Genomic DNA, 213,290 nt, shown 5'->3' with positions numbered 1-213,290 from the left:
TTCAGGTCATCTTCCCAAATCTATCATAGTTAATTTTACTTAAAAATTCTTCCAGTTCTAATAGTCGGTTATAATATTTAATTGGCGCTTTAACTTTGTGTGATTTTCTGAACTTTTTAATGCGTTAGGGATTTGTATTGTTGGAGGGTTTTGGTCGTAATCTTCCACGGTGACCAGGCGGGTTGGAAAATCTTAGCTTAAATAAAAATGTAAAATACAAAAACATTCAGAAACTATAAATATACTCATGTGTTATTCATCTGGTGGACTGCGAATTGTGTATTTTAATTTAAATAATTTTATATTTGCCAGAATCTCTATAGTAACGTAGTGTATGTATTAGCTGCATTAGATAAATGCGAGAGGGTGAAAACTAAGAAGCTGACAACCCTACGGATCCCTAAGTCGTACAGATCTATGGTACATCTGCGTATAAATAGTGAATATAAAAATAAGTACGGGATGTCTGCACCAAGAGACCTAACGTAACAGACGGAGCCCTACGGGTAGGATCAAAGGTTTGAGGTGGTGGGATTATCTCAAAGCTATCGGGCAGGCTCGACACGATAATTAAGGGCTTGAAGTAGTCTTCGCCACTTTGAGAGGAAGCGAGAAATGAATACGACAGTGCAATATTCAAATCTGAATTATTGTTACTTAACTAACTTTATTCATATTGGTAACTAAGTACACTTATGAACGTCAAAAACAAGTTAAATAATTGTTAATTTACATTTACTACCAGTTCGCAAGTCAAGGGCGTAGAGCGGCCAAGAGGAACTGGCAAGGAACTCTCTGCCACACTTGTTAATCGCCAAGTTTTGAGTCATACAAATTATTTGAATTGGAGTAAATCAATCCCAAGGATAAGGATCATTAAAATATTAGTAAAATTTATAAAAGGCTTTATTGATTAATTTATGTTTAACGTGAGTTTTGAATTTGTGCAGTCATAATTCTCTAATTTCGCTGAGGAGTTTGATGTAAAAATGAATACAATTTTCATATAAGGAGTGGTTTATCTTCTGGTTGGTCGTACGCTTAGATTAGTTCTGTTTCGAGTATTATATTAGGGGTGGTGGTTATAAAACAATATCTTAAATACTTCTCACGCCTATACGCACATACATAATATGATTCTTGTGAGATGTTGTATCGTCCATGCGTTGGGTTGACTCTCTCCCTAAAATATGGCGAGGGGGCCGATTGCTGGCCATGCGTCATACTCGTGAACGGGTGCTACTTGTGTTGACTGATCGTACTTGAATTTGTGTATGCGGTGATGTTAGTTATTTCGACTACGTATTAATAATCTTTTGTAGAAATGTAAGTGCTCCTATTTCACCTTGCCTCTTGCTGAGAGAAGACAAATCTTTGTTTTTAATTTATTTTATTATTATTAAAATCTTAAGATGTCATGTGGAGTATAGTGTAATAGTTGCAGCACCTTACAATCTTTGTGTAAAAACTTGGCGATTAAAAAGAGTGGCGGAGAGTTTATTGCCAGTTCTTCTCTTCCGTTCTACGCCCTTGATTTGAGAACTGGCAGTGAATGTAAAATTAAAAGCATTTCAGATACATTTCTTTTTTTGACGTTCATAAGTGTATACCTATATGAATTTAAATTTTGATTATTTAATTTTGAATCGCACGCAGCAGTGAATGATCGTAGAATCAATTACTCTTCAGACTTGCCAAATATGTATTTCAATAATAGTTCAGCATCCTTCTAGAGTTATTGGTATCCGAGCTCTTAAAGTGTACTCTTACAAAATATATTTAGTTTTTCTATAATGTGTCATAAAATTTAGCTCTCAGAGGTATGTTAGTATTTAACCGTACAATTCTTAAACCTGAGTTACCGTTTGGTAGAAAGTACTTTCTATGTATTGTATTTAGTAAAAATATCAATGGAACAGACGTAGAAATCTAAGTGGAAGGTGCTTATTATAAAAAAAAAAACGAAAATTTTGATATTCTCATTTAATTCCTAGAACTCATGAGGTAAACAACTCTAAACTAACCAATCGATTTAATCTCAAACTCATAAAAATATCCATAAATTTTGTACGTTTACAAATTCAATCTCATTTAATTATAATTAAATTAAGCTAAATATGATATTAAATAAATGAGTATACACTTATATAAAGAGCGAAAGACGTGAAAAACGTAAAATAAAACAACATAACAATAACAACCAATAAAATTGCAGGAATCTGAGAAAATTATATATTAAATATATTTCGACCAGAATACGTGGTTTAATTGAACTAAAACTCTTATAAATGGGCAAATCCGTTGACATCGTTACTTAATTCATGAGTTTCAATTAAATTAAAACATTAAAAGTGATAGTCTATATCGGCATATAAATTAGGTACATATATAAATACACATTACAAACAAATTTTCATTGCCTATCGTGGCGGGTTGTATATAAATTGAGTACGCCCAAAATTAAATTATTAGTAACTCGGAAGTGACTAAAGATATGGCACGGCCTTAGTGTAATTTAAGTAAAAAGTGAAAAGTGAATGTATAGGAACAGAGACGGACTTACGCTAAAAGAATACTGCTCTAATCTAGGTTAAGTCTAGGAAACGTTTGGTCGGAGTCGGTTCAAACCAGATGCTAAAACTAAGGAATGGCCAGGATTCAGGAATGCAGGTGAGAATTGTCACTAATACTGTTTCATTATTGTTTTATTACACTAAATGAATATGGCATTACATGGCTACCTCATGGATCACAAATTAGCACTCTACATCCAATTTTATTCCAATAATGATAACAATTACTAACATATTTTTTGTTATATATAATCTATTCTTATGTACAAAGTTTATAAAATTGTCATTTTTTCTCTTCTAAATATGATTTTTTATATAAATTTTTGACTCGTATAACGAATGATAGTTTCTTGTATTATGTTAAAGATTCGAAAGTGTTTTATTAGTTTAAAGTCTAGTTTGCTTCATTCGTATAAAAACCTCTCTTTTGTCTCCCGAATTGAATTCTAAACGTAATTCATGAAACTATCATAACCAGATCATCGTATTGTCAAGATTTCACTCGAGGCACAAAACGGCGTTTCTAACCCAATTTATTGCCATCAAATTTTTACGAGACCTAAATTAATAATACTATTCGTAAAAATGTCTTTTCGGGATAATAAATATATATATTCTATAACTATCAACTACAATTGGTCGGGTTTTAGGAAATTCACACGCATACTCTGTTCACGTATAAAATGCTAAGAGTCGACTTCTCACTGTATCGTTCGAGTCTTTTAGTTCATTTTGGCACAGTTTCAGCCATTACAAAAAGTTCAGAAACTAATTTGCGACTAAGGCACGGTAGAGGGACTACGCGGTTGACATTTTTGATAAATATTGACAATCTACATATATATGCTACGTTCAAAACTTTTAAATACAATCATACAAATGAGTGATCACACTGAGTCCACACTTCTCGCGGGAATCCCACTAAAGTGACGTCACACTTAGAGTGAGATGTAACTTAAAGTCAGGTCAGTTGAGAGCACTGGTCGAGGGACCGAGGTTCGCCTCCTGGTGCTTGTACTTGTGTGACGTCATCTGGGACAGACCGAGGACAGCAAATCCACACTGAAGACAATGGTAATGGGTCTGCTTCTTGCTGTGAATGCATTGGGGTTCGTAGCCACAACCTGAAAATAACAAAGGCTATTTAAGATTTTCCTAGAAACACTTTTTCCCCAACCAACTTGGCTAATATCAAAAACCTCGGTTCGCTCACTAAATAAAACCGTTACTTACTTTTGCTAGGCGGGAACTTCTCGAAGCCGGCGGCCTGAATGGAGTCCAGCTTCTGGTGCTGTCTCCGGTGTGCGACCACCTTGTTGGTGTCGGTACACGTGAAGTCACATTTGAGGCAATGGAAGTGCGATGCCTTGTTTTGACCTGTCGTTGAAAAGGGTAAGTGATTAGAATGGTTTCTTAGGCTACTTATTCGACAATAATTCATCAGATATTTCGCATAAGTTAATGAAATCTATCATCTGAAATGTGAAGAGTAATGTTGAAATCTAATCTACGAAAAAACCATCCGTTTGTTTTACTAATTACTACCAATTCTTAATAATAATAATAATCAATTTGCAAGAACGTGGTACAAAAATGTTATGGTGGTACAATCTAAAATTCGCATATTCTGACACACATAATGGCGTGACACTATAGTCAATTCTTTATCACTAGTAAGTCATCAAATTAATATTAATTATAATGTATCACGCAAATAATAATATTCTCCTATTAGCCTGATGTGGAATTGGTAACTACAGGAACATATTATACTGGATTAATTTACAAATTATATATTAATATATCTATGTAGTAAAATGATAAATTACCAAAAGTCGACGCGTGAGGGCACTCCGCTCTTTGACAGTAAACATTAGCTCGATACTGCTGGAAGTCTCCACCCATCAGAGTGTCCAATCTGTAAGAAATAAATAAATAATTTCAATTACCAATTTATTTACTCATCCGCACAGAAACTTTTATGGGTTTCCACTTCCGTTTCCTTGCTCGTTCATAGATGAGTATCAGACCTTTTTGACTTAACCATAACCAGATAGAAATAGAGTAATGCCTACCTCTCGTGTCTAGCCGTGTGTTGAACGAATCTAGTTTTATCGCAGAACGAATACCCGCAGTCTTTTCTTGTGCAGTGGAAGTGGGTTTGATGCTCCCTGAAAATATTCATTAATTAATACTTTGATATAGATTCTGTGAATAATTTTGTCATATGTCCTGTATGTGTATACATTTCTGTATGCCATTCACTGATATTTTTAAGCTCAATAGATTGCCCAACAATCGAATATAATGTCACACTCGAGAACCAATGTTAGAAATTTACACTATGTTAGCAACGTCTTTATAAAAGATAACTTTTGTTTTTTTCTTTCCTCTCACGAAACCTCTTTCGTGACGATGACGATGACGATAAATTGTTCCCAAGGCATGACAAATTTGATTGAAATCTGTCGAGTGTGTTGTTGAGCTGTTCTGAATGAAGGCAAATAATAAAGTAATGTTTGTACCTGTAACCGCACTGCTGATAAGCACAGTCCTCGTTAAATCTGAATCTCAAGTAGCCCTCGGGAATGGGCTCGTCTTTGAGCACGCGCATGTGAGGACCGCGTGTGCCCGTGCTGCGTCTCCTATTGATCACAATGTCAATTTAATTCATAAGACAGACAACTTTGACAAATTTGATTTTGAATTGGAAAAATATGGTTAAGGGATAAAAAAGCAGTAAGTCTCAAATATGTAAACAAAAATTACTCACGATTTAGCAATGAGCTCCGCTTCTTTGTCCATGCCTGGTGGTAGACCGTGGGATTGAAGCAGACTTTGCTCCAGCAGCAGTTCCGGGGGATACATCATCGTGGGGTAGAGAGGGAATGGAGAACCTCTGAAAATTTTTAATTTTCTTTTAGCAGAATAAAAGAACTATTTAAAAAGTAAATACTTATAGGGCTTTTATTTGTAATCATCCAAATTTGTAACTTTATTTTTGCTAGATAAGCGTTTAAAAAAAATTATCATCTTGAGTTTAGATGATAAATGTAAGAGGAAGAAACGGGTCTATATTACAAGCTGTGTGTAGACCACAATCTTTAGTTCAGTAATTTTACGACAGATACGCTTTTTTCAAAGACGCGTTTTATCAAACAAATTTCTAATTTAAAGAGAATAAAACTTACCCCTGAGAAAACAAGGCGAGTCCTGGAAGGCCCAACGAGGCAGTATACTGCTGCTGCATTTTAAGCTGTTCTTGAAGACTTCCTTTACGACCCCCCGAAAGGTATTGCTGGAGAAGAAGGCTTTGCACTGCTTGAACCTAAAGAGAAATAGCTTTTATATATCAAAAACTGTATTTATAATGTTAATATTTTTAAATTCAAACCAAACCATTCTTTACAAAACTACTTCCTACCTGTTCAGCTGGGTTTGGTGGTCTCTGGCTCGGAGATGGTGCTTGAGGGGCAGAGGACGAAGTCGCCGTTGAAGGTAAAATTGATATTTCTGGATACTCTCGCTCAAGTGTCTCCTGAAAATAGAAAATCACCACTATTTTTAAAATGTCTCAATTTTTTTGTTAAATTATTTAATTTGATTGTATTTAAAACAATAAATTTCGCTTCCGAAGTATAACACAAAGAAAATCAAAAGAAAAATCTCTCACCTTAGTAGCAGCCAATCCGATCGGTCCCCCTTCAATGACATTGCTGTGCTTTTTCACCATGTGGCTGAACAAAAGCTTCAAATCGACGTATGCCTGCCCACAGTGGGGACAATGGTAGTGAAGGTTCATCCCTCCCGATTTATTCAACGGACAGGTCTGGTCGTGGCAGGACGGCGGAATCGTCGGAACTGGCTTATCCGGCTTCCTTTCCTTCGATGGGGAAGCGTCATAGATACTGCGAGGAGAAGACGTGTTGCTTCGGAGGTGGGACGACGGATAGAAGGTTCCTGTCGCTTTTACTACTGGAAACAAATGGAATAAAGAATTACTCTAATGCCAAATGGTAAACGTAGGTTTATATCAAAATTTAAACGTATAAAACAGATTGAACGGTAAATCACAACATTGTATCGCAATATGAAAGATGGATCTCAGAATAACACGTACCAGAAACGTTATCTTGGTTATCGAACTCGTTCTTGATGACGAAATTTGGCAGGAACTCCTCCTTAACAGAACCCACACTATCGGCTGACGCTCGCTCCTTAATCGAGTAGTCTTTGGCCTCTTCAAACTGCTTGTCATCTTCACACTTGATCGGCGTCCCTCTTCCGTGCTTATGAGTGGCCAAGGCCGAGTATTGGGTCAAAATTGCTGGACAACCGTTTCCTTGGGCGCAGTGGAAGTGAGATCGCAACTGGTTTTTGAAGCAACTCTTCCCACCGCATTGTTCGAAAGAGGAGAAGTAGTCGAAACCCTCTAGAAGTGGGGATACGGAGTGAGACTCCCGCATATGCGTTTCCATGGTAACGTGGGCTTCGGCCGTGTAGCTGCAGTTGATGCAGTGCATGTGCAGTCTAGTGTGACGTAAGGGGCAGCTGGCGTAGTACTGGGCACAGATATCTGGGCCGGTGAACACTTCGATGTGCTGGAAGCGAATACGCTGAAAAAAGTTATATTTATTGTTAAGTTGAATATAAAAAATGTTCAATGCAATTCATTAAATATTTATTACATATATCTAACTGCATAGTGATTATACAAAGACAATTAACTTACTGGGAACTCTTCAACGGTAGTGATGACTGGAGATTGAATCGCTGGTGGCATTTGGTTGCTTTTGGGGAGCTTGAAAGATGTAAATATGGCTTGGGGTGTCACCTGAAAATATAAATCAGAACTTATAACTTTTAATACAATTTGACATATTATTTGTTTGCAATTTTTGTTTTTAAAATTAAGACTTGACGAATAATTTAAATTATTACATTTATATTGTCGGTCCAAACTTCCACAACTCGATTCTTAGGAGGTCTTCCTCTTTTCCTGCTGAACATCTCATCCAAAGAACTCGAAGGGTTAACGTGGTGTTGAACCGGCCCGGCTCCGAGGTTCAGCTGTGCTTGCAAATTTGGCAGCTGAGGCCCGAGATTCGGTGCCATTTGGGCCAACTGTGCCAAATTTGGTGGAAGATTTGGAAGACTTGGCACTTGCAGTTGAGCTGCAACATTCGGGTGTAGCTGGGCAGACAATTGCGGAGTGAAGTTCGGTGCGAATCTCGCCGCTAAGTTGGGAGACATTGGGCTTAGAATGGCGTGTTGTCTGTGATGTTCCAAGCGCCTGAACGGCTGGTCCTCAGATGATAAGATAACAGCTCCACAATTTTCCTGAAAACATAACAAAACATATCAATAAAAACTTTCTGCAAGCTGGAGTAATAGATAATCAGTTTAATCAACATTTTAAAGCTATATCATATTTTGATACGTACCCAGGTACAATGGTAATGTGTAATGTCCCGAATGTGTTGACATGCCGAATTGGAGCAGGGGTTATTCCGTGTGTAAGTCACGAAATATGCTTCTGTCACCTGGTTCTGCTGTTCATGCTCGAGCATATGCTTAACCATGGTATTGTGGCAGCTGAAACATATACAGCAGATATTAAATAAAACTCAAAGGATATTCACTACTTAAATTATGTAAGAGTTTCTTGATTATTATCACCTGTGAGCCATCTTGCAACCTTCAGCCATGCAGTGATAATGCTTGTTGAGGGCGCTACATTTGCTGCACTTATCTTCTGCCTCTTTCCCACCGTTAAACGTGTCAATATACTTTCGGGATAGCTCTTCTATTACTGCTGGATTCTGAAACGAAACCTTCAGTGTTATCTTACTCTACTTATATGCTTTCGTAAATTACTTGTTAATCCAAACGTGTTTCAACAAGTTTCAAAAAATTTCAAAACTTTTCGTAGGCGAGTTTGCGTTTAGGAACGTTTTCTTATGTTATATATTGTGTATGTGCAATAATTGAGGATCTCTGGGGATAGCTAAACATCGTTCGCCATACTTACATAGCTATGAGGAAATTCATCCATTCCAGACATGTCATCGTCAATCTGTAAATTGGTTGTTGACGAATACATGCTCAAATCAGCTCCTTGCTGCATAAGCGCGCTTTGAATTACCGATGTAGGAAGTCTGTGGATAAGATTTTTCAAATTTTTCAAATTTGTATTGTTAATCCAAATAATGGCAGATCCATTGACGATCTGAAAGATTGTTCTTTGGCTGACACATTAAAAGTTATTTGTATTCAAATGTTATAAATTTAACTGTATTATTTATATAATTAATGGAGTACCGAAATATCTTGATACAGCATTTTTATTATTTGAAAATTTGTAAATAACATACGATCTTGACTGCTAAATAAATAGAAAATATGTATGAAGAAGAAGATAAGGGTAGAACTAAACAATTACCCAAAATTCATCTCTTGTTCTTTCCTCTCATGCTTTCGCTTGTGCGTGAATATCTGGCTGCTAGAATGAAGAACGTAGTTGCAGTGAGGTCGAATGCAGTGGATATGATTGCAAGTACGGCTGAAGCGGCACTCGCGGAATGGGCACGCCTCATTCTTCATATATTTCTTGAAGCCATCTTTTGATAGAGCCTCGTCTTTTATGTGATACGTTTTATGTTTTTCTGAAAGGAAATTCGATAACGCTTATTAATTGTTGTTTTATGTTGATTAAACCGGAGATCAAAGAATGCTTTACGCCGTCGATCGATCTCGTAGTGTACGGCTGATGGGATGAACATGGGTTTTATTATGCTGAGTTATTCGCAATGTGTTCGGAGGAGGTGAAAGGGTGTGTGATAATTTTAAGCCCCATATTATGTTATCGTGTTGTAGCTCAAAATAATTTAATAGTTTCAAAATAAGCAAAATAATTAGACTTGATACTTATTATTCTCTATCATACGGAAGTACGTCGAATTACCAATAACCCTATATATGTAATCAACCATTATGTGTCACTTAAGACAAAGTTTATGTAGGACGTACCAATTAAATTAATAAAAAAATATTCATTGTATGTAAATATACTCTATTGTAACAAATCTAACTTTACTATTATTATTGTCAAAAAAATGTCACATTTTTGGGTTACGCGTCACATTCCGTTACGTGCCATCTTTTTCTTGTCCCTACCACGGTTGATTCGAAGAGATTAATAACAAAAATATATAATAACGATAACAATGATGGTAATAATTCTATTACAATTAATGAAATTCTGTAATGATTTTAGTAGTAATAAGGTAAAATAATTGTATTATTTGTATTCACGTCTATAACAATAAAAGCTTTTTGTTAAACTTTATCTAATTTTACTTTCCTTAACCATTAAAGTTGTATATGTCACTTTTTTAAAAATAAGGTCATAAAGAAGTTTCACTTCTGTGTACAGAACAGTTTTTATACAGAACAGGGACAAACAGGCAGAAGGCTCATCTGATGTTAAGTGATACTGCCAACCATGGACACTCTCAATGCCAGAGGGCTCGCGAGGGCACTGCCGACCTTTTAAGAATTGTGTATTTATTTGTTTCGCTGGGATTTTATCGAAAGTACCCAGAATGAATACTACATAACTCATCCCATGGGTGGACATTTAGAACTGACACAAAATTGTACGTGTTTATAGCACTTACCCATATCAGCCTTATTCTTGAACGTATATGTGCAACCAGGCCTTCGGCAATGGAAGTGAGTCGTCCGCTGACCAGCGAAAATGCAATGTGGTGCTGCGCAGCTTTCCGTGGCTCGGAATCGCTGGAAACCCTCTTGGAGGATAGCTGAATCCTTGCGATGGTAATTGGCGTGCATCTGGACATCAGATGTCGAAATATATACCTGGAACAGAGATAACTCTGCTTTAGACAATGCTTTGTGATGAGTTTTGACTAAAGTTGGTTAGGAAAAAACGTATATTTTGTGTATTTCAGACACTACTGACCGAATAACTGCTCTAATAATGTAAGACTGTATGTACCTTATCACAGCCATCTTGTATGCAATGGTAGTGGGTTTGGCTCCGATTGTGGGGACAGTCTGAGAAGCGCTCTGAGCAGTCATCCAAAGGAGAATACCGCATGAAACCATGCGCAAGAGATTCGTCACGTTTCTTGTGCCACTGTAAAATAAGATTATTATAATATTATGTGTTCACCCAGCCTTGTACGTGAAACTTAAGGAACTAAAACTAAGAAGTGAATTTAGTTAGAGCAGTGTTGGCCTAGTGGCTTCAGTGTGCGATTCTCATCACTGAGTTCGTATGAACTTTCTTTCTATGAACACTTAATATTTGCTCGAAATTGGAAAACATCTTGCGTAAGTCTTGGTTTACACTCAAAAAGTCAAGCGTGTGTCAGGTACAGAGATCATGAAACAGATACAGAAATCTGAGGCTCAGACCTAAAAGGATGTAGTGCTACCGATTTATTTTATTGTAACTTTAGTAGTTCTGGGTGGAAAATCTTATTACCTTAAAATGCCGGATCATCTCTTCCTTCTTGCAGAAGACTCTGGCTGTGCAATCCATGCAATGGAAGTGCTCCCGGTAGCCCAGGTCCTTGCAGTATGATGAGCCGCATTCTAGAGTTGAGCTATACCTATAAAAAATAAGTTTTATATGATCACGAGAAGAAAAACTAATTTTAATTTTCTTCTTCTTCTTCAGAAAAGTTCTTTCAATCTACATATACTTAAGCTCTGCAATGCGTTCTTTTTTTTAAGCTTTTTCAAATACTATAATTTTTTATACAATCAATACGTTTATGTACGGTGTCAAATTTAGTGAAGAGAAACACTGATACAGTATACAGTAGTTATGAAATTACCTTTTTACGTATCTAGAATAGTCGACGTTGGTTTGTAAAGAGCTTTTGCGCGCCTGATCCAAATGATTTAACGCTGACAGCAAACCTGAAACAAAAATGGCGTCAAAATAGCGTCAAAATGGCGTAATAAGGATCTAATATCTGATATTGAACAGCTACATCAATAACACTTATAGGTGAGAATGTTAAACAATCAAGAAACACTTGAAAGAACAATTCTTTAAAAATCATTCCCAGTAATTAAAGCAATCGGGTCAAAATAATTTGTAACAAAACTCCGACATCTCTCAAACGATTCTTCCAAAACTCATTCCTTTGTTTGAAACAGCCAAATCACGTTCATGCATCATATTCAAACGAACAATGTACTGTTTTCGTCGTATACGAAATATTTAATAACTCGAGTATCAACTTTTGTCTATTTAAGACTGTTATACCCGAGCGGATTATACGTAATTATACATCGTTGCAGCCGCTCTATTATTTGGTTAATTTGGGAGTTAAATGTTAAACAATCTAGGAACACTTGTAAACACAATTCATTAAAATTCTACAATACATAAACAACTAAATAATGAAAGGTACTGACGCAACAGCACAGTATATATATATAAGTTTCAGTGTTATAATTAAAACAATTGCATTTTTATCTTTTATCATTTACCACATATAGTGTATGTCTTTTATAAAAAGTAAGCTTATTTTATTTTAATCATTGACCTATCAAACATAATTTGACAGATATAATAACTGTAGTTAAAAACAAAACAGTAGATTGATTACCGGTACCGGAATTTTTATAAGTGCGTATTATTGCGTAATTAAGTTTAAATTTTGCTTATGCTTAGCTCGAGAGTTTTTTACGCCGGCTTTTTCTCTCGGCCTACATCGTCTGTCTTCTTTGCCGATGAGTAGGGATGTCTACCTATTAAAATTTAATGACGTGGAGTAAGTGATACTTGTATCTTAGGCTCATATTTTTTTATTTATTTTTAGCGATAGAGTATGCACGTACAGCTTCTCGGTTCCTCTTCGTGTATAGAAAGCCTATATCGGCGTGTTCTAGTTCAAAAGAGCAACTCGTTCGTAACCGGCCCCTCCCCGTATCAAGTTTTTGAGTATCAAATAAATTATTATGGTAATTAATCAATGTTTTCTCCTAGTCACTCCGTAGAGTGATCGTACATTACATAACAAAAGTGTTTTTGTTGGAAAACTTTTTGTTACGATTGTACATTTTGATAAATACGCTCAAATTGCTTTTGTACAATTCTTTCCTGGATAATTATTCTTCTACGTTATTGATGTTGTTTTAATCTTTTTATGTTCTGATTTTAGTAAATTGACGAATGAAGGAAATTCTATTCCCAACATTTTTCTATTTGTAATGTTAAAAACATATTTTTAATTCTAAAAAATCAGTTGATTAATTGAGGAACATTGCACGTAAAGAGTTTTCTTAACGATTTTCGCACAATCACTTATAAAATCGTGAGCCATTAAAAGAAGAACAAGTTCTCTCAAGAACAATCTCTACTTCATTAATAATAAGCTCTCTAAATTCTCGCCTATTATTACTTGAACCAGGGCCGGCTTTATGTGTTTGAGGCCCGAATTGGCAATTATTTAACAATATTTTATTAATTCATAGCAACACTGATTCTAGTACAAATTCGGCCAAAAGCATTGTTTTTTATAGGATTGGGCCAAACGAGCCTACGGAACCAACCAAAAGGACAGTCATCGCAGCCCATGAACATGTATTTCAGTTCATTGCCGGTCTTTGAGTGAGGTACTGTATCTTATTTATCTGTGTAGCAAGTGCGTCTATTTGTGTCTTAAGTATATATAGTTTAGCCGCATTATTTAGATTCTTCAATAACAAGTTTCAGTTCTCAATGAAAGCTTTATAGTAATTTTCATTGTCCCAAATAAACGAGTTAAATAGTGTAGCTACAAGCTTGTGACTCATGTTCAAAAACACTGATATACTATGTACCTAATCATAGTATTTAAGGCCATTTATGGTAAAGTTACACATAGTTTTTATAAAAAGAATATTTTTTTGTGGCGGTTGTTTAAGCACGCTCAAACGCTCAAGTATTTTATACCCAACTAAATCAATCCGACCCTGTAGCCTTATGTAACGTAAAATTATCTGTCTGTATGTTAACATCTATTGTGTTATCCATAAGTATAGGTATTAATCCGCCTTAGAAAAGCCTTCTTTAAAAATTCGTGTTTCACAATACCAGTTCCTAACTTGTTATATGGAATACAATGAAATGGAATATTGTGACGCGAGTCTAATTGTTTAGCCGAATGTGATGAGTGTATTGTATTTGTGATTGTTGCTTTCGTTACTTATCCTCGGTTCGCTTTCCGTCGAAACAATTTTTTTATTTATGAATGTTAGCTTACCACAATCCCGCCTGATGTTAAGTGAGATGTGGCCTAATGGATAGCACGACTGTCCCGATGCCTGTTCAACGCTGCTTGAACAAACCCATATCATATTGCATATGGGATGAATTGGGGCAATAAGTTCCACTCCTAACAAAGTGGATATATATCAGTAGGTACTAGGCACCGACACGACTTTCAGTAATGAGAAGTGAGAGTGATTAGACATATGAATTCCTTTATATGACTTAGAATATATGGATATAAAAAGGTTTTATCAAGAAATAAAAGCATTAATAAACCTCAAGGAGGTGGTTAGACATATTTGCTCCGCCTATAGCTAAACGAAATTTACTATTACCTTAACCAGTTAAGGTGGACCCCTGCCTTCAATAAGCGGTCTTAATAAACCAATCAATATCATGTATCAACTTAATATAGCTATTTTAAGATGAGCTTTATCGTGAAAGTAATAAGGGCGGTATTTATAAACGTTGAGGTGTATTTTTGTTCGTGGTTTGGTGTGTGTAAGTGCATTTACATTTTAGTATGGGGTGCGCGTGCGTTTGGATGATTTGGGATGTATTTATATTTGTATTTGTATCTTCACTTTACTGGGTCTGTTACTCGAGAGATTTATTATATATGTGTTACTATTGTAATGTAGCGCACCAATACAATATACCTGACCTAACTCCGCATATGGACTCGCCCGTCGACCACGAACCTGCCTACAGAGAATCCTATTATATTTCAGCCATAAAATCCGCAGAGGTGATGAGAACTTGGAGAAACTTATCTTGGTTAGCAACACAGAAGTCAAAAAATTACGTGGCCAACCAGATTTGATCTATCTGTTTGGTGAAATTGTAATACTCCTTAAAAACCATACACTGTCATGCACCTGCACCACAGGGGTTACTGGTAATTGTTACCAGTTGACAACTTAAATCTTAAATTAGCGCCTGTGCTGGCCTCACGGGCAAAGATATCTTTTTCTCTTTTTGAGATATTTTAAAAATATATATAATATTTACACAGAGCTTTTTTTTATATTCACAAAGTCAACAATATATTCTCAAAACATGATGCAATTTGCAAGAGCGAAAAACAAAAACCTGGTCACCCCAAACCAGAGATACTTGCAAGGAATAAATGTCAATTGAGATGGAAGATGTCGAGGCACGGATGCGAAGATTTGATGATGCAGTTATTGAACTCGGCAATAATCAGATTCTAGATGTTCCGATAAATATCTTTTGCATTTTGTGAACTGACAAAGGAGTTTTGAGTCGAGTTTTTTTAGAAAAATATTAATTAAAAATACTACATTATGTTCGGTATTTACCAGGTATCATAATATGACAGCGTATAAAGAAGCGATACCAACAGGATGTGACTTCGAACCCCGGCTAAGTCAGTTATGAAAGTACTGTTTTTAATTTTTCATTCTTTAGTAACTCGATAAGTTAATATGTACAACTAACCTAATGGTAAAGTATTGAGTAAAAGTCTCAACCAAAAGGTCCCGTGTTTGAACTCAAAATCGAAAAATTGTGACGTGTAAGTTGCTGAATGTGAAAAATTATCACTAAAACTTCTTAGACTCCTTAAACTACAATCCTTTTTAGTAAATTAGGTTAGACTTAAATTGCTTATTAGTCTTAAGTTAGGCTAGATCGTAATGTTCCATGATGTTGTATTAAAGACACATGTATATAAAAAAAAACTAAAACTTCTTATTATTTTTAACAAAATTACCTTTTAAGTGAAAAAAGCCAAAATTGTATTACGAAGATTGTAAAAACCACAAGAAAACGCCTTCACAAAAACAACAATGATCTAATCTTGAGACGGAAAAAACTAAATTACCTCAAAGTCTAATTTATAAAAGAATGGATAACTATAATAAAATTGTAGTATTGATGTCTGTACATCTACACGGGTTAGGAAGGTACTACGTAGCCATTTTGATGAATTTTTAAATGAAATCCATGTACTGGTGGTTGCTTATTGTACTCTTATCTTTGATTAAAACTCCGATCGGAATATTTGTTTTATAAAAAAATCTCTTTCATCTTCTTACCCGTAGAATCAATAGTATGCTTTAAGATTACAGTTATAAAGGCGTTAATTATAGTTTGTTTAATGTTTTTGAAAATGAATACATATAATCCCCGCGATTTTATTCGCAATGCCATGAAATTATATCGAACTTAAATTCATAATTAGCACGCTTATCCAAATAAAACATTCAACATTATTAGTATCAATATGAAATCGTATTACAATGGAACAGAGCAAGGGTGACCGCTAGTTTTATAGAACAAAACAATGGCCCCACCATCAGATATAAATATAAGGTTTTCGGAAATGTGTTGCGGCTCATTCAAGCAAGACAATGGGAATATAATTTCGTAATTCATTGAACGGAAAGTGAAGAATTGAGGTGTGTTGCATCCTTTTTAACTAATTTGGGTATCAATAGGTGATTTCGTTTGATACGCTTCAAAGAAAATCCATATTATCCAGAAATAATATATAATTCATGTGATTAAAATGTATTTTAATCTTGTTATTAATATAAATATTAATTAGCAAACGTGAAGTCAATTTAAAATTGCATTAAAGGCATAAGAATGAGCTTGTAACACAAAAATTTGGACGGCTAATTAATATATGATTTTGTAATGTGAAAAAAATCTTTATTCGTTATATTTAATTATTAATAGAATCTGGAACATTGAGGCTTATATTCATTTCAATAAGGACCTAAAAAAGGTCTCCTTGGGAGTATATTAAGAGGAAAATCAAGCAGAAGTTCTTGGAATATTTTAATAACAAGTTAAAATATTAACACACAAATTGAAGATAACAAAAAACATATAACAGTACAATGACAATGTTTAATATTTAGCAAATACTTTGTTAATAATGTAACGATTTCCTGTGTCGATAAGACTTATTGTTTGTATCGTGGGATTTTGTGAATGGAATTTTACAATTTAATATTAACTGGTCGATTAGTTCTTATTTTTCGTTATTTTATGTTCCGATGAGGCATGGGGCTGACTTTTTTCTACTTCAATTGTCTTTTAACTATACGATGTGAAAACAAAAGGCAAAATGTATTTTTACAAATTAAACAACAACAATTATGAACGAATTATATACATAATTCGCCAACTCGTTTCGTTTCAGTTCGTTTTAGGTACCAACAACACAAATTATGAAGATGTAGACATTTTCCAGCTTACCAAAAGGTTGAGGGTATATTTTAGGAAGCTGGAAAACTTTGACATTATTAAGCAGTAGTAACTATTATTTTGTTTAATGTGTAATAAATTTTACTAATCTATATTTGTTTGTTTTCTTTTGTTAATGTATTTATTAATGTAATCTGTTTCGGCTTTGTACGGCTTTGTACCTGTACGATTACTTATAAATAAATAAAATAGTTATTATAGCCAATCTGAAATAATTGTTTCGTTAATTAAGTACGTTTACCACTGGGATACAGCGTTAAACACAATCAACTGTATTCAAAGTAAAAAAGCTAGCATTAGTCATACTCCTTTGTTTATTAAGTTCATTAATTACAAGACGACGTTTACATACCGGCGGCAGATGAAAGGGGTAATTATGCGCGTAGATCAAATCAGGATCGATCGAGGATCTACAGCGCGGTTACGTAGATCTATAGCGATAGACACAGTGCCTGAGTTGATATATTAGTTCGAATTAAAAGATTGTATTGCTTTGGCTACGTTCGATCTCCGGCTGTGCACCAATGGATTTTCTTTCTATGTGCGCCTTTAACATTGGTTCGTACGTTGGAATACATCATGAAGAAACCGGCTTGTCTTAGACCCAAAAAGTCACAGGAGGCTAATCACTTACTTGCCTATTACATTGATACGTCATGAAATCGATACATAAATCTGAGGCATAAAAAGGTTGTAGCGCCATTTGTTTTTGTTGTTGTGTGTTTGTTTGTTTTTGTTGTTGTATGTTTTTTGGACAAAGTGAATGATACTTGATACTTGGTCACTATAATCTATAATTATAGTGACCAAGGGAAATTTAGAAGGTCGGCACTTGGGAGCCTTCAGGCAATGTATCTCCATGGGCTCACTTAACATCAGGTGAGCCGTGCACGTTTGACCACAGTTATTAAAAAAAAACAGCACTTCTTAAGTCCCAAATTATCGGTAAGTTGCTACGCCATTTTGTATTAAAATCACTGTTCTGATTGACATAAAAATAGAAGCTATTTATTTTTGCAATTTCGTAATAAAAACATATAAAGATTGTATGTAAACTAGTACTTTAGTTGTCTTTGGGTTTTACATTCTAAAAACATATAGCCACCAGTGGATATCGATGTCGATATGAAATAGCACCGTGTCTGCTCTGTATAACTTCGTTTCTCCCCACTTGCGACTTGTAAACGATTCCGCATGCGTTTGTTTAGCTTTTATTTCCTTTACAACATTTTTACTCTTGTACTTGACAGATTTAAGGTTTCGATAATTTACATTCTAAAACTTAAATTTGGAACACAATTCATTGTGAAATTTGAATTGTTCTTAAACTACTGTGCTGTAATCATCGGATGATGAAATTTTGTCTAAAGCCTATTTAAATCCACTATTTTGTTTCCCTAGGATTGACTTAATCAGATTTAAGGTTTTGATAATTTTCATTCCAATTTGAATTTGGAATGCAATTGTGAAATTTGAATTGTTCTTTGAGTAGTTTAATAGAACAATTCAAATTGTTGAATATGTTAGTACTGTTTAATCATCGGACTAACGTGCGTTCTTTGTCTAAAGCCTATTTTAATCCACTGTTTTCTGCCCGTAAGATTTTCGTAACCGTATTTAAGGTTTCGATAATTTTCATTGTAAAATTTGAATTTCGAACACAATTGTGTAATTTGAATTGTTATTTTAGTAGTTTAATAGAACAATTCAAATTGTTGAATATGTTAGTACTGTTTAATCATCGGACTAACGTGCGTTCTTTGTCTAAAGCCTATTTTAATCCACTGTTTTCTGCCCGTAAGATTTTCGTAACCGTATATAAGGTTTCGATAATTTTCATTGTAAAATTTGAATTTCGAACACAATTGTGTAATTTGAATTGTTCTTTGAGTAGTTTAATAGAACAATTCAAATTGTTGAATATGTTAGTATTGTTTAATCATTGGAAAACGTGCGTTCTTTGTCTAAAGCCTATTTTAATCCACTGTTTTCTGCCCGTAAGATTTTCGTAACCGTATTTAAGGTTTCGATAATTTCCACTGTAAAATTTGAATTTCGAACACAATTGTGAAATTTGAATTGTTCTTTTAACTACTGTACCAACTGTAATCATCAGACTGATGAGCCTTCTTTCCTACTTTAACTTTTCTTGATTGTCTTATCGTCAAAAGGCTAATAATACTAAAATAGTATTAGGAAATAATGAATGTGTTTAATTGTTGGTTATACAAAGCAAAGGCGGCTAAAGCAAGAAGATACATACAATTATCCTAATCACAAACATAGTTGGCATCGTAACTCACTTCTACAAAGACCAATTACAAAGAAGCTTCTGAATGCTAAATAAATTCAACCAATTAAATACTAAGGTCTAAGGACGGACGATTGTATCGAGTTATCGATTCTGATAATCGATTAATCGTAAATTGTGTTTCAAACGATTTTGTTGATGTTCGCGTTTCGCGGATTAATCTTCCTAATAAGCTGCTATTTGAAGTGACACTTTTATATTAACTATTTGTTACATTACAATGAAAAATAATGACTTTTTCTATGTATTTCTGAATTTTATGTGAAAATTTCCTCACGATTTCCTCTACGAACACATGTGTAAATTTTTCCTTTGCATAAAATTGCGAGACGCCAGTCCATACAAATGTGCTATTTGTATCGTAGAAATTCCTTTTAAATCCTAATTCAATTTAAATATCAATATCCATATCTGGAATTAAGACTAAGATGTTTACTATTCCAAACATCGCTAGGTAAAGGCATGAGAATTATTTATAGCATCAAAGTAATTGAAAACAATATCCAGGAAGTATTCTGATTTGTATAATATAATTCATAAATGTTCGTTTGTAATCGAAGACATTATCAAATTGTTTTGTGCTCTGCCAAAAACGTTACAGGGAAATATCTTCACGTATCTTGAGACGACTTGAGCTTAGATCTTAGAAGTAAGTTTGTTGGCAATTATTAATTTGAAGATAAAAACATTATGATTAAGAATGTCTCGTGTGTTTTATTAACAAAATAGTATCTTATTATTAATTATAAATAAAGCTTTGTTTAAAATAAAACCGTCATCTCTTAAGAATTAACCTGTGTTAAGAATAAACAATTTAGGTACTTGAAAAAACTTTACACAATCATAAGCCTTATTACAAAAGTGTAAAGGTAATATTCGTGTGTACAAGTTTAAAGTAGTTCTTGGAATAGTGATGATATCAAATAAAAATGTAAACATAACCTATGTTTAATCATTTTCGTTCGATGAATGAATATAGTTATTGTTCAGAAATTAATTTTCAAGTGTTCTATTTAAATCCATCTAAAAAAGCTTTTGAAGCTTTTAGCTTTAAATCAATTTAGCTAAAATTTATTTAAACCCACACTTGACTACACATCTGCGTCAGATATCTTTATAAACCAAAAATGTGGCCTACTAGAACCTAACTTACACTTTATACATATGAGGTATATAAATACAATTATAATTTAATCTAATTTGAATGATTCTCAGCATATATAGCTAAAATAGTCGTGTCCTATACCCCATTCCATATCATAAGAGCGTGTTGTAATGCATTATAATTTATACAAAGATATGAACTCAATGAATATGCAAAATGCGCATGTTTGCGATTGAGTTATTGTGTTGTGTATGTCTGTGTGCTTTTGTTCGGGACGGGCCGGTTCACATATGAGGGACTTAGAATGCTTTTGAATGTAATAATTTTATATAAATGATGTGTACAACTCAAAACGTAGAATTGAAAGCTTTTCTTAGCTTTTTACTATCTCCAACAATTGCAAATTCTTTACATTATTGAGATGATATTTATATCACAATTGCGACCTTAATAGCTATAGGTATCACAGGCCCAGGTGAAGCCGGTCAGTGTGTACACACCGCACACACACGCACAGAAAGAAATGCATATTTTATGATGTCTGCTCATTCTGCGGTGCCGCAAAGAAATTATACGCGCATTAAATCCGTAGGTGTTGCTTTTTTACTCCATGCTGATAACTGGCATTATTTTTAAAAGGGAATTGTAGACTTAAAAGCTATTGATAAAACTAAGTATATTTTTTATAACGTAAAATATGAACACGACATGTGATTTTATTTAATTTTCTTGAAAATATATGAAGTATAGTGGCGGTGGTTTTTTAGTTACGATTAAGGTATTTAGAATTTGTATGTTATTAAATAAAAATAAATAAACCGTATATAATCTTTGAAATTCCCATATTCGCAAGGTTTCATGTCATTGGATTTTTTGGAATCCCATGTTGATGAATATGGAAATAATTGTTTAATGCGAGAGCAGGCTTTACAAAGGTTATATTAAATTATTTTATGTCGTAGTTTAGTATATACATATATTAAAACGAAATATAATTGCCAGGATTACTTGCAAAGTGAAATACAGAACAGATAGTTCCGAAGAATTTAGCGATAAGCTGTTAAACGCGTAAGTTAAGAGTTATTAAGTTTTCCAATTTCCCTCACAGCATAATTTTTCATTAATTAAGAAGTTAAGCACAATGTAATTGAAACCTTGATTTTTGCTAACATATTTTACACAAGAATGACGTCGACAGGTATGATAAAAGAATGTGAAAATGGTAGAATTTTATACAAAATGCTTTTTATTGATGATGTACAATCACACGAACCCAAAAGTAGAATTGAAATAATAAAAATGTGTTTATTCGTTATAAAAAATGCGTGTGTAAGTTTTGGGAACCCTTTAAAGCAATTCAAAAGGAATAACTATCCAACCGATGTAATGCAAAAACGTAAATAATTAAAATAACATTCTTTACAGTCGTATGGAAACACAAATCTAAAATATTTGAATCCAAATAAAGAATCGAATGACGCATCGATTGTTCACGATTCTCGATTACGATCTTTTCGAACTTCCCACTTATTAATATTCCGTTTTTTTTGTCCTTCTTACTCGTTTGTTATTAACATTTTGTGTCCCTTTCTAATGTCTTAAGGCTATGGAGTTATTTAGATGTTAATTATGAGTATTTGAGGCGTTACTATAATTCTGTTAATTGCATTATGAGAAAATATCCGATTTATCACCAATTTATAGAACAAAAATTTATTAAGGTAATTTATATTTCATTTAAATTCAAAATAATTTACACGTACTACTTATTTGTAAAGAGCGTGCTGTCAGCCTTTGTTCTTAATATATTAGACACAACTACATCACAATTATTTCTTTTCTGTTTGAATCTAATTAGTAGTTAATGTCCTAGGTTGAGGCGTATTGAACATATGCATTGTTTGTCTTCGTTACATATCCGCCGGAAACGTCAAAGCGAGCTTTAATTTAATAAGCTTTTTACAAAGCGTTGAACCACATTTTTAGTAACACTAAAGTGTAGAGTTAGGCAGTGCTACACTCACTTTAAAATATGTAAAAATAATGCATCCTAAATACAATCAAACTTCTTTCACACAATACCTCACAGAATACACAATGTAATGTAAACGAATTGATAAAAATTGATTAATTAGTCGATAAGTTTATAGTCTAATTTTGCAAAAAATATCTTGTTATTATAAACGCTATGAAGTTGAAGATTAATAAATCCGGGAAATTTTGCAAAGTGTAAGTTTTACTAAGCAGTAGCGCTTCCCGTGTTTTCCCACCTATTGGACTATGTATATCAAAATAAAAACGTGACTAACATAATCCAAGTAAAACAAAGCAGAAAGTCAATCAAAAATTGTAACAATTGGCCGAGTTAAGATATATTAGATCACCTTCATCAAAATGTTTGAAACTAAAATAATGTATTTCGAACAAATGGTAACTGTGACTGTATATTTAAAATGTAATGTCTAAATTCATTTTCTATCAGTTCCCAAGTAATGGTCGTATAGTGGGCGAAAAGAACTCTCCGTTACCCTTTTTAATCGCTATTTTCCCCCTACTATACAAATAGATATATAATATATGAGAGAGCAGTGTTAGCCTAGTGGCTTCGGCGTACGACTGAGGTCGTTGGTTCGATCCCTGGCTGAGCACCAATGGACTTTCTATATAATTTAACACCAGAACGGTGAAGGAAAACATCGAGAGGCAAACGGCTTGCCTTAAACCCAAAACGTCGTCGTTTGTCAAGTACAGGAGGTTGATCACTTACTTGTCTATTAGATTGACTAATGATCATGAAACAGATATATAAATCTGACTCAGATCTAATAAAAGGATGTACTGCCTCTGATTTATTTATGTATATCTTAATATATATAAATCTCCTGTCACGATGTTTGTCCGCGATGGACTCCTAAACTACTTAACCGATTTTAGATTCAAATTAGCACACCGTGAGCAGTCTGGTCCAACTTAAGAGATAGGATAGCTTAGATCTTTAATTATAGTCGCAAAGATCTTTAATTATAGTCGCAATTTTACTTTGTTGCAAATTATTTGTCTATAATTAATTGACAGTCACAATTATCTGTTAACTCCCAAAAGATTCTAACAGATGTCGATACTTTTCGACTGAATTGAGGAAGTAATCAATAGATGGCACTGCTATGGTAAACCGACAAACGTGTCATATAAGCTACAATTCAATATCATGATTACCATGTGTTATTGTGGCTAAAGTATACATTACATTTATTTTGTAGTAAACGAAATACCGTGAAATACTTTTTTAATTTTTGGTGTTAGCATAGCCAACCACGTGTTACTTAGACCGAAGTGTAAATCAAATTCAAATTATAGTGACGATAATACAGTGAAATTATTCTTTCGTGTCACGGTATTAAGGCTAACTAACACCACATTAAGGAGAAACGACGTTCGCGGGGGCAGCTAGTATAAATATATAACTTTAGAGTTATCAATAAAAGTAATTTGCCTATTTGATGGTAGCATCAAGTTACATAAATACCAAAGACTTTTCTAGCAAAATCACTGAAACGATACCCACCGTTTTCGTTATTCATCTTCTTAGTATTAAACCTAAATACTAAGAAGAATCCTATTTGCTATCACCATTCACAGTATCGCAGACATAACAGAGCAATTAATAAGTTCTTAGTGTTCTAAGAACTAATGGTACGACTAGCTACACTGAACTTGCAACTGAAATTAATTACGAATAATTCTGTATAAGACATAAGAGGCCTAAGCTAAAAACAAAATAATATCATGGCAAATGTAACCATGTAATGATGCATATTATTATAGAATGTCATATATATATAAGGAAATTTCTTAATATATACATACAATTTATGTGTATAAAATAAGGTCTCACAAAAGAGATATTGTGAAATTTATATATAAATGGTTTTCATGGCAACATACTCCGTTGCATAATTATATTTGGAGCCTGTCCCGAATTATAAAATCAAGATTTCGCGCTATGGCAAAGTCGTGGGCTTTTTTACCGTTCGAGCGAATGTTAAATGGGCACATATACTAATAGTCCATTGGTGCACAGTCGGGGATGGAACCTACGACCTCAGTGATGAGAGTCGCACGCTGATTCCACTAGGCAAACACTGCTGTAATGTAATACGAATTATGTGCTCGATCAAGATGCAAAACCAACTTGCCTTCAATAACTAGACAGAGTAATGGAAAATGAATATAATTAGTTTCATCATCGTCGTCTGTCATTCCAGAAACGAACGTTTTTAAGACAGTTCCAGCCACGTAATGTGGGCCACAGCTGCCTACTGAAGTATTTCCGAACCAATTCCACTTAGGTCCTTCATTAAAGGTGCGTACCAATTCTTAAAAGGCCTACAACGCACTCGCCAGCCCTCAGGCATCCACACTGTCCACCCCTTAACATCAGGTGAGCCTCCTGCCCGTGTTCCCTCTGTTCTATATAAAAACCTATCAATAACAGACGGCCTATAAATTTATTAAAAATTAAAGCTATGTTATGACGTTCTAAAAACGTTTCCCGCGATAAAAGAGGAAAACCAGTGCACTCAAGTCATTAAGTGTATCAACGAGGACAGTGGGGCACAAATAGGCAAATGGTTTCCCATTTATCGTGTAATAGTCTGGTCTCATAGTCCGTCCGGTCGGGGGTTTATTACCGTGCGAACGAATATTTTTATTACCTTTTCCATTTGACTATACTTATAACTTTTATTTACGTGATTTAACAATTAAGATTTATTTAGTTAGTTTAATTATTAGATTTAGTTAATTAGTATGAGTGCTCGTTTTTATTTAGTTCTAAACTGGGGTAAGCGATAAAAGTGTACAAAAGAACAGAGTGTCTTAATAGAGACTGTAAGTGTTGGACGCTTTCATGTTACTTAGCTTTTTAGTCAATTAGATTTAGTTTTAAATTACTTATTAGTCTAAGCTAGGTCGTCAAGTTAAATGATGCTTTCTGCAGAGACAATCAAAAATACTTTTAAAAAAACTTGACAGATTTATAGTTGCTGTGATGATATATTTGTGTTTAGTTATGAAGTGCATATTCAGCATTATCTTATTTTTACTATACAACATAGAAACATAAAATTAATGACATATAAATCCGCAAAATATATACATATTAAATATATTTTTGACTGACCCGTAATGGACGCCTTACATATTAAAGTTGAGACAAATAATTTTTATTCTTTTAAATACAACACAAACAAAATAATAACCCAAAATAAACGGACACATTAATATAGATTGATGAGCTGAAGTTATGAAATCTTCGCTCCCAGCAATTGAATGAATTTGCTCTATTGAAAAGATTAGGGCGACCGAGGTTTTCACAATTACCATTTACTGTAGGGGCCGGCTAGGATACTACGTCCCAATGACACACTAATATCAAATACTTACAATTTAACTACTAGACTAGACGATTTAAAATCGAATTTACATTTTAATGAATCTTTTACGTTGGGTGTAATCTTAGTTTACAAACAAAATATATAAAATACTTATAGACAGAAGCAGTCAATGTAGTAATTCTTTTAAAGAACATTTTAAAAGAAATGTTTGAAAGGCTCCAAAAGTAGGTTCTATTAAGAAAAGCCTGTACTCGGTAGCCTTCTATATTGATACTCGCGACGTGGGCGTAATAAGGATTGCGCCTTCTAGAACTGTTCCCAGAAATTATAAACATTTCAAAGTTCAATGCCCAAGACAAACATTTGCACAATCGATAACTAAAACTATGAAAACCGATCACAGAATAAATTAGTGAGCTGTCACATTTCGCGGGGACGTGTAAAGAATCCACTGTTTTGTGGAGAAATAATTTAGTCTGTGTCTCCCATTATCTTATTTGTATTGCATCTCATTATTGGGACAGTTAGGTTTTTTGTTTGCTCGAATGGTACGAAGCTGTGTTTTTACGTTCAAAGAGCAACACGACAAATTGTTAGCCTGGTGGAGCTTTCAATATTGAGGACGCCGGCATATCTTAAATCCAGAATACGTGTGAGATTTATATAGATAAATGATCTATAAAACAAAATCTAAAATATATCTCATAATTATTGGCATACGGGAAGTAGATTATATAAATTAAATCATATGTTAAATTGTTATTTTATAAGTAGACGTGTGATGTCCGTCGGATTAATTTGTTTGAAAGCCCTCGCGCATAAGCTTTATTGTGTTACCTATTTTCGTAAAAAAACCTCGTCGCGTTTGACAGGATTTGCGAAAATTGTAAACGTATGGAGTATTATTTCGATTATGTCAGGAAAAGTTACTTTATTTATAGCAATATAAGTATGGTATAGTTATTACATTTTCCATTCACGAACCTCGGTATTTTCATTTTCCTTGTTTAATTTGAAACAATTATATTGGGATGAAATATTAGTTTTTGAAGTATCTTTTTACGTAACAAAGTAGGTAAATGAGTGAGTGTTGCCTATGTATGTACGAAAGCGAAGCAATTGACGTATAAATTTTCATAATAATAATATAATCTTAAAAGGTTTTAAACTCAGATTCTATTTTTAAAACACTTGACTTCAAACACTTGTGAGAAATTCATATTCCGTCGTAAAATTACTGTCCGTTGAGTTACAAACATAGTAGTAAGTGAGAAGTGATTAGCAACATCTTGCAAATACTGACAATTAGTAGAGAAACCGTGTCACCGTTAAACGGATTTACAGGGACATTTAAAATCTTCCTAATTATTCTCGAATGTATTGTGTCGTTTTCATTGATCTAGTGCAATCGTAATTACATGTTTAAGGAATATAAGTGTACACAGGGTTGTCTAAAAGTTTTATTGGCCTAAATATGGCTTTTAACAATTAATAAGGTTATATGTTATAACGACTTACCGCTCGCTTGCAATTTTCTTTCTTGCGAATCATCACCGTCCATCATTGATTGTTTTTGGAAGAAACCCTGAAATTGAATTTAAATTATTTTCTGTTATACGACGGTATTTAATATCTAATTGTAGATATTTGAAATTACCTGCATCTGTAAATTGGCTAAGTCCTCTAGGTTTTTTCTCATCAACATATTTTGTTGTTCAAACTCTGAGATACTGTTCCCAGTGCTGGAAGTTGTTGATTGTTCCTGAAATAAAAAATACAGGTAGAAACTCATCGTAGTTAATGCCCGCTATATACAACACTGGTATCTCATCCACGCCCTACTAAGTGCCTTCTTTATATATATATAAAGAGTCTATATAGACTAGATAACAAACAGCAACTAATTACTTATTAACTGTCTCTTACCTGACCATCAGTATCTCTTGATACACTCAAGTCTAGTGTCTGGTCTCCGTCATCAGAGCCGCTGCCATCTTCCTCTTGGTTTTGACTTTTGTATAATCTCATCGATTGTTGGTTTATTATTTGTAGTGCTCTTTGCCTAAATAAATAATACGAGATTAACAATTTATTCAATATCAATTTACAGATATAATTAGTTCATTTTACAATAATATAAGTTGACACATTCATACCGTTAATTAATTAAAAGTTCTACAGAATTATGATTAATATTGATCAAGGTCTTTTCTTTTTATTAAAACCGGATCAGCAGTTCAACTACTTCTAATAACTTAATAAACACATGAATACTTACGCATAGGATACTAATCCCAAGCAATATTACAAAAAACAATCAAAAATTATTATTTTATTTGTTTCTATATAGTAATGAGTACATTGAGATGTTTCTACTAAAAGAAGTTACCTTTGAGCTTCAATATCGTTATCAGGTGTCTTCGGTGGTGTTATATTGGTTGAGCTCTCATCCTCTGTTGCTGAAGAAGACCTTCTGGTACTCCTCTCTGTGCCATCACCAGAATCATGTCTCCGCTTCAGACTTAGCGGTAGCTGGGTGAATGGTTTACCTAATACATTATAATTTATTAGATTTAATAGCGACTGTCTTTTCTAAGATTTCAAAGTAATATTTTGGAAGAAATACTCACCTTGTAGTGCTTCCAAAGCACGTATTTGTCCACTTATAGCGTCCGCTACTTCATCAGAGGACAAACCATAAATCCCCAAAAACTCCTTCATCGTATTCATTGCATAATCCCTCAGAATTCTACTAGCTGTGTCACCATTTTGCTGACCTTCACCTTCCTCAACATTCTCTCTTTCATTGCTATTAATATCCTTTCCCTCATCTTCTGAATCCCTTCGCCGCGTCGGCGAATTGGTTTTAATTAATTGTGAAATCGCAAATGGATTTTTGGCACAAAACGTTTTATTTTGTAAATTGCTAAAGTTCAAAACTGTCCGATCTCTGTCTGTATCATTGATTTGCAAGCTATGTATATATGATCTTTGAAATGTATCAACTTTCTTATCATCTAATCTATTTTCATAATTAGCATCTATATTCTCATTTGAGTCTGTGCTAAGCCGTCTGCTCAAATCAACAGCACCAGATTTAAGTAGGCTAAAGTTTTTGACGGTAATTTTAGAGTCTTCGTGGTTATCTGTTCTGTCACCGTTTATGGGTGTCTCGATATCACAGTTTTCTGATTCATCAGAGTAAGTTGTCGCATTGGGCGCGCATCGTGGCTTGAAGTTCTTTCTTTTATTCCTTTTTGGCATGTTGTAGTAAGGCGACATGTCCGTGCTATGCTCTTCCTGGTTATCGTTAGTCTCTGTCCAAGAGGCTCCATGGAGGTAGATGGGTTCTTCCGGTCCGGGTTGAAGTCGCTCATGTATCGGCTCTTGATGCGCTGCCATCGCAGTAGTCATTGCTCTAACTCAATCGACCTGAGAGCGACCTGAAACAATGCACGAAGATTACAAACAATAAAATTTGAATTCAACACATTTTAGTGTGTACAATAATATGATTCATTTTGTTTCGATATAAATGGAGACAATGTTGAATTAACAATAGTCTTTGTTGGCTGAGATTAGCTGAATACTGTACAATGTTTTGAGTTCACCTTTAATGTTGTTTGTTAAATATAATATTAATTTTGGTTAGGTTATAAAAAATCAGCTATTGTTTTACTAACATTTTGGATTAGCAGACCAAATTCAACGCCTTTATGCTATGAATTGAATTATGACAAAGCTTCTGATATCGTTACGACTGTGTGGTGTACCACAGTATGTTTCAGGAAACAAAGACGACACTTGTTGATCTATACAATCAACTCGTATCAGTCAGATGTTTTAACTGATTTATATTGAAAACGGTTAGGAATTTTAATGATATGTCGATAAAACGTCACTTACCAAACAAAACTGTTCATGTATACCATTTGCATTCTATTTCACCAAATAAATATATTTTTCAGTCTTCATACACACCCTTGACGAGCAGGGATGTAGCATCTGAAAGAGAAAAAATATCAAATTAATTAATGTATAACTAACACTGCGTTACATTATATATAGTGTACTTATATATTAAAGTACATCATATATAATCTATTTATCCTAAAATAACCGACAATTGATCGACGACGACGGTGATCATAAATTTTACAATTTTTGTTTAGTATAAGTTAAATTAGGTACCCAATAAGAGGCTTTTTGAAATTGATATTTTTTAAGTTTAAGAAAAAGCTTCTTACGTTACACTTATATACTTAAGATTCATACTTTAAGCATTTATTAAACACTCGGTAAACATACAAATTATGGTTAAATTTATAAATAATTACGAAAACACAAAAAACCTATTGAAATGACGTAATGCTGTTTGAAGCTACAAAAAATACATCGATCATGTTTGTAATTAATTATAAGGTCTATATTTGAGGAAACCAGATCGTGTAGCAACTATACACTAGCAATACCTGCGGCTATGCTTATTTAGAATCATAAATAAGTCAGTGGTGCTACAACCTTTTTAGGTCTAGGCCTCAGATTTATGTATCTATTTCATGATCAATTCTCAAACTAGGTGATCAGCCACCTGCGTTTGACACAATCCGTGTTTCCCTTCCCAGTTCCAGCCAATGCGCACATAGAAATAAAATCCATTGGAGCATACCCGAAGATTGAACCTAGGACCGCACATTAAAACCATTATATTCTCTATTCAAGATCAACTGTAGTTTATTTTATGCGTTCAATTAACTCATTCACTCAGTTTTGTTTCCCTTAATTTTTAGTAAATATAACTGTTCAGCTCGTAAATGATTTTATATTAAGAAAAACACTTAATAAATCGCAAACAGTCGAATAGTTTTTTGTTCGAATCGAGTTTCTCGGAAAGATTTGGAAAAAAATACGAATTGTGTATGTTTTGTTTGGTTTGTTACATGTTATTAGACTGTGTGTGTAAGGTTTGAACACCTGTGAAATAAAAAAACGTGTTCACTTATTAACATATATGATAATTAATTAAAGTACGGAAACGAATCGATTTTTTTATGTGTTTTATAGTATTAAGTAGAAATCTAAATGATTTGATGCTCGAGTAGGTTAAAATGTACGTTCATTTACTGTATAGAAGCGAGGTATTTATTTAAATAATAAACAACCCATTGTTTCTGAGAAAAAATATCGACATCTAGTTACGTGACACGTTGACATTTATATATCGACAGTTAGTGATGTTTTATCGATATATGAACCGGTTGGTGATGAAATCATTAATGTAAAAGCTTGTAAGTTCTTCTGAATATAAGGCTAAGTTGTAATTATAATTTTAGTTGGTCACATCAGCGTTTAAACGTTCAATTATAGAGGATTAACGCATTGAAATACTTTTCACACTTATATGAAGACGTTTTCCTGCCTTGTTATTAATCACAGCCATTATCCATGTAAATCTACAGCCATGATAATAATGTTGCCTTTTTCGCGGTAACCTTGCGCATACAATATTCAATAATAACAATAAAACACAATTACATACGCGTATGTTTTATTAAGTTTTTCAATATGGCGGTTGAAGGTTAACGGAAGTGTTGTTTTTTTTCATAATTTTAAAATTCGAATTTTAAACTTTTTGAAAAACTTTTGTGCTAGTAGATGATTTTAAAACCATTGTAACGTTCTTAAAAAGCGTAATTCGAATATTAAATTTTGAAAAACGAACATATTGTTGCTGTTTAACTTCGTGATAGTATTTGTTTTGAGAATCAATGTAATTTACCCTCTATAAGTGTATATACAAATTTAATTTTTTTAAAAAACGATCCTATTGATACTTGTTAACTTTCTGCTAGTTATTTTAAAAACATTTTAATTCTTAAAAGTATATTTTCAATTTTTTAATTTCGTACTTAGTTTTTATTTTGAAAAACGAGCACATATGAAACAACAATCTTTTTAAGATCATTACACGTGCGATAAATTTCGTAAACTAAATTTTAAAATACAGTTAGTAACCCTTTAGTATCAAGCAAGTATTCTGTTTACATTATCACTTACATTCCGAGAAGGCTAATTTAGAGTTTTGTTACCTTATCACTTCGTGGATGTGCGTAGGTTTTAATTTTAACTGATACGCAGAAACTGATGAATTGAAAAAAATCTTTGATAAGGTTTTATTTTAATATACTTGTAAGTTAAACAAATACTAACGATTTTGTTTTTGTCTTCATTGTATACATTGTTGACCTTCTGGCAGAACACTCTACATTATTTTGCAAAACCGTGTATATATAATATATACTTGCTGTCGTATTCATTTCAAAGTCCTTCTGAGCCGGACCATTATAGTCAAAAGGAAACAATGACTTTTTAAATTTTGAAATAACAACGATTTGAAAATCTGACTCGTAAAAACTTAGGGTTTAACTTTGAGGTTTTAAAAGCCCACCCAGTTGAACTAAAAAATAATAAATGATTAGTCAACCGCTGAATACACAAATTTCAATATAAAATTACAATAACAAACTCGACAATTTCGATGAGAATTCCGTTCAAATATTCTAGATCGGATTTCATAAACATACCTCTTATGCGTCACTTAAATACCTGAGTGATACAAGAGAATAATAATAATTATTTGAGATAAGCTCTATTCAGAACTTTCCAATAAAAAAAGCTGCCTTTAGACAATTGTTTCATCATAGGACGTCGAGGCAGGACATGAAATTCTACATCAACTCGAGTCCGTCGTTCCCAACTTAGTGTTTTTAAGCACTATGTGGAAGCAGCTCCCCACTGAAGTATTTGAACCAATTCGACGTAAAGAAAAGAGCATAATAATTTTTAAAAGGACGCCAACGCACTGGCAATATGTTATCCATATCACATGTTCTATTTAAAAAAAGGCTTTCTTTACAGAAATCGTGTATTCTAGTTAAAGCTCACTGTTTCTACAAAGACACTATTTATATTCATTTATTTATGGTTTAGAATAATGACCACCTCCCCCTTAATCTTCAGGCATAGACAAACCAAAGACAAGGATCTAGTTGCATAGTTTTTTACTAACCTATAATTTGAATATCTATAGAACCAGTCAACAAGATTTCTATGGAAATACAATACCTATAGCGTCAAAAAACAACAGTAGTCTAAAAAACGAATTAAAATTCAAATAAAGAACAGATTCCATAATAATGCTTATTCATTCCATATTTAAAATCAAATTTTCAAATAAAGGTGAGGTTGATCGAGCGTGTTAGAGGAGTACGGATATATTTATTTTGTATAAGTTAAAGAGAGATAAATGGCTTATTATGATTGACAGCTGAGAACGGTTAGCCTTGAAATATTTGAAACATTATATTATAAAGTACACTATCTTCTTCGGACACACAGACGCTGCGGTCTGCATGATATTTTAACTTATGAATTCCAGTTTATGTAAATGTTCAATTGAAAAAACATTTATAGTCCGTGTTATAACTTGAATTTAACGCTCGTTCTATAACAATTATATGTTTTGGAATTAAACATTTTCACTTTATAATTTAACAAAACGAGTACATTGACGCATTAATGGTACTCATTGTATTAATCACTTTACAAATTTATTTTTATAGTCATGAAATAGTGTAAATAATTTAAAAAAATATACTTTCTAATATTATAAATAATAGAATAAATATCCGCTCGGCCCGTATGTCCACCCTCATTACCCGTATGTATAATGGCGGTCGCTAGTTCGTTTTTAGAAACGTCAAGTTTCTCCGGAACACGTTTTAAATCATATTTCGAACGTTTTTGATTTAGATCGTTGACTTTTTAATTCTAAGTTTGACGTAACATGTTTTGTGCCAGTTTTTTTTCACATTCTCGAGGCGGTAATTAAAGAGGTTGTATGTGTAATGACTTTTAAGTATTACGAGTACTATAGTTGCCATAGACACAGTTAGCGTTCAATGTACTTTTGTTATAAAAGTTGGGTTAAATTAACTGCTCAAGTAAAGAAACTCGACAAATTCCATGTACAGCAAAAAAGTATCCTATCACTCCATTCGAATTCGTTAAAATTGGTGTTTAGATTAACGATAACAATAATAACCATAAATAATTTTTATTGCATCAACTGTAACATTAGTTAAAAATTTAAAAAAAAACAGTTTTAGGAATCACACGTAGACCTAACTTTCGTAGCAATTCGTAGCTAACGTAGCACTTTGCAAAGCTTGCGAATATTATGAAATCGATTTCAACTGAATTTTTGTATAATGTGTTTCGTTCAAACTTAAATGAGACAAAGTTACGTGATAACGTATATTATAAATATTTGAGAAGATGCCATAGAAAAACCACGATTTCGTTTATAAAAAATCGATTCGAATCAATTACTTTGGACTGATCACGTACGCCACGGTCAATTTTGTTGGGATTTTATTTCTTTTTGGGACTTCAATCACCATAATATGTAGATGCTCTGTGGTAGAACCATGGTGGATGGCTTTGTATCCGATGTAATGATAGAAAAATATAGATACTACCATCGACCCCAGAGCTAGTGGTTTACTCAAGGAATGCATCGCAATACAGCGAGGAAATGCCAGCCTTAAAGGTCTACAACAGGGATTTTTAAAGTTCTTTTGGGGTCATCGATGATATCTACCAGGTGCACAATTAATTAGCGCACTTCAACCCCACGGCATGAGAGTTTCTACTCCAAAAGGAACAAAATCAAAATTGGAGTAAAGACTTGAGTAGTTTTATTTTCCGCCTGCTCTGCGGCCGCACCAGATCTTTGAGTTTATGTTTGAGTCAAGAATATTGTAAATACTGTATATTTTAGGTGATGTATTATGAATGGTAATGCGAATTCCTTTGAATAATTGTGATAATTTAACATCAACTTGCTCAGTACATTAATTATAATTGTAAGTTGCTTAAAATATAAAAAACTATTTTAATGAATTATGTTATAAATTGAGAGATCTACGTTTTTATATGAATGGTATTGTAATAAATGTACTAAAACAAAGTTACAAAACGAAGTTAAAATTACTATTTTAATATGTAGATTATATGTGAAGCTAGTTATAGTACCAGTGATGATTATAGGCCGCAAACTCGATGAAGTACTCCTAGTATGGGTTGATATCGCATTAACGTTATTCACAAGTTAAGTAAAAAAGCACTTGGTTTTTCAGGTTGAAAGGACCTGGAATGGAGCTGCCCACGACATAGAGGATCCTAATATGGGTTAGTACACTTTCTTTTTAACTAGACACAAAAAAATACCTTTGTTCCAGTACTACATTAGATAACATTACGTCTATGTCATTATTTAACTACTAAGTACTCGATCTCCGACGGAGTGAAGGCTTCCAATTCGTTCAGTCGTCTCTTATCTTCACCACAATTTTCTTTTATTCCAACTTTGGGCATCATGGGCATCCTCTCTTTTTCCTAATGTTTTATTATGTATAATAAAGTTTTTTCTTTCTATCATATAGCAATAGAAGATATTCATGGTTATCTTTGCTTGACTATGTACGGTCAAAAGAGGTCTCAATTAAAATACTTCACCATATAAAAATCGTTATTTTATAAACACTCTCTGTAATACCGTCGTATAAGTTAACACACGAAGAGATTATTAGCCATAATGTCGTCAATAAAAAAGATTAGACATATTCAAATCAAGATATTGAACGATGTGATGATTTAGTGTTCTCCACTGTAATATTGATTCCAAGTGTATATTAATAAAGTTTTTATTCAAACTTGTATCAACTCGCTGGTGGCTTTCAAAGATAATAAATAATAAAATGATAGAAATAGGTTGTGACAAAATCGCCAGTTCCCACACTAGGGGCTCCTGTTGTGGGTAACTAGATAACAATTATACCGTGGTACATGATTAAAATAGTTTTAGTGTTACAACTAATCAAACACAAGTCGTATAAGACATTAAGTATGGTGAATGTATGAGTATGTGAATGGGTGTGTGTGCGCGTATGTATTTGAGAACGTAGCCTGCGCTGTGTCTGTGTAAGTTTTTGGAACCTAAGGCCTGATCTGTGGATTTGAAGTCCAATTCTGCTAGCATATTTTTCTGTGATTTGTTTTTGTATCTGGATAGTTTGACTATCTCAGAATCCATAGATTGGAATATGTTATTAAAAAGGAACTGTTAAAAGTTTTGGGCGCTTCTTTTAAGTAGGTAGTCGATATAACATTTCGATATCCTAACGATACCATGACGATAAATCTCACGCTTGCGTTGATAGATTATGAATCGGGTTTAATAGATACATAATTAAATAGAGCTCGCGTGGGCAGTTTTATCTATTTTCCACACGAATTAATTTGAAAACAACAAATTTTATAATAAATTATATAGCTTCAGGCGTTGTGTAGGCGACGGAATGTTAAAGTTTAATTTATTGCGACATATATTTACGTTTTTGTTTAATTAATTAATTTAATGAAAACATTTTAAATTTATACATGTATACTGACAATTGTTATAAACCAAAATCTATTTCGAATTATGTTAAAAGACCTCCGGAGGGCCCTAATTCGACAGTTTGGGACAAATATCAATCGATTGCTAACCACCCCGGCGTGAAATGTCAAAAATCTGTTTAAGAGATATTATTACTAAAGCGTTTTTACAACAAGTGTGTTGTAAAAACAGATCGACGCAGGAGTGCCTGCGACGATCCCACAGGCTGAGGAGCAGTTGGGACAATAAATTTCTGTCACTAATAATAATAATAAGCTTATAACATAAAATACGCTTATTTCAAAAGTAGGTTTAATAAGCACTTACAAACTAGACAATGAATGGGACGTGAAAATTATAATAAGCAGTGACACAATTATACATAACCCCATATTGCAATTAATAAAATATTCTACGTACGTACGTGTACGTCGGTCCGTCACTTACGATGCTAGTTTAAACTATTCAAAAATAATGTATTTCTTATTTCTATACAAGACAAACAAGACTACCATAACACTTTAAATTTTATGTAATAATTTAAAAAATCTAAATCTAAGTCAATGTACAGTAGAAGAATCTATTCTTCATTTTCCGATTTAATATTTAGGCTTCCGCGACCTGGTGAGTAAAGATATATGCACTGTTGCATAATAGCATAGTACGGTTGGTGACCAGTTACCTCAGGACTCCAATAGTCGGAATGTAGACGGAAATATAGGCACCAGACTCCAACAGAGCTGGTCAATACTTGTAGTGTGAACGAACTTTTATATCCGAGGTGGTAAGTTGCAGGAGTATGTGGGAATCGACCCACATTAAAATCTCTGATATTAAGAAACTGGTTGAGCAATATAGGCTAAAACCACCTCGAGTAGTTCCTACATAGCTTCGCGACGCTTTCGCGTTCTACCTGTACCTCAACAGCATAACTGTCAGTCCCAAAACCTCCGGTGCAGTATAGACAGGAGGTAAGAGATGGTCATTTATTTTCATTACTGCGCGTCTTCTAACCCTAGGGTTCGTCTAAGACTCCCTCTCTCATAGTATCTAAAAGAGGAGAAATAGAACTAAATGGAAATTGTCTCTATAATAAAATTCAAATTATGCCGATAGCTATATCTACAAAAACTCACAATGAAATCAACTTGACAATTGACCAAGGATGTGTTGACATATAAAATAGTTTGTCTATGCGCGGACCATAAACAATGCTACTCAATATTTATACACACACCAGGAAGGGCGGTTTACTTCGAACTGTCATTAAATTCCTCACACTTTTCTCATTATAATTCATAAATTTCCGGCGTAGTCAATTGTCAAGCGGATCACGTCCGCGGTTACTTGGCCATTTCTGATAAATATAACTGCTTTTACCTATACATATATGAGTTTCTAAACGTGAAATCGAAGAATAGGGTCATAATATATAATATTCGATATAAAGTTTATCTGTAAAACATAATTTTTTGGTAATAGTTTTGATTTAGGTTATTTATTTTGTACAGCAAACTTTAACTATAAAAAAAACAACCTATACTGAAGATAAAGATATTTATTAAGGGGTAGACAGAGGCCAGCGATCTCCACTTGCTACGGCTCTGTCATACTCTCTCGCTTCCACTTTCATGACATTCACCATGCTCTTCGGTCATCACTACTTTTAACTTGTACCTTCTCTGGTACTCTGGATTTGGTCTATGTGTACGACAAGACCCAATCCGATCTCACTACCTACTGTTACGTTGTAAAACCATTTATTCTTCTTAATCATCCGTTTTACATGACTAAACCACCTAATAATTCCCTTCCGTATCCATGTTCTTTCTTCCTTAAGCCACACTGCCATAGCTAAAGATACGTTATACAGGTATACAAAAAAGCATAAACATAAAAAAATGAATAAAATTTAATAATACCTAATTTGGCTGTACGTGAGTGTGTATGTGTGTGGTCATGATGCAGGTGATTTAGCACTATGTATATTCATAATACATCTTTTCAGGATATTCTGCTATAGTTTAAAAATCGATAATATTGCAAGACTATGCCACCGATGTATTGCGTATAAAATATTTATAAAGGCTTGCAAATTGCTTATTAAGTAACGCAAAAACTTATTTCCAATATCATTTACCTTTAAATTGGCAATTTTGCAAAATTTCTAATGTATCTAATTTAAAGAACAAGAATTTTACGCAACTTTAAATTACTTTTAAAACCTGATTGCTTGTGACCTACAACGATCAAAGCAAGTACGTAATAACCGAATTCTAACAATTTATAACTTGTACGCATAGAACATGTTCTAGCTATTGTATATATTTATAAAAATTAAACATGTATGCCTATAATATACAAGAAAATAAGACTTCATAATTCACATACATAAAGTTTTTACTAGAGTTTTGTAACCTAACATTAGTTAAGTTATATATATCTATTAAGAAAAAAACACTTTTGGAACGGATTAAAGCTATTTATTATTATTAAAAACTTATAATTATTTACATAATTCTAAATTTTAATTTTTTTCCGACGTTTCGCGTGCTTTTCAGCGTGCGTGGTGACATTATATTATAAGTTATAGATTTTAATAATAAAACATAGCTTTAATCCGTTCAAAAAGTGTTTTTCGTAATGTGTAAAAGCTATTTTAACAAAAGACAATGATATATATATCTATTTTACTAATAATTATCGCAGACTAGAAGCCAAAAAGAACCCTATAGGTTTTCTCATAAATTGTAATATAACATTCTCGTTTTCGATAACGTCCAGTGGGTCGACTACACTTTTATTATAGGTATCATAAGTTTCACTTAAACAAGCCGAGTTAAGTTTTTTTTAGCGTCGCAACCCCACTACCCCTCATTTTATGTTAGTTATAAGCTCAAAACGATTTAAACGATAACAGCTGGTTGACCCCCAGCTTCACAATATAAGCTTAGAATTTTTGTGCTTATATAGAAACTTAAACATCATTAAGAACATGATAAACGGTAAGAAGGAAGATCATTGTAAAATATATCAATATTTTCATTAAAGTAACTTGTAAGAGCCTTCACTGGAGCATTAAAAGTGAGCCTTATGGACGTACAGAAGACTTTTGATGTATTTCTTTTCGGGAGATTTCCATGGAGCGAAGAACAAAGTACTCCTCGCGTTCGAAAAACGAAATCCTACTTAACCAAACACTTTGTAATCGTAAACGTCTTTATAAAAACCTTGATCCAAACGATGAAGAAATTCCAAGTAGGTTCTAAGATTACAATTTCAAGACTAGATAATTTTCTATTTGCATACAAAGGAGAATTACCGTCTGTGCGTCCGTGTGTCACTGTGTATATAGAGGCCACGCCTTGTAGCTGTCATATGCAGCCTAATTAGGTATTCTGTTGTAAATATATATATAGGAAAATGAGCAGTGAACGTACCTAAGGTTAGATCTTGCCTCCATGGCTCAAATTTAATGCGATTAACAGATGTGTTTGATTCCCGAAGCCCTGGCTGCGTACTTATTTATGTTTATTTTCTTTACTGGTACAATGCTACCAAGCCTTTTAACATTTCCACCACTTATTACTTCATTAAACAGTAGTCATAGACATTTCTATCTAACTCTATGGCTATGTCAAACATATCCAAAACATTCAAACAATAAAATATCGCTATTGGGTACTTCATATAACGTAAATAAAATTCTCTAAGTGGTGCTTGTGTAAGAAAAACACTTCATAACCATTACTTATACAATAATAGTTATTTTAATTTTAAGCTATGTGGCGTTGTTGATACAATGCGTTTTATAATGCTATTGAAATTCGATATTATAGAGGATTGAAAGACAAACAAGCGTACGTAGTTAAATCACTAATAAATAATTTTTTATTGTTTTTTTTAATGTCTATCTTATACCTAACTCGTTGTTGTGCTGGTGAATTTAGAAAAGTTAACTTGTAATACTGTAGATATAGCATTATATAGAATGTGGTGTAATTCAAATAATTAACTTTGACTCTAAAAACACTCATAGACGAATCATTTCTGATGTTAGCGGTTTCGTCATAATACTTGGCAACATGTCATTGTCTTTAGATGTCAATATAAGTAGGTCTCAATCAAAATTCTATAATAGTATCTTTTACTGGTAATCATAAAATATAGCATAAAAATAATTGCTTATTGTTTAGTCTGTGGAAACAACACGCGCGCAACAGGAAAGACAACTCGTTCCACATTCAAATTGGTAAGGAATTTGAATACCCGATTGTCATTGGTTGACAATCAATCATTATAGTTTTTGAAATTCGAATTCCATGACATACGTGATCTATGATATCTATGATTTGGATCGAATATTGTTGATACTGTGGCATTTCGTAATTTTTATACTGCGCGTGAAGTCAATACACAATGAAAGCATATTATATATAGTAAATTTCAACGAAGAGCGATTCGTATCGTCGACGACCAGTCACAGCCCGAGCAGCTTGATCCCTGGGCGTTGTGTAGAGATTTACATTTTTTTTTTGGTTATGTAAGAGGTTGCAAACGGGCAGGAGGCTCTCCCGATTTTAAGTGATACCGCCTCCCACTAACATTGCCAGAAGGCACGCAAGTGCGTTGCCGGCATGGCATCTTCTACCGCATTTACAGTGTTAAGAAGAGTTGTTCGGACTTATACCTACAGCTAAGTTTCATCATCGTATATCTAGGTAGAATACAAAATACTATCCACGTCACCTCGATATCCGTCGTACCACAAGTGAGCGTTTTTAAAGCAGTTTTTGTCGCGCACCACTATGGGGAACCAGCTGTACCTTGAAGTATTTCCGAACCAATTCCACTTGGACTTCGAATCAGATAATCAATGTGAGCTTACGACCCACGCTTACTAGGAATTCCTCGTTTATGGGGGATAATTGGTGAGCCTGTCCGTTTTTCTTCTGTTACATAAAAAACGGATTTATCAAAGGCACAGACTACAACTTTTATTCCATAGAGTAAACAAATAAGTGGTTTGTCATCATCAATTGTTATTTTAGAGGCCGTATCTTCGAGAAACACTTCAGTATACATCTTTTCCTCCAATATTGACTCAAACGATTTGAGAGATTTTAAGATTGTTAGTTTTAAAAAATGTACATATTTGAAAAAAATTGTTTACAGTCCCAGTTCCAAAGTAGGATAGAAATTTTATTCTTGTATTCGACAAATTCAATTATGTTTTAATTGTGTAAATCAAATTCGATCAAGTATCAAAATAACTGAATTACACTACAATTAATAAAAAATTGCCGATTATATTATCTATAAATATTAGGCAAATTATACACTTGAGTACACGTAATCACAGCTTCGTTTCACACGAAACACGTCTTATCTCCATCTACTAACGGTAAATTAATACTAGAATACTTTGGTCTCTTTCCGTCAAATCGTATTTTTAGTAATATGAAAAGGTATATATTGTTATAGCTAAATTGGATTAAATATTCTTTAAATAGTTTAAAATAATGATTCGATGTTACTTTTTAAACTGTGTTAGTAATTAGGACGATATTTTTATTATTCATACTAAGCCAATACGGAAAAATAAAAAGAGAAGAGAAAAAATGGTGGATTTAGTATGAATATATATTATACTCTGTAAATCTTTGATTCATTAGTTAATTTATTTTTACTAAAGTGTTTTTTTGATTTTTTTTAACATGATTTTTGATTCACCGTAACATTTTTGTACCTTTTTTTATTACACAATTAGTTTAATATATAACCAGCGAGAGTTTTGTAAAAGTTGAAATATGTAGACCGAATCCGCCTCAGGCAAAACTGCTTCATTTTTTGTTTAGCCATTCTGTTTTCTATAAAACATACAAATTGGTTTCGAATAAAGATATATTAAAATATCTATCTACTATTGAAGCGCAAGAGCATCCAGCTTTGAAATATTTGAGGTCTGTATACGTCTGGAAGAACTCTACAGCTGGCGCTTAAACAGTGTTATTAAGAGCACCCATAATGGCCGTACTAATGACCAGGTCAAGTCGTTTCTTTCCTCAGCTCTCAGACTCTCAGGGGATTGATGTGAAGAGCAGAACTAATTTATTTTAAATATGTCGATATTATATATATCTATATAGTCGGTTGGGATGCAAGATAGGTATTTTTTACTTTGCAAACAACGATGACAAAACACTCATTGATAAAAAATTTAAACGCATATACGACAACAGAATGATGTGGCATCTTCTTTTCTCCAGTGGCTATCGAAAGACTGGTCATTGAAGTGTCGTAGAAGAATTTATATAATGGTCGTGTTTAAGGTATAAATCAGGTTGATTGTCCCATCCATGTCCCATTTTAACTATCAAACTCCGTGTGACCTAGACACCTCATTTGTCCTCAGGTGTGTCTTGGCAAAAACTCACTGGATTGAGCATTCGGGTGAAATAGCTAAGACAAGCTAGCATCCATAGTTGCTATCAGTTTTAAATTAACTTTCCTGTAGTTTTTTATAATTGTTTTTATCTATTTGTTTGTTTTGTTTACCTATAATTGCTTGTCACATTAAATATTGTTTATTATTTTTCTTATACCAATGTATCAGAGTGTCGAGCGTTGGCAAGCTTTTGTAAATAAATCATAGTGTAATAGACAATTGTGTAAGTTTTTATCTATATACATTTTATCTGTGGTTATTAAATACATAAATTTATGTAAATCTATATTTTACACATCGACCTTATCGCGGTGACAAAAATCTAAATTCGCCACCGCCGCCGGCGCAGTCGTGTTTCAAACACGTGCTGTGTACGGTCAGCTAAAAAAAAATGTTTTTTTTGGGGACGTTACACGAATTTGATTGACACACACGTGGAAATCGTGGAGTTTGTTAACCTATTTTTTATTTGTTATCGTCATTTGTGTCACCATATTTTTTTTAATAAAAATAATATTAAACAACTGGTAGAAGGAAAATGTTGTGGTTGCGGAACGTACGGGAGTAGACCAGCATCACATCCGCATAGGAACTTGTTAGTCTAGCGCTAAGATACCCGACAATTGAAGTTGTAAACAGCCAACCTTTAGCAATAAAGTTGCACCAAAGAAGGAGATATAAAAAAAGTATAAAACACATATAATATCTTTATATATGAATGCATACCAATTGATTGTGCGATAATAGTTATCATAAATAATTGTAAAGTGACAGCTCCAAAAACTTTCGTCACGCGACCACAGATAACTTTCGAAATGGACCATAGATATATCAAAACAGTAATACGTCACATGTCACGTCAACACAGATCTTAAACCTTGATCGATCCACAGACTAGAATTAATTGGTTGCGCAAGCGACTTAAATTTTTGACGTTTATCCGATTTGCTATTGTTTGTGGTATTAATTTTTTAATAGTTGGGTAATAACGGGATGTAGTTTTTAAGCTCGCGGCGCAATGTAGGACGATCCGAAGCTTATCTGTTGATGCTTTTAAGATAATTAGATCGGACTTGTACATTCGTGTATATAATTCTATATATAAATAATGTATTTGTTGATTTTATATAGCTATAACTCAAAAACTATACATTTGGATTGTTCCAGAGTATAGGCGATACTTTCTTGTTTCATTCAGCAAACAATTATTTTATCGCGAATCGAATGGCTATCTTATTATTTCCTATTTCCGTTTAGAATCGTGAGATTTTCTTTTTTCATATTAGTCATTTGTATATAGTACCTTATATGACAGTGGGCTTTTGCCGGATTTTGTGGCGCGTTGTTATATGTTTTGGATTGTTTTGTAGATCTTTTATACCTGGTCCATTGTCAACACGCTTATATTGGTACATTTTCCACTTCTCTTAAATTACACGTCATGAATTTTGAACCCAATACAAACGAACAAAATCTTTATAATGTAATACTTTCTCCCAAGTTTTGTCATCCATATTGAATTGATCACGCATTGTCAGTAGACCGGATTTCTTTACATTAACGAAGTAGCTGACCGTACACTATCAGGATCGTGGATCAGACTTAGCATTATTTTGAGAAGTAATTATTAATGTTAACCGCTTACCGAATTTCGCTGCGTCTACGCAATAGTGAAGTAGCTGATTTCGTATCGATAAATGTTAATTATCGATAAACTGGTCGATAGACTTCTGATTTTGAATTCGTTGAAGCTTCATATTTGAGCTTAAACCTGGCCCAAGAAGATTTAATTTATGAATGAAGTTTATAGCTAATCACAATTAGATAACTAAGTGGAAGTGAGAGAGTGCCCCAAAAATAAGATAAATAGAAGATGTAGCAGGAAGCGAATGGAGAGAGAAAGTCATGGACAGAGATTTTTGGAATAAAATGGAGGGGGCCCGTGGCAGGGCTCCGATCAATGGTACTGAAGGAAGTGAGGATAATAAGAAAAAAATGTATATTACTAATCTAAGTATATTCTACATTTGTAAAGATTGGACATTTTGATTGTCTTTGCTCTCAACACTCCATTGATACCCATAGTTGCCATTCCACTTGGAATTTTCCTGTATTTTTTTCCGCGATGCTTATGTTTGCCTATAAGTGTCACATAAAATATTGTATTCAATTTTTAACGACCAGAGTGCCGAGCTTTAGCGAGCTTTCATAAATAAATAGATATGATCTGTCGGTTAAATTTCAAATGGAATAAATCGAATTCACAGCTACAACTCGGTTTGACCCTAAATCTAGAGAATGCCACATTGCAAATTGTACGAACATACATTCAACATAATAACTGTCAGAAAAACGAAGATGATTTCAGTAAAGAATTCACCGATCGTCCACTTTATTCGGAACTCCGACGTAAATTTGACAAAAGCATTTTATGAACGTATAAATTCGAAAAGTCTGTACTTCAACTTCGGCGACTTTCGCAGAAGCGGAGACTTTTTGCGATCGCTCGTTCAATTACAGACAAAATTAATGATTGAAACGCACACACGCAGACGCACACATACAATTAAAGCCTGGATCACACAATAGGATTACATCGCCATAAATGGCTCTGTATAACCAGTTATGAACGCTTATGATCCTATAGTTGCCGTATTTTTGCCCCTTTTGTTTCGAATAGAAATATGTTCTTGCATTTTAATTCAAGCTTACTGTCTTGCCCATATGCATCCCTTTATTGCCTATTCAATATGTTTTCCGGTACGGATTTTTAACTATATATATGCAAAACATTCGACGGAATATGTTTAATCAAGAAATAAAACCCCATTCAACATTTATTGCCTCCGATTAAAGCTCATCAAACAGAAGCACAGAATTTAATAAAGCATATTGATAAGCGTAACGAAAAAAATTAACAAAATCTTTGAATTCTCGTTAGAGTAGGTTAATGACCTCAAACGATTCCATCTCACTCATTCTCTATATTAATCTATCGTTATCTCATTCTATGTCGATCTTGATACGTCACATTTTTAATAAACGAACTCCCATATGACAAGGAAATTCGGATGATTAATATGACCGCCGTGTACGAAACTAATACTTTGTTTTTAAAATTAGAAATATTGATAGTTTCGTGTTCGTGTTGCGATCGTCCGATAAACAATGATAGAAAGTCCGCTTGAATACATTTAACATATCTGTAATCTTGAGTAAAAAATGTTATTGTTACGAGTTTTTGTGCGTACCAATACTCTTTAATTAGGACGTCTCTTGATCGAGACTTTAATAACGTAATAACCCTGTCGCCCGTGGCATTTGGAGCTATTCGGATATTTAATTTTGACATTAATAGCGAACGCAATAAACGTACGTCCTCTTAAGCGTGCGCTAGGCAACTGCGGCGATTCATTACAACGTATAAAATCAAATTTGACGTTTAACAAATCGTTCCTTTTTCAAATCTACCAATGAGGCATTGTTCGTAAAGCGCGTTCCATTTTTAAATTCTCTTTTCAAACATCGTTTCATTCAAATTTGGAATGTAACGTTTTCCCACATTGCGAATGGGTTGATTAATACGTTGTTGAGTTGAGAGACAATTGCACGTTTTTATTAATGTCGTATCTGTCAGCTCATTCAGAGGCTAAATTAAGGCAGTTAACACCGCCATTACATTAACATTCGTCGAGATTAACGATCCAAATGTAACAGATTTCATACTTAGTTAAGAGTTGGCGGCTTAATCTTGCCTAAGAAAATTTATAGGAAAGAAAAACCTGTTTCATGATATGACAATTTGACTCTTTGGTTTGCTCTCGATGTTTTCCATCACCGTTCGAACGAATGTTGAAGCACACATAGAAAGTCTGGTGCACAGCCTGAATCTGTCAAGGATGTACGTCTTACAAATAGAGGCACTCTTTACAGACTAAAATCTCTTATTAAATTAAAATCTTATTTATCGGCCATTTTTAAAGACCATTAATATAATTTACAACATAGTATCAGTATCGTAACATTGTTATAATAATTTATAATAGTTAATATTTAATTACATTAGATCGAATCGCCATAATAGTGATGTTGATTAACGATGTATTGTAAATATCGATATTGCGTGGGCAGCACTAGTGTTAGATTTTTTAATCTCAAATATGCAATCATACAGATGTCTGGTAGAGCGAGAGATATTGTAAATGTACATCAAAGGATTTTTTTATAAAGAGATTTAAGGGTGATCGTGTTGGGCCATTAGATGATACGTGCGATTTTAAAGCGACTAAATAGCCGCGGAAGATTAAAAATCGTAACTACCAAAAACCTATTTAAGTGTAACTAAACATTAAAATTATGACAGTTTTGGCAGTTATTCTTATAAGGATCCGATTGGTTTTAATTCTAATATATTTTTCAATTCTTATAGTATATAAAATTTATTCTATATTGGTTTACAATTGCGACTCTCATCCCTGACGTCAGGGTTTCTATTTCTGTGCACCACTGGATATTGTGTCTATCGAAACTCACTCGCATGGTGACGGAAAACATGACAAGGAAACCGGCTTGAGACCCAAAAAGTCGACGGCGTGTGTCAGACACAAGCTGAAAATGATACCGATACAGAATCGTGAGACCTAAACCTAAAAGGTTGTAGAGACACTACTTTTTTTTTACTTCCAAGCGTTAAATTTACTGCCTAGAGCAATAAACTACGGATATCTGCGACAAGCGATAATTGCGACAGAAAATAGACGCACGTTTAGGTGCCGCACACTGTCACCCTTTAGAACTGAAGGGCGCGGCCCCAATGTAGTGGGCAACATGGCGTCCAAGATTATAATAACGATTTTAAAATCCCCTCGAGATTTTTTATTTTTAAACTTTTTCGGAAGGGTTGCTGAGTGGACGGGGGTCCATAATACTGTCAAAATGGGGCGATTCATGTGTATGGCGACATTTTTACAATGTTTAAAATATTTAATTATCTACATATAACTGTGATGTATGTGTATATGTTAAATAAATTTAACTCGACTTGTACATGTTTCAGTTATAATATTTAACGGAAACTAATACTAATAAACTAATTACTAATTAAATTATTAGATAGTAGGAATAATGAGCTGTATTGGCCTAGTGGCTTCATCATGACAGGTACGGAGTTTCTCTGTCCGCTTCAACATTCGCTCTAACGGTGAAGGAAATCTTGCCTAAGACCAGAAAGACGACATGAGTCAGGCACACGAGACTGATCACCTCCTTGTCTATTAGATTGACAAATGATACAGAAATTTGAGGGCCAGACCCAAAAAGGTTGTAGCGCCACTGCTTGATATTTTATTTAATACTTATTATTAATATTAAAATCAGGTTTGAATTAAATATACAATTATATAAAATAACGCGAAGATTGTTATTAATTGAAAGCTCTACAGCTTTTATGACGTCACGGCTAAAACATTCCTAATACCATAGTAAAACCAACAATAGCGTCCATTTCAACCAATTCATGAACAAATCCGTACCAATTGTGTCCGCGAGACGTTTTATCAATAAAAATAAAATTCCACCAGGAAGACACCAATTTGTGACCATGTTTCATTATTTAGTAGAGTCGAGCTATTGTAGACTGTATTTTATACGCGCTTAGGGCAATTTTTAAATGATAAACTGTGATTTAAACAATTAGATTTATTCTATTAAGGTACAATTGAATTTGTTTATCGCTTTTTTTAGGATCAAAAAATTAGTTTTTTTTATAGTGTATATACTTAAAACCAAATATATAAAACATATACATATGGAGACAGGAAGGGAAGGAAACCTGGCAGGAGGCAGGCAGGAACCTTGCCCAGATAATAAACGGATATAACGCGTTCCAATTTCGAATTTCGAAAAAAGAACAATCGTAGAACGCCAACACGTTCGTATCAACGATAAAGCAACGGATTCGAAATTTTAAATAGTTCCATATTCAAACAGCGATTTCAAATATGGAAGGGCAATTGTTTCCCGTTTTCGCTCCGAGTTATGGATGGTACATACCTAATGCGAACGTGTACAGTACTACTGTACTCTGTATACGTAAATTTAGAAATATTGACAATGCAATGTTAAATGTAATAAAACTACTAGTAATAATCATTTCTAATTACAACTTCTTATAAATTAAAAATATTTATCGAAAAAAAAAACATTAAATATTAATCTCAATGTAAAATATATACTTCTCTCATCTAAAATATATAAATATCAACACTGAATTACTTGACAAATTCGTTCGGATTAAGTCCTAAGTGTGTACCTAGGTGCTCGTTAATATGCAGGCGACGCATGTGAGTTTCACAAAAGCAATATGGCTGCTAGTGTTACTCGCCTTATAATTGCGGACTCTTCATAGAAATAATGAATATTATAAAGGATACTCTAACCCAGTTATGTTAAGAATGAGTTACCAGAGCACGAGGTCTGCAAGGTAGTTTTTAGGCAATCTGGGATGTTATTGCTTGGCTCCAGAAACGAGATATATGTAATATTATGTATAAGGTGTTTGTTGTTATTCATTTATGAATAAAAACTAAATTAGCTACGACCTTTTTAGGTCTGGGTTCATAATATGTCAATGTAATACGCAAATAGGTGAGTTTCCTGTGCCTCACACGCCGTCGACTTTTGGGTCTAAGGCAAGCTTTCCTTACGATGTCTTCACCGTTCGAGCGTATGATGAAGCATAGACACAAAGTCAATTGGAGCACCACCGGGGATGGAACCTACGACCTCAGGGATGAGAGTCGCACGCTGAAGCTACTGCCAAGGCTATACACATAAGGAATTTGATTTTTTTGTTTATTATTTATGATATATTAAGCAATAATAATAAAAAATGATGCGTTTCGCTTTCTCGGGATTGATCAGAAACTATTCTAGTACTTTATTGCCACATTGAAAAAGGTTATCTCTTGCTTTTTATAAAAAAAAATTTTTTATTGATGTATCAATACTGTATTTATGTTTACCATAATTGTCACATATTTTAGACAACATATCGTGTAATATATAACAGATATATGTGGTGAACATTAATAAATAAATAAATAATTAAGTTTAGTTGAAGTTTAGATGAATTTATTTAATTTCAAGTTATACTAAAGCAGTCTCAACGATATTTTGTTGCCAAAAGTCTGGTAAGTCAACGCCCCCCACTAACTGAAACTTAAATATAACAGTTAAATCTGAAATGATTAATTATCAATTTAGAATTCCTAAACAGTTCTATAACGGACAATTTAAAATGATCGTTACACCAAAACGGGTGTAGAAAGTCTTATGAATTGGTACAATTTCATACGCGGTCAATCGGACTAGGGACCTGAATACTCAATAGACTTATTTCCGTTTCCATAAGGCTTTTAGGGGTTATTTAAACGAATATTAAAAGACAAATGCACGTTCACAATAAACTATTTTAAAGTACCTAGCAATGAATAGTTTTTATTAACTATGTAAATATTAATAAAATTAAATTGGCGCCTGACAGAACCGCTGACCCCAGAGCTGATGGTGGCCATGATTGACTATCGTAATACAGTGACGAAACTCCATTAAAGGTATACTGCTACAGACAAAACTTTTTAGATTTGTTTTAATTTTCTATGTATTAATATTTAATTACTATACTAACTGTGGGTTAAGAATATTGTTAATACAGTAATCCCGGTAACACGGTAGAATTTTTCCGCGTTATGTAGGAATGATTCTCATTTAACTTTTCTCGTTAAAGGGGTTTTAAGTCGAATATTTAGAAAAAAACTATGTAAGTGCGTTATAACTATACTTTATATTTGTGTGTTGGAAATAAATACTTAATCAGATATACGTGTATTTATTTAAATTACGTAAAAATTTACATGTAATATTGACATACAATAACATACGTTTCATCCGAAAATGGCTGAAACATGCCAAAATGGTAGTTTTATATGGTATTATAAGTATCGGCGGAGCGGCCAAAAATGGCAATGATAAAATTCTTAACTTTTTCGCAGAAATGTTAAGCGATTTACAATACATTTGAAATGCAATAAACTTAAAGAGTTATCAGAATTATGGCTATACTATTCATAATGGTATAGCTGGTAATGGCATCTTCACACTGATTTAAATCGCGGCGTTTATTTATTTATAAATATTATATAGGTATATTTTGACTGTCGTCTGCAATAAAAATAAATCAGTGGCGCTACAACCTTTTTAGGTCAGATTTCTGTGAAACATATATGAGAGCAGGGAGGCAAAGTCGAGATCGATCGCCTACCCGTTGTTCTGACTAATACACTGAGAAAAGCTGAAGATAGAGTGCTGTCAAGGCAGCAAGTCGAATCAGTTGGGATTTTCAAGACAGCCACGACCATTAGTAATGAGGACTACGAAGTGTTATAGGGGATTCAAAGCCTAAGAGTTTATATTAACCTTGTGATATAAATATATTAACAACGTTGTTATTAATATATTTGTGTGAAATAAAAATATAGCACTATTGTTAAATAGTATTGTATTGTTTCATTTAGGTATTTTTGTACGGTAATTTTTTTTCACTATCAGTGTTTAAAAAACTCACAGATCTATCTTCCTTTAAAAAAAATCGTCTAATTAATTAAGTACATAGATCTATTTAACTTAAATCCAAAGGCGTTTACATACGCAACTCGTCTGACACGCTCTTAAATTTTTTGCTCTCAACGCCATTGTCGTGCAAGTTTAAAGGAATATCGAATAAATAATGTTAAATTATAAAAGGCGTTTTTCGATGAATTTATTGCTAAAAACGTCTGATTTCGTTGGCAGTAAGTAAGTTGTATATTATTATGAATTGCTGCACAAAATACTTGACTAAAGTAACGGAAGTATATTGTTGTAAACTGGATAATCTTTATTATCCAGTTTGACATCTTTATGTCAAGAGTACAGGACCAATACAGCAGCCCATGGACACCCATGCAGTCAGCATTGCCGGCTTTTGAGGGAGGACCACGCTGTTTTTTTTTTAATTCCTGATCCATCCATGAGTAGACCACCACTGGACGCCGATTCCGATTAAGTTAGAGAAAATTGCTACGGGAAAATTAAAAAAAAATATTGTAAATATTGTTTTCTAACTGATTTTCAGTTGTCTAATAAGAAAATTTATCAAATTAACTCAGTCCCTCAGAAGATATGAGAGGATAACATTGAAGCTTATAGAACAACTGTAGCCTATGATATAATTTAAGAAAGGCATAGACAACGAAAATTATAAACCAACTAGACTCTATACAAAACGCTAATGACAATTATCTGTTGAAATTTAATCCTATTCGAACAAAGAAATCTATAAATGCAAGTCATTTCATACGAATTATATCTCATTGTTTCAACTAACAAATAAAAAGATTTCTAAGTTAATAACCCGCCATTTTGGATCTTATGTCAACGTCATTGATACGATAATGGCGCGGATTTGTCTACAATGTTGCTAGCTGTGAAAATTCGATTGCGATGTGGAGCGCGTAGATGTTCGCCTAATTAAGGTGTTAATAGCATACGTATCGGTTTAAAATTACTGTTTTAAACGCGTCGAGAATTATAAATAAAGGTCTAAGGACGGAATCGTGTCACGTTAATACTTAATATTTAGAAAGTCTGGAGTTTAATCATATTTCTATTTATTTAACAATTATACTAACAAAAGGAGCAATTAACAAGAAACACAAGTCCGCAAATTCATAAGTGTAGACCTCTTCCAGGTTTTTTCTCGGAGCTTTGATAATGTTTATAGAAAAATTTATTAGTAATGTATCAAAACTTAAAGCTTTTTCTAAAGACTTTACTAGAAATAAAACATATTTTTGAAATTTAGATGGGTGTGATTATATTAAAGGGTGAGTCCAGTTTCATCAATTTATTTGTAAGCGCGCTCAGCTTTCCATTTTTTAAATAAACTAAAGGGTAGGGGACATAATAACATTACGTGGGGACGGTAAAAATAGAAAATAGTACATAATATTTGTACGACAAAACAGTGTTGCTCTAAATTGGAAGTTCTCTTAAATCTGTATTCAAGAGCTGTCAAATTTGAACTTTGTCATATTTGACAGTGCTCAAGGCCACTGTAATGCTGTCAACTGAGAATTATATCTAAATACCATTTCTATATACTATGTTTGAGATTCAAAAATAAAATACTAAAGATTTAAGTTGGTTGGTAGATAGTATCGGTGACCCCAGAGCTGGTGCTTCAACGACTAAGTATCGCAATTCAGCGAGAAAATGCTGACAGCGATAAACTTTTTTTCTATTTATCAATTATTATTATTATTATAGGTTAAGAGATCTTGTAAAAAAATTACTAACATATTTAATTGTAGACTTTTCTTCGTGGCAACACCGTACCTGAAAACAAAAGAAAAAAACATTAATATACGATTAACCGGTTTTCCGATTCTAATCGATTCTAAATTTAAAATCGTTCGCGATACAAAGGAATAGAGCATGACGTTTCAAATATTTTCGAAAATGGAATATTAAAAGCCATTATACGATCGAATGATTGGTAACGTATTATTAAAACCGATGTACACATTAAGACATTCGTGTGTTATAGTTTTTACACGCGACTTCATCCATATTACAATTACCGTCATCAGAAAGCCTGTAAATAAAAACTGAACTATAAATTAATATGCGGAAATAAATCTTCAACTCAAGAAAGTATTCCTTACTTAGCTAAGACTCTCGTACTTAGTGTCGTACAAGAAACGAGCATAACATTGAGTGTGTCTAACGGCGGTATCAGTTAACATCAGAGCTTCCCTGAGTTATATAAGATTTTTAAAAAAAGTTTCAGATTTGACTTGCGTGTCTCTGAGGGTAAGATTCAAAGACGAAACCTTGCACAAAGTCCGGTATGTCAAAATCGAAGTTTTGAGGACGATGAGTCTTTCACATGACCAGTCCATCTGGTTGGTGAACGGCCACGTGATCTTTTGCCTTCTGTGTTAGCATTTTCTACAACGGTCTTGATGGAGTTGCTGAAAATGCCACCATTTTCCATCGCAATTTTATTGTAAATTCGAATAGATAAATAGAACTTTAAATGTAAATTCGGTTAGATTGTAGTGTCTGTTATAAACAGCTCTTAACTGTAAATAAAAATTGTTGCTTAAATTAATATTTATCAATTGTCTGATGAAATGTCGATCATAACTCATAACTCGCCATTTGCGTAAGGAGGTCAACGACTTGTGTATGCTGACTGCGTTTGATGCGTCCCTTCGCGACAATATGCCACAGATCATAACACTGAATGATACTTAATAGACTATATTAATGTTAATATATAAGAGATGTGATTCCTTCTTTTAGTTTATTTTATTTATTTGCATTACTGCACAGATTATGAATGAAATGCCTGACAGGACATTTACTTCAACAAACGCGTTTTACCCTGGCCCAAGGCTGACAATTGACGTTGTTTCTCATTGTACATTTAGGAAAAACATACTGTCGTGGTGCAGAAAACGTCAATATTTTAAAAAGCACTCCATATCTCGGCCATTAATCACCACAACTACCGACCTTCAAGAAGAACATCGGAATAAAATCGCCAATCCGAATAAAGCACTTAAAGCGAAACGTCATTATCGCACAACATAAATAAAAAACGCGGGAATCGAACGCAAAAATTGAATATCGAACTCAATTTAAAACGAATTTTAAAAATACGGGCTCAGCCGAGCGGCATTAATTAAAAATTCTCGGTAGAATATTCAAAAATAGAATTCGCATTCGCTCCTTGTACGGTTGAAGTTTGAATTTGGAACAACAAAAGAAGAGCGGGAGCAACCCTTTTAGCGCTGATAATCTGTTCCACGGCCGTGTTGTTGTTTTTTATCTGTTGTCACTTTTTTGTCCGAACCCGAGATTGTACACAACATTCTTTACTTCGAAACGAAGCTTTTTAAACTCGCTTCGAGATTTATTCCTTTTTTATCCCCTTTAATAACGAGTCGTCCATTTTAATTGATGAATGGTCACGAGGAATATGTTTAAATTGCGGAGGTCAAACTTTTTTATCGCGAGGCACCGTTTTTATGGGCTAATCAGGTTTTGTTTAAGGCTTAGGTTTTTGTATTTTTACCTGTACTACACAACATAGCATTTTAATTTATAATTGTTACTTTGTAACATAACTTAAAAAAAAATATTATGGGTATATGAATTTACTTTTTTTTACCAATAATTAAACATTTATAGATGATACTTTAAAACCCATAGACAAAACATAAAAACTTTTTCAATGGCTAAAAAGTACTGCCACAAAGAGTCTGGTAGAAATATAAAATTTTAAAAATAGAACTCAATCCTTCCGCCCTCGGTCGGTTAGAGCTTTACATGAAATATTATTTTATGGAATCAACATCTGCGCGCTAGGGTTGCCACACGTCAGAACTTGTTTCGACACTTGGGCAACTGTCAGAAAACTTTTAATATTTTTCAGTTTGGTATTAAGTCTACATTGTACTGCGGAAAGATAACTGGCGTAGCAGTTATGCAACCAACAAAAATTATATGTTTTGTTCTATGATATTAAACATCTACATAGATGATTACTGTCGAATTATTATCACGTAACAGTGTTGCCAACATAACAAAAGAGGTAATCTAGTACCGCAGTCTATTTCCGCACACTGTTAAAATCGTTTTCTCAAATATAAAATTTGTGTTACTCACATGAGTTGTAGTATTTTTTTTAAATTACCAAACTTCCTCTATTATTTATGCCTTTACCAAAACCGACGTGAAATATACATCATCACACCTACACAAAACATTGTGTCAATATTATTTGCACAAATTGAATAATTGATAACAACTTGAAATTTGATGACAGGAGTAGGAACAGGAAATTTAATTTAATATTTTTAATGGAGCCCCTCAAACACCGGCTCATTTAACGTTGATTTTTATATTACATCTGGCAACCCTATCGTGCATGTGTGAGGGGTTCACGTACAAGTGAAATTACTTAAAAGTAATACACTTTCAAGTGGATGGGAACATTTCATTTCTGTTTTTACTCATGTTAAATATAGTTTGAGTGTACCTCATTCGTAAAAAATGTCGATAACTTTTGATGCTCTCATATCGTAATGGAATTATTTCAAAGTTCTCGAAATAAATCTGTAATTAAGCACTCAAACGCATAAGGCCAGCGCACGAACATTTAAATACATTTAAAACTTTTATTTAATTTATAAATTTGACAAGTAAATGACAAAAAATGACGTATTACCGATTCACTTTTATCAAAAGCAAAACCCTACCATTTAAATTGCGTTCGTCATGCCGCTCCCTCATATCCTCTTTTCAATAACAAAAAGTTACTGGTTGTAAAGAAATTTGAATTTAGAATTTTTTATTCTAAATTCAAATCTCGCGCCTTTGTTAGTCTTTGTTCGTTTTGTATGATCAATTATTTATTTTTAGCTTCATATAAAATTACGTGAAAAAATAGCGACTTAATAACACCATCTTAATAAATGAATATTGTGTCTTAATAGTAATGAATGCAATATCACAAATTTGCTTGTAATTTGTCTCGGTTTATTACAAGATAAACTATAGGCACATGCTTCATCCGCCTCTTTATCTGTTCATTAAATTTCGGAAATCGTTCCTATTATATTTAGGTCAAGAAAATCAAAGTATTTTTTGTAATATTTATGTTGTTTTAGAAAGGATAACCTGCGACATATACTGCATATATAGGATTATACTTTATTTATTGTGATAAACTAAAACCGAGATAGGAAGCTGGACGAAAAATATTTTCGTTTTAAACTCAGCTGTGTTTGTTGAAGGATTATTATTCCCCTCAATTTTAACTCTTTTGACTATTTTAATATAATTTTAGAAGGGTGTGGGCGAATGGGGTTTTATGCGGGAACATAGAAATGATTGAATAGTGAGGGTGATGTTACAAAAAAGTTTTTGTCGTTATATTTTTTTTTGGACTTACAAAAAGCCTCCGTACGAGGCATATTTTTTAGAAATTTTTGTAATGTACAAGCTTAGTCTTGGGTAAAAAATATTTTTTTATTAAAGTTCACCACGTCATACTATATTTACAGTATTATAAGTTATCTTGTCTGAAATATATGAGAATTATGGTAAACATAAATGTATATGTAATATTTCTAATTAGAATTTGGCCATGTATGGGCTGTTAAGAAATAAATTACATATGACTGTTTTTATTCGAATAAGTCATATTATATATTATATATTATATGTAATATAAGTCTAACCTTACGCCCTGCTCCTTTATTTTACTTTTAGATAGTAACTGTACTGTACTACAGTGATCGAACCGTTCTTTGTGATATCCACTTAGCTATGGAGTTGGTCTAAAATCGCTAACTCGAAAAGTATAATACTGTACAGTATCCGGTTGATCAAGACCTCATTATTGGGAATCGCGTTGCAGCAGTATTCTCGTAAAACCGTTTTTTTTAGAATTCAAAACCTAGGACACGAGTTTAATAAAGTTTTTAAGTTTAAATTTTAAACACAATTGAAACAGCAAAACGCAAAACTTATTATGATTATGATGACTTGACAAATAGGCAGAAGTTTCATACAGAAATATGAATTGAGAAATCGCCGCGTTTCGCCATGCAGGATTACTATATAAAGCAAGCAATAGGCTATGTTGTATGGAAATATATATTTCCCTCTTCGACCATATATTATTGAATAAATATGTTATAGTTTTAAAATGATTTCAGGTCGGAAGATTGCTTGGTTAAGTCGTAATGAAAATAATGTTTTTAACACACTTCTGGTTAAGACATCGTGTATAATTTGTATAAACAATTTAGTTACTATTATATACACAAATTATAACAGTTTAATATATGCGAGTGAATTTTGATAGATTTAAGAAATGTTATTAAATGAAAGCAATTAATAAAAATGACTGGTCCCTTTAAAATTGAGGTCAAATGAGAAGTATAGTGTAAAAAACCAAAAGGATCAAGGTCGTTGAACTTCACGGGATATGGGCCCTTGGTTCTGTTTAACATACATTGCGTACTTGCGTTGAGATTTATTTTCTGACAGTTCGATAGTTAAACGTCACCTTTGACAATTTAAATATATACAAATATAACTATTTGGTATATAAACGTTTGTTTATCATAAATAAAAATTAATTGCAAAATATCGCAAGCGCAAAATTCGAAGGACCAATTCGAGTTTTTTTTTATTTATTTGTAACTGTTTTATGGAATTAAAAAAAAACTTTAAAATTGATAGGTTTATATGCGGAAAAAGCGAAGTCTCAATTGGGTAGCATAGCAAAAGGTTCAATTTCTTGGTATGTACTAAAAGGTAGGCTAAAAAATCATATTAAGTTAAAAAGAAAGATTTATTATTTAAAATATGTATTCGTGAAATACATATATATATATATATATATAATATAGTATACATTATATCGGCAACCAAGTAGTAGTAATGTCTTATTACTTACTGAGAAAATAGTATATTAGGTAAACTGTGTTTGAAGACGAGACTGACAATAAGAGGCTTTACTTTTTTTAAAGTAACAGGGGCAAACGGGAAATACTCACCTGTTGTTAAGTGATACCGCCACGTTGCCAGAATGATACTTTATATACCATACATACATATAAACAATTTCGTGTGATGTGTTAATAAGTAATATATAGTTTTAACAAAAATTGTTATGATATGCATCTTTTTTTCTATAATATCAAAACGCAATGTACATGGTGCATCATGTTTACCGCTGAGTGTAAAGTTACAGGATGTTACAATACAATATCGTTGTAAAAACGATCAATGAATGCATGTGTGTTTCACAGATGCTGTAATTCCTTTTTCTCATCAGCTCTCGTTTAAAAGGGGTAACTTATTAACTTAATATATAATATAAATGTCGAAATATTGCGTTTAATCTGGGTATAATAAGAACAATAAATAATCACTCATTTCAACTGTACAAAGTACAATTAATTTTAGGCCAGCATCGAGCCCTCTGGCAATGTGAGTGTCTATGCGTATCCCTTAACATGAGATAGTACTGCCCGTTTGCTTCCTGTTAATAAAAAAAAATTGGATTGCATTCCATTTGATGCATCTCCTCCTCTCAGAAGAACGTTTTGGCCAAAGCTCACCGATTGCATTAAGCATTCTGATAAACGAGTTAGGTTCTGGACATCGATTTTCCTGTATTGTGTTGTTATGTTTGCCTACAAGTGTCACATTTAATGTTGAACAATTATTAACAATATTTTTCTTGCACCGATGTGCCGAGCGTTGGAAATCTTTTTAAAAATAAATCAGTGGCGTTGACTTTTTAGGTGCGAGCCTCAGATTTATGTATTTGTGTAATGGTATGTCAATCTAATAGGCAAGTAGGCGATCAGCCTCCTGTGCCTGACTCATGTCGACTTTTGGGTCTAAGGCAAAAATTCTTCACGATGTATTTCTTCACCGTTCGACAAAGTCGCACGCTGAAGCCTCTAAGCCAAAACTGCTCAATAAATAAATATACACAGACGTAAAATACGCAACAAAATTTGACGTAATCTATATTTAAATGTCATGTAAGACAAATAGCCGCTAAGTGATGTTATTTATCAATTTATGACGTTTCGGGGTAGCCGCTAGCGGACAACGAGACGTCTGGGCTATTTGCGGAGTGCGTTTTGTTTGGTACAGTATTACACTCTGGTTATGTCATGCGTCATTAATTCCGCTTGTCAATTGTCATTATGCGTTTTATTGCTACTGGTTTTGACAAAAATTTCAGTGTGGAATATATAATTGTTTTTAGAGATATTGTCTCGTATGTAAAGACTGGTTGAATTTTTTTGTAAAAGCTGTTTTATAATAAAACCTTTATTTACAGCAGTGTTGGCCTTGAGGCTTCAGCATGCGGCTCCCTGAGGACGTAATTCGATCCCCAGTTGTGCACCAATGGAGTTTCTAAGTTCGCATTTAACTATCGAACGGTAAAGGATAACATCGTGAGGAAACCCTGCCTTAGACCCAAAAGTCGACATGAGTCTGGCACAGGACCCTAGTCACCTATTTGTCTATTGCATTGATGGACATTTCATTAAGCAGATACAGAAATCTGAGGCTCGGACCTGTTGTCTGACTTATAAATAATTAAACTAATTCTGTTAAGTTCCTGGATAAGTGCGATGCTTGTCGCCTAAATAATGGGCAGACGCATAAATAACAACAATATTTCTCAGTGAGAATAGTGTATAATATTAATTAACCTGCGCGCGCGCATCTCATATTAATCGCGTTTTGCGGGGAATGTGCACCTGCTAACGTTACGTTTCTTTGTCGTTTCAGTTAAAATTAACAGACATTGTGTATTTGTAATCGCAGTTTTTGTTAATATTTAACTGAAAATAGTTTAATCAAATTAAGTTTATCTTTTGATACGTTTAGTTTGATTAAATTCTTTAGATTTTTATATGATATTAATGGACATTAGGCGTTACCAAGGATGTTTTATATTATAATTACAATTTCATACTACGTATAAAAATAATAATTAAGGGCTCAAATATAAGTGTCTTTCCTTTAACTTTGATTTTGTTCCCTTTTAGTAGAGACTCTGGGATTCAAGGACCTTGGGGTTCAAGTGCACAACTAATGAAAGATTAAGACTAGTACACAGTACCGGAGGTGGGGCTTTCCTCAACGAATAAGAATTGCAATGTGGGAAAATGCCAGCATTAAAGGTACATTATGTAAGTACACTGTCATAGGGTCCAAACTTTTTAAATTATTATTATTATTACTATGTAGGTTGAGAATATTGTAAATATATTATGTTATTAGATATCTATAAGAACATATATATGAATAAATAATATATATATTTTATAATCGGTTTAAATTTATTTTATTAATTCCAGAGAGACAAGATCTAGAAAAAGGCAATAACCAATTGAAATCGAATTTCCAGGAAATATTTATTGATATAAAAAATAACAAGTCACGATATTTTTACACAAATAAAAGGTGTAAACTGGTTAAAAGGGATCAATAAATAATCGTCCATGTAAGAAAATCGACGCACACAGCTCCGCGCGTGCGCACATAATAGACTACGCGGAAAGCGATCTATAGCATTTTTAGCAAACGCTTATGATAACGCACTATTGCAATGTAGTACCCCCTCTCACTTCCGCCCAATAGGTCTGTCTCATTTATGCGCACGCGCCGATATCGCACTTCGATAAAAACGATACAATAACGATCCACTAATCCCCGATTTTATATTCTATTCGGTTACTTCACAGTTCATTTTCACGTAACTTTTACAACAAAAATGCGTCCTTTGTATAATCAGCTATGCGATCGCGTGCGGAGCTAACACACTAGATGCTATCTCGCTCCCCCGTGATAACTCCGTTCCGCTCTTACGCGACTCAATGCAGTTTATTATAGACATTAATGTCTTTGATTACAAATGTAAATTTTCATCTCGCGACGGCGTTGGTCGGCCTTTTTTCACCGCAATTCTCTATAAGGTATTTAATTGTAGCGATGGGCGATCTTTACAAAGATGTCGGCTGATTCCGCAATACTTGTCAGAGGGTTTTGGCTCGCTGAATGATATAGCATGTGGTTAATTCTCAATTGATTTATAGTTAACTAATCCGCTTTGATGACAAAAGTCGATCCTATTATTCGTATAATACTGTAATTTATTTATAAAATTATCCAGCCCGTCTTGACATATCCGTGTCGTGAATCCCCAATGTATTGTATGGCAGTCGTGGCTCTTTCAACACTGGTCGAGACCACAACGGTTTCTCAACCGAATGCCGTTCGCAAAAGATCTCACACGCCTGCCAATTTTCAGAAAGACAGAACTAAAATAATTGCAGCAAACGCGCCCTATTTTGAGCCGCACAACAATTTAGATAGATTTAATTCTAGTACAGTATTCGAGTCTTCATTGACACACGATAAATCTCTCCGCTTCGAGAGAATCGCGCATGCTTATTTCCGCAATATTCTGTTCCCGCGCTTGACGATTCTTTTCTTTTCGTATACTCAGTTCACATAAGTAAGACTCTCAAACTTAGAGACATAAGATCAGTCCTTACTAACTTATACAGCAGGTAAAGTAGTATATAGTTATCAACTAATTTCTAATTTGTTTTCCTTCAAAGTATCTCAGTCAACAAGTGGTTTCATTCGCGAAAGTTTGAATTTTTTTAAATATCGAACAATGTATTCCATATTTAAACAGTAGACTTATACTTTTTAAATGTATTATATTAAGACATTTGATCCGGATACAGTCAAATTTCCATAAAGTCGTTTCATTCGCAAAACTTTAAAAATTTGAAATATCGAACAAAATGTTCCATATTTTAACAATGCTCTTATAGTTTTTGTACCATAGACAATATTTTATTTGGATACAGGCGAATTCACGCAAAGTTTTAAATTTTTAAATATCGAACAGAACTTTCCATATTTAAAATTGCATTATAGACTTTTATACATGTTATTTTGTTTTATCCGAATACAGGCGAAGGCTTACCCGATATTCGAATAGAATCTTTATCTAAAACAATGCAATTTCTTGCGAGTAAACAAAATCCATCTTTCGCGTGCCAAGTGGAACTGCCAAATTGTGCTGTGAGTCTAACCTGATATATGGAGACATTTTGAGAACTAGATTAAGATTGTATAAACTAGTCATAGACAACTCCTGCAACATACAGATACGCGAATGAGATTTATTTAAGAAGTACCTATTCAAATATTTATTAGAATAATTGCTATGAACTGCTGAAATGAAAAAAAATCAGTGGCGCTACAACTTGTTTAGGTCTGGGCCTCAGATTTCTGTATCTGTATCATTTGTCAATCCAATAGGCAACTGACTTTTTGGGTATAAGGCAAGGTTGACTCCCGATGTTTTAGCGAATGTTAAATACGCACATAGAAAGTCCATTTGTGCACAGCCAGTTATCGAGCCTACGACCTCAGGGATGATACCACTAGGCCAACGCTACTCAAAACAAATTCTTATAATCAATAAGATAAATCAAAGCACAGTAAAAATAAAGGAATCGAAACAAGATGAACATACATACTTAAAATACAATTAAAAAAATTTATGATTACGAGTATCTAGTAACTGAGAATTATGGTACATAATGTTCAGTTTGGTGAAGAACGATGAACGAAGGAACTGTTATTTGAGTTTTTAAATGTTACACGCAAACCTCAATAAATTAAAGAAATAAAACAAACGGTGAGGTCAATACATCGAGAGCGTCGTCGAATACGTTTGCAATATAGGCTAAGAACTGACTTTTGTATTTATTATATATATATATATAAAATACACGATAAATGAAATTGATAGAGAAAATGGTAATAGTAGAAAACTTTATTTGACAATTCGTTTGAAAACACATTTGTTACGTAATTAGATTAATTAAAATTATACGTAGTTCAAATCCGGGAAATTGGACTAAGGGTACGCAGGACACAATTAACACATTCTCTACCATCACCTATCTGGTCGTCAGATTTGAAAATAGCAGTTCAGTAATCTGCCACAAAGAAGTCGGGAGTTTCACGACGCTGAGCAGAAGGAGGATAATTTAGTCAAAAATAGTTGACAAGTAATGCTTATTAAAATTTAATCGACGGACATCGAGGCAGAATACGCAATTCCACCCCTAACGTCCGTCGTTCCACACCTCTATGAACCAGCTGCCGTGACGTTTTTCCGAAATAATTTGACTTAGCGCCCGCACTTGCCAGCCTTTTGGCCGTGTGAGTCTCTATGCTATGGGCGGTATCACTTAATTTCAGATGAACCTTTGTTTTGTATATATATATATAACCCCTTTTGTAAAGTATCAACTTAATGACTATATCAATAATACATTTTATCATTATCTTTTTCATATATATAAACAATATATATTATATAAATAGTTAACTCTTGGACTAATTTACTTGCAATTCGAACAATTCATAATTCCATGATATTTATGGTGGTTTTACATTATTCCAGTGAGCACTCGAGATGAAACATGTTATTTATTATCAATCCAGATTCCTGATATTTCTAATTGTGCTGGAACTCGTTTAAGCGAGGTTTTATATAGCATTATGATAGAAAATGTTTTTATTCGTGGAAATATATGTATTTGGAATCGTTAATTGCAGGAAAATAGTTGCAGACGTGTATAAGAACATAACAGTTTGCTGACATATTATTTTAATAAAACTAAAAAAGCTTAGCGCTTGTAGTAAGTGCTCCATAGCTTTTTGTGTTAAAAAGTTTTGTCCACTAGGGCAAAATAAATACATACTAACTTCGGTTCAGAGACTTTATTTCTTAATTAAGAATTTTGAGTTACATAACCTAAGAAATGACTTTGTTGATCGTGTATATTTGTGGAGAATAGTTCTAGCTAAATGTCCCTTTCTTTGTAATCCTAATATATTAATAATTACTAGAACTAAAAGTCTTCTATACTTACCTACGGCTTATCTGCTACTTGTAACGGTCCAGTGTCTCGATCTTAGAACTAAATTACTAATATTGATGAAAATATTGAAATATTTTACAACAATCTTACAACTTACCGTAATTTTATCACGATCTTAATGAGCTTTCTATATATTCTGTTCGAATATAATTAATGTGTATTTGTGTAAAATATGTGAAGTCATATTTTCTATATTTTAAGCATACTTTTAAATGAATAAAAGCGTTATATTATCGAAAATAATAAACAAGTTAATTCTAATTTTAATCTATATTTTGGATTTGTAGACAACATACCGATTGTCTGTGGCATTTTGGCATACGCTCTAGTGCATTTGCTTGTTTTCGTGTTTTCATCTCTTTGTATACCAATTTAGAAGAGCTATTTTGTACGAATCAGAAATCGTCGCCCGCTACTCTATCCGCAACTTTAAACAAATTTTCAATTATACATTGTAAGGCGTATTTTCAAAAAATTTGACATAGTTTTTGGCGCCAAATCTCGTTTCTACGTCCCACCTTTAAATTAAATAAATCAAAAATGTTTAATTTGTTAATGTAATATCCAAGTACTTACTGTGCCTAACTCATGGCGACTTTTTAGGTCTAAGGCGAGATTCCTTCACCGTTTGAGCGAATGTTAAATGCGCGTAGAAAGTCCATTGGTGCACAGTCGGGGATCGAAAGTACGACCTCAGGGACGAGAGTCGCACGCTGAAGCTACTAGGAACAGTTCTCTGGTACTATTATTACCATTAGCTACTGAAATACGCTTCTAAATCCACAAATAAACTGAATCGAACCTCCCAGCATTAATTAAAACTCCCGCTATAACATTGCATTAAACTTAGCATGGCGTAAATGTCAAAGGAACAATGAATCTATTTGAGATTGATGAGTAACGAACGAAATGGAAAGTCACTCACTCACACATGAGCGAACGGTGTTATTTTCTGTAAACGATACTTATCTAAGATTTGATGTGCCGTAAAATGTGAAATTAAAAAACTTACTAATCCTGACAGCCGAAGCGAATAGCTGTTTTTCTGTTCTATTAATGTATGCTTATGTCTTGACAGTTTAAAATTGTTTGAATTTATCTTAAATTGTTTTTCAATGAGAATATTTGTCATTTAATCAATGTAAAAGTTTTGTTTAAATATGCATTAACATTTTAGTTTAAACGTTGCCATTTCATTGATTTATGAGAGACAAATATCAATAAACTTTCAAAATGTTTGATTTAACCAATTCAACTTTGGGTCCTTCAAGGAGCGTACAAATTCTTAAGACGCCAACAAACTCACTTGCGAGCCTTATGTAAGCGTCTATGAGCGGTACCACTATCTTGTTTTTTCATATATATATACATAAATGCTTCAATTTTGTTATTAAATATGACCTTAACCATATAATATAATAAGCGTTGTAAACTATTTGTTGTTAAGGCATATATATATATAACAAATTGTTTGTTTTTATTTCTACTATAAGGTTTTATAGCACGATAATCTATTTTACCCAGTAATTAATTTGAAAGGAATAAAAGTCAAATTTTAATCACCATCAAAGGAGCTCGGCGTATACATAAATAAGAAAATAATTAATACACGTTTCGGAACGCGAAACGGAGCGTTTAGGACCGGCACAGAACAATAAAACAATACGAACGCAACTCGAAACAAAACACAGAAAAATATGAATTCCAATCGAACGGCCGCGGGGTAACAAAAGATGGCGGATTTTAAATGAAATAAAATATAAATACCTTTCGCGAGCTGGGATTCTTACATTTTTAATTCGGAATTGGAATGGCGCTAAAAACGATTCCGATTTTCGAAGACCGAATCGCAGTTCGTTATTTGTAAATTGTAATTGTTGACATTGTAGTCATGTTTTATTATTCGGAAATTCCATTTGCAATTTCATTAAACTGTTATTAACGAATTATTTTTGAGCATTGTTGGCCTTCGGCATCTGACTCTCGAACCTTAGGTCGTAGATTCGAGCCCCCGCTGTGCACCAATCTACTATCTATGTGCATTTAAAATACGATCGAACGGTGAAGGAAAATATTGTAAACCTTGCCGTAGACCCAAAAAGTCGTCATGAATCAAGAACAGGAGGCTAATCACCTTGCCTATTGGACTGACATATCATGAAACATACAGAAATCAGAGGCCCAGGTCTAGGTTGCGGCGCCACTATTACTGGCAGGGACTGATTAGCCAAATGCCATTTTGAAAATTTTCTGGAAAGCAACACTGTTATATTAAAACATCGTAGTTGATACTCGACCATCAATAGTATTGTCTTCGTTTAAACCTTTTGTATGTTTGTATGTAACTGTCTGAAATGGTTTTTTGACTGTAATCTAAGGTAAGAAAGTTTTAATCAGTAAAAAAACATGAATCTAAAAACTATATGTTTTTTTTATACATTTAATTGCATAGTATGGATAGCTATCACATAAGTCATAACATATATATTTAAAATGTAAACATACAAGATCATTATGTTTATATCTCTATCGACTCATAAAGATTGAAAAAATAAATAAAAAATATATTGGTCGGTCGATGCGCCTGCTTCCTATCAAAACACATCTGGATCTTATCAACAAACATACACTCATACTGTGGCTTTGTTAGGAATTAACGATTTAGTATTGTCAATATATTAATGTAATATAAGTAATCAGTCTTTATTTTAGTAGTAGAATATTATTTTATGACCCCCAAAAAGGGAGGTTTTCTGCATCCCATGAACGCCTATATTAGTGGGTACGTTGTTGGCTTTTGAGGGAGAAGAATACTCTTTCTTTAATTGGAGGTGGTTTCTCACTGATAAGATCCCCACTGGGAGTCGATCCACACTGCCATTTATTGGTCCTTAGAGTTTATTTATTTATATCAATAAAAATATTAAATTTTTAAGCAACGTGGAAAAAGCCGAAAGCAAAATGGAAATATCCCAATGATATTTCTGGCAATAACAATATTTCCCGAAACTCAAGATGGCAACACAAAAAACGATTTCAAAACATCGAAGCTGGCTATAAAATCAATCATATCGTCCATAACGGCCAATATGAAATTTTTACATTAACCCGGCAAGCACTTTTCGTAAAAATAGAATTTAGTGGGCAACATATTTGTGTCATTCATTTCAGATGTAAAAACTCTTTTGTGTTCTTATTATATTAAAAGAATAAAGTAGTCTGTGGACAGCCGATTTAAAGGATTAATAGCTATCTCAACTCTCCACGGAACGAGCAAGAAAATTTTCAATGACATTATAACATAATTCACAGAATCATCAAATCAAATCAGTAATCATCTCAAATCACTCGTTCATTTCGTTCACCACACCTATATTATAATCTGTGCAAAGAATTCGAAACGTCAACCTAAAATATTCCCATTTCACTATAAATGCCACATCGAACGCACAATTTGTTACAATGGCGGGCGTGGTTGTCGGTCTAGCGGGGAATAATTATTTCCCCTCCCCTCGCCCCGCAAGTTAAGCCTTCATTGAGCATTGTCTTGAGATGTGACCTCTGTCGTGAAGTGTGGAGTGCGATACACGAAGAGCGATTAACTGCTAATCACGTAAAATGGAACGTTTCAAAGAAAGCGTCTTGATAAGTTTGCTCTATCGTCTGATTTAATGATTAAACGTAAGGCCCTAGAAATCTAACTTACAATATTGTTTCTAAGCCAATCAGAGTTTTAACCCACTCAGAATATTTAATATAAAATGACAATATTACGGAATCCATTTGAAAGGTCACAAATAAAAAAAGAAGAATTTTAAGCTTGCTGCAATCAATCTTTTGAAATAAAACGCTACGTTTGTGAAGTTTCCTTTACAATGCGTGTAAATTATCACACATTAAGTTCTGTTAGCGCGTACTAGTGAAGCTCTAGTTCTCGTTTACTTTCAAGTTTTGCAACACGACTCCTTTTGAATGAATGATTGATGAGTTAATCGTTTTTAGTGTTTCATTGTGGACGACGAAAAATAACATTCATATGTAAAAGGCCCGCGATATTTGGGTATAAATACGGTTCCAGAATAATAATTTAACCTCAAGACATATAATTTAATAAATTGTCTAGACAATTTTTACTATCCATAAATTTTGGCCCATTGTAATGTCAGTAAAAGGTGATAGAGAAATCGGCTATCTGTGAATTCTAAGCGCGTAGTTTGTTACGTAACACGGTGTATTGTGTATGCTCGGTCCGGCACGCGCCAGGACACGTACCCACTATAACTCGGGGTGGCCCTCGCTGACATTCTTTTACGAACCATAGACACATTGCTATAACAATCCATGAATGGTTAACGAAAGTTTTAATTGCAATCATTCGTTCTTTTTTAAATTAGGAACACGCAAAGAACAAAGCACTTATCTCGTTCTAAATTCAAAATGTGAAGCAATTGACAAACGAAAGTTCATTTTAGCGCGCCTCAAAAAGTATACGTTCGAGACAGATCATGTGCTGGCGGCTGGAAAATATCATTCGTAAAAAGTAAATAGTATTTAAATTGCAAATGCTTTTAATCTATAACATAACTCAATAGGATATTTATTATTTCACGTGGAGATCATAAAAGCTTAACTAAAACATTCAATCAAGCGAAGATTTGAATAAAATATTACTCAAAAATCATAATGTTGGCCGGAGCTAGTTTCGTTTCGGCGGAGATATGATCCTATTGATTGATGGGTGACCACGCTGCGTGTGAACACGACCAATTTTTTAACGTCCACCTACGGTAGTGTTCGAAAGTCATTCGGGGCTCATGATTGAATGGTTTTCGTTTGATCTAAGAATATTGACCCCGGGTGTGTGGTACGGGCTACGTGTTTTGGACTTAATTAAAAATGTATAAAGAATGTATTGCATGTCACGGCCGTGTGTCTAACTTTTGAATTTAACTCAAACAATACAGATAAATATCTAAAAGCAATTACAAGACCATTTTTAAAAACGGAACGAGCAGATTGTCAATTTAAAATGACAACTAAAACATTTGTCGCACAAATCAAAAAGCCAAATTAAATCATTTATCTAATATCCGTCTGTCATATTTAAAACACGATTCCAATTTCAAATCTATTTCCAAATTTGAAATCGGAGTAAACACTCGTTCTTTTATGAATGTAAGGATGCGCATTCGTCTGACGGTTTAACTGATGCATTAATGCCTCGAATGATCGTTAGTTTTTTTTGTATGTTCGTCCGGAGATTGGTCATTACATCTGAATATGTTCTTAACATTGAATCACGATCGTGATGTAAGTAGCAACGTGCTCTTTATGTTGAGTTTCTTGTTTCCGGATCTATTTGAAAGTGGCGTGATTAAATATCGAAGTAAGTAATTGGTTTTGTATCTGAAATGTATGCAATACGTGTTAGAATAATTTTTATAATAACAGTAATAATACTTACCTAACTGGGACACAATCTGGTTGAGTAAATTAGGAACCGTTCAAATTATCAATTAATAGTCAGCAGTCAATATCTTGTCAAAATTAAACTCGTTTACATATTCGTTCGTTTTTTTTTTTTTGGTTCATTCACTTTTTATCTGTATTTAATCTACAAATAAAAAAACACGTTTCATGAATAAGTATTCTTGTAAGAAAAAAATCCATTTGAGAAAAAGTTTGAGATTGAATTTAAAGTTAATTTCTTTTAGCTAGAAATTCTACCATATTCTACGAAACACAAGTAATAATTAACGACTCCCATATTCCTTAAATACGGGAATTAACCCCAATTGAGGGATCGCTCTATTTAAATGACCAACTATTCAACTTTGTGGAAGTCTTGACACGTCATTATATGTCCCACGGTGTATGATATTGAACGATGTTAATTGGTGATCTAAAACTTTGAATGTTCAATGAATAATGAATGAATTAATGAATATTCTGAATCATTTAACAAAGACTTCGTTGTTAAAATTTCGATAGTACAACGAGAAATTATTAGTTTTCTACAATATCGTCTTAAGTAAGCTATAATACATATATTTATAATAAATTGAACCATTGGTCCTTATAAGGGCTATTGTGTCTCACATTAAGAATAATTTTCAAATAAATAAATTGTAATTGATGTTGTAACTTATTCCGTTTTAATAAGGTTTACTTTGTAAAAGCAGTCTCACAACCAAAGGATAAAATGTGAAATGGATTATTTTTTCAAAAATGGAATTAAGCACAGACAATAACGCTCATTGTCTTAAAAGATGGCGGAGCAGACGGTTTAATATGAGATGTAGGCCTTATTATAATTTTATTATCCTTTCAGAGTTCATTCGTAAGTCGCAACCTTTAACAAACCTTAAGAATTCATGTTTTTAAAAGAGCTTTATTGTAATTCAAGTTCTGGAATGTGTTGAATGAGTGAATGATTGAACGATTGTTTTTACCGATTAATAGCAATTTTAGATGCGGCTAAATATTTTTGAAAATGCCATTGAATAAAAAGGACTTACGTAGAATTTAGATTGGTATTGAGCCAATATAAACAATAAAAGGGTTTAGAGTCATGTAACAGGAAATAAACAACCATTAAAATGTTATATGTTAATTAAATTTTTTTTTACCAATTTCCTGATTCGGCATTATAAAGCGAGTAATTTTAGATAAATTTGATTACATCTTATGGCCTTAAAGTATTATTATTTATTAGGTACAATTACAACTTTTTAATTATACAGCAAGGCCGTTGTGTTTACAAGTAAAAGCGCAAAAGTTATTTTTTCAATAAGTTCAAATGTGGAACAAGTTTGACAGTTTTATTTTTCGACCTCGATCTTAAACATTAGGCAATAGACAATCGTTTTTTAAAACTGGAACTGAGCTAATGAACTGTGAACGTTAAGACAAGGGACATTCTTATGGTAAATGTCAAAATGAATTTCTACAAATCCAAAGTCTCCATCAAAAATAATTAAACGTATGAAGACATAAGCGGAATAAGTAGCAGGTCTGCAATTGTAAATGACAATTAATAGATCTGAAGAAATACATCTGCCTATTATGGCTACCTGTTTGACGACTACAAGATAGATTTAGATGGTAAATTACTCTATTTGTTTTTGTTAGACTGTTCATATATAAAGCTTATACATTTTACGCTCTAAAACCTAATTAAATTTAGAAAAATAAAGCCTTATTTGACATCATGGTATTTTATAGTGAAGAAGCCTAAATTTTTGGTAAAATTTAGGCATACATAACCTGTAAGAAAATAATATTTTACATCTGGATTTAAATGTTTCATAAAAATTGTGTGTCTTTTAACTTTTACTTTGACATTATTTAACATTACGATCTAGCCTAACTTATGTCTATTAACTAATCCTAATTTACCATAAAGGATATATAACATAAATTGTCCAATTAGACTACTCAAAGTTTCCTTTGAACTACTTTCTCCTCCTTCTTTTGACACTCTGTTCTTGTACTTTTTTTTCAATAATTCACTAATTCGAATGGTTTTGTCCTTTTCGATCTTTCAAACATTATAATGAAAATACTATATAAGGAATATTTCTTGATATAATTTACGTATAACGTTTTGGATTTTTGGACTCTAAACTCTGGATACTTACTTTGAAAATTATAACAAAATTTTCTTATTATTAAAATTTTGATTTTGAAAATTTATCGACGCAAACTGTAATTTTCATACAAATTATGTTTTCAACTTTCAACATGGAGGTATGTTGACTAAACCCCCAAGTCGTAACGTATAAATATGCGTTACATATAACTGTTGCAATTCACTGGAATTTGATATTTTAATATTTGGAAAGGGCATTGCTTATATCAATGAATCACGTCAAACCATTGTTAAGTGCCGCGTCTCTGAGTAAATTAGGAAATGTGTTTTTTTATTGGAAACCTGTGAGGAATCACAATTGGTATAAAATATTACACGTACAATTCCAGTTAGCAGCGTGACACTATTTCAATATCATGGCTCGTTTAGTCCATGGATGACAATAACGGAATTTTTATAATGATAATAAATCAGTTTATGCAAAGAAATTACATTTAAATCGATTAATTATAGAAATTCGCACAATCAGCCATTAAAAATAGGCATGCAAATGTCATATTAATATCAATAATTGTTAACAATACCTATAGTCTAAATAATCTCCCTTTGCAGCGTTACACGGCAGAGACTATAACTTCTAGTAAGGAAATTAAATAGGTATTCATGGCGTAACTTTTTGAATACACGGTTGATACAGGCGAATCTTTGAATGTTTTGAACAATTTTGGATGCTGCTCTACAGTCATAACTTCTTCAAGGTTTATATATAAACTTCATAATGATTTATTAACTTCGATATTACTGTTATAAGGTTTATCTAACTATGTATTATAAAATAACTGTGTTTAATCCGCGTTAATTCCTCCTCAATAGATTAACAATTAAGCACAAAGTATTTTTACAAGTAATCAACCAACAGTGACGAAAGTTAAATCTTTTAAACTTTAAAACGCTAGGACTTTTTATTATTTATATATTTATAGATTTTTTTTTATTATATATGAATTATATATATTTTTATATTTTATTATATATATATTTAAAGAAAATATAATCTCTAACCTTTTCTTGGAATTAAACTTTATAGGGTATCAATAGAAATTTAGTTAAGTTAAAAATTATCTTAATTACCGACCTGACCGATTTTAGGCTAATTTTTATTATGTTTTTTGTACAGTTTACAGTTAGGAATATATGTTTTAGGTAGTAAATACAAAATTTATCTACAGAAATAGCACAATTACGGGGTTATAAAGTTCACTAAGATTAAGATTAGATTTTAAGTTTATTTTTAATTGTGCTACATTTAATGAAAACAGATAATTAATTACAACTGTTTCATACGGTTAATTAAGTCTATAAATAATTAAAGAAGTTTATTTCGTATCTATAACTTATAAGCTTTCGTAAATTTAACAATCGTTTATATGAAATATGGTTCGCCAACTCATTGTTTTGTGGTTTTATTTATAATAACGATCACGTTCTTGATTGTTTTGTGTTGTGGCGTCATTCGCCTGATAAGGCTGTTCCGGTCGAAATCCCTTCAGCACATGACCGTTTCTACAAACGTGTAAGAATTATGACCCCCCAGTGGGGTATAGGACACATTCAGCTTAATAATCTTTGGTTTAGATATTTATTATTTATTATTTAAGTGTATATAGTACTATATATGTATATAACCCTGTAATAAGAGTTCTGTGTCTGTTAAGTATATAAACAGATGTCTTTTAGGAAGCATGACTCCGAGAGATATTTGTTTTTAATAGTCTTGCTATATGTTTTAATAATAGCATATTGAATCATACTATGATACTTTATCATAAAATTGAAATATTTAAAGTGTAGGAACGAGAATATTTAGTAATTAAAAGTTTGTTTTTGCGAAATTGAAATTCTAAACTTCGATTAATAATGTATTAATTTACGATAGTCATTTATATATATATACATTCAGTTATATATTACAGTCGTTACTACAATTATTAAATTATCTAATAAAAAATATATATTATAATATAATATAATATATACCTAATTAAATAACATGATATTATTTACAATTATTAGAAAAAAATGTAGATTTTATTTAACATTATTCTTGGATTTTCAATTTTTTTTTACATAGCACGAGCCGCCGCAAATGGAAACTCACTCAAACGCTCGCAAGTGAGTTGCCGGCCTTTCAACACACTATTGAAGTAATTGAATATACGTTATTATTTTACATATCATAAAGAGCTGTTTAATCATTGTAAAGCTGAAAATTTTGGATAATGACAGGAACTTCTAATTTAATTCTGATGAGCAGTTTATTGGAGGCAGCTCTAAAGGTAAATCTCTCTCTCTCTCTATCTCTTTAGTAAACGTCATAATCGAAGCTCGACCCCGAACGTGTACCTCGAACACACAACCTTCGACCTTATAATCGAAATCATCTAGTACAGTTTCTTATCATTAATATATAGTTGGGCTTAATTGAGCAAAAGTTTTTAATATCTGTTAGATATAAGCCAATTTCAAAAGTTATATTGCTGTACTATTTTTCTAACATAAGCAATAATATTTGTGATCAACAAATACCTAAACAATTGCGAAAATGCTAGTTATAGTTAAATAATATAAATAGTTTCATTTCTTTTATTAATATATAATAACAACGTAATAAAAATGCTGATTTTGTCTTTTGTTATTAAAAATGACTTGAATTATCTTTTAGTTTAGACAATATTATTATTCTATACGTAATTATGTTTATATAAATCTCTCAGTTAAAAATGTTGACAATTTATGGTTAATAGTTTTGAAGTCCTTGTTTAGTTAGATTAAAGTAGATATTACCTTATAATAATATCCAACAGGAATAATAAACACAATGTTCATACACTTATTGTCACAAAGTTTCACAACACAGTTAAATAATACACAGTTTCAAAGTTTGACGCGGGAACGGATGCCGTTTTGAATTTTGAACCGCGGGAAAACAAGTCGCGCGCGCATACAACACGCGACTGAAAAAATTACCACAACTACGTAAGACTTCGAAACTAAATCAAAATACTCGATAGAGAGGGACGAGTCAAACGTGGCCCCACCCTTCCCCCACCCATACGCAAAAACATTCGTAAAAACGCGCCAACGCCGCGAAAACGTATTCTCTAAAATTATATAAATACTCTTTAGAACAATAATTCTAATTTTAAATGCCTATAGACAACCGTTTCGAACGATTTAATTTTGACGGATGTCAACTTTCCCGCGCTCCTGTAATGACATAAACTCGACCGCGCGCTGCAGCCGCTGGGCTACGAATAAGACACAGATGCAAGGGAGCGTGTCTCAGCCAAAATAAAGGGTTTAGGGTTAATCGTGAGGTCGGACGGAGTTTTTATGAGTTCTGAGATGGAAATTGGAGCGAATTGCGATGACCTTCGACTTAGCTTTTTGTTGGCGATTCAATTGACATTCCACAGATTAAGTTCAGGTGTTCGTTGTTTATAAAACCTCCGTGGAGGATATAATAGGAACGTGAGTTTGATTCGCAGGAGTATAATTATTTCGGCTTGTAACAAAACTGTCATACTATAAAAGGGTTTCGGAACTTAACATTTTAGTTAAACAATACAAAAAAGCAATTAGTTAAATAACAGTAGAGTCGGCTTTAACAAATTAGATTCTCTTAGCATTAACAGTATTCTAAATGATTAAACAAATAGTACTCTCTCTTTTATTCATTTGCAAAATACCATGAGTGTGATAAAGGCAACACATGCAATTATAGCTCAAGTAAATGCCTTAATTTAAGTTTTTTCTCATATATTTCACTCATTTAGAATCAATGTTACAGTTATATATAAAACAATATACAATTGTTTATAATGACGAGTTAAATGATATTTATGTAGTTATTATTCATACATATATTAATGTACATTAACTTTTCAACAGTATAGTACAAACATAGTATATAGAATTACATAAAAATTATAAATTATCAATTAGGTATAGAACCAAGTTTTTCCTTACTTTTTGTTACTTGGGCAGTGTTGGTAGTGGCTTCAGCGTGTGACTTTCATCCCTAAGGTCGTAGGTTCGATCCCTGTGCACAAATGGTCTTTCTTTCTATGAGCGCATTTAACATTCACGCGAACGGTGAAGGAAAACATACTAAAGAAACCGGCTTGCCTTAGACCCAAAAAGTCCAGAGCGTGTGATAAGCACAGGAGGTTGATCACCTACTTGCCTATTATATTGACAAATAATCATGAAACAGATACAGAAAGGACCCGACCAAAAAAGGTTGTAGCGCCATTGATTTTCTTTTTTTATTTTATTTAGTTTTAAGCAAATCTCTTAAACTGTAATTATTTACAACACTTACTTATTTATAAATAATTACCAAATTTGATACCTATAAGGATATTTTGTCCGTCGTTATCGTTACAAATATCTATGTAATAAAACTATAATTATAATCACGAAACATTTAATTGAATAACATTAAAAATCCGTAACAATTGTGCCAGAAGTATGTCTTAAGACGATGCGCGTGCGCTGACAGACACGAGACGCTATACAGCGAAAATAAACCTGACATTTTCACATTCAAATCGAACCATTATAAACAAGAGGAAATCGGAATGTGCTCTAAAACTAGTGATATATGACTGAACCTTTCATTTCTTTGTTTGTATTAACTTTGTTTAATTATAATCTGTCACTTCGCTGTGTGTGTGTGTTAAACGCTAGCTAATAAAGATTGCCAAAAGTCGAGTTATTTAAATAAATACGCTTTAATTATTTCAAGACAGAAATATATAGTAATTATTATTCTTAACCTACGTTATCACTAATTATACTTAAAAATTATAAAGAGAAACAAATTTAAAAATCTATGTTGCAGTGGACATTTTGTCGCTGTATTGCGATTCACACTACTAACGTTAACTTAGTAAGGAGAAAAATATTATAGTATAAAACAAAGATGTTATGTTTTAAACAGTTGCTTAACTAACAAACCATTGTTGTTGTGGCATCTCTTCCTACTTCTGGAAGCTGAAATATAGAAGAAGCAATGTAACATATTTATTTAATATTTTTTTAATGTAAGGAAGCAATTCCTGTACCCTTTTCCTCCTCTAACATATAAAAAGGAGTTTATCAGTTTACATAGGGTTTACAGCGATTAGTACTGTCAACCAATCACTTTCCGAGCTACCCTTGACGTTGCGTAGAAATGCATATACCTCTTCTTCTACTGGATTTACCATTGGTATTCAGTGATGTTGGATTTTCGAACCAATTCGACTCAGAGTCCTTTAAGAGTGTAGCAATTCTTAAGGCAACAAACACAGTGCCAGTAGGCAGTGTAAGTGTCCATGGGCGGCCATCACGTCCTAAAAGACAAATAACATCATGTTCTTAATTAACCTGACTAATTTGTTCGTATATTTTATAATGGTCTGAGTGTATTCTATGATATGTATATATGTGTAGCTGTAAATATATTTAAAATAATTGTTTTTTGTAGGTTTTGGAATGAGGGTTGTTTCAAAGGCATCTCAATTACACTCTTAACAATCTAATTGTAAATACGTGTTTTAACACTAATCTTAGGGCTTTTGATCTTGACAAAGGTAAGAATTGTTTAGCCAAAAATGTGCTTCCTCAGTTAAAATTTACGCGCAATAGTTAAATTTCCAACTCGATTAACTTCGAATCGATCCAAGCTGTCATCGCATAGCGAAACTTAACTAATATATGAACTGCATCGATCGCATTCTCAATAATAATTGTTTGTATGTGTGCAACACACAAACGCAATACGTGGTCGTGTTAACAATAAATCATATCAATGTATTTGTGATCGGATGGCGAGTAGGGATGTGTGCGTTTTTATTATTGTTGTCGATAATGTAGTGATTAATCAAATCCGATTATTATTTTGAAATCATCTTATGACTTAAATATAACAGTTTCAGAGACTTAAATACTGTATGCTTAAAACTAAATGAAAGTAAGGGAAATCCAAAAAATTGCTGTAGTATCTAGTTGTTTTATTTATATTTTTAATATATATTCTATATTAAATACTACATCTGTACTATGCTACTAAAAAGAAAATTAAAATTAATAGGTAATTGTAAATAATAACTTCGTAAATTTCTTTAACTAGCCATTGTATATTGTTTTATATTTAATGCGCGTCATATAAAATTTAATGTGTGTCAAGTATTTTCTAATATAACGAATTACGTTATGTAATTTAATGGCAATACGAGTATTACTTGACATCAGGTGAGCCTCCTGTCAATTTGTTATAAATAATGACAATCTCTCCAGACCATGGACACTTGGATCTTTATAATTTACTTTTGAGTAGAATTATTTTCGTGGACTAATATTTGACCGATTTCACTTAGGGCCCTCAAGTAAAGATTCTTAAAATGCCGGCAACGCACTTGCGAACCCTCGGGCAATGTGAGTGTCTATGGGCGGTATCATTTAACAAATGAGCCTGTCCGTTTGCTCTCTGCTCTGTAATTAAACTGCTTTGTTGCAACATCACCTAATATGGTCTTTTGTGCAAAACAGCAATTGCCACAATAATTCATTCCTTTCCTATATACCATAGGCTAGCACAGACCTGTTTCTGCTTTTACTTATAATTTTATTAAGTCAGCGGTCCATGTCAACCAATGTAAAACAATTATTGATTCGCCGGGAAACCAATCAGTGGTGCTACAGCCTTTTTAAATCCGGGGTTCAGATTTCTAATCTGTTTACAATCATTTGTCCATCTAATGGGTAGGTGATCAGCCTCCTGTGCCTGACACACACCATGACTGTTTCGGTCTAAGGCAACGTTTACTCACGATGTTTTCCTTAACCGAATAACACTAAAGTTAATTATAATTCATCGATATCGACAATTTTCCCGCATCATCTTGCATCACTAGGGATCTTTGTATCTGCACAACAGTGTTACAGTGTGCCCGGTATTGCATTTCTTTTCGTATTGTAATTTATTGGTCTGTAACGATGTTAATTATTGCGATTTTTGTATTAAACGATGGAAATTATTTTTAGCGAGACACAGCGGTACTGGGAATCGGAATTCGTTTTTGTTACTTGCATTAATATTTTTCATAAACTTGTATCGGCCAATTTATCGACTAGCTTGTGGCTTTTTTTGTTTCTACCTTCACATTTGAGTAGAATTATTCGTGAATTCATATATGAGCAATTCGACTGGCAATGTGAGTTTCTATGGGCATGTTTATGTCTATTAACATGAGGTGAGCCTCCTGCCCTCTCAAAACCTTGGACACAGTGGATCTCTTTCTTTATATAACTGGCCAGATTCGACTTATGGTCTTTATAGTAGCGATGCATAGGCCAGCAACGCACTTGCGAGCACTCTGGCAATGTGATTGTCTACACTGATCTTAAGTCTTTGTACAGCAATTGTATCAGGTGCACAAGTTTTTCATACAAATAACGCTTAAGAACAATGATGATAGTCGTGCTGTGGATTCTCATGATGTTGATATTAGCATTTGTGAAAAAAAATCCAACAAGTAGTTCAATCCAATCTTCAACCAATCAACCCATTCTTAGAATCCTTCAAGATGGAGAGTACAAATTCCTAAAAGACCGGCAACGTAATCGCGAGCTCACTAGCAAGCTTTATCATTCTAGACGGACTATTTTCCATCGGGGCTCGTATATAATTGTGGAATAATAATATAAAATTGTTTGTTAGAACAGTTCCCTCGTCATCTGTCATTAGTCCAATTAATTTATGAATTATTTATTAGACGACTATTATTTATCTTTCTGGTTCAATTATAATTAGCTTCGACAAGGATACGTAAGGGAATGCTTCGGTGGTTTGCCTAAGAAGGGGTTAACAAGAAGGATTGGGTAGTTCTTCAAACCAAAGGACCTAATCCAGGAGGTACAAGAGTTACAAGTTAAAAGTACCCATAACCACGACGTGAATATGATGAAAGTGGATGAAGCGAGAAAGGACCAGGACCATAGCAAGTGGAGATCCATGGTCTCTGCCTACCCCTTCGGGAAAAGGGAGCGATATAAATAAGTAAATATGTTTATGTCACAATAAAGTAGATAAATTGAATCTCTAGACAGTTAATTAAAAATCGATATTCAATCAAGTCGCTAAAGTTCCCTGCGGCAAGTGAGTGTACGAAACGTTTAACGAGTTTCCTAAAGGTTCCTAGGTAAAAAGACTAACCTAAACTAAGCATTTACATTTCCCAGCTCTCAGTTCTTCATCATCACACCGAAATAACAATAACAAATGAAATAATCATGGCGGAGTCTTGTTTTACATTGTTAATCAACACGCTGGCTTTCGGTCAGACAGATAGTTAAACGTTTTCGACGCTGCTCTATTTAAACAAAATGCTAGCGACTTGATTGAATATCGACATTTAATTAACTGTCTAGCGATTCAATTAACTCTCTGATTTAACTACTTTACTGAGACATTTTTACATCATCAATTCCTTCAAATAAAATCATGACTACAGTTGGCCAGTTAGTTAATTTGGAATCGTTTATATCATTAAAGTTATTTTTATAAGTACAAAATTGTGTAAAACGTTTAAAAACTGAGATATGTTCGATTATGTTTCATTTATATCACATATTCCAATAAAAACGTAGGAATGCATAATTTAATACATTTTGACCTTTCTGTGGCGATGTTTTTCTTTTTTGTTATTTTATCGATTAATTGTAAAAATGTCAGACGCGCGTGTAATTAAACTTAGTTGAGAATTTTTATTGCCTTAAAAAAAGGCAGATGCGATTCTAAAACTTGGATGAACGGATGCAGAATTGTGGCTCACGATTGAGTCGTTTTATTGAGGCATTTGTGTCTGTTTCATTAATAGAAGTTAGACTATGTCAGTTATTTTATATCGCCATTGCACGACGGAGAAACTTGCTTTTACAATAATAATGAAAAAGACCAAAAATTTCTAGAAAATAACAAACCATGAAGAAACTGTTTTCACAGTGTACCAGGGTCCTTAATCGTCCTGAGTTAACACTTATCAAACATATTAGTAATAATAGCCTTTTAATTGGGATACTTTTACATCTTTCTGGTTCTCAGTCTTTGGTAACATAGCTTTTACACATTTAAAGAAATTGAAGCTATGTATTAGTATAATTTTTTTTCGACGTTTCGCGTGCTTTACAGCGTGCGTGGTCACGGTGACTGAAGACAAAAGGTGTTGAATGTCAAAAAGTGTCACTAAATCTTATTCATTCCCAGATATCAGTGTGCCCTTCTTTGGCAAAACCGACTCCAAATCCCGCCATTTCTCTCGGAACTGTGGCAATCTCTACCATGTACCAGCTTTTGCCTTACTTCACTTCTTACTTTTTTTGTCTCTCCTTCAAAATTGTCTTCTTCCCTTGCGTTTATTGTATCTTAACATATTAAAACTAATACAGTCCGAAGAGAACTTATTTTAAAGTATGCAACTTTAAAATAAGTTCTCTTTCTCTTTTTTTCTTTTGTGTTGTGTGATGACAAGAGTCACAGACTACGTCATATAATTAAAGTATGCAATATATTCCATATTTGTTGTAAATACATTTTAATTTGATGATATACGATATCCTTAACATGACCAAAAACAATACGCAAATTAATTTTTTGCTTAAACTCGTTAACATCTTCACACGCGAATATCCAATAAACCGGATCAAATTTCAAAATACGGGCTAAAGATCGGGACCTATCACAAATGGGGTCACACAGTTCAACATTTTTATCTATTTTATAAAATGACAAAAAAATGGCAATTTTTAGCGATCCTCTTTGAAATTTAAGATAACCCTAAAATTGGGGTGAACGTGGGAATAGGGGTCGAAGATACCAAAGGTTAATCCATATTAAAGCAGTTTCTTCTGTTTATGTTTAATTTATTGCTGATATGATTTTTATATAAAAAAATCTTTTAATTAAGCGTTAAATTGTTAAATCAGTGGCACTACAACTTGAGGTCTGTGCAACAGATATCTGTCTGATCATTCCGTCAACTTATTGGGTCTAAGCCCATGCCAACACTGATTTAACTGCGTATAAAAAAATAACTTATAACAATAAAAATACTAAGATAAATTGCAAATAAAGGCGAAATTTACTTTGTAACTTAACGCGTCGGAAAATTAAAATAAAATCAATGCAGAATAATTCCAAGTCGGTTCACATTGATTCCAGTTATAACTGTTTCCTGCAATTATTTCTTTATAAATATAACCCTTTGACCTGCGGTCACACAAATATCACATTACTCGATATTCGTAAATATGGAATTCACTATGACCTTGGGGTAAAAATGACGGCAAACAAAAAAATGTCGCTTTCTTAAGGTCCTGACCTTTCTGACCCTTCTTAGTGGTCAAAGCCATTGACAATAGACTCTGATTGAATGAAAAACGCGTTCATTGTGAAAAAGTATGGACTTAAATTGTATAATATGACCTTATGTGTAAATAATATGAGACGTTTCTTGAGCTTTGGGTTCGTTTTAAAAAGAAATCGCGAGTGCTTTGTTAACAAGGAGATTTTATATCTAATTTAATTTATCCAAACCATAAGCATAATAGGTACACTTCTATAAATAATACAATAAAAACACATGCCTACTTCAGCTAAAACGGATAAAATTTATTTTTAACTATAAGCCTAAACCCGTTAACGTTAAAACTTTCAAAAGAATCCGATATGAAAAACCGTTACCAAATGCGGAAACGCAACAAAAGTTTAAAAGTCTATAAAAATCTTAAATTACTGCAAACAGTTATAAATCAAACGCGAAAATATAAAAAGTTATCTCACGGTTCGCATCGGATGCTTCAAAAGGGGTGAGTTTTGTACGGTACCCTTCAAACAGTTACGCGAAAAAAACGGAATATATCGAATTTCGGGAAATATTCTCGAATCGCAACTCTTTCCCAGGGGTCTTAACCTTCGCGGATTTTTTTTAAATTGAGACACCTTTGCCATCTTTACGGGTCTTTTTTTATAGTTTTTTTTTTGTTGCGGGCGAAGGGCGAGCCCTTTTGTGTCCCGAGCTTTGTCTGTTTCGAGATTTAGCAGGTGGGTCAGATGTGCCCTAGCAAAGCATTCGACGCGCTATTTATTGAGAAACTAATATTTCTACTAAACGTTTTCTTGCGTAACACTGTTTTTGGTATAATTTAATGATGGACTCATGCTTTACGGAAATTATTCCCAATTGGACACTTAACAATTCCTGTAGACATAGAAATGGTTAAGGAACAATTTTTAGTATTAAAATAGGTTTTACAAAACCAGTTTCTTATTCAATTTGACATTGTTATTTAAAGCCAGACATGGAGGCATGGAGACGTGATTGGATCCGTTCCAATGATAATTATTCTGTAATCTGCCTTTTGTGACCAAACAATCGCAATAGAACCCCCTTAACTCATTGGTGTAAAACACTGACGTTAAAAGTTTGCATACAATACTTTGCATAACAGTTTTTCAATAATTACGACTGAACAAATATCTCGTCCCTACGCATTTAAGCCGATCAAAAACTTCGGCATCTCAGCATACACGTCCCGGAATCCTCGCTCAGAAATTCAAAGGAAATACAATGATTTGGAAAAAGTGTGGTCCATCGAAATAGGTATAATTATATCGAGTTAGCCGCGGCGCGGAGCAGTGCGAATTTTCCCTAAATTGCATCGAGTAAAAACGACCTTTGTCGCATGCGTTTGACGGTGAAATTTAATGTCGAAATGACATATTACATATGCTTATACGATAGTTACACGTATGTATATAGACATATGTAAAACTTACACACACAGGATTATTTGTTTGAAAGAGTCATTCTTAAAGTGCCAGCAACAATATGATCCTTCCGGCAGATTCCATATAACGTAATTTTTATCCATTCACCATTAATTGATTCTTTAGTTTAAACTTCAATCGATCCAAAAAAATGGTTTAATCGTTTAAAGAGGCGTTCATGATGCATCTATCTTGAGTCGTTATTATATGTCAAATATACTCTAAACCTACCCAAAATCACGATAAATATAGTTACACGTATGTATATAGACATATGTAAAACTTACATACACAGGATTATTTGTTTGAAAGAGTCATTATTAAAGTGCCAGCAACAATATGATCCTTCCGGCAGATTCCATATAACGTAATTTTTATCCATTCACCATTAATTGATTCTTTAGTTTAAACTTCAATCGATCCAAAAAATGGTTTAATCGTTTAAAGAGGCGTTCATGATGCATCTATCTTGAGTCGTTATTATATGTCAAATATACTCTAAACCTACCCAAAATCACGATAAATATAGTTACACGTATGTATATAGACATATGTAAAACTTACACACACAGGATTATTTGTTTGAAAGAGTCATTATTAAAGTGCCAGCAACAATATGATCCTTCCGGCAGATTCCATATAACGTAATTTTTATCCATTCACCATTAATTGATTCTTTAGTTTAAACTTCAATCGATCCAAAAAATGGTTTAATCGTTTAAAGAGGCGTTCATGATGCATCTATCTTGAGTCGTTATTATATGTCAAATATACTCTAAACCTACCCAAAATCACGATAAATATAGTTACACGTATGTATATAGACATATGTAAAACTTACACACACAGGATTATTTGTTTGAAAGAGTCATTATTAAAGTGCCAGCAACAATATGATCCTTCCGGCAGATTCCATATAACGTAATTTTTATCCATTCACCATTAATTGATTCTTTAGTTTAAACTTCAATCGATCCAAAAAATGGTTTAATCGTTTAAAGAGGCGTTCATGATGCATCTATCTTGAGTCGTTATTATATGTCAAATATACTCTAAACCTACCCAAAATCACGATAAATATAGTTACACGTATGTATATAGACATATGTAAAACTTACACACACAGGATTATTTGTTTGAAAGAGTCATTATTAAAGTGCCAGCAACAATATGATCCTTCCGGCAGATTCCATATAACGTAATTTTTATCCATTCACCATTAATTGATTCTTTAGTTTAAACTTCAATCGATCCAAAAAATGGTTTAATCGTTTAAAGAGGCGTTCATGATGCATCTATCTTGAGTCGTTATTATATGTCAAATATACTCTAAACCTACCCAAAATCACGATAAATATAGTTACACGTATGTATATAGACATATGTAAAACTTACACACACAGGATTATTTGTTTGAAAGAGTCATTATTAAAGTGCCAGCAACAATATGATCCTTCCGGCAGATTCCATATAACGTAATTTTTATCCATTCACCATTAATTGATTCTTTAGTTTAAACTTCAATCGATCCAAAAAATGGTTTAATCGTTTAAAGAGGCGTTCATGATGCATCTATCTTGAGTCGTTATTATATGTCAAATATACTCTAAACCTACCCAAAATCACGATAAATATAGTTACACGTATGTATATAGACATATGTAAAACTTACACACACAGGATTATTTGTTTGAAAGAGTTACTTCAATTCTCCAATAAAAAACGCGCACATTCTTAAAGTGCCAGCAACAATATGATCCTTCCGGCAGATTCCATATAACGTAATTTTTATCCATTCACCATTAAATGATTCATTAGTTTAAACTTCAATCGATCCAAAAAATTGTTTAATCGTTTAAAGAGGCGTTCATGATGCATCTATCTTGAGTCGTTATTATATGTCAAATATACTCTAAACCTACCCAAAATCACGATAAATATAAGTGAGTCCACATAAGGATTTAGTCCACGAAATAACAATGCATCACAACTCGTTTCCCGCGTTTTTAAATAGCATTCAGAAATTTTTGGCGCGCTTTGCCGACATATTTGTCGAGCTGAAAAATGTGAGGTTTGTTAACATTTTGAAAATTAATAAACGCAAAATAATTTTCGCATACCGAAAGTTGGTTTAATTAGAAATATTTTGACGGATTTGCTCAACTTTTGCGCGATATTAGAGTTACAATAAACAATTATTTACATAGCAAATGCTGTTTTAGTTTAGGTATTAAATATTTTGTTTTATTAGTTAGGTTAGGTTAGGAGTGTCTGGGTTCGATTTCTAGCTAAATAAAACGGCTTACCTGTTGCAGAATAAGCCCACAGAACTGTGATTTATTACTTTACTAAATTACAATAGTAGTCATATTGAATTAAACATTTACTTACTAAATTATTTTCTTTATAAACTTCTCCGAGCATTAGTTACGGGTTTATAAATACGAGTTTTTTTTTACAATTGGAAGTATTTTTCTATTTATCAGCCGTAGTTTTCTAAACTACGCATCGTAGTAACTACGAATAGTTTCCGGTTTAAAAATGGATGTTGACTTTGCAGTTATGCTTTTTTTATCAGATAATTATCGCAGTCCATGGACACACATTTTGGTAGAATTCACCTATGTTGTGGCCGGCCTTTATATATTTGTTAACAGGATTATACCGCAATAAATGAGTTGAAAAAGTAAAGAAATTTAATAAGGTTCTTCACGAATTTTTATATTAATATTAAACAAGAAATCATTTCCCGCGCTTTTGACACCATGACAAAAAATCTATTGACAACGGCTGTAACATGACTCTGCATTTTTGTCAAAATATTACTATAACGAACACTTTTTTCACAATTCTCGACAAAGGGTTATTTTTGAGGCATCTGACATTTTTTCTGTATCACGTTAAAGTTACACTTACCTTAACTTATTGCTTCAACGGTGACGAAAAGGATTTGAGGGGTGTAATCCTTTTCTTTATTCGTTGCAAGCTGCAACCAATTTTTACTAATATCATGCAATACCTTAATATTTTCATTGTAAATGTACATATTATTAAACAACATCTGGGCCTCAGATTTCTATCTATTTCATGACATCTATTAGGCAAGTAGGTAATCAGCCCCCTGTGCCTGACACACGCCGTCGACTTTTGGGTCTTAAAGGCAAGCCGATTTGCTCACGATGTTTTAGTTCACCGTATAAGCGAGTGTTAAGTCCATTGTAGCACAGCCGGCAATCGAACCTACAACCTCAGGGATGATAGTCGCAAGTTGAAGCCACTAGGCCAACACTTTGATTTCGAAAGTCTATTATATAATTAAACTAAGTTAACACTTAACAGTTAAACTCAAGTTCTTCCAACATAAAGCCGTGTTGTTTGGTGTATGGTTGCGAAACGTGGAAAGTTACAAAGACTACCACATAACAACTCCATGTATTCGTGAACTGCCTTGCACCTTGCGATGCCTTGAATCCTTGGAACATTCTGGCACGTGAGAATCTCTAACCACCAGCTATGGAAACTATGAAACGAGGCGCCAATTGATAAGTCTATAAAACGCCGGAAGTGGAAATGTTTGGGCCAAACGCTCTGGAGGGAAATTAAAAGAGCCGCCCTGGACCGATCAGACTGGTTTCCTACTCTGGGTGCCCTCTGCCCCACTTGGGGTTCATATGACATTAAGACCAGTAAGTCATATAATTAATATACATGCAGGCATGTAGGAACTTCGAGCTGAATGCAGTTTGCTCATATACCTGGAGATCGTTTAAGGAAGGGTTTAGCCTGGAGGGGTTCATGCAACTGCATTAAGTTTACTTTGCAATGCAAGAAATAAAAAGCTTGTTTTTATTTATAATTAACTTTTATTTATTTACCAAAATTATTGACAAAGTAACGCAAAATTTGCTCATATTTGTAATGTCTACTAAAATAAATACGCACGTTTATTTTAGACGAGGGCTATTTTAGATTTACATTATATTTGTTTAAAGATTGAAATAAAGATTACAGTTTTTATAAACGTAAAGAAAACAACAAACTACAGTATTTCTAAATTCAAAAGAACCAAATCTCTATTCCGGCCGCGTTGCGTTCTAAATTTAAAAACCGTTTTTTGTCAAATATGGAAGGGTTAAGTTAAAAACGTTCTATTTTTGAATTGTTCAAAAGTTCACATTGTATGGAATACGTCTAAACTCTAAGCTATAGTAGGTATAGTAAAGGCATAATCCTGAGATAAAACAGTTTTTTTTTCAATTAAACAAAAGTCAATATATTTTGCTTTTGTACACCTATAGTTTTGTTAAATTCTTTCCTTTCTATGTCACCCGTAGTCAGTACCAAGATTATAATATAATTTTATAGTAAAATTCATTAATTAAACGCCAATAATTTATTAATTATAAAACACAATCACAATAAATTAAAAATAATACGCGTCGATAAAAATATACTACAATAGTTATATAACATTCATCTAAGAAATGGTCGAACCTTTTTATTTTAATAATTTATGTCTTAAAAATAATCTCCGCATCTGCCTTATATTCTAATACTACAAAATCATTATTCCTTTTTCAAATGATACCAAAGACACAGGAAGCGTGAGTTTTTTGTCACTTCCACATCTCGGAGTTGATTCACTGTTTTTGTCTCTTTCGCGCTTAACAAAAAATCTTTCGTTAGACAAAGACGGGTACACCATTCAGGTGTGTTGACAATAACAGATGTTGGGCGAGCGTATATTACACAATTACATTTATATTTAATTATATTTTTTCTGGGATTATGTGTAGGCGTCGTTACTCAGCTAATTCGAAGAAGACAATGTGTAGTCACTCAAAAGATTCTATTTTTAAACTTTCTGATACGTTTTAAATGAATTGAGATAAATTATGACATAGTTTTCAAAACTGATATTTTGTTTAATTTTTATGTCTATTACGTCATTTAGATTACTTTTCTTATATAGAATATATATATTAACTTGTATTTTACTTATGTTGAATGGATTTGAACTTTTTTGTTACTAAAATACAACAAACACTAAAATTCATTTAAAAAAAAACGCGCTTGAATTATAAATTTCTTACAAAATTTTTATTCTACGTTTGTAGAAAAGACGGTTTTAAGAAGGTTTTTAATACATTGACAGTTTTATTATAGCGCATTATATAGTTAAATAAAGTTAAATTAATATCACAAAATAAAATGTTGACTATAGCTAACTTCAGGGTGTCGGTTTTTTGTACCCACCAAAAGAAGTATAACTTCAAAAAATTCGACTGATACTAATTACCTTTTAACATATTTTGCCGTAACGTGAATCATGCTGTTTGCAAGACTTGAACTTTCCAACCTAAAATGTGTTCAGAACACACATGAAAACCTTTTCATATATAAGCTGTGCAAACTATAAAAAACTCTAACGATGCATTTAACTCCAAATCCATTCAAATTGTATTTAACAAAGAATATCACACAAAGCGTAATATCTCATTATATGAACCGTTCAATGAGAAAAAGCCAAATTTGACCCAAAAAACTCAAAAAGGGTTATAGAGCGAGACGCGCGATAAATGTATGTAATTAGAAAGGGACAGCGAGCAACCCTTTGGTTACACCTGGTCGTTTTTTTGTGTTTGAAATTTAAAAAACTGCAAAATTTTGCTTTGTTGGGGTCAATATTGATTTTTGGGATATAATAGAAGTTCGTTATCTGACATGCCATTTCTCAAAGCGTTGAATGTGATCTAATTTCCTCAAAGAGTCTCCATCACGTTCGGGCTTGAGCCTCATATATCCTCGCTCCAAGTCCTTCCGGCTCTCTTTGCCTCATCTGCAACTGTACCACGCCAGTTGCCTGGGACTTCTCATCTGTTTCATGAACATTTGTTAATCTAATAGGCAAGCAGGTGATCAGCCTTCTGTGCCTGACGCACGTCGTCAACTTTATGGGTCTAAGTCAAGCCGGTTTCCTTACGATGTTTTCCTTCACCGTTCAAGTGAATGTTAAATAGAAAGTAAGCCCATTGGTGAAGAGCCGGGGATCGAACCTACAACCATAAAGATGAGGCGAACACTGAAGCCGCTGATTGGCATTATAGGTTTTAATTATTCAAGAAAAAATTTAACAACGAACAACTATGGACACACAATGCCAGAATGCTCAGTCTTTGCCGGCCTTTTTTAAAAATGCTCTTCAGGAGATGCTTCTGAGATAGTTGATTACAATAGAAATTGGTTAAATCACAAACAGTTAAATCAATACCTTGACTTAATTAAAACCTGGATTAATCCGGTTTAAACTAGATAAATTTCTTACGATACGGAATACAGACTATAAATAGCGGGCAATGACAAAGGGCTGTACGGACAGACAATGTTCTTATTTATATTTATACGTAAAATATAATGCATCCGCGCGCCTTCACTCGCTACATATGAATTTTATGAATCAAAGACACGAATGGCGAGGAGTCGAATTATTTTAAAAAATCTATATTTGTTATAAACTCAGTCAACTTCGTACCGCATTAATATGATATGATCTTTTTATTATCATGCAACATATTAAACATTTTTGTTATGCTACCCCGTAAAGGGTGTTCGATTTTCTGGAAGAAAAACTGTTTTTCCATGAAATTGAATTTCCTTTCTCAAGTCAGTCAGTTTTCAGTCAAGAATGAATGAAAAAAATACTCCTAGTTTTGCGCTTAGCAACATATTTTGCGATTCATTTTTTATTTATAAAGATTGCTGCGACGTTTACTATAAAATATTATAACAATGTTATTTTAATTCGATAAATTCTACAATTAAAGTGGATTGATTGAAAACCATTTTTACCATTATTCTGAAACTAAAGTGTCTCTTTTCATCATAGCTTTGACACAGAAGCTAAAAAAGTTTATTTAAAAGCTTACAATTAGCTATTTTTTGTTCCTATTAAGGCTGGGTTCATCTAGTTTCACCTAAACAATATAAAGGAAAAATTCCCTGTAAAAAAAATCGCAAAATATGATGCTTAAAGACGGCTTACGAGAGCAATTTCAAGGAAAAACAGATTTTATACCGGAAAATCAAACACTATGGTGTAGCATAACAAAATGTTCCATATGTTGGTACAACTAAAAAGATGGCACGTAACGGAAAATTGTGACGCGTAACCCAAAAATGTGACGGTAATTTTTTCCAACAAGTTTCACTTCTAAAATATCTTATATCATATTAGAAGATCATTGTGATCGATCACTGGTAATGCAACTGCTTCGAGTACGACATACCTTTATAATAATAATAATAGGTTTTTAATTCAGATACTTTGACATTTGAACACGTTTCCAATTCAAAATCTTCTTTTCGGTATCTGTGCCCGTTTTTTTGGTAAAAGCCTCCTTCAAATCCCGCCATTCCTCTCTGCTCTGAGTCACTCTCTACCATGTTACCTGTTGTTTCTTAAATTTGGTCTATCCACCTTCTAAGTTGTCTTCCTCTTTATCGTTTGCTGTACCTTGGGCACCAGTTTACTGTACTACTATGTTCCTCTTGGCATCTGCTCCGCATATTTCTACTTTAGTTTATTCATTTACCTACCTTTAGTAGTATCTAATTCCTATTGGAAAACATGAACTCCACTTCCCATGGCCTTGTAATGTCCTAGCAAGAATTAATTGGATTACAAAAAATCCATTGAAATGCATTGAAACAAATTAAAATAAGAAAACGCATGTCTACTCGACGCACGCGCACGGCGGGCCCGGCTTCGATTTATGCCGATACTTGGTAATTAAAAACAATCCGCCATTTTGTTTTTTTATCTCTTTTCACCCGGTTTTGTTCACTCATTTGATTGTATTATATTTCTTGCAAGACCAAGAATTATTTAATTTGACTGTTTTCTCTGATTCGACATCGGATAATGCGTGTAACTGCTCAAACAGGTATTGTATCGGATATTTTGTTATATTGTGGGACAAACCATCCTACGAAGCTGCTAAAGACAGTTACTGCAGCCCATTGACACACGTCAGCAAGGAGCAAAAAGACCAAAGCCAAAAAAAGTGTGTATACCTCTTACCTACACGCCTTAGAAGTTATACTTCTTTGGCGTTACAAATAAAAATATTTTTTAATTTTTTATCTTTCGCCTTATTCTAAGAACAACGACACTAACAAACTTGAAAGTTTGATTATAACGTATTGTCTAGTTAAATAAAATAATATATAAATAAATCAATGGCGCTACAGCCTTTTTAGGTCTGGGCCTCAAGTTTCTGTATCTGTTTCATGATCATTTGTTAATTTAATAGGTAAGTAGGTGATCAGCCTTATGTGCCTGACGTACGCCGTCGACTTTTTGGATCTAAGGAAAGCCGGTTTCCTCACGAAGTTTTCCTTCACCGTTCGAGCTAATGTTAAATGCGCACATAGAAAGAAAATCCATTGGTGCACCGCCTGGGATCGAACCTTCGACCTCAGGGATGAGAGTCGCACGCTGAAGCCACTAGGCCAACACTGCTCTAATAATATAATATATAGTTTTATAAATATCACAAAAAAATATTTCTACCTAATTAAGGACATCTTTATTCTAAAATAAATTGACTATGCTAATTTCAGGGTGTCGGGTTTTGTGATGCTGTGCACGCGCATCGCACATATTTACTCTCATAATTTTTCCCTGTAGGTAACATGTAGGTAACGCGCTGGCTTGGCTTAGTGGCTTCAGCGTGCGGCTCTCATCCCTAAGATAGTAGGATCAAGCCCCGGATTTGCACCATAGGAGTTTGTGTTTAATTGCATTTAGCATTCTCTCGAAGATAAGTGAGGCAAGATATGCCATAGAACCAAACATTCGACGGCGTATGTCAGGCAAAGAAGGCTGATCAACTACTTGCCGTACATGTCATGAAACAGATAAAGTAATCTGAGCCCCAGACCTAAAAAGGTTGTAGCGCCACCACACTCTACAACCTTTCAAAAATCAAATCATAAATACCATTCAAAATATACAAAGGAAACCAATTTAATCCGGAATTCGAGGTTTTTGAGAAATGATCAATGCCAGAGCCACAATGACGGAATATAGAGCCTTTTTTGGCCTTTTGGGTCGTTTTTTAGCTGTTTTTTCAAACCCCGCCTGAGACAATAGGCCGCGGGGTCACTGACCCGGGATTATAAAGTTTTGAACACCTTTTACTAGGGCTGGTACTAATTAAAACAATTCCTTATAAAATATATCGTCAAAATTTTGTTTGAAGTCGTTATTATACCTATTCATCAAACTATCGTAAATCATTATGTCTAGGTCTTTGTTTTAATTTCAATTCGTTAAGATTATCGTCAGTAAAATAGTTAGTAAATGGTTTAAATTAAATAAATACGTAATTAAAAATATATAATGTCTTAACGAAAGTATTGTGATTAGGTATTAAATGACAGCCCTAAGTTTACTAAAATGTTTTACTGCGCCGGCGCAGACGAGTTATTAGTTTATGATTATTTCCAAATTCAAAGTATTGCAAATAGCTGAACGTACCTCTAACAAAGGGTTTACCTATAAGCCTTATTTAGCAATACACTTTTTGCACTGTACATGCAAATTACGAAGACCGAACACCGGTTTAAATAAAAAACTGTAGACCAATTTATCATTAATTACATTTATCAAACAAGAATTAATAGCAATTAGCATATGTCCAGAGATAAAATATTTTAATGTCTCGCATAGCGTGCTCTGTCTTGCTTGCCTTGCTTGTAAATTCAAAATCTATCAAAACTAAAGTTTTACTAAAGCTAATATAATTTATACATTTGATTACAGTTACAGAATTTACAATAATCTTAACCTACATAGCAATAATAGTTGATAAATAGAAAACTAAAACAAATTTAAAAAGTTTGGTCCCTTTGTACCTTTAACACTGGCAGCAGCTTCCTGCTGTATTGCGATTCTTATTCGTTGAGGATTTGAGCACCAACTCACCGGTACTACCTACAAGGTGCCAACTAAAATCTTTAATTAGCGTTACACTAGAACTCCACGGCTTAAGAGTACTCCAAAGAGAGCAAAATCAAAGTTGAAGGCAAGAGCTGTTCATTATTTCCATGTCCTGCGGCTGCGCCAGGATTCGTGCTCGTCCGTGGAAGGTGAGATGGGCTAACGTCTCCACATAATACATAGTCAGGCACAGAAGGACCTACTTGCCTATTAGATTAACAAATGATCATGAAACAGATACAGACATCTGAGGCCCAGACCTCAAAGGTTGTAGCGCCACTGATTTTTTAAAGTATACACTTAGATTGGTTTGAGTTTCCCATACAATTAATATGTAAATACAGATTGTGGATATCCTTGAGGGAGGCATAAGATTCGAATATATGAAAAACAATTGATTCCACTCGACGCCGCGGGCCGAGACTACACAATCGAACTATACTCCATACTAAAACGTGACTTAGCACTAACCGCTTATTCAAAACTCAAACAGTACGGAAATTTATAGAGCGCTTCTGACTGTCATGGCTGACAAAAAACTATGATGTCTCTTTGCATTTTCTATCGCATTTACCACGAAGAGTGTGCCGAGGCAACTCCTCGGACTAATACCTGCAGCCGAGTTCCACTATAGGAGGTCAAGGCAGAATACAAAATACCATGCGTATTACTTTGACGTCCATCGTTTTACAATTAAGCGATTCTCAAGTCAGTTTTGTCACCCACCACTACTATGTGGAAGTTGCCCGCTGCTGACTGAATTTGAGTACTACCGAGTCCTATTAGGGTCCTTCAAAGAAAGAGCGTACCAATTTTAAAAGGCTTGCAACGTACTTGTAAACCTTCTGGCAATGTGAGTCCATGGGTGTATCACTTTAGGTGATTTCCTGCCTGAATTAAACTAAATTAGTCTAACCAAAGTAAATCTCTTTCTATCAGATTGTGTTTACGCTTTAATGAAACGGGACAGATTATCAGATTATCCTGATTTACTTTTAATGAATGGGTTAATAAAGAACCAAAGTACTTTAGTATTTTAATGAAATTATGACTCACTAACTAAATAACTATAACTGTGTCATTATTCTCACTCTTATGATGACTCAATTACATTACATTTATTTCACGTAATAAGAGTTTTTTACGTGTTAATTACTTACGTGAAGAAAACAGTTTAAATTCTTAAAAATTCCTTTCCAATGCACGCGTAACATCTGCCTAATTATTTTTTTTAAGCTGACATAGCTTAGAAGCACACTTAAATACACTTTACACACACTAAATTCATAGTACAACACTAGCGCTTACTAAGAAGAATAGAGCAAGCAGGCGGGTCAATTACCAGGAGGTTTACAAGTACCGTCGTAAAGGCTCTCTCAATGCATTCACAATACAGATTTAAGCATTACATCAGTGAGGGAGAATCTATAATGTTACATTACACGTGAACTCCCGGTGAGAGAGTTGCAGCTAAGTGCAAATAGTGGTACACAGCAAATAGCACTCTGTGTTGGAAATCTTCAAGGTGGAATAGCTTGAATTTTTATGAAAATGTCATATTAATTACCATAATGTTATGACATTATTATGATAATAAGAACAGTTAAAATATTTAGAATTGTTGTCAAAACTTTTGATCTAACAACTCTCTGATTAAAGCATTATGATGTTAATGAGCACGGCAGTGATCATATGATCATCATGATAAGTGGGAAGGTGATTAATTCGTTTTATAATATTATTCAATCATTCGGTTCATACTCGTTGGTCGCGCTCTAGCTTAATGCACTCGAGACGAGCACATTTTAAAATATGAAATCCTCGAACGCGTTATATTTTTATTGTTTGATCCGATGAGTGAAATGACGCGGCGGATTGGATTTGTTTCTTTTTAGTTCGTGTTCTCTATTTTGTTTATCAGAAATGAGGAATTGTGTAATCATGTGCTTATTACAAGTTGATTTATACCAAGCTAATGACTTTTGACCTTTAATATATGTATAGTATATTATATAGTATATAATAAACGGCTCAAATATAAGAGCTTTCCTCCAGCTTCAATTTTGTACCCTTTGGAGTAGACTCTTGGGCCGTGGGGTTCAAGTTCACCGAGGCTAATTAAAGAATTTAGTTGGCACCTGGTAGATAGTACCGGTGAGTTGGTGCTCAAATCCTCAAAGAATAAGAATCGCAATACAGCAGGAAGCTGCTGCCAGTGTTAAAGGTACACTGCCGCAGGGACCCAACTTTTAAAATTGTTTTAATTTATTATTTTTGATGATTATTATTACTATGTAGATTAAGGAAATACAATAGATTTGATTGTTATGATCACGAATAATAAAAGTACGTAATAAAATAAAATAATTTGTCATCAATACAGGTGATTACAATTTTCACGTAAATAAATGAAAATCTATGTTATTGAATTTATTAATACTTTACGGACACAAACGTGTATCCGTTTGATGCCGGATGGTTTAAAAAGATAAATTCTTTTATCTAGAACAAAGAAAGGCTGAATTAAAAATATGATAAAAAGCCAAGATTAAAAACGATCCTATTGAAGGAAAAAGTTTATTACGATGAAGGACAACCTCTTAACGGCGTTAGAGTAGTATGGATACGTCTCATTTATTTTTACTAATACCATACCAATATTTTATATTCAAAACGTCCTGGTTTACTTATTTATTTCCTCGTTGTATAATAATGTAATATAATAATATAAATAATAATACGTTGTTTAATAAATACGTATATCATATAGGTAACGTCAACAGAAAAAGTTTAAATTTTATACTAAATTTACATTTACTTTCAGTTCGCAAGTCTAGGCGTAGAGTGGGCAAGAAGAACTGGCAAGAAACTCTCCGCCACTCTTTGTAATCGCTAAGTTTTGAGTCATACAAATTGTTTAACTTGGAGCAAATCAATCCCAAGGATTAGGATCATTAAAATATTAGTAAAACTTTATAATGATTATGATTAATTTACGATTAACGAGAGTTTTTAATTAATTCAGTGATACTTTTCTAATTTCTCTTAGAAGTTTGTTGTAAAAATAAATACAATTCTGGAGCGTGTTTGGTCGTAAACTCAAATTAGTTCTATTTTGAGTATTATACTGGTGAAAATCACCATTTGTTTTAAAATCGTTTAAATTTTTATTAATGTGATAAAAGTCCATGCTAAATTGCTTAAAAAAATCCTAGATTCCGCTTGCTACTCTCGAAATTACAGAGATTTAATTGTGTTTGTAAAACCAAACAAAGAAGATACCGCCCGCTAATTGAACAAATATATTGTAGGAGCCTACAATATATTTGTTCAATGTCCAAAAAGTGGTTACAAATTTTTACTTTTTTCTTAAGCCGAATTTCGCTTTTCAAACTGAACACTTACTTGATTATTAAAAAAAAATGCAATGCAATATGAAACCATAACAAATATGGATTAACTTATATTTATTTGTTATTTTAAAAATTTATGTTACTTAAATTGTAAAAAGTAATAATCAAGTCATATCCGCGCAAAGTTAACGCTAACCAGAGTTAAAGAATCGAGTTAAATTCAAAAACGGATGATTTTTAAAAAATGTAATCGAGTGAACGCATTCATTTATAATAAGAAACCGAACTGACTGGAGAAAAAAAAAAACAAACATACCCTTTTCGAGTTTTGTACGAAAATAGCGATCTTGTGATAAATATTGAATTATGGAATGAGATGGGCTCTTTATTGTAAGTATACATGATTTGAAATAGTATATTCAACATTATATAATTTTCAGATGAAGAATTATATTGTTTTCTAAGTTCCTGTTCGCGTAATTACTCATTTTCGTGGTGCACAGCAGAGAGGAATGGCTGTATTTTAGGAGGCCTTTCGCAAAACAGCGATACAAATATTAAGTGTAAAAGTACCTAAATAAAAGGCTAATATTTCTGAATAAAGATGAAAAACTTATTTCGTTAATTGGACAAACGATTTATAATAATAATAAAAGCATTCACTAACCAAATTTATATAATTTTAACCAAATCGATAACATTATTATAACTAATAGTTCGTCGGGTTGTCTTTTGACGTGGGCCTCCACTTGTTGTTTCCACTCGTCACTTTCACGAGCTGCTCTTTTCCATCCTTCTAGTATATGGTCCTTCCATCTCCTTTTTTTCTTCTCCCATCTCTGGGATACCTCCAAGACGTAGTGCAATTCTATCTGAAATTCCTTGCTACTACTACAAGCTACTACTACTACTACTAATCACCTAATCACTACTACTACAACTAATCACCGATTATTTAACTTCAGATTCAAATAAGATAAGTACGGAACCCTTATCGCCCAACAGTAAGCACGCTTTACAAAGCTTTTTTGTATACGTTTAGTTTTTTAATTTCTCCCTCTTAATGGCGTTCCGAACACTTTACTGCTTGTATCCTGGAGTCCGAGCTACTGTTTTATGGCCTATTAATTTTACTAGTGTTATTGCTTCGGTCAACTTGTAACGCTAAGTGTTTAATTTTAATTTGTTAGTCGAAATAGATTTTATTACATTTTATACAATTTGATTCTTATTTTTAATAAAATGCTATGATTTTTATACTTGTTTATATATTAGATGAATTAAAATCAGTGGCGCTACAACTTTTTAGGTAAACTCAGATTTCTGTATTGTCAATCTAATAAGCAAGTAGGTAGATAGCGAATGTTGAAGCGCACATAGATAGTCCATTGATGCACAGTCAGAGATCAAACCTACGACCTAAGGGATGAGAGTAGCACGCTGAAGCCACTAGGCCAACACTGCTGATCCATAATATTGTCTTGTGTTAACGTAGCTTTTACACATTAAGAAAACACTTTTTAAACGGATTGAAGGTATGTATTGTGTGACCATGACCACGCACGCTGTAAAGCACGAAACGGCGGAAAAAAATTAAAATTATGTAAATAATTATAAGTTTTTAATAATAATACATAGCTTCAATCCGTTTAAAAAGTGTTTTCTTAGTGCTGATATACATTATTAGATGGATGAGTATTTTATTAGAGATTTCTCAAACCCTTATTTATACAATACAAGGCAAACCCAACTATTTAAAATTTATATATAATACAAGGAATTTACTTAACTCAGTCATGTATCGTATATTTTCAGAATATAACAAATTACTAGTAAATAGATATGGTTTATGGTTTTCGGCTGAAAACAAAAAAAACTTGGCGATTAAAAAGAGTGGCGGAGAGTTTATTGCCAGTTCTTCTCTTCCGTTCTACGACCTTGATTTGCGAACTGGCAGTAAATGTAAAATTAATAGCATTTCATATATATTTTTGAAGTTCACAAGTGTACATTGTGTTACGTAATTGAATAAATAATTTTGTATTGAACTGAATTTGTATATATTTATTGTATCTATTTTTATTTTAAATAATATCAAAATCTCAGGTAATTTATTAATAATGGCTTTGTTATTCTTCCTTTATATTAAATATCACTGCGTCTTAGAATTTATTATAAATATATATTTTATTTTTTTTGTATAAATAGGTTAATTTTTTTAAATGTGCTTTACGTTTATGTCTGTGGTCTGTATGTGGCTTTTTGTTTAATGTATTTGTTTGGGTATTAGAAACTAACTGACAATAAAAACCTATTTGTACGCGTCTTAATATTGTTTGCTTTGAGTCGAACTCGCAAAGTGCGAAAACTTGCCTTTTCATACCGAGGGATTCAATACGACTGTGGGTCCCTGCATGCTCCACCACGATGTATGCAAAAAATTGTTACGTCATGGTTATAAAACTTCAAAATCACCTTCCTAGAAGTAAAAGATCACTGCCATGTAATTCTTTCAAGGGGAAGGTAGTCCATACATATAAGGAGTATTTGGACCATAGATTTGACACCAATTGTAAATAATTTAACTTTGACATTATTTTGACCATAGATTTGACACCAATTGTAAATAATTTAACTTTGACATTATTTTGTTCTCAATAAAACATTGTAAAAATTGATATGACATTAGATGCCTATAATATAAGGTTGATTGTAGGGATATTCGTAGTTGATCGATCTAATTGTACCACTGTCTTGGCAAATAAACGATTTATGTATTGTTATTATTTATAAAGCAACTGAAACTACACAGTTGTATAACTCAATGCCTCTTATATATGTATGGGTGCGGTATATAAAAAAATAAAACACAGTTATATTTTTAAGTATACATATTTATTTATAAATTGCGGTCACATGATATAAATTAATTTATTTACAATTTAATATTACATGTTATGTAAAAAATAAAGATTGCGATTCACTGGCGACCGTCTGAGCCATAATACTCCGCGGTGGCGAACGGAATACTGGACAAAGGGTCGTCGGTTCGATTCTAATCTTCGCATATTAATTTCAAGCTTAAATCTCCAGAAGCTGCATGTTAGAGGACAATAAATAAACATTTAATGACTAGAGCGAAACGTTCCAAGCTTCTCGTAGGCATTCGATAGGGTAACACTTAAATTACTTAATAAATAATAATAAATATTTTAAAATTAATTATAATATATTTAAACGAGTTTCGAAGACTCCGTATAGTATAAAAAAATCGTATGAAAAGTTCGAATAAATAGCGTTTTTTTTGTGTGAGTGTCATGGTGTCGCACAGGGTGCCGTGTCGGGGCCGCTACTTTAAATGTTTCATGTCAGTCAGTGTCGTTTAGTTGTCGACTACGTTAAGGTAGAAAGCCGCGAAGGAGTCGCCCTTGGAGCCGACGGCGCGCGCTTGGTACTGGCCACTGTCGTCGCTCGAGCTGGACGCGATCTCAAAGCGATACTTGGAGTCGCCTTCCATTGTGAATCGGTAGCGGGTTGACGTTTCGTCTATGGGTTTGCCGTCCTTCAGCCATTGGAGTTGAAGTGGTGGCTGTACCATAATTTAATATGTATTGTAAACACTCATTACTTATAGGGATTATAACGTAAATATATATTTTATAAGTACCTTGTCCAGCTCAGCTATAAAGGCAGCCGGCTCGGCGCTAACCGTAGTCGTGGAGTTAGGGAAACTCGTGTACTGGGGCGTTGTGACCTCTTCGCCAGAGACACGAACAACTAACGTGCACGACGAGAACGATTCACCCGCGTCATTGAACGCCTCGCACGTGTACACACCTGTGTTAATTTAGAAAAAAAATTTTTTTTTTCAAAGAAGACAACTAAGTTAATTTGCAATAAAAATAACACTAACACTCGCCTGCCAATTCCTATTTTAACATGAATTACGCTTAAAAAAAATAGTAAATTAGTGTGTCTAATGAAAACAAAAATGTACATGTTAGTTGGGGACTACGCTCCAATGTCACCTACCAGCGTCTTCTGGGAATATCTCGGCGATGTGCAGTTTGTGAATGGAGGCTTCGCTGGAGTACTGGAAGTCCTTCGAGGGCTTAATCTCCTTGTTGTTGTGCAGCCAGACCACATCGAAACGATCGGCACCCGTTATTCTGATGGCAGGTTAAGTTTTGACAAATTGCTGTGACATTTAACGCCTCAGAGGAATAAATGTAAATTTAGAAGCAGTTGTAACGAACAATTAAAGACCGGCAACCGATTCGCGAGCCCTCTGGCATTGAGTGTCCATCGACGGCGGTTTGACTATTGTGTTCCTTTTCAGTATTAAAACAAAAGAGATGAAACACTTAAAGCAACCAATTCCTCTCGACATCCGTCTCACCTGCACGACAATGTGACAGCATCTCCATCGTTGACGATCTGCGAGATGGCATGGTCCACTATCCGGGGAGGCTTGTCGCCCAACTTGGCGCTGGCGCCTCCGTCTGATGCTGTGATACACATTTTGTTATAAAAAAAAATATAGACGTGTGGAAGCAAAATGAGCATTGCTTCCGAATAAATGATTTACGATTGACGAACTATCGAATGTGTAGATCTGATGTTTCTGGGCTGCTGAATAGTTTAGTTAAATGCTAAATTAAAGAAACACAAATACAGTGGAATACTACAAATTTCTAAAAGGAAATTTCAAAATTTAATGACGTCTCACTTGGAGTACCCCGAACAGCAATAAAATCCAAAATGAATGTCTTTAATTTAATTTTGCTAATGTACAGTTTACTTCGTCAATATGAAATTAGTTTTAATATGTAAAAAACAATTAATATATATTAAAAAAAAAACTTAAGTTGAACTGTTATACACTCTGTAAGTCGAAATTTCAGGAGTTAAATCGTCTCGCAATTATATAAACAATTAGTTACGTCAGACTTTAGAATTGAACCTACCTTTGACGCTGACGCTGCACTTAGTCTCGACTTCTCCCTGACTGTTGATGGCCTTCAGAGAGTAAACACCCTCATCTTCCGGGAACACTTCATTGATGGCCAGCGACGCTACGCCGTTCTTGTATTTGAGGTCCACAACCTGCAAAAGCAAATAATCACTAAGTTTTGTATTTTTCTCCTTTTTTACTCGTCAAAGATACATCATCAGAGAATACAATCTTTTAATAGTTTTAATATCCTCAAATGTCTACTATTGCATCTCATCATGGAGTTACAGTATCCGCTACTAAGGGGCGAGAAACCAGAGTGTAACGTGTACGCCAAACGTACGTTCAACATATATTTTTTTTGTGAGTCTGTTCTCATCCACTCACCTCGGAAGAGTGCAGCGGCTGCCCATTCTTGAACCACTCCACTCGAGGGTCGGGGTCTCCCCGCACCGCGCAGGAAAGCAGCAAGGGCGCGCCGTCCCTAGCCGCCCACGCGTCCGGCAGAGCGCGCGCGAACGATGGCGCGCACATGCTCGCGTCGGCCGCCGGCACTGAGGTATTCAGCATTGAGTTACTTCATATTCTTTTAGATATTACTACCAACAACATCTATGAATTCATCGTACACGAATCGTTCAAAAGAAAACTGTTTTCACGTACGTACGTACGTGCTCAATGTATACGCTGATTTTACACAAAATTATTATTAAACGCCTGGCAGAATATAATAGCAATGTCACAGATACACAAAATGCAATTGATTTAGTATTCTGAAGTCCATTTTATATACGACAATATGTTGTACAAAGAGCTACACATAACATAGTGCTATGTTCTATACTTTTTTACTTACATATTAACTCCTTTGTGGCACTCCTCGACCGAGACGCGGAGTCCGAGTCTAATTTGGAGCCATATTTCTTCTTACTGGCCTCTACCGAGCTCTGCGGTGAATACTTCGGCCTCATCGTGGTGGATTTGCTTGGCGGATCAATTGTCACCTGGATACGAACAACACATATAAACCCTTATTTAAGTTGGATGCGCACGAGTCGTCGTTAAGATTTAAAAAAAAATACATTATCTAGCTAACACACATATACAAGTAAATAAGACTTATAAAAATAAAGTAAAATAATTTTGTTTAATAAAATGAGTCAACTTCAATTATAAAACAACGAATTGGGATTTTAATAGTCTGTACCTTAGTCTTAGTAATGATCGGCGCAGGCGCAGGCTTAAGGTGTTTCTCGATGTATCGTCTCTCGCCTGAATGCAGCAAGTTGTGGGCTAAGGCCGCTTGTTCCTCGCTCACAACTTCACCTGAAAATTAAAACTTCTATTTAGTTCAGTTTGCAACTTTTGAGGCGTTCAACTAAAGCGTATACTTTATACTTTTAAAATTTATTTGTGTTTGACCAAAAATCTAACACACATATGTAATAAATAGGAAAAGACGATTCTTGTTTAAAACATTGTATCGAATTTAGCTGTTAAGCAATTAACAAACTAATAATATACATATAATACATCAACTAAAATCAAAAAAAATCTACTAAAAAAAAAAACACAGGCAATGTAAAGTTAATCATCAACAAAACAATTTCTTTCCTCTTAGCTGATATTAATTAGTTTTTTGAGTTTATACGTTAAAACTGAAGCGTAGACATGCGGTATCCCAAGTACAGATAGCCACTGACCCTCAACGATGACGACGCAAGAGGTCTCGTCCGTGCCGTGCACGTTGGTGGCGACGCACGAGTACTTCCCGCTGTCCTCGGGCCGGCAGTCGATGATCTCCATCGTCACCACGCCGTCGGAGTTGGACATCGCGTAGTCGTACTTCGATAGCTCGCGTTTGTCCTTGTACCTGGTTTGGCACCAGTAAATCGACCATTAACTCCCATTAAATAATTATCAAACACGTTTATACGTTTATACTTCTAAAACATTTCGTTTATAGTTTTTACACATTGAAAGAAAACACTATAATTATCAAACACCAATAACATCCAAATTAAAACTAAACATTATCACTCTACCCTCATTATACATATTGGAAATCTGTAAATTTGTCCATACACACAAAGAATTTTACACTACACGCGAAGACATACAGACAAGATATACACTTCTACACAAAAAACGCCTAAACCTACCATCATCCCGATTACAAATACATGCATCAAGCCCACTAGTCATGTCAATCAAAATTTATAATAAACTACCGGAGACACTAAGAAATGAAAAAAAGATACATATATTTACAAACAAACTAAAAAAACTTCTTATACGTAAATGTTATTATAGCGTTAATGAGTACCTAGAAGTTAAAAATATAGCTTAATTTCATGATTATTAATCCCTAAATATACAAAATTCAATAAATAAAAAAAAATGTTATTCTATGTAATTGGTACTAGCCTGGAGTGTGAAGTTTTATGTGCTATTTTTTATTGCGTTGCTATTAGCTATGTTATATAGGTTTCGTAATGCCTTCTTTTGCTGTGCCCTAACAGGGTCCATAATATTGTACCTAGCTTTAAGCCTCATAAACATCTTTTGTAACGTTATGGAATGCAAATAAATACATGAATACATGAAAACCCCAAGACAAACAATCCGCGAAAATTGAGGACACCGTGAGTCATTTCTGCAAAAACCCTTCATCTTTCAGTCGATACCAACTCCGGGGAAATAAATACAGATAACACAATTTTCTCTACAGCTCTGATGCTTTTGAAATTCAACACCTTTTGTCATCAGTCACCGTGACCATGCACGCTGTGAAGCACGCGAAACGTCGGAAAAATTTAAAATAATACATAGCTTCAATCCGGTAAAAAAAAAGATTTCGTTTTACTCAACAGTTAAACATAACACTAACCATTTGACAGTCGGAGGTGGTTTTCCACTCAAGCAGCAGAGCAGCTTACAAGTGTCCCTGGCCTGCATGACCCTGGGCCTCAACTGGAAGGTGAAGGAAGGAGCGGTCTCGCTGCTTTCTTGCCAGAAGGTGTACGGAGTGGGCTCGCGGCGACGAGGGGCTTCGGGCACGTGCTGCCTCTGGACTTTAGGAACAGCTGGAATATAATTAAACAATTGTAAGTATATTATTAATTTCACATTTCAATAGTCCTACATGGAATCTCCTATAGATAATTGTGTTTTAAACTGAAAAATAATTTGTTAAAAGTATGAAAATAAATAGACGACATTTTTTATCTATTTTTCATAAGGACAAGGTTTCCACAAATGAACACAAATAATTAATAGAAATTCGAAAACTTATGAAAAACATCGAATAACCAACAATAGAAAATCATATTAATTAAATCAATAAATATCACATAGTATATAATATAGGAGAACTACTCACGTTGTACGTTTAAGAAGACAACTTCCTCCCTGAAGCCGTAGTGGTTCTCCGCTCGGATGATGTACTCGCCGCGGTCCTCCAACTTGGCACGGTTTATGATGAAGTAGTAGTCGTCTCCCGCGTATCTGAGGGTATTCAACATTCATAATTAATTTTAAAACTGATAACGTTTAGATGTCACGTATTCAAAAATATAATTAGCGGATAATATTTTTACGTACGTACGCACGTACGAACGTATAAGAACGTACTTGTAAAAAGACAAGAACTAACAAAGCATTTTTTCTTCTTCTTTTTATTTGTGACGTTCAACCGGCCAGGCTTATATACCACTACAGCATTGTTGTATATAATTCCGACATTAATTAAAGCTTAGAAAAATAATTATAACTTTCATTTACGCCTCTATAAAATTACCTACCCTATAATTAACTACATTCTGACAGATATATATACAGACTTAAGAGACATACCTCTTCATGTACTTGACGGACTGGCGGAGCTCCCTGTTGTTGTGGCTCCAGGTGACGGTGGGGGCGGCGCAGGCGATGATGCGGCAGTACAGCTTCACGGACTGACCCTCGTAGCAGAAGGCCGATTGGGGCTTTATCACGAACCGCGGTGCCGCTTGGCGACGGTCTGTTCATTGTCATTAATTATAAATTGTTTAATAAAAGAAAAAACTCCATTGGCACCACAACCTTTTTAGGTTTGGGCCTCAGATTTCTGTATCTGTTTCGTGATCATTAATAGACATGTAAGTGATCAGCCTCCTGTGCCTGACACACCCCGTCGACTTTTTGGGTCTAAGGCGAGCCGGTTTCCTCACGATGTTCCCTCCGACGTTCGAGCGAATGTTAAATACGTACATAGAAAGAGTCCATTGGCTCACAGCCTGGGATCAAACTTACGACCTCAGGGATGAGATTCGCACGCTGAACATGCTAGGCCAACACTGTTCTTATTTAATAAATGAGTGTGATACCTAAACGCGTTGTGATGAAATCAAAGCGTGAAGAGTACTGTTACTAAACTAAATTTAAAAAAAAAAGATTCTTTAAAATGACATTTGGTCTTTTACTCACCGAATTGTCCATCATAGATCTTCCATTTCTCAATGAGGAGTTTACGAAGAGAACTATATTCGCTGATCCTTCCGATCGGCAGGACGAACGAAGACCAGTTCTGAAATGTATTTATTCGTTTACCAATTATACATATACAAGAATCGACTTAAAATGTAGTTAAATATTTTAGGTTAATATTAAATTATTTTATTTCTTCAAATCTTTCTTCAAATCATTTAATTGTAAAAAGTTATAGCACTACCAGAATACGCAAAAATTCAAAGTTTTGCGTATTATTGCCGGTTAAAGAAAGGTTAGGTTTTGTAACACATGACTATATCGAGTCGAGTCACCCACCTCGTATCTCCTTCGAAGCCTGTCCCGCATCGCCTCGTAGCGTCTGGCGGCGATAGTGGCGGTCCTAGAAGCGGACGCGTCGCCCGCCAACCACTTGTGCACGAGGCACTCGTGGGCTGTCAGACGTTTTCTGAAATTTATCATACGTAAGCAGAAGTCCGTGGGATCAATTGAGTTATATATTTATACGTTGAAATATTGGACATCTTTTATATACTAAACGAAACTCACTCCTTGTTCTTAACCAGCAACCGCCTGATGAAGTCCTTGGCATCATCTGATACGTGCTGGAAAGCTTCCTCGTCGAACTCCCAGTCGCAGGCCTTCACATTCTTCAGGGTCTCGATGTCGTTGTTACCCGCGAATGGCGAGAGTCCGGATAATCTGAAGAGGGTATTGGTTTAAATAGTTACAACCAACTGATTGGATTTTTTTATATTTTATAGTAGGGGTGAATCCGATATCGATATATCGGCGATACTTTGAGTTTCCCGATAGAACGATACTTTTTAACGCGCTTTAAAAAAGTAATTTAAGCGCGCATCTTGTTTGATCTAGTTCGTTGCAAACGAGGCCCGAAACCATCTATGCCAGGGGAATCCCCGCGCTTCATTCAGTTTGTTGTCTCTCTCACCCCCCTTTGTCGCCGCGTTTTCCGTTTCGCTAGACGCTTTAGTTGGCTTCTAACTGCTATCGCGCGTAGTATTTTTTCGATACCAAATTAAATAAAATACAGAATCACATTAATCTTATCAATCTTAATTATTAACAGTTATTTATTTATTTTAATTTAGTAAATAATTTAATATTTTTCAAACTTTAACCAAACAAAAAACTCATTTTTTTTTAAATAAGCGTTGGTATCGGTATCAGTATCGACGATATTTATATAAGAGTATCACCATCGGTGTCGTATCGGCTAAAAGGCGGAAGGCGGACATTGCGGAAAAAATATACAATTATTGTATAAATTTTCGTCGACTACAAGCCGTAAGGTTTTTTATATATATGCTTGAAAGCCACGTTTAGGTACACTTGTATTGTAAAGTAATATTCGCTAGAATTATAATCCAAATATAGCTATCGCGTATTATCTTGTCTCTGGTCCAAAACTGCTCGACCGATTTTATTAATTCTCAGACGAACGAATAGATCATCCAGTAGCTGCATGATTCAGGACCAGATCTTCTAAGCTTTTTGCTTCGCTGGCCACAGAGGTATATATGGAAACTCACAAAACATAGGCCAAAACTCCAACGGCCCACATGTCAGTGTAGAAGCCGACCGGTTCACGCTCCACGATCTCTGGGGCTGCGAACTCAGCCGTGCCAGTGGATATCTTGACCACTTCATTGGGGTCTAACTTGGTGGCCAGGCCAAAGTCGATGATCTGAAAATTTATTAAATAAATCAGGTTTTGAAGTATTGAAGGTTCCTGTGGCTTCCTCAACACGGGAGATTACCTGGCGCCAGAGGCACTCAATATTTATAGTTAAGCTACTTTCGAAGCAGACAGCGTTGTCTCTCTAAAGCAATATTAAAATAATATATATATATATATATATATATAAAGAGTGAAATCCAATCAGAAACAGTGACTTTATTTTATTAAAAAAAAATATCTTTGGTTAAGTTAAAACAAATGTTGCAAATAAAACCCAAAACAATATTGGATAAAAAATTAAGTATTTTTTTTTAATAAATTTGAGTTTTACCTTAACATCAGTACCAGTTCTGGTCTGACACATGACGTTCTCGGGTTTGAGATCCAGGTGAATAATGTTTTGTTCGTGCATATGTTTGACTCCCTCACAGACTTGTCTCATATAGTGCGCTGCCTCGGCTTCGCTCATGTTATAGCCAGGTTCTGTTATTCGCTCGAATAGCTCACCGCCGGACAGGCTGCGAATTAATACAGTATTTTTATATACAAAATGATATCGGGCCATATAGACAGACAAAAGATGGGATTTAAAGAAGTGGAAAGGGTAGGAAAGAGAAGAGGGCGCCCTAGATGGAGATAGAAGAGTTATCAGGAAGCGAAATAATTTAGAAAGCCATGGATGGAGAAATTTGGAAAAAGCTGGAGGAGGCTTGAAGGGACTCCTATCATATAAACAAGAAAAAAATGGACATAACAGGTCAAACTGTATATTGTCAACATTTATAAAGATTTCAAACACAATATAGCTTTGCCTGTCGGTAAGCAAGATAAATTGTAAATTTAATGAAATTTTAGTCAAATAACGTGTTGGCTCTAAAATTCTTTAAATAATTCAAATTTTGAGGAATTTCAAGAATTCAATATTTTTGTGTTAATATGTGTTAAATTTTTGGGAAAAGTATAAGTCAAATGAGAGAGAGAGAACAGTGTTGGCCTAGCGTGCGACTCTCATCCCTGAGGTCGTAGGTTCGTTCCTCGGCTGTGCACCAATGGATTTTCTTTCTATGTGCGCAAAACATTAGCTCGAACGGTGGAGGAAAACATCGTGAGGAAACCGGTTTGCCTTAGACCCAAGAGTCTACGGCGTGCGTCAGGCACAGAAGGCTGATCACCTACTTACCTATTCGATTAACAAATGATCATAAAACAGAGGCCCAGACCTAAAAAGGTTGTAGCGCGATTGATTTTTTTTATAATTCAAACGAAATATAGGTAGATTTTCTTAGCAAAACACTCACAATTCAAATATAAGCACCATCTCGTCATCATCTTCGAAGGCGTCGTGAAGGTTGATCAACTTCCTATGGTGCAGCTGGTTCATGATGTCTATCTCCTTCTTAATCAACTCCTTCTCCATAGCGCCCGTGACGGGAATGAATTTGGCCGCGAATATGTTTCCGGTCGCTCTCTCGCGACATCTGTGGACCACGCCGAACGCACCTGTGCCTACAACATTACGTTTAACCTTAAGCATCTGGATTTACTTCAATTTATACACAAATTAATTTATTAGAATATAAGGCCAAGTTATTTCAAGATAAATTATTTTATGATTACATTCTACAGTTATATTTTGAACGCTACAAAATACGGTGCAATTTTTTAGTTATGTATTTTGACATACTAAATGATAATATAGATGTCGCAGTAAAGTTGTTAAATCAGAGAGTTAATTGAATCTCTAGCCAGCTCATTTTAATAAAGCAGCGTCGAAAACGTTTAACTATCTGTCTGACCGAAAGCCAGCGTGTTGATTAATAATGTAAAATAAGACTCCGCCTTAATTATTTCATTTATTATTATTATTTCGGTGTGATGATGAAGAACTGAGAGCTTGGAGTAAATAGTTAGGTTAGGTTAGTCTTTTTACCTAGGAACCTTTAGGTAACTCGTTAAACGTTTCGTTCACTCATTTGCCTGACGGAACTTTAGCGACTTGATTGAATATAGATTTTTAATCAACTAACTCTCTGATTTAACTACTTTACTGCGACGTAGCTATTAAATTAAACATATATATATATATAGCTCAAACCGTTATACTACTTAATGAAAAATTATTGAAGCCGATACAAATAATCTGATATATCGCTTATAATTTGAATATGCGTTATACATATGTCCCCCTTAATGCCGTATAATTAAAACAAATCAAAACGGTTTGGTTAAATTCAACGCATTTTGAGTAAGGGAGATACACCTATAAATAAATTAAAATGCGAGAGAGATAGATGCAAATAGATAGAGCAACTACATCGATCTATTCACAAACAGACCTCTGGTACGTTTCCGTTTAGATGTTCTCACGAAGTCACCTGCGAAATTCGACATTATTTACACGGACTTAGGGTTCAAGTTCAACTACTCGGGTTAGTTTGTGTTAACTAAACTTCTCAAGCAACTTCGTGAGTTAAATACTACTTTACATGCGTAACTATTGAAAAACCATTTTTTTTTTGTTCTACCCTTCATAAAAGCAATAACTGCTAATTATTAATAAGTAATGATATATCTATATTTTCTATTATATATACCCGTTACTAAAAATAACACATTAATTATTATGTATATTGTCGAGGGTAAAATATTTTTAAGGGTAGTTTGAATAATACTTTCGGAGGGTAGCTGCAAATGTTAAGTACTTACCAATCTCCTCTAGGATGTCGTATTTGTCGTACACAGAGCAGGTTTGTATCTCGACTGGTTGCGGCACGTATTTGCTGTAGATATCAAATACATAGCTGTCGTAGTCTTTTACTGGGCCGTGGTCTGCGTTCGTACGTATACGTTTGCCGGTTTCGTCCACTGCAAAATTATTATGAGTAAATTTACCAAAAACTAAACTAACAACATAGTTTTTTGATCAGTATCACTTTAAATAATTATATATTGTAATAATATGTACAATATCTATCAAATATTAAGTCTCTAAGGCCAAAAGACTTTTAGTTCTTCCAAAAGTCAGTTTCAAGTGAAATTTTATGGTATAAACTTGTATATCCTAATTTATTTTTTACCAGGATATTCCTTCTTCTTGAACTCCTTCTTAATAATTGACTTAGTTTGCACGAGGGACGTGGGTTCGCTTGGCTCCGAACGTCCGTAGATGTTCTCGGCGTATACGCGGAACTCGTATTGTTTGCCTGACGCAAGACCCGTTATTGCCATCGTTGTAAACCTGAAATTAATGTAAATATTTTTCAATTAGTTATATATTTAGACCTTGTATGATACATTTGTTTACAAATTAAAGCCATTGTAGGTGATTAGTACGTGTCGTAATGAAACAGTGATGTGTCCTGACAAGGACAGTTGTAAACGTTATCGTCATGAAACAATAATTTGTTCTGAAAAGAACAGTTAATTATTATCGCGTATTAATTATAATTGCGTTATCGTTAGACCACGATATCGAACTGTTCTGAGAAGAACACGTTCGTACCCTTCGACGGTTGCGCGCAGAAAAGGACAACTTTTTTTTTTTTTTTTTGAAGAAGGAATCTACACCCTCTGGCGGTTGCGCGCAAAAAAGGACAACTTTTTTTTTTTTTTTTGAAGAAGGAATCTACACCCTCTGGCGGTTGCGCGCAGAAAAGGACAACTTTTTTTTTTTTTTTTTTGAAGAAGGAATCTACACCCTCTGGCGGTTGCGCGCAGAAAAGGACAACTTTTTTTTTTTTTTTTTGAAGAAGGAATCTACACCCTCTGGCGGTTGCGCGCAGAAAAGGACAACTTTTTTTTTTTTTTGAAGAAGGAATCTACACCCTCTGGCGGTTGCGCGCAGAAAAGGACAACTTTTTTTTTTTTGAAGAAGGAATCTACACCCTCTGGCGGTTGCGCGCAGAAAAGGACAACTTTTTTTTTTTTTTTTTGAAGAAGGAATCTACACCCTCTGGCGGTTGCGCGCAGAAAAGGACAACTTTTTTTTTTTTTTTGAAGAAGGAATCTACACCCTCTGGCGGTTGCGCGCAGAAAAGGACAACTTTTTTTTTTTTTTTTGAAGAAGGAATCTACACCCTCTGGCGGTTGCGCGCAGAAAAGGACAACTTTTTTTTTTTTTTGAAGAAGGAATCTACACCCTTTGGCGGTTGCGCGCAGAAAAGGACAACTTTTTTTTTTTTGAAGAAGGAATCTACACCCTCTGGCGGTTGCGCGCAGAAAAGGACAACTTTTTTTTTTTTTTTTGAAGAAGGAATCTACACCCTCTGGCGGTTGCGCGCAGAAAAGGACAACTTTTTTTTTTTTGAAGAAGGAATCTACACCCTCTGGCGGTTGCGCGCAGAAAAGGACAACTTTTTTTTTTTTTTTTTTTGAAGAAGGAATCTACACCCTCTGGCGGTTGCGCGCAGAAAAGGACAACTTTTTTTTTTTTTTGAAGAAGGAATCTACACCCTCTGGCGGTTGCGCGCAGAAAAGGACAACTTTTTTTTTTTTTGAAGAAGGAATCTACACCCTCTGGCGGTTGCGCGCAGAAAAGGACAACTTTTTTTTTTTTTGAAGAAGGAATCTACACCCTCTGGCGGTTGCGCGCAGAAAAGGACAACTTTTTTTTTTTTGAAGAAGGAATCTACACCCTCTGGCGGTTGCGCGCAGAAAAGGACAACTTTTTTTTTTTTTTTTTGAAGAAGGAATCTACACCCTCTGGCGGTTGCGCGCAGAAAAGGACAACTTTTTTTTTTTTTTGAAGAAGGAATCTACACCCTCTGGCGGTTGCGCGCAGAAAAGGACAACTTTTTTTTTTTTTTTTTGAAGAAGGAATCTACACCCTCTGGCGGTTGCGCGCAGAAAAGGACAACTTTTTTTTTTTTTTGAAGAAGGAATCTACACCCTCTGGCGGTTGCGCGCAGAAAAGGACAACTTTTTTTTTTTTTTTTTGAAGAAGGAATCTACACCCTCTGGCGGTTGCGCGCAGAAAAGGACAACTTTTTTTTTTTTTGAAGAAGGAATCTACACCCTCTGGCGGTTGCGCGCAGAAAAGGACAACTTTTTTTTTTTTTTTTTTTGAAGAAGGAATCTACACCCTCTGGCGGTTGCGCGCAGAAAAGGACAACTTTTTTTTTTTTTTTTGAAGAAGGAATCTACACCCTCTGGCGGTTGCGCGCAGAAAAGGACAACTTTTTTTTTTTGAAGAAGGAATCTACACCCTCTGGCGGTTGCGCGCAGAAAAGGACAACTTTTTTTTTTTTTTTGAAGAAGGAATCTACACCCTCTGGCGGTTGCGCGCAGAAAAGGACAACTTTTTGCCGCGCCTCGATTTTATTGTCTACGCACCCTTCGCATCTTGGTACCACATGTTACCACTAGTGGCCAGTGTAGGATAACTTTTGTATATAAATCTACAGTTTTTAAAAATTAAACACATTCCACATTCCATCTTCACCTCTTCTCAACGAATTATTAGGAAGTTTTATTTTAAACAAATAAGGACCAATCAACCTAAACCCAAAACAACCTAAACCAGTATGGCTTGATATAGATAATAATTACCTGGTGTTGCCAACCCTAATCCAGCTAGACATAGGGTGTTCTCGTTTCTCAACCAAGTAGTTGGTGATATCTGATCCGCCGTCCCATAGTGGGGCACGCCAGCTCAAGGCTAGAGAATCCACGCCAATGTTGTCTACCGCTGGGAAGCGAGGTGGGTCCGGACGATCTAAAAGAATATTAATTGTATATTTCGACGTTTATTCTTAATATTATTATATGAATGGGCGTAACATTATTTCAGCGGTATTTCATTTTAACAACAGTTCCTATACTTTTTTTAAATAATACTTTTGACAGATGATATCACGACGATCGAAACACTCATTGGTCATTAACTATAATATTTGTAGAAAATGTCTCTTAATACTTCACGAAAAATATATGTCCAGTTCATGTTTCTTCTTTTACAATAAATAAATAAATAGAATTTTGTTTAAAACATGAATATAGTTATTGTTACCGCTAATCTCGATGTGGATGCTGGCAGAGTCCTGTCCCAATTCGTTCTCAGCCGTGATGCGGTAAGGGCCAGAGTCCAGTTTGCTCGCGTCACGGATTGTCAATATCGCGTGACGTTCTAGAAAAATAAATTCATTTTTATCATAATATCGAATAAAATTAGCTTGTGTCAAAAAGCATAAACATTTCTAATTCTTTAACATAATATAAGTAGATTTGATTTAAAAAAAAATGTTTAAAAGTTTTATGTATATGAATTAAAATTATAAATTAATTGGAGTATCTGGTGCGTTCATAAATTACGTACGAGCAGCGTATGTATATTTGTAAGTTTAAAAAATTGATTGCCATTACCTTTCCTCTCCACGTGATAATGCAGTCCAGACTCGATGGTCTCTCCCTCTCTTACCCAGGTGATCTTGGGCACCGGGTGTCCGGTGAAGGGGATCTTGATGACGACATTTTCGCCCTTGTCGAAGTAGGCCGTGTCTCGGAAGCGTGGTGGCACGTTTAGTTTTGGGGCAGCTGATATTAAAATCAATTTTATGGTAACAATCGGGACAATATCTAAGAATGTGTATCTACGTACTCGTTGTACGTACAACGCCTACGTCTACGTATGTGCAACAAAACGTACCAATCAAGAGATTGAACAGGACTAGAAGAAGTCCTCCTTCAGCATAATGTCCGAATAATTTTAGTTAGCTTTAAAATCGTGTTTATAACGTTGTAAATTCTTTGCATTACTAAATAATAGTACACCGATAATCAGCAGATATTTTATGGCCGGGAAATGTATACTTACTCATAATAAGCAGCTCTGCCCTGGTACTCTTGGCACCGGCCTTGTTAACAGCTCTGCACTGATATTCGTCCGCATCCTCTCCGTACACCTCTAGCACCGTCAAGAAGTGGTTGTCACCCTCGCTCCATATGCGGTAGCGTGGGCCGTTCATTATTTCACGAGCACCTGGAACGCGAGTCGAAGTTTATTGAACCAATCTGCACGTACAGGGTGTAAACAAGAAAACCGTAAAATCTCATTTCTAAAAGTTATTATCTCACATTTGGATTAAGTCTTCAGAAACTATCACAAAAAAAGATTCGTAGTTGAGACAGTTATTTTTTAATTCCAGAGTTATTAGGAAAAATCTTACAATTAATACAGTGTAGGTCACTCACCCTTGTACCAAGATATGGTAGGCCGAGGTACTCCGGTGATGGTGCACTGGAACTTGGCGTTGTGGTACTGGATGCAGTTCGCGTTCTTCAATGGTTTCACTATCTCTGGCGGAGTTGCCGCTGGAAAGTGAAATAATATTGACCAAAATCAGCTTCAACAAAATTATTAACGAAGACCGAATTAAGGAACCGTTCATTAATTTTTGAGGGTAGATTCAAATATCATGACAGATCTTTACCTGCAGGATCCTGTGCGCGCACTTCTTGGCTGTTAGTGCTCGGTGGTGATAAACCGGCTTCGTTTTGAGCGACCACTCTGAACTCGTACTGGCGTCCCTCGATGAGGTTGGCGCAGTTAAGTTGCGTGGCCACGCAGAGACCAGGGTTGACCCTCTGCCAACTCTGAGAGCCAACTTCGCGTTTGTCTACCCAATATCCTAAAAGAATGTGATTAGATATATAATATGAACGTTATCGTCCCGGCCAAGAAAGTACACCTTGGCCATTTTAAATCAACTAAAATTAGTATGAAAATTCTATCCAACCTAAAAAAGGGGGATGAATAATTTGATTGTACAGAATCAATCGTGATTAAAGGCAAGTGTGTTAACAATGCAATACCTTGTATCCGAGCACCTCCATCACTTTCAGGTTTGTCCCATTCAAGGTGAACAAAGTGTCCTCCGACTTCCACGATCTTGGGTACTCCAGGTGCCGATGGCGGGTCGAATGGTGCCTTAGCCTAAGTGAATGAAAGGTTTTGAGTAAAAAAGATACTAATAGTGACGACAGCCAGAAAATCTTTTTATGTTTAAGAAATCCGTAGAAATTTTAGTGTAGATTGTAAAAAATAATTAACATCTTTCAACAACAAAAACAGCTTAAAAAGCAGACAGGATATAATTTGATATAGTATATGTAACATACCTTAACAGGATTAACACCTTCGAGGGCGGGTCCGATACCATTTTCATTAGCAGCGTGAATCCTGAAGTTGTATTCTTGTCCTTCCGTTAAGCCGTGGACTGTGAACCTGGAAATTTTACATGTTACATAAGCAATATTTAATCGTAACATAATAAATAATAAAAGAGAGAGAAAGATGGTCTAAAGCTATCTCTCTCTTATAGTATGGTAAATTAAATCTATGGAGGAAAGTCCTTGAATAGTCTAAACACTGACTGGCCGGTCCGAAAGCCCCAGTGGATGAAGTCAAGAAGTTCTACATATAGTGACCGGAATAACTTTGTCAGGGTGTTTCTGGGTATGACAACATCGGAGTGATTTCTAGAAGATTGCAGATGTCGCTACAAATCTATGGAAATTACACTTGTTAGGTTAGAAACAAAACGAATTGTAAGCTGTTACGGTTAAGTAAATCCAATTATGTTACCTGGTATCTCTAACGCAGGACGCGATGGTAATCCAGGTTGTTCCAGAAATATCTATCCTCTCGACCACGTAGTGGGTGACAGGCAATCCTCCGTCGTAGGTGGGCGGTTTCCAGGCAAGAGTGCACGTGTGCCTGGTGATGTCTGTCGCTTCGAGCGGGCCTTGGGGTGGTCCGGGCAATCCCGTGACCGTCACCGAGAAGGTATCCGATACCTCTCCCGAGCTGTTCTTGATTGTCACTTTGTATGTTCCTGAAAATATTTCAGTGTTAAATGGTCATGTATTCTCAGTTAAAAATATTACGAGCCGTAATTGGTCGTGTATTGATTGTTTAACCAATTTTTATTTTATTTCTATATACGCAATGACCCTATTGCTGATTTTACAGTTAAGGTAAATATCTTAAGAAAACCAGTTAAGATAGACGCGTTTGCGGCACAGAAGACTGATCATCCACTTAGCCCAAAACTAAAAAAAATACAAAGGATGAAGGCGAAGATAAAGTTATGTAGGTGAATTATTTTAATTTATTTTTTCCCAATACTAATCCCAATATATACAATTCCGTCAGTCAGTATTCCAATACTTATAAATCGTTTCCACACATTAGATATATAGAATTTCCCAACTAGTCTGATTTTTAGGTAGAATTCTGACATTTCATAGGTGTTGCTACTAAAAAAAAAATTACCGAAAAAGGGACAAATTTGACCCATTTTAGGGAAATAGAAAATAAAATGCGTATGTTTTACCTACAAAAAGGTAAATCTAAATATTTACGTACTCAAATGACCCAATGCAAAATAAGAAAAAAAATTCAATATCACGAATTAACTTTAATTACTTTATTTTATTCTTTAACTGGTATCACTGCCTATTAATTCCAGGTTATATGTTATCTTTACTAGTGCGTTTTTTTACTGTTTTTTGATGATAAATGACATAATTATCACTATCCGTAAATCAACATTTAATGTGGAGGATCGCACTTAATAAAATTGATACATTTACTAACAAATAAATTGAATAATTTGTAATCTCTGACATGTCAAAAATGACAGCTGTCAGAATTCTACGGAATTTTAAAAATAGTATAGATTAAGCTGTGATTTAAAGTCTAAACTTAATTCAAAAACATATTTTGACACATGGAAGGCACACTTACGCTAAGTCTTCACTCTCAATGTTAGCCTAGGTATGATCATTTGTGTCGAAGTTGTCACAAAAATCTTACCCATATCATCCTTAGTGATGTCCTTGATGAAGATAAGGATGTAATCATCGAACACTGTGAACTTGAAGTGAACAGACTCGCTAAGCGCACGGCCATCTTTAGAGATCGTGACGTCAGCGGGCTGGTCACCCGTGTACAGAATCTTGATCTTGGTGTTGTCATGCTCCGGCAGGTGTAAGTCTCCCGGCATTCGGGTAATCCTTGGTGGGCCTGGGAAATAGTAATGACACTTTGATTTCTATGTTTCCTTACACTTCGTTTACTAAAGAAACATGTTACATAAGTTATATTAAATTAGGCAACGGGTGGCCTTATCGCTAACGAGCGATTTCTTCCAGGTAGCTCTAGTATGAAAAAATAAATAAAGATATACTGACTTAGAAGAGAAGCAGACTTAGCACGAGAAGTACATAAATAAATGACTAAAAACATTATATGACATGTCACACTAGAACTAAAATAAAAGTTAATCTTACAAGTAGCTTATTACGAGGCACAAGAGAAATGTTCAAAAAGAAGATTCATAAATAGATTTAAAGACTGAGCTCGTCTGATCGGATACTTTGCACAGAAAAAGAAGAGTGATAGATAAGTTCCAAGTTTTTATTTTGCAAATTAAATTGAGGAGTGTCAGTTCTGGAGAATTAAAGGAAAATCAAAAGGTGGTTAAACTCACTTCCAATCTTGAGGTGAGCAGTACAGTAAATGTGTCCAATGGAGTTGAAGGCTTCGCAGGTGTAGTCGCCTTCGTCTGCTTCCGTCACCTCCAGGATGTTCAGGCGGAGGGTGCCCTCGCGGGACTCCGCTATGAATCTGAAAAATATTTTTGGAATATTGATACATTTGGAAGACAAGACACGCTTCAAAGACGGCCAATCTCCAGTAATAGAGAGGCACCAAAAGAAGAGGAGATAGTATAAATTAATTTAAAACAAAATAGATATATTTACAAATACAAGTATAACAACACTTACCTGGTACCAAGTACAACTTCCCGTCCACCCTTCATCCACCTGCCTGTGGGCAAGGGGCTACCTGAGGCGACACACTCCAAAGTGAATGGCCTGCCCATGGGCACGTTGAGATGAGGCGCCAACTTCTTCAGCCATTCGGGCTTGGCTCCGCCCACTTCTTCACCAGTCCTTACGGGCGTTGTGCAAGACGATGGCTCCGATTTGCCTGTTATCAAAATTAAAGATAATTAAATAGATATATTCTTACTGACAATTGACAATTTAACAATAAAGCTTTTTATGAATGTGACAATTATTTTAATGATCCCAATCCTTGGGATTGATTTGCTCCAGTTCAAACAATTTGTATGACTCAAAATTTAGCGATTACAAAGAGTGGCTGAAAGTTTCTTGCCAGTCATTCTTGCTCGCTTTACGCCCTTGAATTGCGAACTGGTAGTAAATGTAAATTTACAATCAATTTAACATCTTTTCTGTTGACGTTAATAAGTGTATTTGTTTGCCTATATGAATAAAGTTATTTTGAGTTTGAACACACTATAAAAAAATTGATGGATTTTCAATGGATTAATAAAGACTGTCTATAATTTGATTTTAAATAGTCTCACCAGCAGAATTGACAGCAATAATCCTAAATTCGAAGTCTGCCTTCTCGCTGAGGTTGAGCGCAGTGAAGCTCGTGTCCAGCACTGTGTAGTCATTGCATTTGACCCAAACAGAGCTTGACAACTCGCGTCTTTCGATGATGTAGCCACTGATACGAGCACCTGCAATCGTTGAAGTTGATAAATGTTTATTTTACATTAGCTTTACACAATTAACTATATAATATAGACACAATAAATGTGTATATAGCAGTGATTGCAGTGGTTTCAACTACTCTGAATGCATCAACGTACACCAATGGACGTGCGTATTTATCCGGCACGTCCTAGACACGAGAAGTCGACGGATACACAAAACGATGATCACCAACTTGTCTATTAGGAATGACACGATCAAGCCAGACCTAAAAAGTTGATATAAGCTTGATTTTTTAATGTTATTTAAATAAAATAAGTTACGAGGTCAGAAAAAAAATTCGTTTATTAAATATTTTGAGGTTCATTTTGTGATTTTATTTTATTATTATTATAGTTTAGTTTAACCTGAGTAAAACATTATCAGGAATATTAACTAAATAGGGAATGGTCCATTTATCGAGGAAGGCTACTGACTACAAGAGCAGAACAGATAAGATCAGCGACCAAAGTAGAGGACATCATAAAGAAAACAAGGCAATTGAAATGGCGCTGGACCGGCCACATGACGAGATAACAGGTTGAAATGGACAAAAATAATTACAGAATGGCAACCACGCTATGGAAAAAGGGAAAGAGGAAGACAGAGCAAGAGATGGGCAGACGATATAAAGGGAATAGGAGGCACAACTTGGACAAGAAAAGCTAACATTAGAAAAAAAATTGAAGCAGCTGGAAGAGGCCTATGTGTCACAGGACACGCTGATTAACGGGTCAAGTGCTGTATTAGAATTAATTTTTTACGTAATATAAATAAGTGTTAATATATTATAATGGGTGTCAGCAATAAAGGCTTAATAATAATAATAAAAACTTACTACTAGCAAATCAATACGGGCTAAAGTTGTAATGAAAGCCTCACCTCCATCACTAGCAGGTGCATCCCAAGCCACGTCAACATAGTTCCTTCCGACTCGCAAGACCCGAGGGTCCCTCGGGGCCGAAGGTGGTCCGGCACGCCCGCGTACTTTGAACACTTGCGACGTACTGGAGTATTTGCTGAAGCCAGCCGCGTTCTTAGCGCGCACGCGGAACTCGTACTCGTGGCCGGGTTCCAGGTTGTATGCCTGGGAAAGTAAATATTTAATATTGATTTATTCAAAAAAATAATTTTAACTTAAATAATTACTGTCTCTGGGTGCCTTGGGGCCCAGCCTTTGCTTGCTAGACGATTGAGGAGACTTATTGTATAAAAATAATATTGTTACGAAGACGGGTCGACTGCAATGTTTCTAGATTTTTCCACTAGTTAGAGAACTTTTCAGCAGGCTGTAATTTGATTTCTGACCGTTTCAGGAGAGGGTCAATCACATATTAGAAAATTGTAATTTCCATAATGTTACCCTAGTTTTCAGGAAGCTGAAACCTTTTTTCAGTCAGTTTCAGAACATGTGTAGTCGATTGGTGCAGTTTTCAGGAGGCCCGTTTTCAGGCGTTTTCAGGCCTAGGTATACCCCATTGATGAAGGAATATTCTAGACCGAACTTTCTAGGTGTGAGACAAGGACGAAATGATACGAGAGAGAGAGAGAGAGAAGATCAGAACTTTCTCGAAACTAGACGAGCACTCTAGAACGCCGTACGACAAGGACGGAGTAACGTGCGAAAGAGACAAAGAGTGCGGGCGTTCTAGAATTATGCAATCGCTACTCAGTAGCAAGCCCGCCTAGAAAGTTCTCGAATATTGTTTAGAATTATTCCCAGGGATATATAAGCGAGCCGAAACGCGACTAGTCGCCTTTAGTTTGGAATGCGATAACAAGAGAGAAACACCGAAGCGATAAAGTGATTACAAGTGATAAAGTACTGTGTGAAGTGTGCATAAGTGAAGTAATTAGTGACTGTGTTTTTGTGTGTTATTAGTGCATCTCTGCAATTATTTTGTGCCCATAAATTCCTCATTGATTTATCAAGAAATAAACCTTTGAAGAAATCTACGGCATTTTCTATCCGATCCCCTAGCTCGTAACAATATTGTTCTTTTTCAGAAAATTTAAAAAAAATAGTATAAAATCTCCAAATAAAATCAGCTTAATTTTATTCGTAAGGTATCCGATAAGTCGGAAAATAATGAAATTAGACAGACCCCTTTGAAATAGGCAAACATTTAGATTTTTTTTAATACTGAAACTAAACTTCTATGTAATTAGGTTTTTTTTTATAAAATTAAAGCGCAAATTCGATTTTGGGTACTTTTGGCAATTCGACAATTCAATATATATTTTCGTATGTTATCAAATCCACAAATTCGTACCTGATAATTACAGTCCTTAACCAGATAGTCTGCGCTGGTCCAAATCTTATCCTGCACGTCTCTGTACTCGATCTTGTATCCTTGAATACGGGCCCCTCCGTCCGATCTTGGACGGTCCCAGATAACGGTAGCCGTCGAACCGTCCCAATCGGTGACACGTGGGACACCTGGTGCGTCTGGTACCGTGAATGGGAACTGTGGAGTATGTGATTAAGGTGATAATTGTGCGAATATAGAAGTAATGATCTCAAAAAGAGCAGTATATTTTTTTTAAATAAACCGTTGTAATTTAAAACAAGGTGATGACGTAGGTTTTTAAATAACTTATCTTTAACAACCGTATTTTAACGTAAATTAATGATCATAAGGTTTTTTTTAAAGTATCGTGTAAGGTGACGACGTAATTTCCATATAAAAATATAATCTTATTTGTAAACCTCCTTAAAATTAAGTAAACATAAAATTAATTATTATAGGCTAGATTGAAATTCATGTAAAGACATTTAGTGACATTTATTACAAGTAAAAAAATTAAAAAAAAAATCATTACATGCAGCGTACGTTTTGGAGTAACATAAAATAAATACCTTAGCAACAACATGGTCATCCATAGTAAGCGGCTCCGAAACACCGTACTGGTTCTCAGCGCGTACCCTGAACAGGTATTTGCGTTCTGGCTCCAGACCCATCACGTTGTAATGGCAGCCTCGGACGAAGGATGAGATCTTTGACCACACCTACGTAATAAATATAAAGTATTTTTATATTAAGGTTAGATAGTCGGCTCAAATCTAGAAGAAAGTTAAACTGAGAGATTTTAATATCAAAAATCCAGTATCCAGTATTATTATTATTACTATGTAGGTTAAGTATATTGTATATATACTGTATGTGTGTGTTGGAAATATAATACTTAAAAATTTGTATTCAGGAAGCCTCCATTAGTATAATATGATGAAAAGATTGAGGTAACTCCTAAGTCCGTATTTACTATACTAATATTATAAAGAGGAAAAACAACTCAAAAACTACCGGATTTTGACAATTCACCATTATACGTAGAACTATCTCTGTGTAAGATTTTAAAGTATTTTTGAAAATAATTATCATGCAAAGCGAAGACAGGAATTGTTACAATATGTAATAATTTATTAACATTCAATATTAAAAATATATTTACTATTTATTTAAAAGTAGGTATATCTCTTAATAAACTTACACCAGTGTTATCCATTTTCTCCACGATATAGTTGGTAATAGGCGATCCGCCATCATCCAGCGGCACTTTCCAGGACACGGTACACGTGTCCGGTGTGATGTCCGACGCTTCCATAGGACCCACTGGTGGGGATGGTTTGTCTACAACCAGAACCTAAAAAATATAATTATTATTATTATCTATTGCAAGAATATGGTACAAAAAGGTGGTACAATAGTAAGTTCGCACATTCTGCCACACACAATGGCGTGCAAATTTGTTTTTAAAGGAGTTTTACATTTTACATCAATAGTAATATAAATTGGTTAATTCTTATATTAATGATATAATATTAACTTCCATTCTTGCGTATCAGTTTCACGATAATTTGCTTTTCTAATTCCATGGGGCGAGTATGTGAACAGTCTTCTGTGCCTGACACACTGATCATTTCTATTTCACTAATTGAATGTTTCACTAAATTAACTAATTTAACACAAAAAACTTCTGTTAGCTTCTAATATCTATTTAACTAAATTATTAACTAAATATTTTTATGAAACATATTCTTAAGAATCGTGCTACAAGTGCGCATGTGCAATAGTTATTCATTTGACTCGTTCGGTTGTTTACGAGTTGTAACGAATGGACTCGACCATCTTCCCGAAGCGGGATGGTCGAGTCGGAGGAGAGAGTTGTGATTATAAAAAAGGTTGTGACACATGCGCACGGGCCTCTGAACTTACAGTTCACGTAAAATCAGTGAAGTAAATTATAGTGAATTAAGTCATCATTGAAGTGTTTAATTTCCTACCCTAAGAACTAAATCAACTACCGCTAACACTTCTTGCGGTCATTTTATCTTAACTACAGATTAAATATAATTTAAAATATATAGGAAATTTAAAAGTAAGATTGTCAAAATTTTATAAAGCGTTTTTAGTACATACCCTGCAGGTTCCACTGTCTGATCCCTCAGTGTTAACCAGTCTGACAGTGTATGAGCCGGTGTCTGATCTCTTTGCGCTCGAGTTGTAGAAGACAGTGTCGATGTCGGATGTGACGAAGCGAATGCGATGGTCTGGGAAGACTTCGTCGTTGTTCACGATCCACGATACCTGGGGATGTGTTTTGGGATGTTCATACGGATATTGTGACTCGAACGATCGGTTCGTACATCAAATATATATTATTATATAATTAAGGAACTGAGATAAAGCATAGTTTTACACTATGTATGAAAATCTATCAAGTTGATGAATGTATTGCAAGAATATGGTACAAAAAGGTGGTACAATAGTAAGTTGGCATATTCTGGTACACACAATCGCTGGATGTCTTTAAAGGAGTTTTACATTTTACATTATTAGTCATGTGAATTGGTTAATTCTTATATTATTTGTATCGTACATATCATATGAAATGTTATTAAATTTATATCAACTGCAGTGTCTCACGCAAATAATCGTTTATTGAATAATTTTTTTTTCCAAAAGTAATAGTCGGAAGATCTTTTAATTCTTTTGGTAAATTATTGTAAACCTTAATAGCCATACAAAAGATGTTTTTCCTAAACAGTTCCAGATTGATTTTTGGCACAGCCAATTTCTCCATGTCTACTTAAATGAGTATAATTAAATAAACTAACCTTCGGTCTGGGGTTGCCCGTGAACGGCACGGTGATCTTAATTTCTTCCCCTGCGATAACTGTGATGTCGCGTAGACTGAGGTCGCTTGTGATTTTGGGTGCGTTGGGCGGCGCACACGCACGTATCGCGTCTGAACTGGCGGAGTATGGGCCTTGGCCTGCCGCATTCACTGCTGCGACTCTAAATTCGTATTCATGATTCTCTATTAATCCTGTGACTTTGTAAGTCGTGTCTGGAATGTGTGCGTGGGACGCCTTCGTCCACTTGTCCTCGGTTATCAGTCTCTTTTCAAGAATGTAACCTGTGATCGGTGACCCTCCATCGTGACGTGGTTTGTTCCATGTGAGCGTGATTGAGGATTCCGTGGTTTCCACAGAGTTGGGAGCTCCGGGCGCTCCCGGTGGATCGAAGGGGTGTCTCGCTCTGATCGGCTCGAGGGTTTGAGCCGGTTCAGATTGTCCATATTGGTTCTCAGCCATTACACGGAACTCGTAACTCCTGCCTACCGAAAGGTTCTTCACCCGTAAGAACGGTGTTGTGACGTACCCGGACACCTTCGTCCAAGTTGGAGTGCGTGCCTCGCGTTTCTCGACGACATAGTTTGTGATTTCTCCACCACCGTTGTCTTTCGGTGGGTTCCAGTATAAAGTGAGAGCTTCACCCTCAAACTCATCCGCACGCAAGTTTTCTGGTTTTCCAGGTCTGTCGAGGACGCGAACATTGATTGTAGCAGTGTCGTATCCCGATGGGTTTCGCAGTTGTAAGCGATACTGTCCACCGTCTGATCTCTTAGCATTTTTGACGACGAGAGAGGCGGATTCTGGGGTAATTTTCTGGAATATTCTTGAATCTCCATCGACGTCAAGAAGGTTGTCCTCAGCGAACCAAGACGCTGTCGGCTGTGGGTAGCCAGTATATGGCACGTGGATGGAGAAGTCTTCTCCAGCTCGTACAGTAATGTCTCGGACACCTCCAAGATCCATACATGGTTTGTTAGGCTGTTCAGCGATGACGATATCCGATGTCGGTTTGCTGGGTTCAGATTTGCCAACTTCATTGACAGCGATGAGTCTGAACTGGTATTCTTCTCCTTCCTTAAGATTAGGTACAGTATGCACCAGGCTCGGGATAGGCGTATCGTTGACGTCCTTCCAGTCTTTGTCGCCTTTAGCTTTTTGTTGAATGATGTATCCCTTGATTTTGGAACCACCGTCGCTCTTGGGCGGCCTCCACGATAACGTAACAGAGTCTTTAGTAACTCTGTCAGGTTTAGGAGGTTCAGGAGTGCTCGGTTTGAGTCTCTGAGTTTCTGCCACAATGGAGTCGGTGGGTTTGCTGGGTTTACCTGGTCCGGCTTCATTAACAGCGATTACGCGGAATTCATAGCGGTTTCCTTCACGTAAGTCTTGGACGGTGTAGCAAGTGTTGGGAGTTGGGTAGTTATTGACCTTCACCCATTCGCCTCCTCGTTCTCTCTTTTCAACATAGTATCCTGTGATAGGCTTTCCACCGGTGTTCTTCGGAGGCTCCCATTCTAGAGAACAGCTGTTTGCACTGTAGCCTGTGATTCGTGGTGTGTCAGGCGCATCTGGAGGGTCGTATGGAGATTTAGCAATGATAGGTTTGCTTTCCAGCGGCTCTGAGATACCATATAAGTTCTCAGCGCGTATTCTAAATACATATTTCTTGCCCTCCGTCAGATTTTTAACGTTGAACGAGCATTTGGGACAGAAACCGGCTACTGTGCGCCAGTCATTGACGCCAAATTCAGCTACTTCAACGATGTAGCCAGTGATTTCACTGCCACCATCATCTGATGGCGGGTTCCACGTCAAACCGATTGTGTCATGAGTGACCGGTGTACAAGAAAGTGGTCCTTTGGGTGGTCCAGGTTTGTCGACAACAATTACTTCAATATCAGCCGAATCCTTGCCGTGTTCATTTGAGGCCGTAATTGTGTATTTTCCAGCATCATCTCGTGTAGATTTTTCAATACAAAGTTTAGTAAGATCAGCGTTTGTCTCAGAAGACAGTCTATGTGAAGGTACAAGCGGAATGGATCCCTTAGTCCAAGAGATGGTCGGTGTTGGCGCACCGGCGATTGGAATGTGAATATTAATCGGTTCTCCCGCTCGCACCTTAATCTTACGTCCAATCAGGTGGTCTAAGCTTAGTTTGGGTTTCTCCTTCATTGGTTTAGCGATAAATACGTTAGACTCATCAGAAGGTTGACCAGCGCCAGCAGCGTTAACGGCAGATACTCTGTATTCATACTGGTGGCCTTCTTGTACCCTGTCGTCCTTATATTCATTGAATCGCACGGGTTCTCGGTTTACTTTAATCCAGCGGCCCGTCGCCTTGTCTCGTCTTTCAACGTCATAGCCCAGTATGTTAGATCCTCCATTTGAAATTGGCGACGACCATTTGATCTTAATGTGATCTTTGTCAGCCGACAAAAGCTCTGGTTTTCCAGGCTTGCCGGGAACCGTGTATTGGTTCTTGGCTACGACAGCCCTATCTGTTACCAATGGCTCTGATCTTCCTTGTAAATTCTCAGCGAATACTCTGAATTCATACTTTGTGCCTTCGGCCAGTCTAGGTACTGTAGCGTGGGTGTTACGCGGGTTAATGTACGTGACAGCCGGCACCCAGCCACCACCGTGTGTCAAATCTCTCTTTTCAATAACGTAAGCTGTCAGTTCACTGCCACCGTTATCTTTAGGTGCGTTCCAAGACAATGTGACAGATTGGGCAGTGATTTCTTCATATTCAAATTGTGGTTGCGGAGGTCCAGGTACATCGAGAACTATTAACTCAAAGCTGCCTTCATCAGAGCCGGAGTCGTTCTTGAGTGACAGGTGGTATTTGCCGGCGTCAGATCGTTTACAGTTCACTGTGTGAATAATTGTGTGATGACCGACAGAAGTAACCGTTGTTCTTTCGTTGGTAACGACTGGTTTGCCGTCACATGTCCATTTGACTTCAGGGATCGGTTCACCAATAAAGTCGACATCCAAGTGGAAGATAAGACCAGCTTTGATGCTGATCTCTTTGAGCGGGGTAAGAATCTTCGGTGCGACAAATCTGTCTTTAGCAGTAATAATATCTGATGGTTCGCTAGGTTCAGACTGTCCCGCTTGGTTGACCGCGATGACCCTGAACTCGTAATCTTGTCCTTCCAGTAAATCAGGAACCGTTGCTTTGTTCTTGTTGGCTGGGACGTGAGCCGCGTTAACCCAGTAGGGACTGCCCTTTTCTTTCTTCTGAATGATGTATCCGGTGATCGGTGAGCCACCATCAGATTTCGGCGGAGTCCATTCCAAGTCAACGTGGTTCTTACTCCAGTCTGTGGCTTGAGGTTTGCCCGGAGCGGTGGGTTCATCGAATTCGTTCTTAGCAACAATGGCACGATCCAACTCTAAGGGCTCAGATTGTCCGATTGCGTTAACTGCGCTAACTCGGAACAAATATTCTTTCTTGTGAATGAGTCTAGTCACTTGGTGTGATAAGAACGTGCTCATGCCGGCATCTGACCAGGTGCCGCGAGACAGGTCCATCTTCTCGATGACGTAATGCAAGATGGGCGAGCCGCCGTCGTCGAGAGGTACTTTCCATGACAACGAGCAGGAATCTTTGGTAACATCCGATACGACTAAAGGTTTCTCGGGCCTCGACGGTTTATCTAATACGACAACTTGGGCGGAGGCTGAGCAGACTCCGAGATCATTTTTGAGAGTCAATTTGTAAACGCCTCCATCTGTGCGGACGGAGAATGGAATGTCTAGTATGACCCTGTTATGAAGGACTTGAATATCGATCCTGTCCGAGGGTTGAACGGGTTTGCCGTTGATCTGCCATTCGACCGTAGGCTTCGGAGAGGCCTCTATCGGGATTTCGTATTGAATTCTCTGTCCGGCCTTAACAGTTTTGTCACAGAGAAGGTGTTTGTCGAACGTCGGCGCACAGAATCGCGCTTTAGCCACTTGAGGGGTAGACGCATCGCTCGGTTCACCGTTTCCAGCTTTGTTGACAGCGATGACTCTAAACTCATACTCTTCGCCTTCTTGCAATCCGGGAACAGTTGCCGTCGTCTTGTTGCCGGGGACGGTTGCGGCGACCTCCCACGGCCCGTATTTCTTTCTCGCTTCGACGACGTAGCCGGTGATGGGCGATCCGCCATCTTTTTTGGGCGGGACCCATTCGATATCCATGTGATCTTTGTCCCAGTCTTTGACGACCGGAGTGCCAGGCTTGTCGGGCGTACCGTAGGGATCTTTAGCGGTGATCGGCTCGGTGCCGACCAATGGCTGAGACTCCCCTTGCTTGTTGACAGCGCGGACGCGGAAGTTGTAATCGTGTCCTTCGATCAAGTGATCGATACGAATGTGACAGCCTTGGACTTCACCGGCTGGAATCCAGCGCAGGTTTTCTTGATCCATCTTCTCGATAACGTAGTGTGTAATCTCGCAGCCCCCGTCGTCTTTCGGCGGCCTCCATCTTAGTGAGCAGCCGTTCTTTGTAATATCATCGGCCCGCAAGGGTCCTTCGGGAGCCGTCGGCACGTCCATGACGAGGATTTTGACTGTGGCTGAATCGGTTCCGTTGATATTCTTGGCTTTGAGCGTGTATATTCCCGTGTCTGCGCGTTTAGCGTCCACGACCCTGATTTTAGAGGAATGATCGTCGTTGACGATCTTAACTCTGTCCGCATTGTAAACGAGATTTGATTCGTGAAACCATTCCTTGGTGGGTGTCGGTTCGCCGATAACTGGAACGTCCAACTCGAAGTTTTGTCCCACTTTGATTTTGATATCGAACATGAAGTTTCTGTCGATCTTGGGAGCCAGGTTTTTAGGCCTCGCCAGGTGTGGCGCTGTTCCGTCACTGGGTTCACCTTTGCCGGCTTTGTTCACGGCGCGAATTCTGAACTCGTAGGTGTTGCCTTCGATCAGGTCGGGAACTCTACCAGATGTCACGTCACCCTCGATCTAAAAATAAACAATATAGGATAAGTGTCAATTACCAGTGAGAGTAATAAATAAATAAAAATATATTGTGTTTAACAAATGTGTAAAAAAGAGTGAAAAGCCTACCTGTGCACATTCTTCCCAGTCTGGCGCAAATCTATCTTTCTTCTCGATAACATATCCTGTAATGGGAGCACCGCCATCGCTGTCTGGTCTAGTCCAGTCCAGTTCCACAAAGTCCTTGTCGAAGTCCTTGATCCTGGGCGTGCCAGGTTTGCCTGCGACATCGAAGGGATTCTTGGCCTCTGTTGCGTGCGGTGTCGTTAATGGCTCTGATTTTCCTTGTCTGTAACATATATAAAATATTGTTTAACCCACTTCTTCACGTCAAAATTCATACAAAAATTTTTAACTTTAAAATGCAATAAATAGGATAAACTTACCTATTGACAGCTCGGACCCTGAACTTGTACTTGTGTCCAGGCTGTAATCCGTCAACTGCTAAGTTAGTGGTGGGTCCGTCGGTTTCACCGGCGTTTACCCATCTGCCGGTGGCTTCATCCATCCTCTCGACGACGTACTTCTCGATGGGTTGACCACCGTCGTCTCCCGGTGGGTTCCATGATAGCTTAGCACCGTTCGCATGGACGTCGGAGACCTGTGTAAAAACAGTTACGGTTTAATAACTTAATTAATATATCATAATATTCCAGAGACCAAACATTCTTAGGAAATATTATTTTTCCTGTGTAATGAAAATCACTATAAATAGTTTCTCCTTTGATATCCCCTACTTCCAATTGGAATAATTCCAAATAATTATTCTTGGAATAATTCCAAAACAGATGCACTTGATCGAAAAAATTACTAAAACGTTACCTTAAGCGGTCCTCCAGGTGGGCTGGGCACGTCCAGCACAATAACTTCCACTTCAGCGACGTCTTTGCCGTTGACGTTTTCAGCGGTAATTGTGTATTTCCCGCTGTCGCCTCTTCTCGCTGCTTTGCAGGTAATTTTGGTGTTATAGTCCGAATGCTGTACTTTGACATCACCGCTCGACTTGACTTCCCGCTTGCCCAGGAACCATTTGGTTTCAGGCATCGGTTCTCCAGATACCTGTTTTTTTATTATTATTGATTAGAAATTAATTTATTATGTAAAGAAAATTCGTCTCTACTCCCAGTATACACGATCATATATAAAATGATTAAAAGCAGTGATTTATTTTGCGACTCACCTTAACGTCGAAGGCAAACTTCTGTCCAACCTTGATCCTGATATCGATGAGGTTGGTCCTGTCAATCTTTGGAGCCAGATTCCTGGGTTTGGCCACAATCGGGTGTGTGCTGTCACTTGGCACTCCCGGACCAGCCTTGTTGACCGCACGTACTCTGCAATGAAGCAATGCAAAAACTTTACCACCTTCATCTTCTTAATCGTACTTTTTACGTGAAAGAAAAAAAAATATATAATATTCAATAAAGATAAATTGCTGATGCGTATAATTTCACCCATCGCTTGAAGAGAACTCACCGGAACTCATAAGTCTGTCCTTCCACCAGGTCAGGCACAGTGCAGTTTGTCTTATCGGCGGGCACTTCCAGCGCCTTCTCCCAGTTTCCGAACTTGTCCTTCTTCTCCACGATGTACCCTTCAACGGGAGCTCCGCCATCTTCAGTGGGCGGATTCCATTTGAGGTCCACGTGGTCCTTGTCCCAGTCGGTCACCGACGGCGTTCCAGGTGCACCTGAAAAGACGGGATTTTAAAATGAACATTTCCAATCGTTTTTTGTTGTAAAAATCAAACTCTAGTTTCTTATCTATCTGTTATTTCACATTATTAGAGCAGTGTTGGCCTAGTGGCTTCAGCATGCGACTCTGATCCCTGAGGTCGTAGGTTCGTTCCTCGGCTGTGCTTCAATGGATTTTCTGTCTATGTGCGCAAAACATTAGCTCGAACCGTGGAGGAAAACATCATGAGGAAACCGGTTTGCCTTAGACCCAAGAGTCTACGGCGTGCGTCAGGCACAGAAGGCTGATCACCTACTTACCTATTCGATTAACAAATGATCAAAAAACAGAGGCCCAGACCTAAAAAGGTTGCAGCGCCATTGATTTTTTTTATCTGCTATTGCACTCACCAGGTTCATCATACGGGTTTTTGGCAACAATGCTAGTCTCCGACACCAATGGTTCAGATTCTCCTTCAGAGTTGACTGCCGCAACTCTAAACTTGTACTCTTTGCCTGGTGTCAGGTTAGTAACATCACATTCTGAAAACAAAGTTTTTATTAAATTTTAATTTTAATAATTAACTTTTCAAACACCACTTTTCTTGAGCATAGAGCCTGGATGAAAATATTAAATATCCATTAAAAATTGATTGAAAGACATTATTGGTCAGATTTAAGTCCAAGCCTAGCGTAAAGCCATCTAACTATCAACATTAAGTACTATTAAAAAATTACAAACTTGAACAATCATTAAAAGTGGTTCCGTGAAGATTAATAAATGTTTTATTCAGGTAGTGGCTATAATATAAATATTTGAAAATATATAGGGGTCAAATATAAAAGATTAATCACTCGGTTCATCAGATCTGGCACAAGGTACCCAGACGCCAGTCTCGGTGTCCAGTTTGTCGATCTGGTAATATTCGATCGGAGCTCCGCCATCGTCCTTCGGCCTCTTCCACTTCAGGGTAGCGCCGTCCTTGTGAACGTCCGATATCTAGAACGTTCGATCAATTCAATTATTACCTTTATTGAATAAATTCATGAGCTTGAATCAAAAGTAAACCTATACAATCGTTTTGAATTTGAATAGAAACCTAGCAAGGGGCTTTCAGCAAAAATAAAAGACTTGAGTTATACGTATAAAGTATACGTACGTACGTCTAATACGTAATAAATACTTAAAAGTACAACTTTCGATAACGTAAGTCTCGAGAGCTCAGCACCTCTTTTAGCATGCCACGACAGTGTAGAGGGGATTATAACTCATAATATAACAAATATTATAAAAATAACTAAAGCTCTAAAACCAATACCATGAGACTTATTTTATATAAAATAGGGGGCAAACGGGCAGGAGGCTCACCTGATGTTAAGTGATACCGCCGCCCATGGACACTCTTAATGCCAGAGGGCTCGCGAGTGCGTTGCCGGCCTTTTAAGAATTTGTACGCTCTTTTCTTGAAGGACCCTAAGTCGAATTGGTTCGGAAATATTCTATATATATCTATAGTATATATATCTCAGTCAAAGGTGTGGTTTTGGACAACTGTTTTCGGTAAACGCACGCGCAGTTTGCTAAATGATATTATTACTAAAAAATGAGAGACGAACCTGTAAAGGTCCCTCCGGCTTCATAGGCTTGTCGGTGACCAACACGTTGATAGTGACAGTGTCTTTTCCACTGGAATTGGCCGCCGTCACGGTGTATTCCCCGGTATCGTCTCTTCGCACAGGCCGTACTATCAGTTTCGTGAAGTACTCCGGGGAGTCGATTGTCACAGCCTTGGATGAGCGCAGTGGCATGTTCTGGTATCTGTTGTGGGATAATGTACAATTGTTATTATTTCAAAGATTTTTAACAGCAACATTCGATCGTGCACCTTTATAAATTGCCTTTGATGATATTTTTATAAATTACGGATAATGAAATACAAAATATCACTTTACCTCCATTCCACGGCCGGAGCTGGTTCTCCGGTGATGGCCGCTTCCAACTTTAGAGTGGAACCGGCAGACAGGGTTACATCGCGAAGGTAGCGCCTGTCAATCTTCGGAGCGAGGAACCGCGGTTTAGCCACGAAGTTTTTGCTGGACTCCGAGGGCTTACTCTGGCCAGCCTTGTTTATTGCGATCACTCTGAACTGGTATTCGTTACCTTCGATCAAGCTGGAAATCAAGTTTCATCAGTATAATTAAATCCGTTAAAATAAATATGATCAATAAAAAGCACCAAGCATATGTCCACGAGAGTTTGCATTTATTTTATTGGCAAAATTCAGTGTTGTGTACTTTTAAAAAAAATTCTTTGTGTAACGTTGTGTACTTAAAAAAAATCACGTTCTAGGGTTGTGAACTTAAAAAAAAAATACTTTTTCTAGCTTTGTGAACTTTAAAAAAAAACACTGTCTAGCGTTGTGTACTTAAAAAAATCACTTTCTAGCGTTGTGTACTTAAAAAAAATCACGTTCTAGGGTTGTGTACTTAAAAAAAAATACTTTTTCTAGCTTTGTGAACTTTAAAAAAAAACACTGTCTAGCGTTGTGTACTTAAAAAAATCACTTTCTAGCGTTGTGTACTTAAAAAAAAATACTTTTTCTAGCTTTGTGAACTTTAAAAAAAAACTGTCTAGCGTTGTGTACTTAAAAAAATCACTTTCTAGCGTTGTGTACTTAAAAAAAATCACGTTCTAGGGTTGTGAACTTAAAAAAAAATACTTTTTCTAGCTTTGTGAACTTTAAAAAAAAACACTGTCTAGCGTTGTGTACTTAAAAAAATCACTTTCTAGCGTTGTGTACTTAAAAAAAAATACTTTTTCTAGCTTTGTGAACTTTAAAAAAAAACACTGTCTAGCGTTGTGTACTTAAAAAAATCACTTTCTAGCGTTGTGTACTTAAAAAAAATCACGTTCTAGGGTTGTGAACTTAAAAAAAAAATACTTTTTCTAGCTTTGTGAACTTTAAAAAAAAACACTGTCTAGCGTTGTGTACTTAAAAAAAACACTTTCTAGCGTTGTGTACTTAAAAAAAAAATACTTTTTCTAGCTTTGTGAACTTTAAAAAAAACACTGTCTAGCGTTGTGTACTTAAAAAAATGACTTTCTAGCGTTGTGAACTTAAAAAAAAAAATACTTTTTCTAGCTTTGTGAACTTTAAAAAAAAACACTGTCTAGCGTTGTGTACTTAAAAAAATCACTTTCTAGCGTTGTGTACTTAAAAAAAAATACTTTTTCTAGCTTTGTGAACTTTAAAAAAAAACACTGTCTAGCGTTGTGTACTTAAAAAAATCACTTTCTAGCGTTGTGTACTTAAAAAAAATCACGTTCTAGGGTTGTGAACTTAAAAAAAAATACTTTTTCTAGCTTTGTGAACTTTAAAAAAAACACTGTCTAGCGTTGTGTACTTAAAAAAATCACTTTCTAGCGTTGTGTACTTAAAAAAAAAATACTTTTTCTAGCTTTGTGAACTTTAAAAAAAAACACTGTCTAGCGTTGTGTACTTAAAAAAATCACTTTCTAGCGTTGTGTACTTAAAAAAAATCACGTTCTAGGGTTGTGAACTTAAAAAAAAATACTTTTTCTAGCTTTGTGAACTTTAAAAAAAAACACTGTCTAGCGTTGTGTACTTAAAAAAATCACTTTCTAGCGTTGTGTACTTAAAAAAAAAATACTTTTTCTAGCTTTGTGAACTTTAAAAAAAAACACTGTCTAGCGTTGTGTACTTAAGAAAATCACTTTCTAGCGTTGTGTACTTAAAAAAAATCACGTTCTAGGGTTGTGAACTTAAAAAAAAAATACTTTTTCTAGCTTTGTGAACTTTAAAAAAAAACACTGTCTAGCGTTGTGTACTTAAAAAAATCACTTTCTAGCGTTGTGTACTTAAAAAAATAATACTTTTTCTAGCTTTGTGAACTTTAAAAAAAAACACTGTCTAGCGTTGTGTACTTAAAAAAATCACTTTCTAGCGTTGTGTACTTAAAAAAAAAATACTTTTTCTAGCTTTGTGAACTTTAAAAAAAAACACTGTCTAGCGTTGTGTACTTAAAAAAATCACTTTCTAGCGTTGTGTACTTAAAAAAAATCACGTTCTAGGGTTGTGAACTTAAAAAAAAATACTTTTTCTAGCTTTGTGAACTTTAAAAAAAAACACTGTCTAGCGTTGTGTACTTAAAAAAATCACTTTCTAGCGTTGTGTACTTAAAAAAAAAATACTTTTTCTAGCTTTGTGAACTTTAAAAAAAAACACTGTCTAGCGTTGTGTACTTAAAAAAATCACTTTCTAGCGTTGTGTACTTAAAAAAAATCACGTTCTAGGGTTGTGAACTTTAAAAAAAAATACTTTTTCTAGCTTTGTGAACTTTAAAAAAACACTGTCTAGCGTTGTGTACTTAAAAAAAAGCACTTTGTCTAGCGTTGTGTACTTAAAAAAAATCACGTTCTAGGGTTGTGAACTTAAAAAAAAAATACTTTTTCTAGCTTTGTGAACTTTAAAAAAACACTGTCTAGCGTTGTGTACTTAAAAAAAAGCACTTTGTCTAGCGTTGTGTACTTAAAAAAAATCACGTTCTAGGGTTGTGAACTTAAAAAAAAATACTTTTTCTAGCTTTGTGAACTTTAAAAAAACACTGTCTAGCGTTGTGTACTTAAAAAAATCACTTTCTAGCGTTGTGTACTTAAAAAAAATCACGTTCTAGGGTTGTGAACTTAAAAAAAAATACTTTTTCTAGCTTTGTGAACTTTAAAAAAACACTGTCTAGCGTTGTGTACTTAAAAAAAAGCACTTTGTCTAGCGTTGTGTACTTAAAAAAAATCACGTTCTAGGGTTGTGAACTTAAAAAAAAAATACTTTTTCTAGCTTTGTGAACTTTAAAAAAACACTGTCTAGCGTTGTGTACTTAAAAAAAGCACTTTGTCTAGCGTTGTGTACTTAAAAAAAATCACGTTCTAGGGTTGTGAACTTAAAAAAAAATACTTTTTCTAGCTTTGTGAACTTTAAAAAAACACTGTCTAGCGTTGTGTACTTAAAAAAATCACTTTCTAGCGTTGTGTACTTAAAAAAAATCACGTTCTAGGGTTGTGAACTTAAAAAAAAAATACTTTTTCTAGCTTTGTGAACTTTAAAAAAACACTGTCTAGCGTTGTGTACTTAAAAAAAAGCACTTTGTCTAGCGTTGTGTACTTTAAAAAAATCACGTTCTAGGGTTGTGAACTTAAAAAAAAATACTTTTTCTAGCTTTGTGAACTTTAAAAAAACACTGTCTAGCGTTGTGTACTTAAAAAAAATCACGTTCTAGGGTTGTGAACTTAAAAAAAAAATACTTTTTCTAGCTTTGTGAACTTTAAAAAAACACTGTCTAGCGTTGTGTACTTAAAAAAAAGCACTTTGTCTAGCGTTGTGTACTTAAAAAAAATCACGTTCTAGGGTTGTGAACTTAAAAAAAAATACTTTTTCTAGCTTTGTGAACTTTAAAAAAAAACACTGTCTAGCGTTGTGTACTTAAAAAAATCACTTTCTAGCGTTGTGTACTTAAAAAAAATCACGTTCTAGGGTTGTGAACTTAAAAAAAAAAATACTTTTTCTAGCTTTGTGAACTTTAAAAAAACACTGTCTAGCGTTGTGTACTTAAAAAAAAGCACTTTCTAGCGTTGTGTACTTAAAAAAAATCACGTTCTAGGGTTGTGAACTTAACAAAAACTCTTTTTCTAGCTTTGTGAACTTTAAAAAAAAACACTGTCTAGCGTTGTGTACTTAAAAAAATCACTTTCTAGCGTTGTGTACTTAAAAAAAAAATACTTTTTCTAGCTTTGTGAACTTTAAAAAAAAACACTGTCTAGCGTTGTGTACTTAAAAAAATCACTTTCTAGCGTTGTGTACTTAAAAAAAATCACGTTCTAGGGTTGTGAACTTAAAAAAAAATACTTTTTCTAGCTTTGTGAACTTTAAAAAAAAACACTGTCTAGCGTTGTGTACTTAAAAAAATCACTTTCTAGCGTTGTGTACTTAAAAAAAAAATACTTTTTCTAGCTTTGTGAACTTTAAAAAAAAACACTGTCTAGCGTTGTGTACTTAAGAAAATCACTTTCTAGCGTTGTGTACTTAAAAAAAATCACGTTCTAGGGTTGTGAACTTAAAAAAAAAATACTTTTTCTAGCTTTGTGAACTTTAAAAAAAAACACTGTCTAGCGTTGTGTACTTAAAAAAATCACTTTCTAGCGTTGTGTACTTAAAAAAAAAATACTTTTTCTAGCTTTGTGAACTTTAAAAAAAAACACTGTCTAGCGTTGTGTACTTAAAAAAATCACTTTCTAGCGTTGTGTACTTAAAAAAAAAATACTTTTTCTAGCTTTGTGAACTTTAAAAAAAAACACTGTCTAGCGTTGTGTACTTAAAAAAATCACTTTCTAGCGTTGTGTACTTAAAAAAAATCACGTTCTAGGGTTGTGAACTTAAAAAAAAATACTTTTTCTAGCTTTGTGAACTTTAAAAAAAAACACTGTCTAGCGTTGTGTACTTAAAAAAATCACTTTCTAGCGTTGTGTACTTAAAAAAAATCACGTTCTAGGGTTGTGAACTTAAAAAAAAAATACTTTTTCTAGCTTTGTGAACTTTAAAAAAACACTGTCTAGCGTTGTGTACTTAAAAAAAAGCACTTTGTTTAGCGTTGTGTACTTAAAAAAAATCACGTTCTAGGGTTGTGAACTTAAAAAAAAATACTTTTTCTAGCTTTGTGAACTTTAAAAAAAAACACTGTCTAGCGTTGTGTACTTAAAAAAATCACTTTCTAGCGTTGTGTACTTAAAAAAAATCACGTTCTAGGGTTGTGAACTTAAAAAAAAATACTTTTTCTAGCTTTGTGAACTTTAAAAAAACACTGTCTAGCGTTGTGTACTTAAAAAAATCACTTTCTAGCGTTGTGTACTTAAAAAAAATCACGTTCTAGGGTTGTGAACTTAAAAAAAAAATACTTTTTCTAGCTTTGTGAACTTTAAAAAAACACTGTCTAGCGTTGTGTACTTAAAAAAATCACTTTCTAGCGTTGTGTACTTAAAAAAAATCACGTTCTAGGGTTGTGAACTTAAAAAAAAAATACTTTTTCTAGCTTTGTGAACTTTAAAAAAACACTGTCTAGCGTTGTGTACTTAAAAAAAAGCACTTTGTCTAGCGTTGTGTACTTTAAAAAAATCACGTTCTAGGGTTGTGAACTTAAAAAAAAAATACTTTTTCTAGCTTTGTGAACTTTAAAAAAACACTGTCTAGCGTTGTGTACTTAAAAAAAATCACGTTCTAGGGTTGTGAACTTAAAAAAAAATACTTTTTCTAGCTTTGTGAACTTTAAAAAAACACTGTCTAGCGTTGTGTACTTAAAAAAAAGCACTTTGTCTAGCGTTGTGTACTTAAAAAAAATCACGTTCTAGGGTTGTGAACTTAAAAAAAAATACTTTTTCTAGCTTTGTGAACTTTAAAAAAAAACACTGTCTAGCGTTGTGTACTTAAAAAAATCACTTTCTAGCGTTGTGTACTTAAAAAAATCACGTTCTAGGGTTGTGAACTTAAAAAAAAATACTTTTTCTAGCTTTGTGAACTTTAAAAAAACACTGTCTAGCGTTGTGTACTTAAAAAAAATCACGTTCTAGGGTTGTGAACTTAAAAAAAATACTTTTTCTAGCTTTGTGAACTTTAAAAAAACACTGTCTAGCGTTGTGTACTTAAAAAAATCACTTTCTAGCGTTGTGTACTTAAAAAAAATCACGTTCTAGGGTTGTGAACTTAAAAAAAAATACTTTTTCTAGCTTTGTGAACTTTAAAAAAACACTGTCTAGCGTTGTGTACTTAAAAAAAAGCACTTTGTCTAGCGTTGTGTACTTAAAAAAAATCACGTTCTAGGGTTGTGAACTTAAAAAAAAATACTTTTTCTAGCTTTGTGAACTTTAAAAAAACACTGTCTAGTGTTGTGTACTTAAAAAAATCACTTTCTAGCGTTGTGTACTTAAAAAAAATCACGTTCTAGGGTTGTGAACTTAAAAAAAAAATACTTTTTCTAGCTTTGTGAACTTTAAAAAAAAACACTGTCTAGCGTTGTGTACTTAAAAAAATCACTTTCTAGCGTTGTGTACTTAAAAAAAATCACGTTCTAGGGTTGTGAACTTAAAAAAAAAATACTTTTTCTAGCTTTGTGAACTTTAAAAAAAACACTGTCTAGCGTTGTGTACTTAAAAAAATCACTTTCTAGCGTTGTGTACTTAAAAAAAATCACGTTCTAGGGTTGTGAACTTAAAAAAAAAATACTTTTTCTAGCTTTGTGAACTTTAAAAAATCACTTTCTAGCGTTGTGTACTTAAAAAAAAGCACTTTGTCTAGCGTTGTGTTCTTATACATATTTAAAAAAAATATATTTTTAAATGTTTTTTTGCAGGACTCTTGTAAAACAAAGCCAAATGGCAATTTGAGTCATTTATTAATAGCTTCTCGAGAATTGTATTGTATACAAAACCTTACCCGTTAATAGTGGCTGCTGGGTTAGGCGTATGCGTCTCGACAGCCTTTTCCCATAGCGGACTGTATTTGTCCTTCATCTCCACGATGTAACCAATGACTGGTGACCCTCCATCCGAAACGGGAGGCTCCCACTTGAGGTCCACGTGGTTGGCCGACCAGTCGTCCGGCACTGGCGCAGATGGTGCTTCTGGGACAGCTGTAAATAAAACATATTATAGAAAGTTGTTTTGGTAGTGTTGGATCCGCTATTTTAATTTGTATGTGAATCTAAAATTTTAAGTATTTTTTTTTTAATTTTGTTTACCATAATAGTCATGTATTTTAGAAAAGATAGCTTTTAAAATATACTGTAGATATACTATATACGATGTGGTGACCTTTAATAAATAATGATAAAAATTCCACTTACTAAATGGATCCTTAGCAACAATAGGTCCGAAGGTTTCGAGAGGTTCAGACTCGCCCTCCTTGTTGATCGCCTTCACTCTGAACTTGTACTCGTGGCCAGGTGTTAATCCGTCAACCTGCAAATATTAATAGAAACTATGATTTACCCTATAAAATAAATTTACGAGTGCTACAGACATTGTTGTCCGATTGACAATCACGTTATCAGTTGCCTGATTAAACAAAATCAAAATAACTAGCCAACCATTAGTAATATTTTTTTGTCCTATTAAGTTCTATGAATATACATATTTAATAGTGAAAATAGTGAGAATAGTGGCAGGTAACTTTTTGCTGACAATATATATTTATAATTTCTTGTAATATTTAAAGCATACGCGACTTCTGCCACCTTATAAGATGAAGATTTCCAAAGTTAAGTTTCTGTAGTGTGAAATTTATAATGATTTGTCAAATCCATAATTAGATTTGCGTACACTTGTTTCAATAATAATAATCAATGGCGCTACAACCTTTTTAGGTCGGGGCCTCAGAGTTTTGTGTCTGTTTCATGATCATTTGTTCATCGAATAGGCAAGTAGGTGATCAGCCTTCTGTGCCTGAGGACTTTTTGGATCTAAGGCAAGCCGGTTTCCTCACGATGTTTTCCTTCACCGTTCGAGCTAATGTTAAATGCGCTCATAGACCCTACCTACGACCTCAGGGATGAGCGTCGCACGCTGTAGCCACTAGGCCAACACTGCTCTTGTTTGAATAACGTAGTTATAAAGTTACTTTATCAATGCCTAGTTTTTCAATTGTTCAAGAAAACGGTTATATGAGAATACTTTTACAACGCGATTCCTATAACGCGGTCGCGGTCTACCGCTTTGTAAGTGGGATTACTAAACTTCGCTTTTAAAAATGAGATACTTTACATACCTAATGCGCAATAACATAAGTAAAACTTAAAACTCCGTTTAAAGGTAGCTAAAGAATAAGATATAAGACAAATCTCACCTCCATCTCGGGAACATTGCCAATAGTCTTCCCGACTGGAAGCCAAGTGCCGGTTTCCGTGTCGTACTTCTCTACCACATAGGCCTCGATGGGTTCGCCTCCGTCATCTTTAGGTCTCTTCCACTTCAGCGTACATCCTTCTTTGTGAACGTCTGACACTTCTAATGGTCCTTCCGGTTTGTCCGGCTTGCCTGGAGAAATAATACGAAATATTTATTTCTATATATACATGTGTCTTTACTACAACATCATCGAACATTACGATCTAGCCTAACCTAATTTACTAAAAAGGATTGTTATCATAAGTAAGTGTCCAATAACGCTACTTATAGTCTTCTATCTTCTTCTAAAGGGAAGTGTCTGTTCTTGTGTTCAATATATATTTTTTTCAATCACTGTTTAGCACTTAATAATAAAGTACACTAACACTAATTCACTAGTTCAAATGGTTTTATCCTTTAATCTTCTCACTAGGTCAGTGGTGTCAAGGAGTTGAATAGCCTCGACATTCTTTTTTTTAAATGTAATAGCAGGCAAACGGGCAAGAGGCTCACCTGATGTGAAGCGATACCGCCGCCCATGGACACTCACATTGCCAGAAGGTTCGCAAGTGCGTTGCCGGCCTTTCAAGAATTAGTACGCTCTTTTCTTGAAGGACCCTAAGTCGAATTGGTTCGGAAATACTTCACTGGGCAGCTGGTTCCACATAGTGGTGGTGCGCGGCAAAAACTGCCTTAGAAAACGCTCAGTTGTGGAACGACGGACGTCGAGGTGATACGGATACACATTCACGTGATGGTGGAGCCTATGTTCGTGTGCTCCAACAGTCTTTTTTATTAATGTGGCGACTTCCTCTACATTAAGGTCCCGATCGAGGTCGTAATTGCGAATACACCAGGGAGAATTATGAAATATGACATTTATAACCTAATATAATCGATCTTCAAAAACTAGACTATATATAACCGTGTGAAAAATTCCTCGACAATAATTTTTCTGGCCATCAGACACTGCAGTACTCATTTACTTGCCTTACAGAATTATAAAACACCAGATATTTATTTAGCCCGCACCCCCTTAAGAAACTTTAAAGTTAAGCACGTTTTGATTAAAAACAGTCTTCGCTGGCTTAAAATAAATAGGAAAAGATAACTTACCAACAACAGTAATTTCAACTTCGGCCGTGTCCGATCCGTACTTGTTGACGGCCTGGATCTTGTATACGCCGGAATCCTTTCTTCGAGGACTCGAATGCTGATACTTGCTCATGTACGGAACATTTACCACTAAAAAAAAAAGTGACGGTAGAAAGAACAGTTTTCTAAAAAAATATTTCTGTACTGGCAGTATCAAAACCCATATGTATATTTATAATAAGTTCACAGAAATTAAGATAAAAATTGTTGAGTAGAACTTACGTTTAAGTCCGTTACCGCTAGTGACCATCTTTCCGTTGAGAGACCAAGCGACATCTGGTGGAGGTTCACCGGAAACTTTAACGTCCAAGGAGATGGGTTCGCCTTCGCGCACTTTGATGGCGCGTAAGCTACGGCGGTCGATCTTTGGTGCCACTGTCAAAATAATTAGACATTTCAAAACGTATTTTTCACTAATAAACATCGCTTCCAGACCTTCCCCAACAAAGTTAATATATTTAACTAAGTTAATTATATTATTTTCAAATTACCATTTCGATTATTTAACTGTATAAAAACATATAATGATATTTGGATAAACGAAACTAAAAATTTTACTTTTTTTAATGTGACATTGCGTCGACAATTATCTGTCTCTATTTATCCACAGCGTAACCTAACTTTAACGAAAAGAGAGGAAAGAGTACTTTAGTTAAAATTACAATTAGTCTATTTTTTTATTATGAGTAAGGATGTTCAATTTTATGTTACATTCACTTAATATTAATATTAGAAGAGTTTTTATCATTCCATCAAACCGATAGAAAAATCTTCATAGAATTTACTTACATCTCCTAGGTTTGCAGGTGACAGATTTGCTGGCATCGCTAGGTTCACCTGGACCAGCCTCGTTAACAGCTCGCACTCTGAACTCGTATTCGGTGCCTTCGTCCAAGTTACCCACGGTCGCTTTATCATTGTCGTTTGGACCGACCTAGGAATGTCAGATTTAGTTAAACAGAGAGAACAAATATTTGTTTTTATTAATGTATTTGCCAAATTACAACTACGCTACACAGATCCATAATGAAGCTAATATGTCTTAAAACTTTTCGTTTTAGTATATTGATATACATATGTATAATATGTAAATTGATCCATATTCATGAATTCATAGGTCGCTGGTTCATATCCGGCTCGAAGGACCAAAATGTACGGTTCCTGGGTCAACGGGATGCTTCAAATAATAGAGATTTATTGATTTACTCTATATTTACCACTCGCGTGTTACAATAGAATATGAGCGAAATAATGACGTGCTAATTGCTATGTACCGAATGAATACAATTTAACAGTCAAACAGAGTGCCTACGTCTGGCTATGCTCTCGTAGTGTAACTACCATGATTTAGTTAATCGTTATGAAACGAATAACTGTATGTAGAAGAGAGTGCCTACGTCTGGCTATGCTCTCGTAGTGTAACTACCATGATTTAGTTAATCGTTATGAAACGAATAACTGTATGTAGAAGAGAGTGCCTACGTCTGGCTATGCTCTCGTAGTGTAACTACCATGATTTAGTTAATCGTTATGAAACGAATAACTGTATGTAGAAGACAGTGCCTACGTCTGGCTATGCTCTCGGGGTGTAACTCCCATGATTTAGTTAATCGTTATGAAACGAATAACTGTATGTAGAAGAGAGTGCCTACGTCTGGCTATGCTCTCGTAGTGTAACTACCATGATTTAGTTAATCGTTATGAAACGAATAACTGTATGTAGAAGACAGTGCCTACGTCTGGCTATGCTCTCGTAGTGTAACTACCATGATTTAGTTAATCGTTATGAAACGAATAACTGTATGTAGAAGACAGTGCCTACGTCTGGCTATGCTCTCGTAGTGTAACTCCCATGATTTAGTTAATCGTTATGAAACGAATAACTGTATGTAGAAGACAGTGCCTACGTCTGGCTATGCTCTCGTAGTGTAACTCCCATGATTTAGTTAATCGTTATGAAACGAATAACTGTATGTAGAAGACAGTGCCTACGTCTGGCTATGCTCTCGGGGTGTAACTCCCATGATTTAGTTAATCGTTATGAAACGAATAACTGTATGTAGAAGAGAGTGCCTACGTCTGGCTATGCTCTCGTAGTGTAACTACCATGATTTAGTTAATCGTTATGAAACGAATAACTGTATGTAGAAGACAGTGCCTACGTCTGGCTATGCTCTCGTAGTGTAACTACCATGATTTAGTTAATCGTTATGAAACGAATAACTGTATGTAGAAGAGAGTGCCTACGTCTGGCTATGCTCTCGTAGTGTAACTACCATGATTTAGTTAATCGTTATGAAACGAATAACTGTATGTAGAAGAGAGTGCCTACGTCTGGCTATGCTCTCGTAGTGTAACTACCATGATTTAGTTAATCGTTATGAAACGAATAACTGTATGTAGAAGACAGTGCCTACGTCTGGCTATGCTCTCGTAGTGTAACTCCCATGATTTAGTTAATCGTTATGAAACGAATAACTGTATGTAGAAGACAGTGCCTACGTCTGGCTATGCTCTCGTAGTGTAACTACCATGATTTAGTTAATCGTTATGAAACGAATAACTGTATGTAGAAGACAGTGCCTACGTCTGGCTATGCTCTCGTAGTGTAACTCCCATGATTTAGTTAATCGTTATGAAACGAATAACTGTATGTAGAAGACAGTGCCTACGTCTGGCTATGCTCTCGGGGTGTAACTCCCATGATTTAGTTAATCGTTATGAAACGAATAACTGTATGTAGAAGACAGTGCCTACGTCTGGCTATGCTCTCGGGGTGTAACTCCCATGATTTAGTTAATCGTTATGAAACGAATAACTGTATGTAGAAGACAGTGCCTACGTCTGGCTATGCTCTCGGGGTGTAACTCCCATGATTTAGTTAATCGTTATGAAACGAATAACTGTATGTAGAAGAGAGTGCCTACGTCTGGCTATGCTCTCGTAGTGTAACTACCATGATTTAGTTAATCGTTATGAAACAAATAACTGTATGTAGAAGAGAGTGCCTACGTCTGGCTATGCTCTCGTAGTGTAACTACCATGATTTAGTTAATCGTTATGAAACAAATAACTGTATGTAGAAGAGAGTGCCTACGTCTGGCTATGCTCTCGTAGTGTAACTACCATGATTTAGTTAATCGTTATGAAACAAATAACTGTATGTAGAAGAGAGTGCCTACGTCTGGCTATGCTCTCGGGGTGTAACTCCGACGATTTGGGAAATCGTACATAGGGATCATCACGCTTATAATTCTAAGATAGCCTGAGTGAGCGAAATGTACAGCTTTGGCTCGTACATGTAACATACCTATATAGTTATTTCCTAGTAGATCTTTTTAAGTACGGGGACTTATACCACGAAATCCTACTTTACTAATTTCTTTTAAAGCACAAAAATAGCATATATTTTAAGAGTAAAACACTGCCGATTATTACATATGTACTCGTAAATAAGACAGTATTATCTTTAAAAGAAAAGAAAAAAAAGGGCGTAAATAGTTGGTTTCTACATTCACCATAAATGAATGAAGACTAACCTCACAAGCCTTCATCCATTTGGGCGATCCAACTTCCCGTTTCTCAATAATGTACCCAGTGATGGGTGCTCCTCCATCTTTAAGAGGCTTCTGCCATTTGAGGTCAACATGATCCTTGTCCCAGTCGACCACTTCCGGTGTTCCGGGCTTGCCGGGCTCATCTGGAAACAGCATGAATTTTAAGCAGTCAAAGTTTCTTACGAATATATTAAGTTATTTAACATCTATCGAAGAAGAGAAAAAATAAATAAACTTACCGAACGGATTCTTCGCAATAATGGAGTGGTCTGCTTCCAATGGTTCCGAAACGCCTTCATTATTGACAGCAGAAACTCTGAACTTGTATTCGTGTCCTGGAACCAGGTTCTCGACTTCGGCCTTAGGTTCCTTGGTCTTGAGGGCTGGAAGCCATCTACCGGTTTCCGTATCGAGCTTCTCGACCAAATAGTGATCGATCGGAGCCCCACCGTCGTCCAACGGGGCGTTCCATTTGAGCGTACAGCCTTCTTTGTGTACGTCCGAAATCTGCAAATAGAAAACGATATTTGTAAGTAAAGAAATGACTGGTCTAGTTTTTCAAACGTATACTGCTTTTGATAATGGATATATAACGTCACAGCACACATAAAAACTATTCTAGCCGAATTGGTTTTCAATTTTGCAGAGGCTTCGTATTTGGCAAGACGCTGAGGTTCCATAAACGACCACAGATACAGCGTACGCTAATTTATCTCTTAGCCACACTTTCAAATACAAAGTGAAATACGCACACACACCCATACACACTTATGTTCTTCGACTTGTGTTGGATTAGATGTAACGTTAAGACTACTTTTTCTTAAAATATTGTTTTAAAGCTTGAGAGACAGAACAGAGCAGTGTTGGCCTAGTGGCTTCAGCGTGCGATTTTCATCCCTGAGGTCGTCGGCTGTGCACCAAAGATTTCTTTCTATGTGCGCACTTAACATTAGCTCGAACAGTAAAGGAAAACATCTCAAAAACTATAAAATTATAAACATATAATAAAAAAAACAACAGCAATTCGATATAGGCACCTAACAATGCTTTTACTAAAACCGATCAGCCCACTACCGAATATTTCCAGCTCCGGATAAGCACTGTTCAATTCGTTAAAATCTCTAAGAATTCGAAAAAGAGGCACTTGGACTCTTAGGTTTTTGTAGGAGGAATTCGCAAGATATTTCTGATTTTAGACCTAGGGAATGAGTAAGAGACGACAATTATATTATAATATCATGTCAGAGGTCTCTGTATATGCTTATTTAAAACATGCATACCATGCAACAACTGTAGTCTGGTTCCCAATAACACAGAAGTATACTCCATACTGGAGACTAGCGATAGATGAATTTGACCACAACCTTCATAAACTAAATATTTATAAATGTAATGTACATGCAACAAATGTATGAAATATGAAAAATTTAATTAGGAAAACGAAACCAAATAACATTATGTCAATATACTAATAATATTTCACTGTAAAACTACTGAATTCATATCATAAAAGCAAAACACCGAAGTCACTCACCTTCAGTGGTCCTTCAGGTTTAGCAGGAACATCCAAAACGATGACTTGTATGGAGGCCTCATCTTTTCCGCTGCTGTTCTCGGCCTTCAGCACGTAAGTGCCGCTGTGCTTGCGAGACGCGATAATCACCGATAACTTGGTCCTGTAGTCTTCCACGTCCACACTGAGATCGTCTCGTGTTGATAGACGCTCTTTGTTGTGGAACCTATAAAAGTCACATTTCTTACTGACAGTAGTAGAGTACACATAAGTAGAAATAATTGTTACTTGGAGGGACTGATAAAGTTTTTGAAGTGCCATATATCCTCTGACCAAAATTCAAATACACCCGTATTTATAAGTGTAGGTATAGTAATGTTTTTTTTAGAGAAAAATAATAAATGGCTCAAATATAACAGTCCTTTCTCCAACTTCGTTCCCTTTGGAGTAGAGACGTGGGCCGTGGTTCACGGGCTCTAATTAAATACTTAATCTGGCACCTGATTAGCATCGGTGACCCCAGAGCTGAAGATTTTCTCGCTCAACGAATAAGTATCGCAATACAGCGAGGAAACTTTTTAATTTTCTATTGAACCAGATTAAGAAAATTGAAATACTATAATTTAATTGTTATGATAACTAATAAAATTAAAAGAAAACACTTTTTTAAGCTATGAAGCTATGTATTATTATAAACTTTAAATTTTTCCGACTGAAGACAAAAGGTGTTGAATGTCAAAAGTATCACAGCTGTAGAGAAGTTGTGTTATCTGTATTTATTCAATCCGGTAAAAAAGTGTTTTCTTTCAATGAATAAAAGCTGTGTTAACAAAAAACAATAGTGATAAATTTAATTTAAAATAATATCCCTATATTTAATTAAGGAGTAGAGGATATATACACAAGATATCATGTATTACTTACCAAGTCTTTGTAGGAGCAGGTTCGCCAGTGACCTTGACGTCCAGCCTGATGTTCTGGCCAGCCTTCAGCGTCAGATCACGCATGTTCGTGCGGTCGATACGTGGTGGGGCTACAAGACCAGAATTATAAGATAATCTATGCAATGTTGAGATGAAAACAATCTTCTATGGTTATAATAGTCAAATTGTTTTTAATATAATACATTTTTAAGTTTAGAAGAACAAATCTTTTGTTTAAAATCTTTTCATTTCAGTACTACGAACGAGAAGACAAAACAGAAAAACAAGCAATGAACACTATTCAATTAAAAGTTATATTTCCTGAATATTTTATATTTGTAAGGTCCAAAGTAGCAATACAGTGAATAACTCACCAAATCTATCCTTAGCCAGTAAGTTGTCAGTGGCGGTGGAAGGCTTTCCGGGGCCAGCCTTGTTCACAGCCTTCACTCGGAACTGATAAGTCTTGCCCTCAATCAAATCCGGTACTCGGGCTTCAGTCTTGATGCCGGGCACCTATAACGTTTTTTTTAATACCTAAAGTAATGATCGTCCAAACTACGATTTCAGTACGTTCGACTTACGTACGTCTTACGACCTGTAGAGAAAACTCGTACAGACCAAATTGTTTTTTTTTATAAAGCAATGGCAATCGGTCAGGCGGCTCACCTGATATTAACTCACTCTCAATGCCAGAGGGCTCGCGAGTGCGTTGCCGGCCTTTTAAGAAATGATGCGCTCTTTTCTTAAAGGACCCTAATTTGGTTCGGAAATACTTCAGAGGATGATATTTGTGCACTACGTGGTAAAATCAAATTTCGACAGACTGAATAATTAAAAAAAAAATATATATATATTTGGTGTTAATAAGCCTATCTATAGACTCTCTTCCCAGATTTTCCCGGTATGTCCGACTTTTCGTGCCCGTCAATAAAAAAATCGATTCTAAATTTATAAAATTTTCCAAAGAATGCTTGTTTTAGTTAATTTCATTTGACATTACATAAGCGCTTAATGGCCTATACGGTCGCCAGACTCCAAGAAGCACATTGTTTCTTTCCATTTTTTGTCATCCTTTCTTGAAGTATGGCGAATGGAAAAAAATATATGGTGGAGTTGAGTAGTTCATGTATCCATGTTGAAAGATCGACACACGATTTAAATAACTTCACTCGATTGAGAAAAAAATCCAAACATAGCCAATTTTTGACACATTAAATTCATTTTATGACATAAACGTATATTTGAGAAAAAAAATGATAAAAGTACATTAATTTAATATTTTCCATAACCAATTGTTATTACGGGCCGGCGAGCCTCAGGGCTCCAGCTCTCCACTGCGTACCGCAGTCCACCCCGTGTCAATAAGGCCTTACAGCGAAATTCTTATTTACATTGAATAAATAAACCCTCACCTCAACAGCCTTAACCCATTTGCCAGTATCGCGGTCCTTCTTCTCCACGATGTAAGCGGTGATGGGAGCCCCACCATCGTTCGCTGGCTTCTCCCACTTCAGGTCTACGTGGTTCGCGCTCCAGTCCTTGAACTCTGGTTTGCCAGGCGCATCTGGCTCGCCTGTTTTTTTTTTAAAGATCAGATTAAATTCACCACAAAACATAGTCAACAAGATATAATGAAGTATTTTATGTACTTTTTATGATTCAATTAAAGAATTAAAAATATTTAATATTAAGACAATACGATTAGAAATATTGTTATTAATATATACCTTCCTGTTCCAGAAAGTCAGCACAAAAATGAAATTATATTACTAAAAATACATTTTTTTATGTCTAACAATTAAAATTCAACGTAATATGAATACAGAACGAACACAGAACTCGAAGAAATTGCGGATATGACATTTTCGTCAAATTCGTGTCAAAGGTGAAACGTCAATTCTTTAAAATTTCATTTTTTTTAAATTTTGACGTTTATGAGTGTACATACTACGAGTGTACGTACTAATATAATCCAATCATTATTAATTTTCCTGAATTATGACACGTAACGTACAAAATAAAACATGTAGAAAATGGATAAAGAAAAAATAATTTGATAACATATGTACGATACAAATAATATAAGAATTAACCAATTCATATGACTAATAATGTAAAATGTAAAACTCCTTTAAAGACATCCAGCGATTGTGTGTGCCAGAATATGCCAACTTACTATTGTACCACCTTTTTGTACCATATTCTTGAAAATAGATTATTATTACATTATTAAAGAAAAACTTACCATACGGATTCTTAGCCGTTGTCGCGGTCTCAGTGACCAGGGGTTCACTCTCACCCTCCGGATTGACCGCCTTCACTCGGAACAGATAGTCCTTGCCCTCGTTCAACCCTGTGACGTCAGCTTCCGGCGTCTTCGTGGTACAAACGGGCACCCAGCGTCCGGTTTCCGTGTCCATGCGTTCCACGACGTAGCTTTCGATTGGTTCGCCTCCATCGTCTTCGGGAGCCTCCCATTGGAGTTTGCATCCGTCTGCCTTTACGTCAGAGACCTGAAGAGATATCGTATAGTTATTAGACATAACCACTTCAATATACGGATTATGATTACGGATATTATGACAAGAACCTCGCCGAAAATTTAATAATAAAAAAAGTCATTTCAAAACCGGTTGCGCCGGCGCAACCCTTGGATCTTATTTTTTTTTAAATATTCATAACATACTTTTTGGGTCTAAGGCATACCGGTTTCCACACGATATTTTCCTTTACCGCATGAGCGTTAAATGCGCACACAGCTGGTATTCAAACCCAAGACTTCGAATGAAGGTAGCTCTAAGTTAACGCCGGTCTCTGTGTGTGTTTCAATATAAGCCATTGACACTTTAAACTAAAGCAGTTATGTCTCGTTAGAAATATTAAAAGAGTTAATGCCCAACATACCTTCAAGGGTCCCTTAGGTTTCGCCGGTTTGCTGACGACCGTAACTTCAATCTCCACACTGTCCACTCCCGTGTCATTCTTGGCTGTCACCACATACTTTCCACCATCAGCCCTCGTCACCTTTTGCAGGGTGAAGGAGGTGTGGTAATCTTGGTTCTCAATCTTGAGACGTTCCTCGACTTTGAGGGGTTTCTCATTGAGCGTCCAGGTGATCGTGGGTTCGGGTTCGCCTTTCACGTCAGCCTCGAACTTGAGCGTCTGACCCACCTTGACCTTGCGTTTCTGGAGGTTCTTGCGGTCGATGCGCGGAGCCACTGTCCAGAAACCATACAAATTACTTATTAACAAAAACAATGTGTCAACAAATGTAAGTCCCAGTCTAACAGGTATAGAACAGGGGCCAAACGGGCAGGAGGCTCGCCTCATGTTAAGCGATACCACCACCCATGGACACTCTCAATGACAGCAGGCTCTCCAGTGCGTTACCGGCCGTTAAAGATTCTAAACGCTTAATTATTCTCTAGCGTTCGAACCTGTTCAAACCAGATATACTTACAGAATCTCGGCTTAGCAATAACAGACTTGCTGGGCTCGGAAGGTTCTCCGGGGCCAGCCTTGTTCAGAGCGATAACCCGGAATTGGTATTCGTGTCCTTCTTCCACATCTGTCACACGGCCCGTTGGACGATCGCCAGTTGTACGGAGACAGTCTTGCCATGTTCTGGAAATTATAAAGATTATGAGGGTAGGGCTAGCAGACCTGCTCGTACGATTCTGGATGAGATTCAAATGGTTCTCGAACAAGAGATATTCGATAAGCGAGATCTGTATATTATGAGAGTGAGAACAGCGAGAGATGTATATATATACCTGCTGCCTTTCTCCTTCTTCTGTATGATATATCCAGTGATGGGAGCCCCGCCGTCATCTTTAGGCGCCGACCATTCCAAGTCAACGAAGTCCTTGTCCCAGTTGCGTGGCTCGGGTCTACCAGGCTTGCCGGGCTCATCTGATATTTTATTAATATTTGGATAAAAGGCATACATCTGTATTAGTGATTATTACGTGTGTGTTGTGCACCCTAAATAATATTGCTTGTGTCAATATTTGCACACTGGCTGGTTTAATTTTTATTTATTTTAATAGTCTTATATTGTATTAAGTTACTGTAAAAATAGTAAATAAAGAAAATATAATAGATAAATTGTAGAGTCCATAAAATTATATAGTCTATGTTGACGATATTATAAAAACACTTACTAAAAAGGTAAATCTGAGACCCAAAATCAATGAAACACCAAACTTACCAAATGGATTCTTAGCTATGATGGTCTTATCAGTCTCCAATTCTTCTGACTCTCCTTCCTTGTTAACAGCCTTCACTCTGAACTTGTAAGGCTTGCCTTCTTGTAAGCCGGTTACGTTTGCTTTGCAGTCCTTTGCTGTGCCGCATGGGAGCCATTGACCTAAGAAAAAAAGTGGAATTACTCGTAAAAATAGTCATAGAAATATTACAATTTTGCATTTGCACATAACACTTAAGGATAAAGCCTTTAAACTTAATTTTTATTAATCTCTTAATAAACAATACATATTTTGGAAGCGCAATCCAAACGACATTACAAAATATCACGTAACAATGTCACTATAAAACTAATAAATATTGTAATCATAATGAAAGCTTTTGATTAAGAAGTTAATTCTTCGAGAAGTTTTAGGTAGATGGTCCCTATGCAATAACAAGGTACAACGATTGCGTGATGTATTTTACTTTTTTCTGTTTTGTTATTTATTTTTCTCATGCATTAAAACTGTTAAAGAGCTATGAAAACAAATACTTTGCCTAGCTTAATGACTGGGTTAGAAGCACAGTAATATTGTTTAAAAATTATTGCTTACCAGTGAGTGGATCGAGTTTTTCAATCTCATAGTATTCGATGGGTGATCCACCATCATCTTCCGGCTTCTGCCAAGTCAATGTACATCCGTTCTTGGTCACGTCTGCCACGTCCAATGGTCCCTTGGGTTTGGACGGCTTGCCTGATAAATTATATATATATATAAGAATTACACGAAACTTGCAAAATATTTATATTTTTTATTGATAATCGAAGGAGTCTTGAACTATTAGGATTGTCAGTACATATAATTGAACCAAAAAAAGTATTTTTTTATCTGCTGAATATAATAAGTAATTTTAAGAATTAACTAACCAACTACAATAATCTCCACTTCAGCCTGGTCTTCGCCGACTTCATTCTTCGCCTTAATCACGTATTTGCCGCTGTTGGCGCGTTTGCTCTTCATCATCAAGAACTTGGTGTTATAGTCCACGTTGATGATCTCCAGGTTCTCCCGGTTGGCGAGTTCCTGGCCGTTGAAGTGCCAAGTGACGGTGGCCGGAGGCTCGCCGAAGACCTTCACGTCCAAGGAGACAGGAAGACCAGCCTTCACCGTTATCGGGTTCAGGTTTGTGCGGTCGATGCGTGGCTTCACTGTGAATTAGCAATACGCAAATAAATATTGATAAAAGTATTTTAAATAACTGTAGCGCCATTAAAATATTTTTACAGCTACGTAATCTTATATTGTGTACACGAAATCACGAATGTAAGTGCGTGCTCCTATTTCACCATGCCTCCTGCTGATGTCATGTGGAGCATGGTGTGATGGTTGCAGCTCCTTACAAACGTTGTGTAAAACAAACAAAAAAACTTGGCGATTAAAAAGAGTGGCGGAGAGTTTATTGCCAGTTCTTCTCTTCCGTTCTACGCCCTTGATTTGAGAACTGGCAGTAAATGTAAAATTAGAAGTATTTAATGTATATTTCTTTTTATTGACGTTCATAAGTGTACATTGTGTTACCTATACGAATAAATGATTTTTGACTTTGACTCAACGCTTTTAAGAAATTAGAAGTTCCTCTCTTTCTGTCACATTGTCTTTAAGTACACTGTGATGAAAAGAGACATAACACTGCCATTGAACTAATTTGATATTATCGATATTTATAATATATTTAATACATCTGAAACATTGAAAGACAAAAGCTTAATGCAAAAAAAAATATGAAGAAAATACTGACCAAAGGGAACCGGAAACTAATGGATACTGTTATTTTCTTTCCATCCTTTGGTCTTTAAAATTGTTATAAACAATTTGTTACAATCCGTCTCGAATAGAGCTATGGGAATAATTAATAATTCCGAGTTGATAAATAGCTATGACTATGTAATGTACGTATGCAAATACTGGACACCCTGTCCCTTACGGGTATTTGCATTTTGATGTTGCATTGCTAGTTAAAAGCAAAGAACATTAAAAACAACTTAAGCCTGTTGACAAATGAATACACTTACAGAATCTTGGCTTAGCAGTATGCCAGTTGGTGTTCTCCGAAGGCTCGGATTTTCCAGCCTTGTTGACAGCTCGTACACGGAACTGGTATTGGTTGCCCTCTTCGAGTTTTGGTACTGTGCCTTGGCAGATGTTGCCTTGCACCTCTGCCATCTATAAAACAATAGATTAGCATTTTTATTTAATAAATCTGTGTGTGTACAATACACACGAAAGAGTGAAACTTCTTTATGACCTTATTTACGAAAAATGATATACGCAACTTTACAGAAATTTGTTAAATAAAGTTAAATTAGATAAAGTTTAACAAAAGACTTTCTTATCATAGCCATGAATACTACTAAGATTATTACAGAATTTCATTAATTGTAATAGAATTATTACTATCATTGTTATCGTTATTATATAGTTTTAGTTATTAATGGCTTCGAATATCTTCGAATCAACCGTGGTAGGGCCAAGAAAAGGATGGCGCGTAACGTAAAAATGTGACGCGTAACCGAAAAATGTGACGGAAATTTTTTATCCAACGCTAAAGAAGTTTAAAATATGCGAGCATTATTATTTTTCTTTTTAATTAACAGGGGGCATACGGTCAGGAGACTGATGTTAAGTGATAGACACTCACACTGCCAGAGGTCTCAGGGATCAGAGAGAGTGCTTTTGGCCTTCTAAGAATTGATACGCTCTTTTCTTGAAGGTCCCTAATTCGAATTGGTTCGGAAATACTTCAGTGGGCAGCTGCTCCCACATATTGGTACACAGAAACTGTCTTAGACGCTCAGCTGCGGAACGACGGACGTCGAAGAGAAATACCTATCTACCATACCACATCCTACAGAAATGATTTAAGGTAAAATGTCTAATATAAATTTCTATAAATTATTCAGTACCAATAGTTATAGGAATCATAAAAACTTACCTTGACGAACTCTCCGCGGTCTTTGTCCATCGCTTCAATGATGTATCCAGTAATCGGTGCTCCGTTGTCCCTTATCGGGGGCTCCCACTTCAATTTCACAGATTTTTCGTCCCAATCTACGATATCCGGAAGTCCAGGGGGACACGGGACATCGTACGGGTTCTTTGCGAGGATGCCGTGGTCCGTCTCTAATGGCTCGGACTCTCCTTCCTCGTTGAGGGCCTTCACACGGAATTGGTAGGTGTGTCCCGGTTCGAGGCCTAGAAATTATAATTGTGTAGGTGCAGAAATGGACGATTTTTTAATCCGCGATTGTTTTAGTATACGTAATTTATAAAAAAAAATATTATTTACTCTTTTAAGAAATTAGACGTACGTCTCTTTCTGTCAAGTTGTCTTTACACTGTGATGAAAAGAGACATAAAGTGCAAATAGACTAGTTTTTGGTATACAAAATTATCTCAATTCTGAATTTTAAGCTTACAAAAATCAAATTATGATGATGATAAGGGATTGTGTCTTTTAACTTCATGTTTCGGGTGCGATGCAGGCCTTTTAGAAGTTTTTTTTAACAATTGAAGGTATCTACCAAGAAAGTCTCACCTGGTCGATTCCACAGTTTGTTAGTTTGCAAAAGAAAATGTCTAGTGCAGCGGAAGATCCATTCATCTCATCACTATATATAGGTATAAATGTGTGATCTTCTACTTCACCAACCTGTAACTGTAGCATCAGTAACATCCGGATCAATGGTACCAGCGGGTGACCACTTTCCAGTGAGCGTGTCCATCTTCTCAACTATGAAGGCGCTGAGAGGCAATCCTCCCGTGTGCTTGGGTTTCTTCCAGGACAGCTTCACGTGTTCCGCGTGAACGTCGGACACTTCCAGAGGGCCTTCAGGTTTGCCTGGCTTGTCTGCGGTTAAAAAGTAATATTTAGGAGATATAAAACAAAAATAATAAATTGTTAATACAAAAATCTGCTATTTGTGTCGGGAGATTCCTTCCTTCTGTTTTATCTGATCGTATATTACGACGGTAAATTTAAAATAAAACAAAATATGTTTATTATGGAACGTAAGATACAAGTATCACTTTAAATTTGAATTGGTAGACATTCCTCATCGGAAAAGAAGACAGAGGATGTTAAAAACTCTCGGTTCAGTTACTATAAGAAAACTTGAGTTATCTGTGGCTGTTTATATAGTTTGCCAAAAAACCTTCCCCGCTGCATACATTACAAATTATACACTAATCTGTGATAAAATTAATAAATGAAGCTATAGATTCTGCCGTCAAATGTATCTTCCACACATAACTTACCAAGTACAGTAATCTCAACAGTCGCCTCGTCCACTCCAGAATCGTTCTCCGCTTTCAGGGTGTAAATGCCAGTGTTCTTCCACGAGGACTCTGATATCATCAGTTTGGTGTTGTAGTCCTCATTCTCCAGTTTTACACCTGGACCAGTCTCGATGACCTAAACAGTTTGGATGTTACAATTTAATACAGATTTGTATTCTGAATAAATTTGTGTGTGTCACTTATATACAGAAAAATCATTATAGGAAATACTAGATTATTACAAATGGTAGTGCAAAAACGATACAAAAGATACACAATGTATGTTGTCGTTTATAATATTATGAAAACTAATTCTTGTCTTAAATCTATAACACACAGAAAAATATCTCAATAAACTGAAAATACATAACTATACTGAAAAAAAAAACTGAAATAATTTTGAAGGGGCGTAACTGATAAGTTAAACTTCCGCTCGCTGTATGTACTTATGTACACGCGTTAGCAGTTATACTGCATTACCGTAACAAGATAAATAACTAAAAAATAAATAAAAAACGAGACTTATAATAGCAAAAATTAAAATGTTGACTTATAATACCCAACTTCAGGGTGTCTGTTTTTTGTGACGCTGTGCGCGTCTAACACGCCTAAATCCGTAGTTCGGATATCCGGAAAATCGGATTATCCGGACGAAGTTGAATCAACGTACCTTATTGGCAAACTTCCAAGTCTTGGTCGGTGGAGGTTCACCCTTGATGTCAACATCCAACTTGATAGTGGTACCAGCGCGAACACGGATCGCCACCATCTTGTCACGGTTGATGTGCGGTTTCACTATTTAAAAAAATCAAATAAATACAACCTATTTGAGGTATATACTCAATAAGAGGTCCGTGACAAAAAAAAATATATATATATATACAACATTAAATTTTTCAAGGAACAAGGAATGAGGCTTTATTATTATTATTAAATACAACCTCCGAACTACAGTTATGAAGATTACGAACGAAAATTTAATCGTTACTTTTTAAATTTGAGGTATATACTCAATAAGAGGTCCGTGACAAAAAAAAATATATATATATATACAACATTAAATTTTTCAAGGAACAAGGAATGAGGCTTTATTATTATTATTAAATACAACCTCCGAACTACAGTTATGAAGATTACGAACGAAAATTTAATCGTTACTTTTTAAATTTGAGGTATATACTCAATAAGAGGTCCGTGACAAAAAAAATATATTTATATATATACAACATTAAATTTTTCAAGGAACAAGGAATGAGGCTTTATTATTAGTATTAAATACAACCTCCGAACTACAGTTATGAAGATTACGAACGAAAATTTAATCGTTACTTTTTAAATTTGAGGTATATACTCAATAAGAGGTCCGTGACAAAAAAAATATATTTATATATATACAACATTAAATTTTTCAAGGAACAAGGAATGAGGCTTTATTATTATTATTAAATACAACCTCCGAACTACAGTTATGAAGATTACGAACGAAAATTTAATCGTTACTTTTTAAATTTGAGGTATATACTCAATAAGAGGTCCGTGACAAAAAAAATATATTTATATATATACAACATTAAATTTTTCAAGGAACAAGGAATGAGGCTTTATTATTATTATTAAATACAACCTCCGAACTACAGTTATGAAGATTACGAACGAAAATTTAATCGTTACTTTTTAAATTTGAGGTATATACTCAATAAGAGGTCCGTGACAAAAAAAATATATTTATATATATATACAACATTAAATTTTTCAAGGAACAAGGAATGAGGCTTTATTATTATTATTAAATACAACCTCCGAACTACAGTTATGAAGATTACGAACGAAAATTTAATCGTTACTTTTTAAATTTGAGGTATATACTCAATAAGAGGTCCGTGACAAAAAAAATATATTTATATATATACAACATTAAATTTTTCAAGGAACAAGGAATGAGGCTTTATTATTATTATTAAATACAACCTCCGAACTACAGTTATGAAGATTACGAACGAAAATTTAATCGTTACTTTTTAAATTTGAGGTATATACTCAATAAGAGGTCCGTGACAAAAAAAATATATTTATATATATACAACATTAAATTTTTCAAGGAACAAGGAATGAGGCTTTATTATTATTATTAAATACAACCTCCGAACTACAGTTATGAAGATTACGAACGAAAATTTAATCGTTACTTTTTAAATTTGAGGTATATACTCAATAAGAGGTCCGTGACAAAAAAAATATATTTATATATATACAACATTAAATTTTTCAAGGAACAAGGAATGAGGCTTTATTATTATTATTAAATACAACCTCCGAACTACAGTTATGAAGATTACGAACGAAAATTTAATCGTTACTTTTTAAATTTGAGTTATATACTCAATAAGAGGTCCGTGACAAAAAAAATATATTTATATATATACAACATTAAATTTTTCAAGGAACAAGGAATGAGGCTTCATAATTATTATTAAATAAAACCTCCGAACTACAGTTATGAAGATTACGAACGAAGATTTAATCGTTACTTTTTAACTGGAGGAATTGAGATACTCACGGAACCTAGCCTTAGCGAGATGCGGTTGAGTGGGTTCGCCCGGTTCACCCGGACCCGCCTTGTTGACCGCTCTTACTCGGAATTGGTATGTGTTGCCTTCTTTCAGTTCAGGCACGCGAGCTTTGCACTCCGGAGTCTGGATAAATATATAAAACAATTATATTATATAAATATAAATAATTATGTGTTTTGTTAGTTTGAAGAATTTGGATTTAAAAGTAAACATCAACCGATCATGATTTTCGTTTAGGTCATAAATACTTTTCCTTAAAGCATAAAACTTATAGATTTTAATATAGACACTCATTTTAGTGGGTGCGTTGCCGGGCTTTGAAAGAGGAGTATACTCTTGAAGAAATTGTAGGTCGCATCCCAGTCCGTAAAAGAATGTTCCTTATGAAAAAAATATCAATTAACACTTACAGTTGTGACCAGTGCTTCCTGCCATGTCCCAAACTTGTCCTTCTTCTCAATAATGTAGCCGGTGATGGGAGCGCCACCATTGTTTTTGGGAGCTTCCCATTTCAGGTCAACGCGATCCACGTCCCAGTCTTCGATAGTTGGTACAGATGGCTTACCAGGGATATCTGGGAATAAAGTAATTTTATACAGTTATACAGTTCAGACATAAGATTTAGTTTTTATTTATATTATAAACGATGTAAAACTGATGATAAACTAAGCAAAATTCAATGAGATAATTGAAATTAAGCTATTTCGTTAAAAAGAATAACGTGTGCGTACGTAAACCGTCGTATACATATACGTTATATACGTATACGTAACGGACATATTTACAACTCACCATAAGGATTCTTAGCAACGATAGAGTGGTCAGTCTTAAGCGGTTCCGACTCTCCTTCATCATTAACAGCCTTAACCCTGAACTCATATTCTTCTCCTTCCTGTAATCCCTTGATCTCCATCTCTGTGTCATCGGTCTTTCCAACTGGAACCCAACGGCCAGTCGCCTTGTTCAATTTCTCTACTACGTAACCTGTCACGGGTTTACCTGTGAATAAACATGAATTTTAATAAGTTAAAAATTAGCTGGCTGAAAGAATCTCATAAAGCTAAATGAGATTGTCTATGTTATATTGACTATGTTATATTGTAACAATATAACATAGTAGCTATCTGAAGCCACCCATTATTGTTGTGGTCTCTGGCAGAATGACCAGCGCTGTGGAACATAATGCTGCGCCAGAGCCAAGTTACAACCACAACACACAAGGTACCTTATTCCTTAATAAAATTGTATTTGTTGTTTTTGTTTTGCTTTTTTTATTATTATTATTATGTTTCATTGAACAGTAGATATGTATTTCTTATTATTTAAAAATATTATTTCAAAGTTAAGATTATCCATGTGAATAATTTAAGCTTTATTAAATATCTACATAATAGTTTAATTGTTCCCCCCTATAACTAAATCTGATATACTGATTAAGAATAACGTAGTATAATTTTAAACAAAATAACATTTACTTAAGAAAATCTCACAAACTCACAAACTGTATATTATATTAATTATTGATAACATAATATTCCAAACGCGAACATCAAAAGCTGTTTCTACTTACCGCCATCATCTTCCGGCTTCTTCCAGGCCAACTTGCAGCCATTCTTCGTAACATCCGTGACCTTGAGTGGACCGCCAGGTTTGCTCGGTGAGGAGAGGACAGTGATTTCCACTTCAGCCTCATCCTTTCCGTGTTCGTTCGTCGCTAGAATACGGTACGTCCCGGTCATAGCACGGACCGAATCCTTGATGTCCAGTTTCGTGTTGTAATCCACATTGATAACGTTTTCTGTGACCTGTGAATAATGATATTCGCGTTAATATTATGACCGAAACATATTTATATCAATACAAATCAGCTAAAAGGTAAAATTTATGCAAAATTTTCATTATAAACTGATGAACATCTGAAAAGAAGTTACATTGATTCCAAATTTACATTTACTACCAGTTCTCAAGTCAAGGGCGTAGAGCGGCCAAGAGGAACTGGCAAGGAACTCTCTGCCACTCTTTGTAATCGCTAAGTTTTGAGTCATACAAATTGTTTGAACTTTAGCAAATCAATCCCAAGGATTAGGATCATTTAAGTATTCGTCAAATTTATAAAAAAACTTTATTTATTAATTTACGTTTAACGAGGGCTTTGAATTTATTTAGTGATAAATCTCTAATTTCCCTTGGGAGATTGTTGTAAATACGAATACAATTTCCATATAAGGAGTGGTTTAACTTCCGGAGCCTGATTGGTCGTACACTCAAATTAGTTCTATTTCGCGTATTATACTGGTGAAAGTCACCATTTGTTTTAAAATCGTTAATATTTTTTTGAACATACGACATGGTTCCAAGAATATATCGACTAGATAGTGTCATAGTATTTAATTCCTTGTCTTGTATATTACCCGTGTCTTCGTGAATATCCTATTTGCCAAGACAGGCTAATTATTAAAAATATCTTCACTTCTTACTAATATAACAAGAAACAATATTAAATTTAAATTAAAAAAAATACTACATAAGTCAAACAATTATAAATTATGCATAACAAAAATTATGCTATATACGTCATTAAAATATATTGGAATATAGGAACTCATCCTATATGTGAATGAGAATTCTCGACAAGAACAGGTTTCTAGCATCGGCTAACTATGGCGCGTCAGTGTTTAGATTTGTTTATGACGTTTTACGTGCAATTTTAAATCGTTTGAATGGTTTGATTGTTATAAATTTACAGTTTATATGTCACTGGCTTTAGTATATATATATATGTGTGTTAATGATTTAATTATGTTCGACGTCCTGGTGGATAGAAAAACTGTGCACAGTTTGTGTTTCCACCACATCAACTTTCTTTAAATTATGAACACTTATACAATAAATAAATAAATAATCAGGTAATAATTATAGTTATAATGTGTGCGTAATAACAAAACTTCTAAATATATAATTAAAGGGTATAATTAGTTATATTTATCACATCACATTGAATATTACCAATATTAAATAAACAAAACATATTTATTAAGTTTGTTATCTCAAAGAAATAGGCAGAATTTCTAGAAGTAGATTAAACACGATCAGCTGATCACGTTCGAAGAACTGACCTCTTTCTCGACGTCCTTCCACTTCTGGAACCACTGCACCTTGGGCGCAGGTTCTCCTCTGACGTTGACGTCGAAGAATATCGGCTTGCCTGCGCGCACCGCTACCGCCTTCAAGTTGGTTCGGTCGATGCGTGGTTTCACTGAAATATTATATAAATAATCATCAATCCGGAAAAATACAAGTTGATGTTAAAAAACAAATCTTGCGATTTGCCCAAAAATATTTACCCTTACCACCAAAATTTTCGTGGCATAGATATTATATTATTTAATAAATAATTTAATGACGTTTCACATCTTTTATAAGATAATATTTACAAATTTTAAACTCAAAAATATATACCTAGTGCATTATATACTAACAAAGACAATTTACTAATTATTTATTGGTTAAACGTGATTAATGTGTGTGATTTGAAAATCTCGTATATCCCACGAAATTATATTATTATAACAATGATAATAATCAAATTAAAAGTAGAAAAAAATAAATAGCGACCTATAATTCTAAACTGAATACTTACAATAATTTTATAAAATATAAACGAAACACATTTCTGTGTTTGACCTGTCCTATAGTCAATGTCTCTTTATGAATAGAAACCTGAGACTAGGCTCATTAACTAACCATAGACAAGAAAATAATACATACACGATTTATGTCTAATGGTAGTCATCTTGGTGGGTTCAGAGGCCTCCGAAGGTCCTGCCTTGTTAACTGCGATCACGCGGAACTCGTACTCGCTTCCTTCAGGTAAACCATCGACTTTGCCACTTGTTGCGCTGCCAGGCACCTACGGCATTACCATTTACATATGAAAACTTGTAATACTTTTATATATTAATACTTGTAATACTTTTATATATTAATACTTGTAATACTTTTATATATTAATACTTGTAATACTTATATATATTAAAACTTGTAATACTTTTATACATTAAAACTTGTAATACTTTTATATATTAATACTTGTAATACTTTTATATATTAAAACTTGTAATACTTTTATATATTAATACTTGTAATACTTTTATATATTAATACTTGTAATACTTTTATATATTAATACTTGTAATACTTATATATATTAAAACTTGTAATACTTTTATACATTAAAACTTGTAATACTTTTATATATTAATACTTGTAATACTTTTATATATTAAAACTTGTAATACTTTTATATATTAATACTTGTAATACTTTTATATATTAAAACTTGTAATACTTTTATATATTAAAACTTGTAATACTTTTATATATTAATACTTGTAATACTTTTATATATTAAAACTTGTAATACTTTTATGTATTAAAACTTGTAAAAAATTTAATCAAAGTCCATATAAAAGAACGACTATATACTAATCAATCAAGCCTATTAGTATTGACAGAACTCACAGATGACATATGGGTCATAGCTTTGATCTTGGACCACGCTGATTTTGGTACTACGACAGTTTTTCAAGAAAGAAAACATTTTGGACTTCTTTAAAAGTTAAACATCTTGGTACTGTTAATGCAATGAAGTGAATAAAAAATAAATAAAAACGAATAATACCTCAGCGGCGTTCTCCCAGTCTCCGCCCTTGGGCCTCTTTTGTATGATATACTTCTGAATGGGCGCACCTCCGTCATTTTTGGGAGGCTCCCATTTGATCTCCGCACTTTGGTTGTCGTGATCTGCCACCTCCACGTTGCCTGGCTTTTCGGCCACATCTGGATTGTAAATACGAGTTTGTATATATATGAATTAATAATTTGAATCCATATAATAAGGTAACGGAAGACTTTAACAATACTTAATACATACTTAGTTATGACGTGTCGATCACGTGATTGGTAAATCAGTTGACGTTTGTGTCCCGCGCTGTGTACGATGCGCAAACTTACCCCCACTCCCTTGTTTAATGCTCAAGAAGTTTACCGGTATCTGTATATTTATTGAAACTCACCAAACGGATTCTTAGCGAGTATGGCCTTTTCAGTCTCCAAAGGCTCCGAGTCTCCCTCATCATTGACAGCTGTCACTCTGAACTTGTACTGGTGACCTGGTTCGAGACCTGTCACCTCCATTTCCAATGGTTTCTTGTCACCAGCAACCCTAGAGAATAAAATGATATGATATATGAACGTATATATATATATATATTTTTAATTATCTAAAAAATAGCCGATTTCTTTACAATTGTTAAAGGCACAAATAAGATTCTTATATTTTAGACTACTCGCTATATGTATTTTTTTATTAAAACAAGTAGTAATACGACTACAAAATCGTGAAAATTGTAATTGTTGAATAGTAAAAAGAAAATATCCGTACCTGCCCACGCGCACCCATTTTCCTGTGGCAAGATCCATTTTCTCCAACTCATACTCTTTGACGGGAGAACCACCGTCATCTTCTGGTTTCTCCCACTTAACCTTGCAGCCTTCTGCGTGTATGTCTGATACTTCGAGAGGACCTGGCAGATAATAAAAAAAATATAATGTCCAATTTCACGGTAGCAATTATTTTATTTATTACAAAATTTTATGTCGAAAATAAAATAAAATACATAAGACAACATTCTGGCTGCTAAAGAATTAAAGTTAAATTCTTAAAAGGCCGACAACGCACTTGCGAACCTTCTGACATTGTCAGTTTCCATAGGCGGCAGTATCACATAACATCAGGTGAGCCTTTTGGCCTTTAGCCTGATGTTACATTTAAAATAAAATACCTTTAGGCGAGCTGGGCTTGCCCAGTACTGTAAGTTCAACTGTCTCTTGATCAAAACCATTGCAGTTCTCAATTCTCAAGGTATATTGGCCAGTGTCTCGTCTCACAGCATTCACGATTGTAAAATCTGTATGGTAATCTTGATTCTCTATCTTTATACGTTCTGTGTTTACCAGCTTGATGTTTTCACGCCAAGACCTAGAAAATAAATGATATTCTTTTATTATTAAATTAGCTTCACAGTTTCCGCGAATAAATGATTAAGGCTAAACACTGTATTGAAGACCATATATCTTAATGAATATTATGTTTTAGTGATACCTATTGGTAGATCACCTAGCCGTGAACAAACAAATACTTAAGAGATATATAATTTAAATCTTAAGCTAAATATACTAGCAGATACAGTGTTTAAAACTTAATGGCTAATATTAGTAATATAATGTATGTGTTCGGTAGCAGCACAGTTTTCTTCGTAACGAGATTGATATTTAGAGAGGGCATAAGAGTAGTGCGCCTTCTTTTGTGCGGTAAGTTTTAATTAACCAACAGGTTTATTCATATGCATAATGCTATATGCATTAATTTGCAGTTATATATGCTATATAAGAGGATGCCTAGACCTGTACGCCGAACTCCAGCATCTGTATATCGAAAACAAACTGAAGTTGTTTCACATGTTTTTTTTTTATATTTCTCCATATGAGAAGTATGTTTTAAGTTTTTTGTAAGCATGGGAATTACAACTTAAGTAATCAGAATAAAGGAAATGATTAATATGGAACATAAGTTACAATGTTTCACTATACATTGAATGGACTACTGACAGATTTAATGGGGGGACGGCGCGTACGCAGTCCCCACTACCAAAAATTACGCGTCCGAGTTATCCACATTAGGGATAATCGCAGAGGTCAACTCAACCGCAGTGCAATGGAAGAGTCTCGCTCTGGGGGAACCGCCTTATTGATCACGGTAGCCCCTACGCCAGGTAAGTATGCTTTCCGGAGCTTCGCCCAAAGCTTATATGTCTGTGCAAGATACAATCACTACCGCGTTTAAGGTTTCCTTTACTAGTAAAGAGCGCCCTCTAGTGGTTGCTTATCGATAACTTTAATTCCGAGAAGTGTAGTGTGTCCCTTTGTGAGAATAATCATTGCTTTTACTCATGTCTTTACTAGATGGCGACAGAATTGTTTTTTATTTATTAATAACTTATACTAAAACCACGCAGAGTACCGAAACCGTCTCATGTTTGATTAAGTTTATGTAACTGGAATAAGTGTTTATATATATATATATATATATATTATACTGAGTGTCAGCAATAATGACTTAATAATAATAATATAGTTAAACTGTGTTAACTAAAAAGATTTAACACATCAATATATGAAATGCAACATAAATATGAGCTGTTATACAATAGTAAAAAATAAGAGAGTTAAGAAATAGTGGACCTAAAATTTAGTGATTATCATTGCATTACTTCATAAAATATACTTTTAATATTCATACAATAACCTCTTTCACATAACATAACCTAACAAGCACAGGTCAGTTACAATACATAATAAAATATAACTATGTTTGTATCTTAACAAACTGTAAGTAAAAGTAAGGTTAATTATAAAAGTCTTTCATCGACTTGATTTACTGTAAATTTAAATATTTTACAGATTTTTTGCAGTTAATTGTTTAAAACCTCCAAATGTCACAATAACTAATTAAAGACACAGTAGACAGACTGTAAAAAATATTCAATAATTTAGAATCATAAGCAGTTAAGCAGTTACATACCAGGTCTTTTCTGGTGGAGGTTCACCAATAACATCCACTGACCACTTGTGTGTACGTCCAGCCTTGATTATCACAGACTTGAAGGTACTGCGCTCAATGCGAGGTTTCACTGTAAAGCATTCATAAAATATAATAAACATTAACATGCACTTATATATGCTAACAATGTTTTAAACAAAACAATTTAATGTTATTTCTCAAGAGACAGTGAAAACCTTTTTATATAATTTGTTGGTTACATTATCTGCTACAATAAATAAGATGTATGGCACTGAACAATAGTTAATCGTTTAGAGCATATCAGTTTATAGCAGGTAGGTATGTGGGTAAAAAATATCTCCAATAAATTACTAAGAAATGTTATTAAAATAGTACATAAATCTGTTGGTAACCATTTTTAAACAGTATTATATATTTAAATAATAGGTAAACAATGGCACCAACAAATTACCAAGTAAAAGGTGTATGGCTATCGGATCTACTTACTATTCTGTTTTTATATCAAATAAAAAAAATCTTACAGTTTCTATGCTTGCAAAGGTGGTTTGCGGTGGGCTCAGAAGCCTCACCAACACCAGCCTTATTATATGCTTTTACTCGGAACTGGTAGATCATCTTCTCTTTAAGACCTTCCACCTTCGCCTCTGTCTTGGTGTCTGTTGTTTTAATAACCTGAATAAAGTATTGAAAACTGAATTATTGATTGTAACCTATAGAAACTGTGATTAAATATATATGTAATATTGAAACATAGACAGATTTTTTTCAAGGGCAATAAGAAGTAATATTAATTTTTGATGAAAATAAAAATAAAGACCATTACCTATCTGAAAATAAAACCTGAAGCTGTTATTGCAATACAATATAATTTTTTTAGTAATATACCACTTGTAGTATGCATAACACAGTTAAGAGACAAGGAAGAATCATAAAAGTATGTAAATCATTTGGACATCAATTAAGTCATACCTCTATCCAATCTGGTGAGAACTTGTCCTTCATCTCAATCACATAACCCATCACCGCGCGACCACCATTGTCAGTTGGTGGCTCCCATTGTAGGGTCACAGACATATTATCATAATCAATGATTGTTGGCTTTCCTGGAGCCTTTGGAGGATCTGAAACAAGTAAAAAATAATTATGCCTTTTATCTAACATTTAAGTTATATACATTTTATCGAATTCCATTATTTTGTTTGTTTTGATCTTTGAAATATTTTAATCCCCGAAATTACTAAATTACAGTACTCACATTTAAGTACATAAAGTCGGCATAAAACGATTCATTTATCAAAATAAATTTCTTGACACTGCAAATCAGTGGATGGTACTAATTATAACGAATAAAAAATTCGCAGTTATTTAAATAGAATCAAAATTTCACTAATGATTCGGTTGTAACAATTTAAAAAATGTTCAAAAATCTTGAACATTTTTTAAATTCTTAATTTTCGCGGGATTACTTTTTTTTTTTAATAATTTTATGGCCTGGTAACGAGACCTTTAAGCCAAGTCTTATTTACGGTCGCGGGATTACTGAGCACTGACAAATGACAAAAAAATATTTATTAAACAATAACTGTTCAAAGTTTTTATTTGTCAATGGACATCAATTTAAAATAGAAAACAATTCAATTATTATAATATAGGAATATTTATCGTCGTTTAGTGAATGTTTTGATTGTATTTATTCGTAAGTTAATGGTAAAACTTTATCCATTGTTCCTAAAATTTAACTGCTAGTTTCTGTTGGAAAAAGTTGTGAAACTGACGGCCAACCTCCAGTAATGAAGAGGCACAAACGACGACAAGAGTTTCTGTTCTTTTAAACCATGTTTTTTATTGAGAACGTGAACTGTACGGGATGACAACAAAGAATAGGAAATTACTTTAATTGATCTAGGTGATTTAAAATCAACATACCATATGGATTCTTCGCAACGATGAATCCATCAGTCTCCAATGGTTCAGACTCCCCTTCCTTGTTGACAGCTCGAACTCTGAACTTGTACTTGTGGTTGGGGGTAAGACCTGTGACGGTAAACTGAGTCGGTTCTGGACCAGTCTCGCCGCACGGGATCCAGTTTCCGGTATCCTGAGAAAATTGTATTTTGTAAGTAGGAATATATTATTGACATTATTAAAGAGCGTGATACATTATCATACACTGTGTTTTACATACACATAAAAATAAATAGTATTTTTTTATATGAATCTATTCTAATAATTATCTGTAGTAATTCTCTAGATATTTATGTTATACCTACAATCTAGAAAATTAGTAATAAAGCTTTATACACGCTTGGAGCATTCTCTTCGCGCTATTATGTGATACACTTATGTGTGAAGACAAAATAAAATATCATGAAGGGGAAGCGGAATAGCTAATGCATTTGTAATCTTATTAGCACGTTGTATAGTATATAAAACTTTACTAATAGAATCAGACACGATAGAAAGCGGTACCGACCTTTTTTATCTTAGGGTATTTTCTAGTTAATTCACTCACCATATCGAGTTTCTCCAGCGTGTAGCCAGTGATATCGGATCCCTTCCAGTCATCCGGTTTCTGCCATTTGACTGTCGCCTTCTCCGCGCGGATTTCCGTAATTTCGATCGGACCGTTAGGCTTGTTGGGTTTATCTATAACAAAATATTAAATGAAAACGTGTTATAAGCTTCCATGTTTTTTTATCTATAGCAGGTTTAAACTTAATATTTATTTTTATTAAGTTTTAATAGCTGTAACAAAGCAGCTAAGATGAGTGGTTTTATGTGCCTACTCGAAACAGTGTTTGTTTCTCTTCTCTTTCTCTTCTTCTAATTAGATCTAACAACAAGGCCGTATCCAAGCGAAAATTTTCTAACAGAACCTGCGCGAGAAGCTACGATGCTACATCAGATCGGATTCTAATGACCTTCGTAGCTTAGATCGTAGTACACATTCTCAACATTAACAGGGTTACGACTAACTACGTTTTTACTGTATACCTGTATTCCTCCACTATAACATCTGTTTTATTATAAAAATTACATGTCAAGATTTTATTCCGGTGCTTACTAAGAAAATCTTTATTGAAAAATGCTTAACTTTCTTGACTCGTTAATGCACAGCGTAAATATACTCACCAAGTACCACGACGTCTCCAATACTTTCGCAGGTACCAGATGAGTTGGTCAACACCAGCTTGTATTTTCCACTATCCGGTCGCGTTGTCTTCCTTACGGTGAGAACCGTGTTCCTCTCGTACTTATCAATGGTGATACGTTCGCCATCATCGTTAATTTCCTGAATAATTTAATAATGAGAGCATGGAAACAAAATGTGTGTTATGACAACATAGATCAAACGTGAATACATTTACATTTAAAAAAAATGACATTCGTGAAAATTGTGAAGGGTACGTGAAGATATTGATGAGACACATTGGTGTCCGAAAGATACAACATTTTTGCGTAATAACTGTTATGACAGTGTTAGAACTTTCCTATGATAATTAGTGTTGCTACGAATAATTTCAATTTCAGTTTTTTGTGTGTTGGTGCTAGGGAATGCAATCCCGACTCGAGATCCCGCGGGATTAGAAATATCAATCCGGCGAGATCCCGAAGTCTTCGGGAAAAATATTTCACATGACTGAATACGATGAAAACTGCATGTTTGTGATAGTGTATATATGTAAATAAAATATTATTTGAAAGAAAACAAAAGCCTTTATCCTTTAATATTACTAACTAAACAACTAACAATTTTAATTACATGAAGATAATCAAAACAAAAGTAGGTATAGCTCAAGGAGATTAAAATTGGTGATTTTGAAAGTAACTTCTAAAAAAAGAGTATCTTCTAAAGTGTCTCAAGAGTGCTATCTGCTAACCGGCATCTAATGTCCATTGCAATGTACTCTATATAATGTGGAATGTCGCGTGAAGCGTCCCGAGCGGATGTGTGTAGAACCGCTGACCATTGCAGCCCAATCCCGTCAATCTCGAACGGGATCTCGTCATATTATGTTTCGGGATTGATCCCGAAAAATTACACGGGATCTCGCGAGATCGGGATTGCATTCCCTATTCGACCCAAAATGTTTCTTGTCTAAATTTGTTTCTTCATCAACTAAATGTATTCACGTTAATTATTACAAATGAAAGTCCGTCGAAGTATAAACCACAACATCGAGTGTTAAGTGAGTATAAGTTGTTAAAATTTGACAGTCTGAGTGATTCTTGAAGATTGAGTATATCTTTACTCATTTATTTCACTTTTCCAATCATTAAGATGCATTATTACTTATTTTACATAATATGCCAATATAGAGACTCTTTCCACGAACTCCGTAAATAACTCGAAATTATAGAAGATAAAGTTATTTTTATTTCGGTCTAATTAAATTTTAAGGGATTTACTAAAATAATTATTATTAAATAAATAATTTGTGTAAATCAAGATTCTTGAACCTTAATCATGATTCGGTAGTAACAGTGCATCTTAAGTTTAACATCTAAAGCTGTTTATCACGTCCATAGCGATAAAGTGCCTATGTTTGACTGAATTCGCCATAAGGGGGGTTTTAAGTGATAACTTAAAGTTAGACTGCTTTAAAATAATTTACAGAAGTATAGTTTTATATAATGGGGATTGTTTGTTACTTTGGATTAAGGATTATAGTTGGCCATACACTATATCTAAAATTATTTAGTATTACTATTGTGAAAAGTACCTAGGTACTATTTATGTTACGCATCTACATCGATATAAAGTCAGCTATCCAAAAATCATTTAATTTAACATCGTAATCAAATCCAATTTATGTTATCCGGCAAACTAGTTTCTACAAAAATGTAAATTTCTTAATTGTTCGTTTGTTTTAGAAAATGAAAGTGTCAAGGATTCTTTCAAGCATAGTCATCACTCCGAATTCAGTTAAACATAAAAAAACGTACAAAAAGTGTTGTGTTAGCCACATCGAAGTGTAAAAGAGAATGAGTATAGTTTAGAACATTATGACAACATTTATTATCACCCATCTAACCTTCTCCGTGAACGGCTTTCCGCGTCTCTTTTGTTGGACAAAATAATTAAATTAATAAAGGATTTTGGAAAATTATAAACAGGGAATGTTCTTATACAAGGGTATATTCTGGGGCCACGTTTTCATAATAGGTTTAAAATTACAGTAAAAACGTAGCTACATACAAATGTGCTTCAGCTGTCTATAGATATATGTAGTAGTAATTTCTGACTTTCCTGATGATAATTCATCTTTTTGTAGTAACCGTAGTTCTACTTACGAGGATGTTACTTCATACGAATGCAATATTTTTCAACTCCATTGTCTATTTTGAATATATTTTCCATTTTAAAATAATTATTAAAAGTAATTACCTCTTCACCCTTCATCCATTTTACTTCAGGTTCTGGTTCACCACCATACTTGATGTCAAACGAGATAACCTGACCCTTCTTGATAATCATACTCTGTAGACCCTCGCCAATAATGTATGGTTTCACTGTAAAATTTTTTTTATTAATTGTGGCAGTAAGTTTAAGCCGATAGAAGTAATTTAAAATGAATTATTCTAATATATATATCTTAAATTCTTAACAGTCTTAAAGGAGAAATATTTCGTTTTTGTAAGTAAGCTAATAGTTTAAGTCTGTTATAAAGAATATGCTAGCTGCTAGAATCTTACCAAATCTGCACTTAGCGATGATAGGCTTAGTGCTGTCACTAGGTTCACCAGGACCGGCCTTGTTAATGGCGCGAACCCTGAACTCATAGGTACATCCCTCTTTTAGTCCATCCTGAGTTGCTTTCAGTGTATCACCAGATACTTCCACACCCTTCACCCAGTCTTTGCCGAATTTCTCCTAAAATTGTATTAAATTGGTCACTAAATTATTTTCCCTCTGATGCATTGTGCTATTTTGATTAATGACTCTTGAATTTACTTGTCAGTGCACGCACATAAATAAAATTTTGATGATTTTATATTCAATTATGTCTTTTTCATTTAACGTGTTGCTAAGAACTTTTCTCTTTGATTTCGAACAAAACATCACACCATACACAATTTACCTTATATTCCACTTGGTAACCAGTGATGGTGGAGCCCCCATCATTGTCTGGTTTCTCCCACTTGAGGTCTGCGTGGTCTTTGTCCCAATCCGTGAGTTCCACTCCTTTCGGTTTGGATGGTTCATCTAATAAAAGACATTATTAGTATAAAATATAAAGTATTGTATATGAGGCTTCCTACGCCTCAAAGTATGTATAGTTAATTCTGTGCAAGTATTTATACAAAAAACTGCTATGACTTCGTTGAATATGTTTTATCATGCTTAAATTTTTAACTGAAATAGTCTATTCATGAAGATTTCACATCGAAATTTAATCAAATTGCATGTCATATCGCATATCAATATCTTACCCCAAGGATCCTTAGCTAAAACTGGTTTGGCGAAGAGTCCTGGTTCACTAGAACCAATCTTGTTAACCGCACGTATTCTAAACTTGTAAGTCTTTTTGGGAATAAGGTCTTCCACTTTGTATTTGGTTGGTTCTCCTTGAGCAACTTCACCAACGTTGTCCCACGCCGCTTTTAGAGACAGATCCTGGAAGACATATAAACCTCTTATTTATGCAAGTATGACTACATTTTAAGGAAATTATTATAATTAATAGTAATGATGTGAACCAAATTTTTATCTTACGATTATGATAGCGTTGCTAAAAGTTGACTATGACAAATCATTTGTGTAAAAGCTGTTGTAACAATATTATATTATATATTATAAATTGTAATGTTTTGTTTTAAAGTGTACTTAAGCACAGAATTTATCAAACCTTACCTGTCGTTCAATGATATATTTGATGATCGGTGAACCACCGTCATCTTGAGGCGTCTTCCACGTGACCACACACGACGTCTGGAAGATCTCGCTGACTTCCACATTCTGAGGCGCTGTTGGTTCACTCTGCATGCTAATGGTGACGTCCTTTGAGTCTTCACCCTGAGCATTCGATAGTTTGATCTGGTACTTTCCAGATGCCTCTCTGACTGGCTTTTTGATCTTGAATAGAACCTTCTCTTGTTCAACCACGGCTTCGATTTCTTTGTTAGGTAGGATTTTACCGTCCTTGATAAGTTTCGCTTCGATTTGTGTTTGTCTGTTGCCGGTTACTGAAAAGAAGGTATAATTATATGATCCAATCTGAATAAAATTATTAAAAAAGTAGGATTTATGTATTGAGTGTTTTCTAAATAATTATTAGATAAGTATTGAGATTATTGTTACGATTAAACTATAACTATTTACGGTTTACGTTATAACAGAGTTAAATCAAAAGGTTTAATTCCATTCCACAGAAAAACGCAAAGATTACTGTACCCCCCGCCTTGGTAGTGTGTTGCGGGACTTAATACGCTCTTCGTTGGGCTCTTTGTGGTAAAAATAACATATAGTAGTTTTTACTTACTTTTATAAGGCACCTCGATAACGAAAGGATGTCCAGCAGTACCGTGGAATTCATCGGGACACTCAATCATTGGCTTGGACTCTCCCTTCTTCACAGTCAGCTTACATGATGATTGAAGTTTGCCAGATTCACAGAGTATCTCACCATCATCTTCCATTTCCAACTTGTTAAAGATCAGCTGGTGCTTACCGCCACCCAGGTTTTTGATTTCAATCCTATGTAGAATAAATGTGTAATCTAAATGTCAAGTAGATTTTCTATGCTATTTTATACGAATCACACCTTATTTAAAAATACATACTAAAGAAACACTACAAAAAATGTGGAAGTTGCAAGCCTAAGACTGTTACAGATATGCCATGCCGTCTTTGTTTCAAGAGCCTTGAAGGCAGATAGATAAAAAAATACAAACGGAAAATGCCATGTCTTACCATAAACTATTACAACATAACGATATCTGATTAAAATCAAAGTTTTTTTACGAATATAATAGCGATTGTGCATTGTTTTGAAAGATATGGTGATCAGCGACATACTAAAAGCAGGTTTGTAAAACAATCAATGTCGACATTATGTTAAAAATACGCGTTTACATTCCTACAAGAGAGAAGTTTTATTTGATAATAACAATAGTAAACTAACCTCTCATTGGGAACAATGGGCTCTCCATTGAAAGACCAAACGGCTTCCGCAGTCTGATCCTGGAGTTCCACTTCGAGAACCACCTTTTCCCTTTCAATTCCTTCTGTATCCTTCAACTTCTTGTTGAAGCGATTAGAGTCTGGAAGATATCGACACATATATCTCAACTTCTTACAAAAGGCTTCTGTATTGGTGAAAATTAATAAAATGACGTATATTTTTGCTTTAATTAGCAAGCAAAAATAAACGTTTATACAAAACCTACCTAGACTAGGTAACCTTCTTCTAAGAGGAAGAATAGTTCTGCCATCATCATGAAAGGGACATCACTAATATATAAAAAGCAAATAAAATTTTCTACATATGTTAATTATAGCGGACTCGCGCATTTAAGAACATATTCTATCTATACTCACAATTGATTATCAATTCGCAAGTAGTCTCATCAGCGTTGCTGACACACTTGAAGTGGCCTGCATCCGTTACTTTAGCATCTTTGATTACGACCTTACGCTTGCGACCTTCCTTTACTATGGATACACGTTTGTCTACCTTTAGAGGCTGGTCGTTCTTGAACCTAGATTAATAAAATATTATTATTTTTACGTTATTGATTATCAAAAAATGTATCGCTTCTATGACGTCCAATACATAGGACACATCTTGCCTATATTTTGTATTGTCTTAATTTATTAGTAAATCCCGAATTGGAAATGCTTAATTTGGCATCAAAAACAGATTTGTCAGTAAGTGAATATAATTCTACTTTTACACTAGCTGTATACTAAGAAAAGTCAAGTACCATTTAACATCACCAGCAGCATCGTCCAGCTCACACAGTAATGTTATAGTGTCTTTTTCAACAGCTTGTTGTGACTTCAGGACCTTGGTGAATTTATATTGGTATTCTGAAACACATTTGTAATTTTATGTTTGGGAAATAATAACGATACACAATATCTTCAAAATTTCAAATGTAGGTACATAGTTTTTTAAATATTCAGTAGATAAAACTACTAGTAGATGTTATTGGATGCGTATTATCAACGTACTCCCTATTACGCTAGTGTAAAATTAACTACTAAATAAGCATAAACATACAAGTAAAATCCTAACTCACCTACAATCTTCAAATCACACTCAGTCTTATCATTCTGCTTCTCAATCCGACAAGAGTACTTGGCTGCATCTTCCAATTTAGCTTTCTTTATGATCAACTTACAAACACCTGACAAATCCTTTGATATGGTAACATCATCACTATCTTCGATCTTTTCTTCTCCTTTCCACCAAGATACAATAGCAAGACTGCTTGAAATAGTACACTCCAGGACCACCTCATGCTTCGTATATCCTGTCAAAGTTTTCTTCAAATGCTTCGTGAAGTTATATGTAGGATCTGGCTCTTCCACTTGCAGGAAAGCAGTGCAAGATACACCACCGATTTCAATTGTAATTTTTCCAGTATCTTCCACTTTTGGGTTGAAAATAATCAGCTTGTACGAATCCTGTTCATTTGTCATCTTATACTTCGAGCCAGGGAAAAGTTCCTGATGATAAACACATTGTATATATATAATGGATATTTAGAAATAAATTTATTTTATATAGATGGTGTTATCTTTAATATATTATAACTTACATCCTTACGGAAGAACCACTTCGGTTTAGAATTTGGCTTCGAAAAGATCGCCTCGAAGGTAACCTTTTTGTCCTTGCCCTCCTTAGCATTTTGGTCTACAAGTGGCTTCAAGAAGGACTCTTGTTTCTGAAACATGCGGTAAATAATAAAATGACCGAATATTAACTGTTGTTTAACGGTGCATACAACAAGGTGCTCTTCAGACAAAAGCTAGGTGCTGTCCACCATTGACCCCTTTGCTCTTAGAATGCTGGAAATGTGTGTACGATCACTCAGTACGGAAAGTGTATAAACCCAATGCATGTCAAATAGAGTAAACACTTGACTTGATGAGATAACCAAGGCCAATTAGATTTCTTTTATTTATTTTTATCACTCATCAAATCAAATTGCATGCGACTGTACAGAAATTGGAATTTCTTTCAATTCGAAGAATGTGCAAAAAATTATGAACCAAATTTTGTATAAGAAAAGTGATAGGTTCACAGTTTTAAGTGCAGATATCTTGATACATTTAAATATCACTGTGCCATGTTCAGTGCGTTGTGCTACTATAGATTTCGAAAGTGCAAAAGAGCTGACATTTACAGAGTAAAGATAATAAGGGTTCAATAGCTGTGCTCTCTTTATATTGAACTAGGTGTATGTGCGCCATCATACAGTCCGGGTAAATCACCCTTGTGCTGACATCTAACGTACTCTGATACATCAGTTGATATCAGTTACAATTAATGTACCAATGTCAATTGTACTTTAATTTCAATTACAATTAATTAAATGAAAGTCTGATTTAATAGACTAAGATTAAACCCAAGTCCAAGAAGCTGACGCGTGCGCTGGCCTCAAACTATCATTCATTCTATTTCCAATATAATTAATTGATACTCGGAGGTAAATTATTCGATATCAGCACAAGTATTTAATTTATAATAGTCCCGGACATATCGAGATTGAGATGTGAAAGTGAACATTTTTGTGCGTTTCGTGTGGTGCATTGTGTCACAGTTCAAGATGCATTGTGTCATCTAACGACGTTAAACGCGGTGTCAAACCTCGTTTCTTTTGAACGAGTGCAGCACCGGCCAATCCGGAATCAGGTCCGCCAAGGACTGTCTTCTACTAGAGGGTCTCTACAACACATTCAGAGAACCTTACTGAACTTTCTTTACAATTAACGTACTTGAAATTAAATTATCTTAGTAGTACACTAGGTGTAAATGGCGTGACGTGTATTGTAGTGTGATTGCTTTTAAATAGTGCTTTTCAATTACATTTTTAAAATTCCAAAATCTGCATACACCGAATGAATCAGATCAAGTACCGTCTCAGATGCTGGAGCATTAACAGAGAAGTTTATAGAAATGCAGTAAAATAACGCCACCATACTATTCTAGTGCTAATTCTGATGTATAACTGTCCAAGTGTAAACAAGTTTATCCCTCCATCCCGTCCTCAGAAGCACCTTTAGGTGTACTATCAAATAGGAACCTAATAACCGAATGAATAAAGTGTTATATCACCTTCCAATTTACAAATACTCTACGTAATACCAGTAATAAGTCAACATCAGAATCAGCTCGTGGTGTGTCATGTTTCAGTCAAATTGGGAGATTTTATTACACTTTAATAAATAAAGTCGTAAGCGTTGGTCGTACTAATGACACAAATGAATCAAGATTTGACAAAAGCTCCTCAAACTGATGTCACAACCTGAAAGAGAGGAAGATAAGACCGAAAAGAGTGAATGTTCATCAGTTTCATTCCACTCTCAACCTGGAAACGTTAAAGAAGAAAAGTGAAGAGGTGATACAAAACCGTGTGCGAGTTATTTAAAATTCAGTTTATGCATTTTGTTTAAATCGCTTGAAAATTATATCATCAAATTTAAAAAAAAGATTCTCTCTATGTTATATTTTTGTCTTGTTTTAGTTTGATGATAACAATTTTCAAGGATAGGTTTAGTTAAAAATTTATTTAATTCATCTCATTCCATTATTTAAATAAGAGTTTCTGTCCTATTGAAATTTTGTTTCTTCGCTCCAAGATCTTATGTGGAGTTTAGATGGCTTTGGATTTCAATAGAATAGAACTTCTAAAATTTTATCTTTCTTGTTTAAACCTCCTTTTTATCGAACCTTCGTTTTGACAGCCTCCATCAAGTCAGGCCAATCGGGTATTATTTCAGGTAGAGACATTCGTCTCCGAATTTGATATATACCCTAGAATTTATAGTTAGTTTATACATTTTGTTCCATTTAAACTGTATAGTTCTTTATGACGTAAGCTATGTTAATGAAAGCTATGTGTCTGTCGAATATATTGTCGTATGTTCATAATAGATTTTCTTTACTTTACTTACGTAGAACGCGGCGGTTATCTTTCTAAATAATCCAGCCATTATTTTCGCAAGAAAAAATTCACAACACGCAAAGAATTCACAATAACAATCGTATGACATTGTCATAGTTTGTACTATACCAAAAAGTTCTCAGCTAAAAGTATTTAATTTGAAGCAGTGTACGAAAACAAAACACGTGGTAGCTCTTTACCGTTCGTGTTCTTTAGTGTGAAAAGTGGAATGAAATGACGAATTTTACATAACTGATGACCTTAAACCAGGACCAGTTTGAGGAGTTTCTGCGCTGTGCCGGAAATCTAAGCATCTCTCGACCTTCTGACACAACCACAATATTTCCTTCTTCTTCAAAATATCCAGTTTCTAATCCCTAAGAACCAATATACAATGATGCATGCGGCGTTCTCGTTGATTTTATGAATTACGATAATTAGTCACAATAATATATATGTATATAGGTATATAAATAAGTGGAGTGGGACTGAGAGTTATATTAATACATAGTGTATTAAACGTGAATACTTTTATAACAATTCAATTTTGCCTTAATAATTTATATCAAAGTAATTGCCCGATGGAGCTGTCTATATTTTTATTATTTAATTTTTTTAATTAAACATAAATTCGAAATGTTTTCAAATACAATCCAAATGATTGAAATCATTTCGATTTTATGCTCGTGTTTTAGTTTATTTGTTATGTAGTTTATATTTATTTATATCACCATCTTCAATTACAATATCAATTAAAATATTATTCTTACCTTTTCAACCTTTTTTAGAGCAGGTAGAGGTTTTTCAACCTCCTTCAAATCACCCCAGTTTGGATCACCTTTGTTTTCGTCCCATTTTTTGTATTTCCGTTTCTTTAACATAGCACGGAAGTCCATGCCACTGGCGTCTGTTTAAATATTAATTATAAATTTAAAATTTAGCATTTCTAATTCGTAGATATGGACATAAAATAGCAGAAAGATTAGATTTTAGCCTGATTGGTTTAGAAAAAGAACAAAACAGATGTGAGGATATATGGCTGTCATTTTAAATAATGTTGCTTTGTAATCAATATTAACTTTAGCTATATCATCTTTTAATTCATTGATATGATGGATATCTCACCTGAGACATAAAGCTGGGTTTCAGCCGAGTCTTCGCCATTGATGTTGCTAACAACCACCTTGTATGTACCTTCATCATTAGGTTTAACCTTTCTCATACATAACGTAACGAGACCCGCGTCACCATCTGTGACGAATTTGAAGCGACCACCTTCGATAATCTCAGTGACACCTTTGTAGAATTTGAATGTTGGTGGTGGATTACCTTCCACCGACACCTGGATGTATCCAGTTTGGTCTGTGTTAAAGAAATATTCACATAAGAAAATATGTAAACGACAAATTACCAAGATACCTTAATTTCTTGAAAACCTAAATAGAATGTCAATCAAACATAAATCTTGTAAAGACGAGATACGTTTTAGTATATGGACTATAGTATAAAAAAATCGAGCCTAAAATGGGGTAAAGCAGAAAATATTGGATATATAAAAGTAATATATCTGTCTTAATAGCTATCTTAAAAGATATAATAGTAATAGTACAAGTAACAAAACCTATAATAAGTTATTAAGTTAGCCTGCATGATTTCAAATTATTCGCCTTATAATGGTTAATTTTTATTTACTGGCAATACAAATTTCCATGACAGCGACGCTCTTACCAACTAAGAAAAGAATGTGGCACTGTAAAAAGGTAGATTGTTTCGTACAGATACAAGAAAATCTTGTCTCGATATAGATATATGAAATCTCTAACATTCAGAGTATCAATAGACAAACTACATTATAAGTAGCAGCGTAATAGGTGTTAACGTCTCAGAATGTATTAGAATTAATATATCGCCGACTTATATATAATATATCTATCATTCACGCTTGTTTATTTCAGTAATTACTCTGTTATCGACTTGGAATTTGGCACAGCTCTTTGGTTACCTGTATCGATACTTGTAAAAATAGAATATTAGTAATTTTATTAAATATTGCAACACCTGTCTTAAAAATTATATTTGCTTAAATATTAAGCAAGTATTTTGTCAATTATTTTGTAAGACTAGACTAGATTAATCATATTTGATTCAAAAGTAAACATGTGCTTGTAATAAATCAAATGAAATTATAATTATTGTAGTTTTAAGTAAAGCCTTAGACGTCGTAGATCTGCTTTGGTTAATTATATTTTTAGTATTTAATCACCATGGTAAGTATAGTATCACATATTTCAAATAATGCTCGTTATATTTGTTCTGGATAATAAAACTTACACTCATTTTTAATTAAAGAAAAAATAATATGTACCTTCAACGGCACTGTAGTTCTCTTGGGCCTCGACAATTGGAGGGCCGTCATTTCCAGAAGGCTTAAGAGGTGTTGAAGGCTTGTTAATTAAGTCCTCCAAGTCCTGGATCGATGGTCTTCGTGAATCACCGGATTTTCTTCGCTATATCAGATATCAATGTGAATATATGTAGTCGCTAAAGATTTCGATGTTATTGACATTTAATGGCAATCAGTGATCTATGTACATAAAGATTTTTACAATACATTATTTAGTTTGAAGATAAGATAATAAATAATCAAACCTATATAAGGGGTAAATGTAAATTTGAAATCTCTTTTTTACAATTAACTTTTAAAAACGTAGTAGTTTTATAGTGTTTCACCATTTATACTTAAAAGTTATCTTTCTTCTATTAAACCAGACCAATCTACAATGATAAAGAAACTCATAATACGTGAAAGTCAGTAACTTAGTATCACGAACAGTATTATAACTTTCTTCTCTTAAACAGGTTCCTATAAACCCTGATGCCTTTCTAGAATTTAATTATGTGATATCATCTACAGTTACTACCTATCTCTTATCCAGGTTTGATTATTTAAAAAAAATCTTTTTACATTTTGGTACAGTTACTATTTATTACAAGAACTTTTTAGAACACTGGCGTCTGAATATAGATTAAAAATAATATAGTTTTATTTGTGTTTTGACAGATGCTGTACATCATATTCGTTAGCCAAATGAGTCGACCCGACAATGAATACTGGACTTCCTGATATATGTAGCGCAAGTGCTAATGTGGCAATCATACATTCTTTAACGTCACTTATAGAATAATTACCTTAGTAATGTTATAGATACAAAATATATAATAAAATAATCGTATAATATACTTTGGTATTATATTTTTAAATATAAAATTTGAGAATAATTGAAAGTGGCCAGTTAAGTTTTATTATAACTGGCATTCGAAGTAAGGATATTCATATTATTTGTTCTAGATATTAAATAAAACAAAATAAATATTAAAAAATTAGTAAAAAATATTTTGTATGAAATAATTCTTATTAATATTAATAATCATTATTCGCGTACGCCAATGATCTACGAAATTCATAAATGGGTTGAATTGCATAAATTACAAACTAAAGCTTTATAGTACTTACCACATCAAGCTGAAAATCTATAGCAGTTACAGATAATCTACTACCAGTAGTAGAAGTAACAGATTTACCAGTAGCAGAAGATGTAACAGTTTTAGTAGACACTGAAGATGATGTTATTGATTTACTAGATTTTTTTATTACAGCTGCCATTGTTACACATAATAAAGCAACCGCAAAACAACAGAAACTGTTCGAAACAAATTCACAGTCACTTCATAATTACACGTTTTATTTTAATCGATTTATTAATGCTTCGTTTCTTATGTCATAAACACACATATCTGGAATTAAATGCTTGAGCTTACAAAATAATTAAAAAAGTTCGATTTGGGCAGTTCGATTCGTTACATCTAAAAATTGGCGCGAATGTCAAATGACTGAAAGGGTCGCGCGGACATAGTCGCCTCCAAAGTAGAGGGATGAGGAGCGGGGAGGCGCATCTATTTGTGCTCAGCACAAATCAGCAGACCAATTCAATTAATTATCAGATTAAGGTGAGGAATCCATGTGGATATTTAGAGAGTTTTATTTTGTACCAAATTATCGTCACTAGCTTTTAAGTTTTGAGTAATGAATTTGGTTCTTTATGCTTCATATCTTCATAAGATCCATAAACGTACTGTGAGAACGATTGTAACTAATATTATTTATCCAACGTTTTCAAATCGATATCGTTCTCAGTTTTAGTAACGATATCATAAACGATCACTTAACAAGTTTAATTCTAGCAATAATTAAGAGCCAAATTGTTGATCTTTGAATCGTCTAAATCAAGCTCAATGTCTTGACCGACAATAGAGCGACATTGTACATCATATTACTATAAGAAAACTATGTCAATGTTTCAGAATCATGTCGCAACTTTTAATAATATGTTTTATTTCTTCATACTCTATCTTTAATAATATTATTTTATCTTTACAGTTTATAATGTTTGTAATTGCTTTTCGATTTTAACGGATTTTTCTATATTTCTCGAGTTGTTGTCGATTAAGATAAGTAGTAAAATTTAGTATTATATCGAATTCTAAAATACGCAGTTTAGCTTTGTTTCTAATAAACAAAATATAGGCTCGCCCAAAACGACCCAAGGAAAAAAAATTGTTTAATTTTTCCTCAATGCCATGTGTCAAAATTGATTTAAAGGCGCCGAAAGTCGAATGCTGAATCAACATCAATGCCAAAAGTTCTTCAGATACCAGTATTGTTGCAGCTCAGATAGCAGGCGGTCGGCCCACGCGCCATTCACAGGTATTTCTATCTATACATGTTATCTATCAATCAGATTTATATTTGTTCTTGTCTATTTGTATCTGTCCTTGTTTTTAATAATAGTCTCGTCTAGTAACGTTATACTTGGCATTTATTCTCATTTAAGAGCTTCAACCTAAGTAACCTACACATCCAGATTCTTATAACATCATGCATTCCTATTTATTTAATAAACTTCGTTCGAGTAAAGGAGTATTTTTAAGGCTAACGCTATCAAACGCTACTCTTAAAGCTAACTACAGTTGATTTGCTGTAGTCGATGAACACCTGCTTATACAACAAATACTTTTATTAGTCAGATCAATAATGCAATATGCCAGCTGATTTTGTAAGACATATATCGTCTTTACAATACACGATAGCTGCAATAATTCATGAACTTTGGCAAGTTTTCGACTATTAAAGAGTGTGTGGTACTCGGGCAGCGCATATGTCTTGGCTGCTATGCAATATTTAAGAGTTATTATAAATGGCCCCTTTATACTATAGTTAATATTTATATAATTTTTCTGAAAAACATGCACATACGTAACCAAAAATTGGACTTAGAATAATAACTTTCCCTTTTGTATTGATTTAATTCGAAAACTATATTTGAGATTCTCGTTGTTTTGCGGCAGACTTAGATCCACTCATGCTTTAACAGTTAGAAGCATAAATCAACGTAAAGACAAATTACCACTTAGGCAGAGATAGTGTTTCTCAATTATTAAATAATAAATAACAGAGCTGAGCGTCATCACATTATTAAGCGTGGTGCATTAATGTCTAAAGTATTTAGGACAGCGTGGGTTTCTGATAGAACTTTTTGAACAATAAATTTTCTGCCGCTATTCTGTAGTAGCCAGTAAATTTTTCGTTCCAGCGCTTTTACCATGCATTTGTTAGGACATGTTTTAATATGATGGTTGACAAAACTGTTAGGACGAGAAGGTATTATTTGCACTATTAAATCTACATCGTACTACTTCAAGAAATTTTAACCGATAATAAAACCCTTTTCAGTCATATTACTGGTTTGTTTGAGTTGTGTTGTACATTTATTAAATTAATCACTTGGCATATCCATGTTAGCCACGAATCTAATTTCTCTATAACATTGATTTAAACATATATTTCCACTCAATGTATACCTCTTCTGAAATTTCTCCCGGCCTGCCGCGTTTCTTTTTTGGAAAAAAATAATAATTTTAGTAAGACACTCAGTTAATGTGCGAATGTAGATGAGAGTGCTTTTCATTCTTCATTTGCAGTCAATATTTACTTTGTCAAACCTAGAGACTTATACCTATATGTCTGTGAGTGTGCAGTCGTGCAAATCAAATAGTTCCTTATGTACAGTTTCGTTGTGTGCAAAGTCACATTCGTATGAGTATGTTAGATGCCACATTATAGATGCAAGTTCTTACAATTAATGTTTATTTTAAAAGATAAATAGAGAAGACGTTAAGCCTGTTATGTTGGAACTGCCATTCATTATTAAAAGGTGCCAGAAGAGAATATCAGAGAATTTAGTTCTCTTAAAGTAGGAATAGTCACTACATTGCTTGAAAAATTATATGCAACATTTTTCGCAGTCGGCTAAGCGGCTTCAAGGTATTTGACTTAGAGAGGAAAGATGCAGTCTGTAGAAATATAGAGTAGAAGAACACTTCATCAGGATATAAAAACTTGCTTCATTCTAATAGATTCTACTAGTTCTTATAGTTACTGTGGGACTGTATAAGTGACTAATTGTATATATGTTTTAGTGTCACAGTGTTCCAAGTTGAAAGTGCAAAAATATTAAAATAAAAATACCGATAAAAATTAAGATAAAGTAAAATTTAACAAAATGCCTTGCGAAAGCGAGCAGCGACCACCTAAAACTGACCAGACCCAAACTCTCACCTTTTTCTCGTCTAAAACTTCGCCTGGCCGTAATTTCGTGACCTGTTGTTAAAAAATACTGATAGTAATCGTTTTCAAGACAGTTTTGCCTATCTACCTCTGCCGCCGAACCTGTGTGACCAACCTAATCTGAATACCTAGTCGCATTATTCAGTGCAATGACTTCGCCAGCAGTGCTTAAGTTATTCATGGCCTCAAATTTCTTGTTAAAGTGTTGTTAGTTACCCTTTCGATCAGTTTTCAAAAAACCTGCTTCAATTACTCAATTTCTTTAGAAATATTTTTCACCGTTATTGTGTGCAAACGTGCTAACAAGCTGTGCAGTTTATTTGTGTGCTCCGAATTGCAAAAGTGTGTGCTTTTTACGAGAAATTCTAGCGAAGGAATTCTCTGAAGAATTACATGACTGAGTTTTTCAATAAGTTTGATTAAAGTTCATGTAATTACTCAGAAAATTTTGTTCATAAAAATAGTATTGCGAACCGCGTTATGCAAATTAAGTTTCTCCAAGATACAGTTAAATGACGCAACGGCATAGAATAACGAGTAGCATTCATTAAACGTTTGCAGATTATCTGCTATTACCTTCTTCTCTTCGATCACTTCACCAGGTCTTAGTTTTCTATTCTCCTGTGAATTACGTTTTTTACGATCTTAATTTGTGTGTGTTCTACCCTAACATCTAGTCTAGAAGCAAGGATTTGAGGACGAAGCTTTAATCAAGTAACTAACCTCAACCGTTACTAAAGCTCAAGGGTATCTTATCTAACATTTGTGTAGGTATTATTAGTGTCATAAAAATTCTAGGACGAACTATTGTTAAGGGTTCGGCTTGACAGAACGGGGTATCTACGGGGCTAAACACTGTGATAAAAACGTTTTTGAATATACTAATAGAAAATATCATTTGGGGTATAATTAATATATTTTTGTATCAGTATATTCATGACAGTAACATGAGTTTATACTCAGACACTACAATGTCCAGTATCATTTTACCTTCGTTGTAATAGTATCATTTTGCTAAAATAAATATTAACAATTTTATTTTTGTAAAATAAAAGTATAAATACCTCATCGCTGATAAGTAGTGAGGGGCGTCTACCCATTTCCTCCGGCGGAGGAATGAGAGACCCACGTCTTGCTGGAGGAGCTGGTGATAGCGATGGCTTACGGGGCATTTCTGGTTTTGGTGACTTCTCTTTAATAACTTCAATCTTAGGTGCAGCTGGTGGTTCTTCAGGTGCCTTGATTTCGGGCACTTTAGGCTTCTCCGCCTGCTAAATAAAATATGTCAATGCAGACTTTATGATACAAAATATTTAAGAAGTTTGATTAGATTTTTAAGAAAAAACTATGGACACTGTTGTAAATATTGTTAGCTGTGAGAAATAATATCGTTATTAAAATTATAGGTTTTGTTTTCGCTAAGTACCGGCTCTTTTTCTGGTTTTTCCCTGGTCGTGGGGGTGGGCGAAATCTTCTCATATTTCTCTAGATCAGGTCTATCATAGTCAGCAATTTCAGGCAGGTCCTCGGCTTTTTTCTTTACCGAAGTGACCTTTGCTTTCTTAGCTTCTTCTTCTACCGCTACTTCTTTTTGTGCCACTTTCTGTAATTCAATAAAGAACGTAACCATCGTACGAAACTACAAATTTAACTATTTCTTTAATAAAATCGTGAAATTCACCAGGCTCCATCTAAACAAGTACACATAAGTAATTCAGTATTTGGACCCTTACAACTCTAACATTAGTTATTTATAGTTATTACATAACTTACCTTCACTGATTAGGAACCGTTACTTTTAAACATATTTCGTTCTTTGTGTGTCAATATGGATTTTTTTACAAGTTAAAAACACAATTAATATAAATTTGCAACGATGATAAGCAAAATAACAGATCCTTGGATTTAAGACAACTTAAAGTTGGTGTTACCACAAGCGAAAGCTAGGAAAATAAGTCTAATAGTAGGTAGGTAGGTTAAGTTTTCTTTGACATGCATTCATTCCAAACAGCTACAGTTTTATACTTCTACTGTGCCTAACTACGTATGTGTGGCCAATGTGCATGAAAATACATTTTGTGCTAGATTGTGCATTTTATTTGACCGATTCTCTACCTCGTCAGGTAACTGATTGCGTGCTAATGAAGCCTTTCTCTCCTCCTGGATGTTTATTTCAGCCTATAGAAAATAATTTACTTTAATGGCGACCATACGATGTGTACATTATCATTTGTGCCTTTCAAGTTCTCGTTAAGTGCATCTAAGTGCGCTGTATGTGTGTGCTTGTGCCAGTCAGGGTGCGAATATGTAATGCGTGGTGTAGATAAAGCAAAGTATGTGTTTAGATTTAAATTAGTGTGTGAACCTGAGGAGATCGTGGTCTTCTCCAGGGTGCAATATCTTGTTCACGTAAAGTTGGTTTGTAATTATCCTCTAGTTCTGGTGTTTGTTCAGCCTGGTCAACAAAGGTTGGATTTAAATATATCCGAGGTTATTGAAAAGAATATTAATTTTTCAATTTATACCTGTGGAATTTCAGGAATAACTTGCCATGAGAATGGCACTTCGCTTTGTTTTTTATCCGGCTCTGGGGTTATTAGAACTGGAATCTATGATAATTTTTATAAAAAATATTGTTTAATCAAGATATGCATTTTAAGTAATCGCAAATTAACTGTGTTACCTCTTTTTGTTTTCTCCAAGGATATAGTGTATTTTGTGAAATATCTGTTGCGTCAGTTTGTGTAACGTTTTCTGGTACCTAAAGAAATATCATATTCTATATCAAAAACTCGATGTTCGAGGTATATTTACATGTTTAACGTCGTCTAAATCTTTTACCTTTGGTTTTGCTAAATCATTATTTACTTTTCCTTCTTGTACCTTCAAGGGCTCCTAGAATAGTGTTATAGTGTAAGTTCTTGTATATCCTTTTTGTTATTTCATTATAAAAAATCAACTGTTATATTTACCTCACTATTTCTATTTTGACGACGCCAAGGATATATTTCGTCTATATCTGTTTTATCATCTAAGCGACTATCTAATAGTGTAATATTGTCGTTGTTCTGTTTTAATTGATCAGTTTGATTTAGTATGGGTTCTACTTTTCCCAAGTTATCTTTTGTTGTGTCCTGTGTTAAATACAATAAATAAATATGTTGAGTCTTAAAGTTTAAGTATAAAGACGTAATTGAGTATAATATGTACCTCTGTGTGTAGTTGTGAAGGTATTTTTTTAGATTCAGATATGTCTGATGTAGCTGTATTTGTAGTGTGAGCCAAATCATTATTTTTATTCAACACTGGTGTTAATTTATTTGATCCAAGCGTTTCATTGGTCAAGGTATCCTAACATAAAATCACTATTTTATATCACTATATAAGACACATAAAAAACTAGACGAAAATTTTAAATTTTAAGGTAAGTTCAAGTTTTTCATTACTACGTTTTGAAGAAATATTAATTTCCTTGGCCTATTAAGCAATAGTGTTATTATTATAATTATTATGACTACCTCATCCTCTGTAGAGGGCTTCCACGGATAACTAGGGTGAGTAGGTCGGTCAATAGATGTTTTCCGGCGAATTTCTCTCTTTTTAAAGAACTCTTCGTCCGAATCATCTTTTTCCTTTTATAAAAAAATTACTCATTATTAGAATATATCTTTAAATGATAGATTCTATTGTTAACTAAGTTTATTTACCTCAACCTTACTAGATAGACGCCATGGGTATGCGGAATCAGTAGGTTTATCTAGTGATGTTTTTCGTTTGATATTTGTCTCATTTGTTTCGGTTACATGTTCGGTAGCCTGTTTATGTAAGATTAACTGTGTTATTCCAGATTACTTAAAACTTTTTTATTAGTAATTTTATGAAATTGTATACTACCTCAACTTTGCTGTGTCTGCGTCTATCGTTAACATCATCTTTGGGTTTTGTTTGATCTAAGCTAATACTACGTTTTGGCTGAGACTTGTCTGTCACCTATAAACCATTGTGTTCCTGTGTTATGTGTACTATATTAAAATGTAATGTTTGTATCAATATTTTTGTTACCTGTGTGTCTGTGTTCGTAGGTCGCCATTGAGGTTTGTCTGGTGTATCATTAATATCTCCAATGTTGTGATCCTAACAAAATATTAAGTATGTACAAACGCACTATGCGATTATAATTTATACATTTGCTAGCACATTGATAAACATTTAATCACGTTACACACAACATTTATAAAGATTAAGGAAGTGAGAGATAACTGTACTTACATTTAAATAATATAAAAATATATGACTCTATCAGTAGTAATAACATGTATTGAAATTGTATATATTTTGATGCTCTTTGAAATACCTCTTCGTACTCCGAGTCGTTTATCGTTACTACGCTATAATAATTATAATTTTAATCTAACAAGAGGCAATATAAATAGAGACTCCTACTTTAATTGTCAATGTTTCACTAATAATATCAAAAAATATGCGATATTACTACTGATAGAGTTAATCCATGCAACTATCTAACCATAAACTTACCTTTAACTTAATTTTCTCTAATTCATTCACTTGAGCCTCTTGTTTTACTGCAGTCTATAAACAATTCATTAAAAGCGTTAAAGGATAGCTCTAACTACAAAACCGTTCTACGTTTCTCAAATTCTACTTGAGGTATTCGGATTTTTAGGACAAGAGTTCTACCAAACCTGAAGCTTCCAAATCTACAAAACTCAAATCAAACTAGTAAATTCATCCAATTTTTATCTACTATTCTAACTACATCATAAAACTCCTTTATAAAATATAAGTGTTTATATATCGCAAGATTATACACGTATTATAAACCATATTTGAAGGAGACGTTTAGTGATTAAGACAAATCTCATTCATAAAAACAAAATCAATCTATCTTCGTTAACTTATACTTTCATTAGTTTATTTTTTAATTAAAACGGTGCAATAGACTGATATATTGGTCTATGAATACAGGAAAACCCACTAGAGATATTCAAGGTTTATATTACGTATAATTAAAGGGAAAGTTTTCTTGCATAGTCATCAGTCATTTGTCAATCAAATTTCAACGCTCCTAAATAAGGCTAGCGAGGTATAGCCATTATGTATAAACTACAAGGAAATTTGTGTCTGGCTTGGGATAAATTCAGGTTAAAATCAGTATTTTAAACTCCGCTTAATTTGTTTAAAAATTTAAGTTAATCTTTTGTTAAATATAACCATACCTTTAGTGATCCCTTTCTGAAAGTAGAAACTTGTTGTTGTTCCGATATGGAAGAAATGGAAGACTTTCTGCTTTCAGCAGATTCCTTCGTCATCTAAATATAAGACAAAAATATAAAATATAGTTATCCCCCTTTTGAACCTTGCATAAACATAGAACGTTTATATTACATTATATGTCACAAAATATTCATTGAGACTTATAATGCGTTCAAACTCTTCACTTTTAATATTTTTTTCTGAAAAATATTATCTTATAAAAGCTCGCTATCGTCCATGTTAATTTTTGGTGTTATTTTTGAAAACTTATATCTATTTTATTCATATTATACGGATTAAAAATTATTGCTGAAGATTGAATCCAAGTGGATTAGGTCGGGAACTTCTATCCTTAGCGGTCTGAATGACTTTGTTAGCGCGTTTCAGGTTATGAAGTTATCACTGTATTAATTGTAGGTGTAGTTTGGATGAGTTATGGTTGTGCGTTTATTCAAATAAAGCTTACCTTTATTGCTTTGTTCTCGATTATCGAACTCCTGCGACTCTCAGACTTAATTTCAACCTGCGATATAAAAAAAACTTTAGTTTTATAGTAAATTATTAAGTTATCGTCAAATGTACACATGATAAGGCACTTAGATAGCCAATTTAAGGTTAGTATTTCATAAAAAGATAAGAAAAGATAGAGGAATTGGTAACTCAAACCAACGCCATAGGCGAACACAAGGCCCGTCGACTTGAAGCAGTGGTACCTTGAGCGTATGGACCAAGATGGATTGTACTGAGAGATATTAACAATATTATGGAGCGATAATCTAATATAAACAAATGAGTAACCGTATACTGTAAAATGTATTCCATAACCTTAATAAACTCTGAAAGTATTATGTACATTAATGCTGTATTCCTCAAATTATATTTTAAAGAAAATGACAAATTTATGCAATATTCAGAAAGTGTTTAAATCTTAAATTACTAAAATATATTTAATCATACTATAACAATCAAAATATTTTCAATTTTCTTAACCTACATAGTAAATAGTTTTTGGCTTACTTCACTTTGAACGGATGCGACTGATGTACGCCTGCTGTCAGTCTATAAAGATAATGAGTTTAAAATATTACAATCATAAATACACCTTCGAAACCATAAAAATGATAAATGTTGATGATTTAAATACAATGAAGAAACCACAATTATTATTTGATCTATTCTATTAGACAAGTTTCATAATAATCATTTATTTGCTTGAATTTGGAGTGTGTACAATTATATAGAGATTGTACAATATTGCTTAGTTTCATATTCTGCAACACACAATGGCGTGAATAATATAAATAACTAAGAACTTCTAACCAATTTGTCTTAGACAATCTGTCTTATAAAATATCAATAATAATTTAATTAATTTTTAAATGATTATATTATACATTATTAAACTGTCGCGTCGTCTTTTTTTCATAAGTTCTAACTCTGTGTGACTCTTCTTGAAGGCTTTAATTTTAATTTGATTTCTTTTTTAGATCAAGTTTTTGCGTAAACAGATTTACCACTGTCTACTTCGACATACATCCAACGAAATAGGATATCTCTAGAATATATTATACAAGAAATTGGTAAAATTTTGGGCATTACACAACTGTCAAGACGGCTCCATATATTGCTCTACTACGTTATTCAATTTAAATACCGCATTTAGACTGAATCTCTGCAAATTGTCTTTGAATTTCTCCAAATCATATTTATGACTCAGTGAAATTCATTCTAAGGAATTCCATAACTTCTATATCATGATGACATATGCATGATAAGTAACAAAGAGCCTAGCATAATGTTCAACAACTCGTCTAATAGAATATCAAAAACCCGTCGAGAAAACCAAAATTATTATTAACAATAGGGACACACGACAATAAAATACCTTCACAGCTAAATGCTGTTCTGCTTGTGCGACCTTTAGGTTGGAAGAATAATATTAAATCAGAATAGTTATGCTTTAGTTTGTCATCTGTGTAATATGATTAATCTTGGATTAGATCGATTTAAATAAATTTTTGCACTGTATTTTGATATTTCTGTATCTGTTACATTGATAATAATTTTTCTTTATAGGAAAGAAGATAAGGCCTCCCGATGTTTCCCTTCAACGTGTGTTTATTGCGCACATTCAAACAAAATGTTTTAAAACGTGTTTAAACATATGTCTTTAAAACTATAAAAGCACGTCCTATATATATATATACTATCGGTAAACATAAGTAATAACCTTGTTATCTACTAAAAATGTATATACCTGTACAAATTCTTTTTCTTTCTTCTCACGAACTGTTGGAGTTGGCGTCATCTTTTCATATTTCTCCAATACTGGTCTTTCGTAGTCGTCAACGAAATCCAGTTGGTACTGTAATCGTAAAAGATGTCACTTATGCTTTGTTTTAACTATTATATGTTGACGCAGCATTCCATAAAGCAGCCGGACGTAAGCTGTTGATTTTTAACCTGCAATTGCTGAAAGCGAAATCATGCGATCGGTTCCTTCAAAATAAACATCGACAAATAGGTTACTGCAACACGACGACTTTTCGTGAATTTGTCAAAGTAGAATGGTAAGCGTTGTGTGCATTGTGGTTTATGTAATGTATTTACAGAAAGAATGTGAATGGCAGTGTTGCGGATACATCTAGAAGATACAGACAACATTGAAGAGTTATGTGTTGTGTTTACCCCATTAGCGTTTTCTTTGTCTGTGGCAGTTGCTGTTTTAGGCTTGTCTTGTGTTTTCTTTGTTGTTTTCTTAAGTTGTGGCACTTGGAATTTACCACCTTGTATCGTGAGTGGTTCCTACGAAGTCGTAAAGATATTTAAGGATTTTTATAGCCTAACTACTGTGACTATTTCTACAAAGCAGGTTCTATTTGTTAGTCGGATGGTTGTTTCAAAATTTCAAACCGTGTATTATACATGCATATATATATTTTAAGCATCTCATGATATAATGTGTTTTACCCCAACATCATCTTCATTATCTTTCTTAACGACAGCTGGCTTTTTAATTTTGAGCTTAGCAGCTTCAGAACCCTCCTATGTAAAACAATGATTGTTAATTGATAATCATGTAATTGTTTTTTTCTAATATGAAATGCTTAAAATAGTAAGTCATACTACCGTCGGTTTTTTCTTTGATGAAGTTTTTTGTGTCAGTGATGCATCTTCAGGTGCAGTTGTGCTTGTCTTAGTTTTGGGTTTGGTGAGGCTGACTGACTCTTCGGTGTCCTCTCCCTAACATCACAATCACACATACATGGTATTAGATACAGAAGAATACATTCCATAGATAGAAAAGTACAGAATAAAGATTTACATAAACTTGAGTGAATATAAAGTAACAAGAATGGAAGATAGAATTTGACGAAGTCTATTTGTGTATGTACAATTACGAATGTTGTTTGTGCTTGACAGTTTAGTCACTATATTTAGGTTTTTGAGAAGTGCTACATAAATATCTTGTGCTATTTCCGTGTCGTTACGTCAATGTGATTATTTTTATCTTTTATCTTTGTACCTTTATAATATATGAGAATCTTCGTTCTATTGGCAGTTCTGACTTTGATTTAATAGGGTTGGTAAACATCTGTGAATTATTTTTAAACAAAACTTGTTGACATCTTTTCACAAGCCTTCACAATTAAAAGTAATCAAGGGAATAATTACATAAAAAAGCTGTTTTAGTATCGTAAGCTTTGTCAAAAATACCTTTTTAGGTTTATCCGAAGGTCGTTTGATGGTTGCGTCTTCAACAACTTCAGGTTTTTTAACCTTTAGTTTTGCTTCGGCTTCATCCACCTTATTAAATGTAATTGATATACTATTAATAACGCTTTTTATTTTGATGAAAATGTTGATGTTATCAAAATACGAACCGTGGGTGTAGTATCAGCGGGTGTTTTGTGTGTAAGTGTAACGTCTTCTGGTTCAGGCTTTCCTGGTTTTTTCGGTGCAGACAAATTGACACTTTCATCAACGTCCATCGGCTATAGAAGATTATTATATAGTATATATTATTGTACTTTCCAAAAATAAATATTTATCTTATGCAATAAACAAAGATTACCTCTGGTTTATCTTTGCCTTTGACCGAACGGCGTCTCTGAACAGTTGAAGAAGGAACATCCTCTGGTGTCTTTTCTTCCTGTTATGTTTTCGTTTTATTAAAGAAATTCACTAGGACGCTTTACTTAACCACATGCAAATACATTATGGTTGCGAATATCTTCCAAGGAAGTTTGGATAAAGCCTTTTAATAATATTATTTGATTTCAAAGAGCTAAGCAAATTAAATTAAGCCAAGGTCGTAATTGCCTGCGTTAAGATAACTAAGTTTTTAAGGTATGTAGGGTAACTTTTAGTATAATTATTTTATTTGTGCATGGGATCGTTTCTAAAGCCGTGGGTGTTATATATTTTGCATGTGTATTTTTATCAATATTTCTCACTACACTACGAGATTATTGTGTTTTAAAGCTTGCAGGGTACTGTGTACCTTTTTCTTTTTTTCAATTGGTGTTGGCGTGATTTTTTCGTATTTTTCAAGGACAGGTCTCTCATAATCATCGACAAATTCTTCTTCATCAACCTTTGAAAATGATGAAATGAATAATAATTGCAATAAAGTATAGTTAAGGCTAGAACGTTTTTCAAAGTATAATGCACAAGAATCAACGTCAAGAAAGATACACCTGGAAGATGCTGAAAAAGCTTTTAAACATGCAATGCTCATCACGTATTTAGTCGCCAAATCTCGTTCCTTAATACTGCAGAGCTAAAGTCGAAGAAAACTTAAGCATAGACAATCTGCCCTGTAAAGTTAAGTACAAACCAAACAATACTTATCGATTACTTCAGACTATATTATCGTGTATAAAATTGCACTGAGCTGTAGTTAAAATATGTTCATAACCATATAATTTGTAGTGTGTTAGAGGCCGTGTGTCGAAAATTCAAAACCTGTGCATGTTAATGTGTGTGAACAGTAATTGTTGTGAAAGTGTATACCTCTTTTGTTTTTAAAGAAGGGCGCTTTTTAGAAATTGTTTTAACTTTTTTCATCGGTGTAATATTTTCTTTATCATCAGTTGTCTTCTCATCATTCTAAACAAATACATTAAAATATAAATTTGAATAGTTTTTTGCTATTAATTAATTAGTTGTTTAATACCTTTGTTTTAATAGATTGTTTGCGGAGAAGTGGTTTTTCAACTTCTTCTAGTTCATCTGATACTTCCGATTTAGTTTTAGTGAGGCTTTCTTTACGTTTTGATTTATCAATGACCGGCTCATCATCATCCTAATAGAAAAAAATATCATTATCTTGTTTTGACTCTGATTGATGTTTTTTTTTAAATATTGATTACCAATATACCTTTACTTTAATTGGTCTATCAGTATCTGTAGGTGAAGATACATATTTGCTATCTTTTTCGGGATTTGTTTGGTTTCTGTCGTCAGTGTGTTTCGGAATGTCCTAATAAAAATATTTAAAGTTAACTAATGTAACATTAAAATACATGTTTAACTTTTATCTAAAATGAAGATTACCTCTTTGTTATTCAAAGAAGGATACTTTTGCGCTTCTTCTTTCTTTGGCCCTACCGATTTTGTGTGTGTTTCTACAAAATCGTCTTCTGCCTAAGAAAAATACAAAAAAAAATCATTTTATGATTTTTAACATTTTACTATTTATTTTATAGCTTTGATACAAACCATTGGTTCATTTTGTGCATTTTGGTAAGTTTGTGTTTTTGTTGTGTCTTCATCTTTCTTTGATTTAGGTTTGTATTCTGTTCCTGAATAATCTTCATTCTCGTCAATTTCCATTGGCTATTAAAATGTATTTATTTAATATTTTTTAATGATTATAAATTACAATAAATAAAATTCAATATATGTTTGCCGTACCTCAGGTATATCATTATCTTTTACTGACTGACGTTGTACGGATGAAGTAGAGGTGATATCTTTTGTAAGGTTTTCCTCCTATGAAAAATTTATGTAAATTTGTGTTTTAACTTTATCTATATATTTCATATTAAAACGGCAAACAAAAAAATGTTACTAATATTATGACATTATAGTGTAACTCTCTCTAATCCGTTAGTATATTTTTATGTTTGTGCGGTATAGTGTTATTGTAAAAGTGTACCTTCTTCTTTTTCGCTATAGGAGTCGGAGTAATTCTTTCGTATTTCTCAAGAACTGGCCTCTCATAATCATCAATAAATTCTTCTTCATCAACCTTCAAGATAAAAACTTAAATAACTAAAGAATCGATAACGGCAGTATAGTATAATCAAGCGCATTATTGATTTAAACTATACATTGAATAATGACTTACACTGGTATTTTAAATTACAGATTACATACATTTACGAAATACAGAATGTAGTTGATTATTTTTTGTCAGCCATGCAGTATATATTCTTTTGCCTTTTTCACCGAGGAAGAACGTTAGAACTTAATTAAAGAAGCAAATAAGAAAATTATTTGTTGGTAGAATAGAAGAGAATAGATTTTAAAAGAAGTTAACAATTAAAAGATTATAGGCCTGACTAATATCGATGCATTGTGTTTTATTTTTTTAGTTGTATTTTGTTAATGTATAGACTTGTAAGCTACCTCTTTCTGTTTAAGAGATGGACGTTTCTTTGGTTTAGTGTCATCTTTCTTGGTAGTTTTGGGCTTAGGTTTCTCATCAGATTTTTTCTCCTCCTCCTATATAATAATTAAAGTTAATACATATTTAACGTATCTGGTACCGTTTATGAAATTTCCTTTATTACCTTATCTTTAACGATAGTTCGCTTTCGGAGTGCAGGCATTTCTGTTTCACCATCTTTTGGTTTAGGCTTAATTTTACCAGTCATCATATCCGTCTCATCCTATGAAAATTTCATTACGATTTGATATAATTTTGTTTTAATTTAACTTAACAGTTCTAAATACCCAAAACTAAAAATCATTAGAAGTTCATGAAAAAGTCTTTGAATACCTGACTATCACTTGGACGACGTATATCTTTTGGTGTAGGTGTAACTTTTTCGTAGTTTTCAAGCTCAGGCTTTTTATAATCGTCTACATACTTTGATGGTTCCTATAAATTGGAGGGGTTTATTGTTAAATATACTTATGTATAACGTAAAGCGCGACGTTATTAATTTTGTGAGTAAATTATTTATATACCTCAGAAACACCATTTTCTTTCTTTGTTTTATCAAGAGCCGATGGAGAGACCTTATCGTATTTTTCAAGGTCTGGTCTTTCGTAATCATCGACAAACTCTTTCTGTTCTTCAGGCTTAACAAAATATAAACAATTTAATTAGGTATATGATTTGCCTATAATACTATTTGCTTGATTACATAATACATTTCTACCTTTTTAACCGCCTTTTTAGATTGAGCAGTTTGGGGCTCGTCGGTTTGTATTTCAGTTGGTTTTGTAGGAGTTTTTGATAATTTAACCTGTGATATTTCATCAATAGGTTCTTCAGGTTTCCGAATACCTTTTTTAATACTTGTTCTTCGTGTTTCCTCAATAACCTATCGTTAAAAAGTTAAGTGTTTTAATACGACTGCCAAGTTATATGTTCGAGATATACATATGATTAATTTAAATTATTTTTGATTTTTGATAATAAAAATGTACCTCGTCATTTGTATCAATTTTATGGTCTTTGTCTACAGTCGGAGTATCTTGAGGTCTCTCTTCTGGTTCTCCTTGTCGCTTCTTGGTACTTTCAGAAATTGAAGCACGCTTGGTCTAAAGAACGTGAATCGGTTTAAGTTTTACTATTTTATTCGAGTTTTAAAAAGTAATATATCTTGTTGTGTGTTTTTATGTTTACCTTTGGTGTTTCATCAACCTTAGGTGTTTTTTGGAGTGGTGTAGGTGTGATTCTTTCGTACTTCTCCAGAACAGGGCGCTCATAATCGTCATCAAAGTTGAATTCCTAATAAATACATATTATAACAAATGTTATCACAAAATTTCCACAACACTATCTATTAGCATGAAACATAAAGTTACATAAAAAATACTCCTTGAATGTCTGAAATAAATCATATCGTTACCAAACAAATAACATTTAGTTAATTTAACATTAAACTTCAACGTGATTTTTAAGAAATATATAGCTACTTACATCCTCTTCTTTCTTCTTAATAATCTTCTTTTTAATAACTTTCTTCTTTTCTTCTGTTTTCTTTGTAGTTTTTTCTGTCTCCTCCTTTGGTTCTTCTTTTGGCTTAACTGGTTTGAGCTTGGGAATTCCTTCAATTTTCTTTTCTGGTTCAGGCTCTGGTTTTTTCTTACTTTCAATCTTTTCTAAGAGTGCTTTTTTCTCTTCCTCTGTCTTTGCAGTCTTCTTCTCTAGGATTTTTTTGGTCTCTTCTTGCTCTACTTCAGCCTTCTTAGTTTCTTGAACTTTAGTCTCAACTTTTTTAGCCTCAGATTTAGTTTCAGACTTGTTTGCTTCAACTGAGACTTCTTCATTTTGAGTTTCAATTTTAATTTCCTGTTTCTTTGTAACCTTTTTAGCAGCTGCCTTTTTCTGTTCGATGATAGTAGTTTCTTCCTCTTCCGCTTGTTTTTTCTGTTCCTTATTAGAAAAACAGTACCTTTATTAGATATCAGTATATAACATATGTCTTAGTCTTAACCGGAATTTTTCTTAGAAGACAATATTGCAGTTAGTTGTAGAAGGCGGGTTTGTCAATAGCAAAATCAAAATAAAAAAAACGTTAATATATTTATATAGGGCAAGGAAAAGAGAAAAGTCAATATGTGTATTTGGCCATTTTTTGCATTGACCGAACAACTGAAGATAGAAGAAGTTTTTAACCGGATTAAAGCTATTTGTATTATTATAAACTTATGATTATTTATCGTAATTTTAAATTTATTTTTTTCCGACGTTTCGCGTGCTTTACAGCGTGCATGGTCACGGTGAGAATAAAAATTGTCAATACAGTATAGAAAGAAGTAAAAGGGAAAGATAAATAAAATTAAGCTATATTAAAATATAATAAAATTTAAAGACAAGAACACCACATACAACTAAAGTGGAGGTAGACGGATAATATCATGAGAGAGAAGAAGCAAAAATGGAACAGGATCGTAACGGAGTGGTACTGAACGAAAGAGAGGCAGGCAAATAACAAGGGCTTTTTAATTTTTATCAACTCACTTTTCTTTCCTCAACATGATTTTCTTCAATAATAGATTTTTCTTCTACGATTGACATTTCTTCTTCAGATTCCTCAATCACCGTAGTTTCTTCTTCTTCTTCTTCTTTTTTCTTTTTCTTAAAATAAAAATATATTTCATATTTATTATCTAATATAGTAATCAAGTTTTAAATTAATTCCTATTTTTGTGTAAACATTACCTTTTCCTCAACAAGTGTTAAATCTGCACTAGACTCATCCTCTCCATATTCATTTCTTATTACAACTCTGTAATTTGCGACATATTTCGATGTCACCTTTCTTATAATAAGGCGAGCGTTTGTACCGTCAAATGATGTATTTATTTCTGAAGAATCTCTTATAACCGTTGAATTTTTGTACCATGTACATCTACATGATTGATCAGATGTTTTCAAAATAGCAACAAATTCAGCTTCTTCGTTTTCTTTTTTAGCCTATAATGAAATTGTATGTTTAACAACCTTTGCTCAGTAAAATTTCCTCGTTTTAATATCATATTATACTTATTACTTACCAAGCTTCTAAAATGTTTGATGATATATGGCTTTTCACCCTTTTCTTCAGGTATCTCGGTGATCTCCACGACTTGTGAAGTGGCTTCACCTTTTTCGTTTTTAGCAACTAATTTGTAAGAACCTTTATCTTGTTGGTTAACATTCGAAATTTCTAACTTAACTGTAAATTCACCCTACAATAAAATGGTTTTTAAATAAAAATATATAAATTGGGTTACTATTAAACATCAATGATATGATTATTTACCTCTCTGGATGGTTCTATCAAAACTGTATGTCTCGAACTTTCTTTAACGGCACTAGCTTCTTTATACCACGTACACGCAGGAGCAAATTTACTTAATACTTTACATTCAACAATCACAGTCTTCTTCTTAACTATTTTAATGATCTTTGGTTTCTCTTTAATAACTGGAATGACTAGAAAACAATTGTTTTGTATGAAAAGCATATTATCGATGAAATATGTAATAATTTCAAAAACAAGAATAATTATATTTTGTTTTAAAATACTTACTTTCAATATTGAGCGTTAAATTCGCGTTGAGCTCCCCAAGTTCATTTTTAATATTGCATTTATACAATCCGGAGTCTTCAATTCCAGGATCGATAAGTTCTAATATTATGGTATAAATATCTTCTTTCACTTCGATCCTGGTTTTAATTTTTGATGAGTCCTTTATTTCTTTACCCTCGTGGTACCAGACGATCGTTGGTTTTGGGCTAGCTTTAACTTTGCAACCCATAACTACTAATTTTCCATTGTCCTTTGATTGAATAGTTGGTTTTTCAACAAATGTCGGACCTTCACCCTCAGGCTCTGGTTCTGCTTCAATATTTAAGTTCAGATTAGCGTTACTTTCTCCGAATTCATTTACGACATGACAGCGGTAAGCGCCACCATCCGCTGCAGTCGGGTTTGATAAAAGTAACACTAATTCATAAACATCTTCGCTAATAACTGATGATTTGATTTGAATTTTACTACTAGCTTTAATAACGGTTGATCCCCTGTACCACGTGACTTCAGCCGCCGGCTTAGCCTTGCAAATACAACGCATTGTGATGAGCGTGCCATCTTCATTGGGAATAATTCTCGGTTTCTCAATAAACGAAGGTGCGAAACCATTTTCGTCATCCCCACCTGAATAAAATAATTTATTTATAGAGTTAGTCATAGTTTTAAGTGTTCATTCCTATTTGATTATTTAAGTTATCATTTATTTATCCTCCTTAGTACAATTTTAAGTTAGGGTGATGAACTTTAAAATATTTTTTTTAATTTTTTGTGATGTTTCGGAATGATAAACTGAATACTGTATCATGCAATTGACAAATCTACCTAACATGCATTCGCTACTGTATGCGTACTGACTCTATATATTTAACTTCCATTTTTTACCTTGGAAATTGAGGGCAATGTTAGCATTACTCTCGCCAAACAAGTTAAAGGCGTTACATCTATAATTTCCACCATCTTCTGCAGTGGGGCTTAATATTTCTAACGTTAAATTGTACGTGTCTTTTCCAATAGCTTTCCTAGACATTTTCATCTTAACGCCGTCCTTTATTTCTTTATCTCCATGAAACCATGTTATATCTGGTAATGGATGAGCTTCTAGTATACATTCCATAATGAGAATATCACCCTCTTGTCTAATAGTAGGCTTCTTGGGAAATCTGGGTGCTTTACCGTCGGGAATTCTGTTTAAAAGGGGAATTGTTATTATTTCTGACCTACAACGATTTAAAGTACAGTAGAAGTACAAATGCATACTTAGGTTTGTCCCCGCTTTGGAAATTCAAATTGATCTTTGCTACGCCTTCACCGTGCTTGTTTTTGGCAACAGCCCTATATTCACCTTTATCTGCATTCTCTACGTTTATTATTTCAAGTCGCGCAATGTGATACAGCGTTTGATCCTCTTCGAGCGATATTTTGTAACGACTACTTTCCTTAACTAACTTTTTGCCGTGATACCTGTTTCGTCAAGTTTCAGTTAATTGATATTCGAGTATTGTCAGTGTCAAAAGAATAGTTAATGGCCCTTACCATGTAATGGTTGGTTTCGGTTTGCCAACACATCGACATTCAAACGTTATTTTGGTACCATCTTCCGATTGTCTGATAACTGGTCTCTCCGTAAAAGTTGGTTTAATATAATCTTCAGGTACGGGCGCTTCATCGCCTAATCATCATATTACATTCGTTAATCAATCGGGGCGTAATTTTCAAATGTTCAGTCATCAGTTTAATATCGCATTTAAGATGTTTTCTTACGTTTTGTGTCAATTCATTATTAATTAATATTCAGGCAGGTTTAAGAGTTAAATGAGGAACATATTGAAGAAGTTAATGAATACGAATATAGTAAAAGTATAACTGGATCATATAAAAATACAAATCATAAACCTATTTTATATAATTGAATAGTACGCATAACAGTTGCCAATAAGTTTAAGATTAAAGATACATTGATTAATGAATATAAGAAAAATTAATAAAGCGTTAAAGCAACTGAATAAAATAATAATGAATACAACGCTACGCGTGCATAATATGAAAGATGATAAGAGTAATTTGTGCAGTGTAATTCCTTGGGTATTTTTATGTGAAAAATATATGAATAATATACATGCATTGAAGGGTGAGAAAACATCTTAAACGGATAACAATACATGTATATAAGTGTAATGTGTATAATTGAAATTAGTTCATGAAACAAAAGCTGCAAATTCTACATTTACATTTTAAAACAAAATGACACAGATGGTTATATAATAATCGCACCTTCAAAGCTTTAAGTAAATAAGTGTAACACTGAGACAAACACCTCATTATTTAGTTTTATGTAAAATACGGCTTAAGCAGTTTGTACCCTCCCTATGAAGTTACGACTATACAAATGCAGCCCTTTATTCAATTAAGGACCTGTCTTTTCTTTTTAAACAAAGCATAAACTTTATTAGAAAGAAATCGAATGACTATGGTAAATTATTGTAAAACATATAATCATCATAGATAAATCAGTTCAATTGAACTTGTTTAACTTCAGTACTCTTTCGTTTTTTCCCATTTTTATGTTTACGCTGTGTTGAATTTTATAATAAACTGTAAATATATACGTTTTACGCAACATTACAATTGTAACATTTTTTTGCGTTCTTTACATCTGCCTTAGTGATTACATCTTTACTAATTGTAATACAACAATTATTCATTTAAACACTATTTAAATTATAATTAAAAAAAACCTTAAAGAGCTCGCGAAAGTTTTTGCTCAGAATTCTACCAATTTTGGTGAACTATAACGGACTATGGCTAATGTGGACTTAAAAATTCCTTTTTCGATACTTACTGTCAAAGTTTAAACTTATTGTAGCGTTACTCTCTCCTAGTTCGTTCTTAGCGGTCACTCTGTATTTGCCCGCGTCTTCAACAGTCACATTGTTGATTTCCAGCGAGGCGTAATAAGATTTGCCGTCCTTGTTAACAGTTAACTGAAAATTAAATGAAAAAATTAAAATTATGAAAAACAATCTTAAATCTTAACACATGTGAAAGTACGTACAGCGACAGTACAACGACAAAAATTGATCTCTTAATTATTTATAAACAATATATATTTGTTAATAATCATTTGCCAGAATCCTATTAAAGCCTTCACAAATGGCGGTATACTGAAAGACTGCTAATGTAGTTTAGTAATGTGATTATGTTGTATTTAATTAAGTAATTCATAACCCCACTACGGCTTAAACCACAGATCACTGCTAGAGCTAGTACACTATGTTGTAAAAAAAATAGTAAAGGTATTCAATATATTGAAAGTTTTAGTCTTAAAAATTGACTGAGACTAGAAACTGATATTACAATAAATCGGGCGTTATATATATTCAAAAAAATGATTTTTAATATTATTATAATACTAATAAAAAAGTTATTTTGATTACAGAATTAATAGATCTTTATAAAAATAAATATTTATAACAAAAACGTTTGAAAATTGAGATTTGTTCAAAAAAAATAAAGAATAGGTAGTGAGGAAACTTTGATTGAACCTCTAGATAATTAATCCTATATATAGGTTATCAAAGCCAAGAAATGAGGTCAAGGTCACTTCTTATACATTTTATATGGCCACTTATAACTAAAATATATATATTGTTTAATTATTTTAAAATAAAATAAAATATGTTTATTATAGAATACATCTATCACTATTCCACATCATTAAATTTGGATCGTAGACATCCCTACTCATCGGCAAAGGTGTAGGTCGAGAGAAAAAGTCGGCGTATGAACCTCTCGGTACTCTTTTAAAACATCAAACATCATACAAAATTATAGCAAACCAGAAGGAGGGAGGTTCGGTCCGCTCTTTATTTGTATTATAATTACTAAACTGAACGGAATTCTCGCAGTCCACATTCCAGGTGCTGACCTGTTCACAAGCATGACGTGTGCCAGCCATCGCTGAACCATATTTGAAGTAATTAAACTACCCTTTTTATAAGATCATTAGAATACTGTCAATGTGTCGAGTAAGTGTAGTGTTGACATAAATTATAATACATATCAAGCTCAAACTTTATTCATATAGGTAACGTCAGAAAAGAAGTTAAATTAATTGTAAATTTACATTTACTCTTCGCAATTCAAGGGCGTAGAGCGGGCAAGAAGAACTGGCAAGAAACTTTCCGCCACTCTTTTTAGTCATACAAATTGCTTGAACTGGTGCAAATCAATCCCCAGGATTATCGACATCGATAATAATTTATTAGAAAATTGTGATAAAAAATAGATTTTGCATGTAATACCTTGTGTCTAGCACCGGGAGAGACACCGGTCCCGTTATGAGACCAGCTGACATTGGGCACTGGCTCAGCTTCAATGCGGCACTCGAAGATCAATCGCTTGCCGTCGTCTTCTTGTCGGATTGCTGGCTTGCGCGCGAACGTTGGCGCCTTACCGTCTACTTGTCTGTAAATAGACACAAATACCTTAATTAATCCCCGTTAATTGGTCTAGTATAAATAATAAATATTGAGCAGAGTATATAAAGATAAACAGATATTTAGTGGACGTAGATTACGAGTTATGTTTAAAAAGGTTTTCTTTGAAATCGGTCCTCAAACAGGGAGTATTCTATGGTGCCTAAAGACAATTAAATGAAAATGAATTATCATTTTTATAACATTATCTTGGAATAACGTTGCACTGTATAAACCCTCTAAAGCAGTGTTTTCCAACCTCTTAGCATCCACACCTTAGCCTCAACATATTTTTTTATTCCTATTCTACATATAGATATGGAATACATACCATTTATTTTTTTAAATTTAATCATTAAATTAAAGAAAAATTTTACCTAAAAAGTTACCTATCATAATTTTCCATTTTAGGAAGAAATTACTAAGCACTTGTTAACGATTCACAATATGTAAAACGCGTAATGAAAAAATTAAATTATAATTCCATATAATTTTAATAAATTTTGAATTGCCCCCCAATTGAATTGGGGCGTGGGCCCCACGTTGGGAAACACTGCTCTAAAGTAGGTTAGCATAGCTATCAACCATAGATAAATTTTCACTTTAGCTTAACAGATTTCGAAAACATTTGACGAAAATAATAAATCTCAGTAAATATACTCACTTCTGTTTTTCTTCGTCTGCAGCTGAAAAACAAAAATCGAAAATTAATTATTTCTGGTTTTATATCTAGCTTCCTCTGAAAATTTTTATAATATAATTGTATCATATCAATTCTTTTATTAATTATTTGACTGTAAAACACTTAAATTTTACAAATTTAGACATTTTAAATGAATTACTTCCGAGCACATTTAATATTGGTAATTTCTGGATAACAAGAATTTCGTGATTATTTGTTGAATTAGAACAAAGAGCTTCCAAATACTTACGGCTAAAGTTAAGATTGATGGAGGCGGCCACCTCGCCCATCTTATTCTTAGCTTTAACCTTGTAAAGTCCAGCGTCTGTTTCGACCACATCATCTAGTTCCAAAACCACCAGGTACTGGTTGTTTGCCACACTCTGGATTCTGAAAATTATTTATTTATTCACAAAAGTACATACACTATCCTTACAGTACTAAACCAATAAGAAAACGTCGCTACTGTGAAGTCAGTCTATCACTATCGATGTCTTGATATGTTCTATATATGTATGGATACTTACTTAAACTGTGTCCTATTATCCTCTTTCAGCAGTTCATCACTGCGATACCAGCTGATTTCAGGCTTGGGACCTGCGAAGAGCTGGCACTCGAAGACCAGCTTGTTCCCATCATCCTCCTGCCTCAGCTGCGGCTTCTGCGTGAAGCTTGGGGCAAAATCGTCGGCCACCCCCATATTGCTAGCTGTTTGTCATTACTGGCGGGGGAAAGCTGCCGTCGCTGGGAAAACCTGGAATAATGTTTTTATTCATATAACATATAGATGAGACATATACACATACACATATAGACTTTTTTTAATTTTAATCTAGAGAATAACGTTCTAATGGATAAGTCATAATTAATCTCCTGCTTTAAACGAGTGTTAAGTAGATAGCAAAGTGTTTCAAACCATTTTTGTGCCCCCTTAGACTTTCTAAAATTCTTATTCTGATAATGTAACAAACATATTTTTGCCGCGCACCACCACTATGTGGAACCAGCTGCCCACTGAAGTATTTCCGAACCAATTCGACTTAGGGTCCTTCAAGAAAAGAGCGTACCAATTCTTGAAAGGCCGGCAACGCACTTGCGAGCCTTCTGGCAATGTGAGTGTCCATGGGCGGCGGTATCGCTTCACATCAGGTGAGCCTCTTGCCCGTTTGCTTGCTATTACATTAAAAAATATTATCAAAACACATTATGAAAAACTTAAATTTAAATTCCAAATAATTTTAGGAAATCTTCCAATTGTCCCACGTTGGCAAATGAATTAGTCGGTTTAAAGATTAACAGCCCATATGCCAGGTAATGAAAGAAATCGTGCTTCATTTAATGTTTTAAAGTGATAACAAGAATAAAACCTCTAGAAACCTTTACAATAACAATATAGTAAAATAATAGCAGTTTCACCTATTTATTCACATACAAATCAAGGACTAATAAGGAAATTGGCTCACTCATACTGACAGTGTGATTTTCGTCACCGTGACTGATTTCTCACATGTGAGGATATTTATGGAGATGCGCGCATATTACGATAACAAAAGGGTGGCATTTATGTACTCCGACCGGCGCAGAAGCCCTTGACGAATCTGTCACCGCATCGTTTGGTTCTAATAGCAAAATATCTGAGACGAAGCTATTGATAATGACATCATTATTGAAGAAATGGAAAAGAGACCAGCACGGGACGCATGGAAAGATAGAATGTATATTGTATATTCTACATAATACAAGCTGTAATAACGTACTCGCCAAGAACGTTGGCGAGTACGTTATTACTGTTATTTGATCTCAACCGTATCATATGTCATCTGATCAAACGGAGGATGTCTCTGATTAAATAAGAGCCGTTATTTATAAAATTTTAAACAACTTTTCAGTACATATTACTATGAAAAAAATGTGTGCTCAACAAGCAGGAAACGATGCAAGTATTTAGATTTTACGACTTATCATACCGCTTTAGTGATTGGACTTTGTGAAAAAGCTTTTCACGAAGTTTAGTATAATACAATTAAGGAGACAATTGTCACTCGTTTTTATTTTAAATATGGCGTAATTTTGAAATTCGAACAACGATTACCGATCTGGTGATTACATTGGAATAAACAATATTAGATTTTTTCTTGTACTTATACAATAATACAATACTTGTCACATTTAATAGTATTTGATTGAATAATTAAAGTTTATTTTCACTAACAATTAATTCTCTAACCTCTTAGAGGGAGGTTCTTATGATATAACGCTAAATATATCTCCAACCACAAGCTTTTATTTATTAAAGTTGTCTTACTTCTGTCCCTGTCGAATAAACATTTCGATTTGTTTCATTTAATGAATAAAACCTTAAGGCTAACCTTCTTTTTAATCTTTTATTTCGTCTTATTTTATTAATTCAATATTAAAGGATTTTTGTATGTATTCGTATTATTAATATATGACATCATTCGCTGTACTCTTGCCTTCTTCCAACAATTTTAAATCCAACAGGCATCGCTAGGAGCAATGGAAAATTACCGGACTGTTTGGAGTAGCATTATCACCGTCTCGCCTCCTTCATACCTTAAGACTTAGTTTTTATACAATAAATTTTGTTTTTTATAAATTTCATCTTAGTTTTAATATAAACGTTTAGTTTTTGTTATAAAACTACAATTTAAAAATAACACAGGAAACAATACAACTGTTTTGTTCTCCCTACTCATTTTAATTAGCAATTATAAATGCATTATTAGCTCTGATTTTTTTTTATATTGCTTATAGCATAAATGAGTAAAAAAATATTATTATAAAATTCTCTGGGTAACCTGTGAAGTTTATTAAGTTTCGATGTATCTACAATGCTACAACATTGCTTGCGGTTTACGTAGCATGTGTACGCGAGAACAAATATTATATATAGAGGAACATATCTATTTTTTAATGTATTAATATGTTTTGTTTGCTGAGACTCAGCAAAATATATATAAACATTTGTTTTAGTTACAGAACCTAACTTAATCTAATACAGCAGATGTGCCGGTTTTGATTATCAGGGTGTAACACACAGGCCTTCCAGCTGCTTCTATTATTATTATAAATATGATTTGAAGAGACAGTAAATTTTAAACTACAGAAAACATTATTAAAGTCCTACAGTTTTATCTCTTAAAACGATAACAGACTCGAAATATATTGTATAAAATGTATCAGTTGCTGGTTCGGTAGCATAATATAATGAGTTTTTTACAAGTGACCACGTGAAGTATATAGTATGAAGTATATAGTATTTTACTTACAAAATATATTGGTATATAGAATGAAGTAAAAGAATAAGAAAGTCAGCCAGATAAATTAATCATATGGTTCGTAAATTATTAACATTAACAAGTGCTGTGGTTTACAAAAATGATTTCAATTCATAACCCCAAAAAAATATGGATCGAAATTTTAATTCTTTAGAGGTTTCCAAATGTGTTAACGATAAAATTTCACAAAAATTCATATCGTTATAAAAATGTAGCCAACAAATTTAATTCTTGCTGTAATATTTGTGTCAGAATTTAACAACGTTAATTTGTTCCACTTTCATTGTTTATTAGTGAACCTTAATTCTCAATAATATTAATATTGTATTAGTATTAGGCACAGAAGTTCTATAAATCTACTCTTCTTTACAATAATGACGATCTGTCTACATGATGCTTACGAAACTTCAAATATTTATTCTTTTACTATCAATAGCTTTTTCTGGAAACTATGTCATTAACATTTAGACAATTTTTGACAATTATATTTTATTAGATCTATATTAAACAGGCACCTTCACCTTCTAGCCGCAGAGACTGGGATAACCAGGCGTGACGCGTGACCAGTTATAAACCACTGATACGAGCTATTATTGCACAGCATGTAGGGAATATTATGAATCACGAAAATCCAGGATTGACATAAGTCAATCATACCATCATTTATCAGACAAACTTGGCGCGAAGCGATATGACTCATCTGGTCAGCGCCATCTAACGAAGGCTAAGCGTGTGGGTGCCTAGCATTAACAAGTGAACGAATAATTCTATTTCTGTTAATGCGAAGGCCTCGTCTTGCGGGAATTTTACTCGATCATCGCTAATGATATGAAATAATTAGAGGTAAATTTTAAATACATACCAACAACAAAAGTAAAAATCCAATCCACAAATCACACTCACAAACACAATTACAACGGAACTGGACCGGAAGTGGGTACTGAAATATTCGAAACTGATCGAAACTCGGTAAGTGCCGGCGGCGGACGTCGGTTCGTTTTCGAAATCGTAACTAAACTGAAAGTTGGCGGAGTTCCGAGGCACTGTGGGAATTTGCGTAGGAAGTTGCAAGTTGGATAACAGTGACGTTAGGTGTTTTCCGACTAAGATAGAAAATGATCTAACAAATATGTAAATACTTTTTGAAATCAATCTTAAAGAACTTATGAATGTCTCTTTTATACAGGATATGTTTATACTCGCAGATACTAAGAGGAATTTCATAAGTTTTAAACTAATAACCTCTTTGAAAAGTCCATAAATCGTATATTTGACAGTACACATTTCATGACTTCGTTAATATATGCTGTAGTTTTAAAAGTTTATTTGAAATGTTTAAAATATCGTTGGCCTTGACCAATTTATGGAAATCACCTATCAGTACTTGATATTAGTTAGGAAAACAAGATACAAGCGTCTGACGGTACAAAATTTCTATTAAAGACAATTTATTAATTTTCATTACAGCAAAATGAGACCATTTGTGGAAATAAAATTGTATAAACATCTATACTATATACATCTGTTTTTCAAGAGAATCACGGGAAGAAGAAAAGTGAGCCACGTAAAAAAACATTATATATTATTTATATCATTAAAGCAATAACTAATTTGCTAATTTATTTCGTGTAATTCTATCATTGCCTATAGCAAATATCTTTGGCGTTTGTTACACGGAATGGATAAAGTTGCAAGGAAGCCACTTCTTCCTTTGATACCTTATTAGTTCCTTACATCTTTGTAGCTTCTTATATGGATGAAAGTTCTTAATTTTAAATTGTTACAATAGAAGTTTGTTAATTGTTATAGATTAGACAGAGTAAGAGATTTAATTAATTTAGCAAATATTTGACGTCTAATATAACCTGGAATAAAAGTTCAGCGTATAGCTAATTAAATATCCTGTAAAAGTATGTAATTGTATAATAAAGAATATTTTGTATTACAAATAAGATTAAAGAATAATGACATGCTATAAACAAAATTGAATGTCACAATAAATGCTAAAAGCTTTTAAGCTATATTAAAGCAATATTTTGTTTAAATTATTAGTTTCATTCATCTTTGTCAGGTCTTGAAAGATCGTCTTGAAGTCATCCAATTTACAATTAAACTTTTGTTATTTTAAAACATTACAAGTTCATTGTCCGTATTAAGCTTGTGTAAGGCTATCATTTACTTATACAAAATGTTCTACAGACTGATATTTATTAAGACTGGCCCTGCATTACAGTACATGGATACAGACAAGTGTAATGTATTCCATAAGTCTCGTACTCCAACAAAACGACTTTAAATAACAACAAAGTGCTTATTCGAGGATGCCTCGGTTTATATATCGCCAACTAAACAATATACTACTAAATAAATAATCAATTATATTATTCATTTAAATATGTTATTTGAGATTATATTAAATGCAGGTACAGGTTATAGTTAAATATGTTTTTGTGTATATGTCTGGAAGAATGCAGGTAGATCACAAAACAACTCAGTGGCCGTTGATACGTGCCTTACTTTTACAACACTACTGTGACTGTCACCGATAGTAGTAGAGTTCTGAAGGTACACTAATGCAAATGAACACAGACAATTTGAGACCTTTAACACTCACAACACAAAAACAGTTGAGGGTATTCAGAAATTATAATTGATTTTAACGTTAAAAAATCGAACACTGAACAATCTTCATTGCTATCATTAGGCTAGCTTTGATTTATTTCACTGCTTATAAAACAGATATAATGTTGAAAAATACTGTGTTGTAATGTTGTTTAATAAATAATTAAATGAGGAGAGAGAATGAGAAAAA

At 34.2% G+C, this 213,290-nt stretch overlaps 2 protein-coding genes and 1 non-coding gene across 12 annotated transcripts; all 3 read right to left on the bottom strand.

Annotated features, from left to right (window-relative positions):
• Window positions 1-1,984: 1,984 nt before the first annotated feature.
• LOC123711004 lies at window positions 1,985-75,149 on the bottom strand. Of its 3 annotated transcripts, none has more exons than XM_045663382.1 (27): window positions 74,935-75,149; window positions 29,828-29,926; window positions 28,552-29,364; window positions 28,311-28,470; window positions 27,848-27,983; window positions 27,579-27,683; window positions 27,440-27,506; window positions 11,441-11,525; window positions 11,086-11,212; window positions 10,594-10,734; window positions 10,253-10,454; window positions 9,016-9,238; window positions 8,605-8,731; window positions 8,253-8,395; window positions 8,018-8,168; window positions 7,515-7,913; window positions 7,306-7,407; window positions 6,694-7,189; window positions 6,247-6,548; window positions 5,998-6,111; window positions 5,765-5,901; window positions 5,347-5,472; window positions 5,099-5,218; window positions 4,649-4,744; window positions 4,403-4,491; window positions 3,807-3,950; window positions 1,985-3,697 (listed from the first exon to the last, which is right to left on the bottom strand). In XM_045663382.1, exons 3-27 carry the CDS (start codon window positions 29,333-29,335, stop codon window positions 3,540-3,542), a joined length of 4,734 nt encoding a protein of 1,577 aa, XP_045519338.1. In that variant the 5' UTR covers window positions 29,336-29,364; window positions 29,828-29,926; window positions 74,935-75,149; the 3' UTR covers window positions 1,985-3,539. The 3 variants fall into 3 exon arrangements, with proteins under 3 accessions (XP_045519338.1, XP_045519340.1, XP_045519339.1); XM_045663384.1 differs by having other exon boundaries at window positions 6,247-6,545; XM_045663383.1 differs by lacking the exon at window positions 74,935-75,149 and adding an exon at window positions 53,266-53,287.
• Window positions 75,150-100,529: 25,380 nt separating this feature from the next.
• Window positions 100,530-211,500, bottom strand: LOC123710728 (twitchin). Of its 8 annotated transcripts, XM_045662872.1 has the most exons (159): window positions 211,341-211,500; window positions 207,707-207,933; window positions 207,430-207,569; window positions 207,162-207,183; window positions 206,324-206,486; window positions 204,862-205,003; window positions 203,556-203,691; window positions 203,280-203,483; window positions 202,905-203,206; window positions 202,020-202,646; window positions 201,750-201,922; window positions 201,502-201,675; window positions 201,167-201,421; window positions 199,922-200,377; window positions 199,625-199,729; window positions 199,426-199,539; window positions 199,155-199,319; window positions 198,961-199,074; window positions 198,770-198,871; window positions 198,561-198,659; window positions 198,397-198,492; window positions 197,924-198,016; window positions 197,680-197,757; window positions 197,485-197,601; window positions 197,320-197,409; window positions 197,144-197,245; window positions 196,940-197,068; window positions 196,777-196,872; window positions 196,265-196,357; window positions 195,836-195,913; window positions 195,645-195,755; window positions 195,478-195,567; window positions 195,287-195,355; window positions 194,890-195,003; window positions 194,731-194,805; window positions 194,449-194,565; window positions 194,018-194,125; window positions 193,646-193,678; window positions 192,778-192,819; window positions 192,227-192,283; window positions 191,724-191,816; window positions 191,023-191,076; window positions 190,549-190,620; window positions 190,381-190,476; window positions 190,194-190,301; window positions 190,005-190,118; window positions 189,697-189,837; window positions 189,459-189,620; window positions 189,328-189,381; window positions 189,170-189,247; window positions 189,012-189,095; window positions 188,852-188,941; window positions 188,602-188,664; window positions 187,913-188,089; window positions 187,551-187,757; window positions 187,063-187,107; window positions 186,478-186,519; window positions 182,167-182,308; window positions 180,927-181,163; window positions 180,572-180,708; window positions 177,453-177,578; window positions 176,931-177,360; window positions 176,613-176,718; window positions 176,227-176,387; window positions 175,811-175,949; window positions 175,169-175,383; window positions 174,541-174,872; window positions 174,120-174,303; window positions 173,768-173,892; window positions 173,382-173,559; window positions 173,074-173,198; window positions 170,817-170,976; window positions 170,197-170,330; window positions 169,611-169,782; window positions 168,654-168,805; window positions 168,206-168,356; window positions 167,685-167,793; window positions 165,886-166,082; window positions 165,486-165,627; window positions 165,118-165,266; window positions 164,724-164,881; window positions 163,811-163,952; window positions 163,159-163,298; window positions 161,613-161,847; window positions 160,835-161,041; window positions 160,453-160,616; window positions 160,030-160,165; window positions 158,143-158,267; window positions 157,452-157,608; window positions 156,847-157,044; window positions 156,130-156,389; window positions 155,210-155,360; window positions 154,064-154,345; window positions 153,750-153,890; window positions 153,158-153,316; window positions 152,721-152,859; window positions 152,408-152,571; window positions 151,852-152,165; window positions 151,193-151,460; window positions 150,360-150,520; window positions 149,319-149,460; window positions 148,946-149,054; window positions 148,043-148,247; window positions 146,748-147,015; window positions 146,491-146,651; window positions 143,741-143,885; window positions 143,174-143,326; window positions 142,913-143,041; window positions 141,756-141,946; window positions 140,758-140,872; window positions 140,349-140,544; window positions 133,804-134,022; window positions 133,468-133,669; window positions 132,706-132,850; window positions 132,262-132,393; window positions 131,654-131,867; window positions 131,358-131,511; window positions 131,000-131,236; window positions 130,564-130,778; window positions 130,247-130,466; window positions 125,153-130,141; window positions 124,455-124,622; window positions 123,526-123,678; window positions 122,894-123,043; window positions 122,307-122,501; window positions 120,916-121,120; window positions 119,862-120,020; window positions 119,254-119,458; window positions 118,956-119,092; window positions 118,280-118,489; window positions 117,047-117,296; window positions 116,581-116,686; window positions 116,275-116,395; window positions 115,893-116,090; window positions 115,654-115,773; window positions 115,277-115,441; window positions 114,826-114,996; window positions 114,473-114,589; window positions 114,013-114,178; window positions 111,543-111,703; window positions 111,172-111,330; window positions 109,764-109,971; window positions 108,797-108,983; window positions 108,317-108,471; window positions 107,313-107,465; window positions 107,082-107,211; window positions 106,743-106,842; window positions 106,131-106,296; window positions 105,658-105,782; window positions 105,166-105,361; window positions 103,979-104,148; window positions 103,483-103,601; window positions 103,132-103,279; window positions 102,663-102,829; window positions 102,289-102,427; window positions 101,721-101,829; window positions 101,354-101,490; window positions 100,989-101,158; window positions 100,530-100,910 (listed from the first exon to the last, which is right to left on the bottom strand). In XM_045662872.1, exons 2-159 carry the CDS (start codon window positions 207,877-207,879, stop codon window positions 100,704-100,706), a joined length of 29,481 nt encoding a protein of 9,826 aa, XP_045518828.1. In that variant the 5' UTR covers window positions 207,880-207,933; window positions 211,341-211,500; the 3' UTR covers window positions 100,530-100,703. The 8 variants fall into 8 exon arrangements, with proteins under 8 accessions (XP_045518828.1, XP_045518821.1, XP_045518822.1 ...); XM_045662865.1 differs by lacking the exons at window positions 195,287-195,355; window positions 201,167-201,421; window positions 201,502-201,675; ... (9 more) ...; window positions 207,707-207,933; window positions 211,341-211,500 and adding exons at window positions 110,802-110,840; window positions 172,721-172,747; window positions 178,505-178,582; window positions 185,721-185,753; window positions 200,966-201,111; XM_045662866.1 differs by lacking the exons at window positions 194,449-194,565; window positions 194,731-194,805; window positions 194,890-195,003; ... (23 more) ...; window positions 207,707-207,933; window positions 211,341-211,500 and adding exons at window positions 110,802-110,840; window positions 172,721-172,747; window positions 178,505-178,582; window positions 185,721-185,753; window positions 200,966-201,111.
• On the bottom strand, window positions 166,722-166,883 carry LOC123711506. Its single transcript, XR_006753967.1, has one exon. It is a non-coding gene; the product is annotated as a U1 spliceosomal RNA (small nuclear RNA).
• Window positions 211,501-213,290: the final 1,790 nt, after the last annotated feature.

This window comes from Pieris brassicae, chromosome 6 (genome assembly GCF_905147105.1).
Source record: "Pieris brassicae chromosome 6, ilPieBrab1.1, whole genome shotgun sequence".
In the NCBI taxonomy this organism is placed as follows: domain Eukaryota; kingdom Metazoa; phylum Arthropoda; class Insecta; order Lepidoptera; family Pieridae; genus Pieris; species Pieris brassicae.
Note: the sequence above shows the minus strand (reverse complement) of the source record. Positions and strands in the feature narration are given on the sequence as shown.

Coding starts and splice junctions, on each gene's coding strand:
- LOC123711004 (XM_045663382.1), bottom strand. CDS start 29,335: ATGACTACTGCGATGGCAGCGCATCAAGAGCCGATACATGAGCGACTT. Junction 10,455..10,593: donor TACAAGATGGCTGTGATAAG/GTACATACAGTC, acceptor TCTCTGTTCCAG/GTATATATTTCGACATCTGA. Junction 3,951..4,402: donor CCCTCACGCGTCGACTTTTG/GTAATTTATCAT, acceptor TTTCAACGACAG/GTCAAAACAAGGCATCGCAC.
- LOC123710728 (XM_045662872.1), bottom strand. CDS start 207,879: ATGGGGGTGGCCGACGATTTTGCCCCAAGCTTCACGCAGAAGCCGCAG. Junction 157,045..157,451: donor TGTTGAGATTACTGTACTTG/GTAAGTTATGTG, acceptor TTTTAACCGCAG/ACAAGCCAGGCAAACCTGAA. Junction 105,362..105,657: donor TGTCTTCTTAAACGTACAAC/GTGAGTAGTTCT, acceptor ATTATATTCCAG/CTGTTCCTAAAGTCCAGAGG.